This window comes from Mustela lutreola, chromosome 6 (assembly GCF_030435805.1).
Source record: "Mustela lutreola isolate mMusLut2 chromosome 6, mMusLut2.pri, whole genome shotgun sequence".
NCBI lineage: Eukaryota > Metazoa > Chordata > Mammalia > Carnivora > Mustelidae > Mustela > Mustela lutreola.
In genome coordinates, this window is record NC_081295.1 from 23,447,277 (window position 1) to 23,705,252 (window position 257,976).

Sequence of the window (257,976 nt, forward strand, 5' to 3'; positions counted from 1 at the left end):
TCTGGTCTTCCCTGAGGGAGTTCTTGGAGGGATCTTTGTATTAGAGTCTCCCTGTCTGGCAGGGGATGGAGAACGGTGTCTGGACTGTGGAGGTGGAGGTGGAGCTGAAGCGAAGGAGAGATGCAGGCTGGAGATTAGAACATGAAGTGGGTTAAGCCAGATCATCTAGATTCCAAGCATTTTCTGAGTTTATTATCTGAATCCCCAAACACGAATAAAGTCTTTGTCTTAGCTAAGATTTGGGGGACACTCAACAAGTATGGCTCATCCCTGCCCACTGCTAGTTTTATTTTGATCTAAATTAGAGAGATTTCCTTACGGAACCGCTGAATCAACACATAGACTCCCTTATTGAAAGAACCACAATTCGGTAAGCATTTACATCGTCACATCCTACATGGCACCTGGCAGAGGGCCTCACCAGAAGGAAACGTACGAAACTCAGAATTCCTTAAGTTAGAGATTGAGCAAGAAGAATGAGAAATATCAACCATCTATTGTATTCCTGAAGATATTGTGTCTATTGTATTGTATTGTATTCCAGCATCGTTCTGTAAGACTCCAAACTCTCCTCAGCCCCAGAGTAGAGAAGGAGGACAGGGGAGATGCCAGACCCAATTCAGTTACTGTAGAAACTCAGGACAGGCCCAGAAGGCTTGGAATTATGCTTCCTTCAATTGCTCCTGTCTTCAGATTGTTGGGTTTGTTACTCATTCCAATAACCGGCCATCTACCAGGTCCGGTCCTATACAAATACGTGCTTGAACCATTTCTCAAGCATGTATCAACCTGCTTCTTATCTCTATCACTTCCACTCCCAACATGGCTGGCCCTTGCCAAACATAGAGCATTGTGGCTGCACGGGTGTCTGGGATGATATCACTGCAAGAAGATATTGTGGACTTGGAAGACTGGGTTGAAACAAGCACCCCTTTGGACATACCGAATTTAAAGAACATTCAGGGGGCGCCTGGGTGGCTCAGTGGGTTGAAGCCTCTGCCTTCGGCTCGGGTCATGATCCCAGAGTCCTGGGATCGAGCCCCACATGGGCCTCTCTGCTCAGCAGGGAGCCTGCTTCCTCCTCTCTCTCTGCCTGCCTCTCTACCTCCTTGTGATCTCTGTCAGTCAAATAAATAAATAAAATCTTAAAAAAAAAAAAATAAAGAACATTCAGGAGGAGAGTTCCAGCCGTACAGAGCAGGAGGTTGGGGAAAGTCAGGGATGGGGTTTCGCACTTGGGATTCACCAACATCGGGGGGTATTCGTAGCTGTGGGGATCAGGGAGAGAACATGAAGAAGATAGGTATGAAAGTATTTTGTAAAAAAAAAAAAAAGTATTTTGTATAATATGATACAAATAGTATGATTGTATATATATTTATTTTATATATTCATATGTAATTATACGTATGTTATAATATATAACAAAATTTTAATTGCCATTTTTAATGGGTTCCAGAAGGAACTGGAAGGAGGGGCAAGAAAAAGGAAAAGGAGCCAGAAGCATTCAGAGAAGGAGGACGTAAGAGGCAGGAGGAGAACCAAGCAGCTGGAGGAGAGAGAGCTGTGAGGGTAGGGCCAGGGTGGCGAAGTACCAAGTGCTTGAGAACAGCTGGAGGGACTGACTAACGACTACAGCCTTTGGTGATTAGGAGTTAGGGCTGTCCAGAGAGAGGGAGAGGTTTCATTAGGTAGCCTGGCCACCAACTTTCTCCTGTATTCAAATTTTCATCTGGCTTAGCCCCACCCCTTCCCAGGCTCTGTGCCCACCCCAGTCCGGTTCCCTATACGAGCTCTTGGGCACTGGGCCCCACTGGGGCTCACAGGAACCCATTATCCCTTTAGCAATCAACTCAACCTTGTCCAAGAATAGTCCAAAGTCTCTTCCAGTGAGTCTCTGAGGTCAAAACTATTTTTCACAATATCACTGAGACACTCTGGACCTTTCTCACTTTCCCTCGCAAGTATACAACAGAATTTTCCGGAAGCAACACGATGTGTCCCATCACAACAGAAGGAGTGCGTGAGATGACAGGAGGGAGGAGGAGAGCAGGCACTGGGAGGCAGCAGGGAGGCCCTTGAGATGCCCTCCCTTGTTACAGTCTGGGCTCCAAGACCTCTAAGCAGCAGCCTTTGCTCCCTGGGAAGTGGCCTGGCGTGGGAGGCCGAAGACCCAGCTGTAGGCTCAACTCTTACGTGCTTTCTGGCTGTGAAGTCATGGGCACCTCATGGGCAGCTGTCAACCCTCGCTGGCCATTAGAATCCCATGGGAACATGAACAGGTACGGCCCTGAGACCCCACATCTGACCAAGTGCATCAGGCTCTCTGGGGGTGGGACCTTGGCCTGGGAACCTGCCGCTTGGAGAGCCCCCCCCCCCCCTTCTCGAACCCTGCGGGATTCTTGGACTTTTTTCTGTCAGTTCATCCCACTGACCACAAGATGGAGCCCTCTTTCTGGGAAATCTTCGATGTTTGCCAACCGGGCGCCAGTCCATTTTCTCTCTAGTCCTGAAAGGATATATTTGAATTCGACAATCTTCACTGCATCTCATTAAGCCAGAATTGATGGGTCTAGCCATTTAATGTGTCTCTTTTCCCTTCTCTAGAAACCGTATTGGGTTGGGATGTGCCATCTCCTATTTGTACTCCTCAAAGGCTACAATGCAGAGTCGGCATTTATTATGATCCTCATTATTAATATCGATAACAACTCTTCACTTGCACATGCTTCCCATGTGCAAAGTACGTTTCACCAATTCGACTCAGAATAACTTAGGAAATGGGTATTACTGTTCTTATTCATACGAGAAAACTGAGGCTCAGAGCACGAGGTCAAGATCACAAAGCAAAAGCTGGCAGACCAGATCCTGAAGCCTTCCCATTGTGCTCGGATGAGAGGAGCAGGCAGAAAAGCATAGAGACCAGCAGTCAACCCCCGGGGGACCCAAAAAGTTTCCTGAGGCAGGAAACTTCTCAGGACAACCTCTGGAAGACTTCTTAAGCAAGCAGGAAAGGCAGATATCCTCTGGAGTTTCATGAGGATAGGTCAGTAGACATTGGACCAGGCCAAGGGGTCTGCTGAGGTAACAGATGAGAAGTTTCCAGTGCAAAGCTGGACAGAGTCAGCAGATATTCAACAGGGAGGACAGATTTGGTTAGTTTTAATTTTATGTTCCAGGGAAATGAACTGCTATGCCCATGGGGAAAACAAAGCTTAATTCTGCCTTATTCTAAACATGTAAACTCCCATCTCCCGAGAAAATCTTTTTCTACCAGCAAGGGATGTCTTACAGGTGAGGAGATCTGATGATGATAATTTCCAGGATCACGATCTCACTCATTACAGACTTGCTACCAGATTCTGGCAATCAGTCAGGAAACCCAATGTCAAGGCGCCAGGGGCCCCACGTTTCTGGGGACTTCGATTCCAGAGGAAAGGGCTCCAAGTGTAGGTTCAAGCACCTGGGCTAGAGAGGCTATTTTCAGGACCGAAGTAGTTATGTGGAAAGCTTCATAAATTAGTATGTGGCTTATTTCATGGCTTCAATGTACATGTTAGCAATTCAGTATGTCTTTTTATCATTTTCTGTGCCTCGGCTTCTCTGTGTGTGAAATGGTAAGAGTGGTACCCAGCTCACGGGACTGTTACATGGATCAAGAGAGTTTTATGTACAAAGCATTAGAACCATGCCCAGCACAGAGTAAGCACTACGTGTTTCTAAAATAATGTTAAATAAATAAATGGATCTGAGCACATCCATTTATATATTTTACAGGTGAAGTCTTAATTTTTTAAGGATTCCAAGTCATTTAAATATCATGTAATTTGTACACTTGCAGGTACAAAAAATATGCTGCAGGAAGATTACAGTATTTCCTTATGACAAAATTTGGAATCCCAGTGAAAATGCATAAATTTGACTAGAATGGTCCTATGGTCTTTTGCATTTTATAGACAAATAGGTTAAAAGTTCTTTAGGTCCACCATGTTTTTCTTTTCATTTTTACTGGTGCTGGCCCATAAGCCTATCCGGCAAGAATAATGCAGTGATCAGATTTTTCTTTCTCCTTTTTTAAAAAAAGTTTTCCTCCCCCCCCCCCCCCACTTAATTTCTTTTCTGAGTTTGGAAATGAGGGGTCCTTGCAGAGGGTGCCCTGGGCCTCTTCCCCACTCTAAAGATTTCCTCGGTCTGAGTTTCTAGGCGTGTAGGAGTATCCTCAGCTCAAACCCCGTCTTCAAGTATCGATTTAAAGCATTAAAAAGAGAGAGAAAGCATTTGTGCTGAGAGATTTCATGCAACCCCAAGGAGAGAGACTGGAATGCTGAGAATGTAATAGGGAGAGGACTTGGAAGAAAAACACATGAATTGAAATACTGCTTTCCAATCTAGAAGTTGTTTTTCACGTCTCATTTTGGCATTAATTTTCTTTTAGTATCATACTATTTCCTGGAAACCGTTTCTAATTGTTTATTGTTTTTTTTGTTTTTGTTTTTGTAATAGCTATTCTTTAAGACTTTCCTTTCTCTTTCTTGCAGGCTGTTTTATGAAGTAGACTTTGTGCAGAAGAGATGGAGACAAAGATGGGCCATTTCCAGCCACCATGGAACTCCCCCTCCCCCACTCCCTGCTCGGAACCCTCGCTATAGCCTGTCCTCCCAGGCCCAGGAGGACACGGGGAGAGGGGACGGGACTGAAGCAGGAACATGAGCCAAGCACTCAGGTGAAACCAAAACTACAGTTTTGCCCTACAAAGACAATATTTAAAAGTTTAAGTTCCTTAATACCAAAATGTGGGGCAGTTACGGTGAGAATCCCGTGGGCTTCTGTGCATTGAGCCAGAGGTCTAACCAATATCACATCATTGTTTCCAGGCAAAAATTAAAACCGAGGTCCAAATTTCTGACCTCAGGTGAACATTTACCATAGAACCTGACTGGGGACTATTTCCCATACAGCCAACACACTCAGAGACAGGTCTTCTTTCTAACAATCAGGCTGTCCATCTGTCTGTCCATCCATTCATACAGTCTTTTTATTAAGGTACAGCGTAACTGCCAAAGAAATGTGAAAAAGCCAAAAGCTAAGATTGATAGAAACAAGTTACATATTTTATATTTATTGAGTTCAAAGCCAATGGTTCTGTTGTAAATTCATCTCCACTGATTTTTTTTTTTTTAAAATCACTATTTAAAATAATCTCCTTTCCATAGGGGTAGTAGTATGGTACAGTCCCTGAGTTTTATAGCTGTGAATCTCAGGTCTAGCTACTTAACTTTTCCAAGTCTTGGTTCCTTATCTATAAACAGGGACAATTATATAACTCTCAAGGATAAATTTTTTTTTATCTGAGATCATGTCAATGCCTGGCAATAAGTGTGGTGGCTCTTTTGAACTCTTTTTTGTTTCACTTCAATAAAGATAGTTTTATACTTATCTATAAAAGGGGATGAGATCTCGCTGTGTGCGACAAGACGGGTGAACCTGGAAGATATTATGCTAGTGAAATAAGTCAGACAGAAAGACAAAACCCGTGTGATTTCACTTACATGTGGAATCAAAAACAAAACAAAAAGCAGAAGCAAATCCATAAATATAGAGAACTGATGGCTGCCAGAGGGGAAAGAGGATGGGCAAAATGGGTAAAGGGGAGTGGGAGACACAGCTTCCAGTTATGGATTAAAAGGCTAAGCATAGGGGCGCCTGGGTGGCTCAGTAGGTTAACCATCTGCCTTCAGCTCAGGTCATGATCCCAGGGTCCTGGGATCCAGCCCTACATCGGGCTCCCTGCTCAGCGGAGAGTCTGCCTCTCTCTCCCTCTCCACCTGCTTCACCCCCCATCCCACCACCCCAACTCCCCCCACCAACTCATGCTCTCTCTCAAATAAATAAAATCTTTAAAAAAAAAAAAAAAAGGCACAGCACAGGGGCTACTGTTGATGGTACTTTGTGTTGTGTGGGGACGGATGGCAGCTAGACCTGTGGCAAACACAGCACAATGTATAGATAGACCTGTTGAATCACACTGTACACTTGAAACTAAATATTGTGTCAACTATACTTCAATTTTAGAAAACTTCATCGTTTTTAAACCCATATTTAATTTTCAGAAGCCATGATTTAAACTTTTCTCTACACGGGTGCCCTATCCATCTAGCTGCCTGACTTCGGTTAACGTACAAAATAGACTCACGTGCATAGATCGCTCACTTACAAATGAAATAGATTCAAAGAGCTTACTTATGTTGACAACGGTAACCATTTTTTTAGAATTGTGCCTGCCCCTAAAAACACCCCTGATTTTCACAACACTGTAAAAGATGTCACGTTTTTCCTTTTTTTCTTGAAGAGGGATTCGGACTCTCCCAACAGCCTCAACTAAGATCCCTTCTGTGGAAAGAGTTAGCCAAGTCAGGTGGTGCCTGAATGAATCAAGGAACGAGCTCAGTGAAGGACAAGTCGGATTTTATTTAAGGAGGTTCATCAAGAGCTCTTCCCTATTTACCACGAAACCCATCCCACCGCAGAAGCAGAAGCGAGGGGTGGGGTGGGGTTCCACAACCCGGGCAAATGCGTCCAGGTGGTGGGAAGCAGCCTTGCGCCCCCCGGGGTCCTGCTGGCTCAGCAGAATGCGAGTCCGCTCTGCTGTTGGCGTGTCCAGGTCTCTGTCTCCTCCTGACTCGCTTTCACTGGCCCCTTTTCCTGGTATCTGTCCTCCTGCCGGTGGTCAGGATTGTGGGCTCTGCCTGCCGGTTAGAATGTGACACCCTCGCTCCTTATTCTATGGTGACATCATTCTCAATTTTTTCAGGCAACTCTGTGTCCACATAAGATCCACTCCTGCCTGCCAAGCAGAGTGAAAAAGTGTACTCTCAGTTGTGAGAAAACCTGAAGGCCTAGGAGATTTTGTATAATTTAGAGAGCCCCCAAATCACACGTATAAGCCCATATTCTAAAATGTGGTTCTCTAGAGTTTATAATGGAATCAGAAAGTTTCTGTGCTGTGTACTGAAGTGTAGGGTTTTTCTCCCCCTCTCATTAAAAGGCGTGTTTGTCACATGCAGCTCCAGGTAGCCAAAGCTTGGAGATGTCTAGAATGACACTGCATTTCATTGTGCCTGTGCATGTGTGCATATGGTGTGTGTGTATGTGTGTGTGTGTGTGTGTGTTCAGGTGGCTTAATATGAAGCCAAGATATCTGGTCCTACATTAATCTTCAGGAGTGATGGTTTTAATTTTGTAGTGCAGAAATAAAGCCAAATAAACAGGCAAAAATTAAACCCATAACAATGTGGGGCTTTAACTTAACTAATCCACTCCATCTTTGACAGCAATTTGAGATTAAAAAATGGTCCAGAGGACAAAGTACATAATTAATGATGTGAAGAACGATTCCTTCAAGTCCCATAAAAAAGAGTTCTCCCTGCCGTAATCATTTGTCCCGAGTTTTATTCACGCAAAAGCGATGGTTACTTCTTGCTTCTGTCCCCTTCATTCCAGTACTGCTCCGTCTGCATTTCGGTGAGTCGGGAAAGCGTGCGCTGAAATGCAAAGACTTCCTCTTCTCCAGTAAACATAGAGAGTCCTTCTGCTGAGTCCTGGTTACCAAAACACAAAACAACAACAAAAAAAGAAACAAACAAACAAAAAACAAAATAAAAAACAAACAAACCCAGCACCAATTAAAACTACCACAAATAAAAATTTACAGAACTAAGTACAGGCTTAAAACAACATTTTAGGTTTACCTTTTTAGGTTGGGATTATTAAAAGGTTCTGTATTGTCACATACAATCTCTTAAATTAGACTAGAGAATCAACTACTTTAAACCAATAACCAATAGACAGAACATATTACCGGGGAGAAAACAATAGGGAAAACATGAGAAGAATAATTGATGCTGAAACATTGCCCCAAAATCCAAATACGAAGATTTCTGCGTGAAGAAAGATTTTCAGGATGAAAATCTCCTGCAAGACCTAAAGGAAGGACAATGTCAGACAGAAAAAGAATTCTTTCTCCAAAAATGGACACCATAAATAAGTAACACCTGACAGCCTCCCGTAGAGTGCCATGGGCTGGGCCACATTCCCGACAAGAGGCCCTGAGGCCAAGCCTTCGCAGAGCCTTTTCTGCACTGGCAGGCAGAGAGGTCTATGGGCCTGGAGATCCAGCCCAAGAGTCCACTTTGGGAAGGCAGAGCTGTCTTGAGATACTTAACTAGGGTTAAGTTTGGGAATCCCTCTGTGAGGCCAGCAAACAGTCTGGTGATACCAGCGTGGGCTGGTGGCCAGTACATGAGAAGGAGCAACTGTGTCTCTTCCCTTAGCAGTTTGCTAGCTTGCTTCCTCAGGAAACTTCTGGACTCCTTAGTCCATGCCTTCTGGGCTCACCCACCACAAAGCCCCAGAACCCTGTGGCCACGAGCCCTCAGTTCCTCGTGTAATGTTAGCCCTGCACGCAGAGCTTGCTTGGCCCTCTTTCTGAACCCTGATCCTAGGGAGAAAACTTGAAGAACCAATGATTTAAGGAACTTCAGAAATGGAAAAGATAAGGCCCCTTGAGTATATCTTTTCAAACAGTAAAAGACATTACTTGGATAGAGGTATTGCTCTTAGAGAAACCACCAGCATATGGGTTTATAAGCAACTCTTTATTTCTACACATAGGTTTAAGTAGTCTTATTTGGAAAGTTCACTTTTTAAATGAGTTATAGGCCTCATTTCCCCCAGACTCCTAAGCATACATAACTTCTCCTCAGGTCAATAAGGAACCGTTTCTTTATTCCAAATGGCCTTTCACCTCTGGGGTTGGAAGAATGGGGCTCCCCTCATTCTGGAGGTAAATTTTATGGACAGCTTTAAAATTTTGACCAATATTTCAACTGTTGAGAAATATACCCTGTAATATTCAGACAGAAGGAAGAAATGTAAAATCACTTCTACTTGGCCTGGGGCAAAACACCAGACCGCAAGCTCCAGAAGAAACAGACCAGCACTGGCTCGTTCTCCACAGTGTGTCCCTGAAATGTTTACAGAATGGGGCTGGCAGATGAATAATGGATTTCTCTGTAAGCCAAAGGCCTTGCTAGGCACTTCACGGTCCTGGAGTAGCCAGCCCTCATGCTTGGACACTGTATCTATCTTGTGCTCTACAAATCCAGTAGACACTAAGAGTATTTGGAAAAGCCACATAGTGTAGCAGAACGAGCCCAGAACCAGACACGGGTGCCCTGGTGTCCGGCTCTGACCTGCCATTAGTCACCGGTGTGAGCACAGGCCCACCGGTCCTCCTCTTTGGGCTGTGTTTTTGTTACACGCAAATACGGAGCATGAAGATCCCTTCTACCCTAAGACTATATGCTTTACATTTAATGATACTGAGAAGAAGTCTGCTCTATTGGCTTTAGGAGGAAGCAGCAAATCAATGGTTAAATATATACTGTGTTCCTTCTTCAAAATGTAGCCACGTTAAAAAATAAAACACACACACACACAAAACAACCAATGAGGCTGCTTTATAATAAAAAGAGATCATGTGATGTTGCCTACCTGGCTCAGCCCCAAATCATCCATCAGTACTCTGCTTTGCTCCAACTGGCTGTCCTGATGTTGATGCAAAAACAAGCTTCCTATAGGGGTCGCTGCGGAGCAGATGACGCGCACCTGGAAGAGGAAGAGGCCAGAAGGTTGGCGCTCCTTATATTTCACACGTTGAAGGCAAGAAAAAAAATCCCTCACAAAATAAAATCTGTTTGCCATCATAGGGTGCTAAGTTTGTGTCTCTTTAATGGGATATTTTTAAACTGCAGAGTTCTTTTCAAAAGATTTCCACACAGCTTGTGACAACCTATAGAGTAGGGAGCAAATGGTTTTATTAGGTGACTTGAGGCCTGGAGAGGTCTCTCTCAGCTCATGGTGCCAGCTCAGGTCTCCCAGTTGGAAGTCCAGTGGGCTTTCCATTACGCCCTGGGGCGGCCATTTACAACCGGCTGTCTGGGGCCTGTGTGTGCGGGGAGAACCTTCTGTGTACTGCAAAGAGGTTACCATCTTGTGCACAGGTGAGTGGTGAGTTCAATGCATCACTACTCTCATTAGACCCTGACTGTCTAGAACCCACATTTGTATCAGCATTCTACCAAGACATTCTTCAAAAAGACTAAGCTTGACGTGAATATTTCTTGATTACACAGTGTTTGAGTGATTGTGCACATGTGACCATATATTGGAAACAGCTTTTCTATCTTTATAAATTTTACGTCCACCAGTTTAAATACAAACATACTCTTCTTATTGTTTAATTAGTTCTGAATTTGTTTTCAGGATTGACACGTACCCTTTAGACATCATTATTTAAAGAACGATGCCAAGACCTTAAAATAACGTATGACACTTGGGAATTGTTTTTCCGTATCTGGATGGTCTTCTACCCTCTCTTAGACATTACTTTTGACCACAAATGACCCTATTTTCATTATTTAGATATGACTATCCCGATTTCACAAATTTCCATGAATACATTCCAGACTAATGCCTATTTGATGCTCCCAATTTCTGAAATAAGATCACTGCAACTATTCTTTAAACAAAGAACATAAACTCTAAATGTGTGATGTAGTTAAAGCAAATGTTAGAGGACAGCAGTTCTGGCTCTCTGCCACACTGCATCGAACTCTTCCTTCCCATTAACTAAGTGAAACGGAGGGTGTGAAACAGGATGAGGGGATGGGACAGAGGGCTGGGGACCATATGTTGTCTTTAAGGTATTCCTAGCTGACATGTAGATGAGAGTTTTATCAATCCTCCTAGTCTAAGAACCACATACTAATAACCCCCTCTACCACTTTTTCTTGAAGCATTAGCCCTCTAAAAACAGATGGCCACCTCCAGGCTCACTCCTTTCATTCTGGACCCCACATGGTTATTTCAGAGTGGGGTCTGGTCAGTGACAGGACCTGAACCCCGAGTTCTGGTGTTCTCAGCTTCCTGCCTCTCTTGCCTCCCTGAGCCCATGTACACCAGCCCTCTGGGAGTGTGTGTATGGCCCATCTGGATGTCCCTCATTGTGGCAGACTCCTCTCAGCACTGTACCTGAGCCAAGGTAGGTGCCCTCCATGCTCAGGCCTGCCACAGGGCCTTTGCTACAAAGCCCCCACCCACCCCGCCACCATGCCTTGGAGTTTAGGCATCACTTCTCAGCGTTTGTAAGAAGCAGTTGAAGAGCTTGCGAACATGCAGGTTTTCAGGTCCATCCCCTAGGATCAGGGTTCATTTACTGGACTGGGCGTGGAGTAGGCTCTGGAACATGGATCTTAAGTAGCCCGGGGGACTCTGAAGTAGGTCATCCTCAGCAGGATTTCCCCAGGTCCATCCCCAGCCCCCCAGAGATCAGTCTACTCTCCCCCAGACCTCACAGCACCATACTCCTCTCTCGATCCTTCCAAGAGACTAGACCTCAGGGATGACTTCACATTTAGTTCTGTGGATATTTGATGAATGCTTCTCTGACACTAGACTGTAAGTTCTATGAAGGCAGGCGTGAGATCTGGCTTTGCCTGTTGTTGAACTTCTAATACTTAGCACTGCACTTGACAAGAGAAAGGTTGTTGAATGAATGAATAAAAGAAACATTAAAATTTCATCTCTTCCTCCCAGTGGATCCTGGTACTTTCCTCCTCCCCTCAAAATCCCTTCAATTTTAGAATCACTGCTCTATTTCTGTACACTAAGGAGAAATATTGTGTCTACTAGTAATATATTTAACTCTATGGATATTTAACTCTATTTTGAAGTCATACTTGTGCTTTTACCATACACACACACACACACACACACACACACACACACACATATATTTATTATTTGACACCGAGGAGACAGTGAGAGAGGGAATACAATCAGAAGGAGTGGGAAAGGGAGAAGCAGGCTTCCCACTGAGCAGGGAGCGGGATGTGGGTCTCAATCCCAGGACCCTGGGATCATGACCTGAGCCGAAGGCTGATGCTTAACAACTGAGCCACCCAGGAACCCTATAGATGTATTTTTTAAAAGATCTATTTATTTATGAGAGAGAGAGCATGAGCATGGCAGGGAGGCGTAGAGGGAGAGGGAGGATCTCAAGCAGACTCCCTGTTGAGCATGGTGTCCAATGAGGGTTCTCGATCTCTTGATCCCAAGATTATGACCTGAACTGAAACCAAGAATTGGGTCCTCAATTGACTGAGCCACCCAGGTGCCCCACAGATATAGACTATGAATAGGGGCTCACCTTCACTGAACCTGCCTTACGTGGTCATTTAATCCTCACAACCACCATATGGAATAAGTACTATTATTCCCCTTTTCTTCTACAGAAGGCAACTGTGGCTCGAGAGATTAAGGTGGTCCTTAAGGCGGACAGCCTAGCTTAAAGCCAATTCTTTAATCAGTAGGCTAACTGCATCTGATGAATGGACACGGGCTCATGGCTTAAACAAACAAAAAGATGATGCAAGGCTAGTTGCGAGGGTTTCTGGGTCACAGGGAGAGAGAGCTCCAATAGTGAGGAGGGTCCCGCATCATTCATTCATTTGTTCATTCATTATTTTTTCAGTCCAGTCATTTATTCATGCAACTTGTGAACTGACTGAGCACTCGATCTGGGTAAGGCATTTTGTTGTACAACACCAAGCGTGCACATTCTTCATTCTATGTCTATGATGGCATCATTAATATCACAGTGTCTTCTGATGGAAGCCTGACTGACAATCCCACTATTTTTACTGCTGTCTCTGATATTATGTAAACAGCCTTCGGCTTGTGCTAAGTGTTGTTCTGAGTGCTTTTCATGGATTAGCTTATCTTGCCCTCCACAATTCTCAGAAGGAAATACTATTATCCCACAATTTGTAGATGAGGGCACTGAGGCACAGAGAATAAACCAGGATTCCAGTCCAGGCCATCGGACTTGTTTAAAACAGTCCTGAGAAAAATGCACTACATCCTTACCTTGAAATCATAGAAGTTATCAATGAGAGTGATGAATCTTCGAGCCTGTGTCCTCTTGGCCAGCGTAAATTGGGGAATGTTTCGTAAGAATACTGTATCAAAATTCTTTGACAGTTCCAGATAGTCACTGGCTCCAAGTGGCTGTAATTAAAATGAAAATGAAGACTAGAAAACTGAAGCCAATTCCAGTGGCCCAGAATTTGAAAACCCCTCTTTTTCTGGTCATGGTGTGATCTAGGCGGCAGCTTTGGTGTGACTTGACCAAACGCAGCAGTGTTTTCACTGTGGGCTTAGGAGGGTATCTACTGTCATTGTAACAGTAACATAGAAAAGGGGCAAGAGAGAAGACAAGAGTGTGGTGGGGAGTGAAAGAGTATCTCAAGCCACCCCAGCCTTCTGTTTTTTTAATTTCTATGACTTAACTGTAAACATGCCCCAACAAATCCTTCCTATGACTCCACTGCAAGCTGTCGCTGCTGTTTAATGGGCCATCTTATCATGGTGTGCCAACTCTTCTGTCGCCATTTTGAAATAAAGACTATGTTTCAGTGTGAAATCAGAAAATCTTTCTCATTTAATTTGAAATAGAGTTGTTCAGGTGCAGTGTCGTGAATGTAGCTAACTTCTGTAGGAAATACCCGACAGGTTAATGACCAAAGGCAGACAGAGGCCTGGAGCACAATTTGGTGCAGACTGTTCCCTCTTACTGTGAGGAGGGTACAACACTCAAGACTCACAAAATTATCCACAAAGGCACCACCTACGATATAAGGCACTTATTCCCAAAACACGACTTTAACTCATGAAATTTATGAAAACTACCAGCAAACATCCTTTGGGGTTAGGAACATTCCCAGCAAGCATTACCTCTCTTTTTAAGTTGCACATGGCTGAGTGTTTCTGGCCTTTGCTACAGCGTGGATGAGACTGGGGCCTGAGTGGGCCAGGAGCTACTTTGAGGTACTCCTAGAAGCTCCTGGATCACCAGGACCCATTCCTGGGACACAGACGGCTGAGCCCCCTCAATTTCTGACAGAATCCGTCAATACTGCTCCCTGTCCAGAAATGTCTCCCTCCCTGTGGGAGTCATGTGCATCAAAACTTCTTCCAGAAATGCAGATTTGTCTATGTTCTTGGGAGAGTTAGGGATTTGTGAGGAGGGGAGACCACCATCCCCGCTGCAGAGTCCAACCACTGAAGCCTACACTCTCCTAGCAAGTAGCGGAAACAAGTCACACTCAGGAAAAGAGACCTCTCGTGGAGGTGTGCAGAGGCCAGAGTAAATCAGAGGGAAACTCTGGGGGAAGTGGTTTCCTCGAGGGAGAGCAGCTCTAAGAAGGCTGCAGCAATTAAGAGACCCTGGGCAAAGGGGCAGGAAACAATCAGGAGAGAGCACAAAGAATGACCCAGCTCCTTTGGAAACCTGCTTCGAGAGGTCCCTTCCTCCCATTTCTCTCACCAACTAGGTAACACATGGCGCCAGAAGAGGGGACCCTTGCTTTCCCATGTCCCTCCCCTGGCTGGGCAGCCTTTACCTGCATTTTACCTCCAACCATTTCCCATTTCCCTCCAGGCTGGCCTTAACCTGGAGACTCCCCTGCTCACTGGGCCACACAGGAACTGGGGTGTGGGGTTTTGGGTTTGTCTGTTTAACCGGGACTCTCTTAGGAGACAACCCTGCTGTTAAGCCTGTTATGGCCCAGGAGTGAATCCTCAGTCTGGTATACCTTTGGCAAGTCACATCACCTTTCTCTTCCTTTAGCCTCCTATCTATAAAATGGGAGTCTGATTTCCTCGCTCACAGGATTGTGAGGATTCCACGAAAGAATACGTGTAAAGCCTTTAGCACAGTGCCTAGGGCACATTAGCACTCAGATCACTTTGGCTGCTTTTTATTTCGATTAGTTTGAGCCCAAACGATTAGGCTCAATAATGACAAGTTGAGGATGTTCTCCATAGGACCGGTTAGTTATGTTCCACCACCGACCCCGTCCAAAACCCTAAATCAGTCTTTGTGCATCTGCCAGACCTCAGGGTCACAGCAGGGACCATCGGAGACTGTGGGATCCCACATAAAGAAGACAATTCCCTACAGCGGGGGGGGGGGGGGGGGAGGTCACGTACGGCCTCTATGGGGAAACAACAAAACTCCTACAACAAGACATGCAGGCTCTGAGGGTGACACGCACCACTTTTTTTTAGATCAGTCAGGATTTAGTGTCTCATCTTTTGTAAATCAGAAAGTATATGTACAAAAAGTAACTGCTCATCTCAGGTCTATAGTTATGTATAATTAAACTCGTTCTTTATGCACGGATGTGATTTCTATCAGGATAACTACATGCCCAAGGAAAATCATCATCAGGAGAGCCCTGAAGTGCCTAGGGCAACTGGAAATCAGGATTCTGCCCACTCAGCTCTTTTAACAAATTATATATCTTTGTCAGAAGGTTCTGCATTTGCCGTTATATTAGCAAATGTCCCCTTCGCTCACATCCCTAAAACAATTATGTGCTCATTCACGTAAAGAAAATTAAGCTTTATGTAGTTTTCTATCTCCTTTAAAAACAGTGGTGATGGGGGCAATGAGGGGTAACTGTTTTCAGTGGATCCCGAGTTTCACTTTGGGATGAAGAGAGTTCTAGAAATGGACAGTGGTGACGGTTGCACAACAATGGGAATGTACTTAATGCCACCGAATTGTACCCTTAAAAATGGTTAAAATGGCAAATTTTACATTATGTATTATTTTACCACAACAGAAAAAAAAGATCATTAAAACTAAGAAATGTTATTTGTTGCCAAAGAAATCCCAATTTAGGCCACAAAAGGCTAACAAGATTACTTTTTTCTTTAAAAACATAAGAAGAGGGGGGCCTGGGTGGCTCAGTGGGTTAAAGCCTCTGCTTTCGGCTCAGGTCATGATCCCAGGTTCCTGGGATCGAGCCCCGCATTGGGCTCTCTGCCTAGCAGGGAGCCTGCTTCCCTTCCTCTCTCTCTGCCTGCCTCTCTGCCTACTTGTGATCTCTGTCTGTCATACAAACAAATAAAATCTTTCAAAATAAATAAATAAACAAATGAATAAAAATAAAAACGTAAGAAGAATGGGTTTGCCTGGGTGGCACACTCAGTTAAGCATCTAACTCTTGGTTTTGGCTCCGTCATGATCTCAAGGTCGTGAGATCGAGCCCCTCCTGGGCCTCTGTGCTCAGCAAAGAGTTTGTTTAAGACTCTCCCTCTGCCCCATGCCCCCTGGAATAACTAAATCTTTAAAAAGAAAATGGGAAGAATGAAATATATTAATTGAAGAAAGACATCTTTTCCCCAAGGAAATCAGCTCCAATAAGATTAATATTAATTTAAAATGCAAAGCTTTTAGAAGGTATCTAAAAGAGTGTCTTCAACAAACTTTCAGGATTGATTTTGGTGTGAGATTGGGAGTTTTCTTTATTAGTCAGAAATGCTATTTTTCATTACATAAATAAGTCAAACTACTGTGGGCAAAAACTATGTTAAGACTCTTTGGAATCATTGGTCTGCCCCTTCCAGTCCTGTGACCTTGAGCAATCCCTCTGAACCTCCATTTCTTCATCTGTAAATGGGGGATCGTGGCAGGACAATTCTCAGGTTTGTCCTGATCTCACATGTAAAATCTTTTAATAGTGGCCGTCGCACAATAAGTGCTCAATAAATGCTATTTACGGAGTTCTGGTGAAAAGCAAATGAAACTATATATGCAGAATACCTATTTGGCATACATCAGACTGATACTTAATATATAGTAGCTATATTCTTTATTAACTAATCAAATAACCTAGTTCTGAGCTGATGAGGTCATGCAGCCTAAACAAGGGAACAACTCGGCTAATTCCAATCTGCTTCTGCCTTTGTACTCAGCAGGTAAAAGCTGCTTCCTCTGGTCCTTTCTGCTGTCTCCGGTCCACCAAGATATCTGTCAGCCAGGTGCCTTAGCTCTCCACGAAGTCATTTATAGATGACAAAAACAGCATCTATCTCAGGCCCTCTCCCCCCCACTTCTTTGGTAATACCACCAGTCGGGGAAGGCTCCAGACCCAAAGAATGAACAACCCCTACCCCAGCATATGGCACAATGGAAGGGCTTCATATTCACTGAATGGATGAATGAATGAATGGTGCATAAAACCCAACAAAGCCCAAGGAGCATGCTTATTCCTTCTTTTATACTAATTTGCCTCCAAAACAACTGAACCACCTACAAAAAAAAAAAAAAAAAATCCCACTCTTTCTTCATTGGCCCAAACTCCTAGTTGTATATCCTAGTATGTACGTAGGAAAAGTCTAGGAAAATATAAACCAAAACATGAACAGCAGTTATCTTTGGCTGATGGAATAAAAGATGAATTTTGTTTTTTTCTTACACTGTTTTGATCTCCGCCACCCCCATCCCTGCCCCATGAACTTGTATTACTTTCAAACAGCAAAAACATAACGCTTTTTGGGGGGGTCATTTCTATAATGGGTATCTTATCATTTATCTTGCACGTGTGAGATCATAACATGAGTTTTGTCATGGACATTTTCCCCCCAGGTTTTCTTAATCTGAAGAAGTAGAGTTTTTTCAGGGACATTTATTTTTTTTCTTTTTCAGGGACTTTTTTTTCTTTTTCTAAAAGATTTTACCTATTTATTTGACAGACAGAGTCCACAAGTAGGCAGAGAGGCAGGCAGACAGAAAGGGGGAGGCAGGCTCCCTGCTAAGCAGGGAGCCCAATGCAGGGCTCTATCCCAGGACCCCGGGACCACGACCCAAGCCGAAGGCAGAGCCCTCAACCCCTTTAAATGCCCCTGGGTGGCTTTGGCACCCCTCAGGGACATTTAAAAAAGAAAATAAAACATAAGGCTGAACATGTATTTTCTCCTTTATAGTCTGACAAAAGCATAAAGGATTTCATACTTGGGGTACAATTTGATTTCGGTTATACAGTAGGCTCAATTGATGCTTCTTCATGGTAGGGTAGTGAGAGAGAGAGTGGGGAGGTGGTGAAAGGCAGCACCCCCCAGTAGCTCACGTTTAGCTCTTGCAGTCAAACACCGGAGTTCCCCAGATCAAAGGCTCAGTGATGTTAAAATCCACGTCACAGCCCAGACTGATACACTCCCATTTATATCATGTCTTAACTTGAGCAAATTTTCTCCATGCAAGCTTGATTCTTGTTCACACAAGATGGTAACTATCAAAAATTTCTCTTCAAGTTTTCTTCAGATCATACTTAAAAATTTTTATTATCCTGTTCCTTTCAGTGGCAGCAACTTCTTGCTAGACATGTCTCCAAAGGCAAGGGAACCGAAAGCAAAATGAACTATTGGGACTTCATCAAGATAACAAGCTTTTGCACAGCAAAGGAAACAGTCAACATAACTAAAGAGAACCAACAGAATGGGAGAAGATGTTTGCAAAGGACATATTGATAAAGATCTATAAAGAATTTATCAAACTCAACACCCCAAACCCAAATAATCCAGTCAAGAACTGGGCAGAAGCAATGAACAGACAATTCTCCAAAGGAGACATACAAATGTCCAACAGACACAAGAAAAAATGCTTCACATCTCCTGGCGTCAGGGAAATACAAACCCAAACTGCAATGAGATAGCACCTCACACCAGTCAGAATGGCTAAAATTAATAAGTCAGGAAATGACAGGTGTTAGCAAGGATGCGGAGAAAGGGGAGCCCTCCTACACTGTTGGTGGGAATGCAAGCTGGTGCAGCCACTCTGGACAACAGAATAGAGGTTCCTTGAGAAGTTAAAAATAGAGCTACCCTACGACCCAACAATTGCACTACTAGGTATTTCTCCCAAAGACACAAATGTAGTGTTCTGAAGGGGCACCAGCGGCCCAGTGTTTACAGCAGCAAAGTCCACAATAGCCAAACTAAGAGTCCAGATGTCCACTGACAGAGGAAGGAATAAAGAAGATGTGATATGCATATATATATATGCATGCACACATATGTATATATGTATACATACACACATACACACACAATGGAATATTATTCAGCCATCAGAAAGGATGAAATTTTACTATTTACATCAACATGAATGGAACTGAAGGTATTATGCTGAGTGAACTAAGTCAGAGAAGGAAAATTATATGGTTTTACTCCTTAGATGTGGAATATAAGAAACAGCACAGAGGATCACAGGGGAAGAGAGGGGAAACTAATGGGAAGAAATCAGAGAGGGAGACAAACCATGAGAGACTCTTCACCACAGGAAACAAACTGAGGGTTGTTGGAGGGGAGGTGGAGAGGGGACGGGGTCCTTGGTGACGGGCATTAAGGAGGAGGGCACGTGATGTGATGAGCGCTCAGTGTTACACGCAACTGGTGAATGGCTGAACTCTACATCTGAAGCTAATGATGTACTGTATGTTGGCTAACTGAATTTAAATTTTAAAAACTTTATTATCATTAAAAATTATTAATCAGGAACTGCACTTAGCCACTTCAAATCAAAGCTGATTTTTAAAAAGTTATGTTCACGGAGCCAACTTTTCTCATTAAATTTGAAGAGATTTTATTTAAAAGTTTTGTTCAAATTCGATATTTGCTATATTTAATGTATCTTTGTAAGTTTATTTTTCTTCTGATTATATCATAGAAATTTAGTCAATGTTTTCATCAAAACACATAGGTGCTCAAAAATTATCTTATCTAGCCCTATGTGCCACCCAAATGGTATGTTGCCACAGGACTACGGATCCCCCTTTCCCCAGTATTCAGTATTTAAATGCGTGGGGGGGCATTCAAGTGCATTAAGTTAAAAGTTCTCTAAAAAATTATGATAATTTTAAACCTATTTAAAATATTTTTGGAAAAATGAAGAATGCCTAAGTGCGGTAGTCTGATTATAATAATGGCTCCAATTGTTCTTGCCTCTTTGTCTACACTCTTTGGGTTGTGACTTTCCATCTCTCCCATTAAGGCATGACATCTCCCTAGCTCTTCAGTCTGGGCTGGACTTGTAATTCACCACGGTCAACAGAATGAGGCAAAAGTCACAATTTTCCAGTTCTGAGCTTAGGTCTCAAGAAGCTTTGCCTGCTTCTGCTGTTTTGCAACACGATACACAAATGAAAAATATAGTCAAGCTCCCTGGCACCCAGAGAAAGACAAAACAAGAATGATGTGTCATTCTTCATATAGCAGTTTTGCAAAGAAAAATAAGTCATTACTACCCGATGCTGGCAAATAGGTAATGGGACACCCACTGCTGCTAAAAAAGTAAATCAGTTTAGCTGCTCCAAAATAAATTTGTTGGATTGTATGAAGAGCCCTGAAGAAGTCATAACCTTGGCCCAGCTGTTATGTTCCTAGAAATCAATCTGTAGTTAACGATCAGAAATTCAACCAAAGGCAATAGACAGGATTATTTATAACTATGCGAACCGAATCAACTTTAAAATATAACACCAGAGGAATGACTCAATAAATTATGGCACACTGATATAATGGAATATATTACCAATATAGAACAATGTTTCTGAAACATTTTATGACATGGAAACATGCTTACGATAAAAGTGAAAAAAGCATAATTCAAAATTATATTCGTAATAAGGTAGCTATTTTGCTCTAAATAGATACGTAGGAAAAGGGCCAAGTAAATATGTAAAAATGCTAACAATCGTTATCTCTAAGTGGTCTGAGTGATAGACTTAGAGGACTGTATTTTATATTTTATCATCTTTGTTTTTTAGATTTTTCTGTATTTTTCAAAAGGGAGAGAAACAAAATCCATTATGACAAAAGAGTAAAAACAGAATGATGTGGCAAGACAATGTCGAAGATCTTTACTGAGTCCAAAGTATACTCTTCGTTTTTGTTTTTCAGCTCTCTGGTCCCCTCCATCTCCCCTAAGAAGGAAGAGTGACAACAGTCACCGTACGTGCATATACTGAAGAGCTTGAGGAGCTCCAAATCTATTCCAAGTTGCCCTTGCCACTGTCACTTACTCCACTGTCCAAGACGGGCAGTCCCGGAAGGGTCAGTACTCTCTCGTTCACCTGAGTGTCCATAGCACCTAGCCGAAGGGGGACCGGAATCTTGCCCGATACAAGACTAGTGAATAAGCGAACACAGTAGTACAATCTCTTCTTCAGAATCAATGCTAACCCCTGACTGCTTAAAAAACACAAGGTTTGTACTAAATCTTACAAGAACTTGGCAAAACACAAAGACCCGTTTCTCCACTCTTTCGACCTAACATACCACCGAATTGCACTCACAGGGTATCTACAGCAGTTGTAAGTCTTTATACTTTCATTTGCATTAGTTGATCCTCTTCTGTAAGTAAACCAGAGCACCAGACACCTTCCGAAACCATAATTAGTATTGTAAATTCCTGCATTGTGTCCGATGAATAATTAATGCACGTGACTATTTTCGAGTACGGATGCCACTTCAGTTGGTAGCATCCTTGAGTACGTAATTCTAGCTCAAAATTCAAGTAGCGTTATCTAATGCAGATTCTTCTTATGATAGATAATGATGACATTCTCCGTCTTTCTACCTGAGCGATTAAAAAGTTTAATAGTCTTTGATGTGGCTGGTTATCTGAATAATTTTCTAAACAGAAACAATTAAAACCCACTTATTTGATGCTTTGTGCATTCTCGACTATTGTTTCCAGCTCTTTGTTTCTGGGGAAACCTGATGAAAACTTAAATAACTTTAAATCTATAATGAGTTTCCAAAGAGCGTTTGTTTTCCTTAATTACCGGGAGTATACAGCTGGATTACACGTAGCACAGTTCCTCTAACAAACTTTGAGGAATAAAGAGCTTGCCTGCTGTCTTCTTTCTCCTGCATGAGAACCAGCACAGCTGTCCGCTGAGGTTTGACCCTGGCACCGGGAGTGGGGATTTTCTCAAAGCCACGCCAGTGTGAAATGCACGAGCCTCACCGTCGGGCTGCCTTCTGCCCTGCAAGGAGCGGTTGATCCACTCCAGCACACACGAATGAGCTGTCAGCTCGAGTTTCTTTTTTCTCTGCCCGGCTAATGCTTGTTCTGCCACCATTATTTCAGCTCAAGTAGGATGATTATTATTTCAAGCGCTGTCTAGATGATATTGTCCTCAGGGTTACCCTTTATAGACTCCGCTTTATAAATTCCTCATAGTGTCACCCTGATAACTCCTCATTAAACAAGTATGTGTGGCATCTTGCTTTGTGTACACAGACATGACAATACGTTGTATCTTAAAGAGAAGTACTTTTTAATAGAAAAAAAAAGCACTTTAACAGAATTAGGGTGAAGGCGTTCTTTTCAAAACAAACTAAGAATATCGTATGAATTTGTTAAAACAACTAGGTGCATCAAATCAGCAAAGATAATAATTGGAAAAACAATGCAGTGAAATGTGTGTATTTGTAGAGTACAGAATTTCCCAAGATTCGTAATACGGCCCCTTACTATGAGAAATCTCATTACTATGAAGTCTGTAACATCCAACCGGGAAATAGTTCACCATTCCAGAAATTACTATCATTTCTTACACACATTCTACTCTAGAAGGTGTTCTCTCGTGGGCTGAGGCAAAGTTTTACTGCTTAACTTAACTGAGTCTCAATGGTAGAAGGCTAGTTCTACCCAAAACTACCAGATCTTTACTAAACTCCAGTCGCCTTGATGGCCAAATATAGTACTCTTTGTGGGGATGGGAGGAGTGTCGCATTTTTAACAGAATTTGTAGAAACAATGATTAAAACAACAACAACAAATCAATGTGGCAAACCAGAGGCAACTTCACTCTTTCCTCACCCTGGCTTGACTAGCTTTGTATATGTAATAAATCTCTAGATTCTGGAGTTATCCAATTCTGGAGATTCCAAAACTGACAACTTTCTTAAAACACAAACCACATCAAATCAGATCTATTAAACGCCTGCTATATATCAGAACAAATGAGCTGGTTTATCCCTAGAAATACTTCCAGTTCATTTGGGAAAAACAAACTCCAACAACTGGCACAAAGACATCTGATGTATTGTCTATAGCACAGAAAGCCAAAATGTAAAGTGTGGAGATTAAGTTAAAAACACACCGTTAGAAGAACGTGAAGAAGTAGGAAATCGTTCAATTCATCATTATTACTAAGAAGCGTCACTGAGTGTAAGCGCCAATACAGCTCCAAGGAAATAACATAAAAACTACAAAAGCATCTCCAGGAGATGGCAGGAATTACTCACGTGGACCATTCTAACCACTGGGACTGAGTAAACCAGACTATAACTTGGAGCTGGCATCTGACTAGGATGGAGTCTTCAATTGTTTAACAGACATGGAAAATTTGAGGGGACTCAAGAGTTGCTTCTTGGGGAAGTGGGATAGACTGGGATCAACCATGCCAAAGGAATGAACAACAGTAAATAAATTAGTGTGCCTTAGATCCCTCCCCTCAGAAAAACCCTAAATGCTTCTGGAATTAGAAAGTCTTACCCAAGTATTTTATTCAGTTTGTTTTCAGTTTAACTATAGTGTGAGGGATGGTGAGAAAGCAGCCTCCAGTCTATGAGGAGCAGGCCTGCTTCTTTGGTTTTTAAGGCTGAGGGAAATGACCTCAGAGCCTCCCTCATGGACCTTGGCTATCCTCATCCTAGAACATGGCTTCCGCATAAGATTATTCAACCTGGCTAGACTCTCCTACTAGTTCTCTCCTACTAGTATCTAAGATCTCTGAAATAAGATAACAAGACGTTTATGCTCAAGATCTTTTCAAAAAGTTTTATTTTTCTTAGTAATCTCACAACCCCAAGATCTTACATGAGGCTCGAACTCACAACCCCAAGATCAAGAGTCACGTGCTCCACCAACTGAGCCCACCGGTGACCTTAAGCTCTAGATTTTATACGAAGCCATGGGCACACTTTGGATTAAGGGGTTTTATTTCTTGTGGCTTCTAAAATTTGTTTAGCTTCAAGCCAGCCCTAGGGAAACCAAGGTCTAGAAAAATGAGGACAAAACAAGTTAGTTGAGCAATGTGTTACATGGACCATTTAGCATAAGAAAAGAACCCAAATTCTTCATCTCTAGGAACACAGATAGCACAGGGCTTTTCAAAAACATTCCATATACAAATGTGTGTGAGTATAACTATTTCATTGGTTAGTTTTTTTAAAGGAGTTTTTGGTTAGAAGGAATTTAATGTGATCCTCTACTGATAATTCACCCATTCAAGTCATACAGAATGAGAGAGAAGTTATTTCAGCTGCACAAACAGCTAGTTCTTTGAAAGGACTAATCTAGATATTAGCAATCTAGCAGACACTGAAAAAAATATTGCTGGGGAAGAAAAATAGCCCACCTATTACTACAATTATTTTACAAACTCATTTATGAAAACAATGCTGTAACAACTGCCTTCTAATTTCCCACTGGCAAAAAAAAATATTTTATTAGCTAGTATAAAATGGAAATTTAAAATTTAAACATTATTATTAATGCCTCAGACATTATAATATCTGATTGTACAGAATATAGAAGGAAATAAATGTATGTAGCCAAGGCTGAAATACGTTTCCATACTGTGGTCTATTTTTGAATATAATGATTTTAATAAGAATGTACACAGTAATGGCGAAGTAATTAGTAAAAACACGATTCTACCAAATTCACTGAAATCAGTAGCTGAAGACTACCATCATCAAGCCATCCCGAGCATCCCCTCGGTAGAGGGCAGTATTTGCTACATCTCTGTTGGAGGAAACAGTGTTCTAAATTTGCCTGGTTTTGAGATCCAGAAGAAACGTGAAAGATTACTCCCAAAGGAGGTTCTACACCCTCGCTACTGGTCCTACTCGTGCCTTTGAAAAAAAAGGTCGATCCACGCAAACTTCTTTTGGAAATCAAAGTGAAGAGGCATAAAAAGTAACACCACACTATAAAGCAAGACGAGACTTTAGAATATCAAGTAACTTAATTTAAACTTGAGGATGATCACTTCTGAACATGTTAAAGTCTTAGAAATGCAGAAATGCAGAGATTTTGGTTTTGTTTTGCTTTTCCTCGAGAGAGTTCATTGGGTCTCCCCAATCCTCTTAGATTTGGATATTGAAAAAGCCTAATCAGAGTTGGGAACAAAATAGCTATAAAGAATTATTCTTCCTCCAAATCATGGACATACTTGGTGAAAAATGCTAATTCATATTCTAAAGATATTAAAAAGTTAATCAGAGCAAGGCTGAACGCTTCTCTGTGCTTCTGGATACACAAAGACCCGAATCCTTCAAACTGAGCAGACCAAGAGAATTTTTCACTACACCTTCTTACCAAAAAGACAACCTTGAATTATCTGCTGCCCAAAGTTTTATACAACATTCGTGAGAGGCTTGAACATGAGTCTATCCAATCTCTATAAGCATTTATCCAGCCTCTAAATGACCTCTGGATCAAGCCTGATAATAAATAGAAAAGCTTACTCAGGAAGTGCTTTTTTAACCTCTAAAGCACTAGTTTCATTGAAAAGTGCTTTTTCATTATGCCCCCCAGGTTGATTATGAGAATCTGTGCCACACATACCTGTATTGGCAGCCGGGATAATGCTGAGAAAACTGTCTGCTAGCATATTTCAGAAGTCTCTACATGCAAGTCCAAATTTCAGAAAGAACCTTACTTCTAACTGATTCTCTTTCTTCGAACTTAATGAACATCTTTCTCCCTATTTGACTGAGAGAAGGCTGAGAGCTGATATTAACTGCTCAATTTGAGAACCCCTGTAGGAGTTTATGACATATATTAATATATACTAACTTTTTCTTTCAACTTATTCTCTATTTTTTCTTTGTCCTCCTTTCAAAATATCTACATAATTCTATTTGTGAGTATATATGTGTATCTGTAATACTTTTTGGAACCAAGGTATAAATAAATATATGCCTGCATTATTCTTTTTCTATTTCTTTTCTTTTCTTTCTTTCTTTCTTTCTTTCTTTCTTTTTTTAGAGGGGAGAAGAGGCAGAGGGAGAGGGTGAGGGAGAGAGACAATCTTAAGCAGGCTCCATGCCCAGCATGGAGCTCGACACCAGATTTGATCTCATAACCCTGAGATCATGACTGGAGCCAAAATCAGGAGTTGGATGCTTAACTGACTGAGCCACCTAGGCAACCCTCTTTTTCTATTTCTTTTTAAAGCTTATTTTGTTTTTAGTCTGCTTTTAAATAGGAAGTAAAGGGACATAAAATGTAAGAACTTTAGATATTAAACAGCAATACCTCTTTTAAGTTTGTTCGTTAACTAACTTAAACTCACTTTTATGTGGAATCTAAAAAACAAACAATACCAAACTCACAGAATAAAAGAACAGATTTGTGGTTACCAGAGGTGGGGAGCTGGAAGGAGAGGAAATGGAGGAAGGTGGTCAGAAGGTACGAATTTTCAGTTATGAGACAAATACTCTTCTTTTTTATCTATGTGAGACAATCGGTGTTCACTAAACCAACGGTGGTAATCATTTCACAATCTGTGTAAATCAAACCATCATACTGTACATCTTCAACCTTAAAATGGTGACATATATCAATTATTTCTCAATAACCCAGGGAAAAGGTATGCAGGATAATTTTTTATCTCCATGTAAATGTGAATAATTTATATTTTATGGTTTTTCCATGTACATCAAAGCTGGAAAATATTACATTAAGTTATTAAGAGCAGAGGCCTATTACACAGGTCTACAAAATAATCTCCAAGTCCTAAGATGCTACCAATCTAGTAAATTACTTCCATTTTAAAAAATTCAAGGAGGTACCTGGGTGGCTCAGTTGGTTAAGCATCTGCCTTTGGCTCAGGTCATAATCTTAGGGTTGTGGGATCGAGCCCCGCATTGGGCTCCCTGCTCATTGTGGAGCCTGCTTTTCCCTCTCCTCCCTACTTGCGCATGCTGTCTCTCTCTTTCTCTCAAATAAATAAATAAAATCTTTTAAAAAATTCTTCAAGAAAATGGTGGGAAATTTTAGCTGTTTCTAATGTAACTTTGATTCAGCTGTACTAGGATCCTGACTCCGTTTCCTTCCACTAAATCCCACAATAAGATTTTCCAATCCCTGGGGCACCTGGGTGGCTCAGTGGGTGAAAGCCTCTGCCTTTGGCTCAGGTCATGGTCCCAGAGTCCTGGGATCAAGTCCTGCATCGGGCTCTCTGCTCAGCAGGGAGCCTGCTTCCCCCCAACCCCCGCCTGCCTGTCTACCTACTTGTGATCTCCGTCTGTCAAATAAATAAATAAATAAAATCTTTAAAAAAAAAATTTCCAATCCCATCCACACTGCTCATCTCTTCCATTTTCAGCATTAGTTCAGGTGATTCATTGACTCCTTTCAACTTCAAACTAATACATCTCTATAAATGACTTCCAGATCTGGATCTTCAGTCTTAGATTCCCAGTTATTTTTAAGTCCCCTTCTCTGACCTCAGGTATCTGTTAAGGGTCCTGCCATTCTCTGTTCATCCAAACTGAAAACGTTAGAGCCCTAGGTGGCTCATCCTTGGCCCTGAGAACTCTCTACCCCCAATCTTACAGATTTCCCTCATGTTCACCTTGTTCTTTCCAATATACCATGTATACCTGTTTTACGGGGCAATTGGGACAGAGATTCTGTCTCTGTTTGCCAAACCATTGACCCTGGTGAGAGGGCAACATCCTTCCAGAGGAAGGGCCACACAAAGGCATGATGTGATCACTTAGCTCCATGCCCATCTTGGGGAGCTTTATCTAGTGTACACAAAACACCCATCCATGGTAGCAATGCCAATCTTACACAGCTCTGCCAGATTATCCAACATAGATCTGTTAAAAAATAATGATGTTTGTTTTAGGCTGATGAAGTTTCTAATTGAAACTCTATTTATCACCTAATATGCAAGCCACTTTGTACTGACTTCAATCCATCTATCCTGAGTGCATACACTCTCCTACATATGATCTAAATTCTACCCATGACACTTAAAAAAGAATTGGAAAAAGAATTCCAGGTTGCTGGGTGTTTTTTCCTTTGAGGAGTTTAACGATGATATTGCACTCTTTTCAGGTGTTCATTACCAGCCTTTAATCATACTATTGTTCCCATGGCTGCATCGTTGGTTTTCAACAGAATGACTATGATGTACATAGTGATTTTCTTTCTATCTTTAGGGGTTGGTTGAGCTTCAGGGATCTGTATATTTATATCTTATCTTAGATTTGGAAAAACTTCAGCCATTATTTCTCCAAAAATATTTTCTACCCCATTTTCTCTTTTCCTTCTAGGGCTCCAATGATACAGTTTGATTTCTGATATGGTTTCTTATGCCATGAGGCTTTGCTTTATTTTTTTTTCCTCCGTTTTTCAGATTGTTGCATAATTTCTATTGATCTATATTCAAGTTCACTGACTCTCCTGTTTTTTGCATTTTGGTATTAAGTACATACAATAAACTTCAAAATTTTTAGGTCTAGAATTCTCAACTTTTAGTTTTAGAATTTCCATTTGGTTCTTTTTTATGGTTTTAATTTCTCTGCTAACACCTCCTATTTGTTTATTCATTATCAGCATATTTTCCTTTATATCCTTGAGTATAGCTATAAAAGTTATTTTGAAATACTTGCCTCTAATTCCATCAGCTGTATCATCTAAGGTCAGTTTCTGTTATCATTCGTTTCTCTTTTAAAAGTGGATCAGATTTTCCCATGTCTGCATATATCTAGCAATTTTAGATTATATTCTAGATATTGTGAATGATATATTCTTGGAGACTTGGAATTCTTTTATATTATTCCACCAAAACATATTGATTTTTCTGTTCCTATTTCAGCAGGTAATTAACTTGGCTGATCTCAAACTCCGAACTCTGTCTCCTCTGTAACAGGCAGAGACTGAAAACTCTTCAGTATTCTTAGTCTTAGTTGCACATGTGTAGTTCACAGGTCAGCCCATGATTTGGATAGTCTCTGTGAAGAGTTTTGGGCTCTTCCTTCATGGTTCTCCCCTTTTCATTTTCTTATTTTCCAGCTGCTATAGTCACTTTCTCCTCATTCCTCAGGCCAGGAATATCACAGGTTTCTACTAAGTTTTAGATGTTCCATATGAGAACAACTATGATCTATCCTCTGGCAAAAAAATAAAGAAATTCACCAGCATCAATTCTTTCTTCCAGTGTGGCCTGTGCTCCACTTTTCCCCTGCTTTTGGTTGCTCAACAGTGCCTTCCAGAGTTATTTCTTAGATTTTGCCCAGAGTTACAGTTATGATCTAAAGATGGGTTGAATACACCTCAGTGGCTCAGCCAGTTAAGCATCCAACTCTTGATCTCAGCTCAGGTCTTGATCTCAGGGTCATGAGTTCAAGCCCCACATTGGGCTCCCTGCTGGGTGTGGAGGCTACTTAAAAAATAATAATAAGTAAAAGTGGGTTGGTCAAATAGATGCTACTCTATCATTAATGGAATTAGAAACCTCCTGAGTCTTCAATTCTCTAAATATACTATGTAATTTCCTACTCCTGTGTTTTTTCATAAAAACAAAAAAACCTCAAAGGAGGAAAAGATCAAAGGTTGCCCTCACGATCCCCTATTCTTAGGAACAACCAAACAGCCACCTGACACTCTCCCCCACCAGCAAAATCTTCAACCTTCCAGCCTTTAAGGCCTAAGTTCCTCTTTAATTACCCAAAGCATTCTGCTTATACTGATTTTGTAATACTAATTATAATCTACCTTACATTCTAGTGATCTATATGCTAATGGTATTTTCTCTTCTAAATGAAGAACTTATGAGTGTAGAAACTAATTCTTATCCATCTTGGTACCCCCAATGAAGATCAGGGGAAGACAAGATGGCGGAGGAGTAGGAGGAGGCGCCATTTCAACCTGTCCCCTAAAGTGTGCTAATTACCTACCAAAGAACTCTAATCACCCATGAAATCAGCCTGAGATTAGAATTATACACGTCTGGATCTTTATGGGGGCAGAAAACGCCAGTGGGCAGAAGGGTTCCAGGGTGCACCTTGCCTGCACCACGGTCGATACATTCAGCTACACATCCATTCAACATCTCTCACCAAAATGACGAGGAGAAGGAATGCTCAACAGAAGAAAAATTCAGAGACTGGGCCTTCTGCATCAGAGCTATTGGATATGGACATAGACAATATGTCGGAAAGGGAATTCAGGCTAACAATTATCCAGGCAATAGCTAGGTTGGAGAAAGCCTTTGATGACAAAATGGTATTGATTAGGGCAGAAGTGAAAGCCACCAGGGATGAAGTTCACAATGTTCTCAATGAGTTCCAATCTAATCTAAATTATCTAAAATCTAGGGTAACTGAGGCAGAAGATAGAATTAGTGATCTGGAGGACAAACAGATAGAGAAAAAGGATCAGGAGGAAGCCTGGAACAAACAACTTAGAAGCCACAAAAACAGAATTAGGGAAATAAATGATGCCATGAAATGTTCCAATGTCAGAGTCATCTTGGTACCCCCTGTAGCATGTAGAATGATGCCAGCCTTCCATTAAGTACTTAGTAAATATCTGTTGAATGACTAGAAAGAAGTACCATGAAATATAAAAAGGGTAGGGCTCTCTCTGTTACCTTGCATAAAAAGGTAACAAATAATTATCAAGCATGTTGGTTTATTTAACCAAGTTTTCCTTCTTGAAAGGAGGGCATTCCCAAGAAGAGATACTATTTGCTGACCCACTGGAACATGGCAGTAGAAATTACAAACTTTCCTAGAGTATATTGCCCCATTCATCATCCTATTACTTTATGTACCATGGTCCTGTTCAAACTAATATGACTTTCTGTGGATCATGGTAAGAAGTCTAAACTTCTCTGCCTGGTTTTTATAGAGGATCTGTCTGTGATTTTCATTCTTATTTCCCTTTTTTAACAGGTACTCTGCTCTCAGTAGGCAAGTATCTTCTGTTTCTCCTGAAACATTCAGTGCTTGGCTTCAGATCATGGTTGAAATATCTTCACTCTGCTCATCTAAATTCTACTCACCTATCAAGGTCAAGATCAATTTCCTCCTTAAATCTCATGTCTCTTCAGAGTCTTCCCAATCCTTACTATCCTTATTTTTCACTCCTGATGTACTCATTATAAGTTCTAATGAACACAACTCCTCAAAATAGACTGTTATAGCTCATATGAGGTACTTGGATCCAGATGAGGTACTTGGACCCAGAGAGCTTAAGTAATCTGTCCAAGGCCACTCAGCTGATTGGAATTCCTATTTCTTGATTCATTTGGACCTCTTTCCACTCTACAACATTGTCTGGTATTTCTTCATGTTATTTCCTTTACTAAATTATAAACTTTTTGAAAGAAACTTCTCATACTTCTTTTATATTCCTCAAAACATAGTGGCATACCAATATGGAAGCACTTAAGAAATAGTTGCCAGCCACTGAATCAATGTAACAATCTTGGGGAAAAGGGGAATCTTACACAACATATATTTCTTGATTAACAATAAAAGATAAAAGAGCCAAGTAATATTTGATCCTAAAATACACAGAAATTGTATGATTTTTTTAAAGAAATTTTCTTCAAAGATTTTATTTATCTATTTGAGAGACAGATAGAGAGAGGGCACAAGCTGGGTAGGGAGCAGAAGGAGAAGCAGACTTCCTACAGAGCAGGGAGCCTGACGTGGGGCTTGATCCTGGGACCATGACCTGAGCTGAAGACAGATGCCTGGGACATCTGGGTGGCTCAGTGGGTTAAGTGTGTGCCTTTGGCTTGGGTCATGATCCCAGGTCCTGGGATGGAGTCCCTCATTGGGCTCCCTGCTCAGCAGGGAGTCTGCTTCTCCCTCTGCCTCTTCCTCTCTCTCTCATGCATAAATAAATAAATAAATAAATAAAATCTTAAAAAAAAAAGACAGATACTTAACCAACTGAGCCACCCAGGTGCCCCAATCCTATAATTTTTGATACTATAACTCATTTCTAGTTCTTTCTCAAAATCTTTGCCTGACTTAGTATCTTTACTGAGTTATCTTAAGAAACAAAAATAGTGTATCCTAACAATTCTCAAACTTTTTTTTCTATAAAATACATTTTAAAGTCACAATATATCTAATGGGATATATCTTACTAAATATCTAATTACCAATGTACTGAGTAATGACTAATTCTTAGTCAACTGACCTAATCTAAGGAAAGGTACTACAGAGTATATCAAATCATGTATTTTGTGGTGGGAAATAGAAAAAACCTGAAAGTTAAAAATCAAAGAATTACTTGATATACAAAACTTTTTGTTAAAAAACAAAAGAGCCAGTTGGTAGATAAGCATTAGAAAAGCCATCAGTGTTAAAACTTCAAAAATAATCAGACAAATACATTTAAAGTACCTATAAAGTGTTTTACAGTCCTATTAATTGGTTGATCTGTATTTCCTCAACACTTTAACAGTGTTTTCACTGTATAGATCTTTTGTTTCTAGAACTATTCCTCTTATTATCCTCATTTAGTAGGGGGAGAAATTGAGGCCCTGAGATGTTGAGTTACTCTCCTAAGATCACATAGCATGGTCAGGGCTTGACCTCCTTGGTACTTTGGGAATCAGATTCTATAGTTTAGGGTGGTGATATATTTATTATTAAAGCCAAGCCAGATCAGTTTAAAGTAAAAAACAAGTTCTAATTTTTAAAAGCTAATGACCACTTCAATTTTTAAAATTTTAATTCATACTTCTTAATCATTGAGCAGGTAAATGACACATTCCTCTCAAATCCCAAAGCAAATATTAAATATTCGTTTGTCGCTTTTCCGCTAAGGTCAGGAACACGGCAGGGATGTCCATTATCACCACTGCTATTCAACATCGTACTAGAGGTCCTAGCCTCAGCAATCAGACAACAAAAGGAAATTAAAGGCATCCAAATCGGCAAAGAAGAAGTCAAATTATCACTCTTCGCAGATGATATGATACTATATGTGGAAAACCCAAAAGACTCCACTCCAAAACTGCTAGAACTTATACAGGAATTCAGTAAAGTGTCAGGATATAAAATCAATGCACAGAAATCAGTTGCATTTCTCTACACCAACAGCAAGACAGAAGAAAGAGATATTAAGGAGTCAATCCCATTTACAATTGCATCCAAAACCATAAGATACCTAGGAATAAACCTAACCAAAGAGACACAGAATCTATACTCAGAAAACTATAAAGTACTCATGAAAGAAATTGAGGAAGACACAAAGAAATGGAAAAATGTTCCATGCTCCTGGATTGGAAGAATAAATATTGTGAAAATGTCTATGCTACCTAAAGCAATCTACACATTTAATGCAATTCCTATCAAAGTACCATCCATCTTTTTCAAAGAAATGGAACAAATAATTCTAAAATTTATATGGAACCAGAAAAGACCTCGAATAGCCAAAGGGATATTGAAAAAGAAAGCCAACGTTGGTGGCATCACAATTCCGGACTTCAAGCTCTATTACAAAGCTGTCATCATCAAGACAGCATGGTACTGGCACAAAAACAGACACATAGATCAATGGAACAGAATAGAGAGCCCAGAAATAGACCCTCAACTCTATGGTCAACTAATCTTCGACAAAGCAGGAAAGAATGTCCAATGGAAAAAAGACAGCCTTTTCAATAAATGGTGCTGGGAAAATTGGACAGCCACATGCAGAAAAATGAAATTGGACCATTTCCTTACACCACACACAAAAATAGACTCAAAATGGATGAAGGACCTCAATGTACGAAAGGAATCCATCAAAATCCTTGAGGAGAACACGGGCAGCAACCTCTTCGACCTCTGCCGCAGCAACATCTTCCTAGGAACAACGCAAAAGGCAAGGGAAGCAAGGGAAAAAATGAACTACTGGGATTTCATCAAGATCAAAAGCTTTTGCACAGCAAAGGAAACAGTTAACAAAATCAAAAGACAACTGACAGAATGGGAGAAGATATTTGCAAACGACATATCAGATAAAGGACTAGTGTCCAGAATCTATAAAGAACTTAGCAAACTCAACACCCAAAGAACAAATAATCCAATCAAGAAATGGGCAGAAGACATGAACAGACATTTCTGCAAAGAAGACATCCAGATGGCCAACAGACACATGAAAAAGTGCTCCATATCACTTGGCATCAGGGAAATACAAATCAAAACCACAATGAGATATCACCTCACACCAGTCAGAATGGCTAAAATCAACAAGTCAGGAAATGACAGATGCTGGCGAGGATGCGGAGAAAGGGGAACCCTCCTACACTGTTGGTGGGAATGCAAGCTGGTACAGCCACTCTGGAAAACAGCATGGAGGTTCCTCAAAATGTTGAAAATAGAACTGCCCTATGACCCAGCAATTGCACTATTGGGTATTTACCCTAAAGATACAAATGTAGTGATCCAAAGGGACACATGCACCCGAATGTTTATAGCAGCAATGTCCACAATAGCCAAACTATGGAAAGAACCTAGATGTCCATCAACAGATGAATGGATCAAGAAGATGTGGTATATATACACAATGGAATACTATGCAGCCATCAAAAGAAATGAAATCTTGCCATTTGCAACAACATGGATGGAACTAGAGCGTATCATGCTTAGCGAAATAAGTCAAGCAGAGAAAGACAACTATCATATGATCTCCCTGATATGAGGAAGTGGTGATGCAACATGGAGGCTTAAGTGGGTAGAAGAATAAATGAAACAAGATGGGATTGGGAGGGAGACAAACCATAAGTGACTCTTAATCTCACAAAACAAACTGAGGGTTGCCGGGGGGAGGGGGTTGGGGAGAAGGGGGTGGGATTATGGACATTGGGGAGGGTATGTGATTTGGTGAGTGCTGTGAAGTGTGTAAACCTGGTGATTCACAGACCTGGGGATAAAAATATATGTATATAAAAAATATATGTTTATAAAAAATAAAAAAAAATAAAAAAAAAAAAAAAAAAAAAAAAAAGAAAAAAAAAAAACACAAAAAAAAAAAAAAATAAATAAATATTCGTTTGTCATACTTTCTTATAGAAGTGATCGTAAAGGGAACATGAGGAGTTGTGTCTACTATTGAATCTGATCCACAAAATAATTCTACTCCTAAGACAGAGAAACACATGGAAGTTGCACAGTTCTCAGCACGTTCATTGGTCCCTCGAGACACTCTGGGAATCCCTAGGGGCTTTCTCCCCATTACAGGGACCAGACACATTTTCACAGAAAATGAAAGCCAGCTTTCTCCCTCAGCAGGGAGCTGGGTCTAAGTCGTCAAAGGCTTGCAGAGTTTCAAATCTGCAGCCATACACTGCATCATGGAAGGAGCTGTTCTTGCCCTAGTTTGGGAACAGAAGGTAAGCAAGACCACTGGGCCTCACAATGGGCCCTGTAATAGAAAACTTGTCATGTGAAGAAAGTAGGAAGGTGTTCTCTCAAGCCAGTTTTTCTTCATTCCTTTTGATGCTTCTCCCCACTACTTCCTACCTTTACATCATAGAAATGGTCACATCCCAAGCAGCTATAGTTTCCAAATTTCTAATCCAGCCTCCTTTTATGGGCATTTCTGTAAAGGTCTTTTTTTCTTCCTCCCTTTAAACCAGCAAAATACAAAAAAAAAAAATTAATAACAACTTATAACCCAATATATAGTTATTTCCCTTGAAGATATAAATCACCATCTACAATTAGTAAAAATTGATCCTTCAATTCAACCTCCAAATCTTGCTTTATCTTGAAAAATGCAAAAGACACATAAAAATGTTGTTTTAGCTTATTTAACAAAAATATGGGTAATAGTAACAATGAACTAAATTCCTAGAATAAATAATGAACTACTACTATTCATTTTCAGCAAAACTTTCTTGACTAAATTATAGGATGATAAAATAGTACATCCTACATTTCACAATTTGGTTGTTCAACTACACAGAAAAATATTTTTACAAAAACATTTAAGGATTTTATCGGGTTTATCAAAATCCTCTTTTAATTAATAAATATTTCAATTATTTTCTTTTTAAAGCTTTTAGGGTGTCATTCTTCTTCTTCTTTTTTTTTTTTCTTCATCAGGTTGGCCAGTCTTCATTTGTCAGTGGCTTTGCATGGATAGGTTTACTTTTAACTATATTGTTATGATGGGATGTTTACTACCTCCGACAAGTACTGAATGACTGGCAAAAGACTAGTACTAGTATTAAGCAATGAGAGATGTTTGAGGAAGGGCTACATTTTTAAGTGGTCAGTTCATTTGGGACTATTTTCTTGTTATGATAATTTTGCACGTTTTTCCTTTTTTTAGAGAGAGAGCGTGCATGTGTGCATAGGGGGAGGAAGGGCAGAGGAAGAGGGAGAGAGAATCTTAAGCAGGCTCCACCCCTAGTGCAGAGAGCCTGGTGTGGGGCTTGATCTTAGGACCCTGAGAGCATGACCTGAGCCCAAATCAAGAGTCAGACACTTAACCGACTAAGCCACCCAAGTGCCCCAATACTTTTGCATTTCTCTTCAACGTTATAACTGTGGCAATTCAGATACTGAATACTTGCATGAAGAAGACTCTTGAAATCATTCAGTTTTAGATATAACCTAAAACAATTTTTAATAAAGATTTTATTTATTTGACACAGAGAGAGAAAGACAGCAAGAGAGGGAACACAAACACAGAAAGTGGAGAGGGAGAAGCAGGCTTCCTGCCAAGCAGGGAGCCTGATGTGGGGCTCAATCCCAGGACCCTGGGACCATGACCTAAGCCAAAGGCAGATACTTAATGACTGAGCGATCCAGGTACCCCTTAAAATTCTTAATTATAATGACCTTCTGAGTCAGACTAAATAGTTCAGTAAACAAAAACAATTCAGGGTATCTGGGTGGGTCAATTGGTTAAGCATCTGCCTTTGGCTTGAGTCGTGATCTCAGAGTCCTGGGATTGAGTCCCACATTGGGCTCCTTGCTCAGCAGGAAGTCTGCTTCTCCCTCTACCCTTCTCCCCTCTCTCAAATAAATAAACGAAACCTCAAAAATCTTTATAAAAATTCAGTAAAGAAAAAAACCACTTCTAACCCCCAGTGAACAAAGCAGGACAGTCTCAGCTTTAGATATCACAGTTTTCTGGAAGGCTCCTAAAGACTGAGGCTCATCCAACCACCACACCTGACACCACCATGAAAGAAGGAGTGAATTGGCAAAGAGTGAATGTGTTGATGGTCTGTAAAGATTATTTTTGAGCCATGGCCCCTTCCAGGAAAAAATAATATATTTACAGTTTTATATATTAGGTAGAAATTTGTCTATTAGTGCCATCATAGATAAAAGATTTTGACTGTAAGCCATTGATGTATGCCATTATGTAAAACTAGAAAAGCCCAGATCATTCCCATCTTCGCATACCTCTCTCCTTCCCTGCTCCAAGGTTAACATCTAGCTTCCTGGTATCTCCGGGATTCTCTTTCTGTGCAAGTCTACAATTCAGTACTGTCATGCCCAGAAAAGCAGACCCAATTAGGAGAGTCCATAGTACCTGCATAATAATAAAGCACACACTGCGATGTATCAAGCATTATTCTAGGCACTTTATACGTATTAACTCATTTAATATCTATAATACATAGCCACTATCATTGTGCCCATTTTATAGGTGGAGAAATTGAGGTACTGACAGGTTAAGTTACTTTCACAAGATCATATGGTTATCAAGTGGCGAACTGGGGCTTGAACTCCTTGGTAGTCCGGAAATCAGACTGTGTGCTCTTCATCATTACACTCTATCTGAAAATGTTCTGGACAAGTTACATCAAATCTTCAGTTCTGGTTCAATCATGAAATATAATCAGATATTTTGTGAGCTCCCATGCCTGAAGCTGGCTGGGGAGCAGACATCCTCCAGTGTGAGAGCTCCCTCTGTGCTGAGACCCTTAGGACAGAACTGTCCAACTCATGTGCCCTGGCATAACCATGCCATCCAGTACTGTGTTACTGACCCCTGTGTCCTCCTGAAAGCTGAGAAGGCCTTACACCTCCAGGCTAGTGACCTTAACCCTTAGGCTTTCAGGTTTCCTTGACATGGTTGCTTGGCTCAAGTAGAGGGCAATGAAGAACTCAGAGATACTGTTATTTAAGTCAGTGGCTCTTAAAATACAGTTTTTAGATCTCTGGGGGTCTCTGAGACCCTTTCAGGGGTCCATGAGGTCAAAACATGCTATAATAATACTAGGATACTATTTACCTTTTCCACTGTGGTGAAAAGGTAAATAGTTTGCAGTAATGGTGCAAAAGCAATGGTGGGTAAAACTGCTGACACTTAAGCATGAATCAGAGCAGTGGCCCCAAACCATTTGTACTCTCCATTGTCCGGTTAAAAAAAATAATAATAAATCCAGTTCTACTTAAAAACATCCTTAGAGAACCAGTAAGAAGGATTTTGTTAAATCTCAACCCTTGAGAACACATCTTTTTATTATTCTTTGTGGTGAAGGAAGTACATATAAAGTACTTCTGCTATACACCAAATATAATGGTTGTCTTGAAAAAAAGCATTTGTGTGGCTGTTTTGAGTTGCCAGCTGAACTAGCCACTTTTATCACGGAGCATCCTTTTTATTTGAAAGACTAAGTTACAGGTAAACTACGGTTTTTCAGACTGGGCAGACATTTTCCTACAATGTTCTCCAGATAGTTTCTTGAAAATGAATCAAGTAAGACTTCCACTTCAAGGAAAACAACTAAAAGTAATTCATTGCCAGTGATAAGATTTGAGCAAGTAAGGGAAAATTAGAATTTTGGAAAACTTGGCTGCTGCCATCATGAACTCGACAGCCTTCCTTTTTTTTTCTGATGAGACTGATGGTGATATTAAGGAATCTAATGCTTTGATATTATAGGATTAAATGTGGCAACATGTAGAAGATCTATATAATTCAGTCAACCAATATTTTCTAATAACCACTGCATTAAGATCCATTTAAAGCTCAAGAAGGAGGGGTGCCTGGGTGGCCCAGTCAGTTAAATGTCTGCTTTTGGCTCAGGTCATGATCTTGGGCTACTGGGATGGAGTAATGAGTCAGGCTCCCTGCTCAGTGGGGAGTCCACTACCCCACCCCCCTTTGCTCCTTCCCCTGCTCACACACATACTCTCTCAAATAAATAAAAAATCTTTAAAAGAGAAGTAAAGTTAGATAGGAGGATATCCCTATCCTCTATTAAGCCAGATGTTAAAGTTAATGGAAGGGCACCTGGGTGGCTCAGTCAGTTAAGTATCTGCCTTTGGCTCAGGTTATGATCCCAGGGTCCTGGGACAAAGCCCCACATCAGGATCCCTGCTCAGCAGGGAGTCTGCTTCTCCCTCTCCCTCTGCTTCTCTCCCTGGTTGCACTCTCTTGCTCATGCTCTCTTACTCAAATAAATAAATAAAATCTTTTTTTTTTCAAAGATTTCATTTATTTATTTGACAGAGATCACAAATAGTCAGAGAGGGAGGCAGAGAGAGAGAGGGGAAAGCAGGCTCCCTGCTGAGCAGAGAGTCCAGTCCTGAGGATCATAACCTGATCCTGAGATCATGACCCGAGCCGAAGGCAGATGGTTTAACCCACTGAGCCACCCAGGTGCACCAATAAATAAAATCTTTTTTAAAAAAGGATTCATGGATTTTAATAATAGTATGTCAAAAATACACTGATACTGTCTCAGATTCTACACTGTGACTAAGAGTTTAAAATCTACTTCTTGTCAAATTTTTTTTTTTAATTTAAATAAGACTTTTAAAGGATAGTTTCAGGTTTACAGAAAAATTGAAAAGATAGTACAGAAAAATTGAAAAGATAGTACACTTCCAGATCCAATTTCCCCTATTATTAACACCTTATGTCAGCATGGCATATTTGTTACAATTAATAAACCAATATTGATATATACTATTAGCTGAAGTCCCTATTTGGTTCAGATTTCCTTACTTTTTTAAAAATATTTTTTAATAAACATATAATTTATTATTAGCCCCAGGGGTACAGGTCTGTGAATCGCCAGGTTTACACACTTCCCAGCACTCACCATAGCTCCTTACTTTTAATCTAAGGTCCTTTTTCTGTTCCAGGATCCCATTAAAGATACCATATTACCTTTTAGTCATTATGGCTCTTAGGCTCCCCTCTGCTGTGACAGTTTCTCATAACTTTCCTTATTTTTTAAGATCCTGACAGTTTTGGAGAGTACTGGCCCGTTATTCTACAAAAGAATATCCCTCAGCTAGAATTTGCCTAATGCCTTTCTCATGATTAGACTGGAATTATGGGTAGTGGGAGACAGACCACAGAGGTCAAATGCTATTTTCCTCACATCATATAAAGGGCATAGCTACCAACATGAGTCACTGATGTTGATATGAATGTTGGTCACACTTGTTTGGTATGGTGTTTATCAGGTTTCTCTAACAGAAAGTTACTCTTCCCCCTCCCTTCCCATACTGTGCTCTTTGGAAGGAAGTTCTTATTGAATTTTCATGTAGCATCAAAAAAGAACACCCACAATTATCTGATAAGGCTATTAAAATATTTGAGACCAGATTTTCTTCTATACTTCAATCAACACAACATATCATAATAGACTGAATGCTGAAGCAGAAAGGAGGATGTCCCTATCTTCTATTAAGCCAGATGTTAAAGAGATTTACAAAAAATATAATGTCACTCTTCTTTTTTTTTAAATTTTATTTATTTATTTGACAGAGATCACAAGTAGGCAGAGAGGGAGGCAGAGAGAGAAGAAGGGAAGCAGACTCCCTGGAGAGCCCGATGCCGGGGCTCGATCCCAGGACCCTGGGATCATGACCTGAGCAAAGGCAGAGGTGTAACCCACTGAGCCACCCAGGTGCCCCTAATGTCACTCTTCTTGATGAATTATTTTCACTTTGGAAAATATTTTTCTCAAAAGTGATATTTATGCTAATTTGATAGGATGAATAGAATGGGTTTTGTCATTGTTATTTTAAATCGATTATAAATACTTAAAAAATTTTCTCAGTTTTAATTTCTAATACATAGAGTAAATATTAAGAGGGATAACCTACCTAAACAAAAGCTATTTGGGTTCCTCAATAATTTTTAAGAGTGTGAAGGGGTTCTGAAACCAAACAGTTTGAGAACCACTTGCTTTAGGGTTAAGCTTTTGTAGACCAAAAATGAAAGAACACTGTTCAAAGAAAGTGAGCCAAAACCGAATTCTAAAGGCTTAATGAGTAAACTGACTATACCTAAATTTTCCTTATTGAAAATTGTAATTTTTACACCTGCAGAAAATTGTTTCCTCAACTGATAACTGTGCTCACAAGTAACTATTTGCAACAGTAGTTTGTTATTTGTGTCTTAAAAATAATGACAGGTAGCCAGGTGTGTTTGTAAAAAGTCTAAGCAGAGAAATGTATCAGTTGATGCATATGCATGGATATACACACATGTTCACTGTCAACTTCTTGTTTATTAGTTTTTTTCTTCTTCGGTTATTAGTATTCAAGGAATAGAGATCCATCAGATACATGTTTTGGTTTGGCCTTAATTTTTTTCCATTAATATTGATTATATCAAAATAGTTCATATGTGCTAGACATAACTGTATCTAACAGTATCTCTTGGGGAATTGTTAAAAAAACATTTTGCTTCTCCATCTCTATTTTATGCTTTATTTCTTTTCATGTATTCCAAATGAAACCACCAGTTGGGAACTACTTCTGGTTTGTGTCCCGTGCTTGGTACACTCTCAGTCAATACTAAAGGATGAATAGCTTTTATCTCTACTATTTGGCCAAGAGTCAAGGCTGATGGTGTCTGGATGCCAACAGTGGTGATTAGCATCAGGGAATAAGGGCATTAATCACCAGAACTGAGGCAGCCCAGGAATCTCCCTGGCCCTTCACCTTCCCAGCAGCAAAACCATGCCTGCAGCATTGCCGATCTGTGTGTGCCAGTTTCCCAAATACGCTGAGCTTGGGCAACACCATGTCCAAATAAGGCAGTGGGCCTGGCTAAAGCATAGGGGACAGGTATGGCAGAAGCGAAATGAAGAAGAGTTTAGTAGACAGTGGGTCAGATCCTTACAGGGAGGATGTGAATCCAATGTCAAAAATTATTCCTAAATCTTACTGTCCTCTCTTTTCATCCTCACAGTCCTCATTAACCCTTAAGTTAAACATTCATAACCTTGGTGTTGAAAGACATCTTGAGAGTTATCTTATCCACCTGTTCAACCAGCCCTGAATCCTCCCTACAAACTCTAGTCTTTTAGCTGCCTTGCAATGCCAATTTGCAGGATGCAGTTAGAATGGCGTGAGAAGGAATTCAGGACATATGCCTTTAAATGTAAAATTTCAACACACATATCTGGACCCAGCCTGCTTCACATGGGCCCCGAGAATTATATAAAAAGGGTAGAATAAAAATCTTTTGATTGACCTATACCATAATTTGATTTAAAAAGGTAAAATAGGGGCGCCTGGGTGGCTCAGTGGGTTAAAGCCTCTGCCTTCGGCTCAGGTCATGATCTCAGGGTCCTGGGATCGAGCCCCGCATAGGGCTCTCTGCTCAGCAGGGAGCCTGCTTCCCCCTTCCCTCTCTCTGCCTGCCTCTCTGCCTACTTGTGATCTCTGTCTGTCAAATAAATAAATAAAATCTTTAAAAAAAAAAAAAAAGGTAAAATATACACTAGCAACCTTTTGCCTGAATTTATTTAATTGTTCTGAAACTTTGTAAATAAAGGAAAAAGAATTCTCTGCAACAATCTTCTTCCCCATCACCTCCCCAGAGTAGACTATGAAGATCTGGGCCCCTGAGTAGTGGTCTTTTCCTAACAGTTAAGTGTCTCCTGAAATAATAAACACATAAAAAATAAAAATACTCAGTGTCTGCTCCAAGAGACCATCTTTGCCCAAGATACAACAGGTCTATCCCTCCCCTTTCCTCACGAGGTCCCCTTCCATGGAAGAAAGAGAAGCTTCATCTTTTCAATACATATGATTTTTCTCAAGTTTATTTCTCAAGCAAAGTAAGTAAAAGCTAAGTGGAAGCCTTAGCAGAATTTTGAATAGAGATGATAGGGTACTGGGACCTTGACGAAACTGACCCCACGGAAATGCGGAGAAGGGTCCATATTACCCAGGATGGCTTTCCCTACTACCAGGGATGACATTTTTGCCCTGTCAGAGGATCTTAGTTGATCTTAAACCTTATCGATCTGAAGTGTTTTATTTCTCTAATAACAACTGCAGACTGGATTCATCTCTCTGGTTTAAAGATTATAAATCTAAACTAGTTCTAAGTAAGTAAGTCATTAGCTTTTGAGAAAAGTACTCACAAAATGGCTGGCAGTTATAAATAAAGACTTTCTCTTCCCTCTCACTGAAAACGATTCTTTTTTAGTTATCTTAAAACCTGAGATAAGTCAGAGACCACTTACAGGACGATTAAGAAATTACACTAAAAGTTATGTTTAATTTGGGTTTGTTTGTCTCAAGATTTACAGTCAATAAATCTGTTGAATATCCACTGAGTAAAGAGAATCCCAGAGCTTTTAAAAGACAGAATTCAGGGCGCCTGGGTGGCTCCCAGTGGGTTAAAGCCTCTGCCTTCAGCTCAGGTCATGATCCCAGGGTCCTGGGATCGAGCTGCACATCAGGCTCTCTGCTCGGCAGGGAGCCTGCTTCTCCCTTTCTCTCTGCCTGCCTCTCTGCCTACTTGTGATCTCGGTCTGTGAAATAAATAAATAAAATCTTAAAAAAAAAAAAAAAAGACAGAATTCATATCAATACTGAATTTGCAACAAGGTCTTTCTCATTTATATGAATGTACACGTTATATAGATTTTTTTCCTCTGTTGAGTATATTATTATATAATACAGATGTCACGGTTACAGAAATTCACTTTGTCGCCCAAATAGATCAGAAATGGCAATCACAGGTGGGCAATGAGTACGAGGGCTAGAAATTCTCTCACGTCGCACTTTCTTGGATCATGGTAGCATTACTTCGTTTTCCTTGTCCCACATACTAACCTCCCCCCAGTTCAAAAAAACTTAATTCTCTTCTGTATGACTTTCACAAAACATCCCTCAAACTGGTTTCTGTTCTGCTTCCAGCAACAGTTGACAGTCCTCTCTGTATTTCCAGTTTTGCTTTAGCATCCTTCTAAGTGCAAATTTCGAGCCAAGGCCCATAAAAGGCACATGACATATACGGACGAGTATTTCCCTTCATGAGACTGTAAAATGAGTTCCGAGTCTGTGAACAGTCTTTTAAAATGTGAAACAGGCAGAGAGGAAAATATGAAGTATTTTAACATGTGAAAAGGCCAATGAGTCTGGACGTGTCTGGATACTTACTCTCTCACACAGCTCTTCAAATGTGCAGTCGGCAACAGTTCCACAGGCTTTATTCAGCCGCAGCTCTCTGCCTTGCACTTTTAGAATCCTTGGTCTAGTTACTATGGGAACATGAACAAAGACTCAATCTTGTCTGGATAATTACTATAAAATTCATCTCTTACAGATAGGAAATGCATAGCTTGATGAATAATAGCACATGATTCAACACATAAATTAGACAAAATGCTGATACAATGACTGCCACTTGAGCGTGGCATCAACCCATATACAGCAATGGAACTTATTAATTGGTCAGTGGAGATTGGGCATTGTGTTCTAAATGTATTCTCTTTCAAGAGAAATTAACTTACGTACAATCATTTTGTTTCTGAGCCAGCTCATCAAACAACTTATCCATGACAGCCTCCACATCAGCTTCACTTGTGCTACAGTGAAAAGAATAATAGAATATGAAATTAATAACACTTGAAGCCAACATCAAACAGCTGCCTGAGCCTGCTTAGCTTTTTGCCCATAAAAAAAGAGAACAGGATGTTATGCTCTAAATACAAACATTAGATTTAGAATACACTTAAAAGCAGAGAATATTAACTCTCAGGTAGATGATTCGGCCTTATTTGCATACACTGAAAGACTTCTGTGCTTCTGGCTGTTTCCAGTAATGAGACGATACAGGCAGAGTAAATCCATTAATACTATGTGTACACAATGAGAAGAAAGGCTTCTGGCTCTCTCTTGCATGCAAAACAAGAGCAAATAGACAAGGCAGTCAAGCATCCAGCAAAGTATCCTTTGAAATCTCTACTGAGAGGGTACATGTGAAATTAAATATTGAAGCTGCTTAAAAAAAAAAAAAATCAAGTCAAGCCACTGACTGAGAGGATCAAACATCCAGAATTAAATTACCAGCTTCGAAATACCGAGTTGATCTGCACATCAATAACTTTATCGGACTTGGAGTACAGGGACAATTATAGACCACACAGTTTCTTTCCAAAGTGTCCTTGTCAGAAATTCAGGAAAACTCTCTCCTTCTGCAATGCCTACCACTGCAGCTCCTAAGAAGTTAGCCTCATCAAAGAATCCTTTGTATTCTAATTACAAATCACCATATGGTTTAGGGAACCCACAAATACAAATGTGATAACACTATGCCCTTTCTTCCTATCACTTTTTTTTCAAGAGGGGTTTGTAAATTAACTGTCAATAAAATAAAATAACTGGGAGAAGATATAAATTCTGTTAAAAAAGAACTTCAAATGTAAATGTAAGTTTACTTCAACTCTACATACAAACTTAAAAATGATGACCTGCCAATATGCTTAATTTTTATATACAAATCACTCATATCTAGGGGTGGAAGCTAATAAACTCAATTCTGGACATTCACCTTAATGAAGTCTTTTTGAAAACTAAGATGACAAATCATTTTTTCTTTAAGTTCAAACAAAACCAGACTCATTTCTCCCTTGAGATAATTACCAGGTGGCATGCATTTAACACACAAGCATCTAATTCTTCAAATGTTGTACAGCAAACGCATTTAAAATGCAGGACAGCACACGGTCACTATGAAGGGTTTGGAATTGTCACCTTCCAAGTGATAACCATTCCACCTCAAAGAATCTTAAAAATATCATCTGCAATGGTTAACTTTGCAGGAGAAATGCTATTTGACTTAGGGAAAGCCTTGTATGACATTTGAATAGGGTAGTATTACAATAATAAAATGACACTACAGAAAGTGATCATAGAGACAAAAAACAATTTTTTTAAAAGATTTTATTTATTGGGGCGCCTGGGTGGCTCAGTGGGTTAAAGCCTCTGCCTTCGGCTCAGGTCATGGTCTCAGAGTCCTGGGATCGAGCCCCGCATCGGGCTCTCTGCTCGGCGGGGAGTCTGCTTCCTCCTCTCTCTCTCTGCCTGCCTCTCTGCCTACTTGTAATCTCTGCCTTTCAAATAAATAAAAATAAAATCTTTAAAAAAAAAAAAGATTTTATTTATTTATTTGACAGACAGAGATCACAAGTAGGCAGAGAGACAGGGGAGTGGGGGAGCAGGCTCCCTGCTGAGCAGAGCCCAACTCAGGGCTCTATCCCAGGACCCTGAGATCATGACCTGAGCTGAAGGCAGAGGCTTTAACCCACTGAGCCACCCAGGCACCCTAGACAAAAAACAATTTTAAAGGTATAAAGAAATCACACAAGCCAATGTAAATGTCAGGGCCCATACCAAGCACATGTATGTTTCTGTGGCTTCGTCAATATTATTCTTGGGAATTTATTTGAAATTGTCTCCACCTTGTAATGGTGGTATAAACACACACGACTATTGGAGAACCAAAGGTACTAAAAAATTTTTTTTTAATAATTTTTTATTTTTTTTAATAAACATAATTTTTTTTATCCCCAAAGGTACTAAAATTTTTAAGGGATATAAAACAGAAGGAGCAAAGCCAGCCACCCAGGTTATCTGCTGGCTTTCAGAAAGTTAACTTCTCCTTCGGATAGGCATGTTACCCAACAGAGGGGGAGAAATGAATTCTGAAAAATAACCAAGACAGAACACAGTTATATTTCTAAAAGCATATTTGGTGAACAAACAAAAGCTTACAAACATCCTCAATGGTGATTTCTCCTTTACACTGTGCTCTAATATACTATAAAATTAAAATGTGGCTCACAAGACTTCAGTCAGGCCACACCTTCTACATTATCTATGTAATTACTATATATGATTTCACTTATAGTGAGATTATATGTGAAATGGCCTAATTATTTTACTATAGTAAAAAATTCTAAATGGGGCCTCTGGGTGGTTCAGTCGATCTAGCATCTGACTGGGTTTTGGCTCAGGTCATGATCTCAGGATCATGAGTTTGAGCCCCATGTGGAGCTCTACACCTAGCATGGAGTCTGCTTAAGATTCTCTTTCTTGGGATGCCTGGGTGGCTCAGTCACTTAAGCGGCTGCCTTCGGCTTAGGTCATGATCCCAGTGTCCTGGGATCGAGTCCCACATTGGGCTCCCTGCATGGCCAAGAGGCCGGCTTCTCCCTTGGCCTCTGCCTGCCACTCTGCCTGCCTGTGTACTCTCCCGCTGGCAAATAAATAAAAAAATAAAATCTTAAAAAAAAAAAAAGATTCTCTTTCTCTCTTCCTCTGCCCCTCTACCAGTGCACACACTCTCTCTCTCTCAAAAAGAAATAGATAAATAAATAAAATTCTATTAAATTATCATAAAAAGTTACCTAGAAGTTACAAGATACAAAATAAAATTTTTTTACTGGTGTTAAATGGACTAAAAAGAAATATTTGCAAAAGTAGTTCATGTAACTTACAACTGAACAGTCTGTTATCCATCTAAGCCAAACTGTACTTGACCTCTGGAGTAAGTTCTATTGACCAGTTGAAGGGCAGAAACCTCAGCTTCATATTGTCTTAAAAGTGGGAGGGGTTAGTATGTGTCTTGATTTTATTAACTATATCTCTGTATTGACATGAGAGATGGGAATGCTGTGAAAGAAATTCTTACAAGAAATGAACTTATTCATAATCCCTTAACCGATACTTCACAAGAAAACACTAGACTTTTCACACTCTACTCAGACAGATTTCCCTACTTAAGGGGACGCATCAATCAGAGCTCATGAACTTTTCTGAAGGATGAGAATTAGGAAAGTGAAAGGAGAAATTAAAATTTACCTGTCCATATTAGCTTAAAAGATTCAGATTTTTACTTATTATCCAGGAGTGTATCTGGTTTAAACATCTTTGAGTATGTTTTGTAATTTTACTTGAAAATGTAGATGATTCTGAACGATTTCCCTGTGTCACACAGGGAATAACAAAAAGCTGTATTAAATAAGCAACTAGTATGCAACAGTTCACCTATATCACCCCACCTTCCCATGCAGTATTTGCTATTATCCCATTTTTACAGAAGAGAAAACCGAAACTCAGAGAATTAAGCCCTCACTTATCTAAGATCTGAACATAGAAAAATTTTAAATTGCTGTACAACAAAGTATTATAAATAAAATATATAGGCATTTCAAACAGTAGCAACATGTATGGCATTTATTATCAATGTATTAAGAATTAATACAACTTTAATAACACAAATAGAAAAGCTGACAAAGGTTCTGAAAAGAAAAACTGTATTTAAAAATAGCTCGATGAAAAAAAAATAAAATAAAAATAGCTTGATGGTCAAGAAGCCATCATGTAAAACCATTCATTCACTAGTGATAACAAATGCAAAGTAAAATCATGCAATACTATTCCTTTATCTAAACTGGCAGAGATAAGGAAAATCTAGACCAAGGGTACTTAAGGGGAAAACAGACCCTCTTCACATACTACTGGGAGGAGTATAAAATCGGTACAAGATTTCAGGGCAACCGAATAATATGTAACAAAAACATTAAAAACATGCATACCACATCACCCAGTTGTTCCGCTCATAAGGATTTCACCTATGGAAATAACAATGGTTAACAACTACAAGGATGTTCCCTGTGACACTTCTAACATCAAAAAGTGAGAAAAAAAAAAAAAAACCCTAATGTCCCACAATGGGGACTAAGAAGTACATTTGAATATACTCACACAATGAAACATTATGCAGTTTTTGAGTATGACTCCTTCCTCTTGTCCTGGAACTGCAGTTAAGGTCCAAAGTTGATGGCTAGAAATGCTTAGTGGCCCCAAGTTTCTAAAGAGAACCACCAGTGTGCCACTAATGGCTGGATCCAGACTCCTGCCCCCGTGGTTAAATCATGAAGAGAACCAGCCCTATTCCAAATGCTACCCCTCCTCCTTCACCAGCCCCTCCTCTTTACCACACCACACTGTCTTTATAAAAGGAGAAGAGGAATCAGGAATCTTTTTATGTCTAGTATCTGTGATAAGAGCCTTTCTCTCCCCTTCTTTCCCTTAGGACTTTTTCTTCAGGTTGACTTCTAGTTCCATAGTGTCGTGGTCAGAAAAGATGCATGGTATGACTTCAACCTTTCTGAAATTTTTGAGGCTTGTTTTGTGACCTAATATGTGATCTACTCTGGAGAATGTTCCACGAGCACTTGAAAAGAATGCGTATCTGCTGTTTTAGGAAGGAATGTCCCGAATATATCTATTAGATTCATCTGATCCAGGGTGTCATTTGAAGCCACTGTTTCCTTGTTGATTTTATGTTTAGATGGTCTGTATATTGACGTAAGTACCTTCCCCTTAGGAGAGAAGACGGTGATTTACCTTCCCCCAAAGACAAGTGATGGGAGGGGAGGGTTCTCTATACAAGTCACCTGGAAAGATTAGGGGAGTCTGAAAAAAAAAAAAAGAATCTGGCATTGTTGTCTTTAATTGGATGAGTAGAACCTTGGTAGATTGAGAAATCAGAAGGTGGGAGGTGGGGTGCTAAGCCAACATGAAGCAAGTCAGTTCTCACTAAAAATCCTCCAAAGATTTAGCACTGCTAGATATACTTGAAGTTACACGTGAGGGGGGACGGGCTGGAAATGGGGGGATCACTGGAAAATAAGATGAAGGCAGTTCTTTTGATGCCCTCCCTTTACCTGGACAGCAAGAGTCCTGAACACCTCCCCCACTCCAGCTGAAACTGTTAAGTTCATCATCTGGGTCCATTTTAACAATGAAGAAAAAGGGGAGAGACACCATACTGAAATCCTACATGTTAAATAGTGAAACCAACAGTCCCTCCCTCTTCAGTACCCAGAATCCTACCAGCCAAAGTTCTACTGTAGGAAGTAGAAAGATTGAAGGAAACACTCTGGAGGACACTGAATAGCCAAAAGAAAGACTTGCAGATACTGACATCTGGGATCTCTCCAATGGAAAATCTGACCTGTCACACCATCTACCACCCTCCAGTGAAGCCTACCCATCAGCAAACCCTATCCATGAACATGGAACATCTAATCAGCTTTTTAATGCTTCAATCTTGTGAATGGACAACCAAGTAAATTCTAGGAATTTAAGGAAATCCCATAAGATATAAAATAAGGATGAAAAGAGATAGAAAAAAGAGGATCTTGGAGGAAAGAAGGACAAATACACTCTAATACACCTAAAGAGAAGAAGATATTACATGCATAAACAAAGAAGGATGTTATAAACTAAAAGAACAACTAGTGCGTAAGAGAGAGCTCTAAATATGACTGTTAAATAAATTCAGGAAAAGAATTAGAAGAAAAAGTTGAAGTAATCTTTCAGAAAATAGAACAAAAAGAACAAAAACTAGAAAACAGAAGGGAAAATAGAAGAATGAGAAAATACATCCAGAAGGTCCAATATCTAACCAGGAGAAGCTCCAAAGACTATTGAGGGGAAAAAAAAAAGGAGCAGCAATGAAAAAATTAAATTCTAAGATTAATTAATTAAATTAATTAGATTAATTAATTTAATTCTAAAATTAATTTTTCTAAGTTTCCTAGAACTGAAGAGCATGAATGTCTAAAGTGGAGTCCAGTGGACACCCACAACAAAAAATGGGTGAAAAGGTTCCATTCCAAGGCATATTAGCAGGAAACTTAAGAAACCAGGAATAAAGAAAGAATATCCTAAAACCTGCAAGAGGAATAACAGGTAAAATATAAAAAGGTCAAGAAACTGATTTGTATCCATACTCATGAAACTTTGCAGCTGAAATAATGGAAGCAGAAAGAGAACGGTAAGTGTCTAAATTTTCTAAAGGGAAGTATTGTCAAACTAACCATGCCAGGTCAAACTATCAAACAAGCAAAATAAAGACATTTTTGGGCAGGCGAATTCTCAGAAAAAGCTATTTCCCATCCAGCCTTCTTCATAAGATACTAGGTAGGCTGGGCTCTCTCAGAACAGGGAGAAGAAGTGTTCTTGGTCTAGCAGGACCTAATAAGCTCTACCCTCTCCCCCATGGTCCTCCGGCCTATAGCAGCTATTACGTCCAGACAAAATACAAAAACAGGTGACCTGAAGGCACTGGGCAATGAACAGAACTGAAGAGAGTGGACACTTGAGAGAAGGGAAAAGCATGGGGTGAATTACCCATTTTACAGCTTCCAGACTGAAGACAATCAAGTCAGGACTGCTCAGGGCAACTCCAACTCCAACAGAAAACCTGCAGTCCTGGCTTGAAGAACCAGAGGCCAGCTGAGGGTAACCACACAGGTGGGAAATCCAGAGGAATCCCCACAATTGTTTCCAAAGTCCCGGAAGATACTAATCTTGAAAATTCCTGAAATCACAAGTTATTCTGTATATCACAATACTAATAAACAGTGAATCATTTTTCCGTTACAGGGTTATACTAAAAGCTTCAGCAGTTTTCTATGAAAAAAAAGGCATAAAAATAAATTCATGGCTTATCACTATTACAAATCAATATACTATGACATATATTTCTATATTATGTATATTGTGATCTATTTCAATAACATAAAAATGATCTCGAGATACAGACTTTTGATAGTAGTAAATATTTAAAGGAAACATTAACACAAAATAAATGCAAGATAAGATTATTTTAAAATTTAAGTACCTCCAATATTTAATATAGAAAAGTTATTTTTCAAATTAAAGGTTTTTAAAACACACAGTGTAAATATCATATCTGATAGTCCTGATCTCTGCTGGTTGACAGCTATTCCATATACAGGAAAATGTCATTTGGCACTGACATTGATCAAATCATTAAGAGTGTATCCAAAATCATTTTCAAGTTGGGCATTAGGGTACATACTGCTTAATATAAACTCATTTCCCTTATTAACATGTGTCTGGCTTTGTTTACTCACTATTATCTACCCAAAGGCTCGATCCTCAAAGACAGTCTCACTGGGGATTTGGACTTCACCTATGAATTTTGGGGGAATATAATTCAGTCCTTAATAATGAGCCTTTTGGGGCCTGGGTAGCGGCTCAGTGGGTTAAGGCCTCTGCCTTCGACTCAGATCATGATCCCAGGGTCCTGGGATAGAGCCCCACATTGGGCTCTCTGCTCAGCGGGGAGTCTGCTTCCCACCACCCCCTGCCGCGCCTCTCTGTCTGCCTCTCTGCCTGCCTCTCTGCCTACTTGTGATCTCTGTCAAATAAATAAACAAAATTTAAAAAAAAATAACGAGCCTTTGCGTAGTTTACAATTCAGGGTTACTATGCATAGGGCTATGTGAACATCCTAGCACATGCCTTTTAGTAAACTTTTGTATACATGTCTATTGGGTGTATAACTAGGAGCCAAATTACTGCTCATAGGGTATACCAACGTTCAGCTTAGTAAATACTGCCAAACAATTTTCCAAAGTGGTGGTAGCAGTTTACTCTCTTACCGGCATGTACAAAAAGTTCTACTTGTTCCACATCCTTGCCTACACTTCCTTTTTCCATTTCTTCCATTTTAGTAATTTTAGTGGACAAATTATGAATGATTTTAAGGTTGATTGTCTCAAATTATTTTTAGAAATGCGTGGGGCACAAAAATACAATTATAATATAATTAACACAACAGTTAATCCAAAAGCATTTTCTTAGTAAGATGTCATTATGATATACATAAATTTTAAAAAAAAATCTTAAAAACACTAAGATCTCTGGACTTTTTTAAGTAGGAAATTTCAAGAACATAACATTATTGCAAAATTTTCAGCTGGAGAGAATGACTTTAACCTCAAAATAGGAAAAGAACTTAAAAATGGAGGAAAAACAGGAGTAATGGGAATGAGTCTACGACTCTAGGGCCCTACTAGTCAGTTTTCCAGGTTAACAATCTAAAAAGGCAGAAACATTACCTTATACTAAAAATCTACACTCAAAAATACAACCATGCCTGTGAAGCTCCAAAGGAGGACCAGGGTCAGATTTTTAAAGAAAATCAGATTTTTAAAGAAAAATCAAGTGTTTGGGACACAAGACCCACAGCTGGCAACAGGCATATTCAGAAAAGAAAGGTACAGAAAACACTCAAGGATATCAATCACACAAAATACAAACAGCGATTAAAATTAGACCCAAGTTATAAACATAATTTAAAATTATTCCCGCCTAACTAGAAGTCAAGAGCAGTTGCAGGGAAAAGCTGCAGCCTAAAGACGGCGCTAAATTAAATGGGGTTTTTTTTCAGTGTAGAAGGGAAGCTAAATTCAGAGCTTTCTTTCAGGGCTACAAGAATATCACGTCACATAGCGAGGAAAAAAATGTTCTGTTCAGCGTTGTGTAATTCAATGTTAACCACAACGTGGTGTATCTTAAGAAAGAGTGCCTTGGGGAGCATCAGTATGATCAGGAGAAAATACAGGAATTAAGCTCAGAGGCTATGAACTGTAGCCCCTTGCCTCTAGGAGAACAGAAACATAAGCTCCTACAATGGAGTAGGGATAAAGAATTTAAGTGACTTCCTTCAATTCTGGGTCATTACTCCACCAGTGCGATGCTACTGTGTGGCAGTGTTCGGGGCGGATAAAATGTGAAACAGAAAATCTGCCCACCGATAATCAAAAGTAAGAGAATTAAAGTCATTTCTGAAGAAAAAGCAAAGTCGCTCTTTCCAAATGGTTTTTGTTCGGGGGATGGAGGGGATGGAGTCCAAGCGGAGTGCACACTATTTTTCTTTGTTCTGTAATGCCCTGGTAAAATACACCCATTTCACTGCTTCTGTCTCTTTTTGCTAAGCTCAGAAACTGCAGTGGACAGGCAGGTTTCTATTTTCTGTTAAGTAGTACCACTGTGTCTTTAAGTCAGAAAAGCCCTGGAATCAACCACCGTTTTGTTGCCAGGAAATTTGGCATCAACTCCTACAGGAAACCTGTGAGTACAGTACACTGGATTAAAAGCCTGATTGCTTTTGGAAGTATGAGAATCATGCTTTATTTCTCCATATTAAATTAGTAAACAGAGAGGAAAGTAATCAGTCTTTCCAATTTTAAGAAAATTTCTATAGCTGAAATCAGGCACTCAACACAAAACTTAGACGGAGAAATAGAACATGTCAAAAAAAGACCTTATTATTGTTGGATCATTTGAAATTCTCAACAAAAATCCCCAAAGAAGTGGAGGTTTCTAGAAGAGGGTCACACATGAATTTAAATGGAAATTAATTTCTTCAAGAACCTCCCACTTCATTAGGATTGACTCAGAGGAACAGAATGCTACCCACACTTTGCCCCTTTATCCCCTTTTTAAAATCAACAGCTTGTTAGGGTATCAACAAGTAGAATAGGGTTGGCTTTCCTTGGTCCCTCTCTCTCCATGTTCTCTATTCCAGAGAGCCAAAGTTGATTCAACGAGGGAGAAATTTCCCCTTCCTCTTAGAGTTCTTGTGCCAAACTGCCCTGGCAGGGAGCCTTCTCACTCTACTGATTCCTTGTGCATTCATGCTGTACAGCTCTTTGTGCTCTTACCAAACATAATCTGGGGCTGGAGGCAGGTCTAAGATTAAGTTGGTTTATATTTGCCTTAATATAAAACAGACTTGGTTGCATTTCAAATCCTGTAGGTTTGTTTTACATAACGGAATCAGTTGTTAGAATGGATTTGGTCCTACTATTTATCTTCTCAATCATTCAAAGGCTTAATTGACTGCTCAGAGATCTATTTCAATCTCTAAATTTCCCACCGTTCTCAGTCACCTGGAGAGTAACTTACCTGGTTCCATTAATCTTGACCTGTGTATAATGCAGAAAGTGGGACCTAGCACCTTTTGCTCTCAAATTCCAGACCTTCACTCCCTCTTTTCAGCCCCAAACTCCATATAAAATTTCTACCGAATCTAAATATAGCATTTCCACCCCCCACCTAATAAGTCAGTGGTGGAACAAGCAGAATTACAACTTGGTAGATACAATAATATTTCCTTTTCATAAACTTTAAGAAAAGCTAGAATGGACTGAAAATTATGAAAATAAATAAATAAAAATGAGAAGGAGGCTAGAGAGTAAGAAGCTCTGACTCCTTGTCAGAAGAAGAGAATTGTCCCATCCACCTTGGAAAGAGAGGCCAACGGAGTTTTAATGGTTAAAAAAGTACACAGCAAGGAACTAAAGACCTTGGGCACTTGCCAGATCAGCTTTTATAATGTTGAAGATTGACCTTTATTTATAAATTTATAAATGACCTTTATTTCAAATGTGATCTATTTGAAGATTAAATAAAAGATAAAAAGAATTCTAAGGAAATCTAAAAACTTTATTCTGTACTTTTATATGTATAAGCACACATATCATTTACTCACGTACATATTGGGTATTAGCTTATTTACACCCTATTAGATTATTAGAGCCGTGCTGCTGAATACTTTGTCAGTGTGTTCAGCGGGAAATGGCGGGCCAGCTCTATTCTGGTCCTTGTCTGGCCTGCTGGAAATCAACACTGTGATATGCTATTGTCAAATGACTGTTCGATAAAGGAATGGAAGATAAAAGGTCTGCTGAGCTGACTGATGGAGTCTGAGAGTAAAGTTCATACAAGATGAACTTCTTTGGCTGCTCTTATGAATTCTTAGGCAGTATTTCAAACAGCTTCAAACTCTTGAAGTTATTAATTCAGTACTCCCTAAGTTAATACAAGATTAATAAAGTTTTTAATGTGCACCTGAATTAGGTCAAATATACAATTTTGTGATTTTTAACAGACATGATAAACAGTCTACCCAACTCTGCCCTACAAGATATAAAGAGAAAGTTGTTGTTTATTAATGTAAAATAGTAAGTTTGTAATGTCACAGTGCCTTACTCATTCATAAACTATCAATAGGCGTTCTTATAAGAAAGATACTGTGCATCTGCTTTTGAGAACCAACTATACTTTTCCACCATAGAGCCCAGGGTGCTTGTGGCTCAGTCAACAGGTAAGCATCTGCCTTTGGCTCAGGTCAGGACCCCAGGGTCCTGGGATCCAGCTCTGCATGAGGCTCCCTGCTCAGTGGGAAGTCTGTGTCTTCCTCTGCCTCTCACCCTGCTATCTTATGCTCTCTCTTATTCTCTCTTGGTCTCAAAGAAATAACTAAAATCTTTAAAAAAAAAAAAAAAAAAGCAGAGGTTGTTTGACTGAATAAAAAAGCAAGCTCCAACAATACATTGTTCATAGGAGATATCCTTCAGGTTCCAAGATACAACTAGGTTGAAAGTAAAGGACAAGAAGAAAGACATATTAACGCAAATAGCAACCACTACTAACATCAGACAATACAGACTTTAATATAAAAAATGTGATTAGAGATTAAAAGGGACATTTCATAATGATAAAGTTTCAATCCATCAGGATAATACAGCAATTACATACATAGGCCCCTAACAACAGAGTCCCAAAATACATGAGGCAAAAACTGACATAAATGAAGACAGAAACAATAACAGTTGGAGACTTCAATATCCAACTCTTTCTTATGATTTTATTTTTAAGTAATCTCTATACCCAAAGTGGGGTTTGAACTTACACCCCAAAGATCAAGAGTCGCATGGTCTGCCAACTGAGGCAGCCTGGTACCCCCCAGCTTTCAGTAAGGCTAAACAACTAAAACTTGGTCTATACACTAACTAGAAGTAACAGACATCTATATAAATGCTCCACCCAATAAGAGCAGAATACACATTATTCTCAAGTATACATGGAACATTCTCTTTTCTTTTTTCTCTTTTTTTAAAAGATTTTATTTTTATTTATTTATTTGACAGACAGAGATCACAAGTAGGCAGAGAGTCAGGCAGAGAGAGAGGAAAAGGAAGCAGGCTCCCCTGCCGAGCAGAGAGCCTGATGCAGGACTCGATCCCAGGACCCTGAGATCATGACTTGAGCTGAAGGCAGAGGCTTAACCCACTGAGCCACCCAGGTGCTCATGGAACATTCTCAAGGAAAGATCATATCTTGGGGTCATAAAGCAAGCCTTAATAATTAAAAAGGATTAAATTATATGAAGTCTGTTCTTAATCACAATGGAGTGAAGTTAGAAATTAATACCAGAAAGGAAAAAGAAACATTAAAAAAAAAAAGAAATTAATACCAGAAAGGTATTTTGGAAATTCACAAACATGAAAATTAAACATACTCCTAAACAACCAATAGGTAAAAGAAAGAAAACAAAAGAAAATTAGAAAATATTTTCAGGTAGCAAAAATGAAGACACAACAAACCAAAACTTATTGGACACAGTTAAAGTAGTGCTTAGAAGAAAATGTATAACTTTGAATACCTACATTTAAAAAAAGAAGAAGAAAGGGAGTCCGAGTGGCTCAGTTGGTTAAGCAACTACCTTTGACTCAGGTTATGATCCTGGAGTCCTAGGATCAAGTCCCGCATTGGGCTCCCAGCTCTGCGGGGAGTCTGCTTCTCCCTCTGACCTCTTCCTCTCATGTTCCCTCTCACTCTCTTTCTCTCGCTCTCAAATAAATAAATTAATTGATTAAATTTAAAAGGAAGAAAAATCTCAAAGCAGTAACCTAGCCTTCTACCATCAGATTCTGTACAAAGAAGAAAAACTAACCCTAAAAGAAGTGAAAGGAGGGAAATAATAAAGATTGAAGTGGAAAACAATGAAATAGGGAATAGAAAAATAAAACAGCAAATATTTTTTTTAGAAGTTGGTTCTTCGAAAAAGTGAACAAAATTGACAAATCTTTACCTAGACAGACAAAGAAAGAGTGAAGACACAATTATCAAAATCAGGAATGGCAGTGAGAATATTATAAATATAAAAGATTATAAGGGAATACAATTAACAATTATATACCAGCAAATTAGATCTCCTAAATGAAATGGACAAGCTCCTAGAAAGATACAAACTACCAAGAAAATCTAAATAGAAGAGGGAACACTCTCCATTTCATTCTATTAAGTAAGAATTACCTTGATAGTAAAACCTGACAATGACATGAAATCTCTCATGACTATAAACACAAAAACCCTTAACAAAAGAATAGAAAATGAAATCAAGCAACATATTAAAAGGATTATATACCATGACCAAATGGGATTTATCCCAGAAATAACTTAAAATCCAAAAATTTATTAATGAAATATACCTTATCAATAGAATGAACCAGAAAAACATGATCATCTCAATAGACACAGAAAATGCACTTGTCCAAATCCATCACCCTTTCATGATAAAAATACTCAGTAACTAACAATAGAAGAGAAAGTCCAATATAATAAAGGGCATCTGTGAAAAACCCAGAGGTAACATCATAATTGATGGTTAAAGAATAAAGTCTTCCCTACTTAAGGTCAGAAACAAGACAAGGGTGTCCATTCTATAAAGGAATATACCATTTCTATTTAGCATTGTACCAGATGTTCTATGCAAGGAAATCAGACAAGGAAAGTATAAAAAGCACCCAGATTATGGGGGGGCATCCAGGCTGGAAAGGAAGGACTAAACTATCTCCGTTTGCAGAAGAAATGATCTTTCTTATATTTAGAAAGACTTAGGAATTAGAAACTATCAGGAACTATAAGAAACTATTAGAACAAATAAACAATGTCAGCAAGGTTGCAGGCTACGAGATCAATGTGCAAAAATGAGTTGCATTTCTACACAGTAGCAATAAAGAAACCAGAATTGAAATCAGAAAAACAATTCCACTTAACACCAGCTTTAAAAAGAATAAAATATTTATGAATAAAATAAACAAAAAGAATTATAAAACTTTATACATTGAAGACTATAAAACACTGTTGAAAGGAATTACAAAAGACCAAAATAAATGAAAAGATAGCTGTTGAGGGTTGAATTGTGTCCTCAAAAATGTTAAACACCTAACCTCCAATATTTGTGAATGTGACCTTATTTTGAAATAGGATCTTTGCAGATATAATCAAGATGAGATCATACTAGTTTAGGATAGTCTCTAATGCAATGACTGGTATCCTTATACGAAGAAGAAATGTAGAAACAAAGACACATAGGGAGAATGGCATATGAAGATAGAGGCAGAGATTGGAGTGATGCACCTATAAGCCGAGGAATCACCAGAAGCTACAGGAGAAGCATGGAACAGATTCTCTTTTAGAGGACCCAGTGGGAACCAACCTGCTAACATCTTGATTTTGGACTGCTAGCCTCAAGAACAATGATAGAACAAGTTTCTGCTATTCCAAGACACTCAGTTTGTGGCACTTTGTATGGTAGCCCTAAGAAACTAGTAAAATACCTCACGTGGATGAATCAGAATGTTTGATACTGTATTTCCCAATGTGATTTACAGATTCAATACAATCCTTATAAAAATTCTAGCTGGCTTTGTGTTGTAGAAATTGACAAGAGGATTGTAATATTCTTATGGAAATTCAAAGGACACAGAATAAGTCAAATAATCTTGGGAAGAAAAAAAAAGAAGACTTCTTGATTTCAAAACTTACTACAAAACTATAGCAATCAAGACAGGATAACACTGACATAAAGGTAGACAAACAGATTGATGGGATATAATTGAGACCAGAAATAAACCCTTATATTTACAGTCAATTAATTTTCAACAATGGTATTGCTATATTTCAATACAGAAAGAATAGTCTTTTGAACAAATGATGCTGGGACTACGAGATAACCACATGCAAAAGAATGAAGATAGACCACTATATCACATCACATAGAAAAATTAACTCAAAATTAATCAAATACCTAAATATAAGAGCTAAAACTGTAAAACTCATAGAGGAAAACATAGGTATAAATATTCACAAGCTTGGATTAGACAATGGTTTCTTAAATAGGACACCAAAAGTATAAATAATGAAAGAAAAAAATAAATTGGACAACATCAAAATCAAAGGACATCATCAACAAAAATAAAAAGATAAACCACAGAATATGGAAAATATACGACAGGGGATCTATATCTAGAATGTATAAAGAACACTTGAGATCCAATAATGACACAATTTTAAAATGGGCGAAGTATCTGAATAGACTTTTCTCCTGAGAAGATACACAATGGTCAACAAGCAAATGAAACAATGCTCAATGTCATTACCCATCAGAGAAATGCAAATGGAAGCCATAATGAGATACCATTTGACATTCGCTAGGATTGTATTTGGGTTGGACTGTTACCCCAAAAAGATATGAAGTCCTAAGTCCCAGCACCTCAACATGTGCCCTTATTTGTAAATAGGGTCTTTATAGATGTAACTGGTAAAGTGGGAGAGCGCTTAATCCCATATGATCAATACCCTTATGAGGAGACGCAGAGCAGGACCATGTGACAATAAAGGCCGGGACTGGATCGACCCATTTGCAAGTCGAGGAACACCACGTACTGACGACAAATAACAGAAACGAGAAGAAGTAAGGGCAAGATTCTCTCTAGAGGTTTCAGAGGAGGCAAGGCCCTGCTGAAAACTTGATTTTGGATTTTTTGCCTCCAGAACTGCAAGTCAATAAATTTCTGGTGTTTTAAGCCACCCAGATCATGGTACTTTGTAACAACAGCTCTAGGAAACTAAGGCTAATAACTGAGGTAAGGACAAGTAATGTCAAAGGTGTGAAGAAACTGGAGCCATCACACACTACTAATGGAGATAGAAAATGGTACAGCTGCTTTGGAAAACAATCTGGAAGTTCTTCAAAAGACTAAATGTAGAACTAACCACACCCAGAAATTTCACTCCTAGGTCTACACAAAAGAAATAAAAATGTAAGTCCACACACACACAAAAAAAACAAAACCCTTGTATACGAATGTTCACAGCAGCATTATTTACAATAGCCAAAAAGCAGAAACAACGCAAATGTCCATCAGCTAATGATTGGACAAACAGAAGTTCTATATTTAACGGGATATAATTTGACAAAAATAATAGGAATCCTAAAAAAATTATGCTAAGTGAAGGAAGGCAATCACAAAGGAACACATCTTACATGATTCCATTGAAATGAAATATTCAGAATGGGTTAATACAGAGAGGAAGAAAGTAGATTAGTGGTTGCCTGGGCCGGTCAGTGATTGGCTGAGTGATAAAAAAAACATTCCACAGTAGACTGGTTCTGGTTGCATAATTCCGTGAATATACTAAAAGTCATTAACTATACACTTTAAACGGGTGAACAATATGGCATGTGAATTCTATTTCAATAAAGCTATTAAAAAATAAGTATAATATTCTTATCACACCTAACAAAGCTACCACTAATTCTTCAATGTCATGACATATGCAGTTAGTGTGTGAATGTTTCTGATTGTTGTTTCATACTGTTTTTATTTTTGCTTTTGTCCTTACAGTTTGTTTGATTCAGGATCTAAGTAAGGTCCACACACAGAAATGGGTTGCTAAGTTCCTTAGGTCTCTTTTAATCTATAGGTTCTCTCTCTTCTTTTATTTGTTCAAGAGGCAAGTTATTTATGTCATTAAAAAAATATGCAGTCTACATTTTGAAGAATATATTCCCGTGATGTTATTCAAAATATTCCATTGCTCTTTAATATTTCCTGTAAATGGATCAAATTCAGGTTCCATTTCTACTGCAATTATTATAGAACTTAAAATGATTAACTAGTTCCATTAAACTGTGATGGTTTTACAAAATGGTGATATTCTAATTCTTTCACTCTTTTTTCATCTGTTATCTAGAAAACATCTATAAAGATAACCATCCCTCATCAACTATTTTGTTATACTAAAAATCAGTTCTTTTAAAACAGGCAGGAAAGATAGATTCTTTTATTTACCTGTTTTCACGATAATGGACTGGAAACTTACACTTCAGATGTGACCATAATGAAGTAACAGGGCCCAGATTTGCCCTCCAACCTTAAATAACTACAAATTATCTAAACTATATGAACATTGTTTTTTCAGACACTAGATCACAGAAAGCACAGGACAGTGATCCCTGAGGGAAAGAAAACAAATGAGATGAGCTTCCAGGCTTCAGAAGAAGAAACCTAATCAGATCCCAGGGGTCTCTGTGTTGAGAAAACAGATTCAGAATTTGGGGAGGCCATGGCAGCTAGTTTTTGCAAGGCAGAATACTGAAGAAAGAGCTACACACCCAAAGACAAAGGTTCCATGATCTGCAAAGGGTCCCTCACAGGTCTTTGAACTGAATACTGATCTGTCCATGCATGAGAAGAAATGACTCAAGGCTGGAGGCGGGCTATGCCACTGGTGAAGCAGAGCAAAGAACAGGAAAATGGATGATTGTAGTTGTCACCAGGAGGCCTGCCATTTGAGTGTCAGAGTGCTCAAAAGTACCCAATGAGAGGACTCTTGGCTTCACTGTCTCCTGTACCGGCAGGCCTCTGGAGTGGGGTGGTAGTAAGGGGGCGGGGAGAGAAGTTGGGCCAAACAAACAAACAACAAAACAGCACTGGAATCACATAGCGTTACTCTTGGAGCTCCTAATGGCCAGAAATAGTTCATATTTCCTCCAGTCATAGTAGATAGCCCTACTAACACATGGAGCATTGAGCAGAGTCCTCAGAAGAGTATTACTTCGCTAGTAGGAGTAATTAACCATAGAATAAAGATTACTCTGGTCCCACTTTACAAAGCTTAGCCTTGAAAGGATACAATTATTTCCAAGTGACTTAACTGTGTCCTAGAACAAAGCCCAAATTCACAATATTTGGCCTTCAATAACAATTAATAGGCATTCAAAGAAGCAGGAGAATATAACTTCTAAAAAGAATAAAAACCTGGGCACCTATGTGGCTCAGTTGGTTAGACATTTGACTCTTGATTTCGGTTCAGGTGGTCATCTCAGGGGCCTGGGATCAAGTCCCATGCTGAGTCTGCACTCAGTGAGGAGTCTGCTTGAGGATATTTTCCCCTCTCCTCTGCCCCTCCTCCCACTTGCATACACTCTCCGAAATAAAATAAATAATCTTTAAAAATAGAAAGGATAAAAATCAATCAATAGGAATAGACCCCAAAATGACATATATGGTAGAATTAGGGGACAAAGACATTGAAACGGTGATTATAAATATTCTCTGTATGTTCACTAAGCTAGAGGAAGGTATGAGGATTTTTTTTTTCCTTAAGATTTTATTTATTTATTTGAGAGAGAGCAAGAGAGAGCAGAGGGAGAAGGACAAGCAGACTCTGGGCTTGATACCAGGATCCCATGAGACCTGAGCCTAAGACAAACCCTTAACCAACTGAGTCGCCCAGGCACCCTAGAAGGTATAAGGATATTAAGAACAGAGAAAGAAGATATAAAGTCTTCTAGAAGTTGAACTTCTAGAAACAAAAACATACCATGTCTGAGATGAACAGTACGTGTGATAAAATTAACAGCAGATTACACACTGCCAAAGAAACTACCCAAAATGAAATAAGACTGAAAAAAAGATTGGGGGAAAAAATGAGCAGAGCATCAGGAAACTGTGAGACAACATACAGAGGTCTCATATAGGTATGACTGGAGTCCCAGAAATTGGAGAGGGGAAGGAGGGACAAAGTATGTTAAGAAATAAGGAATAAAAACTCTCCAAATTCAATTAAAACTATAAATTCATGGATCCAAGAAGTACAACCAACCTTGAAAAAAAGAAACAAACAAACAAAATCACACCAAGGCACATCATAAACAGACAACTTAAAACCAATAACGAAAAAGAAAACTGTAGAAGCAGCTAGTGAAAAGACATCTTATGTAAAGAAGGACAAAGAATGATAGATTTCTCATTAGAAACAATACAAGTCAGAAGATAATCAAACAACAATATTTAAAGTAATGAAAAGGAAAAAAAAATCTGTCAACCACAAATTTTCTAGCCAGCAAAAATGTCTTTCAGAAATAAAAACAAAAGACTTTAGAGACACATGAGACATATAAACGATGAGAACATTCATCACTAGCAGAATACCACAAGAAATGTTAAAGACTTTCAAACGGAAGGAAAATGAAACCGAATGGAAATTTCAAACTATACAACAGAATGAACAGCATAAGAAATAGTTTTCATCTAATGGTATACATATAAATGTAAAAGAACTTTTTCATTTAAAAAAATCTCTAAAAGACTATTGACCATTCAAGCAAAAATAGTAACACCATATTGTGTAGTATCTAACATAAAATACATATAATATTACATAATAAAATACATAATCACATAATAAAATGTAGGACTATAACAGCACAAAGGCCAGGATAGTGAAAATGGAAGTACACTGTTGTAGGGTTTTTATATTGTACATCAAGAGGTATAATGTTACTTGAAAGCAGACTATTATAAGTTAAAGATGCTTACTCTAAACTCTGTAGCAACCACAAAAACAAAAACAAGAAGGTATAGTAAATAAACTAATGTGAGAGAAAACGGAATCTTAAAAATGAAATAAGCCAGAAAAAGAGGTAAATGGGAAGAACAGAAAAAAAAAATCACCAAATCCAACCATATCATTAAACACATTATAATTTAAATGGTTTGAACACCCCCCCCTTAAAGAAAGAGTATGTCAGATTGCATAAAAATAAATTCCCGAATACGTCTTGCTCACAAGAAACCATTTTAAGTAGGACACAGATAAGTTAAAAGCAAAAGGATGGGAAAAGATAGATCACAGAAATGCGAATTTTTAAAAAGCTGATGTAGCTACATTAATACTAAGCATAGCTTTCAGAGCCAGATGTACAGAAAAAGCAATCAAAATATGTATAGTGGGAGGGTATAATCCTACCAACGGAGGAATGACGAAGGTGATCTGATGGGCTCCTTATCCTGATCAGGTGCTACTTTTGTCAGCTAATGGGCCCTCAAAAAACCTTACAACTTCAAATGAAAATATGCTATGTCATCCTCTGTTTTTGTGCCACTATCACCATATAGATATATTTCTATATCCTTTGCTGCTAAACACATTTTACATTCTTTATCTTATGTGCTATTTTCCCTTCAATACTATCATGACTCCATTGTGACACCATGAAAACTAGTGTCAGAGTAGGAATAATATGAATGTAGAAGACTCTAAAAGATGCATGAGGGAATTCAGGGAATTAAAGGGAAAAGAATATAGGGGACCCATATTTGGCTTTCTACCATAGAATCTTTGTTATAGATGATGAGAGAAAAATTGTTTCAATGGGGTATGCACACAGCTTGCTACAGGACTCTGGGCAGTCAGGAAGATGGAACTGAAACCGTCTAAAAGGAAAGGAACTAGACTTGACAATTTCCATTGACTTGACAAATTTCATTGGCAGATGCTTCAGAGGTTCTCCAGTGGGAACTGGAACAGGAAATGACCGACCGGGTTGGTACTCTAACTGGTAAGAAAAACTAAGACAGACACTGTAAAGTCCAATGTCTAAGACATAAACACCTGGAATGGTAATGATGGGGGTTGGTGTTGGGGAGAAGGTCCCAAGATGTCCTAGAGACTCTGGTAAACTAGAAATGGGGAACTTCCAGGCGGAAGACAGATGTCTGCCAATGTTTTAGGTATGAAAAAATGTGACAATTGAGTTAAGAAATATTTTAAATTTTCATTGATCTGGTTCTCTCAGTTGAGGAAGGGGGAGTGTGTGTAGGGACTATCATAGGAAAGAAACATGAAGTTTTTAATTGTGGTGATGTTTCAACATGTATGAGCTCCAGTCTTTGTTTTCACAGATCTTTCTTCTAAAACAAAGCTGTGTGGTGATGGCCAGCAAACTTTTTTTTTTTTAATATTCAAAGATATATTCTCAAAAATTATTTTCTGTTTGGAGTAGATATTTCCCAAGTGGAAATTAAGAGTACTTCAGACATGAAACTTCAATAGGTAAAAGAAAAAAGAAACTTCTTTTTGAGATCAGCTCAAAAGACAGGTGAATATATGTACTGTAAAAAGCCAGGCAAAATATGTGAATATTTGGGCTTTATCTAAAAGTTGTGACAAATTTTTAATCATTTCAGTATGACCCATAGTTCCCACATACATGAAAGTGAAATGGTCTTGAGATAATTTAAATGAAATATTCCATAACTGAATAACAGGTTCAGATATAATTTTGCAGAAGCAGTGGATGACTTGATAGATAAGAGCCAAAAGAAATAAAAGGAGAAAGCCGGGCTTCTTTAAGGTTAAAAGTCTGGTCAGTGTCCCCTATTGGGATAAACAGTCCAAAATGGGTCTCTCGCTCATCTGCACATCTTGCCAAGCATGCCAAGAATGCGTGGCCCCAGCCATTTCTCAAGGTTGTGTTTGGCACAAGAAACCTTGAGGGACAAGGCAATGTCTCCCTTGAGACAAAAAACAGGATTGCTTACTTCTGGCTATAAAATGGTAGATTCCCCAAGCTCAGAGTTCCCGTCCTATAATACAATTCATTGTCTATGAAGGTATTCATCTGGGCCCTTGCCAAAACTCCCCATACCCCCGACAATGGAACTACAGGGCAAGGAGGGCACGGACACAACATGTTCTCCACACCTAGGGTCATAAAATCCTTTGTCCCTGACCCAGGTCTCTCTTGCTTCTGCCAGCATCCATGAAACAGTAACAGGCAAACCTATTAGCTGGTAAGTTGGATAAAATCAAATCCCAGGCCCATTACCTTCTCCCCATCCCTTCTGGTTCAGTTTAAAGTCTTCCACTGGGGCCATGGCCTTTGTGCTAGGGGTGGGGTAACTTTGAGGGGAGCATGACAAAGATATGGTATTAGAATAAGAACCCTCTCCCCACCCCCAAGCCCTACTTCCTTCAACAGACTTAGAAAAAGAACCTGTACTACTCGTTCCTGAATGAAAAAGAAAAAGAGAAAAGAACAAGGGAGCACCCAACAAGTTCTGATCTCCTCCATAACTCTTCACAAAAGTGACAGCAAAATAGCCTGGGGCAACATCCCATGGACCCCTCAGCAGTGGTGTTTCCTGTCTGAAAAGAGAGGCTCGTTGCATATAGAAAATGAAAACCTCCACTGTCATCAGCCCCCAGTTAGAGAACTAATTTGAAGCAGTGAAATTCTCTGGACAGCATGGGATACGGCCACCACTAGCGAACACCAGGCAGTTCAAAAAAATTACTCTCCCAAGCCCTCACCCAAATGCAAACAGGAAGCCCAATACTTAGTTGACCTGCTTGGATCTTATTCCCCACATGGGACGCCTACTGAACCCAATCCACCAAGCAACAAGGAAGAGAATGACATCGTGCTGATGTCTGGGGTGATCACGCAGTAACCACAGAATAAAAAATTGGACAATCGTGGGGTATTTTAATTTCTGCAAAGTTCAGATATCTGGGCTCAAGCTTTCTGTCATTTGTAACCTGCTAAATTTCAAGTTTCCGAGTTTGTTTTGTATGAGATTAAGAACTTGTTCGGATGAGCCACAAACATCTGGAACTTATTTATAAAGATACTGTAAGATTTCTACATCTAATGTGATATAAAACTACAACTAAAATAGATTACATACAAACATATAATGTCACATATGAATTAGTTCTTTTGCAACCCAGACAATCTTATGAACCATAGAAAGTGTTCCCATGTGAACTTTTTGGGTACTTTGAAAGATCTCTGATAATTCTTGATATTATTTGGATTGTGTTTGGTGACATTCTGAATTAGCTTTTGGAAAGTTAGACTAATAAAATACTGAGATAATGAATACTTCTATTTCATTAGAGATCATATGTAGGATTCTGCTTGTATGAAATCCTGAGATAATGCTTCATGTTCCCCCGGAGGAAAGCTAGAATTTTGTTTTTCTTTTCAGACTGCTGGGCGGTGGGCAATGAGATGGACAAAGGGGGAATCTGAACTTGTATGTTCAGGTACGAATGCCAGATGTTTAGGCAGATCTTTAGTAAAGAGAAACACATGTTGTAATAGGGCAATATAAAGTATGGAACATTAAAATCTGTTATGGGGGAAATTAATTCAGTTTCCCTAAAAGAACAAGAGCAAAAGAAACCTAATTAAATCAGAAATATTAACATGACCCTAGGAAATTTTCTTTGTCATGAAAGAAGTTCTTCCTATGGGCTCCTGTGAAACAGGAAAGAGATAAGAACATATATTATATTATATTATATTATAAGAATTATAATTATAAGAATATAAATTATAGCCTTAGCGAATAGTATTCTCCCACTCCCGAGGGGATTTTAATTCCTGATTCTCCTCAGGAACACACATCTGCCTTACCCGCTAAGTGAGCTGTGCCTTTAGGTTCTCTAGTTTTGGTTATCCGTTATAGTAAAGCTCTCTTTGCTGTTAAATACACAAACAAAATCTACCTTCCTTGAGGATTAAATGAATACATATATTTTTAAGAAAGTTGATCCAGAGTGCCATTCCTGGACTCTGGGTTGCTGTTAGCTGTTGTTTTCCTCCAGTAAGTATTTTAAATACCAACCTGAATTTCATTGTGTTAAAACTGCACTTTAGCAGGAAAAGGAAGAAGCAGCCTCCGGGAGAAGGTCGGAAAGAAAATGGCTATCCTCCCAACAAAAGCGGCTTTCCACATCCTGTAAATTCCACTGAGACCTCTCCAGCAATAGGAAACAAATCTCATGATGTAGACCCAGCCTACCATCCCAACTGAAGGAACTTCCCATTAGGAAAATGTTTTAATTCCTCCACATAAGGATACATTTTGTGGGAAAACAGGGGACAAAGACTGCCCCCTTTGAAAAAAGAATGCAGAGAATAGTAAGAAGCTAATTTCTAGGTACCACGCGTCGGGAATATCACGAAATTGGTAGCAAAGAATCAGGAAAGATTGCAAATATCAGAAAAATTTTAAAAACCTGCAAATATAAACATAAAAGGAACAGGGGGAAAAGTCCAAGCTAAAGCAGAAAGAAGTGTTATAAGAATTTTTTAAAATTATAAAGTACTTTAAAGACAAAGTACTTAAGGGCACATGAAGAACCTTCTATAATAATCATCAGAATCTGAATAATAAACCGAAATTGTCCCCCTTGGTACACTGTAAAGCATGCAATTTTAATTATGTGATTTTTCTAGCTAATTTCTGCTTCAAAAACAGTAAAGTACTTCTGCTTACAAGGTGGCAGAGATAAGAACTTTGCTGAACCTCTTTTGTCATCAAAATTTAAATTAGCAGAAACATGCCTTTGAGTTAAATCACAATTAGCACTTAGACCTATTTATTGAGAACCCACTATGTGCCCAACGCTGGCGGGATACGCTAAACAGATTACATTTGTAAAGCACTTGTCCCTTTTCAGGTTCTCACAAATGACATTTTAAAACCAACTATTTGTTTGTCAGCATTAACTGCATGTGCTGAATACATCTATTATTATAAATAGCTCCTACTCAGGAGAGCCTTTGTTTTTAAAGGATAAAATATATCCAGCTGTACTTGTGTATATATATTTTACATAGTTATGTTCGGAAGTCAGTCAACAATAATAAATACAACAGACTGTCGAACAAAATAAAACAACAATTTTGGGGGAACCGAAATGGCATATTTGTCAGGAGATGTCCACAAATAATTAATTACTTTCTCACAATAAAGATATTCTCTTAATCCTAGAGTCTCGTAAGAGGATCTCATTACTTTCTAACCATCTGTCATCACTCCTCCCCAAAAAACTAATTAGGGTTTCATCCAATCACACATTATAAATCATGCAAATGTGGATGGCAAAAAACACAGTTTAGAGAAGTTAACATTATAACATTTTGTATTCTAAGAATCACAGCCTTCAGAACTAGCCTTTCCTGCTCTAATAATGACCCTACTTATTTTTCTCATCTTTTCCTGATTAATTATTCGGTATTAACCTTAGAAAATTAAATTTAAGCAAAGAAAAACTTACAGATAGTAGAGTTTTCCTGCAGCAGGAAGTTCCCTTTTCCGGTAGTCGATCCCAGAATCGAGCTGGACCGTATTACAGTATTTCTGCAACCCAGAAACACAAACAAGTTGTGGCTCAGAATTATGATCTCTTGGCTATCCTTTTTCTTTTTTTAATCTTTTAACTTTTTCCTCAGGAAAACAACGTGTTTAGGACAAAACAAGAGACGTCAAGTAAGAATCATAAAAGTTGACCATTAAATATACATCAAGCCCAAAGAAATCAGTTCAAAAAAGTGAAGATTGGCAGCATGCCCTTCTGAAACTTTGCTATAACAATGCTAACTGGCAAATTCCCCACCTGACGGCACTACATTAAAAAAATTTTTTAAACCCCAATTTCTGTTACCGTTAAGTAAGAAGCTATAAGAAAAAAAATAAGTTGTGTGTCTTCAGCATCACAATGGGAGAGAGCTGGGCCTGAACGTCGTAGCCACATTTTAAACCAAATGCTCTTACTGAAGGGATGCTTTCTGTATACCTGCACTTCACTCGTAAATGACCACCACTGCCCCTATCCTGTGGAGTCCCCCTCTCTAGCCATCAATGTCTTTAGAATTCTTTCCTGTTGCAGACCCTCCCTTCCGCCGGAGTCCTGTGCCACCCTTGTCCTTCCACTCTCCCAATCACTTTTTCCTTTCCATCTCCCCCCACCCCGCCCCGCCCCGTCCAGGCTGCACATGTGCATGGAAACTCACACACACCACACACACACACACACGCACGCACACACACACATACACACGCACATGCTGAAACTCCTCCTGTAGAAGCTTATGAACTTTTGCTATACCTATCTCGGTCAGTCGGCTTTCTTTTTAAGGGGAAGGGGGGGGCATATATATTATATATTATAGACACATATTCATTCCAGTAGAACAATGGTGAGCAAGGGTTTTCAGAACAATTCAAGAAAACATTTACAGGCTGATCTTTTTGTTTTCATCCTAAATGAAAATTGCTTTATGAAAATTCATGAGGAAAAAATTGTATTTTAACAACTTCATTACCTTTATTAGTGAAAAACTGCTTTTTTGGGCCAAGGTAATTGTGGCAAACTGTGTTTTCCAAAGATGGCTCCAGTAATCTCCCCATGCCAACATGCTGTGATGTTGCTACCCCAACCATCAGGGAGTGGGGTCTGTGCTCCCCCTCCCCCGAATCTTGTGACTAGGCAAGAGGATGCTCTGTGATAGTACCCTATGTGATCATGGCAGCAGCTTCTTACTCACCGGCTGGAACACTTGCTCTGAACCTGGAACTGTAAGGTAATGATCAAACTTACTGGAGAGAGCTCAAAGCAGCCCATACAGAGGGGCTGCTGGGATGACCTGGAGGGGCCCCGGGATGACATGAAACAGAGGTGTCGTCTGACCAGTCCCCAGCTGCTCCAGGTGTTGCCATTAGGGTCCTAAGGGAGCCGGAATTGCCAGCTGAGGCTTTCTCAAATCCCTAACCCAGGGAAACCAGGAGAAATAACGAGGCAGTGTTGTTTGTTTTTTTGTTGTTGTTTTTTTTAAGATTTTATTTATTTATTTGACAGAGAGATCACAAGGAGGCAGAGAGGCAGGCAGAGAGAGACGGAGGAAGCAGGCTCCCTGCTGAGCAGAAAGCCCGAAGTGGGGCTCCATCCCAGGACCCTGAGACCATGACCTGAGCTGAAGGCAGAGGCTTTAACCCACTGAGCCACCCAGGCGCCCCGAGGCAATGTTGTTTTAAGCCTCTAATGTCTTCAGTCATTTGTTACACAGCAATAGATAATCTAGGCACACTGGAAATGTGGCAACATTCTTCCTCTCTGAAAGTGCATCCTGGGCTGAACTGCAACCCAAGAGCGGAGGGCTGTTTATCCGCTGCACTGCAGGGAAGAGACTGTGCACAGGGGCAGGGAGAATACACTTCCCCCCTTCCGTGCTGCAGCTGCTAAGTGGCTCAAAAAGGGACAAGAGGGCGATCAACCATCCCCCTGGGACTGAGGGGTTTCCCCGGATGCAGGACTTTGGGGGCTTACATCAGGACAGTCCTGGGCAAACTGGGACAGATGATCACCTTAGGAATAACCCAGAAATCTAGAGGAACGCTGGAGTAGTCTGATCCCAGGGTCCTGGGAACGAGCCTCGCATTGGGCTCCCCGCTCAGCGGGGAGTTGGTTTCTCCACCCTCCCACAACTTGTGCCCAAGCGCGCATGCGCACGCCCTCTCAAATAAATAAGTAAAATTTTTAAAAAATGAAATAAAATAATCCCTGATGGTCCTCTAGGGAAGTTTGCAAAACAGCTTTTGAATCATACCTGTGACAAACAACCCTTGGGCCTAACAAAGTCATGTCACCCTACAATGCTAGACCCCAGCAGCCAGTGGGCCTCACTATACAGACCCCCCCACCCCCCGCCCAGCTCACCATTCCAAGTGGCTCAAACCCACTCCCCAGGCCTCACTCTGGGGCCTGTAACCCATCTCACCAGAAAGGAATACGGTATCGCTCAAATACATGCACACGCATTCTACTCTCCTCTTGCCTCAGATGATGTTTTTTTTGTTTGTTTGTTTTTGTTGTTCTATTTGTTTGTTTGTTTTTATACTATAGCTGGGTACCTCTCTTCTCAACTTCAAGTAATGTACCAAAATTGGGAAAAGAGAGACCTCCTCCCCTTTGCCCAGACTGTCATTTTGGGGGCCCAGCCACCCAGGACAGGGAGGAGATAGTCTTGTTTTAGCTAGCAGCTCAAACTCTGTCTCCGAGAGAAACCTGTCCGGCCGCCATAAGGACCCGTGTTTCATAAGCTAGTCGTACCACAGACAATACAAATAAATAGCACGGCAATATATTCATGTAAGCATATTTACCCAGGCTCTCCATTTCTTTTAAACCACAGTTTATCTTACACGACCCAATATTCCTAATTTAGCCAAAATTTTTTCTTCTTTATTTTTTTGCTATTAAAAAAATAAAACTAATGGAAGTTATACAAGCTTCAATTTCTCTTTCTGGGTAACTAACTTCTCTCTCATAGGAGTGATTAAGCCCTACTGAATGATTGCATTTGTACATTCACTAATCACCACCAAGGAATACCTAATCAACAGCAAAAAGAACTACAACCAAAGCCCTCAGATTTTAGCTCTTAATTGTCGGAAAAATACTAACACTCCGTTTATACTTTTAAAGAAAAATAAACCTCAAATTTTCAGATTTTATTCACGGAAGCTAAGTTCTTCAGAACACTTTGCAGAAGGATGGAGGAGGGTGAGAGCTAAGCTATTTCCAAGTTGATGAATCTAGTCACAAGGGCATGATTTAATTTCCTAATTTCCAGGGATAGTTGCAAGACCTGTGACCTCTTATCACCGTCCAATTGCAATGAATAAAACTAATCGGCTACCAAAAGAAATTTATTTTAAAATAGTTTGTATATTTACATCTACAAAGGACAAACACAATTACACAATCTAAAAATGCAATTAGGAAATTTGGGGAGGAAGCAGAGGGAGGTGAACACACCCCTGGGAGCATATGCATGAGTGAAAGGCCTTGACTTTGCAAAGAAAAATGTGCTACTAAAAGAACCATTTTCTAGCAGTTTGCATTTTCCTCAAGATCTATTGTGTGTATTTTTAGCAACTATGAATAGTATCATCAGAAAAATAGCCATCTCACAAAATAACTTTATATAGCTTCTAGTCTGGCTTTTACCTTCCAAGTTGGAACAAAAGAACAATAAATATTGGGGAGAAAATCCTGTAAAACCACAACATATTAACCTCGTAAGCAAAGACTGAAATACTGAAGTCTTGCCTATCTTAAATACTCTTTATTAAAAAGTATATTGCTTACAATGGAAAATTTGGAAAAAGAAAAAAACACATAACTCAAAGTTTTATGTCTTATCTAAATGATTATATTGAATAGGAACTTAAAAGATATACACTATTAAAGTTTTTTGACAATACTAAACTGATCAGTTTTATACATTTTTAATAAGTAAGCATTAAAGGAAAATATGGTGGAGGCCTTTCTAGTTGCAGGAAATAAAATATTTAAATAACTAAAATCTGTCTTTTAACTTAGTACTTTCAAACCATATCTTTTTAAGCTAAAAAAGTGACCCACTCTCACTGTAAAAAATTCCAATACTAAAAGTGTAAAAGTAGAAATGAAAGTCTATCCCCTTCTCAGAAAAAAAGTTTGCTTATAGCTAATATCCTTCAAGTTTTTTCTACATGTTCAGAGATGATGATAGAGAAGCTGGGATCTTATTTATACATATAGTTCTAGGCTTAATTCTTTCTAATTTTTTTTTATGTTTTTTTAAATTTATTTGACAGAGGGAGAGAGATCACAAGTAGGCAGAGTAGCAGGCAGAGAGAGAGGAGGAAGCAGGCTCCCTGCTGAGCAGAGAGCCGGATGATGGATGATGTGGGGCTCGATCTCAGGACCCTGAGATCATGACCTGAGCCTAAGGCAGAGGCTTAACCCATTGAGCCACCCGGACGCCCCTCTTTCCCAATATCTTAAACGTTCTATGAGAGAAATAACTAGATTTAAATACAGGAAAGCTACACTGGCACTGTACTGGTTTGTTTGCTAAGAATGTAATTCTATAAGTAAATGACAAGTAAGAGTACAGAAAGATATTGAGCCAAAAAAGAAAAAAGGAGACTCGAAGGGGAGGGTCTCTTTTTGAGGCAGGATATACATCCAGACATACATGCTGAAGCAGGTGTACATCCAAAGATACCTGAATCAATCACATTCAAAACAATAATGTGTTAGCACTTTTAAGCGAAAGCAATGATACATAAAAATTCAACACGTTACATTTGGACATATTTTTAAGCTTTGTGCAATATAAATATAACATAAATGCAGAAAAGCACACAAGTCGTAAATGTCCAGCTCAGTCAAGAAACAAAACATTACTAGCACCGGTGAAGTCCCCCCTACTAGCCTGTTCTACCTCTTCAAAGGTAACCAGTCCTCTGATTCTAGCAATGCAGGATTTTGCCTCTTTGGGGAGTTTTACTTGAGTAGATCCACCCAGTATGTATTCTTTTACGACTGGGCTCCTTTAGGTTTGTGAGATTCACCCATCCCCATGTTGTCTATAGTTACAGTTTGGTGTGTCATATACACTACATGAATAAGCCACAATCTATCAACTCATTCTACTGTTGGTGGACATTTGGGTTGTTTCTAGTTATTGTTCTTTCCAATAATGCAGTCATGAACACTTCTGCACGTGAGTCTTGGCACACACATGCACATGCTCTTGTTGGATACACACCTAGAAGAGTAACAGCTTGGCCATTGGGTAAGCGTCCACTTAGCTTTAGTAAACACTGTCAGGGTTCCAAGGCAATGCGCAACCTATACTCCCAAGTGTGTGTTTGCTACTAGTGGAAAAAAATACAGTTGATTTTTGAGTACTCAGCTTATATCCACCAGTCTTAGAAATTCAATTATTCACGTAATATTTTTTGTATGTTAATTTTTCAGGATGATACTAGAGATGTCCCCTATTTTTCAGGATGATACTAGAGATGTATGTTAATTTTTCAGGATGATACTAGAGATGTCCCCTACATTGTTTTATATCACAAAAAAATACACATTTATGGCTTAACAAGTTCTCTGTAAATTCAATATCTACTTTGGATTAACTTAACAAACACCGAACACTATATACAGGGTACTTCCCTGGTTCCTAGAAATATTATAAATAAGCTTTTGCTCTGACAGCCAGGTAGAACTCAGATATTTGCCTCAAAGTTACCATTTTCTTCTTCTCCCACTCATGGATCTCATTCTTCAAAGTTGATAAGTTCTTTGCCAATTTCCCAAAAGTGCGATTTTAGCCTATTACTTAATTTCCCCCTCAGTTTTCTCCTCTATAAAATAAAGGAATTGAATTATGATCACTTTCAATCTCAAATTTTTTTTTTTTGAGATTTTATTTATTGGGATCAGTTGGTTAAGTGGCCCACTCGTGATTTCTACTCAAGTCATGACCTCAGGTTTGTGAAATCGAGCCCCTAGTGGGGCTCCATGCTCAGTGGGGAGTCTGCTTTAGATTATCGCTCTCGCTCTGCTCCTCCCCTCACTCGTGCACACTCTCACTTGCAAATAAATAAAATCTTTTAAAAAAGATTTCATTTATTATTTGAGAGGGAATGTGCAGGCCTGTGCACAAGCAGGGAAAGGAGCAGAGGGGAAGGGAAAGAGAATCCAAGCAGACTCTGCACCAAGTGTGGAGCCCAATGACGGGCTTGATCTCACAACCCTGAGATTATGACCTGAGCTGAAACTGAGAGTCCAACATTTAACCAACTGAGCCACCCACGGCACCCCTCAGTCTAAAATTCTTAATACAATCCTGAAATTCTCACACTTATTACAGCTAAGTTCTTGTTCAGGCTTTTTTAGTTCTGAAGTAGACCCAAGCCTCAGAGTCTACCACAAACCACTCTGCCTCCTTTGCTTTCTTGCTCATCTATTCCAAAATACATTAAAAAAATTTTTTTTCCCATTGCCCCACTCCTACTTCCCTGGATACCCTACTTGTTTCTCATTTAAAATACCCATACCGGGATGCCTGGGTGGCTCAGTTGGTTGGACGACTGCCTTCGGCTCAGGTCATGATCCTGGAGTCCCGGGATCGAGTCCCGCATCGGGCTCCCAGCTCCATGGGGAGTCTGCTTCTCTCTCTGACCTTCTCCTTGCTCATGCTCGCTCTCACTGTCTCTCTCTCAAGTAAATAAATAAAATCTTTAAAATAAATAAATAAATAAATAAATAAATAAATAAATAAATAAAATACCCATACCCTACCACCTTAGCAGGTAAGGTTTGTATCTCTTCTTTTTATCAAGCAATTTCAGAATTTCTTTTCCCTTCCAAAAAGCAGGAAAGTAAGATAATTTAACCATTGCCAAGTGCTATTATGTTTCACTTGTGTTAATGCGTATTAACTTGAACTTACCTCACATAATCCTCAACTAATCATACACAGAGTAATTTTTTATCCCCATTTTACAGTTGAGGAAATTTATGGAGGAGATTACTTTTTTAAAATCACTGCAAAGGCCAAAACTGTGTTCCCAGCAAATTCGTATGTTAAAGTCCTAACCCCTAGTACTGAAGAGTGTGGCTGTACTTGGAGACAGCCTTTAAAGAGGTGATTACATTAAAATGAGGTCTTTGGGGCAGGCCCAATCCAGTATGACTGGTGTACTCATAAGAGGAGGAAATTAGAACACAGACATGCAAAAGAGGAAGGACCAAGTGAAGGCAGAGGGAAAAGCCAGCCATCTGCAAGTCAAGGAGAGAGGCCTCAGGAGAAAACAACCCTGCCAACACCTCGATCTTGGACTTCTAGCCTCCAGAACTGTGAGAAAATACGTTTTTGTTGTTTAAGCCAACCAGTCTGTAGTATTTTGTCATGAGAGCCCAAGCATACTAATACAATACTAACACTCTTATAATAAGCATACAGAAAGACATTTTTTAAAAACAGTAAAAAAGGAAAGAACAGTTGTGACCAAAAAAAAAAGCCAGGACCAAAGCTAAAAAGCACCGCTGTATACACCTGCTTATAATGTGAACCTCACACTGCCTCTTTCTGCGGTCACAGCTGGAGGGGAAAACACAGTAATTTCACAATTCAGAGAGCTCTAGAAAGACCACATAGTTTGTAGGTGACTGAGTCATGATTTGCCCAGGTCACTCCCGACCCCAAATCCGTGACCTTCTCACCATGCCACACTGAGTTAATACACAGTAGCTACAGGATCATTTGTCCTTAGCCTCATACAATTTACATGATTATTTCTTGCTCCCCGATTCCTCCTTCCATATCCCAAGTCAATTACCTCCACACAGCATACATATGCTACTTGCTCTTCTAGAGGTCCATACGGTATGATTTCGTTATAGTTTCCTTTAAGTATTTAGTGCAACACGGTGTACGAGGTATGTTCAACCTATACTAAATTCTACATCCAACTGGATGGTAGTATAGTAGTCTTCCCTTATATAGGATGTTTTCTATGTTTAAAGTGTCTGCTTAACTCACAGTCCACTATTTTTGTGACCTGTACCTGATCATCTAAACTGATCTTGTCAGTCTTGGAAGGTAAACTCCAAGAGAACAAGAACTGCCTGCTCAATTAGTCTTTATCAGAACTCAGAGACAGAAAATTCAGCCAAAGAGTTGTATCTTCCTCCAAAGTAAGAGCTTCATCCCATGGCAGGATTTCTTCAATGAGAAAGAGATGAAACCAGGAACACAGCCACATTCATACAACAAAAGTCCTGCGCTATGCTGATTAGGCTCCTTATGCCCACTACAATCACTCATGTAGCTTGGAAAAGACACAAGTTAACTTTGAGTCTCCTAAACCAAGGCAAATGGCTGGGAAGATGGAAATATCCTGGTTGGTAGACCAGTGGTTCTCAACACTGGATGCATGTTAGCATTAGCTGGCAATTATTTAAAAAGTACTGATGCCCGGGTGATACTCCCAGACATTTTTGCAGAGGAGGGCTTACATTGGCTGATTCTGTCTGTTTTATTTTAAGCTCCTTAGGTCATTCTAATGAGCTATCAGCAGTGAGAACCACTGGCTTAGCCTAATCTGGTCCCGTCTGCAGTTGGTCCCATCCAAATCACATGGCTATTACATAGTAAAAGAAAGGTGGAATGAATTTTGGAGAAAACCACCACATTATCCACCATAGGTAATAACTAAAGCCACAAAATCACCCAGGGTTGGTGTTTATGGCCCTAGAATCAAAGAGTCGGAGACTGGTAACATTGATTCCTCTCTTGTTTATGTTGGATAAAATGAGATGAAAAGAAATCACCATTACTTTGCAATGAGGGTAAAGACATAAAAGCATATGAGTTGTCAAAAATAAAGGAAATAGAATACTAAGTAAACAAAAGATTGATAAAACTTAATGTGGATTGGAGAAATATTCTGTAACTGAAGTAGTATGATTAGATGAAGAGGACTTGAAATAAATTTCCTTAGGGAAAATAAATATTTGAGAACATACAGAAAGGACAAGAGACTTGAGTGACTTGTCCAGCAGAGGATTCCAACATCTTAAACTAGATGACCCTAAGTTTATAAGTTGGGTTTTCAACTCACATTTCATATTATTAATGAAGCTACATTCTTTTTTTTTTTTTTTTAGATTTTTATTTATTTATTTATTTGACAGGTAGAGATCACAAAGTAGGCAGGGAAGCCAGCACACAGAGAGAGGAGGAAGCAGACTCCCCGCTGAGCAGAGAGCTTGATGCAGGGCTCGATCCCAGGACCCTGGGATCACGACCCGAGCCGAAGGCAGAGGCTTTAACCCACTGAGCTACCCAGGTGCTCCTGAAGCTACATTCTTATCTTTTTGAGCACCACTATGATTTGGATTATTCCAATAGTTCTCTGAAATAATGAGTTCCTGGATATTTCACTAAAAATATTTTCCAAAAAAAAGAGGCAAAGCACCAGCATCTGGAGTCATATCTGATCAAACTTAGCAGGTATAGAACGGAAGCCGAGCACAACAATTGTAGGGTTTTCCTGTCCGTATTTGGAACTCTGAGATAAAACCGTGGCCCTTCAAAACCAAACCTCCACTCTCATCATCTATAGTAGGAAAGGTGAAACATCTGACTGTGGCAACAGCTACTATGTAACCAGAGACCTTGTTCAAAAGGCCAATGACTTACTTCCCCTTCTATATTCTTTCCCTGAGACATATTGATTCTTAGAAAATATTTGGACTCTAGTATACTAAAGTATGCTATCATCTTTAGACTATCAAGAAGTAGGAAATTGTAAAGAACAAGAACGCCTCTGTCAACTTGGTCAAGACCTTAGGTACTGTTAGTAGACTGGTTTCCTGACAAGACTTAATTTGGATGATCCAAGATACCAATTTGTAACTTAAATAATTATGTGCGAGGGAGGGGAGCACATCAGAATTGATGAAGTCGCATCCTTACACTATCAAATGGAAACTTTTGAGACATAGGATGCTACATAGAGTTTATGTGTTTTCTGCTTGTTGTAATAGAAGATGCCTCACTGCCCTTTATATATGTTTAACCATAAAAATGTTATATATAAATGTTTAATCATGGTTATCTTTATATTTTATAAAACTGTCACAAAAGAATAAAAATAACTATAACCACCATTTATTGAACACATAATTTTACAACAACCTTTAAAGATAGGATTATTGGCCTCGATTTACCAATGAAGTACTTAAAATTCAGAAAGAGCAAATATTTTGCTCTACTTGTCTAGAGTTATTTGGCTCTTAGGGGGCAGAGACTAAACTCAGGTCTGCACATATTTTCTATATTCAGAAAAAGACACAGAACAAAATTCACACAGTTCAATAATTCAACCATCCTTAAATATTCTGGCCATTATGATTTTTGAAATAACATGATACTAACTCGATATGTCCAAGCAACATCCAGTAAAATTCCCAGAATACCTCACATTAACGCCACATGATTTCTTGTCACTTATTTATTTACAACCTACTGTGCTCTGGAGGGTACATGTGGCTTCTTTAAAAAAATCACCTTACTCTTTGTATATTTAATTTTCATTTAATTTTCAAGGGTACATGTGGCTTCTTTAAAAAAATCACCTACTCTTTGTATATTTAATTTCCATTTAATTTTCAATGTTATCTAATACACAAGTGTAAATTGACAAAACCTAATGAGCTTTAATTACACAGAACTGTTGACCCAGAAATCCCAATTCTAGGATCCTATCCTTCAAAAACATTAACTCCTGTGATTAAAAATGCATTTGTAAACAGGTTTTTTAAAGCATTATTTGAAAAGAAATATAGTAAACCTAAGTACCCAAAAATAACAGATTAGTTTAAAAATATTAATGACAAAAGGTATAAAAGCTATTTTTAAAAAAGGTATAAAAAAGCACAAGGTTTCTGCCTGGCCCAGAGATTTTTTTTTTTTTTTTTTGGCCCAGAGATTTTTAAAGGGGTTTGATCAGATAAGGGAGTAGAGTGGTCTGCAGCCATTAGTAGAAATACAAAGCAGCCATAAAAAAAAAAAAAAAAAGAGCTGGAGTTATATCTGTTATAAAAAGATCTCCAGGATATCTTGAAGGTATAAAAAAGCACAAGTCAGATTAAGGAGATTAAGGCGTAACTATTACTCCATTAATTTACAACAAAACTATATGCATAGGTATATATAGAGATCTGTATACATATAAATGTACAGAAAAATGCTTGAAAGATACAGATTTTCTTTCAGCTTTATTGGGATATAAATGACATAACATTTGTAAGGTTAAGGTGTACCACTGATAAACTTAACATACTGCAAAATGATTACCTATCATTTTGCAATATGTACCCTATCATCTCACACAATTACCATATCTTTTTTTATGACCTAACTTAGCAATTTTCAAGCAAATAATACAGTATTGTTAACTGTATTCACCATGCTGTGTATTAGATACCAAAAACTTAATCATTTACAACCAAAAGCTTGTACCCATCTCTCTATTTCCTTCGCTCCCCAGCACCTAGCAGCAACCAATCTACTCTCTCTGTCTCTATTAGTTCGGCTTTTTTAGATTCCACATATAAGTGATATCAAATGGTATCTGTTTTTCTCTGACTTATTTCACTTAGTGTAATGCCCTCAAGGCCCATCTACTTTGTCACAAATGGCAGTGTTTCCTTCTCGTGGCTGTAGAATATTCCATTGTATGTGTATGTTTGTGTATATATACACACACACACAGAGACACACCACATCTTTATCCATTCTTCCATTGATGGACACTTAGGTTGTTTCTACACCTTGGCTATTGTGAATAATGCTGCAAAGAACACAGAAGTGCAGATGTCTGTTCAAGATAATGATTACATTTCCTTTGCATATATACTCAGAAGTGGAATTGCTGAATCATAGGCTAGCTCTACTTTTAATGTTTTTGAGGAACTTCAATATTGTTTTCCCTAGGGGCAGCATCAATTTATAGTCTCACAAACAGTGCACAAGGGTTTCTTTTTCTCTATATCCTTCCCAACACTTATCTCTTGTGATTTTGAGGGTAGCCATTCTAACAGACTGAGGTGACATCTCATTGTGGTTTTGATTTACATTTTCCTTATGATTAGTTATGCTGAACATCTTTTCATGCACATATGACCATTTGTAGGTCTTCTTTTGAAAAATGTCTATATGGTTCCTCTGCCCATTTGTTGGAGCCCCCTACTATTATTGTGCTGTTTGTGTATTTCTCTCTTTAGACCTTTTAGTATTTTCTTAATAAACTTAGGTCCTCTGATACTGGGTGCACCTATGATTGTTATGCCTTCTTGATAAGTTGATCCCTTTATTATTATACAGTAGTGTTCTTTGATTCATTGCAGTTTTTAACTTAAAGTCTATCTTCTCTCTTTTCTGATTTAAGTATAGCTATCCCTGCACACTTTTGGTCTCTACTTCCATGGAACATCTTTTTTTCATTCCTTCACTTTGAGCCCACATATCCTTAAAGCTATGTGTCCTTATAGGCAGTACAGAGTTAGGAATTCCTTTTTTGTTTTTAATCTATCCAGACAATCCATGCCTTTTGATTAGAGAATTTAATCCACTTATATTTAAAGTAATTATCGGGGCGCCTGGGTGGCTCAGTGGATTAAGCCGCTGCCTTCGGCTCAGGTCATGGTCTCAGAGTCCTGGGATCGAGCCCCGCATCGGGCTCTCTGCTCAGCGGGGGGCCTGCTTCCTCCTCTCTCTCTGCCTGCCTCTCTGCCTGCTTGTGATCTCTGTCAAATAAATAAATAAAATCTTAAAAAAAATAAAGTAATTATCAATAGGTAAGGACTTACAAAGGCCATCTTACGTTTTACTCTGGTTGTTTCCTTGTTCCTTTCTTTCTCTCTTGCTGCCTTCCTCTGTGAACAGATAATTTTCCATAGTGGTAGGCTTTGATTCCCTTATCTTTATTTTTAGTGTATCTACTGCAGCCTATGTTTTGTGGTTACCACATAAACTACCTTATGAATATAACAGTATATTTTACACTGACAACAACCTCAATCTCATACAAAAATTCTACCCTTCTACTACCCTTTTTTGTTTTTGATGTCACAATTTAGCCATTTTCATATTGTGTATTCATCAATAAATTATTATAGCTATAGTTATTTTTAATACTCTTGTTCTTTAACCTTTATACTTGATTTAAGTGGCTAACGCATCACCAAGTTACAAAATTAGACTATTCTGAATTTGACTATACTTCACTAGTGTATTGTATATTTTCATATTACTAGTTACTGTTTCATTTCAGTTTGATGAACTTCTTATAAAGTAGGTCTAGTGATGATGAACTCCTTTGACTTTTCTTTTTTTTAATTTTTATTTATTTATCTATTTGACAGATGGCGCAAGTAGGCAGAGAGGCAGTCAGAGAGAGAGGAGGAAGCAGGCTCCCTGCTGAGCAGAGAGCCTGATGTGGGGCTCGATCCCAGGACCCCGGGATCACGACCCGAGCCGAAGGCAGAGGCTTTAACCCACTGAGCCACCCAGGTGCCCCTCCTTTGACTTTTGTTTGTCTGAATAAGTCTTTGCTATACTTTATTTCTGAAGAATAACTTTACTGAATAGAGTAGTCTTGATTGGCAGGGTTTGGGTGGGTGTTTTTTTTTTTTTTTTTTTTAATTCTTTGAGGTTTTTGGATGACCTACAAGCTTTATGAACTTGGATATCCAAATCTCTCCCCAGATTTGGGAAGTTCTCTGCCATTATTTTGAATTATTTTGAATTATTATTTGAATATATCATCCTAACCTCTTCTGGCCTGTAAGGTTTCTTCTGAGAAATCTGATAGTCTTATAGTGTGCTAGTAACAAGTTTCTTTTCTCCTGTTGCTTTTAAGATTCACTGTCTCTGACTTTTGAGTTTTATTATAATGTACCTTGGAAAAAATTCTTTGAGGTTTTTGGATGACCTACAAGCTTTATGAACTTGGATATCCAAATCTCTCCCCAGATTTGGGAAGTTCTCTGCATTATTTTTTTAAATACGCTATCTCCCCCCTTTCCCTCTCTTCTCTTTGTGGAACCCCAATAATTCAGATTGTTTCTTCTGAAGGTATCTCGTAGTTTATGTAAATTTTCTTCATTCTTTTTGAACCTTTTTTCTTTGTTCTTCTCTGACTGGATAATTTTAAAGTTCCTGTCTTTAATCTCACTGATTCTTTCTTCCACTTGATCAAGTCTAATGTTGATTGCCTTCTATTGCTTTTATTTATTTATTTATTTATTTTTGTTAATTGTATTCCTCAGTTTCAGAATTTCCATTTGGTTCTTTTTAAGATTTCTCTTTGTTAAATTTATCATGGTGTTTGTATATGGTTTTCCTGATTTTTTGCACTATTTTTGTGTGTTTTCCTATAGACATTAAGTTTCTTTAAAACAGTTATTTTGAATTCTTTATGGGGTAAATCCCAGAAGCCCATGTCTTTGGGATCAGTTATTGGGAAACAACGGTGATTCCACGATTTTTCATATTCTTTGAACTTTTGTACTATTGTCTTCATATCTGAAGTAGCAGCCCTCCTCCTGTTTTTACTAATAACTTTCAGGAAAGAAATACCTTCCATCAGCCGGCTAGGGATTTGGGGACTTTCTCAGACCTTCTATGAATATATGTGCTCCACAATTATTGCTCTTTCTTGAATTCTTAAGCTTATATGCTTTCTCTCAATCCTGCAATATCCTGAGTCTAATAACCTTCCTTTTATTTTCCCAAAGGGAGCACTTAAGCTCAAGTTTGTAATCTCTCCCTTATGTGCAGATTCTGGCTGGCTTTCTGAACATGCTCACTAGCCATCTGCCAAAGCTCATTCTTATCACAGCCACTGGGAGCATATACAGGGCATCAGCCATGAAGTGAGGGTGTGTGGGGGTGTCTGCACGTGCACATATGTGTGATAATGCAGAGCACGGGAGATGCCCTTGAGCCAACAGAGGATCTGGGCAAGGGTCCCCAGCAGCTTGTGAGCAGGCTTCTTGATGTGTGTGAAGCAATTCATAGGATCCACCTCTCTTTAATGCCTTCAAACAGAGTGCTCCTCTCCTAGCCTCTTCCTGCCCTCCAGCCATGCAGCTCACGATTTAGTACTCTGGATGGGACAAAAGAGAAATGAGCCTCAGGCAGCATCCCACACAGCTGGGGAAGCAGGGTGATCACTCACTTCCTCTTACGATCCCCTATAGGAGAAATCACAGGCCAAGAAGTTCTCTCTTGGCCCTAGGCTGTGCTGCCTTGGGGGAAGGGTGATGCAGGTAAAATCAAACTGTTCCTCTTACTTTCTCCAATGTGTCCAAACCCAGGTTTTGTTTGTTTTTTGCTCCAACAGTATGTTGGAACTCTTCTACTAGAAACCTGGATATCTACAAAGGCTCTCTCATCCTTGGGTGACTGTTTTAAGATCGGGTTTCCAGGGACTCCCAGACCACAACTGAGAGAAGCTACTGCTGGTTCACAGACCACTGCAAGGCCACACCCAGGACGAGGTCTATATTCCTATTACCTGACACATGGGTAGGCAAGCCTCCTCCCAGGTGCCCTGTCATATGATGGTAAATCCAACACCACCCATAAAGTCATTTTTGTCTGTGAATAGATGCCAAATTATTGTTGATTGGGGGTGGGGGGGGACCATGAATAAGAGATGTCTTATTCCAAGTGCCTGGGGTGGCTCAGTGGGTTAAAGCCTCTGCCTTTGGCTCAGGTCGTGGTCCCTGGGTCCTGAGATCTAGCCCTGCATGGGGCTCTCTGCTCAGCAGGAGGCCTGCTTCCCCCTGTCTCTCTTTGCCTACTTGTGATCTCTGTCAAATAAATAAATAAAAATCTTAAAAAAAAAAAAAAAGATGTCTTATTCAATGCTGATACTGATGTCCCTCTGCTACATTAAATTTTTAACAGCAGCTACTCCTGAGGAGGGAAGCAGGAATGACATAGGAGTGGAGGAGGGGAGGAAATGGGGAGAGGGGAGAGTAGCGAAGGGGGGGGGCATTTGATATTTAGTAAAGAGACACTTAGGTGGCATTCAGATTTTTAAATATAGCATGTATTCATTTCTCTCTTACGAAATTTTATAAAAGGAAAGATCCTAGAGAACTCCATGGATCGTCCCAGAATAGTGGTATATGGAAAAATCTGATAGCTGTGTTATTGAAATTATAGCCATTATACATTTCTAGCTCTGTCATGACCAACAGAACTTTAATTAATATTCCATTGCTTCTCCCACTGTTTACTTTATCCAAGAAAACCAGAGTCCTCATTCCTGAGGTAAAAAAAAATATATAAAAATGACATCACAGAATGGAAAGAAGTTGATGTATATGCCTTTTGAAAATCTTTTTTATAACCATACTACCAACCCATAACTGTGGCACCTGTAAGCTTTCTTTTCCTCCCAGAAAAAGGAACTGTGCAATCTACCCTCAGGCCAAAGGGAACTTCCCACTACATCTGCAGCTCTGCAAAATGTATTTTTTGAAAATCCAGTAAATTTTACTCGCAAGTTTTTTCCTTCTTTTATACAAATAATCAGGGGCAAGCAATAACTTCTCTATCTTAAAAAAAAAATAAAACCATATAAATACACAAAGTACATAATACATGTGATTCATTTATACTGTAATCACAACTTCTAGAATGATAAAAACTGAATCTAAAAATATTTAGCTTAAAAAATAATTTTCAGAGACCTTGTTAAGACTTTTAGCATCCAGGATAGCATTTAGAAATATTCTCAACTCTGGTTCTGCTCTTGCTGCCTTGTATTTGCTCGGCTTTTTGCCACTTCACTGTTCATTAGCACTTTTATTGAAAGATGAAAGAGGAAGAGAAAGAAGATGAATTCAGTCAATCTTGTAACTTATTCTAATCTCTGATAAAAGATCTGAAGAATAAATTTTAAGCTATTAGCTAAAACAAGGTTGAACACGCTATATTTATCATTGTGTACAACTAAAGGTAGATTAATCAAGTAGATTATACTTTTATAAAAGAAAAAGAATTCTTTGTTCATAAAAGCAGATGAGAATATAGTTAATTCTACCCAAAGACAAGATTACAACATGTAAATATAACAAATATATAATGTTAAAGACACATACACATGTGCACACACATATTGAGCAACACGGTTTGCGGAAAGAATGCTCAGTAAAAAAGCAGGAAACCTGGGCTCTAGATTTGTCTCTGCCACTAGCCAGGCAATCTTAGACATGAGCCTCAACTGCTCAGACCATATAAAGTGATGGTATAAATATTTCTAAGGATGCTTCAACATAGTCCTTGCTCCATATTTCTCAGCTCTCACTATTCATAACTTAGTGCTACATCAGGTGTCTTTTCCCATATACACTGAAACTATATTTTGCTTTCTCCCTCTGCCCTCACCTTTCCCTTCTAAGCCTTGTCCAGCTTTCTCAAGAAAATTTTCACTTAATTCCAATTAGAGCAAAACAAAACCATAAGCATGACTATTAAACCAAGAGAGATGGCAGGGATACACCTAAGTGAAGAAAACAAAAGGCCTAACAAACAAACAAAGGTTCAGTTTCATCAACCTCTGAAATTTGCAGATACATACAGGAGTCCATTTAGAATTCACATAAATTTCCATTTCATTCACTCATCCCCCACAATCACCAGCATTATAGAAAGCAGAAAAATTTTTTTAAATTTGTGGGTCTATCAATGTTTTTAAATAATTCTTAGCACTGTAATCTTCTAACACACAGTTAATCACTCCTAACTCATTCTATATTGAAGTATAATACTTTTCCTATACTATAATTATTTGCTGGTGTGCCTATTTGCTCTACTAGAACATCCTGATCTCCTTGATGGCAGGATTCATTTCAGGACAGCTTCATCACAGCAGCTAAGCACTTAATAAATGCATATTGAAATATGAATATTGTTTTTCTTCTATTTTACCTTATAAAAGTATAGTATTTGAGCTACTTGGGCAATTAAGCTTTCATAGATAGCTAGCCTAGGACTGCAACACCACACTTAGAAAATGTTGGGGGGGGGGAATCTATCATAATTCAAAAAAAGAATAATTTATAAGTCAACTTCTGAAACAATCTCTTTGAAAATTTATAGCACTATATATCAGGGTCTCAGCAATCTTGCAGTCCAATCCCATCATTTACAAATGAAAAAAATGTAAACTCCAGTGGACTCAAGAGACTTGCCCAAAGTCAGGAAAAGAGCTAGGCTTAGAAAGAACTGCCTCCTTAAACCATGGTTCCTCTGCTGTATCATGGACACCACAAAAATATGTGTGAAAGGGGCGCCTGGGTGGCTCAGTGGGTTAAGCCGCTGCCTTCGGCTCAGGTCATGATCTCAGGGTCCTGGGATCGAGTCCCACATCGGGCTCTCTGCTCAGCAGGGAGCCTGCTTCCCGCTCTCTCTCTCTCTCTCTCTCTCTGCCAGTCTCTCTACCTACCTGTGATCTCTCTCTGTCAAATAAATAAATAAATAAATCTTTAAAAAAAAAAAAATATGTGTGAAATGACTGTATGGCTTCTTCTTGCTTTAAGCTGTTAAGAATTTTAAAAGATTTTATGGCAGAATTTAATCAGCTAATCAACCATAACTTTATAATATATGAATCCTAATGATCATTATTGACTGAGGAATACACTATAAGAACACTCACATGTCTTCAGAGACAGATTACAAAGTACACACTTATTCAAAAACAAAAACAAGCCGAACACTACTGAAAGTACATTCCGATTATCCATTAAGGAGCCCTTTCTCTAATTTTAGGGCCAATCTACATTTTGTTATTTATTTTATGTTCGTATATTCAGAGAGGATACTGTCTCAATAAGCTGTATAATATTTAACTTGAACTTGAAAATGGGAAGTGTAGATACAGTCAATAGTAAAAGAATAGACACAGTATTTTGTACCAAGCACCCCTAATATGCTATCATTTTGAGAGAGAAAAGCTAAATTCACTAAAGCAGAAAAAGGTTTCTTGGATATCTTGAAGCCTCAAAAACTTGGCCAAACTATTGTTCAGCAGCACACAGTTTGTGTCTTCATGCTCAGATGTTGTTGAAACAGCAGACTTAAAAGAAATAATGTCAATGAATCCTACCAAGCACTATACATGACCTCTGGGGTAATTAGCAATCATTCAAAAGCAACAAGACTAAAATGTTCTATTCTTTATTACTGTCAGCTCTTATCTTGATCAGCATTTTAATAAAGATGCTTCGTTTCTAAGACAGTTTCATGAATCAGTCATAATTACATTCTGACATGCAGTGAATAGTAAAGCAAAACTAAATATCACTTCATCAACCTTTCTAACCTTTATGCAAGTATTAACTGTAAATAATTTTTACACAATCCTACAACAGAAAATCTGCATATTTCTTAGCTTTGTACATACTTTACCCCAAATGAATTTCCTGTGACCTATACCTGAAAAACACAATCAGCCATAATTATCCAGTTTTGTGAGATGTTCAGGTGTTGCCTTTCAGAGTTCAAATCAACTTCAAGTATAAAAGGCTACTTTATTCTACAAATGGCACAATATGCAAAATGGGTTAAGTAGCCAAAAGCATCTCAGAGCATTGTGGCTTGAAAGAAGTCTATCCAGAATCAAAACGTCAGAACAAAAATACGCTAAAGCAAAGTGACACTTATAAAAATAGATTCATAGATTACACATTAACACATGGATCTTGATGACTACTGCAGAAAGTCTTATCATTAAAATATGTTAAAAGAAGAATGTTAATTAGAAGGAAATCTGAGTAGTTAAAGGGTAGATTTTTTTTTTTTTTAATGTGACACCTAACAGTTTATGGAAGAGGATAGAAACTTATCAGAAATATAAACTTACTTAGAAATACTAGTCTGCTATGGAGGATAATAATGCAAACTCTTTTAACAGCAATAACTCCCCTCCCCCCATTCATGATTTACTTTAGAGTTTTGAAATAGTTAGCTTCTCTTTTTTGGTGAAGACCTTTAAAAATATTTTTGATAGTCAAGGTGAACATAATCCAACTATCAGAATAAACTGATGATAGTTTATTCTAAATGATACTGCATTTTAGGTGATTTATTGTTTCAGGTTCTTAGAAGATTCCAAAATAAATGCAATGTTTCTCAAGAATAATTCCTGTCTTCTCAGTACTAGATACGGAATATCTGCACACAGCTAGGTTCCCAAACCTATATTTTCACAATGTCCTTCAAATAAGTAAAGTTTACAGGAAATCTACCGAGAGATATTTTTAACCATGCAGAATTTTAAAAGTGAACTATAGTGAAAAAGGAACATATTTACCATTTTACTTTGTGTGATTGCAATTTGAAAAATAAGTTCCTTCTAAAACCAATCTAAAATCATTCTCTATATGTTTTCTTATACGTTTTATTTTAAAACGACCCTCCTAGAATGTTACCAATCCGAGGCGAAAAGGCGCTAGCATCTTTCCCATATGGAACTAAAAACACAAAAATGTATTAAAAAAAAAAAAGCCACACAAAAATGTATGTCTTTTATGTGATAATTTTTGTTTAACTCTTGTATTTAGCTTTCTGCATCATTATTCCTTCCTCTTATAGGAAGTGCAAGCAAAGAAGGGAAAAGAAGTATTGATTTAAGAAAACAGATTTCCCAGAAAGAAAAAAACTGTGATTAAGATTTAAACAAAAGCTAAAGATGGCTTCCTCCGAGCACTGATGAGGTCCGCTACCTCATTACTAACAACTGAAAACTTGTGATGCATTTTGTTTCAAGAGAATCCAAAAGTCCTTGCTATAAAGCAGACAGGGGGGTGCAGAGTCCATTCACTCTTTCTGTGTCACGACCATTATGTAAGAAGTATAAAACACTGCCTTTATGCTGCCAAGCCACAATGACTCTTCCTACATCAAAGGATTTTCACCACCAGGGTTTTTTCTTCAAAATTTATTCAAGCTAAGGGCAGAGAGACAACAATTCATACACGCTAATTACGTCTAATTATCTACTCCCTTTTCTGCCCAGCTTCGGCCAGTGCTATTTGCTATCTGGATTTCTCACAACCTCCCTTTGCCCTGTCCATCCAGCCCAACAGTGAAGGCTTTGAAGAAAACAGTTGTGGGTTTTTTGAGTTTTCTCAATATAAAGTTCAAGCAAATTAAATAATTATTCTGTTAGTTTTGACACATTTATGCGTTAAATATGAGGACCTCTTGGTTAATTTGGCAAATTCCTCACATCTCTTCATGGCTGGAATCATAGTAACACCCTCTCTTATAGGAGCTTCTCCTCATGCTTTCTTTTCATGATCTAAATGAAATGTTTATTGGATTAAAGTTCTTCTCTGCAGACCTCCATGGTGGCCTATGACAAAGAGCTTAAAAGTTCTATTAATGGGCTTGAGTTTTCAGGGAGGGGAAAGGGAGAATTTGATTTCACATTACATCACTAGCCAAGAAAATTGCCACGTGTAATTAAACTAATTTATCTCATGAGTCAAAGAAACAACTAATTCATATTTAAGACACACTTCCTTTCAACCATTCTCACCATTAAGGAACTGATTTCTTCTAATTTAACCAAAAATAACTATTTATTATTCTAAGAGAATTCAAGACATACTTGAATTCAGTACATATTTTATATATAATACACATAAGCAATAGCTTGCTGTAGTCCTATTTGATGCAAACATATCATTTTTGTATTTTATATATTACCTAAATACACATGTATAATTTATACATTTCATGGAAAGTCTTTGTTTTCATTTTATGTAAGAATATTACAGAAAATATAAAGCATACACTCAAAATGACTTATCTATAGGCAGACCCTGACTAGCAGAAAGTGAACATTCTGATATGAAGACAGACAAGAAGTACATTTTAAATCCACACTACAACAAATTTATTCTAGATATCTATTCATTTCAAGGACACAGCACAAAACCACCACCACAAATAAAGTTTAATGCCTGTTACAACAGCCAATTTGCTTAAATATATTTTCTCAAATACATATGGAATAGGCTTATGAAAATAAATCTCCTTCATTTCTTTAGCCTAACATGGCAAAATACAGGAATGTTCCGCAAGACAGTCACTTTTGTTTCTTAAAACATTAAATACTGAAGTTCAAATGAACACTTTAGTAGTTTGTGGGGGAAGTCAGAACTCTTTTCAATTCCAGACTACTACTTTCCTATATCTTCTTTCTTCCGATCTTAAGTGATAAAAAGTTAACTCATAAATAAAGATATTATGTCGCCCTAATGAAGGGTTAATCCTTGCTACACTGACTCAGGTGACAACACAGTGGAGGTTTGTCAGTGGGGCTGACAATGACCTCAAAGGCTGTTTCTGATTATTTAGCCATCTGAAAGCTCCAGTTTTGCAAGTTATAATGAACAAACTGACAAATCAATTTCAACAGTAACATGAAAACTGTGGCAGGAAGAAATGGCAAATATATACTTAGTAAGCTCATAAATCCCAATGCAGGTAGTGGGCAGTCTGAGCATTAAAGTGTCTTACCTAAGGGTTATAAACAATTTTTCTAAAGTTTATAACTAGACATCACATAGGACATATTCTCAGAGTTTACTGTGGATACAAGATTTCTTAGGGAAAAAAAAAAAAATCCCTCAGGAAACAAAACCAAAAGCTAATACATGGCTTTTTGTGTAAGTTTTAGAAAAAGGATATATAACAACTGAGAAACATTAACAACCAAGTAGAAGAAATGAAGTTATTACCTGAATATTAAACAAATACTATAAAAATAGTAATAATAACAAAGCTATTACTACTTCAGATTATAAAGTGTTTTTATGTGTTGCATATTTATACCCAACAAGTGTTAAACCAAGTCAGATTATGATGTTTTCCAAATGGACAACTCTTTATCAAGAAAACAGAAATTCATATTTATAAGACTTAATGCAGTATCTTCTTTTTCTATTTCACCACCTAACATTCGTCAAAGAGAAAATGATAGTGTAGAATGCCTTGCTGACCAGCTTACCGTGTGATTTGTGATATTTATGACCAGCTTACAGTGTGATTTTGGTAAACTATTAATCACCTAATTAATTTAATTTAATTTAATTTAATTTTTAACTCCTTTAATTTTAAATAGAAGATTTTGAATTTAATAAAGAAAATAGTTTGTTAAAGTGTTAGTGTGAATTAAAGTTAAAATAACCGATTACTGATAATAGAATCTATCACTATGTGGCAAAACACTACGTAAAATATTGCATGGGGACATTTCCCATGGGGGGAGTATTTTAGATCTGTCCATACTGTGAAACTGATTAAGAAAATCATAAAGTGGGGTGCCTCGGTGGCTCAGTGGGTTAAGCTGCTGCCTTCGGCTCGGGTCATGATCTCAGAGTCCTGGAATCAAGTCCCGCATCGGGCTCTCTGCTCAGCAGGGAGCCTGCTTCCTCCTCTCTGCCTGCCTCTCTGCCTGCTTGTGATCTCTCTTTGTCAAATAAATAAATAAAATCTTTAAAAAAAAAAAAAGAAAAGAAAATCATAAAGTGGTGCCTGGCTGGTTCAGTCGGTGGAGCATGAGACTCTCAATCTTGGGATTGTTCATTTCAGTCCCATGTTAAGTGTAGAGATTACTTAAAAATGAATCTTAAAAAAAAAAAAAAGAAAGAAAAGAAAAAAAAAATCATAAAAAGGGATGCCTGACTGGCTCAGTGGGTAGAGCATGCAACTTTTGATCTCAGGGTTGTTATTTTGTGCCCCATGTTGGATGTAGAGATTAACTTAAAAATAAAGTCCTTAAAAAAATCATAAAAAGTTTTTAAAAATTCTCCATCTGAATTTTGGAATTCTCTAAAATTCAGATGGGGAATTTTTTTTAACTCTAAAATTATGATTAGCATTTATTTCTTAAAGGGCTCATTATGGAATGCATCATACACAATGGTTTATTTAAGTGTGATGGAGTAGAGAGACAGATTTTACTCAAATATACAACAGCTGTTCAAAATACCATGGATTGCTGGAATTTGGTCAGATGAGAAGAACAGTGCTTGCCAGGCAATCTATGTATCAAGAAAGCCAATAATAATAGCCCAGTTGAAATTAACCTAAGAAATTATTCTTCCGTTCAAAATACCAATTGGTCCTCTTTTCCCTTCAACCACATGATTTTAAATAAAGTTTACAATGGGATGAAATTATGTTCAATGTATATTATACAATGAACACACTTTTAAGATGTTATTTTCTTAAATGTGTAAAAGTGAAGATATTTCCAAGAAAGTTGATCTTAACAAAACTGGTATTTCTCAACTTACCAAATTATTTGAAACTTATACTGAACCACCTTCTTACCTTGTGGTTCCCCAAGCTTCATCCCTTCTATCAACCATATATAGCAAGTTCTTAAATGCCACTTTCTGCAAGACCTACACATGTAATGAATCTATGTGGGACACATGCTTTCTATCACATAAAACAAGTCGTATTTTACAGAAAAGAAGTGCTACATACATATATTCATTTATTTTTTTTAAGATTTTATTTATTTATTTGACAGACAAAGATCATAAGTAGGCAGAGAAGCAGGCGGAGAGAGAGGAGAAAGCAGGCTCCATGCTGAGCAGAGAGCCCGATGCGGGGCTCAATCCCAGTACCCTGGGATCATGACCTGAGCCGAAGGCAGAGGCTTTAACCCACAGAGCCACCCAGGCGTCCCTATACATATTTTCTTTTAAACACTTATCTCTCTTTCCTTTGCATGTTGTATAAATCAGGGATAAGAAAACTTTCTGTAAAAAGCCAGATAGTAAGTATTTTAGGATTTGAAGGCTATACATGCCACAGCTACTTAACTCTGCTGCTGTGGTGTGAAAATGGCCAAAGACAATACATAAATGAATAAGCATGACGTTTTTCAATAAAATTTTATTTACAACAGGTGGCTGCCCAGATTTGGCCACTGGCTATAGTTTATATAGAGATCTCGAGATCTGTGTATCTCAAGATATAGAGATATATAGAGATATATAGAACTCGAGATCTCTATATAGAGATCTCTCTCTCTCTCTCTCTCTATATATATATATATATACTATATATATAGCATACATATAGTATATATCTATATTCCTGGTATAGATGATCACAGTCCCACAGGGCCAAAATGAGACAGATGTATTTAACTTTATAGGATAGTGCTAGGTAGACACCAACACATGCTTTCACAATTATGTCTGTTCATCTACTTAGAAGAACTGCCTACATGTTATTAAAAATCACAACAGAGATTCTTTAATTCTTTAAGAATAAATCAGCAAAATCAGGACATTATGTCACATGATCAGTCAGGGGTTTCAAATTTGAAGCAGGTATAATAATCATTGTACCTGTAAAGTATTGACCACCTTTCTTTTTATAGACGGGGATATTAAGTACTGTATTTTTTAAAATTACAGTAGTCGCCCTGGCTTTATCTGTGAGGGGTACAATCCAAGATGCCTAAAACTGCAGATAGTACTGAACGCCATGCATACTAGATTTTCTTATATACACATACCTAAAATAAAGTTTAACTAGTTTAAATTTAGTTTAGTTTAACTAAATTAGGCACAGTAAGAGATTAATAAGAATTTACTAATAATACAAAGATCTGACTTTTAAATAGATTTCCAAGTTTCAAGCAAACAGAAGGACAGTGATCATTATTATTTTATGAAAACCTCAAAGAATTACTGATCACAAAATCTTAAACTGGTAATTCTCATGCTTCTGTCTTTTCCTTATGTTTTCTTCTCCATGAGGACTGCCCTTTCCCACTTTGCCTGGTAAATTTTATTATATGCTTATTTAAGCATCATTTGTTCTTTGGAAATATTCCTGAGATGTACCGCTACTCCATTTAAACGGCTAGTGTGGGTTGGGGCCCCTTTTCTATATTCTTTAGCATTCTGCAGTTAACTCAATTACAGAAGTTCCCACCTGCTTATGAAAAAATTTTACTAACTTGCAGACCAGAGTAAGACAATATTTAATCAGATTCAGTGACATCACCAATGTTTTCTTACCATAATATCTCCACCTACAGGTTATTAATTTTGACTTAATCTTAAAGTAGTTTGTTCAATTAGTTTCATGAGTTGTACACTCCTGTGACACCACATATCCAAAAATATGTATTTACAGGCTTAGATTTTCATGACAGCTTAGCTAACAAGAGGGCATATATTTATTTTTAACAAAGTAAAATCTATTTTATTCTATATCTACTTGTAACAAGTAAGTCTCAATCCAGCTTGATTTTTTTCCCACTGATTTTCTTCTAATTAACCATAGGACACTTCCTTTATCCTTGATGTTCAGTTATGCACCAGAAAAATGTATTATTCCTCTATATTATTTTTCTCTCTTAGAAATATGAATTCTGTGAATGTTTGATCTCTGTCATCTGCTTTCCAGAGCTATCATTTTCACAATAGTTTTCTCTCTGACTCTTCCAGCTTCCTTTTGTGTGATTTTTTTTCATAAGTTGGGTCTCTTTATCACTAATTTTATTTTTAGCATTTTTTATTCTTTAACTTGCTTTTTCTACGATGCTCTTCAGTTTTTTAATGGGTCTCCCCTCACTTTTCTTAGCTCTGCCACCTTACTTTCCATCCAATCTTATAGTTACTTTATCTCTGTTTTCATATTTCATTGGTACCCATAACTTCTATCATTTCTTTTAAAATACAGAAAAGTTTTATCTGAAAAAGTTTCCCATTTCTTGGGGTAGTTCTTCCAAAGTACAACCTTCATGTGCTTTTACTTATTAGTGTATATTTACTTCTCCTGTCTGCTCCTGCTGCTTCCTTCCTGTGCCCACCATTCCACCCTTTTCATGATAGCCTCTGTACATATGACCTATATTCATTCCATTTTGCTTTTTGCTAATTTCTCGACTTTGAATGTGAGTAGTCCTATCCATATCTGCTGACTTCCTAAGAAGGGTAGGCAAAAATTTACCTGCTTTAAAAAAAAAATGGGTTTTATTATAAAAAAAATAACACAAGATCATTCCAGAAAAGTCCAATGTTAGAAATCTTAGAAAAGTCTAACAGAGAAAATGTAAATCATCTATAATCTTATCATCCAGAAAAATGTTCTAGTTACATTTTGGGATTACTTATTACCAGGATTTATTTTCCTATGTGTGCATATTATCTCCATAATTAAGAGTTACAGATATAAGATATACTCTTGCATCATATTTTTTCACCCACATTATTTGTAAGCATTATTATACATTATTAAAAGCTTTTTGAAAATATCATTCCAAGTAAGTATACTATATCCCTTCATGTGACTGTACCATCATTTAAAATCATTCCTCTGAACATAGGAAAGATGTTCCCATCACTGCTTTTTAAAATAGTTATCCTACTTATATTTTTAAAGTATCTAGAAAAAAAAAATATGGTTCTGAGTTTCTAAATTACAAAATATCCTGTCTTCTTCTTTACAATTAAAAGCCAAGATCATGGAAACTATCAACAAATGAAAAGGCAACCTGCTGAGTGGGAGAAGATATCTGCAAATGATATATCCAATAAGGGGTTAATATTCCAAAATACATAAAGAACTTATACAACTCAACACCAAAAAAAGCCCCAAGTAAATGGATGAAAAGATGGGGAGAGAACCTGAATAGACATTTTTCCAAAGAAGACAAACAGACAGCCAAGAGACACAAGAAAAGGTGCTCAACATCACTCCTCAACAGAAAAATGTAAATCAAAATCACAAATCACCTTACATCTTGTCAGAATGGCTAGAATCGAAAAGACAAGAAGTAACAAGTAATGGGATGTCTGGTTGGTTCAGTTGGTAGAGTATGTGACTCTTAATCTCAGTGTTGTGAGTTCAAGTCTTACATACTGGGCATGGAGCCTACAAAAGGAAAGAGAGAAAGGAAGGAAGGAGGGACAGAGAGAAAGAAAGAGTGAAAGAACAAACAAGTATTGGCAAGGATGTAGGGAGAAAGTAATCCTGGTATACTGCTGAGGACTTGTAAATTGGCAGAGCCGCTGTGGAAAACAGTATGGAGGTTCCTCAAAAAATTAATAATAGAGGGGCGCCTGGGTGGCTCAGTGGTCTGAGCCTCTGTCTTCAGCTCAGGTTGGGGTCTCCGGGTCCTGGGATGGAGCCCCGCATCAGGCTCTCTGGTCAGCAGAAAGCCTGCTTCCCCCTCTCTCTCTGCCCACCTCTCTGCCTGTTTGTGATCTCTCTCTCTCTGTCAAATAAATAAATTAAATCTTCAAAAGAAAATTAAAAATAGAAATAGCATATTCACATTCAATAATGCCACTACTGGTTTTTACCCAAAGAGAACAAAAAAACACTCATTCAAAAAGTGAGTTGGGGGAAATCAGAGGACCTTAAGAAACAAACTCTGGACCTTAAGAAACAAACTGAGGGTTCTGGAGGGGTGAAGGGTGGGGGGTTGGGAGGGCCTAGTGGTGGGTATTAAGGAGGGCATGTATTGCATGGAGCATTAGGTGTGGTGCATAAACAATGAATCTTGGAACACTGAAAAAATGAAATGAAATTTTAAAAAAAGATACATGCAGTCCTGTGTTCACTGCAGCATTATTTACAATAGCCAAGATAATGGAAGCAACCCAAGTATGCCTAAACAGATGGAAAGATAAAGAAGATGTGGTATATATACACAATGGAATATTACTCATCCATTAAAGAGAATGAAATCCTTCCATTTGCAACAATATGGATGGACCTTGAGGGTATTATCTAAGTGAAATAAGTCAGACAGAGAAATACAAATACTGTATGATTTGACTCATATGTGGAATCCAAAAAAACAAAAAAACAAACAGACATAAATAAATAAATAACACACATGAGAAAAACCAGACTCCTAAATATAGAGAACAAACTGATGGTTGCTCTCAGGTGGGGGATGGGTGAAACAGACAAAGAGGATTAAGAGGTATAAATTTCCAGTTATAAAATTAATAAGTCAGGAAGATGAGAAGTACAGCTTAGGGAACATAGTCAATAATACTGTAATACTGCTGTTTGGTTACAGATGGTGAATACACTTATTGTGGTGAGCATGAGTACTGTACAGAATTGTTGAATCAATATGTTGTATACCTGAGGCTATATATTAATTATACTTCAATTTAAAAAATGTATGTTAATTATACTTAAAAAAAAAAAAACTAAGAAAGAGACTTACATTTTTAGTCAAAGCAGAGTATTTAGAACTCAATTTTACCTTCCTACCATTACACAATAAAACACTGGACGTAACAGGTAAAACATTTGCTATCAGATGTAATACAACGGGTAGCGGAGGATAGCAATCCCTGAGATGTAGGAAATAAGCCAAGCAAGCGTTACATTTCCCATGGCTTTCTTTCAGAGGCAATTTCTAGACTGTAGCACAGCAGTCTAAATGAGTTGAAGAGACAGTGACCAGAGTTTAGGGAAATTGAGGCAGTTGGGATTTGCATGAAAGAGTTCACTAAAAAAGGAAATAATAAGTAGAGAAAGAGCTCTAGATATCTGCATAGGGAATGTCTATAATCTTTGGCTGAATATTAAATTGCACGTGCATAAGATGAAACTTCACAAGACTGGGGAAAGAGCAATCCACACAAAGCTGGAAGACATAAGCATTCTGAACAGCCAGAGTAGAGAGATGTCAGTGACACTAAGGGGATTCAGTACAGAGCCTAGAAGGGTCACATGTAAAAGAAAGGCTAAAATAGTCTTAGTGTAAAGGCTACTGAAGACACGTTACTGAAATTTTAAAAACAAGCCTCAGAAGGATAAAGCTGATCTGCAAGAAATGTAACTACTTGCCAAACTAAACACCCAACAGCCTTAAAGGAAGTAACACTCAGTATCATCACTCAAAATGTCCAGCATCCAATCACAAATTATTAAATCCGCCAAGAAGCAGGAAAGTAGGACTAAAAACCAGGGGGAGAAAATCAGACCAAAAAAACAAAACCAGAAATATTAGAATTAGAAGAGAAGGACATTTAACAAACTGACATCCACTTCTGGGAAGATGGAGTAGATGCCCTTTCCCTATCCCTCCTGCTCTGTACAATTGAAAATCCTGGAGATTATATAAAAAACAAACATAAAAATATACTAAAAAGTAATTCCTCGAGTACAAATCCTTTACCCCTTTGGTTAGGTTTATTCCCAGGTATCTTATGGTTCTTGGTGCTATAGTAAATGGAATCGATTCTCTAATTTCCCTTTCTGTATTTTCATTGTTATTGTATAAGAAAGCCACTGATTTCTGCACATTGACTTTGTATCCTGCCACGTTGCTGAATTGCTGTATGAGTTCTAGTAGTTTGGGGGTGGAGTCTTTTGGGTTTTCCATATAAAGAATCATGTCATCTGCGAAGAGAGTTTGACTTCTTCATTGCCAATTTGGATACCTTTTATTTCTCTTTGTTGTCTGATTGGTATTGCTAGGACTTCTAATAATATGTTGAACAAGAGTGGTGAGAGTGGGCATCCTTGTCGTGTTCCTGATCTCAACGGGAAGGCTGTGAGCTTTTTCCCATTGAGGATGATATTTGCTGTGGGTCTTTCATAGATAGATTTGATGAGGTTCAGGAATGTTCCCTCTATCCCTATACTTTGAAGCGTTTTAATCAGGAATGGATGCTGGATTTTGTCAAATGCATCAATTGAGAGGACCATGTGGTTCTTCTCTCTTCTCATATTAATTTGTTATATCACATTGATTGATTTGCGAATGTTGAACCATCCTTGTAGCCCAGGGATGAATCCCACCTGATCATGGTGGATAATCTTTTTAATGTGCTGTTGGATCCTGTTGGCTAGGACCTTGTTGAGAATCTTAGCATCCATATTCATCAGTGATATTGGTCTAAAATTCTCCTTTTTAGTAGGGTCTTTGCCTGGTTTGGGGATCAGGGTAATACTGGCTTCATAGAAAGAGTCTGGAAGTTTTCCTTCTGCTTCAATTTTTTGAAACAGCTTCAGGAGAATAGGTGTTATTTCTTCTTTGAAAGTTTGGTAGAATTCCCAGGGAATCCGTCAGGTCCTGGGCTCTTGTTTTTTGGGAGGTTTTTGATCACTGCTTCAATCTCGTTATTAGATATCGGTCTGTTCAGGTTGTCGATTTCTTCCTGGTTCAATTTTGGTAGTTTATAGTTTTCCAGGAATGCATCCATTTCATCTAGGTTGCTAAGGAATTACAGAACACTCATGAAAGAAATTGAAGAAGAAACAAAAAGATGGAAGACCATTCCATGCTCTTGGATCGGAAGAATAAACATTGTTAAAATGTCTATACTGCCTAGAGCAATCTATACTTTTAATGCCATTCCAATCAAAATTCCACTGGTATTCTTCAAAGAGCTGGAGCAAATAATCCAAAAATTTGTATGGAATCAGAAGAGACCCCGAATCGCTAAGGAAATCTTGAAAAACAAAAATAAAGCTGGGGGCATCACGTTATCTGATTTCAAGTTTTATTACAAAGCTGTGATCACCAAGACAGCATGGTACTGGCATAAAAACAGACTCATAGACCAGTGGAACAGAGTAGAGAGCCCAGATACGGACCCTCAACTTTATGGTCAAATAATCTTCGACAAAACAGGAAAAATTTACAGTGGAAAAAAGTCTCTTCAATAAATGGTGCTGGGAAAACTGGACAACTATATGTAGAAGAATGAAACTCGACCATTCTCTTACACCTTATACAAAGATCAACTCAAAATGGATAAAAGACCTCAACGTGAGATAGGAATCCATCAGACTCCTAGAGGAATCCATCAGACTCTATTACTCATAGGCAGTAATCTCTTCAATATCAGCCACAGCAACTTCTTTCAAGATATGTCTCCAAAGGCAAAGGAAACAAAAGCGAAAATAAACTTTGGGACTTCATCAAAATCAAAAGCTTCTGCACAGCAAAGGAAACAGTCAAAAAAACAAAGAGGCAACCCACGGAATGGGAGAAGATATTTGCAAATGACAGTACAGACAAAAGGTTGATATCCAGGATCTATAATGAACCCCTCAAACTCAACACACACGAAACAGGCAAACATATCAAAAAATGGGAAGAAGTTATGAACAGACACTTCTCCAATCAAGACATACAAATGGCTATCAGACACATGAAAAAATGTTCATCATCACTAGCCCTCAGGGAGATTCAAATTAAAACCACATTGAGATATCACCTTACACCAGTTAGAATGGCCAAAATTAACAAAACAGGAAACAACATGTGTTGGAGAGGATGTGGAGAAAGGGGAACCCTCTTACACTGTTGGTGGGAATGCAAGTTGGTGCAGCCTCTTTGGAGAACAGTGTGGAGATTCCTCAAGAAATTAAAAATAGAACTTCCCTATGACCCTGCCATTGCACTCCTGGGTATTTACCCCAAAGATACAGATGTTGTGAAAAGAAGGGCCATCTGTACCCCAATGTTTATAGCAGCAATGGCCACGGTCGCCAAACTATGGAAAGAACCAAGATGCCCTTCAACGGATGACTGGATAAGGAAGATGTGGTCCATATACACTATGGAGTATTATGCCTCCATCAGAAAGGACGAATACCCAACTTTTGTAGCAACATGGACGGGACTGGAAGAGATTATGCTGAGTGAAATCAGTCAAGCAGAGAGAGTCAATTATCATATGGTTTCACTTATTTGTAGAGCATAACAAATATCATGGAGGACAAGGGGTGTTAGAGAGGAGAAGGGAGTTGGGGTAAATTGGAAGGGGAGGTGAACCATGAGGGACTATGGACTCTAAAAAACAATCTGAGGGGTTTGAAGTGGCAGGGGGGTAGGAGGTTGGGGTACCAGGTGGTGGGTATTATAGAGAGCATGGATTGCATGGAGCACTGGGTGTGGTGAAAAAATAATGAATACTGTTTTTCTGAAAATAAATAAGTTAATTATATATATATATATATATATATATATATATATACTAAAAAGTAGAAAGAAGAAAGAATAGCTAGGGATTAGCTAGGGATCTCAAGACCTGTTCAAAAGAACAGTGAGTTCTCTGCTTTTCTTCTTAATTTAAATTTTTCAGACTTGGAGCTGAAGAAGCCAGCATCTCTGAAATGCCAACGGACATAGACAAATAAAGACCCAACAAAAGTCTGCTCTTTTTAGCTAAGGGACCAGAAAAATGACGGCATAAGAGAAGAGACAAATTTTTGACAAAAACTTTTACTGCAATGCAGTAAACACTGCAGGGAAAATTATGTACTGTGGGTGCCACCTCCACCTATTCCAGTCAAAAGAGGAGTCTAGAAGTATATTCTCAGAAGCTTTTAGGAGGCACTCTAACCCTCCTGCCAGTAATGTCAGAGAAGACCAAGTAGGGAACTGAAACCTCCATCCCTGCCAGTCAAAAATGAGCACCCTTTCCCTCCCCTGATAACGTCAATGGAACCTCTCTACCAACAGAAAGAAGGTGCATCTTCTCAACAGATGCTGAATAGAGAACCTGGGCTTCTACCTGTATCTGGCAATAAAGAGATGGTGCCTAACCTTTGTCAGAACAGTGTCCAAAAAAGCCATTTAAAACTAAAGTTTGAAGATGATAAACGGGTTCCTGAGTGACACAGTTGGCTAAGGGACCAACTCTGGATTTTGGCTTGGATCATGATCTCAGGGTCATGAGCTCCTGCCATGCACTGGATTCCCTACTCAGTGTGAAGTCTTCTTGACTCCCTCTTCCTTTGCCCCTCCCACTTCTGCTCTCCCCACCCCCCCTCTCTCTAAAATAAATAAATAAATCTTTAAAAAAAAGTGAAATAAAGATGACAAACAAATGGCCAATAAGCACATAAAAAGATGCTACACATCACTAATCACTTGAGAAATATGAATCAAAACTACAATGAGGGATGCCTGGGTAGCTCAGTTGGTCAAGCCGCTGCCTTCAGCCCTGCCTTCAGCCACTGCCTTCAGAGTCCTGGGATCGAGTGCCGCATCGGGCTCCCTGCCCCACAGGGAGTCTGCTTCTCTCTCTGCCTCTGCCTGCCACTCTGCCTGCTTATGTGTGCTCTCTCTCTCTCTCTCTGACAAATAAATAAATAAAATCTTAAAAAAAAAAAACTACAATGAGCTACCACTTTACACCTGTTAGGGTAGCTATAATAATAATAATAATGATAATAACGATGACAAGTGTTTGCAAGGATGTAAAGAAACTGAAAACCTTGTGCATTGCTGGTGGGAATATAAAATGGTGCAGCTTCTAAGGAAAACATTATAGCAGTTCCTCAAAAACGTCAATATAAATTTACATATGACCTAGGAATTCAACTCCTGGGAATATATACAGAAGAATTAAAAAGACTCAAACCAGTATTTGCACAGACGTGTTCAGAGCAGCATTATTTACAAGAGTCAAAAGGTAGAATTAACCCAATGTCCATCAACAGATGAATAGATAAACAAATTGTGGTATTACATAAAATGGAATTTTATTTCTTAAAAAGGGATGGAATTTGACACATGATACAGTATGGATGAACCCTGAAGACATTATGCTAAGTGGAAAAAGCCAGAAACAAAAGGACAAATATTATAATTTCATTTACATAAGGTGTCTAAAAATGGCAAATTCACAGAGATAGAAAGTAGAAAGAGATAGAAAGTGATGAGCAGGAGTGGGGAGTAGAAGAGAATGGGGAGTTATTATTTAATGAGTACAGAATTTCAATTTGGGAAGATGCGAAAGTTCTAGAGATGGATGGTGGTGATGGTTGTCCAGTGTAAATGTACTTAATGCCACTGAACTGTACATTTAAGAACGGTCAATATAGTAAATTTTACATTACATGTACTTTACCATAATAAAAAATGATTAAAAAAATAAGATCCAAAGCCTTATGACAAATTATGAAAATGTTCAAGATTCCAATGAAATTCATTCATACCAAAAACCAGGAAGATCTCACATGGAATGTAAAAAGACAATCAATATATGCCAACTTCAAGATAACAGAGATGTTAAAATTATCCAATAAAATTACCCTATGCATGTGCAATTCAAAGCAGACATGAAAAAAAAAAAATGCTTCCACAGGCATATGACTACGCTTGAAACAAAGGAGCTTATATTACTACTTAGTAAAAACTGTCATTAAGGGCGTGGCTCAGTGGGTTAAGCCTCTGCCTTCGGCTCAGGTCATGATCTCAGGGTCCTGGGATGGAGTCCCGCATAGGACTCTCTGCTCAGCAGAGAGCCTGCCTCCCCATCTCCCTCTGCCTGCCTCTCTGCCTACTTGTGATCTCTCTCTCTCTCTCTCTCTCAAATAAATAAATAAATAAATGATAGTTATTTCCTAAAAATGTCATTAAGGAAGTTCTGTTCACAAGCAATATTTAATCATTTCAACTCTGCATGTAACTTATAATATAACCTCCAAATATGTACGGTCAATGACAAAATTATCAGAAAAATGGACAAATTCACAATCATCATGAATGACATTTTCCATGAGCTTCATAGTACTTGATGGGAAAAAAATAATAAAAACTGGAACATGATAATTAAAAATTCTAATTTAATGAGTGTAATATTTATATATACTAGCACCAACAACTATATTTGAATACTCACTATTTTTAAGAATATAGAGAGTATATGGGGTGCCTGGCTGGGTCAGTCAGAAGAGCATGTGACTCTTCATCCTGGGGTCATGAGATGTCATTTTTACATAGGGTGTAAACATTACTTAAATAAAAAAACTTTAAAAAGTATTTTTTAAAAGAAGAATACAGAGAATTTTTTTTAATTGCCCACATATTAAGGCATAAAGCAAGTTTCAACAAATTTCAAAGGATTTAGGTTGCACAGATCATATCCTCCAACCATAATGTGATTAAGCACTTGTTAAGAAAATAATAACAAAGGCATAACTAGAAAATGTTTTATGTTTGTTTGGAAATTAAGAGACATACTTCCAGGTGATTCATGGGTTAAAGTAGAAATCACAATAGAACTGAGAAAATACTTAGAATTTAACAGTGAAAATACTATCAAACTTAATGAATGTAGCTATTTAAAGGAAAATAAATAGCCTTAAATACATTTCGGAATGAAGGTCGAAATGAGATTTTTAAAAATTAAAAAAAGAACATCGAAATAAACTCAAAGAAAGTGCAAGTAAGAATGAAACAAGAGCCTCCCTACTTAAAAGGGAGTGGAAGTTATATGTAAAGGTCTGCTTTTTTGTTTGTTTGTTTTGCTTTGTTTTGTTTGAAGGGATTATTCTAGGAAGACTTCCTACAGGAAATATACTTGAACACTTTATAAATCCCTTCCAGTACTATGACTTTTCTCCTTTTGTAATAAATTGTGGTAAAACATACACAACATAGAATTTATTATTTCAACCCTCTTAAGTGTACAGTTCAATGCCATTAAGTACACGGACAATGTTATGCAATCATTACCACTGTCTATATCCACAACTTTTTCATCATCCTAAAGAAAGACTCTACCCATGAAATAATAACCACTCATTCCCCTCTCCTCTCAGCCCCTGGTAACCTCTATTTCACTTCCTGTTTCTCTGAATATGCCTTTTCCAGGCACCTCATATAAGTGGAATTATATAATATTTGTCCTTTTGTTTCTGGCTTCTCTCAAATGTTTTCAAGGTTTGTCCATAATGTAGCATATATCAGAATTTCATTCCTTTTTTAGGGCAGAACAATAACTCATTGTTTGAATAGACCACATTTTGTTTTTTAATGGCATATTAGTCTTCCTCATCATTTCTACTACCTTATGACAATATTATTATTTACTAAGAGCTTTTATAAGCTCTTGGGTTTGTTTGTTTGTTTGTTTGTTTGTAAAACTCCAAGCAATAAATCACAAGTTCTTGTAGTGAATTAGACTTGTTATCATTTGGTTTATAGAAGAGGACATAAAGGGAAAAAATGGATTTTACACTGTATTTTTCCCCAAATAAATTTCTACTTGATTTATAATCTCTTCTTTTTAAAGATTATTTATTTGTTTGTTTTACAGACAGAGATCACAAGTAGGCAGAGAGGCAGGCAGAGAAAGAGGAGGAAGCAGGCTCCCTGCTGAGCAGACAGCCTGATGCAGGGCTCCATCCCAGGACCCTGGGATCATGACCCAAGGCAAAGGCAAAGGCTTTAACCCACTGAGCCACCCAGACACCCCTATAATCTCTCTCTTTTTTTAAAGATTTTATTTATTTATTTGTCGGAGAGAGCACAATCACAGGGAGCAGCAGGCAGAGGGAGAAGCAGGCTTCCAGCTGAGCAGGGAGCTCAATATGGGGCTCGATCCCAGGACCCTGGGATTAAACCAAGATTCTCTATTTGTTTTAAGATTGTCTTCTGCTAAATATCTCTCACAGCTAGGCCAATTTGCAAGGGTAATGCTAGCATATGTAAATAGGCAAAATATCATTTAAATAAATATGAAACAACCTTTTCTTACAAGGGGAACTACATATGCCCACCAAAAAAGTTCCAGGGAAACCAGCCACAGCATATATTTATTGGGCTGTTTTGTTACATGTGAAAAGTCTTTTGAATAAATGAGACATTTTAAATATTTTCTCATCCAATCTGGTATTTAATTCCCTACAAATTTTAGTTTATGTTCAATTTCAAATTATCTCAGTTCTTATTCAATTTCAACTTTGGATTATTTATCTCTTTGGTGTTCCTTTCTCTACACACAAAAAAATATCAAAGGTGAAAAGGGTAAAAAGTTTAAATTCTGGTCAATTTAGTTGCTTATTAATAATGCTATTATATATTAAAGTACAAAAAATTACTTGCCAAAAAATGTTTGTGGTTAAAAAAAAAAAAGTACCTACAAAGTTCCCTGAGAACCTTTAACTTGCTTCATTATGTGAGCCTTCACTTTTATATTTTATATATTTTCTGCTACACGAAGGTACTATTTTTAATACCCATTTTTCTCAGCCTCCCTATTTATATTTTGATATCTATATCTACCAAATCACTTCGGATTCCCAGCATAGAGAAAACACCACAGATTTACCTTCTCCCCAAGTGTAAAACATGAATGCAAAGGGGAAAAAAATACTAACGACATAAATCTTCAAAGAGTACTTTGCCTTACATCTATAAATATCTCACGGAAATTAAAAACGTCTGGGAACTTAAAATTGGTCAAGAAAATACACGTTTTAATTCTCCTAAGTATAGCATAGGGAATAAAGTTTGGCACCAACAACATCTTCAAAAATATTGTCTGACTAAATCTTTAGAATATTTAAAAAAAAATATTCTCCTTTTTAAAAATATTTATTTATTTGAAAGACAGAGAGAGAGAACATGCACGTGTGAGCTGGGGAGAGGGGCAAAGAGAGAGGGAGAGTATCTCCAGCAACTTCCCACTGAGCGCAGAGCTGATGGACTCAATCCCAGGACCCTGAGCCAAAATCAAAATCAAAAGTCCATACTCAACCAACTAGGCCATCCAGGTGCCCCATTATATGCAATGGGGCATATAATTATATGCTTTCTTCATAAGAATTTTTGAGGTTATTGGGTTTTTAAAAAATAATACAACTTTATCCCTTCTTCAGTTAAATTGCTATAGACTGGGAAAAATACGTAACTGAGAATTATGGGAATTATATTTTGGCACACATGCTTCTTTTGGTACATTTTTGTTTGGTACTTCATTTTGCTTTGTGTTATAGATATTTGTACATGTACTATATGCCCAACTAGAATATAAATGACTTATAAGTAAGAAACATAGCCTATTTCATGACTGCATTACCTATCATGCTTAATGTAGCACTTTGCACATAGTAGGTTCCCAATAAATACTGGTAGGATATAGAATTATTGAAAAATTGTATAAAAAAATATTTAAATTAACAGTGAAAAAGGAGGTTACTTTATTCCTAATCAGATTGTAATGAAGACTATTTCAAACTCTATGCAGTGATGATACACACAAATATTTAAACTATTTATGTGCCTCAACTTGACATAATTTCATGATAACTTGATGGCAATCACATTTAAATATATTAGAATATTTTTGTAATAATGCTACTCTAGAATAGCAACTTTAATAGCTGAGAAAACATGTTAAAGACCATTAACCTGAAAGAAACAGAACACTAAACATTTTTTTCAGAAATCAATGTATAAGGTTAAACATTCCACTATAATATTTATGAGCAAACCTCAAATTAAAATTTATAAATGCAAACTATCAAATGTTTCAGTTAGACAATAATTTAGATTATATTTTATAATTCCTCCTGTGTACACATTGATGAATACTATATAAAAAAACGTTCTTTCTTCTTTAATGTCTTTGACTGTAACTATCTAGTTTCAAAATTAATTTTGCTTGAATGCAAGGCCATGGCAATGCTATAAAAGCCCTTAATTATCAGTGAATATGATATTAATCAGTGAACACAAGTAAGTGATTTTCCTTACCTTTAGGACAGCAATGAATGGTACGAAGTTAGCTCTTTGGAGTCCATTTTTATAGAGATCTGAAAGAAAAAATTGCTATTAGTTTTTTATTTAGGCTAAATCTAATGTTAGCTCATATCTCAGTCTAGAAAATAAAGCTTTCTATTTATAAAAAAGATAAACATGCAAAAGAAAAATAACTGAAATTGATTTCTATTCTGGTACTACACAAAATTCATTATATTCTTAATAAGAAGAAGAACTGACAAAATTATGAAAGAAAATCAAAAGACATTCAATCAAATTGGCTTTGAGCTGTGGTTTGAAAAAAAAAGTAATAAAAGAATTTGGAAGAGATCACAAATAATCCTAAGTCAATAACTCAACATCAGATATTTTTTAAAGTATTTAATATTTTAACATATAGAATTTTACTGGGAAAGAAATCACATTGCCCTTTATCTCAATCTATAGTAAAAATTCTCAGTACACAATTAAAAATGTGTAACAAGATTAGCCTTTTAAGAAAACACATCAAAAGACAAAACTGTGCATGTATTTGTATCAAGATTACATATTTAACATAAAGGTAAATGACACTAAGGCCACTCTACTTTAAGATAAATTACCTAAAAATTAAAATTCCATTCTCAAAAGACTATAAATTTAATAGTTATAAAATAATAAACAGCTAGTATTTTTTGCTTTATAATATGCATATGTCACAGTGCATGTATGTTCAGACATATCCACACACATGAACACACACTGTCAAGAGCAAAGCAGTGGAAAGAGGTAGCAAATTTTAAGCTTTCCATATTTTTCTTCATTTTCTCTTTTTCTTCCTAAAAAAAAAAGGACTTGGAATTTTATTCAAGAGATTGAAATGTTATTGCATATAAAACATCCCTTTTAAAAGTAAAATCTGAAGTAATGAGTTTTTTTAAAAGAATATAAAAATGGGAACAGTAAAGAGTCTTCTCAATAATAAAACCCATGAATTAGGTTATGTGTCTTGATTTTTTTAAAAATATGCTTTAGAGTTTCCTTCCTATATTTCCTTGTTTAGAGAAAATTTGATGACTGAGATAGACCTCAACTGCCACATATACTTATGGAAATAAAATATGGTCATTAGGAAACATTTATTCTCTTTAGAAAAATATTCATCCTAACATCATTATAGTGTAGAATGTATTTTCAAAGCTCTTTGGTTAATTAAGGGCAAGAGGCTTTAATTCAGTTATATTTAATATATTTATTTAGGGATATTACAAAAGGTAAGATAATGTTGGCCAGGCTGTTGGAATTTTCAAATCCAAAATGAGATATTTCCTTTCCTATAACCAATAACCTCAAAAGAGTAAATAGGTAAAATGCAGGAAGTGGATTATTAAGTTAGATGTTTTCATAATCTTCCCTGATTATTAGGTTGTTGGGGAAGGTACAAAAAACACTACTGTATGATAAGAGTTCACAGCCATGATTGCTAATAAGTGGTAACATTCAAAAATAAAATATTCTTATTTTATTTATTTTTTTTTAAGTAGGCTCCACGCCCAACATGGGGCTTGAACTCATGACTCCAAGATCAATAGTCACATGCTCCACTAACTGAACCAGCCAGGTGTCCCAAAAAATAAGATCGTTTAAATACACTCAATGTTTACAGCAGCTTTACTTGTAATAGCCAAAAACTGGAAGCAATCCAAATGTCCATCATTACACGAGTGGATAAGAAAACTGTGGCTTTTCTGTATAATGAAATACTACTTAGCAATAAAAAGTAGAAACCATACACACGACAAAAGAGATGAAGCTCAAAATAATTATGCAGAGTAAGAGGCCAGACCCCCCCCCCCCAAAAATGGTACATACTGTTTGATTCTAATTACATAAAACTCTAAAAAAAAAAGCAAACTAAAGCTACAGTAACAAAGCAAACTGGTGGTTGCCTAGAGAAGGGGTCACCTGGGGTGACCAGAAGAGATGAAAATAAGGAAAGAAGGAAGTTTGAGTGTGATGGAAATATTCATTATATTGACTGTGGTGGTGATTTCACAGATATAAGCACATGCCAATATTTTGGAAATTGTACCCTTTAAATATGTGCCATTTATTGTATATCGATTATAGCTCAGTAAGTTCTTTTAAAATTTATTGGGGAAAATACCAAAGTGAATATCAAAGAACACTGTGTTCATATTACACTAATGAAAGTTTATCTATATTAAGGTAACCTTTTGGTCTCACAGAATAATATCTTTGTTATGGACATATAAAGCTCTGAGATGTCTAACTTAACAAATGTGTACCTTTCAGTAGGTTCATGACAATGAAAGATGTAAAAGGCCCACTTGTCATATTCTTGACTGAAAGCTTCCACTCATCAGCAAAGTTAAAAATCAAATAATACCTTTCAGGCTTCAAGAGTTAATTTTTTAAGGGGTTAACTTTAAAAACACTCTGACTTTATAAGGATATATAATCCAAACTTTATGCTCTGAGAAGTATTTTCTAAACAGAATTCTAAACAAAATTCATTTGGCTTGAAAACCTTTAGGTTTTTATAGGACACTTAAGTGAAAAAGAACTGTACTCATTAAATTGAAGAGTTTTTTTGCAATTCAAATATTATGCTAATTATCAATGCAATAGATCTCCTGAAATGTTACTTAGCTACCATTTTTTTCCATAGTAGTTGTCTAATATTCTTTTTCTCAGACATAAAGATTTTATAATACATTTATATCAACATTTGTCATTGATTACTAAATACTATTTAAAAATTCAGTAGAAGTTCTTGCCTACAATTTTTTAATGATTTCTAAACAGAGTTAAATGAGCACTTGGTCATATAAGAGAGAGTACTGAAATTACGGCACATTCATTTTTCAAGACGGGTAATAAGGACTTCTACATTCTCCACAGTGAATAACTATAATAATACTTACAGATGAAATACATGCAAAGAGGATTTTTAAAGGAATTACAAGGACCTAAATACTTTGGAGATGTACATGGATAGACAGATTTTCTTCCTTAAAAATCCAAGCATCGCAGAAAAGGTTATATACAAAAACATAATGGTAAACACATATCAAAACCACTAGTAAGTATGCAAAGAATAAGGAGAAAGAAATTCAAACATATCCCTAAACAATTAAGCAAAACATGAAAGAACGACAAGGAGCAGAGGACATCTTTAGAAACAATCACAAAACAAATAACAAACTGACAATAAATACATATCCATCAATAAACTACTTTGAATGTAAATGGACTAAATGCTCCAATCAAAAGACATAGGGTGACAGAATATAAAAAAAAACAAGATCTATATATATGCTGCCTACAAGAGACTCATTTCAGACAAAAAGATATTTGTAGACAGAAAGTGAAGGGATGGAGAAACATCAATCATGCAAATGGATGGCAAAAGAAGGCCAGAGTAAAAAAAATACTTATATTGCACAAAACAGACTTTAAAACAAAGACTGTAACAAGAGACACAAAAAGACACTATATACTAATAAAAGGGGTAATCCAACAAGAAGATATAATGATTGTAAATATTTATGCACCCAACAGAGAAGCACCCAAATACATAAAACAGTTAATATTAAAAATAATAACAATCACAAAATAAAGGAACTAATCGATAACAATACAGTAACAGTAGGTGACCTTAACACCCCACTTACATCAACGGACAGACCATCTAAACAAAAAATTAACAAGGAAACAATGGCTTTGACTGACACACTGGACCAGATAGATTTAATAGAATTCAGAAGATTCCATTCCAATCTTTTTTAAGATTGTATTTATTTATTTGATAGACAGAGATCACAAGTAGACAGAGAGGTAGGCAGAGGGGGGGGCGGGGGAAGCAGACTCCCTGCTGAGCAGAGAGCCTGATGCGGGGCTCGATCCCAGGACCCTGAAATCATGACCTGAGCTAAAGGCACAGGCTTTAACCCACTGAGCCACCTAGGCGCCCCTACCTTCTTTTCAAGTGCACATGGAACATTCTCCAAAACAGATCATATTTTAGCTCACAGAACAAACCTCAACAAATTCAAGAAGATTAAAGTCATATCATGAATCTTTTGGGACCACAAGGCTATAAAACTAGAAGTCAACAACAAGAAAATATCTGGAAAGACCACAAATACATGGAGGTTAAATAATCTGCTACTAAACAATGAATAAGTCAGGAAATAAAAGAAGAAATAAAAAGTACATGGAAACAAATGAAAATGAAAATACAATGGCCCAAAACCTTTAGGATGCAGTAAAAGTGGTCATAAGAAGAAAATTTATAGCAACACAGGCCTCCCTCAAGAAGAAAAATCTCAAACAACCTAACATTGCATCTAAAGGAGCTATAAAAAGAACGTGCAAAATCTAAAACCATGAGAAGGAAGGAAAAATAAAGATTAGAGTAGAAATAAATGATATAGAAACAAAAAAACAAAACAAAACAAAAAACAATAGAACAGATCAACAAAACTAGAAGCTGGTTCTTTGTAAAAAATTAACAAAATTGAGAAACCCCTAGCCAGACCTACCAAGAAAAAAAAGAATAAGGACTCAAATAAAATCACAAATGACACGGGGCGCCTGGGTGGCTCAGTGGGCTAAAGCCTCTGCCTTCAGCTCAGGTCATGATCCCAGGGTCCTGGGATCGAGCCCCGCATGGGGCTCTCTGCTCTGTGGGGAGCCTGCTAACTCCTCACTCTCTCTCTCTCTGCCTGCCTCTCTGCCTACTTGTGATCTCTGTCTGTAAAATAAATAAATAAAATCTTTAAAAAAAAATCACAAATGAAAGCGGAAAAATAACAACCAATGCCACAGAAACATAAACAATTATAAGAGAATATTATGACAAACTATATGCCAACATATTGGTCAACCTAGAAGAAAAGGATAAATTCCTAGAAACATATCAACTACCAAAACTGAAACAGGAAGAAACAGACGATTTGAATAGACTGATAGCCATCAAAGAAATGGAATCAATAACCAAAAAATTCCCAACAGACAAAGTCCTGGACCAGAAGGCATCCCAGGCAAATTCTACCAAACATGTAAAAATGAGTTAATACCTATAATTCTCAAACTATTCCAAAAAATATGAAAGGAAGGAAAACTTCCAAATTCATTTTATGAGCCCAGCATTACCTTGATACCAAAACCAGATAAAAACATCACAAAAAAGAGAACTACAAGCCAATATATTTGATGAACACAGGTGCAAAAATCCTCAATAAAATACTAGCAAACTAAAATAAATAAATAAATAAAAATAAAATACTAGCAAACTGAATCCAACACCACCTTAAAAAAATCATTCACAATGATCAAGTAGGATTTATTCCTGGGTTGGAAGCGTGGTTCAATATTCACGAGTCAATCAATCTGATATATCACAACAATAAGAGAAAGGGTAAAAACTACATGATCATTTCAATAGATGTAGAAAAAGTGTTTGACAAAGCAGAACACCAACTTATGATAAAAACTCTCAACAAAATAGGTTTAGAGGGAACATCTCTTTTTTTTTTTTTTTAACATTTTACTTATTTATTTGACAGAGAGAGCAATCACAAGTAGGCAGGGAGGCAGGCAGAGAGAGGGGGGGAAGCAGGCTCCCTGCTGAACAGAGAGCCAAATGTGGAGCTTGATCCCAGGTCCCTGAGATCATGACCTGAGCCAAAGGCAGAGGCTTAACCCACTGAGCCACCGAGGTGCCCCAAGAGGGAACATATCTCAACATGATAAAGGCCATATATCAAAGACCCCACAGCAAACATCATTCTCAATCAGGAAAAACTGAGAGCTTTTCCCCTAAGGTCAAGAACAAGACAAAGATGTACACTCTGTCCACTTATATTCAACAGAGTACTGGAAGTCCTAGCAATAATATAGCAAAATGAAATAAAAGGCATTGAAATGGGTAAAAAAGAAGTAAGGGGCGCCTGGGTGGCTCAGTTGGTTAAGCAACTGCCTTCTGCTCAGGTCATGATCCCGGACTTCCAGGATCGAGTCCCGCATGGGGCTCCCAGCTCCTTGTGGAGTCTGCTTCTCCCTGTGACCTTCTCCTCTCTCATGCTCTCTCTCACTCATTCTCTCTCAAGTAAATAAATAAAATCTTAAAAAAAAAAAGAGAGAGAGAGAGAGAAAGAAAGAAGTAAAACATTCAATTCATTATTTGCAGATGACATGATACTATACATAGAAACCCCAAAAGATTCCACCAAAAACCTGCTAAACTGTTAAATTCAGTAAGGTTGCAGGATCTACTGAAATTTGTTGCATTTCTATACACCAAAAATGAAGCAGCAGGAAGAGAAATTAAGAAAACAATCCTATTTACAACTGCACCAAAAACAGTAAGATACCTAGGAATAAACCTAACCAAAAAGGTAAAAGACCTATTGAAATAAATTGAAGATGACATACAGAAAATGAAAAGACATTTCGTGCTCATAGACTGGAAGAAAAAATGTTGTTAAAATGTCTATACTACCCAAAGTAATTTACATATTTAATGCAATCCCTATCAAAATACCAACAGCATTTTTCAGAGAACCAGAACAAATAATTTTAAAATTTGTATGGAATCACAAAAGACCCCAAATAGTCAAAGCAATCTTGAAAAAGAAAAGCAAAGCTGGAGGCATCACAATTCCAGACTTCAAGTTATACTACAAAGCTGTAGTAATCAAAACAGAATGGTACTGGCCCAAAAGTAGACATACAGATCAACAGAAGAGAACAGAAAACCCAAAAAGGAACCCACAACTCTATGGTCAAATACTATTTGACAAAGGAAGAAAGCATATTCAATGGAAAAAAGACAACAAATGGGGTTGGGAAAACTGGACAGCAACAGGCAAAAGAATGAAAATAGACCACTTTCTTATACCATTCACAAAAATAATTTCAAAATGGATTAAAAACCTAAATGTGAGAACTGAAACCATAAAAATCCTAGCAAAGAACAAAGGCAGTGACTTCTTTGACATTGGCCTTACCAACTTTTTTCTACCTCTGTCTCCTGAGCCAAGGGAAACAAAAACAAACTACCGGAACCACATCAAAATAAAAAGCTTCTGCACAGCAAAGGAAACAATAAAACTAAAAGAAAACTATGGAATGGGAGAAGATATTTGCAATGACATACCTGATAAAGAGTTAATATCCAAAATACATAAATAACTAATACAACACAACACCCCAAAACCAAATAATCAAATTTAAACATGGCCAAAATATACACACAGACATTTCTCCAAAAAGGTATCAGATGACCAGCACACACATGAAAAGGTGTTCAATATCACAGTGATGTACAAATCAAAACTTCAATGAGATATCACCTCACAGCTGTCAAAATGGCTAAAATCAACAACACAAGAAACAACAGGTGTTGGTAAGAATGTGGAGAAAAGGGAACCCTTGTGTCCTGTTGGTGGGAATGCAAACTGGTGCAACCACTGTGGAAAACAGTATGGAGGTTCTTCAAAAAATTAAAAATAGAACTACCTTGAATCCAGCAATCACACTACTGGGTATCTACCCAAGGAATATAAAAACACTAATTCAAAGGGATACATGTGTTCCCTATGTTTACAGCAGCATTATTTACAACAGCCAAGATATGGAAGCAGCCCAAGTGTCCATCAATTGATGAATGGCTAAAGAAGATGCGGCATATATACAGAATGGATTATTACTCAGCCATAAAAAATATGAAATCTTGCCATTTGCAATGACATGAATAGAGCCAATGAGTATAATGATAAACGGAATAAGTCAGAGAAAGACAAATACCCTATGATTTCATATATATGTAGCATTTAAGAAACAAAACAAATAAGCAAAGGGAGAAAGAGACAAATCAAGAAACTGACCCTTAATTACACAGAACAAACTGATGGTTACCAGAGGGGAGGTAATTGGGGGGATGGGTTAAATAGGTGATGGAGAGTAAAGAGTCCACTTGTCATCATGAGCACCTAAGCACCTGGTGATATTTGGAATTGTTGAATCACTACATTGTACACCTGAAACTAAAATAACACTATATGTTGACAAACTGGAATTAAAATAAAAACCTAAAAAACAAATTCAAGTGTCAAAACTAACAAGGTGTAATGCTTATTTATATAAGTACATGTCTGTCAAGAGAAAGAAAACTTTCAAGATTGATAATTAGAAGGAGTGTTCCTTTTAACACAATGAGATACTACCACACACCAGTCAGAATGGCTAAAATTAACAAGTCAACAACAAATGTTGGCAAGGATGCTGACAAAGGGGAACCCTGTTACACTGTTGGTGGGACTGCAAGCTGGTGAAACCACTCTGTAAGACAGTATGGAGGTTCCTCAAGAAGCTAAAAATATTATCATTTTATTTTCATTTCAATATACTTTCATGAACTCCTACACATAGTTATGCTGAAATGAGTGCTGAAGACAAAAGATAAATAAAAAAGGGAACTAGATTTACAGAATCCTGACTAGGAGCCAGGCAATTCACTAGGCAATGTATACAAATCACAGTAACACTACAAAGCAGATACTTCTACCTCCCTTTTATAGGAAAAGAGACTGATCCTCATAGTTTCAGATAATTTGCTGAATTTCCAGCCTGTAATAGGTATACCTAGGAGTCAAGGTCTTGAATGATGTTAAAACTTGTGGAATTCTTCAGAACCATATTCTGTTCAGCTTATCACAGCCGACAGACACAACCAGACTATAACCATGATTCAAGGTAAAAAGGGACAGAGGTATAAATATAATACACAGAGCAAGAAGCTATTCATTTTATCATGGTTCAAAGGCAGCTTTACAGAGGTAAGAGTGGCACTAGACCACCTTGGAAAAATAAGCAGGGTGCCTCCCAGCAGAGAGGAAGGAAGAATATTCTAGGCACGAGAGTCAGTATGAGTTCATGACTCTACTTTCTTTTCTAACAGTATAGAATCTATCATTCAAATAACACATTCTGAATCAAACTTTCTTAAACCCACCATGTTTGACAAACTTTAAGAGTGGCCCTCCATAAACCCCAGACCTGGTATTATGCTTAGGTGTAAACATTGGACACCAGGATCAAAGGACAGTTATCCCCGAGAATAGGAATCAAGTGCAGTGAATTCTACAGTTGCCCCAGCTTAGTGCCAGGGCAAAGCTGACAGCACTCTGCTCAGAGAGGGGGAGTCCAGGCAGCATCTGGCAGCCTTCCTGAATGGAGACGGATGAGAGTCCTGGGAGGACAAAGCAAGTAGAGTTCCCAGGGCAGAGTACCAGAGAAAAGAAAGCTGCCTAGTAAAAAAGCTCTGGGGATCTGCTAAAGGTCCCTAATGAGTCCTCAATGAAGTACTAATCAGACATGCGTGGAAGGAAACTATCGAAAGCCACGCAAAAAAGATATCGGGGAGTACTAGAGAAAACCACCATTGGGGCTCACACATGCCTGTCTCCACCAGTCAGATTGGAAAACCTCATAATTCATGGGGTACTGGGTAGAGTACTCACCTCACCAGTGAGAAAAACTAGTTTGAGACTAAATGTACTCTGTCCTGCTGTACAAAGCTTAGAGACAATAGCCCCCAAAATCATACCAATTCTAAGAATGGGAACGAAGATCAGAAGTATTTATTGGAATACAAAACTCTCTAGCACTCAACACAGTAAAAATTACATTATCTGACATCCAATAAGAAATGATGAAAGCATGCAAAGAAAAAGGAAAATAAGGCCCATAATGAGGAGAAAAAGCAATCAATAGAAACAGACCTAGGATTGACACAGATAATAAATTTAGAAGATAAGTACATTACAGTTATTGCTATAATCCATGTGTTCAAGCAGCATGAAGAAAGATTTTCCCAATCAAATAGAGTCATGGAAATTATTTTTTAAAAACCCTAAGATGAACTTTTAAAAAAATTAACATATGATGTATTATTTGCCCCAGGGGTACAAGTCTGTGATTCATCAGTCTTACATAATTCACAGCACTCACCATAGCACATAGCCTCCCCAACGCCCACAACCCAGCCACCCTATCCCTCCCCTCTCCCCGAAGCAATCTTAGTTTGTTTCCTGAGATTAAGAGTCTCTTATGGTTTGTCTCCCTCCCCAGAACTTTTAGAGATGAAAATAGTACGTGGAATGAATAATATGCTGGCCGGGAATAACAGGAGATTACACAGTGCAGAAAAAAAAAATCAGTGAACTTGAAGATACTGCAATAGAAGCTAGCTAAAATGAAGCACTGAAAGAAAAGGTAAGAAAACATAAGACAGAATAAGTGAGCTATGGTGCAACTTTAAGCAACCTAATACCTGTGTAACTGTATTACCCAAAGGAGAGAAGAGGATATTAAAAAAACGTGAAGAAATAATGGTCAAAATATTGCCAAGCTTGATGAAAACTATAAACCCACAGATCTTCTTTGCTCTATGAGGCCCAAGCACAACACCAAGGCATATTATAATCAAACTGCTTAAAAATGGTAACAAAAGGAAAACAAAAATCCTAAAAGCAACCAGAGAAAAAAGGTACATTAAATATAGAGAAATAAGGATAAGGATGACAGCACTTCTCACTGGAAACCAATGTAAGCCAGAACACAGTGAAGCAATACCTTTAAAGGACAATGGAAAAAAACAAAACTGTCAACCAAGAATTCTATCCTGAGCCAAAGTATCTTTTAAAATACAGACTTTTGGGCCACCCGAGTAGCTCAGTCAGTTAAGTGTGTTAACTCTTTCTCTGTGACTCTTGCTCTCAGCTCAGGTCTTGATCTTAGGGTCATGAGTTCAAGCCCCCATTCAGGCTCCACACTGGGCACAAAACCTCCTTGGGGGCGGGGGGGTGGAATCAGGAGGGGGAGACAAACCACGAGACACAAGGACTCCGGGAAACAAACAGAGGGTTTTAGAAGGGAGGGGGGTGGGGGGATGGGTGAGCCCGGTGATGGGTATTAAGGAGGGCATGGATTGCATGGAGCACTGGGTGTTATACACAAACAGTGAATCATGGAACACTACATCAAAATCTGATGATGTACTGTATGGTCACTAACATAACACAATAAAAATTAAAGTATAAAAATGCAAAGCAAAATAAATGAAAAATAAAAATAAAACAACAAAAATCAGATTTTTTGTGACATTTAAAAGCTGAAAGAATTCATCACCAGAATACCAGAACTACAAAAATCTTAAAAAGAAGTCCTCTGCCAAAAAAATATTAGATGGAGCCCCATAATACACAGAGGAATTAAGAGCAACAGAAATGGCAATTATGGGTAAATATGAAACTTTATTATTGTTATCTAAATGCTTTTTTAAAAGATTTTTATTTATTTACTTGACAGACAGAGATCACAAGCAGGCAGAGAAACAGGCAGAGAGAGAAGGGGAAGGAGGCTCCCTGCTGAGCAGAGAGTCCAATGCGGGGCTCAATCCCAGGACCCTGGGATCACACCTGAGCCGAAGGCAGAGACTTTAACCTACTGAGCCACCCAGGCACCCCTAAATCCTTTTTTAAAAATTTTATTTATTTATTTATTTACTTGAAAGAGAGAGAGAAAGCATGAGGAGGTGGGCAGAGGGAGAGAGAGGAGAGCAGGGAGCCTGATATGGAGCTCCATCCCAGGACCCTGGGATCATGACCTGAGTCAAAGGCAGACACTTAAATAACTGAGCCACTCAGGTATCCCCAGTCCTTTTTTTTAAAAAAGATTTTTAATTTTAAGTAATCTCTACACCTAACCTGGGGCTCAAATTCACAACCCTGAGATCACGAGTTCCATGCTTTTTCAAATGAGCCAGCCAGATGACCCTTATCTAAATCCTTTAAAAAGATAACTATTTAGGGGAGCCTGGGTGGTTCAGCTGGTAAGAGGCAGACTCCTCCTTGGTCAGGAGAGAGAGGAGCCCCCACCAGTCTCCATATTCAGTGCAGAGTCTGTTTATGCCTCTCCCTCCTCCTCTGCCCCTCCAAGCCCCACTTCCCTCACCACTTGCATTTTCTAATAAAAAAATCTTTTTAAAAATTAAAATAAATAAATAAATAAGGGTGCCTGGGTGGCTCAGTTGGTTAAGTGTCTGCCTTCAGCTCAGGTGGTGATCCCACGGTAGGTCCTAGGATTAAGCCCTGCATTGGGCTCGCTGCTCAGCAAGAAGCTTGCTTCTCCCCCTCTCTCTGACCCTCCCCTCTGCTCCTGTTCACGTGCTCTCTCTCTCAAATTTAAAAAAAAAAAAAAAAAAAGAATTTAAAAAAATTTTTTAAAAAGGTAACTATTTAAATCAAATATAACAGTATATTTTGGCATGTATAACATGGGTGTATTAAAAATGGGTGCATACTGTTAAAGGTAAGCTTCTTCCACTATACTAGAAGTGGTATAATATCACTTAAAGGTAGACTGATAAAGTTTTATATGATAATCCCCAAAGCAAACCATAAAACCTTTTCTAAAAACCTCATAAAAGTGAAATTTTAGAGTATATGTTATTTTGTATAAGGCTTCTTTAACTCGGCCTGTTTCTGAAATGTACCCATGTTGTTATGTTCATCCCTTTTCATTGCTGAGTAGTGTTCCATTTTATTCATATGCTACAAATTCTTTATCCATCCTCTGATGAAAACCTGAGTTGTTTCCAGTTATTGGCTATTATAAATAAAGCTGCTAGAGCCATTCTTTTTTTTTATGCTCACTTAGTCTGTATGTTAACTGATAGAACCATTCTTCTATAAATTTTTTTGTCAACTTTTTGTCTTCCCATTTCTGTGGGTAAATATCTAGGAGTTTAACTGTTGGGTCATAGGGTTAGAAGTACATTTAATTTCATAAGAAAACGTCAAACATTTTTCAAAGTATCTTACACTCTGCATTGCCATCAACAGTGTAGGAGAGTTTTAGTTGCCCCACAGCTTCATCAGTAGTGAGTTTTGCAAGCCTTTTTAATTTGAGTCATTGTGGTGAGCATGTATTATGATGTTTCAGCGTGCTTAATTTGCATTTGCCTGATGACTATTTAAACTGGTATTTTTGCATGTGTCTCCTAGCCAAAAGAAGTACCTGTTTAAAAATTGGGCCCAGTGGTTTAGGTGGTTTATTATTGGCTTTTAAGAATTCTTTGTATATTCTGGATTCTATTCCTTTGTGAAATATATGATTTACAAATATTTTTTCCTAGTCAATGGTTTGCCCATCCATTTTCTTAAGGTGCTTTTTAAAGGAGCAGCAGTTTTTAATTTTGTTGAAATCTAATTTGTCATTTTTTTATAGTATTGCTTTCTAGGATTTGTTTAAGAAATCTTTGCCTTCCCCCAAATCATGAAAATATACTTCAGTGTTTTTCTCGAAAAGCTTAATAGTTTTTTTTTTTTTTTTACTTAGGTCTATGATCCATCTCAAATTAATTTTTATGATATTTGAGGTAGGGGTCAAAGTTCATTTGTTCCCATAATGATAGCCAGATATTCCAGCATTTTTCCCCCAACAGACTGTCCACTGCTTTGTCAAAAAGTCAAATTATTAGATAAGTAGTATCTGTTTCTGAGCTCTCCATTCTCCATTCCAATCAATAAACTCCACTGATTAATTTTTCTATCCTATGCCAATACCACACATCTTCCTTTTTTGCAGATTTCTAGTAAGTCTTGAAACTGTTTGCCCTTCAGCTTTGTTGTTCTTAAAAAAAAAAAAAAAATGCGGGAGGGTGGGGACACCTGGGTGGATCAGTCAGTTAAGTGTCTGCCTTTGGCTCAGGTCATGATCCCAATGTCCTGGGATCCAGTCTCAAATCAGGCTCCTTGCTCAGTGGGGAGCCTGCTTCTCCCTCTGTCAACTACTCCCCCTGCTTGTGCAGCTCTCTCACTCTCTAACAAATAAATAAATAAAATCTTAAAAAAAAAAAATTTCTTAAATAGACTCCATACTCAACATGGGGCTTGAACTCACTGTCTTGAGATTAAGAGTCATGTGCTCTACCAAATGAGCCAGCCAGGAGTCCCAACTTTATTCTTCTTAGACTGTTTTGTTTACTCAAGGTATTTTTCATTGCCATATAAAACTTGTCAATTTGGGACACCTGAATGCTGCAATCCAAGAAACTAGTGTATCATTCCATTTATTTATGTCTTTAATTTCTCCCAGCAATGTTTTCTAGTTTTCAGTGTAGAGAGGTATTATAGGTTTTCTGTTAAACCTATTTCTAATTACTTTATGCTTTTGATGATATTATTAAAAATTGGGGGGTTTTATTCCATTTTCCAATGCCCTGCTGATTTTTGTACACTAACCATATGACCTGTGACTGTGCTAAATTCACATGGTAGCTCTATGAGCTTATTTGAAGATTTTAAAGATATTTCTATATAAACAGTGTCCTCTGTAAAAATAGATCATTTTAGTCCTTCTTCTCCATGTTTTTTTTTCTTTCCCTTACTTCAGTTACTAGGGCCTCTAGTATTATGTTGACCAGAAGTGGAAAGAGTAAGCATCCTTGTCTTGCTCCTAGTATGAGAGGAAGGGGAGAACGTCCAATATTTCACCATTAAATACACTTACTGGTTTTGGTAGATGGTTCTGGTAGATGTTCTTTATCAAATTAAGTTTTTTCTATTCCTAGTTCATTGGTTGATTGTTTTTTTAGTAAAATGCTAGCCCTAGCATTTAATAATGAATGTGAGCTAGATCTTGTAAAATGTTTTTTCCATAGTTGTTGAGGTATTATTTTTCTCCTTTATTCTGTTAATATAGATGACACTGATTGATTCTCAAATTTTTTTTAAGATTTTATTTATTTATTTGACAGAGAGAGATCACAAGTAGGCAGAGAGGCAGGCAGAGAGAGGGGGAAGCAGGCTCCCCGCTGAGCAGAGAGCCCGATGTGGGGCTCAATCCTAGGACCCTGAGATCATGACCCGAGCCGAAGGCAGAGGTTTAACCCACTAAGCCACCCAGGCGCCCCTGATTCTCAAATTTTAAAATAATATTGCATTCATGGAATAAACCCCAAATAATCATTATGTATTATTATCCTTTCTTTATATGCTGCTGAATTTGCTTTGCTAATATTTTGTTAATTATTTTTATGTCTATGTTCTTGAGAAATATTATCTTGTTAGTTTTCTTTCTTTGGAATGCCTCAGTCCAGCTTTGCTGTTATGGCTACACTGAACACATAACAGGAGTTGGGAAATGTTTCCCATTCTTCTGTTTTCTGAAAGAGTTTATGTTAAGACTGCAGCTCTTTCTTCCTTAAGTGTTTGATAGAATTCATCAGTAAAACTATCTGGGCCTAGATTTTTGGTGAGAAAGTTTTTATAACAAATTAGAATTCATTAAAAACTATATGGATATTCAGGGGCACCTGGGTGGCTCAGTGGGTTAAAGCCTCTGCCTTCGGCTCAGGTCATGATCTCAGGGTCCTGGGATCGAGCCCCGCATCAGGCTCTCTGCTCAGCTGGGAGCCTGCTTCCTCCTCCCTCTCTGCCTGCTTCTCTGCCTACTTGTGATCTATCAAATAAATAAATAAAATCTTAAAAAAAAAAAAAAAACCTATATGGATATTCAGATTTTCTGTTTCATTTTGTGTCAGTCTAGCAAACTTGATTTTTTCATAACTTTGTCTGTTTCATCTAAGGTGTGACATTTGTAGTCATGGGCTGTTCACAATATTCTTCTGGTTATCCTTTAAATATTTATAATCCTTCTTTCATTCTTAATATTGGTCACTTGTTTATTTTTTTTCTTGATCAGTATAGTCAAAGGTTTTACAATTTCATTCATCTCAAAAAACTTAGTTTGGGGTTTGTTAAATTTTACTATTGCTTGTTTTCTAATTTCATTGGTTTCTACTCTTACCTTCATTTTTCCTTCCTTCCTTCTACTTACTTTTAATTTGCCCTTCTAGGTTCTTTTTTCTCCTTTTTTTAAATTGATATAATTGACATATAACATTATATACTAGTTTCAAGTGTCTAACATAATGACTTGATATTTATATATATTGCAAAATGATCACTCAAAATAATTCTAGTTATCATCCCCCACCAGCTACAATTTTTTTCCTATGGTAAGAACTTTAAGATCTACTCTCTTGGAAACTTTCAAACACACGATATAGTATTATTAACTATAGTCATCCTGTTCTACGTTACATCCCCAGGACTTATTTATAACTGGAAGTTTGTACCTTTTGACCACCTTCACCCATTTTGTCCACCCTCTCTCTGTGGGAACCATCAATTCCTTCTCTGCATCTATCAGTTCAGTTTCCAGAAGTGGAATTGCTAGAGCATATGGTAGTCTATTTTTAATTTTTTGAGGAGCCTCCAAGTTTTCCATCATGGCTGCAAAAATTTACATTCCTATTAACGGCACACAAGGGTTCCCTTTTATCCACAACCTCACCAACCCTTGCTATTTGTTGTCTTTTTGATAATAACCATTCTCAGAAGGGTGAGGTGACAACTCATTGTGGTTCTGATTTGAATTTCCCTGACAGTTAGTGATGTTGAGCTCCTTTTCCTGTTGGCCAGCTGTATGTCTTCCTTGGAAAAATGTCTATTTAGATCCTCCTGCCCACTTCTTAAACAGATTGTGGTTTTTTGCTATTGAGTTGTAAGAGTTCTCTCTATATTTTGGATAGTAAACCCTTATCAAATATATGATTTGCAAAGATTTTCTCCCATTTGGTAGGTTGCCTGTTCGCTTCTCTTTTTAAAAAATTTTTAAAGACTTTATTTATTTATTTGACAGACAGATCACACTTAGGCAGAGAGAGCAGAAGGGAAGCAGGCTCCACTGAGCCACCCAGGTGCCCCTGCCTGTTGTCATCTTAAGGTCACTGATTTTAGAGACTTTTTTTCCTCTAAAAAAAATTTTTTTAACTACAAATTTTCCTCAAAGAACTGTTTTGTTTAGTAACATCTTAAAAATTTCATTGTTACACTTTCATGTTCTTTTACTTCAAAACATTTTCTCATTTTCATTGTGATTTCTTATTTAATCGATGGATTAGTTACATGTATTATTTAGTCTGCAAATACCTGAGAATTTTCTGGATATCTCATTGTTATTCACATTTAATTTAATTCTACTATGGTCAGAATCATTCCATATGATTTCAAATTTTATATATTTGTTGAGACTTGGTTTATGGCCCAGCATATGTTGAGTCTTAGTGAACATACAATGTGTACTTAGAAAGAAAGACTGAATTCTGCAGTTACTGGGTTTAATGTTCTATAAGTACTAATTAGGTCAAACAGATGATTATCTGTATCTTTATAAATTTTCGTTCATTCAACCACTTTAGGAGGGATGTTCAAATTTCCAACTATGATTATTCAATTGTCTAGTTCACTCATTAAGTCTGTTTTGCTTTGTGTAATTTGGAGATGTGTTATTAGGTGTATACATTTAAGATTGTCATGGCTTTCTAATAAACAGACTTTTATCATTATGAAATGTCATTCTTAATCTCTAGTAATATTTGTTTTGGCATTTATATTTTTGGAGTTTTGGATGAAACTTAGAATTTACAGATTTATAAAAGTATTTATAGAATTTATAAAACCATAAGTACAGATCTCATATAGACTTTACACATACTACATAATGTTTAACTATCTGTTCTTTTTTTTTTTTTTTTTTTTTTTTTTTTTTTTTTAAAGATTTTATTTATTTATTTGACAGAGAGAAATTACAAGTAAGCAGAGAGGCAGGCAGAGAGAGGAGGAAGCAGGCTCCCTGCTGAGCAGAGAGCCTGATGCGGGACTTGATCCCAGGACCCTGAGATCATGACCTGAGCCGAAGGCAGCGGCTTAACCCACTGAGCCACCCAGGCGCCCCTAACTATCTGTTCTTCACAAAACATCTGGGTTAAATATAAAATTAACATTTATATTATTTAATTTACTTTCTTCCTTTCTTAGTTCTTTCTTTTTATTTTTTCCTTCCTTTTTAATCATTGCCCATCAGTTTAAACCAGCAAATAAAACTACATTTATTCTAGAGAGGTTCTGTACCACCACTATCATGACCATAAGAGTTTTTTTTTTTTTTAATGCCAATAACGTGTTTGGTCATACACAAATAAAAAATCAGAAAGAAGGAGTCAAGATGGCGGAGAAGTAGCAAGCTGAGACTGCTTCAGCTAGCCGGAGATCAGCTAGATAGCTTATCTAAAGATTGCAAACACCTGAAAATCCATCGGCAGATCGAAGAGAAGAAGAACAGCAATTCTGGAAACAGAAAAACAACCACTTTCTGAAAGGTAGGACCGGCGGAGAAGTGAATCCAAAGCGACGGGAAGATAGACCCCGGGGGGAGGGGCCGGCTCCCGGCAAGCGGCGGAGCAACCGCGCACAAAATCAGGACTTTTAAAAGTCTGTTCCGCGGAGGGACATCGCTCCAGAGGCTAAACCGGGGCGAAGCCCACGCGGGGTCAGCGTGGCCTCAGGTCCCGCAGGGTCACAGAAGGATCGGGGGTGTCTGAGTGTCGCAGAGCTTGCGGGTATTGGAACGGGAAAGCCGGCTACAGAGACAGAGCCGACAGTAAGCTCGCAGCTCCGTGTTACCTTGAACCGGTCGCAGGCTCGGTGAGCTCGGAGCGCGGCCGGAGGTCAGGCAGACGGGAGTAACTGGGCGCTGTTCTCTGAGGGCGCACTGAGGAGTGGGGCCCTGGGCTCTCGGCTCCTCCGGGCCGGAGACCAGGAGGCCGCCATTTGTATTCCCGTCCTCTGGAACTCTACGGAAAGCGCTCAGGGAACAAAAGCTCCTGAAAGCAAACCCGAGCGGATTACTCACCCCGGCCCCGGGTAAGGGCGGTGTAATTCCGCCTGGGGCAAAGACACTTGAGAATCACTACAACAGGCCCCTCCCCCAGAAGATCAACAAGAAATCCAGCCGAGACCAAGTTCACCTACCAAGGAGTGCGGTTTCAATACCAAGGAGAGCAGCAGAATTCCAGAGGAGGAGAAAGCCAAGCACGGAACTCATGGCTTTTTTCCTGTGATTTTTTTTAGTCTTGCAGTTAATTTAATTTTTTCTTTTTCATTTTTTTTTTTTCTCGCCTTCGGGTAAAATTTTTTTTTTTTTTAACTGTTACCTTTTTCTTTTTTAACGATTTTTTACTAGTTTATCTAATATATATATATATTTTTTTACATTTTTCTTAGGTGTTTTCTTTTTTAAAAAAAATTCTTTTCTTTTTTTTTTTTTTTTTTCTTTTTTTCTTTTTTCTTTCTTCCTTTTTGAACCTCTTTTTATCCCCTTTCTCCCCACTCACGATTTTGGATCTCTTCTAATTTGGCTAAAGCATATTTTCCTGGGGTTGTTGCCACCCTTTTAGTATTTTACTTGCCCCTTCATTTACTCTTATCTGGACAAAATGACAAGACGTAAAAATTCACCACAAAAAAAAGAACAAGAGGCAGTACCGAAGGCTAGGGACCTAATCAATACAGACATCGGTAATATGTCAGATCTAGAGTTCAGAATGACAATTCTCAAGGTTCTAGCCGGGCTCGAAAAAGGCATGGAAGATATTAGAGAAACCCTCTCGAGAGATATAAAAGCCCTTTCTGGAGAAATAAAAGAACTAAAATCTAACCAAGTTGAAATCAAAAAAGCTATTAATGAGGTGCAATCAAAAATGGAGGCTCTCACTGCTAGGATAAATGAGGCAGAAGAAAGAATTAGTGATATAGAAGACCAAATGACAGAGAATAAAGAAGCTGATCAAAAGAGGGACAAACAGCTACTGGACCACGAGGGGAGAATTCGAGAAATAAGTGACACCATAAGACGAAACAACATTAGAATAATTGGGATTCCAGAAGAAGAAGAAAGTGAGAGGGGAGCAGAAGGTATACTGGAGAGAATTATTGGGGAGAATTTCCCCAATATGGCAAAGGGAACAAGCATCAAAATTCAGGAGGTTCAGAGAATGCCCCTCAAAATAAATAAGAATAGGCCCACACCCCGTCACATAATAGTAAAATTTACAAGTCTCAATGACAAAGAGAAAATCCTGAAAGCAGCCCGGGAAAAGAAGTCTGTAACATACAATGGTAAAAATATTAGATTGGCAGCTGACTTATCCACAGAGACCTGGCAGGCCAGAAAGAGCTGGCATGATATTTTCAGAGCACTAAACGAGAAAAACATGCAGCCAAGAATACTATATCCAGCTAGGCTATCATTGAAAATAGAAGGAGAGATTAAAAGCTTCCAGGACAAACAACAACTGAAAGAATTTGCAAATACCAAACCAGCTCTACAGGAAATATTGAAAGGGGTCCTCTAAGCAAAGAGAGAGCCTACAAGTGGTAGATCAGAAAGGAACAGAGACCATATACAGTAACAGTCACCTTACAGGCAATACAATGGCACTAAATTCATATCTCTCAATAGTTACCCTGAATGTGAATGGGCTAAATGCCCCTGTCAAAAGACACAGGGTATCAGAATGGATAAAAAAACAAAACCCATCTATATGTTGCCTCCAAGAAACACATTTTAAGCCCGAAGACACCTCCAGATTTAAAGTGAGGGGGTGGAAAAGAATTTACCATGCTAATGGACATCAGAAGAAAGCAGGAGTGGCAATCCTTATATCAGATCAATTAGATTTTAAGCCAAAGACTGTAATAAGAGATGAGGAAGGACACTATATCATACTCAAAGGGTCTGTCCAACAAGAAGATTTAACAATTTTAAATATCTATGCCCCCAACGTGGGAGCAGCCAACTATATAAACCAATTAATAACAAAATCAAAGAAACACATAAACAACAATACAATAATAGTAGGGGACTTTAATATTCCCCTCACTGAAATGGACAGGTCATCCAAGCAAAAGATCAGCAAGGAAATAAAGGCCTTAAATGACACACTGGACCAGATGGACATCACAGATATATTCAGAATATTTCATCCCAAAGCAACAGAATACACATTCTTCTCTAGTGCACATGGAACATTCTCCAGAATAGATCACATCCTCGGTCCTAAATCAGGACTCAACCGGTATCAAAAGATTGGGATCATTCCCTGCATATTTTCAGACCACAATGCTCTAAAGCTAGAACTCAACCACAAAAGGAAGTTTGGAAAGAACCCAAATACATGGAGACTAAACAGTATCCTTCTAAAGAATGAATGGGTCAACCGGGAAATTAAAGAAGAATTGAAAAAAATCATGGAAACAAATGATAATGAAAATACAACGGTTCAAAATCTGTGGGACACAACAAAGGCAGTCCTGAGAGGAAAATATATAGCGGTACAAGCCTTTCTCAAGAAACAAGAAAGGTCTCAGGTACACAACCTAACCCTACACCTAAAGGAGCTGGAGAAAGAACAAGAAAGAAACCCTAAGCCCAGCAGGAGAAGAGAAATCATAAAGATCAGAGCAGAAATCAATGAAATAGAAACCAAAAAAACAATAGAACAAATCAACGAAACTAGGAGCTGGTTCTTTGAAAGAATTAATAAAATTGATAAACCCCTGGCCCGACTTATCAAAAAGAAAAGAGAAAGGACCCAAATAAATAAAATCATGAATGAAAGAGGAGAGATCACAACTAACACCAAGGAAATACAAACTATTATAAGAACATACTATGAGCAACTCTACGGCAATAAATTTGACAATCTGGAAGAAATGGATGCATTCCTAGAAACATATAAACTACCACAACTGAACCATGAAGAAATAGAAAGCCTGAACAGACCCATAACCAGTAAGGAGATTGAAACAGTCATTAAAAATCTCCAAACAAACAAAAGCCCAGGGCCAGACGGCTTCCCGGGGGAATTCTACCAAACATTTAAAGAAGAACTAATTCCTATTCTCCTGAAACTGTTCCAAAAAATAGAAATGGAAGGAAAACTTCCAAACTCATTTTATGAGGCCAGCATCACCTTGATCCCAAAACCAGACAAGGATCCCACCAAAAAAGAGAGCTATAGACCGATATCCTTGATGAACACAGATGCGAAAATACTCAACAAAATACTAGCCAATCGGATTCAACAGTACATTAAAAAGATTATTCACCACGACCAAGTGGGATTTATTCCAGGGCTGCAAGGTTGGTTCAACATCCGCAAATCAGTCAATGTGATACAACACATCAATAAAAGTAAGAACAAGAACCATATGATACTCTCAATAGATGCTGAAAAAGCATTTGACAAAGTACAACATCCCTTCCTGATCAAAACTCTTCAAAGTGTAGGGATAGAGGGCACATACCTCAATATCATCAAAGCCATCTATGAAAAACCCACCGCAAATATCATTCTCAATGGAGAAAAACTGAAAGCTTTTCCGCTAAGGTCAGGAACACGGCAGGGATGTCCATTATCACCACTGCTATTCAACATCGTACTAGAGGTCCTAGCCTCAGCAATCAGACAACAAAAGGAAATTAAAGGCATCCAAATCGGCAAAGAAGAAGTCAAATTATCACTCTTCGCAGATGATATGATACTATATGTGGAAAACCCAAAAGACTCCACTCCAAAACTGCTAGAACTTATACAGGAATTCAGTAAAGTGTCAGGATATAAAATCAATGCACAGAAATCAGTTGCATTTCTCTACACCAACAGCAAGACAGAAGAAAGAGATATTAAGGAGTCAATCCCATTTACAATTGCATCCAAAACCATAAGATACCTAGGAATAAACCTAACCAAAGAGACACAGAATCTATACTCAGAAAACTATAAAGTACTCATGAAAGAAATTGAGGAAGACACAAAGAAATGGAAAAATGTTCCATGCTCCTGGATTGGAAGAATAAATATTGTGAAAATGTCTATGCTACCTAAAGCAATCTACACATTTAATGCAATTCCTATCAAAGTACCATCCATCTTTTTCAAAGAAATGGAACAAATAATTCTAAAATTTATATGGAACCAGAAAAGACCTCGAATAGCCAAAGGGATATTGAAAAAGAAAGCCAACGTTGGTGGCATCACAATTCCGGACTTCAAGCTCTATTACAAAGCTGTCATCATCAAGACAGCATGGTACTGGCACAAAAACAGACACATAGATCAATGGAACAGAATAGAGAGCCCAGAAATAGACCCTCAACTCTATGGTCAACTAATCTTCGACAAAGCAGGAAAGAATGTCCAATGGAAAAAAGACAGCCTTTTCAATAAATGGTGCTGGGAAAATTGGACAGCCACATGCAGAAAAATGAAATTGGACCATTTCCTTACACCACACACAAAAATAGACTCAAAATGGATGAAGGACCTCAATGTACGAAAGGAATCCATCAAAATCCTTGAGGAGAACACGGGCAGCAACCTCTTCGACCTCTGCCGCAGCAACATCTTCCTAGGAACAACGCAAAAGGCAAGGGAAGCAAGGGAAAAAATGAACTACTGGGATTTCATCAAGATCAAAAGCTTTTGCACAGCAAAGGAAACAGTTAACAAAATCAAAAGACAACTGACAGAATGGGAGAAGATATTTGCAAACGACATATCAGATAAAGGACTAGTGTCCAGAATCTATAAAGAACTTAGCAAACTCAACACCCAAAGAACAAATAATCCAATCAAGAAATGGGCAGAAGACATGAACAGACATTTCTGCAAAGAAGACATCCAGATGGCCAACAGACACATGAAAAAGTGCTCCATATCACTCGGCATCAGGGAAATACAAATCAAAACCACAATGAGATATCACCTCACACCAGTCAGAATGGCTAAAATCAACAAGTCAGGAAATGACAGATGCTGGCGAGGATGCGGAGAAAGGGGAACCCTCCTACACTGTTGGTGGGAATGCAAGCTGGTGCAGCCACTCTGGAAAACAGCATGGAGGTTCCTCAAAATGTTGAAAATAGAACTGCCCTATGACCCAGCAATTGCACTATTGGGTATTTACCCTAAAGATACAAATGTAGTGATCCAAAGGGACACATGCACCCGAATGTTTATAGCAGCAATGTCCACAATAGCCAAACTATGGAAAGAACCTAGATGTCCATCAACAGATGAATGGATCAAGAAGATGTGGTATATATACACAATGGAATACTATGCAGCCATCAAAAGAAATGAAATCTTGCCATTTGCAACAACATGGATGGAACTAGAGCGTATCATGCTTAGCGAAATAAGTCAAGCAGAGAAAGACAACTATCATATGATCTCCCTGATATGAGGAAGTGGTGATGCAACATGGAGGCTTAAGTGGGTAGAAGAATAAATGAAACAAGATGGGATTGGGAGGGAGACAAACCATAAGTGACTCTTAATCTCACAAAACAAACTGAGGGTTGCCGGGGGGAGGGGGTTGGGGAGAAGGGGGTGGGATTATGGACATTGGGGAGGGTATGTGATTTGGTGAGTGCTGTGAAGTGTGTAAACCTGGTGATTCACAGACCTGGGGATAAAAATATATGTATATAAAAAATATATGTTTATAAAAAATAAAAAATTAAAAAAAAAAATGTAAAAAAAAAAAAAAAAAATCAGAAAGAAAAGCTAGGATGATCTACACATCTATTATTATTGATGTTTTGTTACTGCATATAACCTTAGCTAATATTTTCAATGAAAACTGATATAGAGATGATGGCAGGAAGATGAAATCCTTCTAATCAATCCTATAAATAGTCCTATAAATTAAATCTACTTTTTATTTAAATAATAATTACCAGCCCCTCATTTTAGATACAATACAACATTTTAAAGGATATGATCCCCATTTCCTCTAATCCAAGGAAATTAGAGGCACCATGAAAGAGAAACTTCACAAAATGTTACATAAATCTTTATTACAAAAATACTACCATCCATATACTTATATATTTATTTTTGGTAAAGTTAAACACCAATAAAGTAGTTTTTCAAACCAGAGCTTCTTTTTCTAATGAAAGTCCATAGATTTAAATATCATGACTTAAGTGTTCAATGAGAGAACAGAACATCTATATTTCTGGGAACGTTTTATGCATGAAGACCATCCAAAATGAGCCAGGCAAAAATTAGTGGCCGAGACTCCAACTCTCCTGTTAACTTTTAGAACCATCTATTTCATTATCTAGTGTGAGTGGCTGAGGCTTAGTTAACAACAGCTTTCACTTGGACTCTAAATAAATGTTGTCTTTGTATTCTGCGGTTCTTACTACCAGATGGAGTATTAGTGTGAATGAATGGAATTCTTTGACAAACTTCTTTAGAGTTCATTTAAGTTCATTGTAGTTTTTGTACTGATCTCTACAAAAACTGTATGAATGAGTCAGTGGAGTCCTTAGCACCTCTCTCCATGACTTTCTTTTTATGATAATATCACACTGATTTCCTACAAAATTAGATGGGCCTTGCTGTCAAAGATCTCTTAATTGATTCCTTAATGTTGAAAATATTTCCTCTTTTTGGTATCATAAATCATTATAGCTGAAGTAACTGTAATAATACATTCTAGTAAAGCAGAAATCACTCTTGTGCAGCTATATCCCAGATTAGGAAATTTACATGCTCATTTTGGTACTAGACAAAAGATGCCCTCTTACTTAAATGATCTTAGGTTATTTCCATTCTGCTATTAAGCTCATCAAGTGAATTTTTACTTAAGACACTGTCTTTTTTTAATTCTAAAATTTAACTTGGTATTTTTTTATGATTGCTGTTTCTCTGCTGAGAATTCCTATCTCTTCTTTCATTATGAACATATTTTTTCTTTACCTCATTTTTCTACAATTATTGTTTTAATTGTAGCTTTAAAGTCTAATGCCAATATCTGGGTCATATCGGGATTGATCTCTGTTGATTGTTTTTCTCTTGAGGATGGATCATATTTTCCTCATTCTTCATTCTGAGGTTGTATCCTGGACCTTATGGATTCTGTTTTTTATCTGAAGAGTGTCAGTATTTTTGTCTTAGCAATAAATTACCTTGGATGACTCTAACTACAAACTGAAATCTTAGTTCAGTACCCTATCTTTAGTAGGAAGTTTGTGATCTACCTTGCAAACGTATGGCTCAGAGGTCAGTCAGAAGTTTGGGCAAGATTTATACATAGAACTTGGGGCTATATCCATCTAGTTCACTCTGGGGTTAACTTCTCATTTTCCTACAGTAATGCTTGCCCCAAACTCCACCATCTGGTTCTTTAGGCCAGAAAGACTGTGAGTTTTTTATCAAAATTTCAGTAATTCAATGTAGCACTGACTTTACCTACCTTAAAGATGACAGCTATTTAAAAGAAAGAAAGAAAGAAAGAAAAGAAAAGAAAAAAGAAAAGAAAAGAAAAGAAAAGAAAAGATATTCTCTCCAATTTTGGACTTTCTTCTAAGTCTATCTCCCTTCTAGGATCTGCCTGACATTTTTTTACTCTTCAAGACCTTCACATAGTTGTGTTATTTATTTTTTCCATATTGTCTCAAAGAAGGCCATTTGGCTAGGAGCTTACTCAGCCATATCAGAAGTTTTCGTTTTTATTTTATTTTACTTTAAATATTTTACTTATTTATTTGAGAGAGAGATCACAAGTAGACAGAGAGGCAGGTGGGGCGGGGGGGCGGGGGGGGGGGGGGTAGAAGCTGGTTCCCAGCTGAGCAGAGAGCCGGATACAAGGCTTGATCCCAGGACCCTGAGACCATGACCTGAGCCAAAGACAGAGGCTCAACCCACTAAGCCACCCAGGCATCCCAGAAGTTTTAGTTTTTAATAGAGAAATGTAACACATTTATATTTTCTGTCAGCATGCCTGATCTTGTTTTACGTTCTTTACCCATACTTGTTGCTGTTTCTTCAGCTTTCTAGTTTTTGCTCTAAGAGATATTTTTTCTTTTATCTTCTCTCTAGTTATTTGAAAAGTAAAAGGTGTAACTTAAATTCTAAAATAGTTGACTGTAGGGTGGCTCAGTTGGTTAAACATCTGCCCTTGGCACAGGTCATGATCCCAGGGTCCTGGGATGGAGACCCCACATGGAGGGGGAGGAGTCCCTACTCAGCAGGGAATCTCCTTCTCTCTCTGCTGCTCATGCTCTCTCTCTCTCTCTGTCAAATAAATAAATAAAATCTAAAAAAATAATAAATAAAATAAAAGTACCTGACTGTGTATTTCCCTAGTTATAAATACAACAAATGATGATGCTGTTACTCAGGATCAGCAAACACTCTCTCAAAGAGGAACAGAATTCACAAATATCTAAGCAAGCAGTAACTACAAATATTCATTTACATTCGGTTCATTGGTATCATCAATTTTCTTATTTCAAGCATTTTTTTTTAGTAAGTTCATATTAAGAACTCTTTCCCCCAGGACACTTATTTTTTTCATCATTTTATTCTCTTTATTCTATTTCTACATACCTCTTATGTTGTTTTTCTACATCACTGATTTCATTTTCTGTAGTTTCAATTCTAAAAGTTAATGCTTCTAAGCTTTCATTAATTTAAATTAACTTAATCTTTTTTATTTCATTTAACTTTCTTTTATTTTAGCCGATTTCTTATAAAAAGGTTTTCAACTCAATCTGTCTTTTCTCTGCTTAGATCTTCTATATTACAGTCAATTTTTCTTGATTTTTAAAGACTCTACACAGAAATTCTCTAATACTTACTTCTCTTTTCTACTTATTGTTCCCATATTATGGTATTTTCTTTTTATATAACCTTGAAAAAGGAGTGATATGACTAATCTTGGAGAACCCCTAAAATGAAGATATGTGGTTTTTCCTTGGTTCCCCTCCCTAACCTCCCAGTTGTTCTTATGTCTCTGTCTCTACCGTAGTTCAATGTTAAAAAGTGATAGTTGGCACCCTTCCTTTGTTCATACTTACCACAGAAATACCAGTGTCCCCACTAAGCATAATTCTGACTTTTGAACTCACATACCCATATTTGATATCATATTAAGAAACTACCCATCTGTTTATCTTTTAGGAAGTGATTCTATCAAGAAAGAGGGTGAATTTTGCCAAATGTTTGTAGCCTTTATGGTGAACACAACTGGATTTTTTTCTCCCTAGAAATATTAATATGATATATTACATTTATTGTATGTGTGTGCATAACTTCTAGCCAACTTTCTAGTGATATCCAGCTTTTTATTTACTGTGGATGTGCCTGCCTGAGGAAGGATCACATAGTGTTGTTGCCTGTTAATCTAATACAGGATCATTCTTGGGCATTCTAATGCTGCCTGCAGCATTTTTATTGTAATAAACAGTAAATGTAAAACTAGAAAGACCAGAATGCACTCTTCTGAGTCCTAAACTTCAGTCAGTAGGGGACTTTCTTTTCTTACCACTCTGTGTTTTACTGTCAAAGAAGCACAGTTGAAATGAATTTACATATTCTAGTTCCCCATAAAAATGTATTCTTATTTTTTGATTGAATAAGTTCTTAAACTTAAAATTTTACATTTTAAATAATTTCATTTATTTGCCTATTATCAATCTGTTGTTAGGGTCCTCATGTTCTTAAATATGTATTTTCTCTATTAGAATATCATTTAATTAACAAAGTTTTATTTCTGAACCTAAAAACTGAGTAGCATAGATATAAAATTTTAATTGTAGATTTTTGTTTTAGGCTTTTCTAATGACCTGACAGCATAATCTTTGAAAAGTAAAACTGTCTATTTGTATATGGGCCACATAAACTATTTCCTTAAATGATAAAAATGACAAATAAATCCTCTAATTGAGATTTTACAAAAATAAGAAATTAAATACAAATTAGATCTAGATCTAATTTATCTGAAAATTTTCTAGCAATTCCCTATTCCTATGGATCTGATCCAAGATCCTCTGTTTCACTTTCAAAAGCCTTAACCAGATTATCCAACAAAATATAAAATAGTAGCATTAAAAATGTTACACTAGAACTTCATTTAAAATATACTAAACATATTTAAAGCCTGCAAGAAACTAGAAAAACCCCTACAGACTAACAAATAGGAGACTAAAAGCTAAAGCAGTAATCATCAGCTGATACTGGTTTGGGTTTTTTGTTTGTTTGCTGTTTTTGTTTTGTTTTTGGCTTTGCAAAAATAGATACAAGCTTTATTGAAATATATTTGCTTATGAAATTTATATTTGTTTGTATCCCCAGGTTCCAAAAAAAAAAAAGATTTAAGGAAGCTTATGAGATTAAATAAAATGCAACAAAGTAACACAGATTAAAAGTAGGAACACTGAAAAAAATAAATTTAAAAAAAAGGAGGATGAGAGAAGAAGAAAATGAGAGGACATTAAATGAAGCTGGGAACAAAGCCCAAACTGCAGAGTATAACGACTTAAATATTTGCTCTGGGTCATCTACAAGTTTGAATCTAAGCTTCCTAGCAGTGAACATGAAAAGGGAAACATAACCAAATACTCTATTGACAATGATTGGGAGATAAATATAAACTGGTGTTGTGAAATACAAATATTGACCCACCCCCGCAGCCCAGGAATAAGTCCCACATGAGTAGTGAATGATTCTTTAAAGGTACTGTTGGATTCAATTTGCTAGTATTTTACTGAACACTTTAGCACCCATGCTCATCAGGGATATTGGCCTTTAGTTCTCATTTTTTAGTGGGGTCTATACCTGGCTTTGGTATCTGGGTAATGCTGGCCTCAGAATTAATTTAGAAGTTTCCCTTCCATTTCTTTTCTTTTCTTTTTTTTTTTTTTTTTAAGTTTGGGTTGTTCTTTTTTTATAATTATTATGTTCAGTTAGCCAACATATAGTCATATAGTACATCATTAGTTTTTGATGTAATATTCACAGATTCATAAGCTGCCTATAACACCCAGTGCTCATCACAACACGTGCCCTGGTTTGAAGTTTTAACAACTACATGGGGGTATAGAAGGTGCAGCCTTGGGCCCAAGCAAGACAGGAATTCAAAAGTAGGACATACAGGCAGTCACTCATTGGTACCTTATTCCCTTCACCCCCACCCCCAAGTTTTGCATCCTTTTCTTCTCTTCTACAGGATTTTTCTCCCTTAGGTTCCTAAACTCTGGTGTTGCTTTCACTTGGCTATCAGTTTTTTTCCCATTAAAATTACTGATTGCTGGGGCGCCTGGGTCGCTCAGTTAGTTAAGCAACTGCCTTTGGCTCAGGTCATGATCCTGGAGTCCCAGAAACAAGTCCTGCATCGTGTTCCCAGATCGGCAGGGAGTCTGCTTCTCCCTCTGACCTTTCTCCTCTCATGCTCACACGCTCTCTCTCTCTCTCTCTCTCTCTCAAATAAATAAATAAATAAACAAACAAACCAATTAAGTAAAAAATATTAGTCGCTTATTAAATGTTTCTGATCACTTTCTACTAAAATTAATAATTTGTCTATTAATTGACAATTAAGCTATAGGCTGTTAAGAGATGAGGGTATGAGAGTAGCTTCCATCAACAACAATAATCCCCATTCTTGTTCATGAAGTTGATGCTTTACAACTAGAAATGGAGGCAATGAAATGAATGAAGTGGAAGAAAATTAAACAGAGAGGCTAAAAAAATTAATGAAGGGGAAAAAATGTTTTTCTCACCTGAGCTCTATCTTCTGAATCTTTAACCTCCAGATTATACTGTCTTTATTAAATGACAGACATCACCACCTAGTTGTACGAGCCTGAAATTTTAAAGCAGTTTCTACATTTTCCTTTCTCTTTTCCTTAGTATTCAACCCATAACCAGGTGCTATCCATTTTACTTCGTGACTATCTTTCAGATCTATCTTCTTCATATCTATAGGTATCACCTTATATCAGACTTTCTGAACCTCTGAACTATAGACATTTCTGGCTAAATAATTCCTTGTTGTGGGGGGTAGCCATGCATACTATATGACATTTTGGCAGAATTCCTGGCTTCTATAGAATGACTAGAGGCCGACAGCAGTACCCACCACCACCCTGCCTAGTTATGACAACCAAAACTACCTTAACGTTGCCAAATATCCCCCTAGGTGACAATCACTGCCTTATAACAAGCTAGCACCACTTCTCACCCAGTGTACTGCAAGATCTCCTAAGATGTCTTCACTGAAGCCACCATATTAACGCACCCTACTCCGTAACCATTCTGTACACTACACCCAGTGACAGTCCACCTCTGATCTTGTCAGTCCCCACTTAAAGTACTTCAGTATCTTCCCACTTCTCTTAAATAAAATCCAAAAAACTTTGGATTTTATTATTTTTCTTCCTTTTTTAAAATTTTGTTTATTTTTCTTCTTTATTACAGGTTTATAAAGTCTAGCTCTCACTTCTCCAGATTCACGTTGTGCCTCACTGCATCCTACTCCCCCCTCCTCCGGTTCTCCCACCGCACTGGCCACCTTTCAATTCCTCACATGCGTCATGCTCTCTCCAGCTACTGGGAGAACTCTCTGGCGAGAAGATTCTTCCCCCACCTCTTGTAACACTCCAAGAATTAGTAGATACTATTTTATTATTTTTTTAATGATTTTATTTATTTATTTGACAGACAGAGATCACAAGTAGGCAGAAAGGAAGACAGAGAGAGAGAGGGGAGAAAGTAGATGCTGTTTTAAAACAGTAACAACCTATGTTGAGGCTCTAGATTAAAAGCTATGACCAAGGGGCGCCTGGGTGGCTCAGTGGGTTAAAGCCTCTGCCTTCGGCTCAGGTCATGATTCCAGGGTCCTGGGATCAAGCCCCACATCGGACTCTCCACTCAGCGGGGAGCCTGCTTTCTCCTCTCTCTCTTTTGCCTGCCTCTCTGCCTACTTGTGAGCTATCAAATAAACAAATAAAATCTTTAAAATTTAAAAAAAAAAAAAAGCTGTTATCTAAAGAAAAAGTTGAATGCATTTTGTTGGTTGGAAATCAACCAAGTTGTTGGTCTTTTTTCTAGGACAGAGTACAAAAAAGTCAGTGATGACCAATAACGAGAAATGATAGAGGACAATGTGTTAAGAGTCACAATATCTAGGTTCTAATCTCTCCTCTGCCATTGATTATCCATGTGATTTGTTGCTAACTTCAATTAACTTTTCTAGTGTACAGCTCTATCTGTTTGAATACATGTAATCACAACCACAATCGGGATGCAAAACAGTTCCATCAGCCCCCACAAAAAATCTCTCATTTTGCCCCTTTGCAGTCAAATGTCTTCCACTGTAGTCTCTGGCAACCCCTGACCTATTTGTCCTACACATTTATCTTTACCTGGCATATATATACATGCCATCTTCTTTAAATTAAAATATTAAGCCATTCATGATGATCACTGGTCTGCCATGGCCAAAAAACCAAATATGTAACAGTATCCTTCTATGGTTCACATTTGTGGTTAATGCCCAATTTTTTCAATTCCACATCTTACACTTTCAGTCTTCTCTGGAAAAGTGGCTCTACATGCTACCCTGGTGGGCCTGTAACTTTGCTCACTCTACAAAGCTACAAGATCCAGAATGTTCCTTAACATTTCCTTGTGGTAGTCCTTCCTCAGTTTATCATAGCCAACTGCAATTTTCTTTTCAGTGGTCTTTACTGGTGGTAAGGGAGGCGGCAAGCTTGCTCTAGCACCTTGCTAATTATGAACATAGCTTGTCACTGAGTGTCTGAAGATAATACTGATGACACTATTAGGTCAACAGTCAGCTAAAGGAGCGTCTTGATAAATGATGTAATATGAAAAAACTCACTGCCTTGTCTCATAAGGTTGCCACCCTGATAAAGCATAAGAATGCTCTCCATAAACTTATATAAATTTTAATAAATGCCCCTGACAGAATCATTCATAATTTTCTTGTAGTGTAACAGATTAGGTATAATTACACTTGTTTGAATAACTGGATTCAGAGGTATTAGTAATTGGGGTGCCTGAGTGGCTCAATCGGTTGAGCATTGGACTCTTGGTTTTGGCTCAAATCATGATCTCATGGGTTGTGGGACTGAGCCCTGCACTGGGCTCCATGCTCTGCGGGGAGCCTGCTTAAGATTCTCTCCCTCTGCACCAGCCCCCACTCACACTCTCTCTCTAAAATAAATAAATCTTTTTTTTAAAAGGTACTAACTAATTAATGTCTCCCACAAGTGCTTCTTTGTTGTTGTTTTTTAAAAAGATTTTATTTATTTGAGAGAGAACATGAGGGTGGAAGCAGAGGGAGAAGGAGAAGCAGACTCTCCGCCGATCAGGGAGCCTGATGCGGGGCCAATCCCAGGACTCTGGGATCAAGACCCAAGCTCAAGGCAGACGCTTAACAACCGAGCCACCCAGGTGCCCCACAAGTGCTTCTTTAGAGATTAAGTATTAGAAACTACTTATATGCAAGCAAGAGTTAAGTCTTTTTCTAAGATTCAGTTAGGAGTTCTCTATCTTTTATTTCATTGAGTTTCTTTTATGACCCCTAAAAAGCAATTAGAAAGACTTGTATTTCTGAGACAGAGAAACTGAACAATTCCATAAAAATCTGCTTTTTGCTCCTTTTCCTGCTTCTATTCTTGCTAGGACCTGTACCCCCACCCCACTTTACACATTCCTCAGAATACAAATAGTGTATGTCCTCCTTGTAAGGGACAAGAAGTTCATGACTTCTTCAAAAACAAATAACGTCTAAGGAAGGACCAGATGACAATGACTGAGCAAAGCTGTCAAATGTGTATTCCAGACCACCAGCGCTAAACATCTCAACACCAAGACACCTCGGCTCCAAGGAATAACGCCCGGGGCTCATCTTCATTCTCACTGGCTCCTGGATGCCTGAGAGGACACATACACCACACCGTGATCCTTAATAAAAAATGCCAGACCCCAAATAAAGACAGAACTCATCCTCCTTTCTTTTCCAAGTCTCCCAGTCGCTTCGTCTGTATCTGCCCTCTCTGTACATTCAATAAACTCTGCTCTCACTTCTTGCTGCTTTGCATTTGCCAACCTGCACAAAGCCAAGGACCTCTTGGCTAGTCCTACAGGACCCCCTCCAGGTCTTCAACATCATTTTTTGATATGAACTTAAATCAAACACTCAGAGAAAAACAGCAAGTCTGTCGAACACAGGGGATCACATGGATTTACCTCACTAAGAATACCAACTGATTTTTTAGATTAAGTCCTTTAAAAATTAATGATAAGCAAAGTCATCAGATTTTATTAACACAGTAAGATGAATATAAAAAGTATAGATTTTTTCAAAGCTTGTTAGTTTCCACCTAATTGGATGAGACTAGCACAATGTTTGTTTTTACCTTCCGGTGGCCTGTTGGATGTTGCCACAACGACGACCCCATTTTTGAACAGATTTTCAAAAAGCTGTTTCAGAATCATGGCATCAGCAATGTCAGTGACCTATGGACAACAACACATTTGTTTTATTTTAATTTCACTTCTGCTCTAACAAATTTGCTAATGGCTCATCTTTTTTTTTTTTTTTAAAGGATGGAAGTGAATTCCAAGAGAAAAATTCTAATTATCACCATGAAGAAAAGAGTGGATAATTAAAAGCATGAAAGACTGTATGATAGTCTTTTAAACTTGACTCTTTCTTGCAAGCCTATCATTTCTAAGCAAATTATCAAATGGTTCTATGTTAACTTCTTTTATAAACTACAGGTGGAAAGCACAGATAATTGTCCTAAACATTTAGGAAGTCTGATTAATTAGAACTAACATGACCAAATCCCTCCTCCTACTCCCATCACACACTCCATCCAACCGCCCCCCCCCCCGCCGCCCCTCAGGGCAAAAAGAGGAGAGAAGGGAAAAAAAGAAAAAGAAAAAGAAAAAAAAAATAATAAACAAGCCAATTGAGATTTCTAATACCTTTCTGGCAAAGGTCCCTGAAAAGGTGACTTTAAATGGTCATGGGACTTTAGAAATAAGGACAAATAGCCAGTGAGACATAATCAGCTGCTGTTGAAAATAGAATGATATGACATAGATACTATTGTGCAATTGTTGCACAAAACAATTCAACAGATGGCCCATCACAAAAATAAGCAATTTCATTGTTCTTTTTAAGTGCCTTCTATTACTGTCCATGAATAATCAAAAGGCACTGCAGTCACTTCCAGCACAGCCAGCCTCTGCTAACCTTCGCAAACACAAATATTCCTTCTATTAAAAAAAGAGAGAGAAAGAAAGAAAAACCTTACAAGCATGGTTCATGCAGGACTTTAAAAAATTACTTCTGACAAAAGCAGAAATGTGTAATATAGATAAAACCATTCCATCTAAGTTACAGAAATGCATATATCCTCTAAATTTTTTTAAAAATCCACAATTAACAAGTAAGCTTACTAACTTTTTAAAACGCTTTTTAAAGTCACAAAGAAACAGAGAAATTAAGGAGGGAAGGAAGTTGAGTTCAAAATCAAATGTATAGTGAAGGTAGATATTAATCATTGCACCTTCCCTTAAAAATTTAATAATATGGGTTTTAGATACTTTTCAAGTAAAAATATTTTGATCTCTAATAGCATTTTAGATCATCATAATAAAATCTGTTTTATATTCACAAAACATATCATACAATAAAAATCATTGTTATTTTTAAACTATGTTAGAGCATAGAAATTGGGGGAATTCTTTCAAATTAGATAAAAATACTTAAAGTTACCAACTAAGAGGCTGTATAACACAACAACCAACCACCTGGCTTACTCAGGTCTATGTCAGTTTTCTCTTTTCAGCTGATGTTTTATGCAAAAGTTTCATTATTCCTTTCCCACTTGAACAAAAACCAAACCAAACCAGGAAACAGGGATGTGCAGAGCTTTTTTTTTTTTTTTTTTTTTTTTTTTTTTTTTTTTGGTCTTTTTTTGCTGTCTAGGCTATAATTTTAAAACATTAACTAAAAAACTCCTGAAGATTCCTTAAATTAAAAAGACTTCAGGAAATTAGAGAGTGGTGAATAAAATGAAAAGGAAAGTCGTACTATTTAATTATTTAGGAAAGTGATATTTAATTTGGAGCTTAGGATCACTGTCAAATTTTGCTTCCGCAAAAATACTCACAGAGAAGGCCCTTTTCAAATGCTTAGACACCAGTGGCATTTCTGATGAGAAAGCAAACAAGCTTGCAAATTTTAGAAGCTAGTGCACTTTTAAATTGGATTCCCAATACATTGACTTTGAAAGAGAATGCTATCAATTAAAAGTTGTCCAATTTTAGAAAATAAAAATGGTCATTTGACTATCTATTTCAATGGTTTTGAAAAAAAAATTAAAAACAGCTTTTGTGCCCTACAGTTTAGAAAAGTGAAGAGACATTTAGCTTTTAATGGTGCAAAGGTTTAAGCTGGAAGTTGAAGAAAAGCAAACAATAAAGACTTGTGGTTGAATCATAATTTGTTGTTTTTGTATTACAAAATGTCTTTGCTCTACCAGAGTAAATTAACTTGGAGAAGCTATGGCTAATTAATAAAGCAGGAGTCACTTGGGGTAGCCGGGTGCCAATGTATACTCTTTTGATCTTGTCCCTGCACTTGCTCAGCTTTGCTGGGGAACAGTAATTTTACAGTAGAAGTGAACAGAAGACAATTGGCCACACATTCTTGGAGAGCGGGCTTTTTTAGCACCCGGCATTTCATTACCACCAAGAACAAAAGAGAAGGCTACAGATTACCAATAAGGGTAGTCTGCTAATACAGAGAGGGGGAGACATTTCATTAGCATTAAAGAGAAAAGATTTTTTATGACCTAGAGTTGCTTTCCATTATGACTCACTTAAGTAAAAAAGAAAAAAAAAAATCTAATGGTTAATTTACATATGTAAGTGCCTGAGTCTCAGTCACCACTGATTGGTACAGTGCCATGTAATGAGTGACAAACATAAGCATGCATTATCAGTAATTAGTATTAGCACAAAAATAAGCACCTATTTTTTATTAGCAGTTTTTAATAGCTTTCCTGTTTTACAAAAACGGTCAAAACTATTTTTTAAATGATATTGATAGCTTATAGAGGAGAATTTTGCATGATATTCTGCTCATCAGAATTCTTTTTTTTTTTTTTTTACACTCTATTAGTAAAACATCTATCCAGTGGCCCTGAAAGAGAGAGGAAAAAATAACTTTCAAGAAGAAAAATCAGTTTCTTTCAGTATTATACCTTCAGAATCATAAACGGGTTAACAACAACAAAAAAATGTAAATATTCAAAGTCAACATAACAAAGACCCTAAAGAAAACTTTGAGGAAAAGCTGCTCTTTTATCTTAGCAACTAGAACACATAAAAACAACCTACCAAGACAAATTTCTCAAACAGAATGTAGTATATTTGACAATCTGGCAAAACTGAAATGCTATACTTAGTGAAATAACCAAGCTAATGAGGAATACATTCTGCAAATGTAATCTGAATGCTGCCAAAACATAACACAAAAATTCCCCAGATTCAAGAACACATGTATTCTTGTTTTTAAGCAGCAATAATTCTCTTTCAGCTCCCTAGTAAAATAAATATTATATTAATTAACACCACCTAAAGGCCAATAATACCTAGTTAAAAATCAAGAACTAAGAGGATTCAATTTTAGAAGTGAAGTGGTGATTGTAGACATACAATTGTTAAAAGTAAAGTGCCTAAAAAATTATTTTCTAGTAAATCAGCAGTGTACTGTACCAGGATTAATAGGCTTAAGGATAATTTTTACGTCCTATTATTAAAACATCTACTAAAAGTCTATCCAGCTCCAGATCTGTATATTTAAATACATAATACAAGACATCATATGCCAAAGAGAACATGTAACATTGCTGTTACTACTAGTGCATTAGAGCATTAATGCTGAATTCAAACTGAGTTACCAGCTGTGTGACCTTAGACGAGTTAGTTAACTTCTCTGACTCTTTATTTCCTCATCAGTATAATGAAGGTAGTAATAATATCTATTCTGCAAAATTGTTACGATCCTTACAGTAAATCCTCAAGAAATGTTAGCTAGGACTATTATCTGTGTATGGTATATATCCTAGTATAATTACATGCTATTTATATATAGCTGTATTGAATTTTAGCTGTAGATGGGAACAGTACACAGCACAGTAGTTAAGAGCATAGGCACATAGTACTCAAACAATAACTAATGTTATAACAGAATATACATAATAGGTGGGATGTAAGCATTCCAATAAATGGCATTGTCTCAGATAATTCATAAAAGATGAATTTTAACTAGTTACTAAACAAATGTAGAAAAATTTCAACTATATTATTTCTTAAGGAATATACATTAAAACAAAGACCTACCATTTTTCATCTATCAGACAAAAAATGTGAAGATATATCAGAATGTTGACAGGAAAATTATGAGATATTATTCTATATATATGGAAGTAGGACTTATTTGAGAGACTACCTCAATATTTATCGTTTGGTACTAGGATTTATTCATTCATTCTTTTACTCATGATTACGCATTCACTCATCCTCAAACATTGTTCTAGACATCTGAGATACATCAATTACCAAAACAAAGATTTCTGCCTTCAAGAGTACATTATTATACATATAATATATATCTAATAAACAGTAAATATAATTAATATATATATACATGTCAGAAGGTGATGTATGTTATTTTTTTTAAGAATGGTTTTAAAAAGGACAATAAGGGACTTTGATTAATGGCAAACCACAATTTTATAAGACTAGGTCTTGTTAAGGAGATAACTCAGGAAAGATCTGAAGAAGTGAGAGACTCTTTGGGGGAGGGAGGCGGTGGGGGAGAATGCCCCAGGCAGAAATTTCAGTGCAAAGGCTCTGCTTTTTTGTTCTAAATTATGTGGATGTTGGGAACCAGAGTGCTGCTACAGCAATATTTTGGGGGTATCCTTTTACCTCTGAATTTTAGAAAAAGGATACAAGAAGAGATCTAGATTAGCAAAAAATCCAGTTTTGGTATGCTAGAGGAACTTTTCTAAAACCAGTAGAAGACAGTCCAGATATTGAACTTGGAGATCCAGGTTCTGCTCAGGGATCACCTCTGTCCTTAGTGGACATATTCTTCCCCTTACACTCTTAGTTTCTCTGGTTCTTCTCAACAGTGGGTATATACAGATAATTGGCCTTTTCTCACATATAGCGGTAAACTCCAGGCTTGGAGGCTGGAATTGCAGAGGAAATAAAAGAACAAAACCACTAATATTTTTCATCCTAGGACATGCAGGCCAACTCTGTTCAAAGGCAGAGCGTTCTCTCATGTTGTCAACTCTAACGTAATAGAATGCTACATTCCAGTAGCATTTGTCATCAAATAAAAGCAATCAATTTGATATTCAGTCTGGTTTTAGTATCTCTGAGCATATCTTCGTCAGAAGCATTTGGTATAACATCCACTATTAGCTCTGGTTCCCAGATCCAACCCCATCAAGGCTGTTTGCAAGCAATCGGCACAGGAGACTGAGCCAAAGTAAAGGGGTTTACTGGAGACTCCAGGATGCGAACAGCACGGATAACACCTGCTGGGAACGGGAGCCGCGCAGCTCTGGAGACCTCAGCAGCTGTCCAGGGAGCAGCCTTGTAGCCCTCCCCACTAATGTGAATCAGTTATTTCCTATGTGTCTTTGTTCCTGCTTCATTATCATGTGGGACCTGACCTCAGTGCCTTTTAGTTCAGAGACACAAGACAGAAGACATGACGGGCCCAATCCCCAGGGCCCACCACACAAGTGCAATGTTGCTGGCAAGCTTGTAGGCTTGGTATTCAGAGATCAGATGTCCAGACATGGTCCATTTGACTGTGGGTCAGATCGGGTCCTACAGTATAGGATAAGGCTCTTTATTTAAGGCAACTGGGATGGATGAGTAAACAAATGAATGAACATCAAACCAACTCTGGACGGGGCAGGCGATGACCACTCGGTCATATCGACTCTCTCTTTGTTAGCAAGCAACATTTTACAACTGAGGGGCCGATCCCCCACCTTGATCTCCTTTATAGTTAAGATGTAATTTGAAAAATCATTTTTATTGCTTGCCTTTCTGTTGCAAGACCCACTCATTTAGAACACAAGCATTCTGAGAGTTGCTTTTGTTGCCTTCTTCCCAACCATGCATTGAACACTCTGAAATCTGAACTCAATGGAGAACACCCAGTGCAACCAGAGAGGTTTCTGTTAGGGCTTCAATATTGGGGTGGCATTATGACTTTCATGGGTCTTAAGCATTTCTACCTTCATGAGTCCTCTCCTCAATGAGAAAATGCATTTGAGGGGTACCTCAAGAGGGGTGGCTCAGTCGGTTAAGTGTCTGACACTTAACTCTTCATGTTCAGGGCATGATCCTGGGGTCCTCAGATCTTAAAATTTTTAAGATCAAGTCCAGCATTTAGCCCCGTGATTAGCAGGGACTCTGCTTCTCCCTCTCCTCTGCCCCTCCCCCACCTCCCCAGCTCATGTGAACAGGCGCACTCTCTCTCAAATAAATAAATAAAATCTTTAAAAAAAAAAAGAAAAAGAAAGAAAGAAAGAAAAGAAAATGCATTTGAAAATATGTGTGTTTACATTCATAAGTAATATTTTATGACTGGGTTGGTATAAAATATATAGAGATTCAGGCTGAATTCATTATGATATGTTCATTTTTTTCTGCAAATTTAAAAAAAAATTAAAATATTTTCATGGACCCCTGAAAGTATCATGGTCCCTAAGTACTGTGCCTAATACACCTAATGGGTAATTTGGCCTTGCTTGCCATTAATTCTCTGAGGATCTCTTTTGCACCATCAAATTGTCATCGGGTCTTAACCTTCTTAAATAGTCTTGCCGATGGTCTGCTTGTCACAGCAACAGACCAATCTTTACTCCAAATGTTTTAAAATTTACAATTTTTACGCTAAAGGTCATGATTTTTATATGATACCAAGGAAATTCTGATGCCTCAATATTCCTCATCTACATGAATATAATAACCATTTTATGGAATTTTAAAAAATATTTTACTTATTTATTTGCCAGAAAGAGATACAGCGAGAGAGAGAACACAAGCAGGGGAATAGGAGAGGAAGGAGCAGGAGCCCAATGCGGGGCTCGATTCCAGGACCCTGGAATTATGACCTGAGTCAAAGGCAGACACTTAATGACTGGGATATCCAGGCACCCCTATTTTATAGAATCAAATGAATAATGATTTTATATATATAAAAACACTTTGTAAACCATGAATCATATACAAAGTCTAGGTATTAATATACTTTTTTAAAAATTTAACTTCAATGTCCTAATCAAAAATTTAACTGTGCTAACTCAAGATTTTTTGGCGATAATGTGATTAAGAGATCATAATGAGAAAACAAGAGATGGCCTTCACTGATTTATCACTGACTTTTACTGTTGACAACATAACCGTTAACTCAGTACTAAACAAGGCCCTTCTCTTTATGCAACACATTAGTGTGCTTGGTACACTTCTTCAGAGCAGAACATAAGCCCTTCTTTGGAAGACCTTTGTAGAAGGTGGTGGGATGCCTGTGTGGCTCAGTCAGTTAAGCATCTGCCTTCGGTTCAGGGCATGAACACAGGGTCCTGGGATCAAGTCCCACATCAGGCTCCTTGCTCAGTGGGGAGCCTGCTTCTCCCTCTGCCTGCACTTCCCATGCTTGTGCTGTCTCTCTCTCTCTCACTCTCTGACAAATAAATAAATAAAATCTTAAAAAAAAACCAAAAAGGTGGTAAATGTCAGGCTGTCTTAATATGACTGAAAGGAGAAAGAAAGAAAGATTCCTCCTCCCCAGATGGCTCAGTGTAACACCATTCCTGGTGAAAGTTCTTCTTTCTCATCTATCGTAAATTGAGACCATTGTTAGGTAACTACATCAAGTTGCTAAAAAAGACCTATCATGCCTCAATTGAGATAAAGACAACCTGGCCATCTTATCTTCCCAACAAAGCAGGTTTTTAAACACAGAAGAATAAGAAATAACTCGCTACCAGTTTAAATGCATAATTTCAGAGACTCTTAAAACTGTAAGAAGCTTTACAATTCAACTAGGACAGTCCCCTTACTTCATCACAAATGTGTTGTGAAGCTTAAATAACGTGTGTGACTCACCCAAGGCCCACCACAGAATAGGCACAAAATAAATGTTAGCTTCCTACCCCTTCAAAGTTCTCTGGACCTTTATTCTAGGCAATCAGACACAGCACTCAGCTCCAGAAATACTCAAAAGCTCTGGGTGAGAAGCCCTATTTTTAAGCTTATATTCAATAGTTGTGGATTTTTCTATTTTCATTCCAATAATCAGTTGCTCTTATGGTAAGCATTATAGAAAAATCAACTACTACATTTCAGAACCATTAAAAGAAAGCAAATAAAGAGGAAGTAATTCTTAACCTAGAGCATTTATTATTATTATCATTATTATTATTATTAAACACTGGGATACAGAAAAAGCATAAGACCTGGCATTTGCCTGCATGCCATATTTGCTCTCATAAGAAATAAAAAATCAGAAAATAACTTATTACCAATTTAAAGGCACAATTTCAGAGAATCCTAAAACTAGCAGAAACTCTAAAAGTTCAACTAAGGCTAACTCCCTCCTGTCATCATAAACAAGTTGTGAGACTTAAATGAGATGTGTTAATCACTTGTTTTTTTTTAATATAACACTTAAAAAAAACTGCACAAACATCTTTAAAGACATTATTTTGTAATCATGACATTATCACCACCATGGTTCAGGTACAATATAAATCCATGATTCTAACATAGGAGTGGGCAAACGTTTGCTATAAAAAGCTGAGTAGTAAATATTTTAGGTTCTGTAAGCCACTAGCGGTCTCTGTTGCATTTTCTTCTTTTTTAAAAGACCCTTTAAAAATATAAAAATCATGGGGCGCCTGGGTGGCTCAGTGGATTAAGCCGCTGCCTTCGGCTTGGGTCATGATCTCAGGGTCCTGGGATCGAGCCCCGCATCGGGCTCTTTGCTCAGCGGGAGCCTGCTTCTCTCTCTCTCTCTGCCTGACTCTCCGCCTACTTGTGATTTCTCTCTCTGTCAAATAAATAAATAAAATCTTAAAAAAAAAATACATACATATATATATATATATAAATCATTCCTTTCTCACCGGCCATACACAAGCAGATAGGCCAAATTTGCTCTGTGTGAGCCAGTTTGCTAATCCCTGGACTAGACAGTAAAATAAAGTCATAAGGGGTATCAAAGCAATTTATAAAACAATCGTAAAATCAGGAACAGAATTTAAATCTTCACATGTCATTCAGAATACCATTCCACATCTATGAAAACCTCTACCTTACCTGAAACTCATCAAAACACAGGAGACATGCTTCTTCGCTGATTTCTTCAGCTATGGGGGCTATTGGGTCATATGATTTAGCCATGAATCCCGGTTTCCTTTTTGGCAAACTCTGTTTAAGGCGGTGTATTCCTTTAATGGATGAAATTAAACACAAATCAAATACTGTATTAATTGTATATTTTAGGCAACTATAATGTATTTTTTAAATTTCTAAATGAAGCCTTAGTGTGAACATCAAAATTAAGTTTAAAGGCCACATAAAATCAAATGTGATCACTGAAAACCAGTTGTATTTTCTCAACCTCAAAATAAGTTGTTCACTTCTTCATGCATTCCCGAGGTTGCAAGGATACTTTACAGTCATTCCATCCCCACCCTTCAGTCACTTCCGAGATGACAAAGTGACAGCCTAATGACAAGATGGTAACTAGGCGGATCAACAGATCATCAGCCTTACTGTGGAGGGTTTCACGGATGTGGGCAGAGGAGGTGATCCTGCTTACGTCTGGCATACGTCATCAGGATGTTTCCTTTATCTCTAGGCAATCCCACTTCACTCCCTTTATGTGTACTAAACCCTGGAAGTATTAGAAGAAAAATATTTTTCTTCTAATTAGAAATAAATTAAAAATTTAAAATTATTTTAAATTATTTTAAATTAAAATTTAAAATAAATTAAAAATATTTTTCTTCTAATGCCCTGAAGAGCTTACAGTATAGCGGGTAGACAAATAACGCACAACCAAAATAACCTGAGAACTCAGACAAAGCAGTAAGGCACACATACACACACATGAATGCCTACCTGCCATGGTGACCAAGACGAAAGGACCTAACCTAGAAGGATTTCTTGAAATAAGTGAGTTTTTAACATTTCTTATTGATCCTTAGTAGAAAGAGAAAATACCTGACCTTCATTTAGTAACCTCTCCTCTCTTAATGGGAAGTACTGAAGTTGTCTTTAAAACCAATGTTATGGGGCACCTGGGTGGCTCAGTGGGTTAAAGCCTCTGCCTTTTGCTCAGGTTATGGTCTCAGGTCCTGGGATCAAGCCCCGCATTGGGCTCTGTGCCCCGCGGGGAGTCTGCTACCTCCTCTCTCTCTCTGCCTGCCTCTCTGCCTACTTGTGATCTCTGTGTGTCAAATAAATAAACAAAACCTTTAAAATACATAAATAAATAAAACCAACGTTAAATACACCATGAGTTGTTTCGTGATAGCACAAAACAAATGAAACCAAATAAAACCTCACTTTAAGCACGCTACTTTTTTAAAAGATTTGAAAGATTAAGAATTTTTTGAAAGATGATGACTGTTTTGTGATGTTTGCCCACTTAAAAATCCCTTCTTTTAGACCATTTCACTTACTTTCATGAACATCTAGCATGAAACCATGAAAATGAACCCGCTTCTTTCTCTTCATCTCCACATAAGCATAAAACATGTCCATCACCATTGTTTTCCCTGTACCTTAAAAAAAAAAACAACTATTAAACAGTATGTACTGATTGCTCTAATGATTGTTCATTAGCTTTGGGATAATGAAACCACACTCTTCTACTGGAAAGCTTAGGACTATTTTACTTTTTTAGAAAGGAGTGTTTATTTTTTATGTTAAAGGAGCTAAAACTAAAATGTTGATATTGCTATTTTCTGTCAAAATCCTGTTATTAGAAAATACAACATTTACTTAACATTACAGGGACAATTTCCCCCACAAAACTGTGTAAATCTACCAGCAAGAGCTATAGATTATTCTTTCTTTAGTTGCTCTTCCAAAAGACACCAATCTGAATAAAATAACTTAATCAATTAAGTAAATATTTATTGGGCCATAATAAGCAAGAGGAGCAGTCTTTGGGAAATTCAAAGATGAAAAATAAAAAAATAAAGATTAGTATCTAACATAAATGCTGAAAATAAATAACAGATGTATGTTAGAACTGCAAAATTGTCAATTTTAACACTTTTTTGGGTAGGTTTATCTTTATTTCTCTTTATGTATCCTACAGTATTTCCTTTATAAATGTTGATACTATGTTCTATTTAAGTCTTTTATTTTAGTTACAGTATAGTCAACATACAGTGTAATATTAGTTTTTCCGCATACAATATAGCGACTCAACACTTCATACATGGCCTGGTGCTCATCATGAGAAGCGCCCTCCCTAACCCCCATCACCTATTTCACCCATTCCCCACCAACCTCCCCTCTGACCACAATCAGTTTATTCTCAATAGTTAAAAGTTTGTTTCTTGGGGTGCCTGGGTAGCTCAGGGGGTTAAGCTTCTGCCTTCTGCTCAGGTCATGATCCTGGGGTCCTGGGATCAAGACACCCATTGGGCTCTCTGCTTGGCAAGGAGCCTGCTTCCCCCTCTCTCTCTGCCTGCCTCTCTGCTTACTTGGGATCTCTCTCTCTCTCTCTCTGTCAAATAAATAAATAAATAAATCTTCCCAAAAAACAGTCTGTTTCTTGCTTTGTCACTTCTTTTTCTATGCTTCCTTTGTTTTAGGTTTTTAAGAACGTGTCCTTAAGATAGAACACGTTCTTAAAAAGCTGAGAACATTAATCTTTCAAATTAAAGAAACTGAAACCATTAAGCCTTGTAATTTCATTGCCTAATTTTCAACACTGAAACTTTTAGCCATTGTGATTGCTTTAGTAATCAAAGAGTCACATTTAACAAAGTATGCACAGAAAGTCTTCTTCCCTCGCAGAAAGCCCAGAACTTTGGGGACATGGGTAGTACGCAAGCTCGGGTCAGACCCAGCATTCCTCAGCAGGCCAGGACAGGCTGGTACTGTCCCCGATCTTCACGGCTTCCCCCAGCACCAGCCCACCCCAGTGCACAGCTGCACCTCACAGGAGCTGCAAGTAGTCACAGGTAGCTCAAGATGTGAGACCTAAGTCTTAAATCTATTTGGCTTTCCTCCATTCCACAGGACTTTGAGCCCATGCTTATCTGAATCACCAGAAAGTTTTTTGTATATGAAAATACAATTCACCAAACACATATGGTCATTAATGAAGAAACCAATTTGATTTAAAGGGAAATTTTTTGCAAAAATATTTAATATAGGGCACCTGGGTGGCTCAGTGGGGAGGGCCTCTGCCTTCGGCTCAGGTCGTGGTCTCAGGGACCTGGAATCGAGGCCCGAGTCAGGCTCTCTGCTCAGCAGAGGGCCTGCTTCCCCCTCTCTCTCTGCCTGCCTCTCTGCCTGCTTGTGACTGTCAAATAAATAAATAAAATCTTTTTAAAAATTTTAATATAATATTTCTTTATACACTGAGTGGCAGCAGATTTAAATCATTACATTAATGCAAAAATTTAATAAAATTTTAAACTCTTCTGCATGAAAGACAGTATACTTGTAGATCCAGAAAAAAAGTCATGATCTAACCAAAAATGTGAATAATATATATTTAAATGTAATCTTTGTGCTCCTCCTTAAGAAAACAGGCCTAAAATATAACAAGACCATTATATAAAAAACTTCTGGAGATAAAAGCAAAAAAAAATCATAAAGGCAAAAATGGCTACATGAAATTTAACCTTCTGAATATCAAAATCACTATAAATAAAATTAATATCCTTATTTATTAATCAATATATTGTTACTGAATACCACACGTGAGGACCTATCCTGGGTGCTCAGGATCTGGAAGTAAACATAACAGACAAAAATCCCTGTATTATCATATAAAAAAAATGGGCAGAAGATATGGACAGATACTTCTCCAATGAAGACATACAAATGGCTACCAGACACATGAAAAAATGTTCATCATCACTAGCCATCAGGGAGATTCAAATTAAAACCACATTGAGATATCACCTTACACCAGTTAGAATGGCCAAAATTAATAAGACAGGAAACAACATGTGTTGGAGGGGATGTGGAGAAAGGGGAACCCTCTTACACTGTTGGTGGGAATGCAAGTTGGTGCAGCCTCTTTGGAGAACAGTGTGGAGATTCCTCAAGAAATTAAAAATAGAACTTCCCTATGACCCTGCCATTGCACTCCTGGGTATTTATCCCAAAGATACAGATGTAGTGAAAAGAAGGGCCATCTGTACCCCAATGTTTATAGCAGCAATGGCCATGGTCGCCAAACTGTGGAAAGAACCAAGATGCCCTTCAACGGACGAATGGATAAAGAAGATGTGGTCCATATACACTATGGAATATTATGCCTCCATCAGAAAGGATGAATACCCAACTTTTGTAGCAACATGGACGGGACTGGAAGAGATTATGCTGAGTGAAATCAGTCAGGCAGAGAGAGTCAATTATCATATGGTTTCACTTATTTGTGGAGTACAACAAATAGCATGGAGGACATGGGGTGTTAGAGAGGAGAAGGGAGTTGGGGGAAGTTGGAAGGGGAGGTGAACCATGAGAGACTATGGACTCTAAAAAACAATCTGAGGGGTTTGAATTGATGGGTAGGTGGGAGGTTGGGGTACCAGGTGGTGGGTATTATAGAGGGCACGGATTGCATGGAGCACTGGGTGTGGTGAAAAAATAATGAATACTGTTATGCCAAAAATAAATAAAAAATAAATTTAAAAAAAAAATCCCTGTCTTCATGAAACTTGAAAGACTAGCCTTACATATCTTTAAATATGAAGAGCTCTTAAAAACTATAGTGGTGTTTTGGGGTTTTTTTGGTCTGTCCTAAATCTCTTACTTTTGAAAATTTCTATACTTAGCATGATTCTAAGAGAATATCAATCATAGAATGAGCCAATCAAAATACCCCTATACCATATACACTGTAGTTGGCCCTGTAAGGGGCACATGACTCAGTCAGGTAGGTGTCCTTCTAGAGGCAGTTAATGTGAATTCTGAAAATGAGAATCTTCTCTTCTCTTTTTAAAGGAGCAACCTAGAAAACTCCAGAAATCTAAACAGTAAAAAACTGGACCAAGAATGAAGCCAATGACAAAACTATGAACGAGAATGAAAAGCAGAACCAAAAGGTGAAGGAAAAAGGAAATGGAGGGAAGGGGAGAGAGATTCTAAAAATATTACTTATATATTAAATACAGATCTGCCCACAGCTGAATTGGACCACTATTCAACTCCATAATTAAACCAGCCATTAAATTTCTCCCCTGGTTCAGCTAATTCAACTAGCTTTTTTTCCCCGCCACTACAATTGAAAGAATACCAAACAGGACAGATTTAACAGGGGAAAGATAAAAAGATGATCAAGTACAAAAACACATGAGTAGTCAAATCACACAAAAATATAAATAGCTTTAAACACATTTTTAAAAGTTTAATTCTACCAGAAATAAAAGGAATACAAGTAAAAAATACTCATGATATACCATTTTTATGTTGGTGAAGATGTAGGAAAACACTCTAATATACTTCTGGTGATCGTATAAAACCAACTGTTTTGGAAATCAGTTTGGCAATGTCAATCAAAAGGTAGACAAGTATTTAAAAATACTCAGAACCAAAATCAATACTGTAAGGATATTTTTGCTCCCTAAATTATTTTAAAGCTCAGTGCAATCCCAATCAAAATCAATTTAGAAATAACTCAACAACATGATCCTAAAGTCAATCTCCTGATTAAAAATATAAATAAATAAAAGTCTAGCAATAAGCAACTGATTAAGTGAATTGAGTAACATTCATATAATAAAATAGTATATACCCAGTAAAATAAATGAAGTGGATCAGTATGTTTTGATACTGCATGATATCTAAGAACCACAATTAACTGTTAAAAAATAAAGTACTTAACATCTGAATAAAATAAAAGCACCCACACTTTAAAAAATTCTCCTGAGTGGCTATTTTCTTTTTTTTTTTTTTTTTAAGATTTTATTTATTTATTTATTTGACAGATCACAAGTAGGCAGAGAGGCAGGCAGAGAGAGAGAGGAGGAAGCAGGCTTCGTGCTGAGCAGACAGCCCGATGTGGGGCTCGATCCCAGGATCCTAAGATCATGACCTGAGCCGAAGGCAGAGGCTTTAACCCACTGAGCCACCCAGGCGCCCCTCTTTAAAAAGTGTTCAAAAAAGGGACACCTGGGTGGCTCCGTCAGTTAAGCATCTGCCTTCGGCTCAGGTCATGATCCCAACCTCCTGGGATCGAGCCCTGCATTGGGTTCCTTGCTCAGCAGAGAGCCTGCTCCTCCCTCTGCCTGCTACTCCCCTGCTTGTGCTTGCTCTCTCTCTCTCTCTCTCCTCTCCCCACAAATACATAAAATCTTAAAAAAAAAAAAAACTTAAAATAAAAAAATTAAAAGAGCCAAAAATACTCTAAATCAAGAATAAGTAGCAAGTGGGGCGCCTGGGTGGCTCAGTGGTTGGGCCGCTGCCCTTCGGCTCAGGTCATGATCTCAGGATCCTGGGATCGAGCCCCACATCCGGCTCTCTGCTCAGCAGGGAGCCTGCTTCTTCCTCTCTCTCTGCCTGCCTCTCTGCCTGCTTGTGATCTCTCTCTGTCAAATAAATAAATAAAAACTTTAAAAAAAAAGAATAAGCAAGTAATCGAGGAGGGGAAGGCAAGGAGGAAAAGAAGAGAAACTAACTACACAATAAAAATGTGTTATGAAATTAGAGAAATTATACTTGAATGATACTGGATTTTTTTTTAAGTCAACTAAAGCAATTAAGCAGACCAAAGGATATATCATAACTGTATATGAAAAAAATAATTGCTAACGACAAATGCCCAGCCATTTGAAAAAAAAAAAACAACTAGATTCCTACCCTCACATTTCACACCAAAATTAAATTCAGATGAATCAAAGGTGCTAAAAAATATGAAAAACCCAGAAGGTAAAATGTGTGAACATGTGTATCACCTTGGAGTAAGAAAAGCTTAGCAATGTGTATCAAGAAAATGAAAACTTTTGAGAGACTGTGTGAGGGTAACTGTTCCCAGACTTGCCATCCAATATAAACAACTAGAAAACTGGATGAAATACATGAAATTAATATTTTCAAACACTGGAAAATAAAAATACAAGACTCTGATCCCTGATAGGAGAAAAAAACAAGATGAGCCCTGTATCCCTACAGCTTTGGTCTTAGAGGCACCCTCCAGATGGCTGCACAGAACTCCTGCTGCACAGGACTCCAAGGAAAACACCTAGACTTGGGTTATGAAAGGTCAGAATTATGGGAGTCTAATGCCAGTGAAATTTGCAAAGCAAAGTGCCAGGGAGGAGGAAGCTATCTATGAAGAAGAGCTCCAGAAATCAACATGTGGGTACTCTTAAGTCTTTGGCTGAATACTAGTTGCTCACGTTGGGGTGATACTCTATGATGTGAGGTAAAGAACGGACACCAGGAAACTAAAATGAGTAATTTCCAGAGATACTAAACTCATACAACAACTTGGATCTAAGAAATTACACTGAGTGGGGAAAAAAAAAATCTCAACAGGTTATGTACTTTTCCATTTATGTAACATTTTTGAAATGACGGAATTTTAGAAATGGAGAACAGACCGATGGTTGCCAGGACTTAAAGAGGGTGAATAGGGGGACGCCTGGGTGGCTCAGTTGGTTGGACAACTGCCTTCGGCTTAGGTCATGATCTCGGAGTCCCGGGATCGAGTCCCGCATCGGGCTCCCAGCTCCACGGGGAGTCTGCTTCTCTCTCTGCCCTTCTCCTCACTCATGCTCTCTCTCCCTGTCTCTCTCTCAAATAAATAAATAAAATCTTTAAAAAAAAAAAAAAAAAAAGAGGGTGAATAGGTACAGCTACAAAATTATGAGCAACACGAGGGAATGCTGATGAGAGAACTGGTAAATACTATGGCGGTAAATACATGAACCTACACCCGTGATAAATTGTACAGAACTAAATACAGACACATAAATGAGTACAAGTAAAACAAGAAATTTGAATAAGATAAGTGAACTGTTTGTGATATTTATACTATAGTTTTGCAAAATGTTACTTTTGAGGGGAAATGAGTAAAGTGTACACAGATATCTCCAAATTATTTCTTACAAGTATGAATCTATAATTATCTCAATAAAAATTTCAATTAAAAAAATACTTCAGGGGGTACCTGGGTGGCTCAGTGGGTTAAAGCCTCTGCCTTCGGCTCAGATCATGATCCCAGGGTCCTGGGATTGAGGCCCACATCAGGCTCTCTGCTCAGGGGGGGAGCCTGCTTCCTCCTCTCCTCTCTCTCTCTCTCTCTCTCTCTCTCTCTGCCTGCCTTTCTGCCTACTTGTGATCTCTATTTAAAAATAATAATAATAATCCTTCAGGGGTGCCTGGGTGGTTTAGTATGTTAAGCATACTACTCTATATCTCAGCTCAGGTCTTGACCCCAGGGTCGTGAGTTCAAGTCCCATACTGGGCTCCATTCCGAATATGGAGTCTACTTAAAAAAAAAAAAAACAAAGAAAAAAACAACTTTAAATGAATCAAGCTGGCATGTAAATAACTCCTTATCAAAATAAAATTCAATATATATATTAACCATATAATCATCACATTTGAAAAAATGTTTGACAAAAGCCAGCTCACATTTGTGATCAAATCTCTCAGCATACTAGGAAAAGAAGCATACTTCTCAAACTCATAAAGGACAAATACAAGAAGAAACCTACAATGAAAAGATGTTCAACATCAATAATCATTTGAGAAATGCACATCAAAAACTTCAGTGAGCTACCGCTTCAACATCCATTAGATGGCTATTACTGTTTTAAGAAGAAAATAACAAATATTGGTAAGGATGTGGAAAATTGAGGACCCTTGTGCATTGCTGGTGGGAATATAAATAGTGCAGCTGCTGTGGGAAACAGTACAGTAGTTGCTCAAAAAATTAAACACAGAGTGGTCACATGATCTACCAACTCCTCTTCTGGGTATATGCACAAAAGAACTAAAAGCACAGATTCAAACAGATATAGCAGTATTATTCACAATAGTCAAAAGATAAAAATAACCCAAACATCTATCAACAGATGGATAGATTAAAAATTGGTTGCATATGCTGGAATACTATTCAGCCTTAAAAAGTAATGGAATTCTGACAAATTCTACAACATAAATGAACCCCAAAGAAACTACAATAGGTGAAATAAACTAGACACAAAAATTTAAATAATATATGATTCCACCATATATGAGATACCTGGAGTAGTCAGATTTACAAGGACAGAAAATCAAAAGGTGGTTGCCAGGGCCTGGGAGGGAGGGGCATATGGAATGGGGAATTATTGCTTATAGGTACAGAGTTTCAGTCTGGGAAGATGAAAATGTTCTGGAGATGGAAGGTGTGATGGTTGCAAAACAATGCCAAGGTACTTAGTGCCACTGAACTTTACAAGTAAAAGTGGCTAAAATGGTAAATTTGACGTTATTTATTTTGCCACATTAAGAAAAATTTATATATATTTTTTAAATCCTACAATTAACATCATACTTACTAATGAAAGACTGAACATTTCTACCCTAAAACTTCACACAAGGCAAGGATATTCATTCTAACTACTTGTATTCAGCATTAAACTGGAGTCCTAGTTAGTGCAATAAAGCAAGAAAAAGAATCAGAGGACATGCACGTTGTAAAGGAAAAATTGTCTTTATTTGCAACAGCATGACTGTATACATAAAAATTCCTAAAAATCTGTCAAATAACCACTAGAGTATATAACTGAATATAGCAAGGTCACAAAAAAAATCAATTGATTTTACTACTAGCAGCAATGAGTTGGAAATTAAAATTTTAAAACATAATACCATTTGCAGTGGCATTAGAAAACACAGGAATAAATTTATCAAAAGATATGGCAGAACTCTGCATTACAACCTATGAAACAGTACTGAGAGAAATTAAAGATCTTTAAAAATGAAGAAACATACCATACCCATAGATTGGGAGACTTAATCTTTTTTTTTTTTTTTAAATCAGTATTTATCAAAAACATCAATATTTTAAGTTATCAATTCTTTCCAAATTGATCTATAGATTGAATGTAATCCCAATCAAAATCCCAGGAGGATTTTTTTTAAAGGAAATTAACCCGACAGTTGTAAAATATATGTGGAAAAGCAAAAGTCATATTCTATTCTATTCTAGCCAAAACAATCTTGAAAAAGACAGAGCTGAAAGACACATTACACCACAAGAATGCATCAGCAAAGCCCAAGTTGTAGGAAATCCTACAGGACAAATTAGTCTATATATGTATGTCTGTGTGTGTATATATATATATGTGTGTGTGTGTGTGTGTGTAACAGTGTGAATTTTGCTGATGCATCTTTGTGGTATGACATCACACACACACAAAGAGACTAAAGACTTAATATCATATTAAAAACAAACATTATGACATAATTAGAAATCTGAGTAACTACTTAATGAAATTTAAAATAATGTTAATTTTTAGAGTGTGAAAATGGTATGTAATTAAATTTCTACTTCTTTTGTATTCACTCTTTCTCTTATTTCTACCAATACCTACTTTTTTTTTCTACTTCTAACAGAGACTAGTAGATATACCTTTCCTCTGCACCAAACAGTGTTTAGGGAGAATATGAGGGAAATGTTAAGTGTATGACACTACCAAAAAAGGAAAGAAAAAGGTAACAAAGATCCTTCTAAAATGTAAAATTCTTTCAATGTGGCTATACTAAGCACCATTAGATTTAGTATGGTAGGCACGAGCCTGTGTGTGGTGGATTTCAGAGACGCTAAAAGATTTCTCTGCCCCAAATCACCAAGTGGTCAGCTTGATCACTACGTCCCATTTCATATATACCAAGTTTCAGTGAAATGCTAAGTCTTAGAAAACTCTTTAAAAAAAAAAAAAAAGATTATTTGAGAGAGAGAGAGCAAGCACAATTGGGGTGGGGGAGGGCAGAGGGAGAGGGAGATAGAGAAGCAGGTTCCCCACTGGGCAGGAAGCACAACACAAAGCTCAATCCTGGAACCCTGAGATCATGACCAGAGCTGAAAGCAGATGCTTAACCTGCTGAGCGACACCGGTGCCACTAGATGACTCTTTTTATATGCAAATGTATCAGTGATGGAACCTACTCAACTAATGGAACCCACTAAAATTTTAGCAAGTAATTTAGAATAGTTTAGATAGAAACAGCTTAGAAGTAGTTCAGACATTTAGCTAGAGGACAGATCCTGGGATAATATGAGCCCAAGCAGTTTAGTTTAACTGGTAGAGGAGAAATCTGTGCCCTGTGGAAGGTCCAGCATGAGAAATCCTAAGGCCCAAAAAGATGAAAAGCAGGAACAAAACCTAGCATGCCAACACTTAGTAATGCATATTAGAGACACTAGACCAGTGTTTTTCAAACTGTCTCTACAACCAGAATTGTTTTTTCAGACTAGAACAGAATAGAAAATATCCAAATGTATCACATATAAAGGTAAGTTTTCTTTCATAAAATTATTTTTCAGGGGTGTGTGTGCATATGTGCACCCGTAGACACACATACATATTTAGGTCAGAATGTAAAAATATTTTTACTGTGGGTCATGTTCAAAAACATTTCAGAGCCATCGCAAGAATCTATAAGCTTTGGGTAAGCAAAGGCTGTGTCTGCTTTTATTCACCATTATATCCGCAGAAACAACACAATGCCTGGCACACAGCAGATACTCAATAACCTTTGTCAAGTGAGCTCAAGAATGAGGGCAGATGTCGGGGCGCCTGGGTGGCTCAGTGGGTTGAGGCCTCTGCCTACAGCTCATGTCATGAATCCAGAGTCCTGGGATAGAGGCCTGATGTCAGGCTCTCTGCTCAGTGGGAGGCCTGCTTCCCTTCCCCTCTCTGCCTGCCTCTCTGCCTACGTCTGTCAAATAAATAAATAAAATCTAAAAAAAAAAAAAAGAAAAAGAATGAGGGCAGATTTTGTAAAACTGTGAGGAAGAAATCAACACTGAATTTTATCTACTTCACAATTTTGCTTTGGTCTCTATAGTATCCTAAATAAAACCGTCTGTTTTTCTCAAGAGAAGTTTTTTTGTTCTTTTTTTAACCAGGGGAGCAATTGGGTCCGCCCTCACCCAAGCCCAGAATTTAACCAGGAGGCAGCAGAAAAGGGACTCATAAACAAAAATGGACTTTGATTCTCTCCAAATGTACAGGAGGCATCAGTAACCCTGCCATCACCACAGCAGTCCGCTAGTCAAGAGCTGGAACCTAGGTGTAAGAAAGCCAACCACACTGGGGGGCCTGGGTGGCTCAGTCAGTAAACATCTGCCTTTGGTTCATGATCCCAGGGTGGCTGGATCGAGTCCTGCATTGGGCTCCTTGCTCCGTGGGTAGCCTGCTTCTCCCTCTGCGGGCTGCTTTCCCTGTTCGTGTTCTCTCCCTCTCCTTTTCTCTCTCTCTCTCTAAATAAATAAAATCTTAAGAAAGAAAAGAGAAGAAAGCCAACTATAGGATAAGAATGAAGCCACAAAACACTCATACTGCAGTGTTTGGCTTCTGCATGAGACACGCTAAGCACTTTATTAATGAAAACATTTCAAGGTTGAATCACTGATGATAATGCCTCCAGTTTACATATCAACTCTATTGGGGTTCCCTAGATTGAGGGTCCATCTGAGTCAGATCTCATGACATCATGACAGAGCCCAGGACAAGTACAGAATAAGGAGCAGAAGGGGGTACTACGGAACAGACATCTTTCCCATTGAGTAGTCTTCAATATTGAACACCTGTTTCCCAAGTCTAAAATGGAAAATCGTAACACAAACAAGCTTATGAGAACATTCTGAGGGTATTGTCCCAGAGAGATAACACCTCCTCCCCCACAAAATAAGAATCTGACCTCTTCTACTACCTGTTTTGTAAGTATTCTAAAGTAAACTGAGTGCAGTCATCAAAATGTTCACTTCCCTTCCTACTGTACAATTCCTTTCTCTTCCCCTGTCTGCACTGTAAAGACATTCTTAACCAAAGGTTGCCACACGCCCAGTTCTGTGAACAACCACAGATGTTACCATATCCTTTCTAATTCTTTCAAGCACTCAGCTGAATTACATCTATCACACCTCCCCTCAACTTATTAGCACATGGCTGTATTTTCCAAACTAAAATCTAATAACTTTTATAAGTTTGAGGTATTATTGGGAGTTTTTTTTTTTAAGTCCTTTTGCAGAAGTAGAAAGTTGTGTTTTACTAACAATCTCCATTTATGGTTAAGTGGCTGAGGTAACAGGAGAAACAAAGATGTTGATTTTAGCAATGACTACACATGAAAGTGAAGGTATAGGAAGTAAATGTTCTCCAAAGCGGCAAAGAATGGGAGACGACAACAGAATGAGAGCTGCTAGCAGTACCCAAAGGTGTGGACACATAAAACTGCTTAAGCACCTGGTATAAATTGCTTTCTAAATAAGAAGAAAGCCTGCGCTGTTCTCAAAGATACCAATTAGCCAATGAACTAAGTAAAAGAACAGCTTGAGCTTCTTTGACAGTTTTCAAATCTGTAAGCTCCAAGAACATAAAGAATCTTAAGGGGCAAGCTCTCTCATTCACTTGTTTATGAGCTCACCAATCCTTTTTATTAGACTTGCTAAATCTGTAAGTATAAAACAGGCATCCAAAAACAACTAAGAAGAGGGAGCACCCAGGAAAAAACAGTTGGATCTTTAAGGCACTGTAACGACTTACTAGGCTCCTATTGTTTTTCTTGTCCTGAAATTCTTACTAAGAACCTTTGCCACAACTTCCTCATGTTGCAAATTGGTTTTATGGCTGTAAGGGGAGCCTGAGGTTTATCACCTGAGGAGCAAAACTGATTTTGCTATATGTAAATGTCTATTTTGACTAAGAAAATAAAAGAATTGATTGATAAGCAATAAGACCAAATAAAGTAAGAGTTACCGTCATGAGGTCAGAGAAGGTGGGTAAATATGGAGAGGTTTAGAATTAAGAGGGAAGGAAACTGAAGGCAAAACATCCACGCCAAAAAAACAGACAATTTCACCAAGAATGAAATCGGAAAAGAAGCAAGACATTGACCCATTAGGAAAATCTAAAAAGTAAGCAATAGCTCATAAGGTTTCTAAGAAAAGGTGAGTCTTTGTGCCCAATATATGGATGTGGGAGACCAAGGAAACGTAACCACTCATTCATTAAGAATATCCACTAATAACTAAAGATAATAACTAAATTGAGGACAAGGGTTAAATTGTGAGTAAAAATATGAGTGGACATTAAAAGTAAAAAAGACACAGACCTGTACCCCTGGGGCTAATGATACATTATATGCTAATTTAAAAAAAGTACAAAAGAACAGCTTATTTTTTTAAGGATTAGCTGAGTCAAACAGAATTGAGCAATGAGATTCTGATTTATTTAAGAACCTATTTATAGATGATCACTTCCCTGAGATCAACTCAGCTTACACACTAAACAATGTCTGCACTCTATCACGCTAAGTAATCTTGCTTTAAACTACTGTCACACCCTGTGAGAAGCAAAAATGAAAACTAAGATAACTACCCCCTTCTTCCCCACCCCCCCTTTTACTTTGCCTCATCCTATTCCCTAGCTGGTAGTGGACTGCAGGGTGGAAACAGAAATATCCCTGAATGAAAGCTAGGAACCTCCTATTTGGACCACTCAAAACTTACTTTAACACACTTACCAACATCTCCATAAACATACAGGCCCCTTGGAGGTTTGCTCCTTGAAAAAAGCTGCAAATTAAGAACAAATTATAAATCTCTAACATGGAAAAAATTAAATATCATCATATACACAGTGTTCCTAACTGTCAGATACAGAACTAAAATGGGCTATTGTACACAATAAGTACAAAATATTTGATGTAAAAGGCTACAAAGCCCAACTTACATTTTAACATAGGAGGTAAGAATCATAGCAGCCCAGAGCAAGGGCTCTGAAGTCACATAACTTGAGTTTACATCCCCTACATCATTTAGTAACTATGTAATCTTCCCCCTCTTTCCTCAATGGGCTCCCCGAACAGTAAGAGCCTCCTCGCTCATTCCCAGCAAGCAAGAGAACTGAAGAATTTTTCTAGAGACACTGAATCGTCTCCTGGAAAACAAAACAAAACAAAAACAAAAAAACCTGAAGGTACTTATGTGTGGATTTCTCCCAAAGAAATAACTGGTCTCTATTAGATCATCTTATGGTAGAGCACACCAGTCAACCAACCTCTTAAGATGGAACCTTCAGGGGCGCCTGGGTGGGTCAGTGGGTTAAGCCTCTGCCTTAAGCTCGGGTCATGATCTCAGGGTCCTGGGATTGAGCTCCACATTGGGCTCTCTGCTCGGCAGGGAGCCTGCTTCCCCCTCTCTCTCTCTGCCTGCCTCCCTGCGTACTTGTGATCTCTCTGTCAAATAAATAAATAAAATCTTTAAAAAAAAAAAAAAAAGATGGAACCTTCAGTTTGCTTGTTAGTATCTGCAAAGATTCTAAAATGAGTTGACACATAAGAATCAATATAAACTTCAAAAGAAAAATGTCCAAGGGGCGCCTGGGTGGCTCAGTGGGTTAAAGCCGCTGCCTTCGGCTCAGGTCATGATCCCAGGGTCCTGGGATCCTGCCCCACATCGGGCTCTCTGCTCAGCAGGGAGCCTGCTTCTTCCTCTCTCTCTGCCTGCCTCTCTGCCTACTTGTGATCTCTGCCTGTCAAATAAATAAAATCTTTAAAAAAAAAAAAGAAAGAAAAAGAAAAATGTCCAAGATGAAAATTAGAGACCAGAGCAAGGGTACAGAGGGGATAAAATCTCAAAGGAAACAGGGGCACCTGAGTGCTTCAGTTGGTTAACCATCCATCTCTTGGTTTCAGCTCAGGTTATGATCTCAAGGTCATGAGATCAAGCCCCAAGACGGGCTGCACCCTCAATGGAGATTCTGCTTGAGTGTCTCTCTCTCCGTCTCCCTCTGCCTCTCCCCACTCTTACCCTCACATATGCGTGAGGGTAAATAATATAAATAAATATATATATTTTTTTAAAACTCAGAGGAAATAGAGACTACACAGACAACAAAAGGAAAACTTCAAAATAAAACCATAATCTGGTGTGCCTGGATGGCTTAGTTGGTTAGGGGACCGACTCTTGATTTCAGCTCAGGTCATGATTTCAGGGTCACGGAATCAAGTCCCACATTGGGCTCCATACTCAGTGCAAAGTCTGCTTGTCCTTCTCCCTCTGCTCCTCTCCCCACCCTCGCTCATGTGCAAGCATTCTTTCTCTCTCTCTCAAATAAATAAATAAAATCTTTTAAAAATAAAACTGTAATCAATATAATTAACATGCTGAGGAAAATAAAAGAAGCTATTAAAATTATAAAGCAAGAACAAAATGCAATTTTGAAAAAGGAACATCAAGAACAAAAAAACATTCTGAAATTTAAAATATGGTAGCAGAGGGGTGCCTGACTGACTCAGTCAGCACAGCATGTGACGTTTGATCTCAGGGTTTTGAGTTCAAGCCCCATGTTGACTGCAGAGATTACTTAAAAATTAAAAAATCTTAAAAAAAATATGGTAGCAGAAATAAAATTCCAGAAAAAGGATTAAAAGATAAGCTTGAGGAAATGTCTTAAAAAAAAAAACACAACAAATAAATAGCAACAGTAACAGATGGAAATATATAAGAATATTACTGGATTACTTCATCAGGAAGTCCAATATCTGACAAAAAAAGAGAATTCCAGAAAAAGAAAATAGAAGAAGAAGGCCAGGAGGAAGTTATCTAAGAAATAATGCCAAGATTTTTCTCAAATCTGAAGGACTTGATTTCTAGATTGGGAGAAAGGAGTAAGGACCCAGCACAGGGAGGGAAATAAAACCTATACCAAGTCACAATCCTGAAATTTCAGATACCAGGGATATAAAGAATATCCTACAAACATCTGAGGTGGCCTTTGGGGAAGATGACAAAGGGGTAGGGGAACAGGTCACAAACAATAGATAAAGACTTGAATAAGATTTGAGGGACAAAGATTTCTAATCTAATCCATCTAATCTATCCATCAAGTACAAAAATGCAAAATTGGCATTCCATACATAGAAGGTATTAAAAATACCTCCCCAACAGAAATAGGAACACCTTGGCTCCAGGTAAGACAGAGGATCCTGGAAAGAAATCCCCGGTAAGATGGAGGGTTGATCTAGAAGCACAGAGGCACAAGCAAATCAAGAAAGCAATCAAGTCTAGACCAAAAACAGGAGGATGGAGGACTCCAAGGAAGAAAAAAAATGGAACTTCTCTTTGCCTGATATTATTATTAACCCAAATAACCATCCTAAATTTTGGTTCACTTAGAAGAGTAACCTTCAAATTCTGCAACAGCTCCTAGACACCTGTGCAAAAGCCAAGGTAAGCCAGGGCAGAGAGAATTCGGAGAGGGTAACAGCAGAAAGAAGCCAAAGTTATGCCACTTGGCACAAACCAGAGCAGTCAGGATTTTGCCAGGGAACATTCTCAAAGGCTATGATATAATCTAGTTCATAATGCTTTTGTTTTTTTAATCTGTGGGCTCACTCCAACATATCTCAGAAACCTCTCCAGCTTTCCTGCTCCTCTTAGCTTTCTCTGCGAACCCAGGCCCTGACTCCAACACGCCCTTTCCCGAAGAACCTTCCCCATGGTATAGGCAAAAGGATCTTCTTTGCTTTGATTCTGCCAGCTGGATGCCTTCCCTGTGTTCCTCTGCACATTAACTCTCCATCTATTCTTAAATCTCAACGGAAAACAGATTCTACTCCTGCCAAAACCTCTTAATTTGTTTTGTTTTAAAAATCTTATATGAGCCATTCTTGTACACTGGTTATTCTATTTTCAACTTGCCAGAAAAAAAGCATTATGCTCTTAAATAATTTTAGAACAGTTCAAATTAGAAAACTTGCATAGAACCTCATAATCTCTAAGTACATTCTATGTATTAGAAATCTTTTGAGAGCAACATTCTGTATTCTGTGAAGTGTCAGAGCAATTCATAATTCTTCACAGCACATTTTGTTAGAAGAGTCCTGGGTCTGCTCTAGTACTATTCACATGATATCATCAATATATGCTAAATAAATGAAGTTCAAGGCAAAAATTTAACAAAGATTGAGAAATAAAGATGACACGGAGATAATTCAATCAATGCTGTCCCAAAAAATATTATTTGGTTCTATCTCCTGTTTTACCCACTCTAGCTCAATTATCTTGGAAAGGAACATTTTAGCAAATATATTATACTACATATTACATATATATTTTCTAATTATATAACTATAATTATATAACTGTAACATGTTAGATACCATTAACCAAAAGAATATATACTCCAAGTATTTTTACTTCGAGAGGTAAGCTAATTTTCTCCTAGTTTATTTTCAGTCTACCAAAAATAATTTAAATTATGTCAAGGGATTTAAAAATCTGTATTTTAAGGGAGAAAATCAGAATTGAATGGCAAGTAAGATTATAACATGATCCTAAAGAAGTTTTAAAATTCTGTATTCATAGTAGCGAATTCAGGGAAGGGAAAGTTCACAGTTTTCTTCGAAATAACTAACTTACACAGGAACCCACATCATTTACATGCTTCTAATTTACATTTTCTCACAATTTACTCTATTTTTCAGTTCCATTAAACTTCCTTTCTTAATGTTTTAATTTCTCATATTTGTTCTCAGGCCTCAGAAAACTCCACCCGGTATCATTCCTCAGTGTTGACATTCTCCATTTGCTTCTCCCCCACTGTCTTCTCCCTCCTGCTCTGCACCCCAAGAGGACTACCTAGCTGGCCGATTGCTAAATGGCCTCAGCCCTGGGACACATTACTTGCGGGAGATGGAAGGGAGGGAGCAGGGAAAAATGGGGCCATTCCTTCCTGTTGCCTCCCTGCCTCAGTGCTCTGTCTCTGGCAGAGCTGCATCCCTCCAGGACCATCAATCAAGCCTCACGCCACAGCTCCAGCCCACTCCAGGCTCCCTCTTTACCCCTCTATCCCTTGTCTGCTGTCTTGGGCCTGCCCTGCCCATGACGTAGTCATCCTGATTCAGTCTTTATTTGAAACATCTGCTGTGAACAGTTTCCTGCCAGGACTCTGATGCACACCCTACCCTTAAAATGCACACACTTAAGCAAGACAAAGGCCTGAAACTCTGAACATGAACAAGTGTCTTTAATGAACAGTTGTAAGATTTGTTATGTTAGGGGCGCCTGGGTGGCTCAGTGGGTTAAAGCCTCTGCCTTCAGCTCAGGTCATGATCTCAGGGTCCTGGGATCGAGCCCCGCATCGGGCTCTCTGCTCGGCAGGGAGCCAGCTTCTTTCCTCTCTCTCTGCCTGCCTCTCTGCCTACTTGTGATCTCTGTCTGTCAAATAAATAAATAAAATATTTTTTAAAAAAAAGATTTGTTATGTTAATTGTATCTTTGGGAATTAGTAAATTAGGATGACAGCACTGTCTCTAATGGATTCTTGGTAAGGATCCAATGACACTATATTATAGACTTTGCAGATGGTAAGTTTAAAGATGATGTTGGAAGGTAGTGGTAACCTACCACCTATCTCCACTGGTACAAAACAGAGCCGAAGAGCACTGGAACTAAACTCAAAAGATTTGGGCAAAAATGCTGGTTCTACTACTTATTAGCTTTGTGGCCCTGGATAAGCCATATCAACTCAACAACTGCCATTTCCTTATCTATCAGGTGCAGGGCAGAGCACAGGGGAGTTCCCACTCACTGCCCAGCTCTCTGTAACTAATCACAAGGTCCACTCACTCATGCTGAAGACTGCAAATTTCATGTTTTACTGATATCTGTTCCCATCAAAACCTAGGCACCATAAAAAGAAAGAAAGAAACACCACGCCCTATAAGACACCCCTCTCAAAGATCCCAACACTAATATGCACTCAAACTATTTTCTATTTAATAAACTATACCAAACACATAAAGAATATACATTTGTAGCACCGTTTCAGATATAGTCAATATGGTGTACTCCAACTATAGTATAATAAAATTAGAAATAAATGAAACAAGATGGGATTGGGAGGGAGACAAACCATAAGTGACTCTTAATCTCACAAAACAAACTGAGGGTTGCCGGGGGGAGGGGGTTTGGGAGAAGGGGGTGGGATTATGGACATTGGGGAGGGTATGTGATTTGGTGAGTGCTGTGAAGTGTGTAAACCTGGTGATTCACAGACCTGTACCCCTGGGGATAAAAATATATGTTTATAAAAAATAAAAAATTAAAAAAAAAAATTGACTGAAGATAAAAGAAAAAAAAAATAAAAATAAATGATGGAAGGATGGCTAAAAATAAGAAAAATCTCATACTAAGAAATCAACCTTCCTATCATGTTCACCCAGACTTCAGAATATTGCTGAAACAAGTCTGAAAAGCCCTTCAGAGTGTATGCTCTTAACAGTCCCTTCCTATTGCCAATAATTCTGTTTTACTGGTTAGTTCACTCTGTTTCTACAACAGTTCTCTGGAACCCTCTCAGCCCTCTTCAAGCCATCTTACACTTCCCCCCAACACTTTCAGCAGGTGTCTCCTACTTCTTAGAAAAACAGAAGGCATCAGGGTGGAACTCCTTCAACTTCCTATTATTATATGAAATTGCAATCTGACCCATATCTGCACTCATTTTCTCCTCTCTCCCACCTGTGACAAAGATGATTCCTCTTCCTATGTAACTTTCCATCAATTTCTGGATCTCAGTCCTCACCTCTACCACCTTCCCAGGAACCATGTCCATCAAATTAAATGTTTCACTTCTCTTGTAATCCTTTTCATCAACAGCTTTATAACTGTGTTTTGGTGAATTTATTTTTAAAATCTTTAAGTGTGATGTCTTACAAGCAAGAGACAAACCCAAAAACTATAATGGAAAGGACAGAAACAATAAAGGCAGAGAAATTAAGCATTTCTGTTTGGAAAAAAAAAATGCTAAGAACAGTGAAAAGGCAAGGAAAAAATCCTGCAATATTACAGAGAAGAATTTGTTTCCTTAGTAAACAGGAATTTTATACAACAATAAGAAAACAAATACAAGTGGCTTAAACATTTGAAAGAATACTTATTCTCCTTCACAATAAAAGGTGTGTTTTAAAATAACAACGAAATACTGCCATGACAAAAATCTAAAAGTCTGAGAGAATACGGTATTGTCAAAAATGTAAGGAGGGGTGCCTGGGTGGCTCAGTGGGTTAAGCCTCTCTGCCTTCGGCTCAGGTCATGATCTCAGGGTCCTGGGATGGAGCCCCACATCAGGCTCTCTGCTCAGCAGTGAGCCTGCTTCCCCCTCTCTCTGCCTGCCTCTCTGCCTACTTGTGATCTCTCTGTCAAATAAATAAATTAAAAATCTTTAAAAAAAAAAAAATGTAAGGAGATAGGCAGGCTCATAAATTAGTAAGAATATGAATTGTTGCAATCTTTTTTTTTTTTCATAGCAGTAAATTTTAATGTCCTCCCCTTTGGGGAGGTCACACTGTACACTTTTGAAGATACCCCAAAAGTTGTCCAGTAATTCCACTTCTGGGTATTTATCCAAAGGAAATCAAAACACTAGCTCAGAAAGATATCTGCATGATATCATCACCCCATGATATTGTGACACCGTTTACAACAACCAAGACAGGAAAACAACCAAAGTGTCTACCAACTGAAAATCAATAAAGAAAATATATATGCTGGGATAACTGGGATATTATTCAGGTATAAAAAAGAAGGAGATCTTGCCGTTTGTAACAACATGGATGAACCTTTAGGGCATTATACTAAGTGAAATAAATCTGGCAGAACAAAAAAAACATATACTGGGGTGCCTGCTGGCTCAGTTGGAAGAGCCTGTGACTATTGATCTTGGGGTTGTGAGATCAAGCCCCACGCTGGGTACAGAGAGTATTTAAAATAAAATTTAAAAAAAAAAGACATATAACAAATAATATCACTTACCTCTGGAATCTAAAACAAAAACTAAAACTCCTAGAACTCTCTAGTCAGAGAGCCTCCTCAAGTTTAGGAGACTTACTGTAGTAACCTAAATCAAAGAAGGAAGGATAAGAAAAGCAGGTATCAAAAGAATGTCATTAAAATTGTTTAAAACAATGTGGCTAAACTAACAACTGTCCAATAAAGAAATGTGGTGTGGGGCACCTGAGTGGCACAGTGGGTTAGGCATCCAACTCGTGGCTCAGGTCATGGACTCAGGGTCATGAGATAAGGCTCTGCACTCAGTGCAGAGTCTTCTTGGGATTCTCCCTCTCTCTCCCCACCATGCTTGGTCTCTCTCTCAAATGAATAAATGAATAAATCTTAAGAAAGAAAAAATATTAACTGTGCTGATATCGTCAATGTTTGGGGTCCTGGCTATTACGCATTTGGTGATACACTCCAAACCATTGAGTTTAGTAAAATTTATGTTTTGAAGTTTATAGGCAGTATATAAAAGCCACTTTCCACCAAAGAATCTTTTGAACATAGGGTTTATATTTTAAAAAGTAAATATCCAGGGCACCTGGGTGGCTCAGTGGGTTAACGCCTCTGCCTTCGGCTCAGGTCATGATCTCAGGGTCCTGGGATCTAGACCCGCATCGGGCTCTCTGCTCAGCAGGGACCCTGCTTCCTCCTCTCTCTCTGCCTGCTTCTCTGCCTACTTGTGATCTCTGTCTGTCAAATAAATAAATAAAATCTTTTAAAAATAAAACATAAAAAATATCCAATCATTTTATCAAAGTTTTATGAGACATAATCAAATGCAAAGTGTGAGTCCAAACACACATACACGGTCAAAGGGATATTTAGGGAACTAATGAAATTTAAATGTGGGCTTCATATTTAGGGTTACAAGATAAAATACAAGAGGCCCAGTTAAATGTGAATTTCAGATTAACATCAAATAATTTTTAGTATATGAATGTCCCAAATATTGCAAGAGACATACACACACTAAATAAGTATTATTTATCTGAAATTCAAACTTATTTTGATATCCTGTATTTTTCTTTGCTGAATCAGGCAACTCTATTTTAGATAATATTATTATAACAATGTTAAATTTATTGGGTGTGATAATGGTAGTAACACAGTTATGAAAGAGGATGTCCTAGTTAGGAAATACATAATGAAGTCTTTAAGGGTTAAGTGTTATTATGTTGCAACTTTCAGGTAATTAAAGAAAATATATATATATATTTAGAAAGAAAATGGGGCAAAATGTTAATCATTCATGAATTTAAGTGTTGCAATATTTCAAAATAAAACGGGGAAAGGAATTCGATGAGTCCAATATGGCAGAGGAATAGGAGACCATATGTTTCTCTGATCCCAGGAATCCAGCTAGTAGCTATCAAATCATTCGGAATGCTTGTGAACTCAACCAGAGATTAAAAAGCAAGCACTTTCTGTAAGGTAGGAGATGTGGAGAAGTGAATCTGAGGCGATATATGGATAGATAACTCGGGTGGGGCTGGGAGCCTCCATCAGCCAGCAATGGAAAGTGATATAGCTGCTGAGCACAAAATAAGAACTTTAAAAGTCTACTCCTGTGAGGGACAGCCCTGCCTGAAAGACGCTCAGGTGGCAAAGCAAGGCAGACTCCTAGGTGGGACAGCATGGTCTCATAATCCCTGGGGACACAGAAAGACTGAGGATGCCTGAGTGTAGCACAGCCCCCAAGCACGGGGTGGGAAAACCAGCTGCAATCAGGGAGCCCAGGAGTAAGCTCTGTTTATACCATAAATTGCCAACCAGCATGTTAGCACCACCACTTTCCAAGCAAGGGCCCAGCAAGCAACAGAATTACCAAAAGACCTCCCCTACATTCCCCAAGGACAAACGGTACAGGTGCATACCACAGGAGTTTGCAGGGTTTGGAGACTTTAAACAGGATCACAAGCCTGAGATAGAAACCCTTGATCACAGGCTGGGTGAGCACGGAGCGCAGAGACCAGGAAGATGGGAGTGATGGACTGCTTTTCCCTAAGGATGCACTGAGGAGTAGGGCCCCAGACTTTCAGCTCTATGGCTGGATATTGGGAAGCTGCCATTTTCATTCTCATCCCCTGAAGAGTCTCAGAAAGCCTTCAGGGAACAAAAACCACATAGAGCAATCCCAAGTACCTTACTTAGCCTGGCCCCTCTGGCAAGGGCAGTGCAATTCCACCAAGACAAAAACACCTGAGAATCAGTGCAACAGGCCCCTCCCTGAGATCAGCAAGAACATCTGGACAAGACCAAGTTTACTGATCCCAGAGGACTGCAAAACTCCAACGTTAGGGCAAAAAAGTATATAGAATTCATGAATTTTTCCCCATGATTCTTTAGTCCTTCAATTTTAATTTTGTTCTCTTTCCTTTTCAACCAATTTATTTTATCAACTTTTTTAAAAAAAATTTAAATTTTCTTTTTTACACTTACATCTTATCCTTTCATTGTATTTAATTTTATTTTTGTATATAGAAGTTTTTCTTTCTTTACAATTTTGGGATGCAGTTTCTTCTGACAGACAAAATACACCCAGAATCTAGTGTATTACTCTGTTCTCTGCACCTGTTTGATCATATTCTTTTTTTTCTTCCTTTTTTTTGTTAGAGTCTTTTTAAATTTCCATCTTGATACTTACATTCTATCCTTTCGAAGTAATTAATTTTGGTTTTGTGTGTATTTTTTTTTTCTTTCTTTACAATTTTGGGATGTAGGTTCTTCTAACACACCAAAATATTCTCAGGATATTGTGTATTGCTCTGTTCTGTTCCCCTGTTTATACTCCTTTTTTTTTTTTTTTTGTCTTTTAATTTTCATTTATTCAGTTACATTCTATTCTTTCAATGTATTTAATTTTATTTTTCTACATACATAATTTTTTCTTTCTTTATGATTTTGGGATCTAGTTTTCTAACAAACAGACCAAACTACACACTGGATCAACTGTACTGCTCTGTTCTATTCACCTGTGTGATTATATTCTCTCTCTCTCTTTTTTTTTTTTTCCAGTTTCAGGTCTCTTCTGATTTCATGTATATTTCTTTGGGGTCATTGTTGCCATTTTAGTATTTTGTTCTCTTGTTCATCCATTCTTCTCTGGACAGAATGAAAAGTTAGAAAAACTCACCTCAAAAAAAGAGAACAAGAGACAATACTGACTGCCAGTGACCTAATCAGTATGGATATAAGTAAGATGTCAGAACTAGTGATCAGAATAATGATTACGAAGATACTATATGGGCCTGAAAAGAAGACACTAGAGAATCCCTTTCTGGACAAATAAAAGAACTAAAATCTAACCATGACAAAATCAAAAAGGCTGTTAATGAGACACAATAAAAAATGGAGGCTCCTATTGCTAGGATAAATGAGGCATAAGGGAGAATTAGTGATAAAGAAGAGCAAATAACGGGGGTGCCTGGGTGGCTCAGTGGGTTAAAACCTCTGCCTTCGGCTCAGGTCATGATCCCAAGGTCCTGGGATTAAGCCCGTCAGGCTCTCTGCTCAGCGGGGAGCCTGCTTCCCTTCCTCTCTCTCTGCCTGCCTCTCTGCCTACTTGTGAGCTCTGTCTGTCAAATAAATAAAATCTTAAAAAAAAAAAAAAGGGCAAATGACAGAGAATAAAGAAGCTGAGAAAAAGAGAGATAAACAACTACTGGGTCATAGAGGAGAATTCAAGAGATAAATGATATCATAAAATGAAACAATATTAGGATAATTGGGATTGCACAAGAAGAGGAAGGGGGGGAAGAAGGTATATTAGAGCAAATTATAGCAGAGAACTTCCCTAATCAGGGGAAGAAAATGGGCTTTCAGGTCCAGGAAGCACAGAGAACCCCCTTCAAAATCAATAAAAATAGGCTAAGATCTCAACATAGAATAGTGAAACTTGCAAATTTCAGGGACAAAGAGAAAATCCTAAACACAACTCAGGAATAAGAGGTCCATAACCTCAAGGGCAGAAACACCAAACTGTCAGCAGACCTATCCACAGAGACCTGGCAGGCCAGGAAGGATTGGCATGATAATATTCAGAGTGCTAAATGAGAAAAATATGTAGCCAAGAATACTCTATCCAGCAAAGATGTCATTCAAAATAAAAGGAGAAATTAAAAGCTTCCAGGACAAACAAACTAAAAGAATGTAATCCCTGAACTAGTTCTGAAGAAATATTAAAGTAGATCCTTTAAGTGAAGAGAGAGCCCAAAAGTAGCAGACCAGAAAGGAACAGAGACAATACATAGAAATAGTGACTTTACAGGTAATACAACAGCACTAAATTCCTATCTTTCAATAGTTACTCTGAATGTAAATGAGCTAAATGCCCCCAATCAAAAGACACAAGTATCAGATTGGATAAAAAAGCAAGACCCATCAATCTGCTGTCTGCAAAAGACTTATTTTAACCCACTGAGCCACCCAGGTGCCCGGCAAAAGGCTCATTTTAGATGCAAAGACACTTCCAGACTGAAAGTGAGGGGGTGGAAAAGTCATTTATCATGCTAATGGACAGGAAAAGAAAGCTAGGGTAGCAATCTTTGTATCAGACAAATTAGATTTCAAACCAAAGACTGCAATAAAAGATGAGGAAGGATACTGTATCATAATTAAAGGGTCTATCCAAAAAGATCTAACAATTAGTATTTATGCCCCTAACATGAGAGCAGCCAATTATATAAACCAATTAATAACAAAATTAAAGAAATACATCAATAATAATACAATAGTTGTAGGGGTATTAACATCCCACTCACAGCAAGGAACAGATTATCTACATAGACGATCAACAAGGAAATGAGGGCTTTAAATGACTCAGTGGATCAGATGAACTTAACAGATATATTCAGAGCATTTCATCCTAAAGCATCAGAATATATATGCTTTTTGAGTGCATATGTAACATTCTCCAGAATAGATCACATACTGGGTCACAAATCAGAGCTCAACCAGTATGAAAAGACTGAGATCATACCATGCATATTTTCAGACAATGCTATGGAACTTGAAGTCAACCACAAGAAAAAATTTTGAAGTACACAAATACATGGAGGTTAAACAACACCCTACTAAAGAATGAATGGGTCAACCAGGAAATTAAGGAAGAATTTTAAAAATTCATGGAAACAAATGAAAATAAAAACCCAACTGTTCAAAACCTTTGGGATGCGGCAAAGGCAGTCCTAAGAGTGAAATACATAACAAGGCAAGCCTTTCTCGAGAAATAAGAAAGGTCTCAAATACACACCCTAATCTTACACCTAAAGGAGCTGGAGAAAGAACACCAAATAAAACCTAAACCAAGCAGAGAGAATACAGATTAGGGCAGAAATAATAGAAATGGAAACCAAAAGAACAGAGCACATCAACAAAACTAGGAGCCAGTTCTTTTAAAGAATTAGTAAGATTGATAAACCCCTGGTCAGAATTATCAAAAAGAAAAGGACTCAAATAAATGAAGGACCCAAATAAATAAAATCATGAATGAAAGAGGGGAGATCACAACCAAAACTGAAGAAATACAAACAACTATAAGAACATATTATGAGCAACTATATGCCAACAAATTAGGCAATCTGGAAGAAACGGATGCATGCCTAGAGACATATTAACTATAAAAACTGAAACAAGAAGAAATAGAAAACCTGAACAGACCAAAAATCAGCAAGAAAATTGAAGCGGTAATCAAGAATCTCCCGAATCCAGAGCTGAATGGCTTCCCAGGGGAATTCTACAAACATTTAAAGAATTAATACCTATTCTTCTGAAGCTGTTTCAAACAATAGAAATGGAAGGAGAACTTTCAAACTCATTCTATGAGGCCAGCACTACCTTGATCCCAAAGCCAGACAAAAATCCCTACCAAAAAAGAGAATTACAGGCCAATAACCCTGATGAACATGGATGCCAAAATTCTGACCAAGGTTCTAGCCAACAGGATTTACCATAACCAAATGGGATTTATTCCCGGGCTGCAAGTGTGGTTCAACATCTGTAAATCAATCAATGTGATACAATACATTAATAAAAGAAAGGATAAGAAACATATGATCCTCTCAATACATGCAGAAAAAGCATTTAACAAAGTACAGCATCCTTTTTTTATTAAAACTCTTCACAGTGTAGGGATAGAGGAAACATACCTCAATATCATAAGAACCATAATATGAAAAACCTACAGCAAATATCATTCTTAATGGGGAAAAACTGAGAGCTTTTCCCCCAAGGTCAGGAACATGGCAAGGATGACCATTCTCACCACTGTTATTCAAGACAGTATTAGAAGCCTTAGCCTTAGACACAAAAAGAAATAAAAAGGAATCCTAATCAGCAAAGAAGTCAAATTCTCACTCTTCATGATGACATGATACGCCATGTTGAAAACCCAAAAGACTCCACCCCGAAATTGCTAGAAATCATAGGATTCAGCAGAATATTAAAACAATGCACAGAAATCAGTTGCATTTCTATACACGAACAATGAGACAGATGAAAAAGAAATTAAGGAATCAATCCAATTGAGCATTGCATCAAAAACTGTAAGATAGCTAGCAATAAACCTAAGCAAAGAGGCAAAGGATCTGTACTCAGAAAACTACAGAACACTCATGAAAGAAACTGAAGAAGACACAAAGATTGGAAAAACATTCCATGCTCATGGATTAGAAGAACAAATACTGTTAAAATGTCTATGCTACCTAGAGCAAACTACACATTCAATGCAATCCCCATCAAAACCCAATGCAATCACCATCAACTTTTTTCACAGGGCTGGAACAAATAATCCTAAAATTTGTATGGAACCAGAAAAAAACCCAAATAGCCAAAGGAATGTTGAAAGAAAAAAAAAAAAAAAAAAAACAAAGCTGGTGGCATCACAGTTCCAAACTTCAAGCTCTATTACAAAGCTGTAATCAAGACAGTACAGTACTGGCACAAAAACAGACACACAGAAGAATAGAGAACCCAGAAATGGACCCTCAATTCTATGGTCAACTAATCTTTCGACAAAGCCGGAAAGAATGTCCAATGGAAAAAAGACAGTCTCTTCAACAAATAGTGTTGGGAGAATTAGACAGCCACATGCAGAAGAATGAAACTGGACCATTTCCTTACACAATACACAAAAATAGACTCAAAATGGATGAAAGACCTAAATGTGAGACAGGAATCCATCACAGTCCTAGAGGAGAATTCAAGCAGCAAACTCTGTGACCTCAGCCACAGCAACTTCTTACTAGACACATCTCCAAAGGCAAGGGAAACAAAGGCAAAAATGACCTATTGGACTTTATCAAGATAAAAAGCTTTTGCACAGCAAAGGGAAACAGTCGACAAAACCAAAAGACAATGACAGAATGGCAGAAGATTATTTGCAAATGTCTTATAAGATAAAGGGCTAGTTCCAAGATTTATAAAGAACTGACCAAACTCAACACCCAAAAAACAAATAATCCAGTCAAGAAATGGGCAGAAGACATGAACAGACATTTCTCCAGGAAAGAAATACAAATGACCAATAGACACATGAAAAAAATGTTCAATGTCACTTGGCATCAGGAAGATATAAATCAAAATGAGATCCCACCTCACACTAGTCAGAATGGCTTAAATTAACCACTCAGGAAATGACAGACATTGGCAAGGATGCAGAGAAAAGGAAACCCTCCTACACTGTTGGTGGGAATGCAAGCTGGTGCACACACTCTGGAAAACACTATGGAGGGTCCTCAAAAAGTTGAAAACAGAGCTACCCTATGACCCAGCAATTGCTCTACTAGAATTTACCCCAAAGATAAAAATGTAGTGATCTAAAGGGACACATATACCCCAATGTTTATAGCAGCAATGTCCACAATAGCTAAAATATTGAAAGAGCCCAGATGTCCATCAACAGAGGAAAGAGACAAATACTATGCAGTATATATATATTTATACACAGACACATACACAGTAATGAGTAATGGAATATTACTCAGCCATCAAAAGAAATGAAATCTTGCCATTTGCAGTGATGTGGACAGAACTAGATGGAACTAAAGGGTGTTATATTAGCAAAATAAGTCAGAGAAAGAAAATTAGATGATTTCACTCATATGTAGGATTTAAGAAACAAAACAGAAGATCATAGAGGAAGAGAAAAAAAATGAAACAAGACAAAATCAGAGAGGGAGATAAACCATAAGAGAACTCTTAATCATGGGAAACAAACTGAGGGTTGCTGGAAGGGAGGGGGGATTACTGAGCAATGAACATTAAGGAGGGCATGTGATGTAATAAGCACTGGGTATTATTTAAGACTGAAGAATCACTGACCTCTACCTCTGAAATTAATAATACATTTTATGTTAATTAATGAATTTAGATAACAAAATATATATTTAAAATTTTTTAAAGTTGGGGGAAAATGTGGTGATTAACTACTAAATTGCTTTTACTTTTTTGGTGAATTGCTTTCACTTTTGAATCAAGTCTAAAATTATTCTAAAAGTATCTGCATATTTACATTTCAGATGAGTGCTTTTGAAACTGTTGCCAAAAGTATTCCTTTAACCGCTACAAAGTAAACATTTGTCATCCTCATTCGGAATATTTTGATTTAATCATTTTAACTTGTGTTTTATTCCTTATATTAACATTTCAGCATTAAAAAGTAATCCAAGGTGACTCCCATCAAACTCATAAATTGAAACAGCATGTCCTCCACCTTTCTGGGTTACTATCCACCTGCTACTCCAGCATAATTTCCATTAGGACAATTAGATAATAAGGGTGGTGCTTTAAAATAAAAAGAGTTGTTTTCAATTTGTTTAAAATGCAGGAATACCACTTTTCCTGTTTCCCCCCACTCCCCTCATCATTCCATTATTATCTCCAAAAATGATAGCATCAGAGACAATGATTCCAGCTGGAATGCTGAGCATAATTACATCTTTTAAAAACTAGCATTATATCATTCTCAACATAGACCACTTTCTGATAAAAGTAGATCACTTCAGGGTTCTAAGAAGATCTTTAAAAACTAAAAGACTGAACTATATGTTAGTTCTCTTTAAATAAAAATTCTCTTTAAATAAAAATCTTCTTTTAAATAAATGCCTTCAGCTGAATTGCAAAAGAACCTTCATAACCTAAAGTACACCAATTTGTTCAGTTTACTAGTATAATTAAGCCTATTAAAGTATCTAAATAACTAGCAAGTGTGTATAGTGGGTGAGCTTAAACGAACTAGTGTTCAAAATGGCTCAATTTCTGATTGTAACAGAGTCTGAAGATGCAAATGACTTTTTAATGCCTCATGCATTCAAGCAACAAGCATTTATAAGTGTCTGTATGTGCCACTAAGAGACAAATGACAGGAGGCAGTTTCTTTAGCCAATCTTCCATGTTAACTCACTCCTACTAATATTCTGATTCCAGACTGGCTTGGACAAAGTTATACTAGGTGGGATCTATTCCAGTCCACTACTAGTTCAGGTGGATGTCCAAGACATAAGCATAATTCTCAAACCAGTCTGGAATTCATCAAAAAAAAAAAGAAAAAAAGTGAAAACATCCCTCATTCTGAACCTGGTTGAGGTTCCGAATTTGAGGAATTAAAGTGACCTTCCAGGCTTCTCCTGGATTATCAAAGAACTGATGCTACAGAGGGAATGAGAATCCAGACACATCCACAGAGAGACAAATTAATATAGACACCCACAAAGACACCAACACTCTCACACAGACACACAGATGGGCAGACAGCAGAGAGACTGACAGTCTCCAGAGTCAGCAGACATTGTTTTGTGAATCTTCAGGGATGGTTTTGTTATTCAGTTCTCGTGTATTCTGCAAACATGGATTGAGCACCTACTTTGTACCTGGCAGTAAACTGGGCTCTGTGACCTAAGATATCCAGAAAACAAAGTATTTCCTAAAGGAGTATGTGGTTACCAGGTGGGCAATAGAAGAAGAATGAGATAAAAGGATAGAGTGAGGGGTAGCCTTGGCAGACCCAGAGGCAAGAGAAGGTCGTGGTCTTGCCAAGGGTCTTCAAGTAGTTTGTCACAGCTGGTGCTTTCATTAAAGCAGAGAACTAAGACTGAGGAAGCTGGCAAGAGGCAGGGACCAGGTTCTCAAGGACCTTGTAGAACACACTGAGTTTGTACTTCCTCTTGAAGGTACTTAAACAGAAGAAGGGAACAGTCAGATTATGTGTTAGGATTATGGGTCTTGATACATTGGTGAATACATTGAATGGGAGAAAACTACAGGCAAGGACACTGCCACTCATATCTGCTCCATGGACAAGGCATTTTGGTTGCCATGTAAAAATGTGGTCCAGGAAGAAATACTTGTGGGGCCATTTGGGTCATTCACCGAGGCAAAGGCAACTGAAGGCAGCCCTGTGGTGGTCTCTGTTACCATGAAAGAGGTATAGACTGCCTTGGAGCTGTGCTTCAGTCTTCTCTTAGAGAAACTGACCTGGCATGGCAGTGTGGCTTGAAACATGGGTTTAGATCCCAGTATCTCCACATTTCCATGAGAGATGAGGGCATGGGTTGCAGCTGCTCAGTTTTTCTTCTACCACCTCTTGTTTCAGAATAAAGGCTTTCACTCAGTTAAAAAAAAAATGTATAAAGCAAAATCCATTTACTATTCAACTTAAGAAATTAAATGAAGGTAAATATCTAATTCTTGAAAGGCTTAATATTGTTAAAAGGGAGTAACTTCTTAGAGTTATCCTTCAAAGATGATGCCTTCATAGAGAATCTTCTGGAACAGCAAATGTGAAAGCAACCAGTGAAGAGCTTTAGAGGGACAACTCTGAACTTCAGGCTGAAATAGATTTTGTGGGAAAACAACTGAAATTAAAAGGAAAATCTAAACAATTCAGAATCAGATTAACTGGTGACTTTATAGGAACAATGAAATTACTAGAACACAAATCAAAATATCACATCACGTGGCTTTTCCAGTTAGAGTGTGCCCTTCACCCAAGAGTTGGCCTTCATCTGCAAAGAGATCTCTCCCACTACTTAGATTCTCACCCTTGCTACCATGCTTTCCTCCCCACGGCTTCCTCCAAACCAAAGGCCTTGTTGCCAGTGCATCTAAGTGAACATTCTTAAAATGGAGACCTCAGTTTTCTTACTCCACGAATACTTTTTTTTTTCTCTTAAAGATTTTATTTATTTGCTTGACAGAGAGAGATCACAAGTAGGCAGAGAGGCAGGCAGAGAGAGAGGAGGAAGCAGGCTCCCTGCTGAACAGAGAGCCCGATGCAGGACTCAATCCCAGGACCCTGAGATCATGACCCGAACCGAAGGCTTAACCCACTGAGCTACCCAGGCGCCCTCCATAAATACTTTCCACCAAAGGATATTCCTAGCCTACCATCTAACCATCCTGATTTTCCTTTTCTATGTGCTGAACTTTCCCCCACAATCCCCACATCCTGAAAATGATAGGATGGCCTTTAGGTTTCATTCAGTCTTCACAAAAATCTACTGAACATCCTGAATCTGAGAAATCTGGGACTTCTTTTTGTCTCTCTTCAAATTTAATTTTGAATTCTCAATCTTAGTTTCAAAAATTGCTATTATTTAATAGCACAAAGGGAAGCTTTACAGAATGGTTCTCAGAAGTCTTTTATAAAGTATTGATCTTATTAAGCATTATTTACATTTTATTCTCTGTAGATAGTAAATATTGCATTTAATAGTAAAACTTAATAATGATTACAAGAATACTACTAAATTTATTTAATACTGAAACAGTCACATGACCAATTCGGGAAGTGGAAACATTTGATATGGTAAAGCCAGTACCATATGCCTACAGCAGTATCTTCATTTATTTTAGTAACACAAATGTGAAAGCAATTTGAATATATTTTTAACTAGCATATTTTTTAACATGTTGAACAAAGTATTTTAAATATAGTAACATTGGTCCTTCTCAGGAGTACACAGTTAATACACATAAACTTAAATATATGAATTTGTACCATATATTTTCATGGGTTTTATGCTGTTGATTTTTTTAATTTTTTTTTAAGGTTTTATTTATTTATTTGCCAGAGAGAGCACACAAGCAGGGGGAGTGGCAGGCAGAGGAAGAAGTGGGCTTTCTATTGCTAAAATTCCCATATGCTGTTGATTTTAATGTACATATCCACGTTTGGAATGTGGTCCTTCAAGAGTAAATCAATAGTACTTTGGGGCACCTGAGTGATTCAGTCAGTTAAGTGTCTGCCTTCGGCTCAGGTCATGATCCCAGGGTCCTGGGATCAAGTCCCGGATTAGGCTCCCTGCCCAGCAGGAAGTCTGCTTCTCCCTCTCCCTCTGCCTGCTGCCTCTGCTTGTGCTCTCTTTCAAATAAATAAATATTTTTTAAAAATAGTACTTTGAGGGCACCTGGGTGGCTCAGTGGGTTAAGCCACTGCCTTCGGCTCGGGTCATGATCTCAGGGTCCTGGGATTGAGTCCCACATCAGGCTCTCTGCTCAGCGGGGAGCCTGCTTCCCTCTCTCTCTCTCTGCCTGCCTCTCTGTCTACTTGTGATTTCTCTCTGTCAAATAAATAAATAAATAATCTTTAAAAAAAAAATAGTACTTTGATTCATAAAATTTCCTTATAATTGAGTCAGAATTATAAGCCACAAGTGAAGCAATACTATAGAATAAATTTTAAATCCTTTTATTTATTAGTCGGCTCTCAAAGACCGTTCCTGTATATATTTCATACCCACCTGAATTTTTTATTTAATTCACTGAGTTGTAACTGTCTATGATCATTTCTTCTACTGAGCAAGGTATGACTGAAATCAGAAGCCATTACTCTTATTCACATCTGTATCCTTGGCTTCTAGCATGAAGCCCAGCACATCGTGAGGAACAACTCTCTTTTTGTTGAATTTAACTTATATAACAATTCAGCATCCTCCAAAAAGCAAAGGGATACATTTTCTAGCTAAGCATGAAAGAGTTTTCTATAAAACTAAAAATCATTTGCTTTTCCCAGCTATGTAATAGAACTACTTTCCCCAGTGTCCACTGTGAAGATTTATTCTCTTTTAAAAGACAAGAAAACATTTAGCTTACTATTTGTCCAGTACCTGAAAGGAGTACATTACTCAAAAAAGACAAAATATTACTGAATGTAAGTTCAGATTAAATCCAACATTAAATGAACACATATCTACACATATAGAATTCAGAAACATCTGGCATTCATGAAAAAGATTTAAGGTCAAAAAAATTCAGCTTATGAAATTTCAGGAAAAAATTTCCATGGCTGAAAAGTCTAAGGTACTTTCTATGCCTTGCTCAGCTCTGTGCTAATAATTCCCCTTCCTCAATCTGTTTGTAAGAAACAAATGCTGAACAAGTCTAGAATTACATTATCAAGTTGTAATTTCCTCAAAATGACTTAAAACAATCTGTTGAAATAACTAACAATTACACTAAAAAATATTTTTATTATAGAATATAATAAACAGGCTAAATTGGATAGAATATTAAATAACTAGTTACCTACCATCCAACTTTATCAAATCTTTATATTTCGACATACTTCAAAATTTTAGTAAAACACTAGGTACAGCTGAAGCCTCCCTTTGTGTCCTCTTTCCTTAGCATTAACAATCCTGATTTGGGGAGCACCTGGGTGGCTCAGTGGGTTAAGCATCTGCCTTCGGCTCAGGTCATGATCCCAGGGTCCTGGGATCGATCCCCACATCGGGCTCTCTGCTCAGCGGGGAGCCTGCTTCCTCCTCTCTCTCTCTGCCTGCCTCTCTGCCTACTTGTAATCTCTGTCTATAAAATAAATAAATAAAAACTTTAAAAAAAAAGAATAAGCAAGTAAATCCTGATTTTGAAATCATCCCATGCTATGCAACATTCCATTTCAGCAATACATTCTGATTTATCTACCCATTTTTGTGGCATCTGCTTGTCATGCCCCCAAAACAGACTCTTCATCCATTCTTCTACTCAGTTTTTTTCCTATTTTTGATAGTTCTTTATACATTCTAGAAAACAATACATAGTCATTTTTGATGCAAATATTTTCTCCCAGTCTGTGTTCTGACTTTTCACTTTTCTAAGACGCTTTTTCTTGGCTAGAAGTTTTAAATTTTAGTAGTACCAAATGTACCCATCTTTACCTTCAGAATTTAGGCTTTCATCACCATTTTTCTTCTTCTTTTTTTTTTTTCTTTTGAGATAGAGGAAAGACAGCAAGTAAGCGTGCAAGTGGGAGCTGGGGGAGGAGCCAAGGGAGAGGAACAAGCAGACACTGCACTAAGCATGTGGCCCGACGCAGGGCTCCATCCCATGACCCTGAGCTCATGACCTGAGACGAAACCAAGAGTCAGATGCCTAACTGCCTAAGCCCACCCAGACGTCCCTAGGCTTTCATATCTTATAGAAGAAATTCTTCCTTTTCTCACTCAGGTTCATAAAGATATTCCTCTATATTTTCTCCAAGAAATTTATGTATAGGACATTAATTCTATGTAATTTAGTTTATGAGAAAAAAGTACTTAATTTTATTTTACTTTTCACATGATCAATCGTCTCATCCTTATTTACTGACTACACCATCTTTCCCCAACTCTGATTTTCAGTGCCACTTTGATGGTGTATCAAGTCTTCATGCAAGTTCCAAACTTTCTGCTTTGTCTTGTCTGTCTATATAATGGAACACTGAGTGGTTCTGTTGACAAGAGGCAGGAATATATAAAAAGAAAAATAAAGTATATATATATATATGTATGATGGATAGATATAAAAGATATATAAAAAGTGGGGCGCCTGGGTGGCTCCATGGGTTAAAGCCTCTGCCTTTGGCTCAGATCGTGGTCTTGGGGTCCTGGGATCGAGCCCCGCATTGGGCTCTCTGCTCAGTGGGGAGCCTACGTCCCCCTCTCTCTGCCTGCCTCTCTGCCTACTTATGATCTCTCTCTGTCAAATAAACAAATAAAATCTTTAAAAAAAAAAGATATATAAAAATTAATGGGAAATTAGATTGGAAAGCTAGACTAAGACTAAATACAGTTCAAACAGAACGCTGAATATAATTAATAGTTGCCAGCCAGCCTTCAAAATCTGGTTAGACAGCAGTCATCTAGAGCAGGAATCAGCAAATCATGGCCTGTGGACCAAACTCAGCCGGACACCTGTTTTTATAAATAAATACTTGCTGGAGTACATTTACTTATGTACTTCTGTGACTGCTTTGACTACAGTGGTAACACTGAGTAGCAAGACAAAGATCATATGGCCCCCTAAGCCTAGAAAGTTTCCTACATGGTCCTGGAGAGAAAATATTTACTAACCCCTATCGAGAGCTCTGACTATAATCTCAGCACGATGCCTCTTCACAGCCTATGTTATTTTGCTTTCATAACCAAAGTAGTCAGCTTTGGCTGATAAAGACAGAAAAAATTCCAATCCTAAACATTATGAAATAGGGCTACAGCCTTTCTTTTAAATTCACTTCAAAGGAGGGCACCTGGGTGGCTCAGTTGGTTAAGCAATTGGCTTCAGCTCTGGTCATGATCCCCGAGTCCTGGCATTGAATCCTGCATCTGGCTCCCAGCTCCGCAAGGACTCTGCTTCTCCCTCTGACCTTCTCCCCTCCCGTGCGATGATCTCGTGAGAGATCACTCTCTCTCTCTCTCTCTCTCACTCAAATAAATAAATAAAATCTTTAAAAAAATAAATTCATTTCAAAGGACTTATTAAAGACATTCTCATCTATGTTGATGGCATAATTTAACCTTAGGAATTATGACAAAACTTAAAATGTAATTGAATACATTGGTTAATTATTCTAGAGAGAGAAACAGGCCTATTACACTCTGTTTCTCAAATTTCAGACTTTCAATGAGTCTGGAATGTATTAGTCCTCAAAAAACAAGGTAGTTTCACTCCTGATCTCACTTCTTATAGACAATGCCATCCTCAGGTTAAGATATAATGCTTTTGCTTCAGTTGTCAGAAAAATCTGATAAAAGAAACATTTTTTTTTTAAATATTCCTGGTCTTGGGGCACCTGGTGGCTCAGTGGGTTAAAGCCTCTGCCTTCGGCTCAGATCAAGATCCCAGGGTCCTAGGATCGAGCCCCCAACGGGCTCTCTGCTCAGCGGCAAGCCTGCTTCCTCCTCTCTCTCTGCCTGCCTCTCTGCTTTCTTGTGATCTCTGTCTGTCAAATAAATAAATAAAATCTTAAAAAAAAAAAATTCCTGGTCTTGGGGTGCGCCTGGGTGGCTCAACTGGTGGAACATGTAATTCTTGATCTCAGGGTCATGAGTTCAAGCCCCCACACTGGATGTAGACACTTAAATAAATTTTTTAAATTCCTGGTCCTTAATAAAACTGTAGCTATAGATATTGCCCATTTTATATTCAACGTTGCTTACAATCTTCTAATGGATAAAGGGATCAGGGAAGCTTTACCTCAATCATGCTGCTCAGCCTACTCTACCTATAAGAAATGCCAGTTCTAAGAAGAGGAATGGAGAGAATCAGTGCTCAGGCCCTTAGACGGAAGAAAGAAGGAAAGAACTGAGGATAAACAACAAATAGCTTAGTCCTGGATTAATAATTAAAGGCATTTAGACTAGGCCTCCCACATCTCCTAAAAAGCCACAACTAACATTCCAGGTATCCTGTTCATAGCCCCCAGGTCTAGAAGCCAGAACAAAGAAAGCAAGAAGACCTTAGATTAGCTGACTTTAAAGGCAACACTGGTCTTTTCCATGTGACGTACATACTGTTCTTGGGAGGGTAAGCAGAGGTATCCAAATAAAAAATTATAGGATGTAAAAGGAAGTTAGGAATAATCTCCCATTATGGAAAAACTGAAAATTGTTTTGTAGAGAGCAGGAGGAAAAGGAAAGGAATATTATGCCTTCCACTCCTATTCCCAAGCCTCTTGGGCTATGATGTCACCTCCCAAGAGATGGAAAAACCTGGCTGCCTGTATAGCCTGATTAATGGAAACAGAGACTTGCAGAGTAGCTCCACACTCTAATTCTCTCCCTCCCTGACTCTAGGAATGCTTGATTTGGCTGTGTAAAAGTAATTCTAATTATAGTGATTTACATGAACTACTTACCATTTATGCCTAATTATCTCACAGCACAATAACAATTATGCATACATTACATGTGTCAGATTAACCTGGTTGTAAGTTTTATTTGATAACAAAGGTAAAGTGTTCATAAATGCTCATTCCTTACGGTTTTTGCCTCTAAAGCATGGTCATCTGCTCATAACTCTTTCAAATTTTTATTAGAGGGAATACTGTTATACAGAGAGGTAAAAGCAGCCTCATAGACTGGTACCAGTTTTATTCTCATCAATAATTCAGACATGTTGTAAAGGTGCATTTTATTTTAATATTATACCTTAGCCTTACAGCAAGCTCCTTAGGAGTACAATGGGGAAAAAAAAAAAAAAGAACATTCACTATAATGAATGTTTAAATACCTGCATTAAAAACAAATGCACAATAAAAATATATGTTTATAAAAAATAAAAAAATTAAAAACAAAAAAACAAATGCACAGGGGCGCCTGGGTGGCTCAGTGAATTAAAGCCTCTGCCTTCGGCCCAGGTCATGATCCCAGGGTCCTGGGATCGAGCCCCACATTGGGCTTTCTGCTCCGCTGGGAGCCTGCTTCCTCCTCTCTCTCTCTGCCTGCCTCTCTGCCTACTTGTGATCTCTGTCTGTCAAATAAACAAATAAAATCTTAAAACAAACAAACAAACAAACAAATGCACAAGGGGCCCCTGGATGGCTCAGTATGTTAAGCACCTGCCTCTTAGTTTCTGCTCTGGGTTGAGACTGAGCCCTACACTGGGCTCCTTACTTAGTAGAGAGTCTGCTTAAGATTCTCTCTCCTTCATGCTCTGCCCTTCCCACTTGTGTGTGTGCTTGCTCTCTATCTCTCTATCTCTCTAATAAGTATTTTTTTTAAAAAATGCCCAAAGGGAGCGCCTGGTTGGCTCAGTGGGTTAAAGCCTCTGCATTCGGCTCAGGTCATGATCCCAGGGTCCTGGGATCGAGCCCCGCATCAGGATCTCTGCTCAGCAGGAGCCTGCTTCCTCCTCTCTCTCTCTGCCTACTTGTGACCTCTGTCTATCAAATAAATAAAATCTTTTAAAAATAAAATAAAAAGTGCCCAAGGGCCCTTAAATGGCTCAGCCAGTAGGATGGGCAAATCTTGATCTCAGGGTCATGAGTTCAAGCTCCATGGTGAGCATAAACCATATATTAAAAGAAACACACACACACGCCCATATTGCTAAGTGAAATATGTCAGACAAATGCTGTATTTTCTCACATATATGCAGAATTCTGAAAAAGCCAAATTTGTAGAATGGTGATTACTGTGGCTGGGGATAATGACAAGATATTGGTCAAAGAATACAAACTGCCAACTATAGGATAAATAAGTTCTGGGGATCTAATGCACAGCATGAGGACTAAAATTAACCATATTGTGGGGCACCTGGGTGGCTCAGTCAGTTAAGTGGCTGCCTTCAGCAAAGGTCATGATCTCTGGATTCTGGGATCAAATCCCACATCAGTGTTCCTGCTAAGTGGGGAGTCTGTTTCTCTCTGTCCCTCTGCCCCTTCCCCCAGTGCTCGTTCTAATAAATAAATAAAATCTTTTTTAAAATAAATAAATAAATAAAATTAACAATATTATAAACAGTATGGAGGTTCCCCAAAAAGTTAAAAATAGAGGTACCTTATGACCCTTCAATTGCAATATTAGGTATTTATCCAAAGGTTACAAACACAGTAATTCAAAGAGGCACATGAACTCCAATGTTTATTGCCCCAATGTCCACATGTCCACAATAGCCAAACGATGGAAAGAGCCTAGATGTTCATCAACAGATGAATAAAGATGTGAAATATATACACAATGGAATATTAGTCAGTCATCAAAAAGAATGAAATCTTGCCACTTGTAATGACATGGATGGAATTAGATGGTATTATGCTAAGTGAAACAAGTCAGTCAGAGAGAGACAATATCATATGATTTCATTCATATGTGGAATTTAAGAAGTAAAACTGATGAACATAGGGGAAGGAAAGGAAAAATAAGATGGAAACGGAGCAGGAGACAAACCATAAGAGACTCTTAATCATAGGAAACAAAGTGAGGGTTGCTGGAGGGGAGAAGGGTGGGAGTATGGGGTAACTGGGGGTGGGCATTAAGGAGGGCACTTGATGGAATAAGCACTGGGTGTGACATGCAACTGATGAATCATTAAATTCTACCTCTGAAACTAATATGTTATTATGTTATACTATTTTTATACTATTTGTTAATTAAATTCAATTTAAAAAATTTTTTATAAATACTGTATCATATATTCAAGAGAAGTTAAAATAGTATATCATAAAGGTTTTCACCACAAAAAAAATGGTAATTATGTGAGAGGATAGAGATATTAACTAACCTTATTGTGGTAATCATTTTGCAATACATGAGTATCAAATTATCATATTGTATCCCTAGATCTATAATTCTCAATACTCTTAGAGGGAAAAAATAAAATCATAAATCTTACTTTCCAAAATCAACACATCTAAAAATAAAGTTCTCCTTTCACTAAAAAAAAGACCTAGTAGCCCAAGTTTTACTTCTCTGATACTTGGCATATCAGTGTTTACTTTTAGAAGAAATAGGTTTCACAATTACATGGTCAATTAATCTTTGACAAAGCTGGAAAGAATATCCAGTCTCTTTAAAACAGTTTCTTCAACAAATGGTTTTGCGAACATTGTTTTGTGAACAATGGTTTTGTGAACCTAAATGTGAGACAGGAAACCATTAAAATCCTAAAGGGGAACACAGGTAGTAAACTCTTTGACATCAACCATAGCAACTTCTTAACAGATAGGCCTCCAAAGGTAAGAGAAACAGAAGCAAAGATAAAGTATTAGGACTTCATCAAAATAAAAAGCTCTGCACAGTGAAAAAAATAATCAACAAAACCAAAAGACAACCTACAGGATGGGAGAAGATATTTGCAAAGGACATAGCCAATAAAGGGTTGGTATCCAAAATACATGAAGAACTTATCAAACAATACCCAAAATACAAATAATACAGTTTTTAAAAAAAATGGTCAGAAGACACGAACGGACATTTTTTCCAAAGAAGACAACAAGATGGCCAACAGACACATGAAAAGATCCTCAACATCATTCATCATCAGGGAAACACAGATCAACACTACAATGAGATATGACCTCACATTTGTCAGAACGGCTAAAATTAACAACACAGGAAACAAAAGGTGTTGGTAAGGATGTGGAGAAAGGGGAACCCTCTTGCACTGTGGGTGGGAATGCAAGCTGGTGCAACCATTCTGGAAAACAGTACGGAGGTACCTCCGTTAAAGTTAAAAAGGGAACTACCATATGATCCAGCAAAGCTGTATTAGGTATTTATCCAACAATACTAAGCCAAAGGGATACAAGCACTCTGATGTCTACAGCAACATTATCAACAACAGCCAAATTATGGAAAGAGTCAAATGTCCATCAACTGACAAACAGGTAAATAACAGTGATATGTACAAACACACAAACACACACACACACACACACACACAGTGAAATATCACTCAGCCATTTAAAAAAAAAGAAAAAAAGAAATCTTGCCATTTGCAACAATGTGGGTGGAACTAGAGAGTATAGCGCTAAGCAAAATAAGTCAGAGAAAATACCATATGATTTCACTCATATGCAGAATTTAAGAAAGAAAACAAAAGAACGTGGGGGATGGCAAACCAAGAAATTGACTCAACTATAGAGAATAATCTGATGGTTACTAGAGGGGAGGGAGGTGGGTGATGAGTTAAACGGGAGATGAGGATTAAGGAAGGCATGTGTTGGGACACCTGAATGGCTCAGGCAGTTAAGCATCTGCCTTCAGCTCAGGCCATGTCCCAGCTAGGGTCCTGGGATCAAGTACCACACAGGATCCCTGCTCAGCAAGGAGCTTGCTTCTCCCTCTGCCTGCCATTCCCCTACTTGTGCTCTGTCTCTGACAAATAAATAAAATTTTAAAAAAATAAATAAATAAAAGGAGGGGGTGTTGTGATGAGGACCAGATACTACATGTTAAGTGTTGAATCACTAAATTCTATACCTGAAACTAATATTACACTGTTAAACTAATAGAACACTGTATGTTAACTAACTAGAATCTAAATAAAAATTTGGAGAAAAAAAAAAGAAATAGGTGTGTGGCATCTTTACAATCTTCAAAAACTAAAGCTTTTTGGCAGACAGTCCCTGCTTTGCTATGCTGCCTGCCACTCCCTTGCAATGTACTCAGTAAACTTTGATTTTCTTTGTTCTGCTCAGGTGACGCCTTTCACGGCCCACACTGCCGGTTTCCACCTGATCAGCTGCCCCACATTTGGGGGCTCCCATCTGACTGGGAGAGACACCACATCCGGTGGCCCATACGGGAGACTTTGTGCCCCCACCCCCTGGCCAAGGTTACTCCTGAATGAGGATCCAAAGCCCCAGGGGGAAACAGCTACACTGCCCTTGCCCAAAAAGATGAGGGGATGCCCCTCTTGCTCTAGGGAGGGATTCTTCCTTCCCTCTCCTTTCTCTTTCCAGCCTTCCAGCAATCTAACCAGAGTACTCTTCAGACCACTGAAGATCTCTGGCCCCAGGGTGGCTCCCTGGTGTGATCTGAAGGTCTGAGGGCCAACAGGTCAGACTGCCCAAGCCTGTGAGGGCAAAGGACCCCTTTCCTCTCCTCTATTCAATAAACTTCTATCTCCTTAAAAAGCAAACCAAAACTAAAGCTTTTAAATATGTTTTGCTCAGATTACATTAGATGTGTGGGTCTTTTTCAATGTTAAAGATTTGGCAAGCTTAAGAATCTATAGGACATACACTACCACAAAGAAATGCTGATCTATCTACAAAAGACTTAATCACATATGCATTAAGATCAAACAAATATAAGCTTTCATTAGACACATTTAAAACTACCTGAGATGTCAAATCTCTTACTTATATAAGATTACAACTACACATTAAAACCAGGGGCTCTAGGTAGTAAATATTACGTTTACTTATTTACTTACAAGTCAAAGGAGGAAGTATGGGAGATTACCCCTGAGAAGAGCCAAACAATTATTTTAAAGAAAAAAAAAAATGTTGTTGAATTGGCAGCCAGATACATTAATAACTAAAGGATACTTTTCACTGGCTGTAAGTTCACCAATCACAGGAAGATGAGCCCTAGGGATGATACAGTGGGGAGGAGGGAAAAAAGATAGTATTTCTAAAAGGGAGTGGATCAGAAAGAGAACAAAATAGAAAACTCGTGAAAGCAATTTCACTCTCAGATAACCAAAAACCCAGTTAAGTAAAACATCCTGCTTCCTGGCTGTGACGCAGAAGCAAGCCAATATTTTATTTGGAAGACCATCTGTATTACAAACTATAATTAGGGACACAGTCCATAAGCAGTCTACGTTTTCCAAACTTCTGTTCTTTACTCGCTTATAAACTTTTGGAAATAGTGTTTGATGAAGAAGAGGTGGCCATCAAAAGGGGTAATTCCTTTTTAGTTCCTAAAACCATGACGCTGGGCCGGCCTGTCTTAGCGGCTTTCACACTCACAGTCTACTTCTGAGAGACCCACCATCATCACAGGAGCCCTGAATGGTACCTTGGGCAGAAATCTATCTTTACACTGGCTAATGGCCTCCAATAAACCTGGTATGAAGCTCTGCCCAAACAGGGATAAAGCGACTGGGTTTCCCATCAGGGAATTTAAACCACAGATACAGAAAAAGAATAGATTGGTAGGACAAACGGAAGTAGAAACAGACACAGAGGAAGGAACAACAGAGTAAGCAAATTACACGAACAGAAGAGCACTGGAGCAAGAATCAGCAGGTGCCTGTGACTCCTGACAGTCTAGTCACCAACGCTCTCAGAGCAACTGAGGCAGAGCCTCAGGCTCTGGCCCCGGGAGACCTGGCTATATAAGGAGAAGCCCTTCACTGTTATTTGCATATGTAGTCTATTTTAAATCTCCATTTCTTTCTGTAACCTAGATGAATCCCTAATCCATTGAACCAAAAGATGTTAACGCAATGACAGCATTTTTCTTTCTATAAAAATAAAACTATGTAAGTATACTCTAACATGCTTCTTAAAAAGTAAAATAACTTGGATTAGACTTTTTAAATCAAGTACTACTAACCTGTTATATATTACCTTTCCTCTAAAGACCTCGTAAGAATAGGATATTTGTATGTGGGGGGAGGATGGTTGGCCAGTCAATTAAAGGAACACTAGATTCTTTTTTTCTTTTTTGTTTTTTATTATGTTATGTTAGTCACCATACAGTACATTGTTAGTTTCTGATGTAGTGTTCCATGATTCATTGTTTCTGTGTAACACCCAGTGCTCCATGTGGAAAACTGGTTACTTTGGTTGAACCATATTCTAACTCTTCTTACTATTAATACCCCTCATAATTTGAAGAAGACACTGCTGATGACAGTGGCTTCTACAATGGGATAAGGAAAGGGAGTTTTCAAAATGGATAAAAAACCTCAACATGAGGCAGGAATCCATCAGAATCCTAGAGGAGAACATAGGCAGTAACCTCTTCAACATCGGCCACAGCAACTTCTTTCAAGACATGTCTCCAAAGGCAAAGGAAACAAAAGCAAAAATGAACTTTTGGGACTTCATCAAGATCAAAAGCTTCTGCACAGCAAAGGAAACAGTCAACAAAACAAAGAGGCAACCCACGGAATGGTAGAAGATATTCGCAAATAACACTACAGAAAAGGGCTGATATCCAAGATCTATAAGGAACACCCCAAACTCAACACACACAAAACAGATAATCACGTCAAAAAACGGGAAGAAGAGGGACGCCTGGGTGGCTCAGTTGGTTAAGCAGCTGCCTTCGGCTCAGGTCAAGATCCCAGGGTCCTGGGATCGAGTCCCACATCGGGCTCCTTGCTTGGCAGGGAGCCTGCTTCTCCCTCTGCCTCTGCCTGCCTCTCTGTCTGCCTGTGCTCGCTCGCTCTCTCTCCCTGTCTCTGACAAATAAATAAAATCTTTAAAAAAAAAAAAAAAAACGGGAAGAAGACATGAATAGACACTTTTCCAAAGAAGACATACAAATGGCTAACAGATACATGAAAAAATGTTCATCATCACTAGCCATCAGAAAGATTCAAATTAAAACCACATTGAGATACCACCTTATACCAGTTAGAATGGCCAAACTTAACAAGACAGTAAACAACATGTGTTGGAGGGGATGTGGCGAAAGGGGAACCCTCTTACACTGTTGGTGGGAATGCAAGTTGGTGCAGCCTCTTTGGAGAACAGTGTGGAGATTCCTCAAGAAATTAAAAATAGAGCTTCCCTATCACCCTGCAATTGCACTCTTGGGTATTTACCCCAAAGATACAGATGTCGTGAAAAGAAGGGCCATTTGTACCCTAATGTTCATAGCAGCAATGGCCTCAGTTGCCAAACCATGGAAAGAACCAAGATGCCCTTCAACAGATGAATGGATAAAGAAGATATGGTCCATATATACAGTGGAGTATTATGCCTCCATCAGAAAGGATGAATACCCAACTTTTGCATCAATATGGACAGGACTGGAAGAGATTATGCTGAATGAAATAAGCCAAGCAGAGAGTCAATTATCATATGGTTTCGGATATTTGTGGAGCATAAGGAATATCACAGAGGACATGGGAAGCTGGAGAGGAGAAGGGAGTTGGGGAAAACTGGAGGGGGAGATGGATGAACTATGAGAGACTGTGGACTCTGAGGAACAACTGAGGGTTTTGGAGGGGAGAAGGGTGGGAGGTTGGGCGAGCTGGTGGTGAGTATTGTGGAGGGCACGTATTGAATGGAGCACTGGGTGTGATGCATAAACAATGAATTCTGGAACACTGAGAAGAAATTTAAAAAATAAATAAAGACTTTTTTTAAAAAAGGAATGGGAGTTTTCCTGTTGTCTCAGAATTTCAGTAAAAGCTCAAAGCTAAGAACAAGGAGAAACAAGTTCCCCTACAATCTAAAAAGAGGTATTAGTCATATCCACGCAGGAATTACTTTAAGAAAAAAAAGAAGCAAAAACAGCCCTAAAACCAAAGTAGACCTGAAGAATGTAATCAAGGTAGAAAGCTGTTAGCTAAGTAAGGAATGTGGTAGCATCTCCCCCACATAAACCTCAAGCCAAAAGCAGGTGGCCCCCAAGGGAAGCATACAAAGAGATTAGGGTTGAGTGTATGATGAGATGGGCAACCCCCTCTCCAGCGGGATGCTTGTTTAGATGAGGAAATCCACATGCAGTTACCAAAGCAGACTATGGAAGTTTCCATGGAAGAACTTGTTGTAGGCCTCCATAAGCTAACTGAAGCTGGAACAGGGATTGAAAATAGGAGATGCTATGCTGTGTGTTATGCTTTCCTGTGGTCTAAGTAGACACCATGAAAGGTGTACTGGGTAGAGCTGCCCTGACAGGAGCCCAGCCAAGAAGGTTAAGTGCAAAGGCAAGGGCTACCAGCAGAATGCAGTGGAGCAAGGGGCTCAAGCTGAGTCATAAGAGGTCCAAAAGCAGAGCAGTGGGGAGGTTCCCATGGGAGCCCAGAAGAACCCACTGGTGAGCCCCTCAACAAAGTGCTAGCATGTCAGTGTCTATCACACAAAAGGCCTTTAACTGCTCACTTAAGAATTTGCTGTTTTGCTCTAATCTTCCATCCTCTCATCCTGACCCTAGAGAAGCTAGGCAAGCAGACACACGAGGAGGAGGGAAAGGGGAAGAACAAATCACCCCACCTTCTGCACTGTTGATCCTGGGACAGGCCTGAGCTAGAGGGAGGGGGAATTTTTAAATTATACAATCTTCATTTAGACTAGATGGCATCAATCATTACCTAAATATGAAGGTATATGAATCCCCCCGCCAAAGGTAAAAGAAAGCCATGGAGCATTAAGAGGTCAGGAATGGGGATCTAACAGAGCTTGTTTAAAGGACCTGGTGAGAAGGGTGTCTGGGTGGCTCGTTGGTTAGGTGTCTGCCTTCAGCTCAGGTCATGATCTCAGGGTCCTGGCATGGAGCCCTGCATCGGGCTCCCAGCTCAGCTTCTTCTGCCTCTTTCTCTCCCACCCACTCATGCTCTAATAAAAAATAAAATCTTAAGGAAAAAAAAAAAAAAGGAACCAGTGAGAAATTTTAAGCAGTTTTATGATTGTACCGACTGCATTATTTAATCTATTTTATAAAATGCTTACTTTTAACTGTTCCTTCTTTAATATCACACAAAACTCACCTTTGAAAAAAGGCCTCCTGCCTCTATCCTGTATCCTTTGAGGTCCTCCTGTAGTTTCTGCAAACACTGTATGACTCTTCTTTGATGCTTATCCTCTTTTAGCTCATGAGCTTTGATCAGAAAGTCATAGTGGTCCAGTGGGCCATTGCAAACAGCCAAAGCTTTTGAATAAACCTCTGCAGCCGTAATCGGAGATGTAATCTCAGGTGTCTGAACTGTATAGGCTATAAATAAAAATATACATAAAATTTTAGACTCCCTTAAATAAAGGGATTGCATAGAACTCTATAAGTTTCTTAATGGTCACATTAAAACCTTTCATTTTCAAGTATATATATGTGAACAGTTATTGTAAATCTCATTCTGATAAAAATAGAACACATTTTGGGGCACCTGGTGGGCTCAGCCAGTGGAGGGTGAGCTTCTTGATATCCGTGTCATGAGTTCAAGCCCCACCTTAGGCATGGAAACTACTTAAAAAAATAAAAAAGATAAAACACATTTTGTTCAATGAATATAATCATCTCATCCTAATAAAAGAGTAAATCTCAAACCCTTAAGCTATCATTGTAACTCCACTTCTAGAAAACCTAACCTGCCATAGAATGCTTTGCCTCCACTCCATTAAATGGGCCACCTGCATTCATCAGATCCTTCCCCCACAGCTGGGCCGGCACCTTTGAGTTAAGCCTCATTCTGGTTCTTAAGTATCAAGGCAGACACAGAGATTAGTCACAAAGGGTTTTCTATTGCCCCTGTATTCCCTACCGGAAACCATACAGCATTCCAATATTATACTGATTTCAATGCTTGTAAGATTCCTTTCCTTGGCCATAACTTTTAAGTTGAACACAGAGTTGAAACACAGCAGAGTGTCTGTTTCAAAGCAGTGAGGTCTTCTGATCCTTTTTTAGCCTCTCCTGGGAGAGAAATGATTGGCCATGGCAAGATCAATCATAACTCTATTCCTTATCTGGGCCAGGTACAATGAGCAAGTAACTCCCATTCTATTTTTATTTTTTCTTTTATGTAAGTGTAATTGATATACAATGTTCTATTAGTTTCCAGTGGACAACACAGTGATTCAACAATTCTATACCTTACACCACTCTCACCACAGTAAGTGCAGTTACCACGTGCCACCATATAAAGTTGTTATAATATTATTGCCTATCTCTCTCTGTAGTTTTAAGAAGCAACAATAAATAGCAGCAAACTGGCACTTTTTTTAGACAGGGCTGGCGCCCTTCTTTGAATCAAAGATTTTGCAAAGATACACTGCCAGTATTATCCTTGTTTCACTGAATACCGCGTTTCCATTGTTTCAGTAATAGGAAAATTACATACCCTAGGGGGAAAATTAACAGTCAATGTTATTTCCATCTTTTTCCCAAGAAAGGAAAGAAAATCCTAAATAAACCACGAGTGTTGGGGAGAGGGCAGGGCTGTCTTCTATTGGCTATTCTTCCTTTCTGAATAGTTTTAGCTGGGTACAAGGCTGCCCAGTTAAATAACCCATTTCTGGCCTCTCCAGCAGCCAGGCCCAACCCTATGACCAGATCTAACCAGTGGGATGTGAGCAGAAACATGTGCAGCTCTGGTACATGCCCTTAAAGAAAAAGGCATGCCTTGTTCCCCTCCCCCTCCCCTTCTTCTAGTTGGAATGTAAGTGTGATGCCTGCAGCTGGAAGAGCCAGCCTGGCAAGGAGAGGCCCACAGAACGCTGAGCAAAGCAGAGCAAAGTTCTCCAACAAAGCTGAGCTGCCAAACCAGCCCTGGGCCACCTACTGGATTTTTACATAAATGAATAAACTTCTCTCTTGCTCTTCAGCCAGGTCCTCAGCCAATCATCCACTGATACTACTCACTTTGTGGAGCAAATCTCTAATCCATCCCTCCCACTCTTCCTCATGCTAACCACCCTAGCTGGCGCTCTCATGATCTCTGGCTTGGCCTCCTTGCTTCTGATCACCTCCACTGCCCCAAATTTACCACTCACGATCTGGAAAAACCTTCCATCACCTACACAATGTTGCTAAAATCCAAACTGGGATTTTATTAATATTTTTCTTAAAATTCATCTCATTGTTTAAAGGAGTGGTTTTCAAATATCAAACATAATTTTAACAGCAGCATCTTTTTTTTCTTTTTCTTTCTTTCCTTTTTTTTTTTTTTTTTTTAATACACAAAACCTTCCACGCCATCCTGAATTTATTAAAGAAAAAAACGGGAGGGGGGCACAAAATCCCATGCTCTTCCCATCTCCCTCATTTCTATAACTGTACCACCCCCACTTCCAAAGAAGCCCCTGAAGCCCCATTTCCACTTGATAGAAGCACATTAAGTACAAAGAGTGTACAGAAAAGAGTTAGCACAGCAGGCCTGAGATTACTGTCCTTAGAAGTGTTTACTTGCAAGGTGGGCTCTTGGCTGGGAATTTGGATTCCAAGAGGGTTCCCACCAATCCCAAAAATGGAAAGAGTGACTTATTGTGCCTACACTGTTTGTACCATGTACAAGCTACGTGGTTTATGCTGAACACCTAGTTTCCTTCTATCTGGCCAGATTTTTGGTACATGCTATGCAAAGAGAAGCTATGAGACCACCACCCCACCACCACCACCCTAGGCATTCAGTCTCTAATGAGCTTCCCTAATAGAAAACATTTCACATCTGTTGTCACAGTTCATTGCTGGAGAAATTAAGTTTTTCTTATGTGACTCCACTAGAAGACTCCTAGAAGCTTGGACCTAGTTTCTTCCAGACTTTGCCCAACATGCCTTTCAGCCAGGCTGATTGTGTTTATATCCTTTTGCTGTAATAAATCATAGTCATGAATACAACTATATGCTAAGTCTTGTGAATCCTCCTAGCAAATCATCAAACCTGGAGGTAGTTTTGGTGATCCCCAAAAAGAGTGTCCTCATTCAAGGATTCAAGAAATTCATAATAGGGCCCCAGCCTGTATTTCCAGACAACGTCCCCTCTACTCTCCAAAAAGCAGCCATTGATACAAGAAATGATTGTCTACCACATGTAATGTGTAATGGCGTAAAAGAGAATACCAGGGTTTTTTTATTGTTATTTCAAGAGGGGGTAGCAGGGAAAAAATTGTAGTAGTGATGTATCAAGATTAACTGGCATTAGCAAGTCAAATGAATTTGGATACAGAGAAACTGGTTATGAAACTACTCTAAGTGGGAAATAATCAAAGCCCAAAATAGGTTGGGCAAGAGCAGAAATGTCATGAAGCTAGTAAGAATGGAAAAATGCAAAGGTAGCTTCAATAATGTGAGTTGCCTTCTAGTCAAAAGTATGACTTACTGTGTCCTAAACACTTTCAATTCCTTCGTTTCATAGTCACGCCTTTGTTCATACAGATTCCCTGACTTGGACATCCTCCTCTTCCAATCTCTACCAACCTAATTTCTCCCTCACAAAATCTCACCATCCTTCAAAGTCCCTCAGCTCCCTACCATCAAACCTCCAGACTCGCCTGTATTTGCCGCATCCTTTTCTCTTTCCTTAGCCTTGGAGTTCTTGCTCATTCCAGCAAGGATATTGATGCTTTCTTATCCTCTAACCGGTGACCTTCAAATTTTGAAACCCTCCTGAGTATCATGACCCAATATTCACACACATATATGCAAATGAAAAACAAATTTCATGAAATAAGCGATTTAGTAAGAGTATGAAATGGTTAACAACAACCCTCCCCCCCCCCATGCACACACACAAAACACAACTATGCAAGGGGTACCTAGGTGGCTTAGTCAGTTAAGCATCTGCCTTCAGCTCAGGTCATGACCCCAGGGTCCTGGGATCGAGCCCCATGTTACTTGTGCTTGCTCTCTATCTCTCTGTCAAATAAATTGAAAAAAAAAAAAAAAACCTTAAAAAAAATGTATGATATACTCTGGTATTTTAATGTATATTTTACTATATATATTCTTATATACATGACATATATCTGTGCCAAGAACCACTAGATTTAGTTATATTAAAGGCCATATATTATATTTTTTTACTTTTTGTTTTCTGTCTGTCCCCACCAGAGTAGATGTTTGAGTATATGCTCTTTGAGGACAGGAATTTTTGTCTGCTTTGTTCAATGCTGTACTGCCCAGTGAAAAGTGCCTGGTACATAATTGGTGCTTATTAAAAATAATCTTGAATGCCCTCCCTTCCTACCTTTCCAGAGATGTCATTCTCTTCATTAACCAGCCTTGTATTATGTCATCAACCTTCCCCCTCTCTACCTGCTTTTTCATACCAATGCAACCCTTTCCTGTCTTAAAATTATAATAACAAAACCTCATTGATCCCCCAGTCATGAGACATCTGCTCTACCCTCCTTTCCTTCACAGCAAAACCACTTGAAAAAGTTACTTTTATTTTTTCTGGCAACTCCCTCAACCCCTGCTCAATTCCCAACCCACTGTGGTCAAGGTTCTACTGAGATAGCTTCTGTCAAGCCCATCCAAGACCTGCTGTTGCCAAACCCAGAAGCTACTCCTCAGTCTTCATGTTCCTTCTCACAATCATCAAATAGCTAATTTTTAAAATTAGTCATTGGAAAGATCAGGACTGTGAGCAAAGTATGTTGTTTCTCTTGGCATCTGCCTTTAGAGAGGATTACTGTTCTTTGCTTCTACTGTTATTTTTTACTAGCCTAACATCTTTATTTAGTACTATATACTTCATTTGCATTTTTTAAAGAAAATCAAGGCACACTGAAGATAAGACATCACTTGAGCTTGTCAGCAGACATAAAAAGAGAAATAGCAGTTATCCAGTTTTGCATGTAAGGAGCCTGAAAGTTGCAATTCCATCCTAACAATGAAAAAGCTGAACAGACTGAAAAACCAACATCTCTTCTCAGCTCCATAATACAAGGGAAGATTCAGGGCAAACCATTGCCCCCCAGATTAAAGAGAAGTACAGGCAAATACAGATAGCAATAGCTTACAAGAGGAGAGACTTGTAAGTGGAAACCAGGCAGGAAAACCTAAAACATAGTTGAAAAATTGCTAGAAGCTCAATATGGACAACTCAAGAGTTAAAAACTCCAGTGGTACCCAGTTATAGAGGGGCACTCACACTTTTCTGAATTTTATCTATAGGAATTCAACCAAGTTCTTAGTGAAGTATGGGAAAATCCCCCTGTGCTTCTGGCATGGACAGGGGAAAAGAAACCTTTTTTTAAAAAGATTTCACTTTTTTAATAAATATTTTATTTATTTATTTGTCAGAGAGAGAGAGAGCACACACAAGCAGGGGGAACAATAGGCAGAGGGAGAAGCAGGGTCCCTTCTGAGCAAGGAGCCTGATGTAGGTAGGTCTCAATCCCAGAACCTTGGGATCATGATTTGAGCTGAAAGCAGACACTTAATGGATTGAACCACCCAGAAACCCCTAAGATTTTATTTTTAAGTAATATTGAAACCCAGTGCGGGGCTCAAACTCACAACCCTGAGATCAAAAATCACACTCTCCACCAACTGAAACCATTTTAAAATATACCAGAGCATTCTGTTATTCCTAACAAGGCCTGCTCTTAGGGGAAGGTAGTTAAGGAACCTAACCTGCTAGGTATTGTCAGAGCCTATTGACCTGGGGAAAGGAAAATGCCCAACTCCACTCAACTCTAGCCTTCCATATGGGAGAAAGGAAATGGGGCTCAACTCCAGCCCACTCGTGCTATCACACCAAAGAGGGAAGAAAAAACATTTCTGAAGCTCATAATCCAGACACGTGGGCTCCCTAAAACATGGAGATCTAATTATAGGACCATAAAACACTTCCTCTCCCCACGTCTCACCATATTACTGAACACCTATTTATAGTAATTCCTTTTACTCGGATATCATGCCCAAGAAAAAATTACAAGATATACTAAAAAGCAAACAACAATTTGGAGAGATGAAACAAGCATCAGAACCAGACATGGCAGGGATGTTGGAATTACCAGACCAGAAGTTTAAAACAACTACGGTTAACGTGCTAAGGGCTCTAATGTATAAAGTAGATAGCATACAAAAACATCTAAGCAATATAAGCAGAGAGATGTAAATCCTAGGGGAAAAAAAGGACCAAAAAGAAATGCTAGAGATTGAAAACACTGTTAACAGAAATGAAGAATGCTTTTGATGAGATTAGTAAACTAGACACAGGTGAGGAAAGAATCTTAGCACTTGAGGATGTATCAATAGAATTCTTCAGAACTCTGAGGCAAAGAATAGCTGGGGGAGGGGGGTAGGGACTAAAATCCAAGGACTACTAGACAACTGCAAAAGGTATAGCATATACATTATGGGAATACCAGAAGAAGAAGAAAGAGAAAGAAACAGAAAAAATACTGGAAACAATAACTGAGAAGTTTCCCAAATAAATGACAGACACCAAACCACAGATCCAGGAAGCCAAGTAGAATAAATGCCAAGAGTATTATACCTAGACATATAACTTTTAAACTACATAAAAATCAAAGATAAAGAAAAATTCTTAGGGCACTGGGATGGCTCAGTCAGTTAAGCATCTCACTTTTGATTTCAGCTCAGGTCGTGATCCTGACATGGGTCATGACAAGCCCCAAACAGGATTCCATGCTGGGAATGGAGCCTGCTTAAGAGTCTTGCTCTCCCTTTTCTTCTACCCCTCACCCCTCTAAAAAAAAAAAAAAAAAAAAAAAAAAAAAAAAGAAAGAAAGAAAGGAAGGAAGGGGGGGAAAAATCCTTAAAGAAGCCGAAGAAAAATATACCTAACCTCTGCTCCTCCTCAGAAACCTATTCAAGCCAGAAGAGAGTAGAGTGAAATATTATTGGTAGAAGAAAACTTACCAACCTAGAATTCCGAATCCTGCAAAGTTACCTTTCAAGAGTAAAGGAAAAATGAAGACTTTCTCAAATAAAAAAATTAAAGGAATTTTTTGCCAGAAGACATGCCTTGCAAGAAATGTTAAATGAAGCTCTTCAGAAAGAATGAAAATAATATGGATCAGAAAGTCAGATCCATAAAGAAAGAATGTTTAAGAAGGAATAAGTGAAAGTAAAATAAAACTTTTACTTTCCTTATTCTTAATTGATTTAACACATAACATGTAACATTCACCAAACAGACCACATTCCAGGCTATTAGACACACCTTAAAGTTAAAAGAAATCATACAATGTCTGCTCTAGACAACAACAAAATTTAACTAGAAATCAGTAGCAGAAAAACAACAGGAAAATTCTAAAATATACAGAGATTAAACAATACATTTCTAACATATGGGTCAAAGAAGAAATCTGAAGAAAAATGTAAAAGATCTAACACCCTTCCAACTCAAAATGGATCATGGACTTAAACGTAAAACACAAAGCTATCAAACTCCTAGAAGGCAACATAGGAGAAACATAAAAGTCACAGAAGAAACCTACATAAATAATCTTGTGTAGATACAACACCAAAGGAATAATCTATGAAAGAAATAATCAATAAGCTAGACTTTATTAAAATTTAAAACTTTGTTCTGTGAAAGCCAATGTCATGGCATCATTAGAAATCAGACACAAAATGGGAGAAAATATTTGCAAAAGACCCATCTGATAAAGGACTGTTGTACAAAATATACAAAGAACTCTTAAAATTCATAACAAGATAACAAACAGTCCAATTTACAAATCGGCCAAATGGGGTGCCTGGGTGGCTCAGTGGGTTAAGGCCTCTGCCTTAGGCTCAGATCAGGATCTCAGGATCCTGGGATCGAGCCCCACGTCGGGTTCTCTGCTCAGCGGGGAGCCTGCTTCCCCCTCTTTCTCTCTCTACCTGCCTCTCTGCCTACTTGTGCTCTCTATCTGTCAAATAAATAAATAAAATTTAAATAAATAAATAAATAAAATAAAAATGGGCCAAAGACTTTGACACCTCAGCAAAGAAAATATACAGATGGCAAAGAAGCACATGAAAAAATCTCTACACCATATGTCATTGGGGAAATGCAAACTGAAACAATGGCAAACCACGATACACCTATTAGAATGGCCAAAATGCAGAGTACTGACAAATGCTGCCCAGAATGTGGAGCAACAGAAACTCTCATTCATTCCTGGTGGGAATTCAAAATGCTAAAACCACTTTAGAAGATAGTTTGGCAGTTTCTTACAAGAATAAACATACTGTTGGGGTGCCTGGGTGGCTCAGTGGGTTAAGCCGCTGCCTTCGGCTCAGGTCATGATCTCAGGGTCCTGGGATCGAGTCCCGCATCGGGCTCTCTGCTTGGCAGGGAGCCTGCTTCCTCCTCTCTCTCTCTGCCTGCCTCTGTGCCTCTATGCCTACTTGTGATCTCTGTCAAATAAATAAATAAAATCTTTAAAAAAAAAAAAAAAAGAATAAACATACTGTTACTATATAATCCAGCAATCATGCTCCCTGGTATTCACCTAGAGGAGTTAAAAATTTAAATCCACCAAAAAACTCTGCCTCCAGATGTTTACAGTAGGCAAATGGGCAAATAAATTAGTATATCGAGACAAGGGAATATTATTCAGCACTAAAAAGAAATGTGCTACCAAGCCATGAAAACACATGGAGAAAATTTAAATGCCTATAACTAAGTGAAAGAGCCAATTTGAAAAAGCTGGATATTATAAGGTCAGACATTCTCACTATGTGACATTCTAGAAAGGGCAAAACGATGGGAACAGTAAAAGGATCAGTGGTAGACAAAGGGTGGGAGGCAGGGAGGAGGGAAAAGACAGAGCACAGAAGATTTTTAGGAAAGTGAAAATACTCTGTATGATTCTGTAACGATGGCTACACCTCATTCATTACGTTTAAGAGTGAACCCAAATGTAAAGCATGGACTTTAGGTAATTATTAATAATGAGTCCTCATGGGTCCATCAGTTCTAACAAATGTTAACACTCTGGTGGGGGAATCCGTGCATGTTTGGGGGAAGGGGAGTAGGGAGAATATGGTAAATCTCTGTACCTTCCTCTCAATTTTGCTATGAACCTAAAACTGATCTTAGGGGAGGGGTAAGTCTAAAAAAGAGAGAGAATCAGGCCGACAAGACAGTCAAGGCTGAGAGATTGGTCGGCTTAGGCCTGGATAGCAGCTGTATAAATTGAAACACAAAAGACTTCTCAAAAGCGGCACTAAATGAAATCTGTTACAACATCAGTGTACACAAATTATGGGATGCTGCTGCCATATTATTTTGATTTGTATTAATTTGTCTTATTGTACTCCAAATGGACAGTGGGGAAATGCCATTCTGAAGCTCCACACACTGATCTACAAACATAAATGGAAGATTTTAGAGGCCCATAAAGTCTTCCCAGGCTACTATTTCAATTTTGTACTTTATTTTACTACTTTCTCCTAAATAAGTTTTAGGAAGATTCCATGAAACTCCAAAGCCCATGTGCCGCAAGACGTAAGTCGATATCATGATGTCCTCCTGTCTGAATGATTACAACTTCCTAGATAGTATTTTGACAATTATTCCCATCTACATACACTCACCCCCAAGAAAAATAGTTTCACCAGCCTTTCACTGCATTTGTGATTACTTACACTGGTTGGTTTTGTTTTTTGTTGTTTTTTGGGGGGGGAAGTGAACATAACCTCAAGATTTTACTGTCTTCATATTAAGCAAGAGATGAAACTTAGAACTGGGTGACTTGACCCTTTCTCTTTTTATCACCTCCCAGTTTAAAACGTCTTAATGGCCAGCACTGTCTAGGTCTGCAGTTGGGCTCAATGCATTCAAGCATCAGTACCATCTCCTTTGCTTTTTAGTTTTAGCTTTTTCCCAGAAAATCTGCTTAGTCTGCTACCATAGCATCTCTGCTTCCTGTAATAAGACTGATGCAGCGAACAAAGGCAAAAGAAAAAAAAATAAGTTTCCTTGTAACTTATAGCCCATTGACAAGTCCTTGAGATAGGCAGAATGACCTTCAGAGGAACTCAACTGCCTCAATGTTAATACTTTGCTAAGGACAGAAGGCAATCTCAACATTAGCCTGACCTCCAGGATCCTAAAAGTTTGCTTTAACATGCAAAAATTCCTTTGGAAACCTCCTTTTTCTCCACCCCCTCCCCACCAAGATATATGTTAGCAGTCATCCTCCAAGTGTATGGCCTAGTGATATACATCTGAAGGGTCTCATGACTAAGGTTTTACTAGACAGTAGTAAAGGACCTCTCAAGGTTCTGAAAACCTTGCTTCCAAATTCCTTCGAGATTTACACCATCCCTAACCCCCTCCCAACTTGAAAGTATATAATCAGCCACTCCTCACGACCCCAGTGCAGCTCCTTCCTGCCTACGGGTCCTGTCCCTGGGCTTTATTTAATAAGACCACCTTTTTGCATTGAAGACATCTCAAGAATTCTTTCTGGACTGTTTGCTCCAAACCCCAACATCTCCACATCAAAGGCCACTTTCTCTGGGTATACAAAGAATCTTTGCCCTCTTTGTCCCTTGTCACTGTGCCCCACTTCTTATACGAAAGGCCATGGTTTTGGGGAATGTTCACCATGTTTGTTTGCTGGGGCACTATTAGCAGGGAAGGTGACTGCCCCCAGTTTTTTTTCATTGGTTATAGTTCTGCTTTGATAGAGTAATATTTTAAAAATATACAGATATTGGGGCGCCTGGGTGGCTCAGTGGGTTAAGCCACTGCCTTCGGCTCAGGTCATGATCTCGGGGTCCTGGGATCGAGCCCCGCATCGGGCTCTCTGCTCAGCAGGGAGCCTGCTTCCTTCTCTCTCTCTCTGCCTGCTTCTCTGCCTACTTGTGATCTCTCTCTGTCAAATAAATAAATAAAATCTTTAAAAAAAAAAAAAAAAAAAATATACAGATATCCGGGGGGAGGGGGGGGAGCAGTATAAAGTATTGAGAGGAGGGCGCCTGGGTGGCTCAGTGGTTAAGCCGCTGCCTTCGGCTCAGGTCATGATCTCAGGGTCCTGGGATCGAGCCCCGCATTGGGCTCTCTGCTCAGCAGGGAGCCTGCTTCCTCCTCTCTCTCTCTCTCTCTCTGCCTGTCTCTCTGCCTACTTGTGATTTCTCCCTGTCAAATAAATAAATAAAATCGTTAAAAAAAAAAAAAAAAGTATTGAGAGGATAACTGTGCTTTAATCTGGGTCTTCAGTTTCTAATTTAACAGCAGTCATACTTCTCAACAATGTCCACAGCCCTGCAAGCACATGCAATGGTGACATTAGAATTGTCTGGAATTGTCAAAACCCACTCTATAAATTCACCCTGTGTTGCATCTTGGTTTTTCATAAGAATTGAGGCATATCTATAATTCACAACTGGAGTCAGGTTTCTGAAGACTGAGATATGAAACACTGCCAAAATACTGTCAATTTGCTTCTCAAACTGAATTTTTTAAAAAACAGCATAATTTATTCTTTAAAGCAATTTTATAGATATGGGCAGTCTATTTAATTTCATAGTAATGTTGGTTGACTATGATACAAAGGAAACAGGTATTTTCTAGGACAATGGGATAGGCAAAGGAAGCTTTAAGAATTCGTGGGGGGAAAAAAGATAAAACCTGAAGTTTTTCAGATATCTTTAAATTTCTAAAAAACCTTTTGTTCCAAAATTAATTATTTAACTATAGTATATAAAATATATTGACTGCATTGCCCGGCATCAAGATGGGAAACCCTCTAATTTAATAAAATTGTCTTTTCTGGTCCATCTTGGCCCAAGCCCCGGTTGTCTGAGGACAGACTTCTCTTGAGGGGCCCGAAGTTGTAATACAAAGCATTGTCTTCATCTACTGGTTTGTATTCTTGTTCAATTTCAGTTAGGAAGCCACATCCTGAGCCATTTCCACATCCTGATCCAGAGCCAGATCCCAAATAGTCCTCAGAAAGAGAGAAGACATCATTTCAGCTCCAGGATCTTGTCATTGAAGAAGGAAGATTCTGTTGGATTCACCCAGAAGTAGGTTGAATATCGGTCCCTCTTCATCAGTGCAGTTTGCAGAATTACTTCTAGGATTGCAGCATGCCCACTGGTAGCTGGCTCTCTGCACAGGAGAACCTCTCTCTGCCTCCTGTCCCTGTCTTGTGTCTTGGCCCCGAATTGCCAAGGATGGGGGCAGAGCAAGAGTTGGGTTTCTTCTCCGCCAATTCTTAAGTTTTCATTTTAAGGCTAATTTGGAAGAAAAAAAATTCTTCTTAAGTTCTACTGTCAACAAGCTAATATGCTCTGGTTAACTAATCTCACCACGTTAATAAATAACATACAGTCATGCTTGTCTTAATGGCACATGGGAGCCTATAATGCAGAAAGAAGAGTCAACTGAACAGCACAATTAAAAAAGAAATTATTGGCAAATTGTCGCCAATAGCCCTGGCAAAAGTTGTTATATAACATATAGTTCTTTTTCTAAAAAGGTCTTAACTTATGATCCATGAAGGTCTGGGAGCCTACTTAAAGAAAATCATGTGTATGTATATGAGTTACTGTGTATTTTTTCTGAGGCAAGATCTCTAAATATATTATAGCCTCCTTCAGATTTTCAAACAAGTTTGTGAACAAAAACTGGTTAAGAACAACTGTTTTAAAGAACTGCCAAAACTTAGAATTTTAGAAGGAAAATCTATTAAAAGTAGCTCACTTTTATTGAGTAGTCACTGTGTGCCAGGGACTAGGGTAAGTAATGATGTAATTATATTTATTAATCCTCATAATAATCCTATTATACAAATAACAAAAAAATCCGTGGATAAATTTGTTCATTCATTCACTGTTGAAAACCAACTATATCTAAGGTACTATCAGTGGAAAAAAAAACAAAAAAAAAATTATTTTCCTTGTGGAGCCTTCACTCCAGTCAGGGGAAAGAGACAAAAAATTAAAGAAAGGAACAGATGGTGATCAGTACATTGATGAAAATAAAAGTGATATCCTAGCATCACTGACCAAGAGCATGGGCATCCCCACGGAGTTTAACAGACAGACAGAATATCAGGACCCACATCAGGGGTCGGAATCAAAACGTGCAGTATGAAAAAAACCTGGGTATTTCATCTGCACATTAAGGTTTAAAAAGCACAATGCTAGGGAATGACTGGGGACTCCTATGAGTTCTAAGAAAAAGCCTTCCTATGGAAGGGACATTTACCTTGACACCTGAATGCCAAAAGGAGTCAGCCCTGAGAACGATCCGGGAAAACACCCCCAGATAGAAGACCTCTGGCAAAACCCTCAAGTGAACATGGAAATAAGCTTTACATTTTTGAGGGAGAAAACATAAGTTTATGTGGCTGATTTATATGAACAAAATGGAGTATAAGATGAAGTCGGAAAGAAGAGCAAGGACCAGATGATCATTTAGGATCTTATAAACCATAGTAAATAGTGTAGACTTACAAACAGGAGTGAGAATAAGTAGGTTTTGATCAACAGCATGGCATGATTTTTCAAAAGATTACTTTTATAGAAATAAGATGGTAGAAATGCAAAGTAGAAGCAGAAATGGATGGACTGTATGGTGTATGAGTTACAGCTCAATAAAGTTATTACATATATATTTTTTAAGTAGAAGCAGACAGACCAGTTTGGAAACTGAAACCCCAGATTAAAGCACAGTTATGCTCTCAATACTTTATACTGCTTTATTTTTTTCCCCCTGGATATCTGTATATTTTTTAAATATTACTCTATCAAAGCAGAACTATAACCAAAAAATCGGGGGCAGTCACCTTCCCTGCTAATAGTGCCCCAGCAAACAAACATGGTGAACATTCCCCAAAACCATGGCCTTTCGTATAAGAAGTGGGGCACAGAGTGACAAGGGACAAAGAGGGCAAAGATTCTTTGTATACCCAGAGAAAGTGGCCTTTGATGTGGAGATGTTGGGGTTTGGAGCAAACAGTCCAGAAAGAATTCTTGAGATGTCTTCAATGCAAAAAGGTGGTCTTATTAAATAAAGCCCAGGGACAGGACCCGTAGGCAGGAAGGAGCTGCACTGGGGTCGTGAGGAGTGGCTGATTATATACTTTCAAATTGGGAGGGGGTTAGGGATGGTGTAAATCTCGAAGGAATTTGGAAGCAAGGTTTTCAGAACCTTGAGAGGTCCTTTACTACTGTCTAGTAAAACCTTAGTCATGAGACCCTTCAGATGTATATCACTAGGCCATACACTTGGAGGATGACTGCTAACATATATCTTGGTGGGGAGGGGGTGGAGAAAAAGGAGGTTTCCAAAGGGATTTTTGTATGTTAAAGCAGACTTTTAGGATCCTGGAGGTCAGGCTAATGTTAAGTTGAGATTGCCTTCTCTCTTTAGCAAAGTATTAACATTGAGGCAGTTGAGTTCCTCTGAAGGTCATTCTGCCTATCTCAAGGACTTGTCAATGGGCTGTAAGTTATAAGGAAACTTAAGGTTTTTTCTTTTGCCTTTGTTCGCTGCATCAGTCTTATTACAGGAAGCAGAGATGCTATGGTAGCAGACTAAGCAGATTTTCTGGGAAAAAGCTAAAACTAAAAAGCAAAGGAGATGGTACTGATGCTTGAATGCATTGAGCCCAACTGCAGACCTAGACAGTGCTGGCCATTAAGACGTTTTAAACTGGGAGGTGATAAGATGTTCATTTTAACAGCTTTAAGTTTTCTTTGTAAAACTTGGATTCATTTGAAAATTCATGAGTGAGGGGCACCTGGGTGGCTCAGTTGGTTAAGCGACTGCCTTTGGCTCAGGTCATGATCCTGGACACCCAGAATCAAGTCCCACATCAGGCTTCCTGCTCAGTGGGGAGTCTGCTTCTCCCTCTGACCATCTCCCCCTCATGCTCTCTTTCTCCCACTCTCATTCTCTCTCTCAAATAATAAATAAAAGCAAAGAAAAAGAAAATTCATGAGTGTAAAAAAAATTCACAAGTGACAGAATTCTGAAAGGTAAAGAAAACTAACACTATGAAGTACCTATTACGTACTTGGCACAGAGCACTTTCTGTATATTATCTTCTTCAAAAAAACCTGAGGTAGGGGCACCTGGGTGGCTCAGTGGGTTAAAGCCTCTGCCTTCAGCTCGGATCATGGTCTCAGGTTTCTGGGATCGAGCCCCGCATTGGGCTCTCTGCTCAGCGGGGAGCCTGCTTCTCCCCCATCTCTCTGCCTGCCTCTACCTGTGATCTCTGTCAAATAAATAAATGAAATCTTTAAAAAAAAAAAAAACCCAGAGGTTAAAAAAATAGCAATAATTTTTTTAAAAATCTGAAGACACCTGGGTGGCTCAGTTGGTTAAGCCACTGCCTTCAGCTCAGGTCATGATCCCAGGGTCCTAGGATTGAGTTCCACATTGGGCTCCTTGCTCAGCAGGGAGCCTGCTTCTCTCTCTGCCTCTGCCTGCTTGTGCTCTCTCACTCGCTCTCTCTCTCTCTCTCTCTGACAAATAAATAAATAAAATCTTTTAAAAAAAAATCTGAGGTAGCTATTTTTACTCCTTACAAATGAGTAAACTAAAATAACTTAAAAGGTTAGAAAATTCAAGCCAGGATATGAAGCTAAGTGACCCAAACCACCGGATGTCACTCTCATTAAAACAACCATAATGCCATCGATAAGTGAAGGCTGTGTTTCCACTTGTCATAGCCGGGCAACAGAAAATCAAAACACGAACCTCTCTCAGGCCTTCCAGTTTGAAGTACTCAAGCCTCTTGGAGTAACCACCAACCCCTTCTCCTCCTGGATCTCCATCCTCCTCAAGCCCAGCCAGAGCCCTGCCCCGAATGCACACTAGGGTCAGCCTGCCTCTGCTCAGAAACAGGACTTCCAAAACCCACCAGCAGCAGCTTTTCCTATTAAATGCCCCCAAACTGAAGTGCTAGAGGAAAGAACTCCTCTCCCTCTATGAATTGAAAAGCCCTTATATTTCACATTGTTGGCTTCTATGGTTTTGACAAACCAGACTTACGTATACCTTTTTGAGCTTTGATGACAAAATATGAATATATTTGGCACTAAATAAGACAATGACCTAGCCCTCAAACATGAAGAGGACACAAAGCTGGGAGACAAATCCGTGTTGGATTACAATCCTGATTCAAGAGGATACTGACGTGCTACAAAAATTGGATGAAACTCCCAACAGAAAATTAAACTAAGGTGCATTTAAATACAAAAGTTTAAGTAGACTGAAAAGAATCAACTGAGAAACCTATGAAATAAAAGAACTTAATTCAGTCAGCAGCTAAACAAATATTTATAAGGCATCTATAGAGTGCAAAGGTCTGTGCTAAAAACTTCTAATACAATCCGGGGTGAGCTGGAAAGACACAGAAACTGCTCTCAAAATACAGTGCACTAGGAGAGATACAAACAGGCAGATCAACATCTCTAATGAAGTATAGGAGTATAGGAGATCAGAGAGCTGGAGCTAGTAATCTAGCCTAGGGACGTAAGGAAGGGTACTCGGAGGAAATGATGTTTCAGTCGAGAGTAATAGGACAAATCGATGTGAGCTAGGGAAGGGAGAGAGGTAGGGAGGGAGGGAATGAGAGGCACTGGCCTGAGAGAAGGCTCTGAAACACAATGCAACACTTCATTTCACAGAAAATGAAACAAGTTCAGTATGGCTGAACTACAAAGTGGAAAGGAACCAGACAAGAGATGAGCTACTAGAGAATTATAAAGGAATTATAAAGGAACCAGGTGACACAGGGCCTTGCAACGATAAGCAAGTTGAATTTAACCTTGAAGACAGTAAGAAGCTACTTATGAGTTTTAAAGAATGCAGTAGCTTGATTATGTCCCCTCTTAAGCAAAAAAAGGTTACTGGAAAAATATCTTAACAGTTTTATCTTTCTAACATGCTAGCAGTTGGAAAATACAATAGGAAAAAAAAAAGGATCCTACTTACAATTACAATAAAAGGTCTAGAATAAAGATGAGTATTATCTTTGTAAGACTTATATAAAAATCTCAAAGGCATACAAGAAAATTTGGAAAAATAGACATAGTATTATTAGAAACACACACAATTTTACCAACATTGCTAATTCTTTAATTCTTCACAATTTACAGATTAAATACAGTTCCATTATAAATCCTCAGAAAATTGTGAAGAAGTAATGAGGGAATCTTGCCTACCAGATGTGAAATATAAAACAAATAAAAATAAATTTAAAAAATTTATCTTTTGATGATGATCAAAAGATAAATTAATAGGGGCGCCTGGGTGGCTCAGTCGGTTAAGCATCCAAATCCTGGCTTCAACTCAAGACCGATTTGGGGGTCCTGAGTTCAAGCCCCACCTCAGGACCTGTGCACTGTCAGATGGAGATTCTTTCTCTCCCTCTCCCCGTGTCCTTGCACTCCTTGCGTGTGCACACATGTGCTCACATGCTCACTCTCTAAAATAAATAAATCTTTTTAAAAAAATGAATAGAGGGGTGCCTGGGTGGCTCAGTGGGTTAAGCTTCTGCCTTTGGCTCAGGTCATGATCCCAGGGTCCTAGGATCTAGCCCCTCATCGGGCTCTCTGTTCAGCAGGGAGTCTGCTTCCCCCTCTCTCTCTGCCTGCCTCTCTGCCTACTTGTGATCTCTCTCTCTCTGTCAAATAAATAAATAAATAAATAAATAAAATCTTTAAAAAATGAATAGAATACTCAAAAAAGTCTTCATGGCATAATATATAATAAAAGAGGGAAACATAATAAATCACTGTTCTTTTATCATCTAACTTACACTTTTGTTATTCATCTTGTCTGCCCCTCTCAAATAGACTGCAGGCCACAAGAGGATAGGTTGTTCAATTCACTACATTCTTAGCACTGACAATGCCTGGCATATGATAGGCACAACAATAATTAATTAATTAATTAATTAAGCAATAGGAGGCAACAGATTAGTCAACAAGTAACATCCTGACCACTGGAAGACAACAGAAAAATAACAGATTATCCCTTCATACTACATACCTAAATAAATTCCAGGTGGTTTTAAAATATAAATATTATATTCAAACAAGAAACTACATATGAATATTTATTTAGTATATAAGTCTGCAAACTATGGCCTACACATCAAATCCAGCCATTCCCATTAGTTTATGTACTGTCTATGACAGTTTTCACACTACAATACCAGAGTTGAGTAGTTGCAACAAAGACCACATGGCCTGCAAGGTCAAAAATATTTGTTATCTGCTCTTTTACAAAAAAAAAAAAAAAAAAAAAAAAGGTTTGGCAATCTCTGATCCATTCTCCTAATAGGTGTGGACTTTCTAAACCCAATCCTGTCTGGACATCCCAATCCCTGTAAAACTCAGACTTAATGAATCCCAGTTAAATGCCATTGGGGGGGTGGGAGGCTCAGTTGTTAAGCATATGCCTTCAGCTCAGGTCCTGAGCCAGGGGAGGATCAAGCGCTGCATCAGGCTCCCTGTTCAGCGGGAAGCCTGCTTCTCGCTCTCCTACTCCCACTGCTTGTGTTCCTTCTCTCACTGTGTGTCTCTCTCTCTCTCAAATAAATAAAATCTTTAAAAAAAAAAAAATGCTCAGAAGAAAACATAATTGTAAATCTTTACAACTTTATATTAGGCAATGATTCTTAGAAATGACATCAAAAAGGAACCAAGGAAAAAATAAATTGAACTTCATCAAAATTAAAACTTTTATACAAAGAATATTATCCAGAAAGTGAAAAACACCACCCCTAGAATGAGGAAAATATTTGCAAATCACGGATCTGCTATAGAACTTGGCTCCAGAATATATAAATTTTTTTTAAGATTTTTTATTTATTTATTTGACACACACAGAGAGATAGTGAGCGACAGAGCACTAGCTGGGGAATGGCAGGCAGGCAAGCAGAGGGAGAGGGAGAAGCAGGCTCCCCACTGAGCAGGGAGCCCAATGTGAGACTCAATCCCAGGACCCTGGATCATGACCTGAGCCAAAAGCAGATGCTTTATTGACTGAGCCACCCAGGCACCCAGAATATACAAATTCTTACAACTCAATTTTATAACACAATTTTTTAAATAGGCAAAGAATTTGAAAAGACATAGATACATGAATGGCCAATAAATACATGAAAAGATGTTCAACATGAGTAATCGATAGGGAAATGCAATTTAAAACCACAAAAACAGTGATACTTCACACCCACTAGGAGAGTGAAGATCAAAATGACAATAGTAAGTGTTGAAGAGGATATGGAGAAAATAGAACCTATTACTGGTGGAAATGTAAAATAGTACAGGTACTCTGGAAAGCAGTAACAGTTCCTCAAAAAGTTAGAGTTATGACATGACCCAGCAATTCTACTTCTAAAGTACACACCAAGGAGAAATGAAAACACACGTCCACACAGTGTATACAAAAATGTTCATGGCAGCATTGTTCGTATTAGCCAAAAAGTGGAAAGTCCATCAACTGATGAATAAAACATGGTATATCCATCCACACAATGAAATATTATTCAGCCATAATAAGGAATGAAGTACGGATAGATACTACAACTTGGATAAAACTCAAAATAATTATGCTAAGAGAAAAAAGGCTGAAGAAGAATTTGTGTTTTTATGGTTCCATTTATATGAAATGTCAGTAGGCAAATCCAAACAGACATAAAGTAAATTAGTGGTTGGCAAGGGCTGGGGCAGTGGAGGAGGGGCTGATGGAGAGGAACAGGTAGTAGCCCCTAAGGAGTATTTGCTAGTGGCGAGATCTCCACAATTTTGTGAATATTCTAAATATCCTGAATTGCACACTTTAACAGGATGAATTTTAGGGAATATGAATAAAATTCCCTTTATTCAGGGAATAAATTTTAGGGATTATGAATTCCCTAATAAAACTTTAGGGAATATGAGTTATTTAGGGAAAAATAGAAATTTTACCCTAAAATTTAGGGATTATGAATATAAATTTTAGGGTATATGAATTATGAATTTTAGGGAATATGAATTTTTTAATTAAAAAAATTCTAAGGAAAATTCTAACAGGAATATTCCCAATACATATGTATTAAAAAAAAAAAACCTTATATCCAGTATAATAAAGAATATCTCCCAATAAGCCCAACAACCTAATTCTAAAAGGGACAGAAGTGGGGCACCTGGGTGGCTCAGCTAGTTAAGCGGCCCACTCTTGATTTTGGCTCAGGCCATGATCTGAGAGTCATGAGATCAAGCCCCATATCGGGCTCCATACTCACTGCAGAGTCTGCTCTAGATTTCTCTCTTCCTCTACCTCCCCCTACTCACACTCTCACTGTCTAAATAAATAAATAAAATCTTTAAAATAAATAAGTAGGGGCGCCTGGGTGACTCAGTGGGTTAAAGCCTCTGCCTTCAGCTCAGGTCATGATCTCAGGGTCCTGGGATCGAGCCCCACATCGGGCTCTCTGCTCAGCAGGAAGCCTGCTTCCTCCTTTCTCTCTCTCTCTCTCTCTCTGCCTGCTTCTCTGCCTACTTGTGATCTCTATCTGTCAAATAAATAAATAAATAAATAAAATGAGTAAGTAAATAATAAAAGGAAAAGAGCATCAACAATTTCTTGACAAAATAAGATACATTAATGGTAATAAACACATAAAAAATTGCTCAACATCTTTAGTCATTAGGTAGATGCAAATTTTTCTTGTGTTTAATTTTTTTTTTTAGTAATCCCTATACCCAACATGGGGCTCAAACTCACAAACCTAAGATCAAGAGTCACATGATTTACCAACTGAGCCAGCAAGGTGCCCCAATACATGCAACTTTAAGCCATAATAAGATACCATTTCCATTCACTAAAATAGGAAAAATTTAGAACCTTGACTACCCCAATTGTTGGTAAAGATACACAGCAACCAGAACATTAATACATTATTGAGAGTATAAAATAGTAAAATCACTTAGAAACAGTTTGGCAGTTTCTTATAGTTAAACTATACTTCTTGTATGAACTAAAAATGCCATTTCTAGGAATATACCCAAGAGAAATTTAAAAATACTCCAAAATAACTAATACAAAATTGTAGCAGCTGGAAAAAACTCAAAGTCCATTGAAAGAAGAACAGATAAACAAATTGTAGTATATTCATACAAAGGAATACTGCTCAGCAATAAAAATAAACACATGTGATTTCATGTTTTAGCAGTTTATCTGAAAAACATGTAAAGTGAAAGAAACCAGACACAAACAAATATATGCTATATAATTCCATTTATAAATTCCAAGAACAGAAAAAGTTATTGTGATAGAAAAAATTAATCTATGGTGACAGAAATCAGAACAGAGATCACCTATAGGATACAAAGAATGAATAAAACGGTAAAGAATAAACTTTCTAGGGTGATGGAAATGTTCTTTATCAGAAGTCAGCAAGCTACTGGAACGCCTGGGTAGCTCAGTCAGTTAAGCATCTGCCTTGGGCTCGGGTCATGATCCCAGGCTCCTAGGAATGAGTCCTGCATCCAGCTCCTTGCTCAGCGAGGAGCCTGCTTCTCCCTCTGTCTGCCGCTCCCCCTACTTGGGCTTGGGCTTTCTCTCTCTCTCTCTCTCTGACAAATAAGTAAAATTCTTTTTAAAAAGGGGGGGAAAAAAAAGTCACCAAGTTATAGACCATGGACCAAATCAGCTCACTGCCTGTTTTTATAAATAGTTTTAATGGAACATAGCAGTATTCATTTACACAGTTTCTATGGTTGCTTTTGCATGACAAGGGTAAGAATAAAATGTGATAGAGACCCTACAGCCCACAAAGCATGGAATATTTACTATCTGGCCCTTTACAGGAAAAGAATGTCAACCCCTATTCTGCATCTTCATTGAGGGCAAGTAACAGTGAATACATTTACTAAAACTCATTAAATATACATTTAAGATCTGTACATTTCACTCTAGGTCAATTTTACTTCACTTTTTTTAAAAAATCCCATAACATTTTTTGAGGATATTCCTAAATCAATTCTGAAATTTATATAGCAATGCATAGGACTAGAATACCCTAAACTAATGCTGTATAAAAGAAATATAATGTAAACAAATAGAATTCACATTTTTTTAAGAGCTACATTTTTTAAAAAGTTTTTTAAGGGTGCCTAGGTGGCTAAGTCGGTTAAGCATCTCCCTTCAGCTCAGTTCATGACCCCAGGTCCCAGGATAAAGTCCCACACTGGGCTCCCTCCTCAGCAGGGAGTCTGCTTCTCCCTCTGCCCCTCCCCCCAGCTCATGCACTCATGTGCTCTTACAAATAAATCAATCAATTTTGAAAATCTTTTAAAAAATAAGAAGTTTTTTAAGAGGTGAAACTGGGGCACCTGGGTGGCTCAGTGCATTAAGCCTCTGCCTTCAGCTCAGGTCATTATCTCAAGAGTCCTGGGATCGAGCCCCGAATCGGGTTCTCTACTCAGCAGGAAGCCTGCTTCCCCCTCTCTGTCCACCTCTCTGCTTACTTGTAATCTCTTTGTCAAATAAATTTTAAAAATCTTTTTTAAAAAGATGTTAAAAAAAAGAGGTGAAACTAATTTTAATCATACATTTTATTTCATCCAACATATCCAAAATATTAATTCAACTATTAGATGATTTTTATAGTAGATCTTTTCTATTTCTGCATACCTGTGAGTAGAGGCACAGACAGCCTTTGTTCTAGGTAGTTTTTCAACAATGGTAGTTGCTGTCTAGTATAATAATGTCTCCCTACAGGTCAAAACCTAAGATTTGCTTGCAACACCCTTATAAAAGATAGGGTTTTCTAAGCTGAGGGCTTCTGAGTTGTGAAACAAAGCCACTGAGTATGACTATGCCAGCATCACCTAGGCCAATCTCTGCATCATCCCCATGGGGCTTGAGGGGCAAGGGGAATGGAGGCAAACATGACACTCACATTGCCTGCTGGGTCATGAGTAATAAAACTCTTTGTTTCTGACCCAGGGTTTCACATCTTCTGCCAACACTCACGAAATCCTAACAAGCTAACGTGTTTCTTGCAAGCAGGATAAAATCTCAGATCCTTCACAGTTCTTGACATCAAGAACTGTAATCAACATGTACTCTGATTTTTACATTTTTATATATCTTATTTTTTCAGAATGTATTTTGCATTTAGACTATCTCAATTTGGATGCTAAATTTTCACTGGAAATACTTTATCTGTGCTTAGACTTCACAAAATCTATAGCTGAGAAATTAGATTCATATTCCTGAGTTGTTCCAAGAATACATATGTTAATAATGAAGAAAGCTATGTAAGTATGAGGGCAGGAAGTATCTGAGAAATCTCTGTACCTTCTGCTTAATCTTGCTGTGAACCTAAAACTGCCCTAAAAGTCTTTTTTTAAATGTTTTCCAATATCTGAATCTGGTATCCTTTTTAATACTTATATTTAACTAAAGTTAATAAAATTTAAGATTTACCTCCCCAGTCATGTTAGCCACATGTGGCTAGTGGCTTTGAAACCAGACAGCTTACCTAGGTCTAGTTAATCTTGAAAAAGAGTGAAGTTGAAGGACTCATACAGATAGATATTAAAATTATAAAGCTAAAGAATTAGGATATTGTGGTATCAGCACAAAAACAGACCAAAGGAAAAAAACAGAAACCCACATATACATAGAGTCATGGATTTATGTCAAAGGTAGTGCTTCAGTAGCCTGGTAAAAAATGCAAAAAATTTCCCACATGAAAAAAAAAAAAAAAAATGAACCTTGACTGCAGTTTAACATAATATACAAGCATTCCAGATGGACCATGGATCTAAGTGTGAAAAGTAAAACAATAAAATTCCTAAAAGATCTCAGAATACCTTCATGACATTAAGGTAAGCAAAGATTTCTTAAATAAGATACCAAAAAGAAGGCTGATAAACAGACATTACAATTAAGTGCTGTTTGTGAAAAAACTCCACTAAAAAAAACCAATTTAAAAAAAAAACCCTAAAATGCAAACCACAGACCATGAGAAAATATTTGCAATTTATACATGTGACAAAGGACTAATATCCAGAATATATAAAGAATTACAATTATTAACAGACAAAAAAAAAATGCATTAGGAAAAAAGACAAAACACTTGAAAAGGTGTGTCACAAAAGATTCTATCCAAGTGTCCTATAAATATGTAAAAAAGGTAGTCAACCTCAAACGTCATCTGGGTAAAGCAAAATAAACCACAATGAGATATCACTACACATTTAGTTGAGTGACTACAACCGAATACAAGTATCAGTGAGGACACATGGCAGCTGAAATCTCATATGCTGCTAGTAGAAATATATTTTAATGTAACCATTTTGGAAAACTGGTCTTGTCTACTAAAGATGAACACATATTGTACGATCTAGCAATTCTCAGGTATCTGCCCACCAGAAAGCACACACGTATGCACACCAAACTATATGTACAAACTTTCATATCAGTATTATGAATAGCAGTAGCCAAAAATTGGGAATAACTCTAATACCTAATAAAACTGTAGAATGGATTTAAAAAATTGTGGTAGAGGGGCGCCTGGGTGGCTCAGTGGGTAAAGCCTCTGTATTTGGCTCAGGTCATGATCCCAGAGTCCTGGGATCGAGCCCTACATCAGGCTCTCTGCTCAGCAGGGAGCCTGCTTCCCCCTTTCTCTGCCTGCCTGTGGGCCTACTTGTGATCTCTCTCTCTCTGTCAAATAAATAAGTAAAATCTTAAAAAAAAAAAAAAATTGTGGGGAGCCTGGGTGGCTCAGTGGGTTAAAGCCTCTGCCTTGGCTCAGGTCATGGTCCCGGGGTCCTGGGATGGAGCCCCGCATGGGGCTCTCCGCTCCGCGGGGAGCCTGCTTTCTCTTCTCTCTCTGCCTACTGTGATCTCTGTCGTCAAATAAATAAATAAAATCTTTAAAAAAAAATCTACAAGAAAAAAAAAAATTGTGGTAGAATCCTTACACCAGAAGGGCTAGTATCAAAATGATAGGAAATAAGTGTTAAGTGAGGCTGTGGAGAAAAAGGCACCTTCATGCACTGTTGAGGGGAATATAAATTCATGACCGCACTGTCAGAAACGTGGAGATATGGAGCAACCTACGTGTCTATCAACAGATGTATGGATAAAAAAGATATGGTATATATGTATAATGGAATACTATGCAGCTCTAAAAAAAGAATGAGATCTTGCCATTTGCAACAACATGGATAGACCTCTGAAAGTATTATGCTAAGTTAAATAAGTCAGACAGAAAGACGAATACCATGGGATTTCACTTATGTGTGGAATCTAAAAATATGAACAAAAAAAAAGCAGAAACAGATCCATAAAACACAGAACAAACTGGTGATTTCCAAAGCAGCAGGATGTAGGAGACGGGCAAAATGGGTGAAGGGGATTGGGAGGTACAAGCTTCCAGTTACAGAACATGTAAGTTATGGAGATGAAAGATACAGCATAGAGAATATAATCAATGGTGCTGTAATAGCATTGTATGGTGACCAACAGTAGCTACACTGTCGGCGAGCACAGCATTATCAATAGAGTTCTCCAATCACTATGGGGTATATACCTGAACTATTGTAATGTTGTGTGCGAACTATACTGCAATTAAAAAAATAAAAAGACCTTTAAGAAAATTGTGGTCTGGGGCACCTGGATGGCTCAGTGGGTTAAAGCCTCTGCCTTTGGCCTAGGTCATGATCTCAAGAGTCCTGGCATCAAGCCCCGCATTGGGCTCTCTGCTCAGCAGGAAGCCTGCCCCCTCAGCCCGCCTGCTGTTCTGCCTGCTTGTGATCTCTGTCTGTCAAATAAATAAATACAATACAATCTTTAAAAAAAAAAAAAGAAGCTACTTTAAAGAAAATTGTGGTCTAAGTATATAATGTCATATTGTATTCAGCAAAATGAATTAACTGTTACTATATGGAAAAGATTGATGAACCTCACAAACATAATGTTAAGTGAAATAAGCAAGGATCATGATTCTATTTATATAAAATTTAAAAACGGGCAAAATAAATTAATAGTAATATATATCAGGATGTTGATTACCATTGCAAGTAAAGGGCTAGCAACTCAGAGAGTGCTCAACAGTTGCCAACTCAGGCATTATAAATGTTCTATTTCTTGATTTAGGTTATATTACACAGATCTATTCTCTTTATGAAAATTCGGTAGGCTTTACAATTATCATGTGTACTTTTCTAAATGAACATCATACCTCAATAACTTTTCAGTTTTTTTTAAAGGATTTATTTATTTAGAAGAGAGACAGAGAGCATGAGTCGGGGAAGGGGCAGAGGCAGAGAAAGAGAGAGAAGCAGATGCCCCGCTGAGCAAGGAGCCCATGCATGGCTCAATCCCATGACCCTGGGATCAAGACCTGAGCCAAAGGCAAGCGCCCCACAACTTTTTAATTTTTTAAGTATACTTAATAGCTGCCTCTTCTGTATTTCCTACTATGCACATGTACTATTTTTATAATATTTATTTTTTAAAAAATTAATCGAATACAAATTGGAGAGATCTTATCTTAAAAGTCCTAGGAGTCTTAAGGTGAGACATGAATGTAACAGGACACAGAAAAGGTAACTACAACACTCCTCTAGCCAGACATATCTGAAGGAATATACTGAGATATGGAGACCACATTCTCAGAGCGACATTCAGAAAGTAGATTGTAACCTCAAGAATGGAAGAAGTTCTGGGGATCTAGAAACCATGTCATGAGACTTGACTAACAGGACAAGGGGCAGCTGACACTGAGAAGAGACATAGTAATATCCCAGCACCCTATGTCTAGCATATAGATGGTACCAAGAAACGTTTGGGGAATGAATGAATTAAATCTAAGTCTTTAATATTTGAAAGGTTGTCAAATGGAATTAGGACAAGGATGATGAATGAATGAATAAATGAGTAAATGAAGTAAATGATATTATCATTCTTGATATATTTAAAGAACTGTCATATGTGCAATCCGGACTAGAGTTATATATGCTGTGCCTGAGGAAAGTTTCAAGATGAATGTAAAGAAGGTAAAGAAAAGCTCGAATTTTGGGCGCCTGGGTGGCTCAGTGGGTTAAGCCGCTGCCTTCGGCCCAGGTCATGATCTCAGGGTCCTGGGATCGAGTCCCGCATCGGGCTCTCTGCTCAGCGGGGGGCCTGCTTCCCTTCCTCTCTCTGTGATCTCTTCCCTTCCTCTCTCCTACTGTGATCTCTCTGTCAAATAAATATATAAAATCTTAAAAAAAAAAAAAAAAAAAAGAAAAAAAAGAAAAGCTCGAATTTCATTCTACTTGAAGAATTTTCTAGGGGCACCTGGCTGCTCAGTCTGAAGAGCACAAGACTCTTAATCTCAGGGTCATGAGTTCAAGCCCCATGCTGGGTACAGAGATTACTTAAAATAAGTAAATCAAATTAAAAAAAAAAAAAACTTTTCTAACTGTAGGGCATCCAAAAATGAAAGAAACAGTTAAGGCAGAAACTACATGCCTATCATTTGACTACATGACCCAGGCCCTCTTCAGCTTTAATATTCTTTGACTCTATAAAATATTATCTTTATACCTTTCTGCACAGCAAATAATTCACAAATACTTGAGTTATTTTTGAAAACAATATCAATTGTTTACTAAATGAAGATATATCACTTGCATACTATAAATCAAACTTTCACAGCTTTCATTGAAACATCATGACAAAGAACCTCTAGGTATTCAGAGTATCCAGCGAAAAAGCAGTTAAATCCAAAAAGAACAAAAACCATCACTGGTTACCTACAGAGGCCCTTTGCACAATCTTAAAGAAAAAAAAGAAAATCAAAACTGCATTTTCTACAATTCAAAGCACTGAAATCAGACTGGGTCCTTTGCCATTAGTTTAATGAATCCTCCCCCCCACCCCCCGCAAAGTTAAAATTACTTCAGTAATTCTGTATAGAGTTGAATTCATTCCATTTCTACTCACTGACTAGAATCTACCAACTCCGGCATTTTAATATTTAAATTACTCCTAGCATAGTTCCACATTCATGTAACAATTCTTATCGTTTTCAAAGTACTTTCTCACATAATAACTTATTTGAGCCTCGTAAATGACCTGCAGGGAAGGGAGAGTTAGGATAATTAATCCCAGTTCTACAGATGAGAAAATGGAAATGACAAATTAAATGACTGTCCCAATACAATCAATGAAACCAAAATCACAATCCAGTCTTTGCAGGTCACATTTTATTATTCATCTGGTATCCCATATGTTCATCAGTCCTAAGATAGAACTGATCAAAATTCTTCAAAGTAACAGTTATGGAATAAAAGGAGGTTCACTTCTTCACAAAGAGGAAGAAGATTGTTGCCAAAAAGAACACATGCTTAGTTAAATGAAATCAAAATTATATAAGGAATTTAGATTTCCAGTTTAAAATGTTTACCCAACTGCTGTGAGAAAAATGCACAATCAGGAAAAGCACATTTAATATTTCTAAAGGGCTGGATTAAAATTTCAGCTGTAAACTTCATTACTGTAATTAGATTTTTAATGCATATTTATTAAACATCCATTCAAATACTGTGTTCACAATTATTCATGAGTTATTTGTACATTTGTGTTGATTTTAACAAACTGTAAACAGTGGCCACTGACCAGAAATGTTCTCCTACAATGACAGAAGCCCATACTAAGGTCATAGGCAGCCCATTTATGCTCTATTATGTTCTAATCATACCCCAAATATAAATATTCAGCTGTTTTTTTGAAAACTGCAATGGTCATCAATGACCCAAAAAGTTAGACTTACCAGTGACATTAAAGACCTATGTTTAATTCAGTGATGAATAAACAAAGTGCAGAATAGAAGAAAATCAAATCTTAATTAAACTCTTTCTTTAGAAAAACAACATAAGCCATCATCAAGGAATGCATCACAAGATGATTTACTTTATTTATAAAAGGCTGATTTAGGGGCTTTAAAAGGGTGCTTTTGATTTAAATAGAAAAATTATGAAAATTAAAACTAAATGCTTGCTGGTTATCATTCTTTTCCTTTCGAAGCTGGTTAATCTTAATGTGCCAGTGTATAACTTTACAAAAGGAAAAAAATAGTACTTTAAATTTCATGATAACAAATCAGTAAAATACCGCCTAAAAATCTGAATAAAGCTATTCTGAAGTAATTATAGGCATGGCCTAGCATACTGAGTAACTCTTTAATATTCACCCTGTTCATACACTATTTAATAATGAGATCTAAGGGATCTATCTTCTTTCAAGTGCTAAAGAAAAATAACATTTTTTAAGTTCATTTAAATTTTTTATATACTCATACACATAAGAATTTTTTAATGGAATCTACATGGTTTACATTTAAGATGGAGTTGCATTATGAAGCTATGAAGGAACTATTCTAAGAATTACCTATTCAGGCTTTAAAAGTTGTTGAAAACTGCTACCCGGGCAAGAATATGATAGATGATGTGTTGGAAAGTAACTCCTAGAATGGGCTCCATGAAGAGAAGAAATAAGGGGGCAGGAGCAGGACAGTGAACAAAAGCTATGAAAAAGATTCTGGAGATTAAAATATCAGAACCTCCAAGAAAGTAGATGCAGAAACAGGATCTCAGTTGAGGACCTTAGGGAAGGAAGACCTAACACAGCAGGAAGAACAGACATATCGAAAAGGTTTTTTAAAAGAGAAATTAGAAAAAAACCTTAGTTACAGGTCAGTGAAAAATATGAGTGACCTAGGAAAACAAGTACTAGATACATTCAAGCAGAGGATAGATCACTTGTCAGAGAATTTATAGATGGAACATACTACTACACTGGGCCCAAGGCTGACCTTCCGGTTTCTAGAATCTTAACACCTACTATTTCTGCAGTACTTTTAGTAAAAAGACAAATCAAAGGATTTGATTTCAATATGATTTTCTTAAACAAAGAAAATCAAGCTCTTGAGGTATAAAGCAGTACTAATCTACAGTAGATCAATCACTCATCTCTGACAATCCTTCCTATCAGTTCTGTTCTTAGACCCACCCTTTGTTATCTGCCCCTCCAGCCCCTAGAACTACCTCTAGGGCACCAGCTTTGCCTATGGAATAAGCTGTGCTATGTTTTTTCAAACACTAATCGGAAAATAAATTATCATGAAGTTATCAGTCTCAGGAGTAGGCAAGAACATTCTTTTCTAATACAATAGATGTTAATGAAAATCCAAGAAACATGAACTTACACATAAGGGTATTCACCTAATTAGGTAGTAAAGTCCAAAGTCCATTTTCTTAACCACTAATATATACTAACAATAAATTATACCAATTCATATGGCTGAGGTACATTAGTTTCATATCAATGCCTAATCGAGATCTCCTGTATATATATAGTAAAGAGGTTGTGGAACCAAGGGTGAACATGAGTCATCGTTTAATAAAGACACCTAAAAATACAACATTGAGATACAGAAAGACACTCTGGAAAAAAATCACAAGATGCAGCTCTAACAGTACCTTGCCTCCATGAAACAATTTATTTATAAAAGCTAGCTTAAATAAAATAGAATTTTCAGATATGCTAATGTTCAATTTTAAAAAACCCTAGAAACATTCTCCTCTTTGGTTTCTCCTCTAGTTTTCCTATGGCCTCTCTTAATGTTCTCCAACAAGGTCATGTTCTTCTCATAAAATGTCAATTTTATTGACCAAGGACTCACGGTCAGGGTTTTCTCCTTTTCTCTCTACAAATATTCCCAGGCTAGTTCTTCCATTCTCATAGCTCTTGACACCTCATTTTTCCTTTTTTAGTCTCAGACCCCCATATTTCCTACAACTAATTAAACTTAATTATCCAGAACTGTCATAGCCAACTCAAATTTAACAAGTCCAGAAAGGAAGCTCTCCCTAAAATGCCTCTGGCCCTACTTTTTTGTGTGTTTGATTTGTTTACCTTGACGGATGGTGATGCCATCAAATTACCCAAACTAGGAAACCTAAGTTGATCCTAACTCTTCTCTTTCCTTATCTCACCCAAAGCCTGGCAACTCTATCGAAGAACAGTCTCTGAAGCCCCTCCCTTGCTGCCCTGTTTCCCACCTCACCACAGCAGTAATTCAGGCTATGAACCGCTCTCTCCAGAACTACAACTTCCTTCTAAACGACCACCGAGTTTCCAGTATCCCCCACCCAGGCATTCCCAATCTGCATTTCAGGCAGCAATAGGAATAACTATGCTAAAACCAATACGACAACTTTTCTTCTTATAAAACCTCCACCAGCACCCTGCTGAGCCTAGACATCTTCGCACACTATACAGGACTTTTAAGCAGATCCAGGCCACCTTCCCAGCTTCATCTCTAGCTGCTCTCCCTGAGGGCCCCTAATCCAGTAAAAAGGCCATCTATAGCCCACTTCTACACTTGTGCTACCACACCCTCCCCTCTCCAAGCAGAGCTGCTTTCACTCCACAGCCCTGCAACACTTAAGATGAGTTTACATGACAGGCTATCAATGTCCATTGTTATATTAAGGAGCTAGACAACAATGGTGAAGTTTGTGGTTCTGGAGCAAAAAGTACCTGGGTTCACATCCCAGTTGGGTGACCATGCCTCTTTATCCATCTATGAGACAGAGGTAACTAGTATTTTACAGGGCTTTTATGAAAATTAAATTATGGAAGAGAAAGAAACTGCTAGCAGATCACATGGAACATAGAAAGAGGTCCATAAATGTTAGCTATTATCATTTCATCACTCTTCCAAGACTGTGAACTATTCAAGGGCTGGGACTCAATTTCATTCACGTCCCCGATCACCACCACCACCACCACCACCACACACACACACACACACACACACACACACACACTTAATACAAGGCTTCAACTGAATTAGCCAATTTGAGGCATTTTCCACCCACACCATGGCCATTCTAATCTCTAATGTTTCCTCTTCACTATTTGGAAGTTGAACAACCATTACATTAAATGAAGATACACTTGGGCCGAAAAGAAAATGGGCAATAAAATAAAATTTGAGCATCTATACTTAAAATATAGGACACCAAATTTCAATTCAAATTTTTTAAAGCATTTTTCCAAAGATTTTATTTATCTATTTGAGAGAAAGAGAGTGCGTATTTCGAGTACGCAAGCAGGCAGAGCAGCAGGCAGAGGGAGAGGGAGAAGTAGGCTCCCTGCTGAGCAAGGAGCCCAGCTGGGGCTCCATCCCAGGACCCTGGGGGATCATGACCTGAGTCGAAGGCAGACGCTCAACCGAGCCAGCAAGGTGACACTCAATTTAAATTTTTAATAAACTAATGAAAAGGGGACCCGGGTAGCTCAGTAGGTTAAGCATCTGACTTCGGCTGGGGTTGTGATCTGGGATCAAGCAGGCTCCCTACTCAGCTCAGCGGGAACCTCCTTCTCCCTCTCCCTCTGTCTGCCACTCCCCCTGCTTGGACTCTCTCTCTGTGAAATAAATAAAATCTTGGGAAAAACAAAAACAAAAAAATAATGGAAATATACATATCCCCAAATGGAATTCATAATGTTCTATTTCCTAAGGAATTTAAATTAGGCAACCAGGTAGGCTGATTTGCATGAAGAGCTTTTTAGGACCCCTAAATTCTTCATAGTTCGGCTTCCCAAACATCTTGGAGCCAGGGCTGGCACTAAAGCTTAGATGAGACATAAAAACAATGAACATGCTCTTCCTTTCCCCTCATTCCTTTCCTTGGTCTATTTCCTTCTTCTGTTTAACATTAAGTCAATGTTTCCCTCACATTACACTGTAGTAAAGGACGGACTTGAAAAAAATGAAAAAAATGCAAATATAAATGTAAACAGTAAATATTCCCCCAAAATTGAGGGATACAAGGCCCATTTTAAAATTGAACTCTAAATACTGAAAAGCATTTCAACTTAAATTTTTTTATTTAAAGAGAGGGAGGGAGTACCTTTACTTACAATTAAATCAATCTCTACCTTAACTGTATTTTCATTAAATCTCTAACCCTAAAACTGGCTAGGTTTGAGTATAGGAGGCAGTATTATAACAACCCATGTTCACCTCTCCAATGCCCAGCAAAGACCACTGAGGTACCAAGTATGTAGCAACAGAAGAGTTTATTAAAGATGGAGCCAAACAAGGAGACGGGACAGCAAGCCTCAAATCCGCCTCTCCAGAGGAGGAGAGAAGGAAATTTAAAGGCAAAGGAAAAAAGGTCTGGGTATAACGTTGCTGCTGCACTTTTTAGGCTACAACTGCAATTAGTCCCATTAACCCTTTGGTTACTGGTTTCAATCCCCACTTTTGATCATTCCTCATTCTTGAGAGAAATGGGACAATGACCATTCTAGTTACTTTCTGCTGACACAGAAGTAAAAATCAGGGTTAGAGGAATGGAAGCTTTCTGCAGCAATCTAGAAATATTCTTTAGCTCCAGGTTGAAACCCAAAATCCTACATTACCAAGGTGTGTGTACTTTGGTTGTTAGTTCTTGTACTATATTTTATCAAGACCTCAGGAGAGATTTGTTGTAACCAACCAGCTTGTAGTACTTGTGGATTTCTTCAGACCAGCTCCCCTAAAAAGTATTTTCAGGTCCATCAAAGGCTTGCCAGTCCAAACAGGGCTCTTTTTGATGTTCTCCTTGTGACAGGGTATAGGGAACCTGTGGACTCTTTTAATTTGAGTGTAACGAATCCATGGCTTAATTCTCTTTAGTTTCACTAAAGAATGGGTGGTCACCAGTACTTCATAAGGTCCTGTCTAATGAGGATGGAGCTGGCCCTCCAAGTGCTTTTTCTTCCAGGTCTCAAGTCTCCAAGATTCAGGCAGTGTAAGGGCACAAACAAAAGTGTGTCTAGAAACAAACTTACACGGTAATATTCAATTCCCTAACATAAGCCTCATCAGGAACTCCTAAGTCATGAAGAGTGTAGAGTCTTCCATATAACATCGCATGAGGGCCTAAACCAAGCCTACTTCTAGGGGCCACTCTTACCCAAAGCAGAGAAGCAAGCAAGGCTTCTTCTCAAGTTAAGTTGGTTTCTTAGCATATTTTTGCCAAAGTTCATTTTTTTCTGTTTTTCCAATTGGTTGGCTTCTTCAGAAAGCATGTAATTTCCACTGAATGGCCAAGGCACTGAACACTACTTGTATGATTTTTGCCACAGATGCCACTCCATTGTTGCTCTGAATTGTTAGTGACCATCCAAACCTGGCAATAACCTTACTTAAAAGTGTTTTTGACAAGGCACCTAGATGTCTCAGTCAGTTAAGCGTCTGCCTTCGTTTGGCTCAGGTCATGATCCCAGGGTCCTGGGATGGCATCCTGCAACATCGGGCTCCCCACTCTGCGGAAATCTGCTTCTCCCTTTGCCCCTCCTCCCACTTATTTTCTCAATCTCTCAATCTCTTTCATTACATAAATCTTTTTTTTAATTGTTTTTGACAATTTCTGAGGTCTCCTCTGAATAGCATGGAAAAGCTTCAGCACAATTTGTAAAGGTATCTACAAAGACTAAGAAATATTGAAAATTACCTGTTGTTTTTGGCATAATAGTAAAGTCTACCTGCTGATTTTCTCCAGGTTCGGTACCTCTAAATTGTATACCTTTTAGAACTGGTGGGGGCCAGTTTTAGAATGGTTTTTAGCACAAATGTCACATTTTTTAATGGTGCTGTGAAAAGTGGGACCCACAATATACCTATGGATCCACTTAAGAGTAGTATCTTGGGGTGCCTGGGTGGCTCAGTGGTTTTAAGCCTCTGCCTTCAGCTCAGGTCATGATCCTTGGGTCCTGGGATGGAGCCCCGCATTGAGCCCCACATCAGGCTCTCTGCTCAGGGCTCTCTGCTCAGTGGGGAGCCCACTTCCCCCCCTCCTCCCCCGCCGCCTGCCTCTCGGCCTACTTGTGATCTCTGTCAAATAAATAAATAAAATTAAAAAAAAAAAAGAGTTGTATTTTAACTATAACGGGTGTTTTGGAGAATATGGTTAATCATTTCTTCCATAAGATGTTCTGGGATAAGGATTCATTTTAGCTCCAACAGGCTTTAGTGCCAATATCGTATCCAAATTCCCAATCCTTAAAAAATAAAAAAGAAAGAAAGAAAGAAAAATTTTTAAAAATTCTCATTTCTTGCTCTTTTGAGGTCCTCCCAGGAAAACTGGGTTGATATTTAGTTGAACCCATGTCTGGCACTAAAGTCATTACAAAAGGTTTTTGGAGTCTTTGCCAAACTGGCAGCTTAATCTGCCTATTGTTCCCTTGAGCAATCAGTCCAATTTCTGGTGTCCTCAGCAATGGACAATAGTTGATGGTCACCACTGCATCCAGCTCTTCATTGTCTTTGATCCATAAAACTGCTCCCCATCCATAAACATATCTCCATCAGGAACGAAGGACTCTCAGCTGTAGGAAGGCTCCCGAAAGTCCCCAGCTCTCAGACACCATCAGAATTGTCTTGACTGAAGACAGCTGGCTGCCTTACCACGGGTATGCCCTCTTCCCAAGTGGTCATATCCAATCACTGTTACAAAAGTCCAGCCCTTTTGTCTCAATTTAGGATGGTTCTGAAGGATAACCAACTTTTGGAACTCCTCAAGAGAATCAGTTAAGGCTTCTGCTGATATCATATCACCGCTCAACTTCTGCCTACTCTTGTTCTTTTATGCTCCCTTCTCTTTTTCCGGTGTTAATCACTAACAAACTTCTTAAATACTATTCTCTATAATTAATCTCCACAAAAAAACTAATCCCCACAGAATTCCTTTCCAAAAATTCCCTTCTCACAAAACTTCTAAAACTTTACTTCTCACAACATCTCACAATTTTACTTTTCACATTCAGATTTTGTCCTCTTTAGGTAACCAGGCTCACTTTCCTGGCATATAGAGTTGTTACCCTTATTATTTCCAGCACTCTTAATTACATCTGTTAAAAGTACTTACATCTGCTTATTTGTTCTTAGATCACCCATACAACTTAATAAGAACAAGTTCTTAAAATTCTAACAAATTTTGCAATGGTGATAACATGAGTTTATTTGACTTTCGGTAAAGACAGGCAGAATAAAACCTTTACATTTAATGCTGACAATTCTAAAGACGTGCCCCTTTTATTTAAACCAATAACCTTGAATTAGTCTTAATACTGAATGTTTTCCAAGATCATGTGAACATAAAAAACAGCTGGGTTAGTTTCCATCTTTCTCAGTTTTAGAATGCCCAATTCTTACAAGTGCTTGCCTTGGAACCAACTAAATAAAGCTCTTCCACAAAATTAATTTTAGCAATAACACCCAGAGGTAGAGAAAATATCTCACATTTACAACACACAAGGACACACAAATACACAAGATGCAAACAAAATCCTAAAGGTCCAATTTCTAGATATCCCCCTTTTACAACACAAATCTAATTGCAAGATGGTATTATAATTAATGGACGCAGCCAAGCAGTGTTGCCAAAAAGGACTGCCCATTTTTGGAGAATACAGGCCAAAGGGCTGCATGTGGAGATGGAATTGTCAGTTCCCATTTTCCAATTAGAACACAGCTTGTTTCATTCTAAAATACCAAAAGCTTTAGCAACAACAACAAAAAAAAAATGAAGCCCAGAGTACCTCTGTGAACATCGTTCCTCCCCAAAAGTTGAGGCTCTACAAACTGAACCAAATGGTTCCCTAGCCAAGCCTTTTCTTAAGAAAAGGAGACTAACAGAACCAAAACCCACTATTTGAAGGCAACTGAATGGGAGGAGAAATCTGAGAGCCAAACCAAATAGGAGGAAGAAATAAACTCACATGCCATCACACATGAAATACTACTCACCAAGAGACATCTGTCCAAATTGAATCCAAGGAAACGATTCCCTGCCACAAAGGTTAAATGAGGTGCTGAAAGTCAAAGGTACCCAGCTGGGATGGGGCCCCAGGGACAGTCCCTAGGGCAAAGAACCTGGGCAGCTGCTTGGACTTGTCACCAGGCTGCCCTCACCAACTACGGGCTAACAAACCACCCACAGGCAGGCAAAGAACTCCTGGCTAGCTTGCCAAATCTGTAACAAAACCCAAGTTTGGCTGCCCAATGTGCAGCAAAGACAATCACTGAGAATCAAGTAGGCAGCAGAAAAAGGGTTTACTGGAGAGGCAGGCAAATGAGAAGATGGGAGAACAAGGCTCAAATCCACATCTCTGAAGTAGGAGGGAAATTTAAAGGCAAATGAGAAAGGTTTAGAGGAAAAGTTGCAGCTGCAATTAGTTCCATTAACCCTTTGGTTTCTGGTGAGTTCTGAAATTCTAAGAGATAATTCTGAAAGCAATGATATCTTGATTTAATTTTTTAAAAATACGAGTACAGGTTAATAGCAAAGCCTTTATGGTCAGATGTAAATCCAAGTATAGCCTTTACTTGAAGCCAAAAGTTATGACATTTCACTAGCTATATAACTTCTGCAACCTTGGATCCATCATCCCCAAAATGAGGATAATAAGAATTAAATAAGATAAAGTGTGTAGAAAGCACTTAGCATACTGCATGCAACAGAATAAGCAGTCAGTAAATTTTATGTTATTATGATGACATTCCTTAAATCTTAAATTTTCATAAATGATGGTACATGCATTGAATAGAATTCTATTTTAACCATCTAAAATAAAGCAGTTCTATGAGGCACCTGGGTGGCTCAGTCATTAGGCGTCTGCCTTTAGCTCAGGTCATGATCCCAGGATCCTGGGATGGAGCCTGGCATCAGGCTCGATCCCAGGGTCCTGGGATGGAGCCTGGCATCAGGCTCGATCCCAGGGTCCTGGGATGGAGCCTGGCATCAGGCTCGATCCCAGGGTCCTGGGATGGAGCCTGGCATCAGGCTCGATCCCAGGGTCCTGGGATGGAGCCTGGCATCAGGCTCGATCCCAGGGTCCTGGGATGGAGCCTGGCATCAGGCTCCCTGCTCAGTGGGAAGCCTGTTTCGCCCTCTCCCACTCCCCCTGCTTCTTTCTATTCCCTCTCTCGCTGTCTCTCTCTGTGTCAAATAAATTTAAAAAATTTTTTTAAGTTAAATAAAAAAATAAATAAAATGAGGCAGTTCTAGGAGTGCCTGGGTAGCTCTATTAAGCAACTGCCTTCAACTCAGGTCATGATCATGGGGTCCTGGGATGGAGCCCCACATCGGACTCCCAGCTGTGTGTAGAGCCTGCTTCTCCTTCTCCCGCTTGCCACACCCCCCTTATGCTGTCAAATGAATTAATTTTTAAAAATAAAATAAAATAAGGCAGTTCTCTATGTATTGATATGTAATGATTTCTAAGATATACTAAACAAAAAATAAAAGAAAAGTACAGGAGGATATGTATGTTACCACTTTTTAAAATACAGACACTTATATACATACATATTTGTTCATACAGAGACTGTCCCGAAGAATACATAAGAAAGTAATATTAGAGGTTGCCTCTAGGGAGGAAAACTACTAAGGGATAGGGGCGGAACATTTTACCATATTTTTTCTTGTATCATTTGCTTTTATTACCTGTTTCACAAATTTAAAAAAAAAATAAAGTTTATATTATGACCCAACCCTTATGATATCAAAAATATCCCATTATATATAGTAAGTGAATTATGCTAAACTTTACAGAAAAATCTAAGGTGACTTAATCAGAGTTCTAGTATTAATTTCAACTCTATTGATGGTAATAATTAAAGACTGATAGGGTTTTAGCCAGATAAGCCAATGAGAAGGGGTGCTGGAGTTAAGAAAAAAGAAAACATAAGTATGCTTGGAAAAGACAGTAAGAATAACATTCATTCGTTCAGGAAATAGACCTTAAGGGTCAGGCGCCAAACACTGCACCAAGTGCTGAGGAAACAAGACACTTGGTCCTTGCTTTTGAGTATCCCGCAGTTTAATGGGACTATGTGAATACGTCTCAGAAGACAGGTTCTGCTCTTGGTTCTCAACTTTGGCTGCATATTAAAGTCACCGGGTAAGTAAAATACCGATGCACACACCCTGGTCCCAGAGACTCCTGGGACTCTTCAGCACTCCTGAAGACTTAGTTACTCGCAACATATGACCATTCACTCATGAACACGTAATGATTTGAATGAATGAGTGGAGCAAGCCTAGTGACAAAATACACCCCACTGAAGCCTCTAGTGACCTGAAAAGAACAAGAACTGATTCCTCAATCTGAGAATACTTGAACACCTGCATTCCCAGAACCCCCGAGAGCCAGCCTGGCCGGCAGAAGTCTGAGGTTTGGCTTTTAGATGCCTTGCAGGGTCACCATTCGGGAGAGCAGGGAAGGCGAACTGTAAGGGCCCCCAGTCCCCTATCCCACAGTAGCACCCCTTCAGCCAGGCACTCCCGCAACTGGGCTCAGCAGGTGTTAACTCTAACTGCCTGAAGGGAACAAACTCTTAGTGGACCTCTGACCTCCAAATGAAAGCCGTCCTGGGTCAGCTTCCTCAGTACTCAGGGCTCCTTCATCAGCTGCCAGACAGGATAAGAGAGACTGAAACTCCTCTCTCCAAGGGCCCCTAGCTCCAAAAATCGTGAAACCAGGAGGCAACTGGGCAAAAACAGAGTAGGGAGGGTAACTGACCCGAGGCTTCCCCGTTCATTTGCAGTGGGCTTGGCCTACTCAGGGCACAGTCACTGACCTTTCCAAAGGGTGTTTCCAGGGGCGGTGGCCGGAGGGGCGAGAGCTGCAGCCCGGGCCCCGCACCCAATACATCTCCCTCTCAGCCGGCTCTGCACTAAGCGCAGGGTAACCAAGGGCGACCAGGAGGCCGCCATCTTGAGATCTGTACAAGGGAAGAGGAAAACTTTATTGAAACCCAAAACAGAAACGGTGGCACGGACAAATAAAGACGTGCTCACAGAAGGCTACCCCCAGAGAACGAAAGGGAGCCAGATGAAGGACCGGACCTCTACTACCGAGAGGGCTGGCTAGACTCCCTTCCGTCCTTCCGGGCGCCTCCAGGCCGAACTACGACTCCCAGCATGCAGTGCGGCAGCGCCGTGGGCGGAGGGGAGCCGGCGAAGGATGGGCTCTGGGGGAGGGCAGTCCTGCTCCCAGCGCCGGCCAAAATTCCCGGCAAGGGATCCCAAAACGTTTCGGGGATTTGGAACGTGATTATGATGTGTAGTCACGTAACCCCTGAGTCTTCTCAGTTTAAGTACTTGACCGAGATTTCGAGACCTAAATAAAATGTGGATGACCCACTGGGCAATCATATTTTAAGAAAATATTGATGTTACCTGGTCTCATTCCTTAAATGGTAGCCCTAATTTTTTACCTCCAGCGCCCAACTCATCTTTGGCAGAGTATCTGAAATGTGCTCCTTCCACTTTTACTTTCTATATTTGAAAAGCATAAATCACTTTCAATATGGTATGCACTCAAATGGTTTTTATTTTTTTTAAGATTTTATATTTTTTATTTGGCAGAGATCACAAGTAGGCAGAGAGACAGGCAGAAAGAGCGCGGAAGGGAAACAGGCTCCCTGCTGAGCAGAGAGCCGGACCGACCGGGGACTCGATCCCAGGACACTGGGATCATGACCTGAGCCGAAGGCAGAGGCTTTAACCCACTGAGCCACCCAGGTGCCCCTCAAATGTTTTTAAAGTATTTATAACTGTCATGGGAAAGCCAGTGGCCGGAGATGGACAATTAGTAGATGGAATGGCCATGGGATAGTGTATTCAAAAACGAAATCCTAAGTGGATGCCCTAATTTGATTAAACAAAAAAATATTTGAGTTAGTATAAGTGCATTGAGAATACAAACTGGTGTCCAGAAGAGGATGAGGGATGAAAAAAGCAACAAAAGATTCTACAAGATGTTGTGGAATCAATGAAAGGAGAGCACTTTGGGGAATCAGGAAGGACTTCTGGAAGCTTTGATTTGATTTTATTTTTTAAGATTTTATTTATTATTTGACAGAGAGAGATCACAAGTAGGCAGAGAGACAAGCAGTGAGAGAGGAGGAAGCAGGCTCCCTGCTGAGCCGGGAGGATGGTGTGGGGCTGGATCCCAGGACCCTGAGATCACGACCTGAGTGAAGGCAGAGGCTTAACCCACTGAGTCACCCAGGCGCCCCTGGAAGCTTTACTTTTAACAGGAGATGAAGACCCTCCAAGAACAGGAAATAGACTGAGCAGGCAGTCAAGAAAGTCTGAATTATAAGAAGGACAAAGCCACAATCCAGTTGAGTGAAAACTAAAACAACTACCCTAGAAAGAATTCCAGGAAGTTAAGCAGTACGTCCACAATAGAAAATTCCAAAGAAACAGAAAAAAGAGAGCATATCACAGTATAATTTGGAGACTCTACTGTCAATTTATGAAAAGTTATTTTGATTGTATCTTTCAAAATAAGTCAATTTACACTATTTGTTTTCCATCTTTAATTCTATTGTCTGACATGACTATTCCTCCATGCTATAGTGAATGTTTATTTCTTTATTGTTATTAATCTGAGGTATGACACTCTGTGAAAAACCTTTTGGAAAGGTTGAACTATTCTTCCTTGACTTACATATTGATCACACTCAGCACTTCCAGAAATTATCTATGTGTAGGGGTACCTGGGTGGCTCAGTGGGTTAAAGCCTCTGCCTTTGGCTCAGGTCATGATCCCAGTGTCCTGAGATCAAGCCCCACATCGGGCTGTCTGCTCAGCTGGGAGCCTGCTTCCTCCTCTCTGCCTGCCTCTCTGCCTACTTGTAATCTCTGTCTACCAAATAAGTAAATAAAATCTTTTTTTTTTTAATTATCTATGTGTCATTTTGTTTGCTCTGGGAAAATAGGTGCTTGCATTGGTCAATGAAATACTTTTTATCAGAGATTCCAACAACTTAACAATTAGGAAGTGAAACAGCATTCAAAGACAATATAATGACAAATTGGCAGGAACATCTACAAGAAATTTTCACATGGCTGTGCAAGTGAACAGAAACATGGTAAATGAACTTTATTGCATACCAGTATGAGGTAACTTAGATTACATTTGTTGTATTCAAGAAAATTCATTATGACAAGAAGACTAATTTAGTAGCCGTTGTAAACCATTTTATTAAAACATCAATCCTGTGTTCCTGCATTTCCTGCAATTGCTAAAACAAATGAAAAAGCAAAAATAACTCTGAAAGTAATTTTTAACATTATCAGAAAAAGTTATAGAAGCCAATCAGAAAACATTATCTTATCCTTATTTTAAAAACCTCCCTAGAGAAAAGGCCAAGTAGTTCTGGCATCTAATCTCAAGGACAAAACCAAGCTGAAAGTATCCAGAGAAGGACAAATAATGAATGAAATGGGAAAGAAAGTGGTTTGGTTAATAGAAAACATACTATGACAGAAGTCAGGTATATTTGGGTTCTGATTTTGTCACTAAATTAACCTCTGCCTTTGTTTTCCTCATCTATAAAATTAAGATAATGTCTATCCTAACTACCTTCCAGAGGTTTTGTGAGAATTAAACGAGATAATGTATATACACAAAGAGTTAATAAAATATACTTGTAAACAGAAACTGAAAGGGGATAAGATCAAAATCTAAAATAAGGGATGCCTGGGTGGCTCAGTCAGTTGGGTGTCTGCCTTTGGCTCAGGTCATGATCCTAGGTTCCTGGGATCAAGCCCCACATTGGGCTCTCTGCTTGGCAGGAAACCTGCTTGCCTTCCTCTCTCTCTGTCTGCCTTTCTGTCTGTTTGTGATCTCTGTCTGTCAAATAAAATCTTTAAAAAATAATAAAATAAAATGTTAAATTGAATCATGTCATTTTTGTGTTTAACATCCACTATGCCTTCCCCTGTCACTCAATTAGTAAAACAGCCTACAAGGCCTCATGACTTGGCCCCCAACTGGCTTTGTGATCTCATCTCATGCCACTCTTCCTTACCTTCCCTCAGTCATTCTACATTGGCTTTCTTGCTGTCCCTGGAACTCACAAGTCTGCTTACCACCCTAGAGGTTTTGCATTTCTTATGCCTTCTGACTGGAATGCTCTCCTCGAAGAGATCTTCTTAGTTCACTTCCATATGTCCATACTTCCTTATATCTTCTCAGCTAAGGCCTTAAGGCCTTCCCTCCCTACCTATATAAAATTGTCTCACCCAGCACTCCTTTTCCTCCCTCCCAGACTTATTTTCTCCACAAGTTACCATAATGGCATAATACATATGTTTACTAATTTATTAGTTGATTATCTGCTCTTCCCAGAATTTAAACTCCATGTGGACAGGGATTTATGTCTGTTTTGCTCACTACTGTATCCCCAAGGTTTAGGATAGCACCTAGGTTAGTAGATAAGGTTTGTTGAATGACTGAATGAGAAGTCTTAGTAAAAATACAAAATGTATTGTTTTCGTCTCTACAAAAAAGCAAATAACTTGTTTCATGAAATCAGTTATATTCCTAATATTTTAAGCCCATTTTATTTTTAAAGACTTATCCATTTATTTTAGACAGAGAGAGTGTGTGTGCAAGTAGGAGGAGGGGCAGAAGGAAAGGAAGAGAGAATCTCAAGCAGATCCCAGCTGAATGTGGAGCCCAAGGTAGGGCTTGTTCTCATGACCCTGAACTGAAATCAAGAGTCAGATGCTTAACAAAATGAGCCACCCAGGTGGCCCATTTTAACAATTAAAAACACCATCAAACTTGGTATCACAGAAGTGGAATACAACCAGAGAGTATTTATTTTCCACTTATTTATTCATTGACTTGTCATTACACATGACTCCTCATAACTAGAGGGCCTCAAAATTATAGATTCTTCTAATTTAACAAAGAAATACTTTAGAGCTGCAAGAAACAATATGGTTCACTCAAAGACACATAAGGAATGATTTAAAACTATAACAACTCATTGTGTAGAGTTAAATAGAATCAAATATCCAGCTTTTAAATTCCAATGTTTGTATTTAAAGATTCTGAACCAAAAATATAATTTAAGTTACTTAATATCCACAAACTGATTAAATATGGTTAAGTGCCTTATTACCTATGGAAACTTCTAAACAAGATACACCTACTTCAGTAACGTGAATTAACATGAAGTATAAATTTTGTTGCAAGTAGTCCATTCCTTCTGATAAGTAAAATTATATATTTGCTGACTTTATAACAAAAGTTAATCATTTTGGGGCGCCTGGGTGGCTCAGTGGGTTAAGCCGCTGCCTTCGGCTCAGGTCATGATCTCAGAGTCCTGGGATCGAGTCCCGCATCGGGCTCTCTGCTCAGCAGGGAGCCTGCTTCCCTCTCTCTCTCTCTCTGTCTGCCTCTCCATCTACTTGTGATTTCTCTGTCAAATAAATAAATAAAATCTTTAAAAAAAAAAAAAAAAAAAAAAAGTTAATCATTTTTGTCCTTTACTGAAACATTGTTTAACCTGTAAGTAGAGACTGCCCAAAGACAAAATATTTGGAAGTCAAGTCCGGTGACTTGACATCTGTATTTATCTATATTTTTCCTCCTTAAATGTTCTTTACCCAACCTTTGAAGGAGGAGATGCAGCTTTCCTTATGTAATTTCTCCACATGCCCTCTCTGCCATCTTTCTTTTTAAAAGAGCAGTGACCCCTAACCAATTCTAATCTTCCCAAACTCCACATGCAATTGTGTAATCTGACCACCACCTTCAACTAGTTTCTGTTCCTCATCACTCACATCCAGTCTTTCATCAGATACACCTGAATACTGTCATTTTAATTAGGCTTAAATCCACCTTTTATCACTGGGTTTTCTTCCTGTCTTTCCAAGGCTAAATGCACTGGCTATAATTCTTTCCTCCACTCCAGGCTGCTGTCAGATTTGTTTCCAAAAATATGACCTATCTCACCACATCCCATCACAGATTCTAAATTTGCAATGCCTTCTTACTGTCGACAGAATTTAATTCAATTTCTTTATTATAAGTCTTTAAAAATCAAGCTTTGGCTTCTATCTAACTTAACATTTTCTCATATCAGTCAAATGATTTAGATTCAGAAAACCAGAAAACATGTCATGAGTGATCTACCAAACATCTCATTTGTTTTCATGAACCTTTATATATATATATTATTTTGGAAAAACTGGAGAACCGATTCCATCTCCAACTCCCTACCTCCCCCCCTTTCTTTGTTTCCTAAGTGTGTTCTGGTACTTTCTGTAATTAGAAAAAAAAAATCATCTTGATAAAATTAATCACAAATTTACAAAAAAAATTTGAAGTTGAATACTTCTGGGGCGACTCCAAAGATGTTCCAGATTTAATACAGCATACATGCTCAGTATTCATCATTACAAGAAAAAAAACTTCATATAAATGGTTATCCAGACTTAATGAGAAAAAAATGACTTACCAACAATGACACAGGTACTATTCCTTTTTGAAGTTAGTTTAGTAATAATAGGGGCTAATACCTTGTCTATTCAATGAGATAGTTTTTCAAAGAGCCCTTAAGTCAGATCTACATATAAACAAAAAACAGATCATGCTACATAGAATTTTGATTGACACTCAGTGATGGTCAAAATAATCTAGTTTTGTTGGTTGGTCAGTTGGTACATGCAATGCATCCAGGCATTCAAACAGACTGAATATTTTTCAGTTCCATGGCCTGCTTATTCAGAGGAACTTAAGTTGGCCAAAAATGCAACCAGTCTTTGAAACTCAAAGATGTGATCATAAAACTGTATGAACTCATTTGTTCAAATCAGTATTAGTACTTGTGCTAATTAGTCTCAAAATTGGTCACGTTTTGGCCTAGACCTCAAAAGAATCAGCTGGGTTTTGTTTTGTTTTCAACTGGACATCTTGGAGAGATTACCTGGTTAAGTTTTAAATCAAGGTCAGTTTTATTTGTCCAACTTTACTGACAACAGAGAAGTGTTGTTTTTTTATTAAATAATGTAATGTTTTGTTTTGTTTTTTAAGGATTTTATTTACTTATTTATCAGAAAGAGACATAAAGAGAGCAGGGGAGGAACGCCTGGGTGGCTCAGTTGTTAAGCATCTGCCTTCAGCGCAGGCCATGACCTCAGGGTCCTGGGATTGAGCCCGCATCAAGCTCTCTGCTCAGCGGGAAGCCTGCTTCTCCCTCTTCCACTCCCCCTGCTTGTGTACCCTCTCTCACTGTGTCTCTCTCTGTCAAATAAATAAACAAAAATCTTTTTTAAAAAAATAAAAAAAGATAGAGAACAGGGGAAGGGGCAAAGCGAGAGGGACAAGCAGACCCTGAACTGGGTGCAGAGCCTGAACATGAGGCTCAGTCTCAACCCAGAGATCACTGGCTGAGCTGAAATCAAGAGTCAGGTGCTTTAACCAACTGAGTCACCCAGGCTCCCCAACAACAGAGAAGTTCTTAATCTAGACTCTCTAGATGATGAAACCTAAATACCTTTTAGTCATGGGACATATCTAATTCAAGAAGGGTTTATTCCGAAGTTGAGTATCTTCTGCCAAAAGCAAGACTGTGCGCAGAAAATGAAGAGAACAGATAAGGAAAGCATCATGAGACCTCTAATGTCTATACACACCAAATGTAAGGACCCAATTTTCCCAGCATGTATCTCACTTAGGCCAAGCAATTCTCATCAACTTCAAAGGGAGAGATGTGCATCCACAGATCCAAGTTTGCAGTACCCAGGGCTTACTCAGCGGGAATACATACTATAATTTCTGGTCCCAGGCTTCATTTTTTAGTCCAAATCAACTCAGCTGGATTTTGAAACTTTAGTTCTTGCAAATAATCAACTGTCCCTTAAAATATCAAATCAACTTGGCTTTATTTCACACATCGATCCTATTGATTACTTAGGATAAGCCATAGTATGGGTTTGTACATTGACATGGACATGTACATGTACATGTACATTGACATGGAAGACGTAAAATACAGAGCAACATGCTATAATGCTACTGTGTACCAAAATTGTTTCTGGAAGTGATCTTATGCATAGCAAAGAGAGAATAAGGAGATATAGTTTGCCATTCTGCTGTTCAAAATTTTTTAAATATAATTCTGTTTACAAGTACTATTTTTCATGTTTAATTTGATACTTTACTACCAGATATATTATCTTCTAATGTAATTACTTTTATATGATAATTATGATCGTGAAAGTCTACAAAGAGATTAAAGGGCACTTTCTAAGAAATAGATGTCTGGATTTAAATTATGTAATTTTTCTGCTTTAGTTTTGGTGTTATCAATTTATTATTATCATTATTAGTAGTAGTAGTATTAAATAGTTATAAAGTGGCACGTATAGAAATAACCTTTACAAATAGCTGAGTCTTTAGGTCTAAAATATTTTTAATCACAGATTTCAAAAGTTGACACAGTATATCCCCGTTATCATTTTTTTTAGTATTAGTTTTGACTCACTCTAGCACTTTATACACATCAGCACCTGTGCCCATTTAGCAAAGAATTTCAGTACAAATCATTTCTGAATTGAATAGACATCTCTAAGAAGCATTACAATTGTTGCAATATTTTTAGAAACCGAAAACAAGGAAATAAACAACTTCAGTAAAAGTGATTTAAATAACAAATAACGTATCTTTATAAACAGCTTATCTCCTTGAGAACAAAGAATAAACAAGGAGACAAGGGTTTTTTTTTTTCTCTTTCCACTATTAAAGCAGATCACAATATGAATGGGTGAAATGTCATGAATAATTGGAGAAAATCACAGAGTAATCTTCTGCAAAAACATCTGATTTATTTAAATTGTCGCTGTTTGTCTTATTAGAACCTTTATTTAACCTTGTTATCCACAATGCAGTATTCAAGCTGGTTTATCAAAAATATACTTTGGAACGAACCATATTTTGAAAATTTTGACTTTCTCTGATGTAAGCTACGGTAATGTAAACCTCCTGTGACAGCTGTCTTGGTTGGGACCTAATTAATTGACATTGCGTTACACCAAAATGCCTGTGAAAACCAATGTTTTGAATCTAAAACAGCAGTAAATAAATCAAGGCTTTGAAACATTCTGTTAATAAATTTAAGCTCAGGTTTCTGGTCAAGAGGGTCAACAAGCTTCCCACGACTAGATTCATCTCGATGCAATATTCATTTAATATCCCCTCCTGACAAACCTAGCCAATATCACCAGTCTCTCATGGTAATGATTCAGGGCCTCATCTTAGGATTTTCCATCCATGTTCTTTCTTTCTAGATAAAGCCTATTTCCTTATAGACTACTGCACAGATTTCAAAGCTTAGCATGTATCTAGCACTGTTCTAAATGCTGTACAAATATTAACCCTTTAAGTGCCCATAACCACCTTGTGAGGAAGGTACTCTTATGTTCCAGACCTCATATATGAAGAAATGGAGGCACAGACAGGCAAAGTAACTTTTCTAGGGTTACACAGCTATAAGGATTCGCCCATCTTCTCTCCCAAGCCCTGATTACACAGAATTGATTTGTTCATAGTATTGTCTTCAAGTCAGATGCATTTATATAAAACACAAAATTCTAGCCAAGAGATATTTATAACATAAAAACATACCAGCATGGTAATATGTAAATAATGGCTGGGAAAGATTAGAGAGAACAAAGCACTATGGAGATCTCTCGGTCTAACATTAACCAAAACTAAGCTGTGGCAGGGGAGAAAAGCATGGATGAAAAGAAGAGAAAAAAGATGGCTCATAGTTATAAGTCTAAGTGATTAGAAAAATATTGATAATATTTACAGCAAAAAGGATGTAAATATTAGCTATTGCTTAAAGGTTAATGGGCCAGGATGATTTTAGACATGTTGAGTTGGATTTAGCCAATAGGAAAACAAATGGAAATAGCATATGGGTACCTGCTTAAGTACGTGACGCGATGAATGCCAAACATTGTAGTGATACACCCACTCCGAGTTGAGATCTTCATAAATTTGGGAGCATTAAACAGCCTAGTGGATCAAGCCCTGGTCCAGCAGGTTTGGTCAAGCTCTCTACCAAACCCAACCCACAAGTTCTGGGCAAATACATCTCTTACACAGATAAGTTTCCCAATGAATAGTGAGAAGAGTTTACTTTTCTTTACAAATATGATTAGCAACCAACCTGGTACGCCTGGGTGGGTATGTCCTGGTGGCTAAGGTCTTTCCCTAGAACACTGGCACCAATTCACAGGGATTTGCCAGGACTTCTGTGTCCCAAAAGGTGTTGTGGTGTGTTTGCCTCCTGACATCCTCCTTGACTTGGCATCTCACAAACTTGGTCTCAACAGTCTTCAGTTGCTTAGTGAAGTGGTTTCTTTGGGTCAAACCAGGGAACCCGGGGCAGGTATTTTTCAAGACTATTCACTTTTCTGCATTCCCACCGCTTACCATCTTAATTCCACCAGAGTGGTCTTTCTAAACCAAAAATCAATCAAATCACTCTTATTCAGTGGTTTCCTTTAGGAATTCTTTAGATAATATCCAGAACCATAAACATGGATTGTTTGCCCCCTCATGGCCTTGTCCCTCTTGGCCCTAACCCTTTCTATTCCCTCTTCATTCCAGTGGTACTGAACTATGTGTAGCTCCGTAACGACGCCATGCTCTTTCTTTCCCCGGGGTCCCTGTGTGTGTTTCTCTCTATCTCCAGAATGCACCTCCTACACATATGCACACCCAAATCACAGGCACCTTGCCTCTCCAACATCAATGCTATGCCTTAGTTTTGCTGCTGCTTCCTTCTAGAATTCTTCCCATACTACCCTCAAGACTGGGCTACGTGGCCCTCATCACACTCTTACTCATGTTTATGTCTCTATGACCAGTCTGAAAGATCCTGGAAGCAAAAACTGTATCTTGTTTGCCACCTTCCCTCTTCTCCATACTCTCCCTTCCCCCAGCACTGAGCACACTGATTTATTGTGGGTGCTCAGAACCTATATATTTGCCACATGAATGGCCAGAAGAGCCTAAAAGTCCTAAGAGGGACATTATCTGTTTGGCTAAAGAGACCATGTGATGCCACTGGTTCTGGAATGCGACCCTCTCCCTACCCCACCAATTAATTAATGTATCTTGTATTCTTGAGACGCTCTAGATCTTTGCTACTCATTGTGGTCTGGGGACCAGCAGCATTGGGATTACCTGGACCTTGTTAGAAATACACAATCTCAGACTTTCTCCTGGAACTCCTGGATCACAATCTGCATTTCTACAAGATCCCCTGGTGATTTGTATGCACAGTAATATTTGAGAAACTCTGCTCAATTGTGGGCACCACCCACATTGGTGGGCACACCCGGGTGACTCAGTCCTTAAGTCTGCCTTCGACTCAGGTCATGATCCCAGAGTCCTGGGATCGAGCCCCACATCAGGTTCCCTGCTCAGTGGGAAGCCTGCTTCACCCTCTCCCATTCCCCCTGCTTGTCTTTCCTCTCTTGCTGTGTCTCTATCAAGTAAACAAATAAAATCTTTAAAAAAAATAAGTAAAAATAAAAGATAACATTGGTGGTTCTTTCCTCAGAAAGCTGATATTCCATTTTCTTGAGGGAAGGAATGCAAATGCCTGGTTTCCAGGGCTCCCAGAGCTGAGGAATTATTTTTGCCCTAATCCATGTATACACCAACCTTGCCTGTCCTTACGTGTTTTAAATGAGTCACTCTGCATGGCAGGGGCCCTTCTATCTCAAAAGGAATCCTGTTCCTGCCTCCCACTCCCCCAGCCCTGGAAATCAACCACTCAGCTGGAAACAGGAATTTCTCCTTGTCGTGGCTGCTTTTGACTTCTAGACAGTGAATCCAATGTTATCTATCAGAAGAGCCTTTCCTCTCCCAGGAATGGGCCTTCTATCCCTGATGTCTGAGCAATCCTCAGCCATTGGCTGGGAGCAGCCTGTGGGAAATACAGCCTTGGAGCAAATGCAGTAATAAATTTCAGAGCACAGCAGCTGAGGCCATAGGTTAATTATGTTTCCTGAGGCTGGAGATCTGAGAGGCACATTCTCACGGCTACCACAAAGAGTAAGGAGCAGATATAGGGGGAAAAAAGGAATAATTAGTGGAGAAGAACTTGAAAAAAGCAAGAGAGAGTGGTTCTGATGTTAATAAAACCAGCTGGTCACTGCCTGCTTTACCAATACAGAAGAGGCACTAAATCACACACACAAAATAACAAAATGCAGAATTGTTTGTGTTTTGGAGGAGATGTTTTGCAAAGGATCTCAGGGTGGGGATTAAGACCCCTCAAGGGCATGCCTAAAACACAACAGGTGGTCACTAACCTGCCAGCTGAGAGTGAGAGTCACCTTACCACCAGGTTTTCTTTGCCTAGTAGTGTATGCAACCTGGACCTTGGCTAGCTCCAGCTCCAGTTCCAGCACCTAGTCTCTTTAAACAACAGGGTAAGCAAAAATATATAGGAAAGTAGTGTGAAGATGTATTCAGCTAAAGTATAAGCCTTCCAGGGATTTCAACTCTGAGACTAAGATGCAAACCCATGCTGATTCCCTGACCTCGGAAGCAGGGCACTTCACCTTTGAGAGGAGAGGAACGATGCGATGTGTGACTGGAACAGATTAACACCAGCCTCTGATTCTCCAATACCAACTTGGCGTCCCACAATTGAAATCAATTCTGAGACACATTACCTGAAGTTGGCACAGACCCTACAGGTTAAGGACTCAGTCCTATGCATAAGACTGTCCCCACAGCCACAAATGAGGTGCCAAAGCTAGCCACTTCTGCTCAGCCAACTTCGGATTTGGGGGTGGGTCTCATAATCTCCCCCTCAGGCTTGAAAATTTGACTCATGGATACCAGAAAAACATTTTACTTATGTTTGCTGGTTTATCTCTTACATTTGGTTCAAACACAGCCAAATGGAAGAGATGCATAGGGCAAGGTCTGGGGAAGGGGTGTGTGGAAATTTTATTTCCTCTTCTGACTGCCATCTTTCAGGCATTGAAATTTCCCAACCTTTCCTCAAGTATTCGGCCTTTCTGGTGACCAGTTCCCATCTTGAAGCTAACTAGGAGCCTGCCCTTGAGTCACCTGGTTAGCATAAACTTGGGTGTGGTCAAAAGAGGCTCCTCAGGAATAACAAAAGACACTTCCACTACTCAGAAAATTCCAAAGGTTTCAGGAACTCCGTGCTGGAAACCAGGGACAAAAAAAACAATATATTTTTTATTACACCAGATACAGTCACAGATAAAGACTCAAAGAGAAATGAAATTCTCATGTGACTTCTAGTATAATAATAAACCATCTCAAATTACTGAGTAAAGAATAAATTTTAAAAATATATATATAAATGGTGTTGCAACAACTAGGTAGTCAAATGGGGGGTTAGATCCATACTTCTCTCATGCCAAATGAAATTCTAGGTGGATCAAATTTTTTTTTTTAAAAACCTACAAATAGGGGTGCCTGGGTGGCTCAGTCCAGTAATCGACTGCCTTCAGCTCAAGTCATATTCTCCAGGTCCTGGGATAGAGCCCTGCTCAGTGGGGAGTCTGAATCTCTGTCTCTATCTCCCTCTGCTCCTCCCCCACCACTCATTTTCTCTCTCTCAAATAAGTAAATTAAAAATCTTTATAAAAAATTTAAAAAGTTTAAAAAATTAAGAACCTGGGGCGCCTGGGTGGCTCAGTGGGTTAAACCACTGCCTTCGGCTCAGGTCATGATCTCAGGGTCCTGGGATCGAGCCCCACATCGGGCTCTTTGCTCAGCGGGGAGCCTGCTTCCTCCTCTCTCTCTACCTGCCTCTCTGCCTGCTTGTGATCTCTCCCTGTAAAATAAATAAATGAAATCTTTAAAAAAAAAAAAATTAAGAACCTATAAATAGTCTGGAAAAAATGTGGTTTTTTTTTTTTTGAAAGATTTTATTTATTATTTGACAGAGAGAGACACAGGAAGAGAGGGAACACAAGCAGGAAGAGCGGGAGAGGGAGAAGCAGGCTCCCCCCAGAGCAGGGGGCTGGATGCCGGGCTTGATGCGGGCCTTGATCCCAGGACTCTGGGATCAGGGGAAGACAGATGCTTAAGGACTGAGACACCCAGGCGCCCCTGGCTTTTCTTTTAAAAGAGGAGGAGGTCTTTCTAAGTATGCTTGGAAACTCAGAAGCCATAAAAGAGAAGATTGATAAATTCAACTACATAAATTAAATTACAAAATACACGGTAAAAAACCATCACCGACAAAGTTAAACTGGGGAAGATATTTGCAACTCATATCACACAAAATGGTTACCTTTTAATATTTTAAATTTACTTTTTAAAGATTATATTTATTTTTTTTCTTTTTTTTTTTTTGAAGATTTTTTATTTATTTATTTGGGATAGAGACAGTGAGAGAGAACATGAGCGAGGAGAAGGTCAGAGGGAGAAGCAGACTCCCCATGGAGCTGGGAGCCCGATGTGGGACTCGATCCTGGGACTCCAGGATCATGACCTGAGCCGAAGGCAGTCGTCCAACCAACTGAGCCACCCAGGCGCCCCAAGATTATATTTCTTTATTTGATAGAGTGAGAGTGAGAGAGGGAACACAAACTGGAAGAGTGGGGAAGGAGAAGCAGGCTTCCCACTGAGCAGAGAGCCAGATACAGGACTCAATCCCAGGAGCCTGGGATCATGACGTGAGCCCAAGGCAGACGCTTAATGACTGAGCCACCAAGACACCCCAAACTTTTAATATTTAATAAACTCCAATATATCAAGAAAAAGAGCAAGTCAATAGAAAAATGGGCAAAGCATTTGAACAAATATATCACCAAAAAAAAAAAAAAAAAAAAAAAGGAAGACTAAAAAGTTTGATAACACTTCATGTTGGTGAAGCTATAGACAAACAGGCACTTTCATACACTGCTGAACAAGGTATAGACTGGCTAAACCTGTACAGAAGACATTTGGCAATACCTCTCATAAACAAATATATCCTTTGACCTAGTAATTCCATTTATAGAAATTTAGCCTATAAATATAATCCTGTGTATGTGTAATGATAGAATATTCAGGCTATTCATTGCAATACTGTAATAATGAAAGGTTGAATCCCCTATATTTGTGAATAGGGGGTCAAGTTAAATTATGGCACATCATGTAATGGGATAGTTTGCTGCAGTACAAATATGGAACTATCTTCAAGATACATTATTAAGTGAAATACGATATTAGATAAATTTTTATGTTTATATATATGCACGTTCTAGTATACTACTTAAGGGACACAACTCTCACCTCTTATGCTTCCACAGTAACACAGGTACACTAACAAATTATTTTTCTAGAATTAGGCCATTTAGGAAAACATAAAGTTGGTAATAGATTTCTAACATCTAAGTCTATCCTTATAATATGCTGATGTCTTCCTATTCCTTTCCCCACTGCAATTGCCACTCTCTCTTGAGTTACCAGTGTTAACAGCTTTGATTATATCTTTCCATACTTTTTCCCATGCACATACAGAAATCTGCCCATATAGATGTACATATCTTTATATATTATTTTTGTTCTGTTTGTTTAACCAAATGACATCATACTGGACAGATTTTTCTGTGATCCTCACCAATGCATCATGAACACTCCTCTTCTAATCCTAATAATTAATAATTGATATATTCTCCATCCAGACTCCATTTTTCTGCCCAGACAGAGAAAAGTATAAATAGGGTCTGTACTTTCATTCAGCCACTAAATTCTCTTGTTAATTCTAGTAGCTTACTCTTTTTGAATTATTCTAGGAATACAATCATATGTCCTGAAAAATAATTTTCCTCCCAATATTTATACCAGGAGGCTCTTCTTAGCTGTCTGGCTGCTATGTGGCTGTGCCACTCGTTCTGTAGCTGCTTCCCACTGCAGCCAATTGTTGCTACTGCCCAAAGCTGCTCTGCATGGCATCCAAGGAATGAGACAGAAGATTCCTATAAGAATATCCCATGAGGGCTTTGTTCAAGTGTCACAGATCATAGCACAATACAATGGTTCCTGGTCTCTTGGCTCACATATATTCTAATTCAAAGTGTCATCTCATAGGGACCAAAGGCAGGCTCTCCCAAAAAGTGCTACCTTGGCATATTATTTTAAGTAAAAGTTACTCAGGAAACAGTTCGTGCAAGCACACTCAGACCCTCCTCGCTCCCCTCTGAGAGCAGGAAATAAATCTTCCACATGGAAGGCTTCCTTCCTGTACTAAGGAAAAAAAAAAAAACCCTCCTCACCAGGAATCAAGACTGTAAAGTCTCCAAAATTATGGAAAAAACCTTGTTAATTTTTACTACTCTATTATCCCAGCCCAAATTCTGCTCAGAATTACTTAATTAGACCTCCCAACCTTCTGTTTTCTGTGTCCTATTAATTCCTCACAGATTTATTGTCTCATTTCTGAAAAGTATAAAAATTCCCTGCTTTGGTCATTTCTTTGGATCTCAATTTCATTATTGGGCCTCCATGAGCATGTAATTAAACTTGGGTTATTTTCTCCTGTTAATCTGTCTCACATAAATTTGATTCTTAAACCAGTTGGGTAATCTTGAAAGGTAGAAGGAAATTTTTTTTCTCCCCTACAATCTATACTCAATTCTTGAGCTCACTGCTATAATCATACCAGCCAAGTTCCCATTTGGTCTCTGGCAACAGGAGACAGGCTCAGCAGGGAGTCCTGTCTGCGCATACTTACTCTAACTTTACCCTTACTCTTTGAAAGATACTCAAAGAAGGCTTCTTTGACCACCCTGTCTGATGAGCTTGTCTTAAGGGACTTAAGGGACACAACTCTCTATCAAATTATTCTAGCTTTATTTCCTCATAGCACCAATCATATTATTATTGATTCTATCACATTATTCTAGCTTTATTTCCTTATAGCACCAATCTTATTATTTATTGACTTACTATGTTTCCCCAAGGACTCGATAGCCCACCTGATGAATTCAGAGAATTTCCGTAACTTATTTACCCTTAACTCACTATTATCTACTCTTAACTCACTAGTATTTACAGGTGAAAAATACCTACTAGACCTTCAATAAATATTTGTTGCACTAATGAACGTTGATTTTTCATAAAATAGTCTGTATTATATTTAAGTAATTTCTTTATTCCAACTGTTCTTAGTGTTATTAGGAATGGTTTTTAATGATCTGGGCAATTTTTCAACTTAAGGGTCAGATTATTCAAAGTGAAATTTCTGACACTCAATATACTTTTAAAAATGCAGACATAGTTGCAGAACTATGCCATAAACAGAGATAACCCTCTAGGCAGGGATAGAAACATCCTTCTACCTCAAAGTTCGAAATCTCCATTTGCTACAGATGAACTACCATCTACTGGTTATTTTTCCAGGTGGCTCCCCCCCACCCCCCAATTCTTAGAAAGTCTTATCTGAGTTTAAAATGCTGTAGAGGGGCTCCTGGGTGGCTCAGTGGGTTAAAGCCTCTGCCTTTGGCTCAGGTCATGATCCCAGGGTCCTGGGATGGAGCCCCACATCGGGCTCTCTGCTCAGCAGGGAGCCTGCTTCCTTCTCTCTCTCTGCCTACTTGTGATCTCTGTCAAATAAATAAATAAAATGTTGTAGAAATATGTTTACCACTTTTCTTTCTTTCTTTCTTTTTTAACTTACTGGAACTTTGTGGGAAATGAGGGAAGAAAGTTGCAGTTTACCCAAACACAGGTCATTAAAGGCAGGTTTCAGCCCACTTAACTACGTTATTTTGTTCTCGAGAGCCCAACAGTCTCCAAATGGTTTGACCTTAGTGCTGTGATCTGGCAAGGTCTTTGTCTGTATTCCACTCTCCTACTTAATCACCTACC

General features: G+C 38.2%; 1 protein-coding gene across 4 annotated transcripts; it reads right to left on the bottom strand.

Annotated features, from left to right (window-relative positions):
- Positions 1–6,448: 6,448 nt before the first annotated feature.
- AFG1L (AFG1 like ATPase) lies at positions 6,449–241,231 on the bottom strand. 4 transcript variants are annotated; one of them, XM_059176936.1, is made up of 15 exons: positions 241,150–241,231; positions 240,882–241,025; positions 201,305–201,528; positions 167,611–167,662; positions 154,359–154,460; positions 152,989–153,119; positions 143,973–144,072; positions 109,743–109,801; positions 70,069–70,151; positions 44,701–44,771; positions 44,344–44,444; positions 12,988–13,128; positions 9,553–9,666; positions 7,474–7,598; positions 6,449–6,844 (listed from the first exon to the last, which is right to left on the bottom strand). In XM_059176936.1, exons 2-15 carry the CDS (start codon positions 241,015–241,017, stop codon positions 6,808–6,810), a joined length of 1,476 nt encoding a protein of 491 aa, XP_059032919.1. In that variant the 5' UTR covers positions 241,018–241,025; positions 241,150–241,231; the 3' UTR covers positions 6,449–6,807. The 4 variants fall into 4 exon arrangements, 3 of the variants coding, with proteins under 3 accessions (XP_059032919.1, XP_059032918.1, XP_059032920.1); XM_059176935.1 differs by having other exon boundaries at positions 240,882–241,202; XM_059176937.1 differs by having other exon boundaries at positions 6,449–7,598; positions 240,882–241,202.
- Positions 241,232–257,976: the final 16,745 nt, after the last annotated feature.

Coding starts and splice junctions, on each gene's coding strand:
- AFG1L (XM_059176936.1), bottom strand. CDS start 241,017: ATGGCGGCCTCCTGGTCGCCCTTGGTTACCCTGCGCTTAGTGCAGAGC. Junction 153,120..154,358: donor CATGCTAGATGTTCATGAAA/GTAAGTGAAATG, acceptor CATCCATTAAAG/GAATACACCGCCTTAAACAG. Junction 109,802..143,972: donor ATCCAACAGGCCACCGGAAG/GTAAAAACAAAC, acceptor TTTTTCTTTCAG/ATCTCTATAAAAATGGACTC.